This window comes from Typopeltis vanoorti, chromosome 6, assembly GCF_054136105.1.
Source record: "Typopeltis vanoorti isolate ZY-2024b chromosome 6, IOZ_Tvanoo_1.0, whole genome shotgun sequence".
Classification (NCBI taxonomy): domain Eukaryota; kingdom Metazoa; phylum Arthropoda; class Arachnida; order Uropygi; family Thelyphonidae; genus Typopeltis; species Typopeltis vanoorti.
In genome coordinates, this window is record NC_143554.1 from 87,063,309 (window position 1) to 87,351,666 (window position 288,358).

A 288,358-nucleotide genomic window follows, 5' to 3' on the forward strand; every position below is an offset into this window, starting at 1 on the left:
GCTGAGCAGTAACATTTCTTACTGAGGCACCTTAACAAGTTCATTTTGTCCTCTTGTTTTTGACCACTGTCTTCATGTACCGATTTGTTACTGAATTAAGTTATTTATTTACAATTTTTAGGGGTTTCTTTCACATCTCATATATTTTTTTTACCGAACAGCATAAAATGCACTATACAGTTCTTGAGTTATGATTTTTTACCTTTGTTTCTAAGAAACAAAGATAAAAATCATAACTCATAATTTATAGAAATCAGTGTGTTTTAATGCCCTCCCCCTTCACCATAGAGTTGACAGTCCTGTTTTCACACAATATGAATTAGAACAAAATGAATGTGTGGCTTCTTAAAAATATTCCTGAATAAAACTAACGAATTTTGAGAGAGTAGGTCAATAATAATAATGACAATGTTATTTGCAGAAGGAAAAACAATCGATTTCGGTTCAGTATGATTCTAAAGTCTTTTTCATTCAGCTTTTATATAATGAATTAAAACGTTTATTATAAAAAAAATTCTAATACCTTTAATTCAGAGTAGGCAGAGCTCCTATAGCCTTAATTTTCTGAATATATGCGCAGTCAATAACCCTTCAGCCATCACTGATAGTGAGCACAAGGCAATCAATGAATAAAGACTTTCAGGGAAGGCATTAAGTCTGTATTATTATGAATACTGTTCGAAAATGTTAGACAATAATCAAAAATGCAGTAAAAACTGCTACAAAACAAGTTCTAAGGATCTTGGTAATAATGATTTCGTTTTAAAGTGTTAACGTTTACAATTCCCAATCTCCATCTGAATGTTTTAAACTGCATTGAAATATTTGTATAGCGATACTCGCCTGTAAAACAAGGCGTCAAATTATCTTACGCCTGTAATGGCATCACACGCACTCAAATTATGACATAATTTGAGTGCGTGTGATGACATAACCGTTTTCCTCTGATGGTTTTGCACTTACTGAGCGCACACACACATCACGGTGAATAAAATAAATCATTGTAGATTTTTTTTTTCTCGCTTAGTTACAAATTAAATAATGTTTTTTATTTTTTTCCAGAAATTGCATTCTTCTTCAATCTCTTACCAAATGTAAGCAACCAAAGTTTGCGCGTGAAGTATCTTCATGACTGGGATACTTGAATATTAGAAGCTGATGACTTCACATCATTTGCCTAAAATAAAATAAATGTAATCATTAAAAAATATTTCATATGCAAATTAAGTAAAGAAACGACGGAGACGATTATAAAAAAGCGCGCTTCGTAAGAGCATTTTTTATAATGGCATCATTCATGATCACAGTCGAAGCAACAGCCGTTTGGGCTCCAATTGAAACCAAAATTGCAACACTCAACACATTTCACTCGAAATATCAAAATTCAATGATGATATCATTTTCAAATTTTTGTAGTTGTTGCTTATGATGAAATTAATGTTAATGTACAATAGACATATTTTTCTGCTTTTATTTGGTGTGATCCTGAAGAAGTTCTTCATTTCAAAAATAAAACCGTCCGGCTTTAAAAAAAAAAAAAAAACATTTTTATGTGGAAAATACCAAATTACGTTAATGGATATTTTAGTAATGCTTTACCTTTCAGATGATGGTACATGCATTTCTAAGAAGTATGTGTGGGTAACGTTTCGAAATACCGAACTGTGAATTAGGTTGATAACAATCCTAAATAAATAATAAAAATATTTTAAAATAAAAATTAAAAACATTAAATATATATTAAATAAAATGTCTAATATTCTACATATTTTATGCAGAAAAGAACATAGTCACCGATATAGAATCATCGATTGGAGAAAGATAATAAAAGGAAAACTTCGTTTTACAAGAAAATTTTGTATTTTTTTCAGTGTTTGAGTTAGTTTGTGAGCTAGAGTTGCAAATTTTATCAATTTAGAGCATAAAGAACGGATTTCTATTCCCTTATAGGATGTAGGAGAGGCCTTTAAACCCTATCTAGCTTTTGAAGACTGAGTGGGCAGTTCAATCTCCACCTGGTAGCCAATCAGATAGTCGGCCGATGTCTAACAGGATATGTTACTGTCTGAAATAATGTGGGTTCTACGGTCAATTTTCTTGAGTTTACGGGATGAAAAATCCGAGTTTCCAGGAGAAAAACCGTCAAGCAATTTATTTCAATAATGTTATCATTCATGTCACTGAAAAATGATAGTTGGCAAAGTAAAAAAAAAAAAGTATTTACACATTGGCGATATTCGCAAAATGCATACCACTTGTTAAGGTCGTTTGGGGAGTTACTGCAAAACTCCATTTCGACAAAGTTTAGTAGAATTTTAATGGTATTTGGAATCTAAAAATTTAGATTCCAAATACCATTAAATATTGCAATAGCTCCATCATGGTTAAATGCAATTTAATACAATTTGGGATTTAAGTTGTGCATAAGATCATATCCATTTTACTATATGATTTGAAAAAATAATTCCACACTGGAGAAATGGAAATGAATGAAATTAGATAATATAGAATCACCCGTTGTCAAGGGGTAATACTGGATAAAATAATATCCAGAGAATATAATTATATAAAAAAAAAAAATAAAAAAAAATAAAAAAAAAAAAAAAAAAACGTCGGTCAATATCTCAATAAGCTTGATATAACTTCTGAACTCTCTGGATGCACAAGAATGCTATTCATTATAATAGTTCTAGCAAGAACAATAGAAATATCAACAGTCGAAAATGTAAACAATTTCATATTGTGTCGAAGCAATTATAAGAGTATATTAAATCTTGTCCATATGATCTAAGAAATGCCTGTATAGCCATATGGAAATGGTATTTGCACAACACTAGGCTGCTTGAAAAGAATGTTAGATTTAATTCTAATCATGAACTACAGGAACTTTTGGTCGTTTGGTAGAGCCTCTGCTACTAATGGCTCAGGCAAAAAGTTAAGCAAGTTTCAGCGCGGTTAGTAGTTGGAAGGGGTCAATCGTTCGATGCTGTTGCCACACTCTCCCTCGATGAGGCTTTGGATGCGACTTTTATCTATCTAGGCATTTCTTTGGCCCGTTTAAGTTAGTCAATTGTTTGATACAAGAAAATTTTTTGCCCAAAAACCCAGGTTTTTTAATCTAAAAAAAAAAAAAAGACCACAGAACTTACATTATTGCAGACAATAATATGAGTATTGGGATTTAGGCTATGGTATAAGTTATATGCCATTCTCTTTTTCTCCCCACTGAAAAGCCCTGATTCATTGATAGCTTGAGTTCACTATCAGTAAAGACTTAAAGGATGAAGAATGGCTGTCTACTTGAGTCAAAACATTAGTCAAGGCTTAGTAAATTTGGGGAATAAATTTTTTTTGGTTCTGCGAGAGACAATGAATTTCATTAACAAGCTCTGCGTCTGTAAATATTGTATTAATGCTACTACTAAATTTCTGCAATATTTCTATTTTTCTCCCTATAAATGTACTTTTTTTTCTTTTGCCTAAACAACTAAAAATTTCTCCTTAGCTTGATGTGATGAAATAAATCCTCCAACTTTTGGAATTCAATAGATAGGTCTCTGTCCTTAGTTTATGAGTGCAATTATTGATTATAGCTATCAATGAGTTCAAAGATGAGAGCATGATACATAGTAGCCATCATATCATCATCCTACAACTTAACTATCATAATTTTTGAAATAGAGTTCAAAACGTCAATTTTTTTTAGATATTTGATTAATAAATTAAGTTACTGGGTGGGGGGGGAGGGATTCTATTTGTCTGTGTCAAAGATAGATTAACTGGGAAATGGCTGAAATGGCCTAGAAAAATTTTTGTTAATCAGAGACTACAACTTAACTTTAAGAATCTCTTTTAGACAGCGCAGAATTAATACAAATATGTTGTCACAGAGTTACACAGGCTTCATGGAATTTAATGAAATTTTCCATTTAGGATCACTTTCAAAATTTACTATGTCAACTGGGCTATTTCAATGCTCAGGGTAGGGGGGGGGGGGAGACTGTCAGATTCCATCACCTATTCATCATCACAAACATTAAATTTAAACACTTCATCTGATTATCACATATTAATGGGCCTCCCAACACACACACAGCTTCTATGATACAAGATACAGGCATCAGAAATCTTTAAACCAATGCAAACATTTTGAAGCAATTTTAACAATTATCTTCCAACCCCCCCCACTCTATATTCTTGCATCATAAACTAGTGTACAGAAATAACTATTAACAGTTATTATTATAAAGGTATTTCCATGGATTTAGAATACTCACTGCAGGAAACCTTTTATTCACACAAAACCTATCACACTGCTCTGTAAACTCATTCACTAACAAAGTGCTCACAATCATCTCTGGCAACACATTAATCACACTCCAAGCAAAAAAATATCTAGTCCTAACATCCTTGCCAACCACACTCCTAAACAATTCTCAGGAGTAACCTCTTGTTCTTTCCACATACTGAAAAATGTCTTCAGTATCAATCCTATAAAACCCCGTTATATACTTCCATTATGTCCTCAAAAGAGGAGGGTAACCAGACTTTCAATCTATTCTCACAGGGAGCATTCTGTGGACCTTCCACAACCCTTTTCACTAGCAACTGGATCATCTCCATCTGCATGGAATACAGGTATCCAGATGTGGCCTAGTTAAATCCTTATGAAGGGGAATAATGATCTTTCTATCCCTGCTTGTCAGTGTGTTCTTCAAGAACAGCATAATATGACATGTTGTTTTGGACACCTTTGCAATATGCCCTTTAAACTTGAACTCCCCATCAATAATCACTCCCAAATCCCTAGCATCATCAATTTCCTGCAGTTCAGTTCCATCAATATAGTACAACTTGATAATTTCTTCCCAAAGTGCATCACCTTACACTTGTCCACATTTAACTAGCAGTCATTTGTCTTTACACATACTGCCAGTCTATTTAAGTCACCCTGCAGAATCTCTACATCACCTTCATTTACTATCACTTTTTCCATTTTGCATCACCAGCAAATAACTGAATAATTCCCATCAAATCATTTCTGATATGCAATTAACACCAGAGAATCAAGTACTGACCCAAGCGGTACACCACCATTCACATGCCTTCACCTGGACTCAACTCCTCCATACTATGCTTTGACATCTCTCCATTAGCCACCTTCTACTTCAAATCACTAGATTCATATCCATCCCTTTGCTTCCATTTATGCATGAGTTCTAGGTAGAATCCTGTCAAATGTCATTTCGCAAAGTTCAGCAGTATCACTGAGTAGCCATTTTAATTATCCAACTTGTAATTTACAAAAAGTAAATTACTAAGTATCATATTCCTGCTGCCTATTACTAAATTCTTTTACCATTCTTCAATACCTTAACTGCTAGCCCTGAGATACTTACTGGTCTATAATTTGCTACTTCTGCTTGGAACCACCATCATGGGACTATTTTTCCCTCTTTCCACTCCAACTCCACTGGCACATTCCCAGTACTGACTTAAACTAAACAGTGTCAGCAGAGCTGATAATTCACTTGCACATTCTCATAATGCATGAGCCAATATATACCATCTAATCCATGCCATGTTCACATTAAGATTCTGCAGTATTTTAAGTACCTCCAATTTTGCAATATCTATTCTATCATCAGTCAATGTCACATCCAACATTGCCATATCTCTATCTAGATAGTACTCTTGCAAAATAATTACTCAGTAATTCAACTATTTGGTTTACTTCTGTTACCTCCCTACCATCAGCACTTTTTAAAGTCATCCTTCCATAGTCTTGCTACATAGTGGGAAAAAAAATTTGGGGATGATAGCTCATCAGCTAGCTTCATCTTATACTTAGTCTAGCCATAAATACTGTTACAACTTAAACAGTACAAAAACCTTTATTCCATCACTAAATTATTTACAGCTTTCAGAACATACAAACCACATATATAATGGATATACAGCAGCACTCAATGTTCGATATGCCTACCTCCTGTTTTTGCCTTCATGCATGCTCGAAGTCTGCGAGGCCACATATTGCACAACACAGCACACAACACCCAACGGAAATGCTGCCACTGCTCGCTCCAAATCCACCTTTAGGTGATGCTAGGGTGTCATTTCTTGCTGGTTATCCTCTCGAGCTCTGATAATAATTTGAAGTCCAATGGATTCAGATCAGGACTTCCTAGACAGCCTAGGAATCTCCCCCCCCCGATATTTCCTAGATTCGGATCAGGACATCCTAGACAGCCAATCAGATGGTGGTATCAGGCACATTTCCTCCAACCACTGTTGGGTGGTCCTCTCCTTGCATGCAGGGGCTGAGACCTGATGGAATGTTCACTGCCTACTGTAAAACAACCTACTGTTGTCTTTGGGATATATATCACGTTTCAGCACAGTGTCTTGATGAACTTTGGCAGAGGTTTTGATCCCTTTCTTGCAGAAATGCAACTGCATATTCCATAGCAGCCTGAATCCTGGATGCTATGGAATATGCAGTGCAACCATTTAGGACATATATTTGATCGTTTTGGCAGTTAAACAACTCTTCGTGTCTTGATGAACTTTGGCAGAGGTTTTGATCCATTTCTTGCAGAAATGCAACTTGGATAATCCCCCTAATACATTAGCCTCAACAAACCATCACCGACATGGGAGTGATGACCACTCTGAATCCTGGGTGCTATATGTGAGAGATGAAACGTTCATCTCTCACAACATCACTTTTTTGAGTTCTCACAGGATTACAGCAGAGGTGTGCCTTCACAGACCTCACAAGCTGTTGCATCCTAACAAAGCATAAGTCGGCCCATTCTTTGACGGTCAGATACATCTGTTATTATAAAGATTAATTGACCAATACACAAACATCTTATTGATCCTGAGTGTTTTTAGCATGTTGAAAATAACAGGTGGCTGCATTTCCAAATTTGTGAAATGCAATTACAGCCACACAGTTCTCATAATCTCCCCACTGTATACCCATACAGCTAGACATGCGAATGTTGGCTGCATACAAGAGAACCAATATTCTAATGGAATTGGGCTCGCACAATTCTGTGGGAAGCTCATGGGTGTGCAAAAGTTGTAACAGTATTTATGGCAAGACTGCATGGTTAGCTTTGGCCTTACTTATCATACAGGTCACCCTGCTTGTCTGTGCCTTGCACTGATCATGCTAATCATATTTTTCTTTATACTCCTCCACAACTTTTTCTGCAACTCCTGCTTAATGATGGTATTCATCCATCTAACTCCTACTTGATTTATGCTTCTGATTCTGAGAATACATTCTGATACTGCTTTCTTCAAACATCCCTTGACTACTTCCCATGAATCATCACTACCATCTCTCTACTACAAATTCTTATGCTATGGATCTGCTGAAAGCTTACTTCTCAGCTTGTCACAATCACCTGCTTTGTAATTCCACAATATATCCCTTCTTAACAGAAAATTCTGCATATCTTGGTTATTATTATGTTCTCTGATGCTATGATCAGATCCAGCAGTCTTCAACATGTTGAAATAGTTTCTAAGGGATAATTACTGTCTCAAGTAATTATCCCTTCGTAGCTTTATAAAATGCAATTCCTTTCTTCCCCATGACCATTTCTCCTTCCAATTTATGTATCCATAATAATTACTTAAAGTGTACCAATGCACTTCAAGTAATTATTATGGGGACATAGATTGGAATAGGTTGCCATCTGCATCCTCTCTAATATACCCTGGATTATAGCAACAACCAATTATACATTTCATCCTGTTGGCCTCTATCTTACACCAGATAGCACAACCGTTATCACACAAACTCCCTTACCTTATGTAGCTTAACCCATAGAAGTTAACCTGGGAAGCTACATTCAGCATCATGTGATCACTCTCCCACTTACTAAAATCTAGGTTGAATGGACCCTCACTCACTCAATCCCCTCTCTCCCCAAAAAAAGAAGAAGAAAAAAACATTTTTTATGATTTCTTTAACTCTGCACTTCAGAACTCAACTGAACAATACTTTCCCAAGAAACCTGACCAGAGATTCATTCAGATACAAGTGATCCATCTTATATACATGGTGTCCAAAACCTAAGGATGAACTTCATTTTTACCTGTATATGAAAAAATTTTCATGACAACAGCCAAATGTGGACATAAATTTATTGCCACCATGCTAATAAATTATATTACACAAAATATGTGTTATAAATTTCATACAAATTAAATTGCAATATGGCTGTGGCAAAAGTTACAAATTTCATAAGGAAGTAGTTAAAGGATTAATGTACAGTGCTTACAGAAAACTATGTGGAGAGACATTTCAGTATGAAATACGTCCATCCTGAACTGTAATGCAGCTCTCACAATGCCGTACCATGTTTACCACCAAGTGATTCAGCAGTTCTTGAGGTAAACTGGCCACTCCTCCTTCAGACCAAGGACAAGGCCTTGTTTCATTTCTGGTGGGGAATTTTGAGCAGCAATGCATCTCCCTATTGAGTCCCAAACATGTTCTATGGAGTTGACATTTAGGGAGCATGCTGGCCACTTGATTCAATTAATATCTTTGATCTCCAGAAATATTTCCACTGCTCATCTACGATGTGGTATGGCACTGTCATCTATAAAAATGAATTCTTCACCTACAGCACCACAGAACAATTGCATATGAAGTTGAAGAACTCTGTTGCAATATCATTCACCAGTCATAGTCCCTTTTTCCAGCACTTGTAGCCTGGTGCATCCATTAAGCATAATGCCTCCCCACACAATGACCCCCAACACCGCTGTATCTACCCCTATCAAGAACATTCTTGCGATGGTAAGCAGTACCACTCTCATGCCAGATTAAATGTCATCTGGAATCGGAGGAAAGATAAAATGACTTATCTGTAAAGAGTACATTAGCCCATCGGTGTCTTGTCCAATTCTTATGGATACACACCACCACTGAAAATGTGCTCTACAATGAGCTGTGGATAGGGTGTACAAGCCTTCAGGTGTATAGGCCTATTTGTCATAAACAGCTTGCCACAATTTTTTGAGATATCCGTGTACCTGTCCTTGAATTGAACCGACTTGCATGCTGTTCTGCCATAGTGCATTAATTATATTTTGCTGTCATAACCAAAAATCTGTCTTCATACTCCATTGGTTTGAAAAGCTGTCCAGAGCCTGGATATGTTATGTGATATTCCAAACTCTCTGGCAATATTAATTCTTCAGCCTTCAAGCTTTCCAATAATTCTTCCCTGCATAAAATCATCTAGTGATGTCTTTTAGACATTACAAAACATCCAAGTTTGCAACTTTATTCCTTCACAAAAAGAACTTCCTTCAAACACAATTCGCTTAGCACAGTCTTTTATCCTGTTCAGTGCTACCACGTGATCCCTTTTGCATGAGATTCAAAAATTTGAATGTGTTCCAGCTTTGTACTCAAAATTGTCAGTTATACAAATTGCCACAAGCTAATTCATCTGAATTTGTGGCTGTAATCTTCCAAAATGGTGTTCATCCTTAGTTTTTGGACACCAGTGTCAATCCTTCCTTAAATCACACTACAACATTCCATCTGCATACTGACTTATTTGCAATCATAGCTCTCCATCACAGCTCATCCCCTATCAAACACTGGTAACAGGCTACTTTTCTCACTCTTTTTTGCTCATACTAGCAATTCTCTGATGCTTATACTCTTTCTCACCTTGCATCTCCCCCTTCTTTTGCTTCTGTGTCATAGCATCTGCATGGTATTTCTTTCAACTTTTTCTATCTTGTGTGTTGTTCTGTGGAAAACTTCATGTTAGAATGCAATCTTTCTATTTTCCATTACCATCCAGTCATTGTCTTCATTTTCTACCATTTCATTTTTGGTGTCACTCTTACTACATGCAACAGCAACCTTGCCATTCACAGCTGCATTTTCCCTATTCTGACTTTCAACTCACTGCTAACATTCCATTACAATCTAAAAATGTTCTTGTATGTGTTTTGTGTGAATTTACTCTCATTCATCTTGGATCACAGTGTTAGTAATGCCTAGTCATTGTCCTGAACAGAAATCCCATAGGTACTACTATTACTATCTTCACTGGGCATCTACAGATGCCGTATGGTCACTCCGATGCTCAGTGATGTGCCACACCAAGCCTCACCATGTAGTCCTGTTGTTTGCTTTTCTGGCGACCTGAATTCTCTGAAGATCAGTCACTCCACACACATACCATCCATCCATCTCATTGATGGTCTACCCCTGCCTCTTTTTCCAGGAACTTTACCTTCTATTACTGTTCTGAGAAGTCCCCCTTTCATCCTTTCTGTGTCCAAAATATTTTAACTTTCTTCTGTCAATATCCTTAAGAAGTCTTAAAGTTCTGCTGATCTTTACTAATGCCCATTCATTTGACGCCTTTCAGTATATGATATCCTCAACAGCCTTCTGTAACACCACATCTCCAAAGCAGATATTCGTTTCTTATCTGACTTCTTTAGGTTCCAAGTCTCACATCCATAAGTCGCTGTTGGAAAAACAACTGCATCCAAAATCCTCAACTTTGTTTCCATGGAGATAGATCCATCCTTCCAGATTTTAGACAGGTCTCTGACTGTTGTTTTAGCCATTCCTAACCTTTTTTCTGATGCTTCTGAACAGCAATTCTTCACATTAATAATGGATCCCAGGTACTCAAACTTGCTGATATACCATAGGCAATTTAATTATTTTTCCAAATTTTATTGAAACATTTTGATATATCTGGTATTCATTTCCTTCTCTGCTGTAAACAGATTTCCATGAAGAATCAGCTTTTCCATTATGCCAGCTGCACTCTTTAATGACTCAAACATTCCAATATCAATACTAGTGACTGTGAAAAGGATTTATTTAGAGTGTTGGTTATATTAGAAGTTGTTTCATTTATGCTTAGGTATGACCACATTTCAGAAATTATACACAGATCTGCACTATCTAATAAATTCATAACACTGCAGTATTTCTTCTGACAGCTGATACAATGCTTCACTGCTGTTGAGTATTTCATTTTCTTTTCCATCAATACCAAAAGGCAAGAAATTTTACCAATTTTTATAATACTAAATATATATATATGTGTGTTAAAGACACCAAGCTATTTTAAATATACACCTGGTTTTAATCCATTTCCCAAGTAAGCAAACAGACAAGTAAGTCAAGTTTGCACCTGCAAGTAGAGCAAGTCTGTGTGACCTGCACGTAGTGTAAGTCTTAGGCAACTCGTGGTAAAGATGGAATAAGCTCTGATCACTATTCTTAGTATTTACCCTTAATGCAAGGCACATCTCCTGGAGGAGATGTATGATGCTCTGCATTAAAGGCAAGGGGCCACTACCCAGACCGGTTTCGACCTTTATTGAGGTCTCATCAGTGGGAGCTAGGCTTAGAAATACCAAGGTTTAAGCAATTCAGAGCTTATAAATATTTTACCAAAACAAGTTACCATAAGGTGCTTTGACCTGCAGGTCACCCAGGCTTGCACTACTTGCAGGCACAAACTTGACTTACTTGTCGGTTTGCTTACTTGGGAAATGGATTAAAACCAGATTTATATTTAAAATAGCTTGGTATCTTTAACGTATATTATACCCAAGGTAAAAAACTTTCTACATATATCTCTCATCCTGAGATTTTTATTTAATAAGGTCAAAGCACCTTACGGTAACTTGTTTTGGTAAAATATTTATAAGCTCTGTATTACTTAAACCTTGGTATTTCTAAGTCTAGTTTCCACTGATGAGACCTCAATAAAGGTCGAAACCGGTCTGGGTAGTGGCCCCTTGCCTTTAATGCATAGCATCATACATCTCCTCAAGGCGATGTGCCTTGCATTAAGGGTAAATACTAAGAATGGTGATCAGAGCTCATTCCGCATTGAAATTTTATTTTTCACTTGGTTAGAATATAATAAATTTAGTTTGATCCTTTATCCAAGTGTGAGCATACAAAGTCTGCGACTGAAAATAACTTCAGGACTGAGCTAAGGTGGTGCAACACCAGGCAACTTGTTGCAAAGGTGGATGAAGCTATCATCACTACTATCTCATTACTTTTTCCTGGTTAATTAAATGTTTTTACTACTCATTCATACAGTTATTTCCCTTCTGGCTTCTGTAATAATTTATCAATCAAAATCAGTAATTCAGCTATCACTCTCTTTTCCTTAAACAAGCTATGATTTGGGCTGTTCCTAAGTTTAGTCATATTTCTTTCATTCATGAGAGGCTTTGTCTAAATTTGGGATCTTACTTACTTACCCTTAATCTTACCTTCTGAGACAGTCTCCCTGTTAAATACTGAAGAAATTTATATTATGCTGTGCCAGCCAATACAGAGGATAGATGAGACTCTTATCCAAGGTGGCGCTCTCAGAATAATACACAGCAATGGATGTTCTAGCACTAATTCAATTCACCTACTTCACTTTGCCTTTGCATGCAGTCGTGGCCCGTAAATTACTAACTATAATCCTGTGTCCCTCCCGCAAGGTTCTGTAATCTTTTTATGAGTGGCAATTCAAATTCATATGACAGGCTGATTTCAGGCAAATGAAATAAGGCATATTTATTGAGGTCTAAGACTTATACATGAGAAATATATCAAACACATGGTTAAGTTAATCACTATCCTAGCAAAATTTAGATATCATTACTAACACAATAGGACATGAACAATAACTTGCTCCATGGAGTTATCCATTAAATGTGCAAATTACTAGCTTAACATCATTAGATTTTCAATCACTCTCAAGTCACTGATCATATCTCACAATATATTACAGTTAATTCACATACAGATCCCTTCCTGGGAGCTTTCTTCAAATAGGGACAGGTCACTGCCAAATGTGGTAATCTCCAAAGTTCTCTATCAAATGTCCACACATAAATTAACATATAGAGTCCATTCATATCTCTAACTGGAAATAAGACTTAAACATTCTACATTACCATCCCATGGAATGACTTTCTGTTCTATCGGCAGCCTTGTCTAGGCATCAAGGCACTTTTGTAGGCTATTGTTCATGGGGTCACTTACGATGACTGCACGCCTGGTCTCCCTGAGTCGATAAGGCGATATGCCACTCTGGTCTCTCTCTGGTACCGCTGGCATTCATCTGTATTATCGGTCACTCGATATTGCTTAGCTACTCTGCTATGAAGAGTTAGCTAACCTTGACCCGCAAGCTATGGTAGACGACGCATGACTTCTACGGCCGATCCGGAATCACCCCGATGGCGGAAGGATAGCCAACGTCCAGGAGCGCAGGAAACAGGAACCAAAAGACCATGAGAGAGAGGGGGGCAAAATCCTTTTATACCACCTACTTTGGCACCCTCACTTTGCTACCTTTTTTACCGCACGGCACTCACCCATCGCGCATAGCATTCTTCCGAGAATGCAATCGAGCTTCGCTTTCCATATAAATTCTCCTTCCCTTAGGTCATGCTGGATGGCTAAAGCGTGACCGTTGGACCTCAGTCTACATTTAACTTACTCTCATACACTACATAGAATGGGATATTCTAATTTAACTATAATTTTATATAAATTTCCCTTTTTGACTCTGTACAAAATAGGTTAAGTTTCACATTTCTAAATTAAACATTTCTTCAGTTCTACTTTAAAGTTATAATATACATTTTTATTTCCTTGCCAAAGTACAAGTTTCTCTGCCTACAATTAAGAATTGTTAGATCCTGAATGAATTAATCTTTTATCTAAAATTTGATCATTCAGGACACAACAATAGTTTTATCCATCTTTGCAACGAGTTGCCTGGTGTTGCACCACCTTAGCTCAGTCCTGAAGATATTTTCAGGAGATATTTTATCCAAGTGTGAAGATATTCACACTTGGATAAAGGATTAAACTAAATTTATTATAGCTTATTCCACCTTTACCATGAATTGCTTAAGACTTGCACTACTTGCAGGCACAAATTTGACTTACTTGTCTGTTTGCTTACTTGGGAAATGGATTAAAACCAGGTTTATATTTAAAATAGCTTGGTATCTTTAACGTATATTATACCCAAGGTAAAAAACTTTCTACATATCTCTCTCATCCTGAGATTTTTATTTAATAAGGTCAAAGCACCTTACGATAACTTGTTTTGGTAAAATATTTATAAGCTCTGTATTACTTAAACCTTAGTATTTCTAAGCCTAGTTCCCAACGATGAGACCTCGATAAAGGTCGAAACCGTTCTGGGTAGTTGCCCCTTGCCTTTAATGCATAGCATCATACATCTCCTCAAGGAGATGTGCCTTGCATTAAGGGTAAATACTAAGAATAGTGATCAGATCTTATTCCACCTTTACCACGAGTTGCCTAAGACTTGCACTACGTGCAGGTCACCCAGACTTTCACTACTTGCAGGCACAAACTTGACTTACTTGGGAAATGGATTAAAACAGGTTTATATTTAAAATAGCTTGGTATCTCTAACATATATTATACTCAAGGTAAAAAACTGTCTACATATATCTCTCATGCTGAGATTTTTATTTAATAAGGTCAAAGCACTTATGGTAACTTGTTTTGGTAAAATATTTATAAGCTCTGTATTACTTAAACCTTGGTATTTCTAAGCCTGGCTCCCACTGATGAGACCTCAATAAAGGTTGAAACCAGTCTGGGTAGTGGCCCCTTGCCTTTAATGCATAGCAACGTACATCTCCTCCAGGAGATGTGCCTTGCATTAAGGGTAAATACTAAGAATAGTGATCAGGGCTTATTCCACCTTTACCACATGTTGCCTAAGACTTGCACTACTTGCAGGTGCAAACTTGACTTACTTGTCTGTTTGCTTACTTGGGAAATGGATTAAAACCAGGTTTATATTTAAAATAGCTTGGTATCTTTAATGTATATTATACCCAAGGTAAAAAACTTTCCACACACACACACACATATATAGTGATATGGAAGTTACCCTTTTTTTTTTTGCTGCATTGAATTTTCTTATGAAGCATCAAATTGCATGAAAAAGCTCATATTGACAAAATCTTCTAATTTCATTACAAGAAACAAAATGTGTATCGTGAATAAGTACAGCATACTGTTTGTTACATTTAACTTAACCCAAATGAATGATTTCTCTATGATGGTTATAAGGAATATTGCTTTCACCTTGAGTAATGTCTTACATCTCTGATCCTTGCTGCAAGGATCATCACTCATTCTGATCACTTGCATCTCTCTTATAGTGTTAAAGATAAGACAAAATGCATCAGTCAGCTGGATGTCATTAAAAAAATAAAAACCAGAATTACAATTTAATTTTCTTTATAGTCACAAAAGCATTACACATATTACATACAAAGAAAAATATAAAAATTAAAAAATATATATATATACACATAGAATATCATCACACGATATTTAGACTTAAAACATAATCATATCATTATAGTCTTGCTATGATGGGATTTAAGATAGTTCCTAAGTAAAAACATGCAGAACTTGGATATTAATAATAATTTACTTCACTCTAAAAGTAGCTATTTTTAAAGGGTCATGATACTGATTACAAAATATAGACACATCAATAACTCTTTTCTAATGATACACCTTTGATGAGAATAAGTTTGGAGAATAAATTCTTGAATGATTAATAAACATATGCTATGTACTCTCTGAAATGAATGCATTCATCATATTTTCACTTTTTGCTGCTTGAAATCTGCAACCAAATGAAAGAGGATAATTTTTACACTTTGCATTATACTCTATACAGAATTTTCAATCTTAAAGAAGAAAAAACATGGTTTACTTGAATTGTTATTTACAGATATGTGCATGATGATTTTATCAACATAACAAATGCTTTGTTAATATTATGAATGAATTGAAAGGTCCTCTTTAGATTAATGAACTGAAAACAGCACAATGAGATAATTAAACACATGTTTGATAAAAGATGTTAGACTATAAGCCTGCATTAATAAGAGTGAAATCCTCTAGTAAGCCTTGACTGTTGGGTGGAAGTTCTAAGAATTCATGTTTCCAAATCATGATAAGTTTCACACAACCATATAGATTTGGTTGGGTTTTTTTTTTATCTACCAATTGTCTATGCTGTGGTGAAGCATAATTGTTTTTTTTTCATTTGATTCTGTTCGAGATGTCCAAGCCTTCTAACACATAGCAACAGACATATTTCTTGATGAAAAAGTTTATTTTTCACTTGGTTAGAATATAATAAATTTAGTTTAATCCTTTATCCAAGTGTGAGCAAACAAAGTTTGCGCCTGAAAGTATCTTCAGGACTGGGGTAAGGTGGTGCAACACCAGAGCACAACTTGCAAAGGTGGAGCAAGCTACCAACACTCTTATCTTAGTATCTCCCATAATGCAAAGCACATCGTCTTGCAGATATGTCTAATGTTATGCATTAAGTGAAGGGCCACTACCCAGACTAGTTTCGACCTTTATTGAGGTCTCTTCAGTGGGAGCCAGGCCCAAGTGGAGATAACAGTCAGAGCATTAGCAAGGTCATCTCTGCCTATAGGAGTTGCCCATTGGTGTGCCACCTTTTTTAAAAAATTACTCTGGATTTAGAGGAAGATGTTGAAAGTTTATTTTTCACTTGGTTAGAATATAATAAATTTAGTTTAATCCTTTATCCAAGTGTGAGCAAACAAAGTTTGCGCCTGAAAGTATCTTCTGGACTGGGGTAAAGTGGTGCAACACCAGGGCACTCCTTGCAAAGGTGGAGCAAGCTACCAACACTCCTATCTTAGTATCTCCCATAATGCAAAACACATCTCCTTGCGGATATGTCTAATGTTATGCATTAAGGGAAGGGCCACTACCCAGACTAGTTTCGATCTTTATTGAGGTCTCTTCAGTGGGAGCCAGGCCCAAGTGGAGATAACAGTCAGAAGCATTAGCAAGGTCATCTCTGCCTATAGGAGTTGCCCATTGGTGTGCCACTTTTTTAACACGTTCGCTGCCAAGCTACTTCGGCATAGTCTGTTCCCGTACGCCAAGCAATTTCCCTTCTTCAAGGTCAGTACGGTAATCTCGTTGCTGGCGGTAAGCGTCCTACGAGTATACTCGTAGTTGGCTTGTGCAGAGCATATACTCTCTATGAGAATACACAGTTTTGATGCTAGCTCCACAAGCCAAGCATTTTCACTTCTTCAAGGTCAGTAGAGTAATCTCGTTCCCGGCAATAAGCGTCATACAAGTATACTCATAGCTGGCTTGTGTGGCTGGTTTACCAACTACAAGTATACTCGTAGTTGGCAGCGAACGTGTTAATAAATTACTCTGGATTTAGAGGAAGATGTTGAAAGTTTATTTTTCACTTGGTTAGAATATAATAAATTTAGTTTAATCCTTTATCCAAGTGTGAGCAAACAAAGTTTGTGTCTGAAAGTATCTTCAGGACTGGGGTAAGGTGGTACAACACCAGGGCACTCCTTGCAAAGGTGGAGCAAGCTACCAACACTCCTATCTTAGTATCTCCCATAATGCAAAACACATCTCCTTGCAGATATGTCTAATGTTATGCATTAAGGGAAGGGCCACTACCCAGACTAGTTTCGACCTTTATTGAGGTCTCTTCAGTGGGAGCCAGGCCCAAGTTGAGATAACAGTCAGAAGCATTAGCAAGGTCATCTCTACCTATAGGAGTTGCCCATTGGTGTCCCACTGAAGAGACCTCGATAAAGGTCGAAACTAGTCTGGGTAGTGGCCCTTCCCTTAATGCATAACATTAGACATATCCGCAAGGAGATGTGTTTTGCATTATGGGAGATACTAAGATAAGAGTGTTGGTAGCTTGCTCCACCTTTGCAAGTTGTGCTCTGGTGTTGCACCACCTTACCCCAGTCCTGAAGATACTTTCAGGTGCAAACTTTGTTTGCTCATACTTGGATAAAGGATTAAACTAAATTTATTATAGACATATTTCTTGTTTTCTTCAGGTTGGATCTTATCAGATTTCCAAGTTTGTCGATAATATGACAAGATGCAAGAACAATGGACTTGGTGCATAACCGGAACAGAGAGGGGAGGGGAGAGGAAATGATCCCTAGAAGAAGAGATAGATGCAGCAAGCTACATATGATGTTTGAAAGGAATGCAGATATTATATTTCTTTTAAAGTTCTGGGTTATGGCTAATTTTTCTGAGGTGCTCCAGATAGAGGGAACAGCAATAGCATTACTATTATCTGTATACTGAGAGGGATGTGAGGTGACAGGAGAAACAATTATTTTGCTTGTTTTCTTCAGGTTGGATCTTATCAGATTTCCAAGTTTGTCGATAATATGACAAGATGCAAGAACAATGGACTTGGTGCATAACCGGAACAGAGAGGGGAGGGGAGAGGAAATGATCCCTAGAAGAAGAGATAGATGCAGCAAGCTACATATGATGTTTGAAAGGAATGCAGATATTATATTTCTTTTAAAGTTCTGGGTTATGGCTAATTTTTCTGAGGTGCTCCAGATAGAGGGAACAGCAATAGCATTACTATTATCTGTATACTGAGAGGGATGTGAGGTGACAGGAGAAACAATTATTTTGCTAATCTTTTTGGAATTGTAGTCTTTGGATAGGAATATACTGCAAATAAAGGAGAGTTCAGCTGTGAGGGTAGTTGGAGGCTGTAAACAATAATTTTTATAATACCATAAATGTTGATATGGGATGGGGAGAGGGAAGGTTGTGTATAACAGAGAAAAAAAGAGTGCTACTAGGAATATGTGTAATTAGAGCATCTAGAAAAGTCAGACTATAGTTGTTTGGTTTTTCCTTAGTGAAATGGATTTGGTGCTGGTTGTTGAGATGGAGGAGGAAAGAGTAATGAGTTGGAGTTATATGACCCAATAGAGAACATCTCATCAATGTTCCTTAGACAGATGAAAGGTTTGAGAACAGTATCAACAGCATGTTTTTTGAAACTGTTACCTATAGAAATTGGTTACAGGAGAGTGAGGGGGGGGAGCCATGCTGTACCCTCTTATCTGTTTATATATTGACTTTCCAAGTGAAGTAATGCTATGGATGGGAAAATTGAAGAAATTGTTGATGTTTTCGGCTTCAGAAATGTACCTCTCATGACTCACAACTCCATGGAGATTCTTAATTGCTTGGAACTACTTCCAGGAGTTTCCAGTATTATTATTATTGCCATGATAACCAAGATATCATGGTTGATTTTTACATCACTTCTTTATTCCCCATGATCTTTCTTTCTGACACTAACTTAATTCTCCCGTCCCACCACCACTGATTTCTTTAAATATCATACCACTCATTTACTGTCTACATTCTCACAACCCTTTCAGGCAATACATCTACCACTTGTCTTGCAAAAAAAAAAAACTACTTCTCATTCTCTTTTTTGCCACTGCCTTGAACAACTTTCAGGGATGGCCTTTGTCTCATTTTCTTATACTACCATTCGAGAAATCTCCAAGCAGTTGTCCATCAGTTGTGGTCTAACTAGGGCCTACAATGAAGCTATGATTATGTAATTCTGCTGGTCAAAGTCTATTATCCATCTTGGTATTTTAGCATCCTCTCCATCACCTTTGCAATATGTGCACTGACTTTTAACCTTCCCAACCATTATTATCACAAGAGTCTTTGTGTCTTTCAGTATAGAATCACTGTACATCAAATTTCAAAACACTTACTACATTAATCTTCTTGCAATGCAGTGACAATATCAATGATACATGTTGAACCATAATGGTCCTGGTACTTAGCTCAGTAGAGATTAATTCAAACTCTCCTTTTCCCTGATGCTGCTCATCATATAAAATCTAACAGATATCAAAACTGATATCAGATTGCAACATAAATATGTACTTATCATGAGGCAACCTGTCACATGCTTTTGCAAAATATAGAAAAATTACAGGATATAAATTTCCTCTCAACAATCAACCACTCTTATTATTTCATAAAAGACAACCAGTTTACCTGAAATAAGAGTGTTCTCTTTAACAAATCCATGCTGATCTACATACAGTCAACTCTCACTATAACCAAAGCACCATTAATAACAAACTCAATAAATTCTCAAAAAATTCCCAATCAAATCTTCTATAGGTACACTGATATTCTAAAGAAAAATCAGTACTGCAAACTGCCCCCACTGTAACAAATTCCTGCGATCACTATAAGTTGACTGTAAATAACATTCATCTGTCCAAATTCTGTAAGTGAGCTATTTCTTCCTAATCTCCAAAATCTTAGCCACCCCAAAAGATAAACAAAAGAAGTCCTATGGTCTAATGTCTCCATTTTACCATATTTTTATATGGTACATGGTGGTAAAATTTCCTTCCTTCCTTAGTGACTCTTCCAGTTATGAGCTGTTACATCTCAATGGACAAGCTGCAACTCTGAAATAAACAGCAAATTAATCAGAAGATTCTATTCTACTATACCTACCTTTTGAAGAGTTTTAAATTAACAGCAATATGCATTATCCAAAGGTCAGTTAAGAATCTTTTCTGATCACATACTTTCATTGGCACAATTCATACAATGTGAAATATCCAGCTGCAACACCAAAGATTGAAGGCTGATCATGCAATGTCATTAAACTTCAATAACATTACTTTTACCATCCAGTTACTCAAGGTACCAAATTATAACAGTGAAATCACTTTTTTGGGGTGGGGAAGGACATGCATAATTCTAAAAGCATGACTATCAATCTCATAAATCACTGAAGATTCACACAATTTCAAAATTTAAAGGCAGCAAAAGGCTTCCAATCTCATAAATCACTGAAGATTCACACAATTTCAAAATTTAAAGGCAGCAAAAGGCTTCCAAATTTAAGTTTACACAAAATCTTTGTGTTCGCTTGCTCTCTAACAAAAGATTTTCCCACCTCCCATTCTTTTGTTCTCATACACTCATATGCATTGTTAGACTAAGGTTAGATAACACAGAAATCCTATTCGAAAGATCAAACATGACCAGTTTAGGTCTCCTAAAAACAGAGTAGTTGTCTCATATCTAATGATGAATATCATTTACCGCCTAAAGGCAAAATCAAAAAGATTCAGAAGGAAAAAAAGTTATTTCAGTTTCTTGATAAATTTTTTCACAAAGTAATGATTTTCTTCCATCATGTTCATTTTCAACACTGCAAATGTACTGCATTTTCAACATTTGAATATTGCATCCACCTTTCAAAAATAGCCATAAACAGTTTATAAAGGAAATTGATATAATAATCAATCTCACCTTTGCAGAGTTTTAAGAAATAAAGGAATAGCATTATTATTAAAGCCAGCTATCATACCTGTGTGATGTTAAATCTGGAATGAACACTTAAATTGTCTTTGAGTAATTTATTCAGGATTTAACTGAAGTGAAAAGAAATCTCCTAAAAAGAATTACTTGTAAATAGATAATAATAGAAATCCTTGTGTGTATATAGTAATAATAGTCCATTCATGTAATTTTTCTATGTGAATATTTTGTAAATGGTCTTTAAATAACTGACAAGAATTAAGGTAATGTAGAGGTGACATTGTAAGAACAAGGTCAGAGTTTAGAGTAAACTATTGTAATCCAATTATAAACATGACCACAGGCAGTTGCTACATGAACCCAAGGCACGTGCAAGCTTCCCATGTGGAAATGCAATGAAAGGAGAATTAGGTGGCGCCTGCAAATCAATGACATATTGGGGAGAACAGACATGAAGCATATAAAAGTTGAAGCGACGCGAGTTCAGAGTCAGTCTTTATGCCTTTTTCATTCCTAGTTCAGGTTTTGGTGTTTTCTTCCCCCTGCGGTTTTCCGTGTGGTGGGCCATAACCATCGCATGATCTGTCTTAACAGAGGGGTACCGCTGGAGCTATACGAAGTTTCGGCCTACGCTGTTTGTCCCGTCGCATGGTTGGCTAAGCTTGGACAAGCCCGCTAGTTGAGCAGAAGTCGTTCAGCAGCGTTAATATGGTCAAATAGCGGGCTTGTCCAAGCATAGCCAACCATGCGACGGGACAAACAGCGTAGGCCGAAACTTCGTATAGCTCCAGCGGTACCCCTCTGTTAAGACAGATTCTTGGACATAAGGTAAAGAAGTGATCCATGATTGAAATCACCAAGAAGACAAAGCAAGGAACAACAGCTCGATGAATGGGGTAACGACCTGAAAGAGACCTACAATAAGACTCGATGAGAAGTAAACCTAATGAATTCATCTGGTTGGTAACGTAAAACTTTATTTCTTATTTGTATTGTGTAATTCTTAGGTCAGAGTGAGCTACAGTGTATTTCCTGTGGATTGGACTTAAAACAGATTTTAGGACTTTAGTACCTATTCCTCTAACTAGGATTTTTGTAGTTATGGAAGTGTAGAGTTACAAGAATTATCATTAGATTAAGATTAGTTTGAATTCGATGTCTTATCATTAGATTAAGGTTAGTTTGAATTCGATGTGTTGTATGTGCATTAATTGAGGAAGAAGTTAGGCATTCATCTGCATAATTGTGTTAGGTAATCAGATTTTGGACAGTTTGAATTTGTTAATATTACCTAATCAGAGATACCTAATATGAACTAGATCTTGTTTGTTAATTTCTGCATAATTAATTTTAGGGACCTTCATTTAGCTTAGTTTTTGATTAACATGTATTGTATTTTAGAATGAATAAATTTCTTTGTTTCTTAACCCAAAATACGTGTATGATTTTCCAAGCCAATGCACCACCTGCTAAAAATATCGAACCTGTATAAGTAAAAAGTGCAGGAAACGGTTACAACTGCTGTTTAGAAATATTAGTAAGGGCTTGTTTATTAGAAATATTAGTAAGGGCTGATAATTATTGGAATTGTGATAATCTGTAGGTCAAATCTCTTACAAGAAGTTCTCTCTTGTATAGGAATCAAGATGGCGCAGCTAAACAAATAAATTTTCTTGATTCCGAAAAGGACTTGACCCCCAGAATTTATAGATCAGGGCAAATTCTCCTTGTCTGAAGACTTTGCACACGGTTTTAGATTAAAGGAGAGGCCACGAAAGATTATAGCAAAGGCACAGCAGACAAGGGATATAGTTGAGGGTTAAACAAGACTAGATTTATCCTTGAAAATTTTAAGAGGAAGTCAATATAGAAATATAGAGTATTATATATATATGTCAAATAACAACATTAAAAGTATAAAAATAAAAGATAAAGAAATATAATACCTATTCTTGAATTCATTTGCGCTACTTGCATACACAACATCCAAGGGCAATTCATTCCAATCATACACTACTCTATTAAAAAAATCTACCCTCACAATCTTCTTGACAGTATTCATTCTCAACTTCCAAGGATGACTAATTTCCCCACCCTCCATAAAAATAAATATTCCATCTACTGGAATTCTGTACAACCCTTTCAGAAGTTTGCAACTCTCAATCATATCACCCCTTTCTCCTGTTTGCTAGTGTCTACAGCCTACAAATTCGCAACTATCTTCATAATCAGTATTCCCTAATCCTGATATCATTTTTGACACCCTCCTTTGCTCTCTCTCTCTCTCTCTCTCGTGTATCAGAATCACCATGGAAACCAGAAAACTAGACCTGCACACAATAGTCCAAGTGAGGTCTTATCGAGACCTTTTAGAGAGACAAAATGACTTCCTTATCTTTACTTGTCAAGGTTTGTTTCAGCATTGCAATAACTCTCTGAGTTGTATTTACAATTTTTGCTATATGAACACTTGAACTTCAACATCCTGTCTACTAAGACACCAAGAACCCTAGCCTGATCAGTTACTGCATATCAACAGCACTCCTGATTACTTTACCTTTGCATCATCGGCAAATAGCTGTATGTCACATGCCAAATGCCATTAATGAAGAGAACTGAATAACAATCCCCATACACAAACTTTTTGATATCTGTCAGTTAGCCATCCTCTTATCCATGCTAATATTCTGTAATCCAAACCCATATTCTCAAATTTATTCAAGTCTTCCATGCTGTATTCTGTCAAAAGCCTTAGCAAAATCCAGAAGTATCATAGTGTATCCATCCCCCCCCCTTCTCTAACTTAGTGATAACATTATTATAGAATGTGAGCAAATTGCTAAAACATGACCTTCGCTTAGTAAACCCATGCTGTTTGTTGCAAATTAGAGATTCTCTGTCAACCCATTTCTGAATGTGAGTGCTAACCAACTTTTCCAAAATCTTCCCCACCACTTCTGAGATATGGAATGGTTGATAATTGGATACATCAGTCTTCGCACCACCCTTGTGCAATGGGATTACTATATATTCTTTCCATTCCTGTAGAATCTTCCAATTTCTGGGACTCAATTTATACAGCCTGGTCAAAGGAAGAGCCAGTTCAGTTGAACACTCTTTTAGCACAAGTGCTGAAGTCACAAATGTTATACAGAAAGCTAAGTCTGAGTATGAAAAGAAATTGGCTCTGCAAATTAAAGGCAACCTTAAATAATTAAATCGTTGTGTTGCAAGTAAAAGAAAGAATGAATTTGAAAGAATAACTCTATTGAATGCAGATGGGATATTATTATTATTATTTTGTGTCACCTCCAAGGAGTCTTAAAGACTCATCAAGTGACGCATCCACTCTACAACTCTCCATCTCCATCAACTACACCAATGCCATGTGCTACCAACCACCACCACTAGTATTTTTTGTCTGGGAGAAGAAACCTTGCTACATGTGTATAAGATCAGCTAACTTGCCTTCAATTGAAAAAAAAAACAACAACATAAAACTTCCATCATGACGAGAATTGAACTTAGGTGTTTTCCAATTGAAGGGCACAATGTACCGTCGTTCTTCCAATTGCGCTATGGAGGCACTACAAAATTCCTACAATTGGTGACTTAGAATTGAACTTAGAACAGCCTTTCTCTGAGTGGCCTAGTGCTTTGTATGCAAACATCATTTTCAGATGACTACACAGGCTTCTGCACAATATGCTGGTGTGATGCAGAAATGATTGTTTAACTAATGAATAAACATTTTACTATCAAGCTATCAACCTGATATATGTAACATTGAATTCGTTGCTACCTCTTCACTGCATGAGGAAACTCATATGAGGAGGAAGTGCTAGAGCTGTTGGACAAACTGAATAAGAATTTGGCATTAGGGACTGATGGAATATCAGCACTTGTGCTAAAAGAGTGTTTAACTTAGCACTCTTTTAGCACAAGTGCTGATATTAGCCTATAGTAATACTCGCACTATATTACAATAGTATTAGTGCTGTGAGTGATCTAAGAGATAGATAATTTCCTTTTCAAGCCCTTCAAGACTACAAATATGCAAGTTGGTAGTGGTCTCACACTGGGTGATGGAATTCATCTCCCACTTAAAGATTACCATCTTTAAGTGGGAGATGGTAATCACACTAAGTTCCTTTGTGTGATTGTTTTTTGGATGTATAGATGTGTTCACTGATTCACTAATATAAGAATTATAGTTGCTTTCCTAATATCTTGTTCTCATTCCACAATTCATAAAAGGACAATGAGTAGAATCATTTTTTTATGCTAAATCTCACTCAACAAATCTAAGGGATAGGTAAATTAGAAACCTTCCTATAGACTAGCATTGTACTTTTTCAAACACTTCAGGACTCCAAGTAAGCAAGATGGTGATTTCACACTGTTTAAGGGAGGGAGGGAGGATTCTTTTTCCAAACAAGAATGAGACAAAAAAAAATGAATTTCATTTTAAATAAATGAAAATTTATTTAAGATGAAAAAATACTTAGTTGCATTCAGATCACATAAAATTATAAAACATTCATGACTAGAGTTGTCATATCAAGAACTGATTGTTTCACCATCAGATCAGTAATCAGATCACTTTGTAAACCAAGAAATAGATGATCAGAATAAAACAAAATTATTCCTGTGGACAACAAATTGATTGATAGAAAACAGATGGCTCAATATGTTTTATTATCCATGGCACCTCCAATGGAGTGCCAAGACTTATTGTGGAAAGCGCAAATGTCTGTGGTTTGCCAATCTTGTGTTTAAAATTCAAGTTTCTTGGAGTGTTTTTTTTTTAATTCTATCTAATTTTAAATTCTTACTATATCTGAAGATGATACGATGAAAAAGTCAATTTTCTAATCCCACACTACAAATATCTAAATCGATACTGAGATGAAACCATAAATCTCATCATATGAGCCTCTATAGCTCCATAATGTTGATGAAAAGATCCAAATTCATCCTGTTTAGAACAAAAAGAATCTTTATAAGGGATTTCAACTGATAAGCTAATCTCACACAGAGGTGATAGTTTTCATTCCACAAAACAAAGTGGCCTGAGAACATGCACAATTGACAGACTGACAGACAGAACAGATTATGCTGATTCACCATTCTATCAGTGTACCAACTAGGTTTACATAATGCCAAGCTACTTGGCTGTGACAAGCCAATGAATTAAAAAAAAAAAAAAAAAAAGTACCAAACAATCGTTGAACACCATGCCCAGATTTACTTTCAATTCTCACAAATCATTATAAGCTGAGAGCTGTTTCTTAAGCTATAGAATTGACTTCTGTAAATCAGAGTTAAAGATCATTTGTGTAACTCTCTGTATGAAGCACAAATAATGAAGATATTGCAAATTAATTTTCTTGAATTTTTAAATGTACAGAGTAAATCATATGCGATGTGAAAAGATGGGTCAATGACACATGGAAAACAATCAGTAGTTAATTTGCAATATAATAAATTATGGACATTTCATTTCTTTTAATTCTCTCTTTTTTTTTTCTGTAGTTTATTGAGTATGAAAAGTTGATTATGAAAAAAAAAAATATATATATATATATTCAACTGCAAATATATAAACTTTACACCAACATATAGTTACATGCTTGACAATTTTATTTTATATTTCTAGCTTATTTCTTGAAAATTTGAGAATATTACAACATAAATTCAAATTCACAAACCTTTAATGGAGGTACTAAAGATAAAGTATTTGTATGATGAAAGCTCACTTCTTCCAATACAGTAGCATTTAATGGAGGATGCATGTTTAAAAATGATTTCTGAAAATATATTATACCCATTTAAATTAATTAGGAATAGAAGCATTCTAAAACTTTCAGGAATGAACTTTTTTTTAAGATAAAAATTTATCTCTACAAATTACTATTCAACACCACACAAAAAAAAAGAATTTTAATGGAAATATATAGGCATAAATCATGATGGTAATAATTCTGTGAGATAGGCTTATATGTTGGTTACTCATAACTATTATTTTTCAGGAAATAACAATGTATACTAAATTATTAATTATAATAACTTTAATTAATACTTTCTTATATTTCAGCAATGTTACACTGCAATCATCAGGGATCACAAAAACAATGATAGGTGCATGCAGGCACTAACACTAGTCAAATGAGGCTGAAGAAAGGCAACCAAAGTTGAGCCTATCTTCTAAATGCATCCCCAGTGCTTCCCAAACTTCTGGATGTCAGGGTCCCCTTTGGAAAAATTAAAATATTTCACGCCCCCCTTCGAAAAAAAATCGTAATATAGATATATATTATTATAATATTTATTGTATTTATATTCAATACAAAACACACAGCGAATATTGCAAAAATCAAATGCAAATATTTTACATTTTTAAGATGCTAAAATTATGTGTATGTAAGATGCTAAACATTACAGTTTTAGCGTCTTACGTACACATTATACATGCCACATTATCTCATATTTTTATATAGATAGATATATTGTTACTAAATGTACAAGCACACTTTCATGTGCTTGTACATTTGCAGTACAAGCACATGAAACGTAAAACGATTAGTAATAAAGAAAGAATTAAAAACATAAAAGAAGTTTAACAATTTAATGTGATGGATGTGTTTCAATACTGCTATACAAAAAGTCAATATCAGGTGAAATATTTGAAACTGCAATTCTTAGATTTCTACTTTGAAATGAAACTTGTATGAATAAGCATATATTTACTAATATTCATTAAGCGCCGAAATACGCAGGAAGCAAAATTTGTGATCCAGCACCAATGCGCGATTTTTTCCCCATTAAAATATAAAAAATAACAAATTTCATGATTGTTTTTTCAACAATCATGAAAAAAGAAATAATAAATAATAAAAATTAAATATGTTTCTTTTAAGATAAAAAAAATCTATTTAGTCTTAAAACATTTTAATTTGTTTTCATTATTTCACAGCCCCCCCTCAACTAAACCTACGGCTCCAAGGGGGAAGTGGCCCACAGTTTGGGACATGCTGCCCTAGTGAACTCAATTGGGTGGTCTTGGCCATTGGACTGAATATATGAGAATGACTGCTTCCAAAATTTTGGGCAGACTCATTCACCCAGTACCAGTGACAGGGTGTAGCATAGAGGCAGCTTACCTCACGGCGCGGCTTAATAAGGGCATTCGTTCAGCCATATTGTGGTAGGCACCGTCGCTACTCTAACAATTCCTGTTAGTGTAGCAAGTGCGGAAAGAAGTTTTTCCAAGCTTAAACTGATTAAAAATTATTTGCGAACAGCAATCACCCAAGAAAGATTGGTTGGTCTAGCAACTATATCGATAGAGGCGAACATAGCTTATAATTTAAATTTAGAAGAGCTTATAAACAGTTTCATTGTGCAATATCCCGTAGAGCAAGCCTTTAATTAATATTATTATGTAATTGTTTTGCATTAATGTTTCTCTTGTAATAAAAACAAAATAGCAATTGGAGATGTTCTTATATTTTTGTCTTATAATCCATCAGGGGTGATATTTAATTCTTTGCCTCAGGGCTCAATCTAATCTGGCGACGGCCCTACATTCACCCAAATTTGTTGAGGTTTGGAAAGTTTTTTTTTTTTTTTAAGGCTGAGGCAGATTCTAGGAATAGCTTCTCATATTTGTGGTGTTGATCTTTGGTGGAGCAGATAAGGTATGGAAATTTTTTTATGTGGTGTGTAAGGTTGTATTTCCTTATGATTTTTGTCACTTTTTTTGAATATGTTCCAGATATAAGAATGGTGATAGATCTTGGGTAATCTCTGCCCTGAAGGGGAAGGGGATTGCAGTTATAGTGTTTTAATATTTTTTGGGGATTGTATCCACTGGCTAAGAAAGCATGAAGAATATGGAAACACTGAGTAGTTAGAGCACTGTTATCAGAACTGATTAATTCAGTCCTGTTATACGAGGGTGGTCTGAAACATTCTTGGCCTCGACAATAGATGGCAACACTATCAGCGAGATTTTTTTTTTTCTAAATTGGTATATCTGTTATAAGCATCCATGTGAAATTGCAAGTCATTCTATCAAGTAGTTTGTTTTATACAGCTGTCTGAAGCAAAAGTGTTGTCTGTATCCCTTGAAATGGATAAAATTGAGTCTCATGCAGTTATAAAATTCTTTGTAAAAGAAGGTTTAATGCCAAAAGAAATTCATTCGAAGTTCATAAAAGTTTATGAGCACTCTTCCCCTTCATATTCGACAATTAAGAAATGGGCTGTAAAGTTTAAATGTGGCTGTACCAGCCTTTTAGATGATCCACGTGAAGGATGTCCAAAAAGTGTAACACTGACAGCAATCCTTGATCACGTACATGATATGGTATTGGATGACCAGCGAGTCAAAGTGCATGAAATTGCTGAGACTATAGAAATTGCAGAAGAATATGTAGGATATATTTTGCATGAAGAATTGCAAATGGAAAAGTTACTGCGCAATGGGTGCTGCGCTTGCTCACAAGAGATCAAAAATGCACTCACATGAAAATCTCTGAACAGTGCTTAGAGCATTTTAACAAGAATAAAACTGATTTTGTGCATTGATTTATTAATATGGGTGAGACTTGGATTCACCATTACATACCAGAATCAAAACAGTGGACAGAAGCCAGTTGTTCAGCGTCAAAGAATACAAAGTCTTCTCATCGGTGTTTTGGGATGCTAAAGGCATTTTGTTTATTAATATCTTGAAAAGGGTAAAAAACAATAACTTGAAAACAATAACTGGGGACTATTATTCTGATCTTTTAACCAGACTAGATGAAAAAATTCGTGAGAAAAGACCCGGTTTGCAGAAGAAAAATTATCTTTTATCAAGACCCACAAAGGTATTTTGGCAATGGGAAAATTAAGGGATCTGCACTATGAATTGTTGGAACATTGACTCTATTCCCCAGATTTAGCTCCCTCTGACTTTTATCTCTTTCCAAAACTAAAACTCTTCCTCGCTGGTCAGCGTTTTTCTTCAAATCAAGAGATGATTACAGCTGTAGAGGAGTATTTTGCAGATCTTACTGAGAACCACTACAGGGACTGAATAATAGTGCTGGAGCATCGCAGAAATAAATGTATTAGTCTTAAGGGAGATTATCTTGAAAAATAAATATAATTTTGAAATTATAAGTTTGTTTTTTCATTGTAGGCCAAGAACTTTTGAGACCACCCTCATATAGAGTTGTAATAATCCCATATTGTTATGAGAGGAGGGAGGGGATGACTCCTGGTGAATATATCTGTATATATGAGTTTTCTGCAAACAGGGAATGCCAGGGATCCATCAGGCTGGCGTGCAATCAGAGTGCCTAAGAATGGGAGACTATTGTCCTTTTCTAAGATATACTGGATCCTGGGGGTGTTGATTGTTTAGATGTATTAAGAAAATATGGAATGTATCCTGGCCATGTGACCAAATGGAGAACACATCATCTATGCAACATAGCAAGAAAGGGGGATTATGTGGAGCAGAGCTTAAGGCATTTTTCTTCAAAGGTCTCCATGAAGGACTTGGCTAAGAGTGGAGAAAATGTATAACCCATGGCTGTTCCCTCTATCTGTTTGTAGAATTTTCCTTGCCAAATGAAACAGTCTGAGTTCATGGTGACTGAAACAAGGCTGAGATATCAGGAAATATGGCTTGGATGAGGACTAAGGTGTCTTTGAGTGGGGCATTAGTAAATAAAGAGGAGATATCAAAACTAACCATTAAGTCAGTGTGAGGTTTTCTATACTGGCTTAAAGTGGACTGAGTTTTTTTGTGTGTGTGAAGGGATGTTGCCAATATATTGTGTGAGCACTATAGATAAATGTTTGGCTAATTTTTATGTTGATGAATCAATGCCATCCACAATGGGACATAATGGCACATTTTGTTCATGGAATTTTGGAAGTCCATACATCTGGAAGTAGAGTTATACAGTTTTAGTTTGTGACTCCACAACTCAGAATGTTACTGGCTGGATGGGTGAAGCATACATGCTTTTCATATTCCCCTTTGTTTGTAGAGGAAAAACTATGGGTGAGGTGTTATTGAGTTTTATGCTTGCCCTGTGAGGGCGGTGAGATAACTGTGTTCAGCTAGACGTAGGATTGACTTGGGGCTTTTGTATTTGCAGTATTCTGCTTCAATGTAGTCAGTAGCTTGCTTGATCAGTGGGTTTGGGTGATTGCTTGTCTTGGTGAAGAACTTTCTCTGCTAGATCATGGAGAAGGGAAGAAATGTAAGGAATGTTGACTTCTCTATGGATCTGGGAGTTTCTGATAAACCATGGAGCGTCCAGAATCATTCTCAGACATTTGTTCTGGATTCTCTGCAATTTGAGAATATTTGTTTCAGAGGTATGGCTCCATAAAGGGGAAGAGTAGGTCAGGACCAGTTGTATTACCATCTTGTAGATAAGTAACTTGGTTTGTATATCTAGTTTGCTTCTGCGGTTGATCATGGAGTAAAGTTGAGCAATTACGTTGGATGTCTTCGAGTTTGATATGTTTGCTGAATTGGAGTTTTTTTTATCTAGTTGCACTCTGAGTATTTGACTTCTGAATGCCATGGAATCTTAACTTCCTAACAGATGAATGTCCTCCTTGCTAAGGACCTTCTTTCTGGAAAATAGTATGGCAGAACTTTTTTGGGGGTTTACTTGGATCCTCCAGTCAGCCAACCACTTCTCCAGTGTATTGATATTACTTTGAAGTCTTAGTTGGCGGCTGAGAGACCTTGCTAGTATTGCAGTGTCATCTGCATATAGTGCAGTGATAGTTGTTCTTGGGTTTTGTGGGATGTCAGCTATGTAGATTAAAAATAGAAGCGGGGGCCAGAAGAGAATCCTGAGGTACCCCTGCCAGGATTTCACATCTGGTTGATACTATTCCATTTATTTTAATTTGCATAGATTATTTTTGTTAACTTTGTTGGCATGTGAAATTCTATAAGTTTATAAAGAAGGCCCTGATGCCACACCTTATCAAATGCCTTCACAGCATCAATGTAAACCGCAGTTGTATGAAGATTCCAGTTGAAGCCTTTTGTGATATGCTCCACTAGTCGGTGTATTTGTTGCACAATGCTATGACCTTTCCAGAATCTGAATTGCGCATTAGGGATAATTCCAAGCTTATCTGTTTCTACTTGAAGGATAACTTTCCTGGTAACCTTTCTGAGGTTGAATAAAAGACTTGGGTCTGTAGCTTTCGGGGAGTTGAGGGTTCTTTCATGGCTTCTTTAAAAGGTATGATATCTCCAGTTTTCCAAGCTATGGGAAAATGCTGGAATCTAAAAATGGCATCAGTTATGTTGACTAGATGAACTATAGCTTTTCTTGGAAGCAAGTTTATTATTCTGTTGGTTATGCCATCTGGGCCTGGAGCCTTTTTGTTGTTCAGATGAGTTATGATTATTATTATTTCTGCTGAAGTAGTGGAGATGATAGATTCCGAATTATTCTTATGCTGCTGTCAAGCTTTCTTGACTTGGCAATGAATCTTGTAGATGAGGTTGATGTTTAGGTTTACATAAGATGGATTACATTGTGTTTCCAGGTTTTTTTATTAGAGCTTCTGCTTTTTCTTTGTCTGTATGAGCAATTCCTTTCTTGGTCTGCATGGGGGGGGGTATGAGTTTTCTTTTGGTGTGGGGGGCTCTCAAGAATTTCCAGATGGAGCAGTCCTCTGGGTTCACGGGAGCTAATTTGGTTTCTCATTCATGATTGCAGTGTTTTTGAAGAGCCTCACGGACTTGTCCATTTAAATTGTTCAATATTGTTTTGTCGTGTGGGGCTATTGTGTTGTGGAATCTCTTCCTAGCTGTTTTTTGCTCTGATTAAGTCCATGATTTCCTTAGGGATCTGACTGTTCGGGTGGAGGACAGTGGTTTGCATAACTGATGCTATTGCTTTCTTGATCTGGTTTGTCAGGTTATTCACAGCTATGTCTATCTCTTCCTTTTTTAAGATGATAGGCACAGGGCCAATATACTCAGGAAGAGCTTTGGCCAGCTTATTCCATGCTATGAATGAGTGCATGGAGGAGAGTTGCTCTTACGTCCCAAGTTGGAGCAAGATGGGGGTTATTATCAGAAGATAGTTCATTGACCATTTCTAACTGGTATTGATATCTGATGGTTTTGAGAATAGCAATGTCTAGTACATCCGATCTTCCAATAGGGCTGTAATGGGTGGGCTTGACCAGAGCAACAACTATGGCTGCATTGAAAACTGTGTAACTGTGAAGAGTACGGCCACTTGTATTGACTGTGGGGGGGGGGGGGGACTAAACCAAGCAGTATGTTCAGCATTCGGATCCCCTGCTATGATAATGGAGTGTATAGAGCTGAGGATGGAGTCCAGATCTGATATTAATAGGGTTGCTTGGATATATAGCATTGCAAGATATATAATATAATATATAATAGAATTGTAAGATGCATAGATTTTGAGACTGCCGCCGCTGGTGTGCAACTCCATGCTAGTCACCTCCAAGTTCATAGTTTGCAGTTTGGTTATTACATTATGGTTCAGGTGGCTTTTAATATAGATGGCTATGCCTCCTCCTCTGGCATCGAGTCTGTCAGTTCTATACATAACATAGCCTCTAAGTCTCAGGTTATTTGATGGTTTGAGGTGTGTTTCATTAACTAGAATTATGTCTGGATTATATCTAAACGAGAATTCTTGAATGTCCAGAATTCTGTTTGTCAGTCCATTAGCATTCCATGCTGTGATCATGAGGGAGTTTGGTTTGTATTTGTTTCTATTCATGACTTAGGGCTGTTAGTATTGATCGAGTTACTTGCAGGAATCTCTTGATAGAGGATGGCGAGGGACTATTTTTGCTGAATTCATGTAGCATGGTAGCTAGTGAGGCAGTCAATGCTGATGTTAGATTGGAGCTTGCTTGCTCTTGAGATGTTGTAGTCTTAGTTTGCACAGTCTCAGAACAAGATCTGGTTTTAGTTGTGAATTGCTTTCTTTCCTGATCTGTCTGAGCTGACTTTATCTGAGTTGGAGGGCGACTTTCTTAGTTGTTTTGAGTGTTATTATTGGGGGAGGGGGGTTGGAAGGGAAGTTCTCCGATTTTTTGGATAGATAATGCACTCTTTGTAATTGGCAGGGCGAGGTCCCCCGCAGTTAGAGCAAGAGGCCGGCGTGGTTCTTGGCTTGGAGCAGGTGTCCTTCGCTGCCATTTCAAGCACCTGTAGGCTGCTTTACATAATTTCTGGGCGTGCCCAAACTTCTGGCATTTGTGGCACTGCCCTGCTGATGCCTTCTTTCTAATTCACTCAAGTAGTAATTCTAAGGCAGCAAATGGCCGTCAGTTCATAGACTCTTCTTCTTTTGTATGTTTGTCAATTTCTATTAGTACAAGTGGCATTGGTCTTTTATCTGATCTGAGCATCCTGCTCACTTTGACTGGGGTGAGGCCCTGATTAATGAAATCAGCACTGATTTCTTCATGCCTTCAGCAACCCCACAGATTACCACTTTTAGATTCTTTTCGCTGGGCAAAGCGCATGTATGATAGGGAAGCTTTGTATTATCCAACAATTTTGTCAGTTGCCTATAATCATTGACAGTGGCAGGTTGGATTTTGACTCCCTCATCAACATTTTTAGCCCAGGAATATGTAATGTTATTGTCCCTAAGTGCTAGTGAGACAGAGGTCCATTTTTCCTTGTCCCGCAATATGACATGGGGGGGGGGGAACCTTTTCCTTAATCCTCGGGATGTCTTACAGTGGTGAGTGAGTCCTCCTCCATTTGATCTTCTGTTGTTCTCCACCGTTTATTTGAGTGCTCCCCTTGCAAGTTATTTTGTTGGGGAGTTTTTGGTGACAAAACAGTTGTGAAATTGCCTTCAATGTCTTCTTCCTCACCATCAGGATCATTTGTTTGTGCATACAGGTTTAAGAAACCCAGCCAATCAGTTTCAAACATTTTCATCTTCAGCAGCTCGAGTGCCTGCTCCCTATTTAGCTTCAGGATTTGATCTTTGATATTCTCCATACCGATCTAACCTCTCCTGCCAGTTGTACAGGCTATCAAAAGTGTGGGATTTCTCAATAATGCAAGCATGAGAGCCTACCAATAAGATCCAGCCAGTCCAAGGACCTGCCAGCACAATCCTGTAGACTGGGGAAGTCTACCAGAAATCAAGAAATGTTGTAGTGTGTGTATGTGTGTGTGGGGGGGGTGATGTAATCTTACTTGGCTCAGCACAAATTTCCTACCTCCCTAGAAACCAAAAAACCACCACAGGTCCTTGTATTGCGTGGGGCCTACACAGCCATAGACATACACTTTTCGTGTAGAGGAGGAGACAGTAGGAATTTGGGCTAGGTTTGGAGCCAGTGCAATGCAAGAATCATGAAACACCTCTTATAATAAAATGAAACCTAAAAGAATGCAGTTATCTAGTAGAGAGAAATGAACACATCCGTTCTCAATTCAGTCAATCACCAGAATTTTTTTACCAATATCTCGTTTGAGGAGGCAAAGTACACAATGGACAATATAGAGAGCACTGTTCAATGAAAGCACGTGCACCTTTCTTGTGATCACTCGACTCTACAACAGGTAAACTTTTTGAAGAGTCTATGGAATGTTTTGATCTGTGTATTGGTGGGATCATGATGGCTGACATGAATGAAGCTATCCATGTATTAGAAGAGGAGCTTGCCACAACACTGAACATCAACCTTTGGACAATCCTTTCTGATGTCTCAAATGCTTCAGCAGACAAAAAAATTTCAAGAAATAAGATGTCGGTACATCAATGACTCTAGGACTGACTTTTGTTGCCTTTCTTCAGCCATATTTACTCAATGTTAGTGCATGCATGCACATATCAATGATTTTATGATCCCTGATAATGGCAAGGTAACGTTGCTGAAATATAGGAAAGTATTAAGAGGACAGCCATGGGTCCTCCACTCCTGGCCAACTTCTTCATGGAGACCTTTGAAGAAAAAGCCTTCAACTATGCCCCACATAAACCCACTACCTAGGTACACTATGTAGATGATGTGTTCTCCATTTAGCCACATGGCCTGATTATGCTCCACATCTTCTTAATGCATTTAAATAATTAACACCTCAGAATCCAGTTTACCTTAGAAAAGGAAATCAACAAGTCTCCCATTCCTAGACACTCTAATTACACACCAACCTGATGGATCCCTGAAATTCTTTGTTTGCAAGAAAACCCACAGAGACAGATAGATTCATCAGCACTCACTCCCTTCCAACAATATGAGATTATAAAAACCCTACATAACAGGGCAAAATTAATCAGTTCTGATAACAGTGCCCTAACTACTTAACTTGACCATATTCTCAACACTTTCTTAGCCAATGGCTACAATCCCCCAAAAATATTAAAACCCTGTACTGCAACACCCCCCCCTCACCCTTCAGAGCAGAGATTACTCAAGATCTATCAAAATTCCATATATCCGAAAATTGTCAAAAATCCTAAGGATTCACAACCTCACAACCACTTACAGACCACATAAAAAATTGCCATCTTTTATCCACTCCAGCAAAGTCCAGCCACAAATGTGAGAGGCTATTCCTCAAATCTGCTTTAGCCATAAAAACTTTTCAAACCTCAACAATTTTTGGGTGCATGAGGCTGCCTTAAATTTGGGAAGCAATCACCCTCAGATTTTCAGTCCAACAGCCAAGACCACCCAATCTAGGCCCGATTTTGGTTGCTTTCTCCAGCCTCATTTGCCCAATGTTCATGCACATATCATTGTTTTTGTGATCCCTGATGATGGCAATGTAATGTTGCCAAAATATAGTCATCATCTTCATCATCAAATTCCTGATATATACCCTCAAGAGGTGTACAAGAGCCAAAATATAGGAAAATATTAAAGTTATTATAATTATTATTAATTAATATATATTATATTATTTAATTTATTAATTAATAATATATTATATTAATTAATATTGATTTTAGAATATGTTGTTATTTCCTGTAAAATAACAGTTACAGTACGCCCACAGATGCGAGAATCTTTGACACTTCTGCACACGTCAGAAGAAGGAGAATCCATTCCAATATCAGGGTAATTAATGTGTTTCGTGGGATGGGTGTTTATTATTATATGTCGGAAAATTAACTTTTGTTTTATGAACATTGTACTTTTTAAAGTGATAACTATTTTGTTTGTATAACAGTTGGAAAATTTTATGTATAAAGCATGTGATATCGCATATTGGTGACAATTCATACATCCTTTATTTATTTCTCCCCTTCAGCATGAATTGACTATTCTTGGCACATTGCCAGCCGCAGTTCTATGAAGTGTGGACATACAATATGATGGTCATAACTCTCTAAAACAATCAATAACGTAACAGATGTCCATACTTTTTTTTTTCCAATAGCAATCCTGCCCATGATGTACCTAAGTGGTTAACTATAGTTCACTAAAATGAAGATTACTAATATGCTTCAATTTTTGCACATTGTTAAGTTTCTTGGAAATACATATATTGCTGAACATGGTTTACTCTGTTGAGCAGAAGAGCAGGGATGGTGTTAGATAATGTCATTTACACTGTTTAACAGTATTTCAGAAATTTTTTTTTCTCTGCTTTATTTGGCTTTGAGACTCTTCAATACCATCAGAATGGTGAGTAATGACAACTGTTCAATACATTTTAGGAGAGTGTAAAAGGAAACAGGGTTGAATTGTAATCATGAAAAATCAGACAACTGAGAAAATATCAAATATTGTCAGATAAAGATGAATTCTAAAATGAACAAAGAAACAGTATTGACACCGTTTTAAAGAGCAAATACATAATGAAATATAACCAGGGAAATGCAACCATTATAGTAATGCTTTAAGATACTCTGATCCTTTCTCTCTTCTGCTTAAACTCTTCTAGAAATCTGAATTTCAATTATCAAAAAGAAAATTTTATTTTATAAAAAAAATGTTCCATACATTCCTGCTGCTGCTACCTATGAGAGAGAGAGAAGATCTATTTCATATTCACCAAATTATATATGGAATTAATACACAAATCATTTCCTCGCAATCCCCCCCACCTCTTCCACACACACACAATTCTGTTCTTTAGCTCACATGTGAAATTTTAGAACCTACAGCAAATTAGTGCCATGTGTATGCAAGGATTAAGAGAGGCCTTTTTTTTTTTTTTTTTTATAGCTAAAGATTGTAAACCTTGGGGGAATGCTTCGTGTAGAAGGTGAAACAGTGGCTAGAGTAAGTCTGTGAAGATGGATTACTGATTAGTTGAACTGAAGTGCACCACTCTCCCACAGAGCTTAGAATCAAAAAACACAAATCATTTCCTTGCAGCTCCACCACCACACCTCTTCCACACACACACACACACAATTCTGTTCTTTAGCTCACATGTGAAATTTTAGAACCTACAGCAAATTAGTGCCATGTGTATGCAAGGATTAAGAGAGTCATTTTTTTTTTTATAGCTAAAGGTTGTAAACCTCGGGAAGAATGCTTCATGTAGAAGGTTATTCCCATTCCCATTCATGTGCTGTCTCCTATCCAGGAGGTTGACTACCATGATGTGACTCATGGTTAACTACGAACGCCATGGGATGTGGTGAGGACCCTATCTCTTTCACATATTGTTGTAAGTATTCATTGCTGAAAATCCATGTGTGTGTGTTCACGGAGCCGTTTGCCTATTCTGAGGGACAAAAAAACCGAGTTTTCGGGTGAAAAAACCCTCCACCTCCATATGAGACTGGCTAACTCACCTTTAGTCAAAATATCAAGATAAAGTTTCCTCACGTCATTGACAGGAATCAAACCAAGGTTTTTCTGACCAAAGGGCTTCATCTATACTGAGTGAGCTATGGAAGCTCTGGAGAAGGCTATATCCACAACAAAAGAAAATTGAAAAGAAGAGTGGGAGAAGCAGTTTTTTACTTAACACATGAGCTGTAAAAAAAAAACTTAACACATGGATGTTGTGCAGCTGCTGCTGGGTTGCTGTTAGGGTTTAGCAGAAATGGACCATAGGTGAAACAGTGGCTAGAGTAAGTCTGTGAAGATGGATTACTGATTAGTTGAACTGAAGTGCACCACTCCCCCACAGAGCTTAGAACAGTGATACACCAAAATTTTGGTACACTACTATTCTGCGATTAAATGGATCTGATATTTGTATAGCATTGGAAGCTGGACAGGTAAAAAGTAATAACATGAAGTGAGAATGATACATGATACCAATATGGGAGGCTCAGAAAGATACAAATGTGATGCACTTAAGCAAGGAAAGGCTACATGTAAATCTCAGCACAAGAAGAAAGATCTAGTCTTTTCTGGTGAGCTAAGATCTATTTTTTGAAGAAAAAAGATGAGACTGTGCTTTAGTGACATTAAAGATGACTAGAGGTTCACTCCATTCATTATCCATTAAAGATTTATGGAAAATGACCTTTTATTTATTATTTATTTTTTTTGAATAGAGATTACTTTTCAATTTCGATTTTCAAAGAGATTATTCTCAGATATTATGGCCACTTAAACAAAACGGGAGAGGAAAGGTTAGTAAAACAACCAAAAATTGATACAATAAAAAGTGCTTTAGAAGAGAGAGAGACCATCAGATAATATTGAAGTCTTGACAGATAAGAGTTATTTGGAGGAAAATTGTTGATAGGTAGTTAGTAAAGATGTACTTTTTTCATAATATCCTATACATTCCGTGAGAATACACGTCAGGAATTTGATGATGATTACACTATAATATGCATAATTGAAAATATTTCTATATTTTAAAATTTAAACAGATAAAAAAAAAGTAATGGGCAGATATTGTTATGTCACAATAATAACCACACATCTTGGCTGAAAAAAGAAACTGAAACTCGAATTCACCTATCATGAGAAGTTATCTGACATCATCTGATATCAGATAACTTGGGAGCCTTTTTTCTCTCAGAAATTTTCCTTCAGCATCCAAAAATATGCAGATTTATGGACAGAATATATAAAAATGGCTGCAAAATTACTTATAATAAATGCCTACCGAACAGATAAAGATTGAAGTGAAATGAAAATCAGACAATCTGTCTTTTAAATTTAAATTAATTTAAAGGAGAATCATTATCAGAGTCCTTTATCCATCAACCTGAACACAATAATTCATGACTTTCACTAGGTGTGTCACTTGACTTCAGACAAATGAATCAGTCATTTGCATGCATATAAAAAAATTAATTTCAGCATAAAATAAGGGATACTTACATCAGATTCTATGTAGTCCAAATTTTTCATAGTTTTGCTTGGACCTGTAAATAATAGCATATTTTATTCTATGGAGCGATTTTTACTATCACTGTTTATAAATCTGTATGTGATTTGAATTTTCAATAACTTAAGGATAAAACTTCTTAAACTGAAATCTTAATGATAAGAACAATTTTTCTGTTAGGTATATTAAAAACTATATCTAACATGTCCACCTTAATTAAAATAGCTATATTATGCAAGTGTTCTTAATCTGATTATTAAGTTTTTAAATATGAAGTTTTTAGAAGATAATTTTACTGATTAGATTCAATGTTTTATCAATCATTAACTAACCCACTATATAGTGTGAGAGAAATGGAGTAGCAAATCCTGTTGGTTTCATGGTGCAGAGTATGAAAACTGCTATGACCAATAAGTCATTCAGTAGTAATCCAGATGCAAAAACACCAAGGATGATATAAAATTCCCAAATTATCACAATAAATCATGACTTCATTAAAAAAGATCATTAGCAGATTATAAAAACATATCTATCATCTAAAAAACTAAATACAGCACAATACAATAGAAAAGAGAATATTTAAAGAGGTCACTTTCTCCCATTTAGCACTCTAAGCAAAAGTCTGAGTACCTGGTGGATACTGAGTTATGATAAGTTTTCAGAATCAAAACCCTTCACCTCTGATAGGAACAGCTAATTCACCCCCAAATTAAATCAAGAAGTTTAAGTTTATTCTAAATTAAATCAATTTAGAAGTTTAAATCAAGATTTTTAATCTTATCAAGAAGTCTTTATATAAAGACTTCTTGATAAGATTAAAAGACACATTTTTCCAACCCAAGGACACATAATGCAACAATTGCAACTTTTTTTTTTTTTACTGAATTAGAAAGTACAGTGGAACCTCAGTTGTCGAACGCCTCTTTTCTTGAACAATTCGGTTCCCGAACAGGCAAACGGCAACTGTATGCTGAGCTGTAAGGCGGGAAAGCGTCATTTACGTGGCAGCCTTCGTTTAGTGCAGACACTTGCTCGAATGTGCAGTGCATTTTCTCGATTTTCTTTGCGTTTTGTTGGTTTTTTTTCATAAATTATTATTAATTAAGCCACCATGGGGCCAGAGAAGAATAGTGATAGCAGCAAAGTGAAAAGAAAAGTTGTTAGAACCATGATAGAGATGAAAAAAGAAATCATATCCAAACATGAAAATGGCGTTCGTGTCTCGAATCTTGCTATGCAGTTCGGTATGGCAAAATCAATGATATGCACAATACTCAAAAATAAAGATGCGATCAAGAGAGCTGATGTTGCAAGAGGAGTGACAGTTCTTACTAAACAAAGATCGCAGACGACTGAAGAAGTGGAAAAATTGTTGCTGATTTGGATAAACGAGAAACAGCTGGTGATAGTATTTCTGAGGCTATAATTTGTGAAAAAGCAAGGCAATTACATGATGACCTGTTAAAGAAAAACCTTGGTACGAGTGCTGATACTGATGTGTTCAAAGCTAGTAGAGGGTGGTGCGAGAAATTTAAGAGGAGAAGCAGCATACATAGTGTGGTTAGGCATGGGGAGGCTGCAAGTTCGAACTAAGAAGCTGCTGAGAAATATGTGCAAGAATTTAGTGACTATAAAGGCTGAGGGTTTCTTATCCAACAAGTGTTCGACTGTGATGAAACCGGCCTATTTTGGAAAAAATTGCCAAAGAGGACCTACATCACTCAGGAGGAAAAAGCACTGCCAAGACACAAGCCAATGAAGGACAGGCTGATTCTTTTGCTATGTGGAAACATAGCAAAAGAGTCAGCCTAAATGTTTTTCTAAATTTTCTAAATGTTTAAGAAAAATAATGTAATGAAAGGCAAATTGCCTGTTAGGTGGAGAGCTAATAGTAAGGCTTGGGTAACCAGGCAATTGTTTATTGATTCATGAAGTCCCAAGTGTGAGAAAATACCTTCAAGAAAAATATTTGCCAATTAGATGGCTTCTTGTGATGGACAATGCTCCTACTCACCCTCCAGGCATGGAGGACGAGATAGTGGAGGAGTCTCATTTTATCACAGTGAAGTTCCTGCCCCACTAACACAACTTCTCTAATTCAGCCCATGGACCAACAGGTCATTTTGAACTTTAAGAAACTCTACACCAAAGCACTGATTCAAAGGTGTTTTGAAGTGACCGCTGACACACAGAATTAACACTCAGAGAATTCTGGAAAAATCACTTCAACATCTTCCATTGCTTTAGTATCCTTGACAAAGCTTGGGCGCAAGTGATTTACAGGACCATGAACTTGGCCTGGAGGAAATTGTGGCCAGACTGTGTAGCAGACAGAGACATCGATGCTGAGCATGTTGCTCTTGTCGATGATATTGTGTCTCTGGGGAAAAGCATGGGCTTGGAAGTTGACAATGCTGATGTGGAGGAGTTAGTGGAGGATCACAGGAATGAGCTCACCATGGAAGAACTGGAACACCCTCAGAAGGAGCTGTCATATTAAATATCAACTGAAGACATTTCTTCCACAGAGGTGGAAGAAATGTCTTCAGACATAGAGGAAGGGATTGAGGATGTTCCTAGTTCTTTGATCAAAGAAATGTGTGTGAAATGGGGTGAGGTGCAAAGTTTTGTGGAAAGATATCACCTCACAAAGCTGTAACAAACCGCATCATAAACCTTTTCAATAACAGTGCCATGTCTCACTTCAGAAACATTTTAAAACACAGGCAAAATCTCATTGGACAGGTTTTTAGTGAGACAGAGGCAATGTGTTCTCAAGCAGAATGTGTTCTCAATCAGAGTCGAGTGGTGCCAAGAGACAGAAAAGAGAAAGAGAAAAACTCCCAGAAGGACAGTAACCTGATGTTTTTATGGAAGGGGACTCCCCTTACTCACTTCCTTCCGGTGAGTAAGATATAGACAAAGTTAAATTTTCATCTATATTTTATCTATTTATTGTGTTTATTCTTTTTATGTAAGATTTTATGCATTTTCATTATGTTTGTATACAATCTTATGCATGAAGTACTGTTGTAAAGGTTTAAATAAACAATCACCTGGGGTTCGGGAACGGATTAATCCATTTTACATTAATTCTTACGGGAAAATGGTTTCGGTTTTTGAAAAGCCTTTAGGAATGAATTATATTCGACAACCGAGGTTCCACTGTATATTTATGTATATTTGCCAAGAAATTATATTGTTTTCATAATTACTCAAGCATGACATGTGAAATTTCTTCATAATTAGGCTACTTGTATATAGGGGGAGCTGACTTCACATCAAACTATAGTGGTGTAACATAAGGCGCAATGCTTCCTTATGGATATCTGCGGAACAGCCTCCATAGTACAATTGCTTATTGTGGATGTCTGGCTGGCTGGAACCACAATTTTGAAAACAGCAGCTGACTGGTTTCTCAAAAGGTGAGATATCCCTGGTGTTTAATCAATGAAAAAATAATCCGTATTGCTTGTCTACGAGGTGTAACTGTGATCCTTAATCTGTCAGGAACGAGATTGTCGTCATTTGAGAAGGCCTGTTATGGACAAACAGAACTTCCTGTGTACAGCAAATTGACTGAAGCATTTACTGAAGGCAGTTCCTGACCCATACTCACCAAAATATGTGCAGGGAATTGAAGGGGGAGGGTGTTGGCAGCTGCAAGTCTATACATAAAATAAAAGTTTCTAATTCAGTGGTTAGTATGTGCAGTAGACAACATCTTTGCTCCATTCCCTACCCCCCCCCTTCTTTAACTACCAAAACTGTTTAGTACTGTAATATTATTAAAGTAGTTACAAATATGTTTAACCACCCAGATGTTCCGTTCCATGTGAATATAATATATCCATCATCTTAAAACTTCGCATCTGTGGTATTCAATGAAATATCAACTGTATTGCAATCTTAATGGGTGCTTCACGAGATTATGTAGCTCAGTGGGTATAGATGAAGCCCTTTGGTCGGAAAGACCTGGGTTCGATCCCAGTCACTGAAGTGAGGAGCCTTTATCTGGTCTCTTTCGACGAAAGGTGAGTTAGTTGGTCTCATAAGAAGGTGGGGATTTTTTTTCACCAGGAAACTCTGGTTTTTCAAACCCAAAACAGGAAAACCGGCCCCGTTAACGGACATGGATTGCAGTCAGGAATACTTAAGATGGTCCCTCCAGCCACAGGTCTGATTTGTTAGCTATGCCGGTCCTGAGCCCAGATAAAAATGGGGGGGGGGGGGTGATGAGATGGTGCCGTACCTCCCCGTAAAAGGAGCTCACGGCCATTGTATCATCATATGAAATAAAAATAAACGGGTGCTTCATATCCATGGCTACCTTGACACGTATATGTTACTGTTAAAGTACCGTCAAGTGTTCAGAGCCCTCTAGCAAGTAATGTATTGGACGAAACACACCAATATTCAGTAGATGCACACAGTGGAACATGGGGATTCCATTTAATGAAAAATAAAGTATCAAAAGTTGCCAACAGGGGAAATTTTGGCGCTGTTTACCGAGTAAAATGCATTAATCTGCATTATCGCGTTTCTTGTGAGCGATCATGCAATAAAAGGAAAGCCTGTGAGATTTCTTATCATTCGTAGACAAACTGCTTTTCGATGCCTCTTACTTTATGTGAGTGTGCTTTTGTTAGTCAAACTCTATTATCAGCGGAACAATAATGCCAATGCTTGTCTTCGTAATTTTTGGTGTATGAAAAATTTACAAAAAGAACCGATTAGCGTAACAAACTTACGAAAACTGATTCAGCGATTTGAAACTACTGGAACTCTAGCAGTATACAGGTAGGCAGGGGACGTAAACCAATCAATCACCAACAAGTTGAACTTGCAACTGTTATTGTGGAACAGGAGATAACGAATGTGCAGGGTACCAGCAGTGCACAAGCAATATCCCGGCAAACAGATATCGCATACACAATGGTGTGGAAAATTCTACATCAGATGATGAAGTTTTACCCTATAAAATCAGTCATGTTCAAGAATTGCACCGTGGTGATGCGACCACACTAATCGACTTATCTTTGAAATTCTTAGCGTGCATGGAAGTGGATGATGCATAGCCGTGGCAGATTTTATGGAGTGACGAAGCGCACTTTTATTTGAACGGCGATATTAACACACGTAACTGTCGCATTTGGGCTGCAACTAATCCGCACGTGTGTCTGCAGATGCCTATTCCACTCACCTAAAGTCATAGTGTGGTGCAGATTTATGGCATCTTTTATCATCGGTCCATACTTTTATGAGGAAAATTGCCAAAATGGACCAGTGACCTGTTCTGTCAATGCCAACAGGCCACAGAACTTTGTGGTTCCACAACTGCAGCAAAGAGGATGTCTCGATTTGACCATCTTCATGCAGGATGGTGCACTACCCCACATCGGACTTCAGGCACAGCGTGTTTTGCGACAACAATTCTCTGACAGAAGAATCATTAGTCGTGAATTTCCCACGCCATGGCCACCTAGATCACCTGATCTCAATCCTTGTGACTTTTGGCTGTGGGGATTTCTTAAAAGCATTGTGTATCAAGGACATGTACACGATATTCCAACTTTGAAAGATCGAATAACGTTACACGTGTGACAAATCAATTCCGATATGTTGCAAGCCACTGTGGAAAATGTTGTGCACCATATCATATGCAGTTCATGGAGCATCAGAATGGTGGTCATATTGAACCTCATTTGTAATTAACAATAAACATCATGAAATTTATGTGTGCTGTCTCTCATTTGCCATTTAGTCATTCACTAGTCACACCTACCAAAATTAATTTGGCAGCGCCAAAATTTCCCCTGTTGGCGACTTTTGGTAGTTTTTTTTTTCATTAAATCGAATCCCCATGTTCCACTGCGTACATCTACCAAATATTGGTGTGCTTCGTCCAATACATTACTTGCTAGAGGGATCTGAACACTTGACGTTATTTTATAATCACCCGGTATATAATTCAGTTATTCCACAGAATATCTAAGTATTCTATAGAATAACAGGTCACTTTAGTTAAAATATAAAATAAGAATCTTATGTCATACTTTGAAGTATGAAATAAGAATTTTATTTATACTTTATGTGGGTAATTTAAGAAACACCTCTCATATGCGTTTCCAAATGGTCGAATGTTGAAAATTTGTCTACAAAAGCCACATTATATGTTGGAGAGGAGATCACTGCTTTTCTAAATACCAGAAAAGTCTGGCATTAACCATTTTTTCCAATATCTTACATAGGCAAAGCAACAGATCAGTAATTATTTGCTTGTGTTGGATCCTTTCCTGGGTTTGGGATGACAATGACAACTGACTTATACAAAGAATCTGGAAACTCTTCCTCTAAAGTATTCTGTGGTATAGTAAGAGAAGAAGATCCATGAGAGATGTTTCATCATCTCATAATGGATACCATCAAGGCCTACTGCATTCACTTCATAGAGTAGAAGTATTCTTTTTAGTTCCTCCTCAACAAATGGTTGATTGTATGTCTCTGGCACATTGATAGAGAAGTTTAGCCATTGTTTCTCTTGCTCTTTCAATACTAAATATTCAGGAGGATATGAAGCTGCTGTTGAGATTCTAACAAAATTTTCTTCCAAAATGTCTGCAATAGCTTCAGGATCAGCGACAACACATCTACTATGTTCCAAGGAAGAAAAATGGTATGTTTTGTATCTACATTTCATTCTCTGGATTTTATCCCATACAATTTTTGCACTGGTTGTTTAATTAATTGATGATGTAAATTGGATCCAAAATTGTTTTTGAGTAACATTTCACATAATGTGCTTTTATCCACATTATGTGAATAATGTGGATAAAATGAGCACATTTGAATGCTATTAAATTTGATGTGGTAGGGTTTCTACAAAACATACCACATGCTGTCTTGATCTCTCTTTTTTTTTTTTTTTTTAAATGCTTTAATCCTTGTGGCAACTTGTTTAGGTAAAATTTATAAGCTCTGCATTACTTCAACCTTGGTATTTTTAGGTCTGGCACCCACTGACGAGACCTCAATAAACGTCGAAACCGGTCTGGGTAGTGGCCCTTGCCTTTAATGCATAGCAGCATACATCTCTACAAGGGAATGTGCTTTGCATTAGGGGAAAATACTAAGGAAGGTGATCAGAGCTCACTCCACCTTTACCACGAGTTGCCTCAGACTTGCACTACGTGCAGGCGCAAACTTCACTTACTTGTCTGTTTGCTTACTTGGGGAAAAAATAAAGGATATTAAAACCTAGCTTATAAAATTGCTTGGTATCTTTAACATAGTATATACCCAAGGTAAAAAAACTTTCTACATCTTACTCTCATCCTGAGATTTTTATTTAATAAGGTCAAAGCACCTTGTGGCAACTTGTTTAGGTAAAATTTATAAGCTCCGCATTACCTCAACCTTGGCATTTTTAGGTCTGGCTCCCACTGACAAGACCTCAATAAACGTCGAAACCGGTCTGGGTAGTGGTCCTTGCCTTTAATGCATAGCATCATACATCTCTGCAAGGGGATGTGCTTTGCATTAGGGGAAAATACTAAGGAAAGTGATCAGAGCTTACTCCACCTTTACCATGAGTTGCCTCAGACTTGCACTATGTGCAGGTGCAAACTTGAGGAAAAAATAAAGGATTAAAACCTTATAAAATTGCTTGGTATCTTTAACATAGTATATATATCCAAGGTAAAAAAACTTTCTACATCTTACTCTCATCCTGAGATTTTTATTTAATAAGGTCAAAGCACCTTGTGACAACTTGTTTAGGTAAAATTTATAAGCTCTGCATTACTGCAACCTTGGCATTTTTAGGTCTGGCTCCCACTGACGAGACCTCAATAAAGGTCGAAACCGGTCTGGGTAGTGGCCCTTGCCTTTAATGCATAGCATCATACATCTCCACAAGAGGATGTGCTTTGCATTAGGGGAAAATACTAAGGAAAGTGATCACAGCTTACTCCCCCTTTACCACGAGTTGCCTCAGACTTGCACTACGTGCAGGCGCAAACTTGACTTACTTGTCTGTTTGCTTACTTGAGAAAAAAAAAGGATTAAAACCTAGCTTATAAAATTGCTTAGTATCTTTAACACAGTATATACCCAAGGTAAAAAAAACCTTTCTACTTCTGGAAAAACGTTTAATACATCATCTGATGAGTCAGGATAATTTGGTGAGTTGAGATTCTTTCCGTAATTTTCTTGGCAAGTGGGTTCCCATTGAATGTAATGATATTTGGAGTTGAAAAGCCAAACGGCTATTTTTTTCTGGCGAGGTTGATAAGTTAAGGGGATAAAAAAGCCGTTTGGCTTTTCATCTTAGTTATAATATGTTATAATATAATATAGTGACACACCTTTCTGGCAATCGTACAGCAAAAGTATGTAAGTTCTTTTCACTTAAACTCTGATATTCTAGGTCTAGCTACTCACTGATGAGACCTCAAAAAAGGTTGAAACTGGTCTGGGTAGTGAACTCTCCTCATAATGAAAAACAGTACTACATCTCCTAAGAGCTGTGTGTTTTTACATTATGAGAAAATATCAAGAATAGTGAGGGATCTTGCTCCACCTTTGCAACGAGTTGCCGTGGTGTGGCACTACCAAGTGGTCACTTACACTTGGATCCGCCGACAGTTCGTCGGCATGAAACGTTTAGATCGTAGTTTTTGATCTTAGTTTCGCTTACTGGCTGAAAAACAATAAGGGATATTTGGAGTTGTTTCAGGAATATGACCATAGGTGGTACAACTGATGTATTCCACAAGGAAGCACTCATAATCATAAAGTTACTAAAATGGAAATTCTTTGAAGTAGTTCAAATAAAAATTGTTTCATTAGCAAACACTCATCTTTGCAATTGTAGGAGAATAGGAAAGTGTAGGTCAAAAAGAACAAAGATATTTTTCACCGCATTTAGCAACAAAATGTTACTTAGTATTAGTTTTTAAAATTTAGTAATGTAAGTAATACAATCTAATGTTTTAATGCTTATTTCCATTAAAGATAAGAACCAAGATATTCATAAAAACTGTAATTCATGTTCCCAAATTGAGGTAAAAGAAAGAAAGAATTATAGTTACTTCTTCACTTAAGTAGTAGTTTTGGACTGACAAGTAAACTAGAAAATAAACAATACATACCTCTGTGCTTTACAATTACAGGAGGACAGGGGAGCATAGGTTGAGTAAAGTACTTCTGTACTTTCTTTCTATTATGCACACCTTCCTTGGTTAAATCTATTTCAGAGTGCTATTTATAAAAAATAAAACAGAATTTCACTTAACAATAAGCAGTCAACAAATGTCTGCCAATAATAAAGCATTAACATCCTAGTTAGACATACCACATGTGTAAAAAAAAAGCATAGAAAACCACTGCATGAGAAAGCTAATATATATATTTTTAATTCATATTTAGAAATATTGCTAATTATTAATTTGTATTCTGATTTGGCCATCAATTGAATGTTTTTTTTTTGTTTACTTGAAAGATGATTTTGACAACTGCTGTATATATGTGTGTAATAATTGTCTATACTGACTAAAAGTTAATAGAAGTTCTGAGAAAAATGGGAGGTGGGGGGGGAGGCAGATTGCATCAATGACAGAACTAAATAAAAACACAAAAATATAAGAAATTACTATTAGATATATAATCAGGATTGTGAAAGCAGAGCTTGTCTAAGATGGCTTGATCATTTAAACAAAATTGGAGATGAAAGATTTATCAAAATAAGTGACTAAAGTAAATATCAAAAGGAGAAGGAACCTTGGACAGAACAAATATAAGTGGGCTGAGTTGCAAATGCTTGAGAAGAATGTTAAGTAAAAGCTGATTAGATGAGGCCTGAAAAATGATAGATCATGCTTCAAAACAAATAACACCAGCCAAAAATTAAAACGTTTTGTAGCAGAAATTAATTGAAGTAATGTATTTTGAAGTGGTGAAGCCAATCTACAAAACAAAAAATTGCATTATGTTAGAATGTTTTTCTTCAAGATATGTATGCTGTTCATAGGTCATAATATTAAAATTTTAATATTATGACCTAGTTCACCATCAAAAACAGTAAAAGCACAAAATCGTCTTGACAGCAAACTGAACTTCTTCACAAATGATGATGGTCATTGCACAAAATGCAGCCATTACGAATAATCCTGTAGAAATACTGCATAAAATTTATTAATATTATGTGTTAAAACTGGAAAATAAAAGAAACAACTGTAAATGTCAGTAAACAAAAAAATGGGAAGTAAAACAGGAAATCATACATACAACAGAACACAAAGAATTTGTAAGAACAGGACATAAAGCACAGTAAACAACAACAACAACATGAAAAAGTACAAATGCAACAATAAAGGGAGACAAAAGAAAGAAAAGAACAAGAAGAGTAGGAAATTACAAAAAAAAACAGACTTACCCAGAATTAGCATTTAAATTTCAAAGTGTTACTTGCACATTAGCTTAAATTAATGTCATTTACCTGAATCATAATAAACTAAATGTGCAGTCAGTATCATTAAAATAAAAATAATAAAAAATAAAAACCCTGAAAACTTAGAAAGTCAATGAACTTAATAGTTGGTTATCTCCAATTACAAAGATGGAAGAGAAATGAGTGATGAAAACAGTCAGCCTAAAGTTAATCAACCAAAGAGGAAGAATTGCATGAGTGGTGCAAACAAGTCAGCTTCCTAAGTGGATAGAGACCTTAGGTCCATCATTAAGTCAGTCAATCCTTCATTGACTGTCAGATGCTGTAATCCATTTGTTGCTTTACAGATACTCCTTTTTTGCAATTCAAAAGTTTTTTTTTTCAAGGAGCCTGTGTAGCTCGGTGGAAGTGGCATGTGCATCCACAGTGTTATACCCTGATAAGTTTGGAATATTAAGATTCCATTTATCATTGTCTAACAGAGCAAACACCCTATAAGAAACATAAAAATATGCTTGTCATCTAGGTATATGTAGTTATGTATGTTTAATATCGAATACATTAGTAAGAAAAAGAAAGGAAAGAATTGTAAAATATCTCAATGAGATATTGTTGTGTCCCTATCTACGATTTTTATACTTTCAATTATCTTTACAAGTGAATCTCTACTTATCTTTATCCAAAACTCTTCTATGTATGAGATATCACCCAAATACAAATACTTAAGCTTTTTCTCCCCTTAGTGTCCCTAATATTTATATTATACTGTGCCTTTCAGGACATTTAGTTTAAGATATATAATCCATAAACAAAGAGCAATTACCAAAATATGTCTGAGTGTAAAACTAATATGCAGTCGTGACCCTTATCTCGTAGCTTAACAATATATATACCCCCCCCCCACGTGATTAGGTTCGTACGTTTTTCAAGTGGTGCATTGTGCAGCAAATTTCAGACTACTGTAATTTCAATGAACAAAAGTTTATTAAAATCTTAAACATGGTACAATTCAATTTTCTATTATATAAAATCACTTCAATACTAAGAAAAATAATTACAAATTAACATTAGCAACATACAAGTATTAGGCTAAGATCCTATATGGGATTTGCAATCATACCACCATAACAGATTCTATGCTTACAACAAAATCTATATAATCCCAGAACAAATCAGCACTTTAGTTAACCCTAAGCTAGTCTGAATTCTCTATAGTACAGGATTACCATGGACATATATTATCAGATTACTCTAATTAACTTACTAAAACAATATAGGTTAAACTATCCTTTCACTGTGCTAACACATACCTTTGACCCTCAAAACTCTCATATACAAATACAATACACATACATAAATCCCTAGGCACATGAATACTTATTAAATAATATTATCAAGCTTAGTCTCATTCTAATCTGATATATACTAAAGTCCTAGCTTAATTATTCTTAAATTTCTTCAACTGTCCAATAATTGAATAATGATTACAAATACATATGATTTCAATTAACATTATATTTTTACAGTACCTCTTTTGACATGGGTTTTCAACACTAGTTTCTACCTCTTTTTTCGATTGTTCTATCCTGGGATGAACTCTTCTATAATTTGTCACTTCTAAGTTCATTTGGCATTAAACTGGGCTTTCGCAATCTTAACTTTTCGTACTTGAATTGAGGACACACTTAGAATCATCTATACAATGACTGTGAAACTCACCAAGTGGGCACTGACTTCTTTATAGATTTCCTTTTTTGTTGTTGTCACTGGATAATGAAACACATAAACAATACCTTCTTTCCTTTAGCTATAACGCATTCCTCATTTCTTACCATAGGAATATGGAATCGAAATCCCACTTGCTTTTGTTTCCTTGTTGTGTCGGATGGAGATAACTCCTAACCGCCACTCCGGAAAACAGTGTGAAAACCCTATCCAAGAGCACGTGAAGAAACTATCCGGGAAAAAAAAGCCTAGTGGGGGGGGGGTCCTAACCCTTTTATACCTTGACCCCTACCGGCTCGATCTTCAATTTCTTTTCTCCGCCCACTTACTGGAGTCGACTTCACCGACCAATTAGGGTGGCGTCTTTCTGCCAAACATCCTGAGGTCAGCGAGATGTTTGGCAGAAAGCGAGTCGTCAGCGTGACGACGTCTCAATCCAGGAATTGACCCTGAGCAACAGTCTTTTGCTTTTGCTAGCCTCAAATTAATCCCACTTCCAAAATTTTCTAAGAATTTACTTAATATTTTAATCTCTCATTTCAAGTGAAACTAGCCTCTCAAATACAATTTCTTATGACTAATCTTTACTGTCTTACTTAACTGATTTTTTTCATATCACAACTAATATATTCCCTCTTTTATTATTTAGTTCAACAAACACTTTCTGTTATATATTTCACTTGGATGCAAGAATATTTTTCTTTCTTTAAATATTTTATGTATTAGCTCTTATATAGGGGTTTTATTTTATTTTCTCTTCATGTTACACCATGATAACTGAAAATTCCACATAGTGAAGGTATCAGGGTGTAACAATATTATTTACTTGGTAAGAGAAAAGAATATGTAAGAAAAATGTGCCATTGTTAAGTGTATAATATTAATACTGATTTAAAAGTGATATTACCTTTAATGTGAAATAACGTGCAAGAAAATGACCAACATAATCTGTGTAAACTTAAGATCAAAGACAGCTGCCCCAAGCAGTCTCGTGCTTGCGGGACGTGAAAGGAAGTGGCGGGAAGAATTGGACATTATGAGGTCAGACACATGTGACGGAGAATTCTACGTGTCGTGTGAACGGCCAAAGTTACGGTGATGGCTGGTAGGGAGGAGGTATAAAAGGGTTGGAAACCCCCCCCTCTTGTTTTCTTAGTTTCACCTCATGGCCGACTGCAGCTCTGGGTCTAGGTCCATCGCTGGCATGCGATAGGACAGTTTTCAGCAGTAAATCTAGTCCCGAGATACAGCAGCAGGCTATGCCGCATGGAACATCGAAGAAAGTACGTGTCCGGAATGCTGTAACAAAAGAAGTCAAGGAGAGGATCATGTTAGCATATCGATGATCGGAAACCTTAACCGTAATATGGAACCAAGTGCATCGAAGAAGGTGTTTGGTGCAACAAGAGAGCAGAACCATCATGTATAGATAAGTAGACATTTTGTTCTTTGATTTGTGTGTTACCCAAGAAATTAATGTTATGTAAAAATTTAATAACGAAGGACCTCAGAGATAATCATTAGAAAGGACTTTAGGAAAGAGATTTATTATGTAGAAGATTATGAGTGGATAGGCACCATACGAATCTGAATATTGAGTATGTCTAAGAATGTTTAAGAGGATTTAACCTAAAGAATGAATGTTAACAGAGATTGTTAATTCTAAGATTATAGTGTGAGACTTATGTTTTATGTGAGGAAATTAAGGTTGATTGAATTTTTGATGGGCTTTTCTGTGGAAAATATTAGAGTTAACAGATTTGATTTATTCTTTAGCTAGATTTTGAATGGAAGCTTTTTATTTATATCATTAGCAGTATGTACTTTTATGCTTAATAAACCTTGCTATTCTTTAACCAAATTTTTCTCTTTATGGAATTCGATGCACCGCTTGTAAAAATAGTTACAAATCTGGGCGGGAGATTTATAGAATATATTTTACGGTCACCATTGCATATCTTGTGTTATCTTTATAAATCTTCTTGATTAATATTATAATTAAAGATCCTAAGTGCCACAGCAGAAAAAAATAAATTTTCTTAGGACTTAACGAGAAATTGGTAACAAAGAGTCTGCCACATAGGTTTTGGCTCGACCCTCGAGCTATTCTTTGTGACCCAGAGATACCACGTGCCACACACATAGGCAAGGCCTTAAGGAAACTCTTAAAAATATACTATTTAAAGGAAAAGGGACACAACACAGCGATAGACAGCCTGAAGAATGATGACCTAAGTCACCGAGTAGAGGAACTTTTCTAAGCTTTTTTCCGACCAGTTCCTGAGTTAGAAGATTTTTGGCATGGGCAAGCATGTTTTTAATCCCAGAAACTCAAGTTCTTTATCCTATAAACTCAAGAAAATTGATCCTAAAACCCACACTATATCAAAATCTTAATACTATGTGTCAGGATTAGGGGCCATGAGATGATGGTAGTTGTCACTTGTCTCTCTTCACCAGATATAGTGTATAATTAGTGATAGTCTTGGGTCAGCTATCTCTGAATGCCCCCCCCCCCATGCTCGGTCTCCTAAAGTCAGAAAACTAAAAATCACCTCGCTTATTATATTAAGAGTACTTCCACTACCTTTTATTTCCACTATCCAGTATGCAGTGGAAATAAAAGGTGGAAGTATTTGTCCATTTTTAATGCCCAGCATAATACAACTGAAATGCAACTGATGATATAAAGATAGGTGATTAGTAAAGTGCTTCATTCCTTTCTTCTAGAATGGTTTCAACGTTATGAATAACCACAGACTATTTATCTATACGTATAGGAAGGCGATTATTCAAGACTTCATTCAGTTGATGAAATCTTGAATATTTTTGCAATAAAAAATTCTCCTTATGATTATACTGTGAAAGTCAAATGTGACTTAAAGATGTGGTTTGTGCAGTACAATTATACAATACATACAAAGGAATAATAAATCATACAAAGGAAGTCAACCAACATTCGGTTCATGCTTGAATCAGTTTAAGAATTAGTGCACACTTAGAATCCTTTCTGTAATTATTATTATTACTGCAGCCTCCATGGAGCCGGCAGACTCATCGTGGGAGGTTCATTCAACTGACAACATATTTAGTAATAATATTTTTGGTTTACAGATGAAGTGTTGATCAATTTTATTAATTTAACCAACTAGTTTTTGCCAAACTTTAACTGTTGGCGTCTTCAGGGCACTTACATATAGGCTGAAACAATCTCACAATTATGTGAACTATAAAACTGACGAGAATAACTAAAAAACTGACTAGAATAATTACAAATAAAATAGTATCGAACATGTGTGAAACAAGTGTGTACAAGATTAGCTAGCTGTTGCTAAAGAACTTTCTGTAGTTTCTATTAAAGTTCATTTCTTTTGTTTTTAAAGATTTCATTAGGGTTTTCCATATCTCTGGGAGTATTAGGCCTTGATTTCTGTTAAGGTTGACAGTAGAACGAGCGACTGTGGCTGCTTCTTTGAAAATTCTTGAATGGTAATCTTACTCTAAGGAGAACAACTTCTGTCCCACTCGATGACATGGTTAGTTGTAGAGAAATGAGACGATAGGCCAGAAATGTCCTGTCTGTTGTTTTTGACATAGCCAATGTGCTCTTTTTGCCAGATTTCAAGGCTTCTCGAAGTCTGTCCGACGTAACTAGAGCCACATAAGCATGGTATATTATAAACTCCAGCATATTTATTAAAAGGGTGGTTGTCTTTTGGAGATCTTAGTAGTTTACAAATAGATTCTATTGGTTTAAATCTTACTCTTATTTTGTGTTGTTTGAGAAGGCTGGCGAGCTTGTAGGAGATGCCACTTACAAACGGAATTGCAATAGTTTTTATATATTGAATATCTTCTTGTACTTTTTGTGGTAGTTCAGAGAAAAGGACTTTATTGACTAGTCTTCTTGGATAGCTGTTCAAGTAAAGATTATTGGAAATTAATGTTAACTCATCTTGAAGAGTCTCGTTGGCTGTTGTGATGGACATAGCATAAAGAAGATCGCTCTCTTCTTTAACATGTGTACAATGCTGAGTTTATGTGAGATGTGGTGAGAGGAGCTGAAATGTAGGTAGCGACTGTATTGGTCGGTTTTCTGTACACTGATAGATTTATACTGCCATCAATTTGTTTTTTGATTAAAATGTCTAAAAACGGTAGTTGTTTTTCTCTTTCAAGTTCCAGAGTATACTACTATCATTATCAACTTATCATGTGATAATGTATCAAACACTTTTGCAAAGTCCAAGAATATCACTGTATATGATTCTCCTCTTATCTAACACACTCATTACCTTATCATAAAATGCAAATGCTGACCATCATAAAGAATGCTATGTCCATCAACCTAATCCTGTATTCTATTCCTAACCAATCTCTCCAACACCTTAACTAGTTATCCAGACTGGCCTATAACTGAAAACTTCTGTTCTAGAACCATGCTTGTGGAGTGGGACTATTTTGCCTTCTTTCCACTCCTTAGAAACCCTACCTACTGGAATACTTTCATTAAACAACTAGGTCAAGGGCATAGCTAACTGTTGTGCACATTTGTTAAGAATATGTGGTGATGTGTCATCTATTCCCACAGCATTATTAACATCTAACCCAATCAACACCTGATTCTTGCCTCTGTCTATATATTGCACCGCATCATTTACACCAGTCATATACACTAATACACATCATATACACTGATAAAGTGCTCATTCAATAATTCCACTATATCCTTTGTAACTGTCATTCTACTGTCAGGAATATCCACCAGTGTCAACTGCCATAATTATTCTTTGTCTTGCTTGCCATATAGCAGAAAAATTCCCTTGAGTTAAGCTTTGGCCTGACCAGCCAATCTCTTCTCATACTGCACCTTTTCTTTCTTTACCATACTCATCACTTTCCTAGCCTGCACTTTATATTCTTCATGGATTCGATCACCACCAACTGTCTTGTACGTCCTCCATAGCATTTTCTTTTCCAACAGAACTTGCTTGATTTCACTGTTCATCTATTTCACTCCTATTCTATTTGCTCGCTTAACCTTTGATATGCAGTTATACATTGCTTGTGTCAGATACTGCCATGTGAATTTCCATGCACTGTCAATATCTTTTCTGCTCAGCTCATATACCCATGATGCTAACTGACTACAGAGCTTCCCATAATCACCTCCTTTATACTTCCACATATATCCGTTTTTGGAAGTACCCTTTTCTTTTTCACCACTTCCCAAATAAGTACCTCATGATCACTCTCACCGACCGGTGGCAGTGTCAACAACTACATCTTGTGATGTTATCACCAAATCCAAAACATTAAAGCCTCTAGTTGCTTCAGTCACATGCTGCTAAAGATGTTTATCTCTCAGAAATCCAACAAACTCGATCTCCTTGTTCTCATACACTATCTCCTCTTTCCATTCTATATTCCTGATTCTATCAGATTAATACAGAAGAAATTATAAAAAGAGTGGATGTTAAGATGGGAAGAACGAGGGGCCATCCCTGGAAGCTGAACATGAGGAGTACATTTTTTACTTGGAGAGTTATTAGTGAGTGGAATGCATTGTCTGAATGCGTTGTAAGTGCATGCAGCATAAATAACTTCAAAGCTCATTATGATAGATATGTTGCTGATTGAGTGGGCCTCCCGCAATGAGTCTGTTGACTCCATGGAAGTTACCAAATAATAATAATATACTAGCCTGTTATTTCAACTTCACACCATACAGATACAAAAATATGTGCTTGTACTATCAACTTCCACACTTTGTGGACATAATTCCTCTGCAATCGTTAAAAGTACTCCCCTTTCTCTTTTCACATTCCTATTCTTCCAGAAAATTATATATCCTTCTATTTCTATTCCCAACATCACATCCTCCTCAAGCAATCAAGGTTCACTTACTCCAATTATCTTTGGACATACTGACTCAATCAATGCAACAAACTCAGCTCCCTTGTTTCGAATTCTCCTTACATTTGCGTACAAACATAACAATCCCTGTGTCTTTGAGGCCATTCTACCAGCACCAACATTCTCTATTCTAGCTGCTATGCCACACCTCTCTCTCTATCTCTTTGGTCTGACCACTCTGGTATCCCCTGATCCTGACTGTGATTTCTATTCCTACCTGTCTCACCCTCACTTTTATGCATTCCATGACCTTGTGCTGCTGCTGCAATCTTTAACTCTGTATCCATCTTCCACCTGTCATATAATCCGTTTAATTGTGCTATCCTGCTTCACAAGTAGACGCTTATCATTTACTATGTTAACTTTTTGACTCTGTGCCTGCTCAGAAATCAATAGCCTTTCTAAATGCCTAACACCAAACCCATTCAAATAACAATTCATCAACTTTAAACCATTCTAACTTTCCATCAAATTTACTCCATGGATTTACAAACTGAATCCCCCTTTGCCTAACATAACTCAGCCATCTTACTATCATTATCTCCACTCTCCTTCTCAATTCACTATTGTCATTGTGTTGCCCAGATATGACAACTTTTCCAACTTTCCAACAACACTATTATCCTTTAACTGCTGCAACAATTCCTCAAGTCTATTGAGGAATTGTTGCAGCAGTTAAAGGATACAACTAAATCATTTGTGCCCATGACCATCTCTAATTTTGATGCCTGTTCTTTCCTTTTCTGCAATGCATTAGTAATTTGTTTCTTTGTTCCACCAGGAAAGTATGTTTTGTGTACTTTATTAGCCATCACACCTCTAATGATCGAATCCCCATCCAATGATATATATGAATATCCTTGGACTTTTTCTTCACTTTTCATTTTCACTAATTCTTGCCTAAGCTCTTCTACTACAGTCCCAACTCTTGCTCTCATCCCTTGAATCTATCAACACACTTTTGCATACGTTAATGCTTCCTTCTTTTCATTTATCCAAACAGTCCAAAAATCTTTTGCATTTTTCGGTGCATACATGTAGCAATTTTTGCAACACACCCACTAGGAAAAATCCAAGGCAGAACTTGATCTTTCATACCGATGCTTTCGTGCCACCAACGTGCACCATTTTCAGAAGCAGAAACAGTAAGAATGAACAAGTAGCAAAACACAATATAAAAAACAAAAATTCAAACAACAACAATAACAAAGGACACCTGTATCCAGACTGAAAAAAAAAAATAGCACAATTTGTGATAAAAAGCCACACTATTTAAAAACACTTTTTTTAGTACAGCTCAAATCTAACTACTCCATTCACTCAACAACACTAGCACCATTCTGATTTACTATAAAAAAAGTGGCAACCAAATATCACACATCCTCTTTACGTTGATAAATGAGGATCTGAAAGAGCTATCCCAGTCAGAAATGTCAGAAGATAAAATCAACAAGGATGATGATGTCATAGAAGTGAAGTATCAAAAACAAATGATTTTAATATCAAAGAAATAAGATAGGTGATTAGTAAAGTGCTTCATTCCTTATTCCTTTCTTCTAGAATGGTTTCAATGTTATGAATAACCACAGACTATTTATCTATATGCATAGGAAGGTGATTATTCAAGACTTCATTCAGTTAATGAAATCTTGAATATTTTTGCATTAAAAAATTCTCCTTATGATTATACTGTGAAAGTCAAATGTGAACTTAAAGATGTGGTATTTGTGCAGACATACAATTATACAATACATACAAAGGAATAATAAATCATACAAAGGAAGTCAACCAACTCGGTTCATGCTTGAATCAGTTTAAGAATTAGTGCACACTAAGAATCTATAGCCTATACAGGTATCCCTCGATTAACGTGGTTAATTAATCCCTCGATGTTACAGCATATATCAAAATCAGTTAATCAAATCTAATAATCAAAGGTAAAAATTACAATTCGTCCATGATCGATAACTGTATTAATAATTCATTTTATATGGTACTCTTTTAGGGAAAATAAAAAATTAATTCAAAGTAAATGTTTAATAAATACTTGTACCTACATTATTTACTGCAATTTTTTAATCAAAAGAAGTTATCAAAAGTTGTTTGAACAGTTTTAGTTTTTTTCTTATCAGCATAAATTCTATGATAACAAGCAAAATGACTCTCCAGACCTTGGCAAACAAGCAATAAAACATAAAGAAAAAGCACTGCAAATATAATGCAATGTGGTACAAATTAAGTCGATATTGAATCCAACATTATTTCATAGCCGAATATAGAAACTACAAGAGTTTCGTGCCAAACATATAGAAACTAAAAGTTTCGGCAAATGCAAGCATAAGCAACCTTATGGGCAGGGACACACCAAGGGTATTTGCCACCCAAGTGCAAACTTTAATGGCTGCCCCTAATACTGTATTGTATAATCCAAATTAGATATTAGCTACATAAAATGCCGCCCTATCAATGTTGTCACCCGGGTGCGGTGCATCCCTTGCACCCTCGGGTTGGTGCGGCCCTGCTTATGGGCAACTCGTAGTAAAGGTGGAGTAAGCACCAGATCACTTTCCTTAGTATTTTCCATAATGTAAAGCACATCTCCTAGAGCAGTGCTTCCCAAACTGTGAGCCGTGGCCCCTTGGGGGACGTAGGTTTTGTTGAGGGGGGCCGTGAAATAATGAAAACAAATTGAAAATGTTTTAAGAGTAAGTAGATTTTTTTATCTTAAAAGAAACGTATTTCATTTTTATTATTTTTTATATTTGAATGGGAAAAAAATCACACGTTAGTGCATGTTCACAAATTTTTCTCCTTGCGTATTTCGGTGCTTAACGAATATTAGTAAATATATGCTTATTCATATAAGTTTCATTTCAAAGTAGAAATCTAAGAATTGCAGTTTCAAATATTTCACTTGATATTGACTTTTTGTATAGCAATATTGAAACACATCCATCACATTAAATTGTTATTAAAATTCTTTTATGTTTTTAATTCTTTCTTTATTACTAATCGTTTTATGTTTCATGTGCTTTTACTGCAAATGTACAATAACAATATATCTATCTATATAAAAATATGAGATAATGTGCCATGTCAAATGTGTATGTAAGATGCTAATATTGAATATTGCATTTGATGTATGCAATATTCGCTGTGTATTGAATATAAATACAATAAATATTTTAATAATATATGTTCTATATTACAATTTTTTTTGAGGGAGCCGTGAAATATTTTAATTTTTACAAAGGGGGCCCTGACATCCAGAAGTTTGGGAAGCACTATCCTAGAGGACATGTATGATAAATAAGCCTTTGGTTCTCTATTTCAGTAATACATGATGGTTTATTTATTTTCAGTTACAATCTAGAAATTATTGAACAAAGAATAAAAAAAAAAAAAAAAAACTAAACCATACTATACTAACATCGGAGGTCGTGGTATCTCTCAGATACAATTTACTGTAAAATATCATAAACCTTTACATACCACGTGTTAAACCAAACTGACAGCAAAAAACAGTGCAGAATATCACTCGTAACATATGAATGCACAGCTACTCATGACCTCCAAGCTATACACTGAATTGTGTAAGGATATTTATATTAAACATTTTGCATGTATCTGTCAGATCAGCTGCGAGCTCTGCATGGTTAAAGGCATATTAATCAAACTCTTGCCACGTATATCAAGGGATTGCCGCGTTAAGCAAGGGATACCTGTACTTTGTTAAATATAAGAAAAAATAAATTTATTTTTTATAAGTTTTTTTATTTTTCCAAGATATTTTCATCTTTCATGTCCCAATCAACCCCCTTCTTTTTTTGCTATTTGTTATGAATTTTTCATCCCTTTTCAAATTATTCACTCTTGGTGGCCTCATTCTGGTACCAATTATCATCCGATAAGTGACTCTCTTGCACTGTACAAGGTAGGAGGGATTCAAGTACTGAAAATATTTCACTCACTGTGACTTTTTAAATCCTGGTGCAATAACAACAAGGAAAACAGCTCTATCAGGACATAATGAAGCAACTATACAGGGAAAAATAGATATTAATAGTGTGATTGGAGACAAATTATGTTAGATGCTGTAATCCATTTGTTGTTTTCAAACAATAAATGTAAGTTGTTTCCATTAGTAAGTCTTGTTTAAGACTTACTAATGGAAAGAGCATTTTTAAATTTGTGAATTTTTAACAATTCCACTTATTTATTGATGTATTATATTTCCATAAAATATAATATGCAGATACTCTACTTGAAAATTTTGAATGCTTATATTCATTTCCCAAAATAAATTTTTTCTTTAACTTACACATTTTTAAAAATGAACAATACTTAGCCGAGACTATGTTTTGGATGGGTGTAACAAACAACCCTTACAGGCTGGAAATAAAATCACAAGTTCCATATATAAATTCCATTTAAGAACTGGTCCTAGTCACACAAACTCCTTGTCATCCAGTGCTATAAATAGCAGTGAGATAGCATACAACCCTGCCATACACCTAATTCAACATCAAACCTTTCCTTTACATCCTTGAATTCAAGCAGCAGATTTGCAACTTACATACACACTATATACTGTTCTGTGTAAAATTTACATTTATACCATACAGATTTAATGTTTTGAACAGTTTTTATCTTGATGAAGTTAGTAGTGAGCAAAATATAAAAACTGACAAAATTGGACACGTGACTAATAACAGATTAATTTGGGAGAAAACTGTTGATAGGAAGCAAGTACTAATGCAAACTCAATTATGTAGTACTATTATAGTATTTGGTACACTGCATGAGAATACTTATTGAGTATTGATGATTTTTAAACTAGATTTTCTTTTACTTAATTTTTAACTTATACTGCATCACTGTATAAAAAAAAGTTTCCAACAGGTTATACATTTGATTGCACATTAGGTGAAGCTGGAAAGAAAAAAAGAAAGAAACTATGTATTGTATGCAATATAAAGATAATGTTTTGTAGCATCTAGAATTTTTTTGGGGGGGCATATTTGTGGTTGCTTTTAATCACTGGTAATTTATTTAATTTCTAATGAAAATTAATTTGTTTATGCCAGATCATTAGAGAAATAAATTTGTGCTGGGTTTTAAAACACTGCATGCAAAGAACAATCAGATTGCTTTTATGACTTTAGATTGTTTTTAAGAAAAATTATTCAATTTTGAAAGTAAATATGATATTTCAAAATGACATAATGTCTAATTGTAAAATTGAATAATCATCTATAATAGGACAATATCAAAATCATACGATAAGATTTGGTAAAAACAACTAACATAATTGACACTGATTTCCAACAAAAGACAATAACATGGATTTCAGATTACATTCACTGGTAACAATATCACTCAGTGCCCAAGAGTAATTTTTCACTTGATTTAACTTGGCTAATGAAAGACATTATACAAAATATTGGGTAAATTTGGATTAATATTGCTTTAATTTGATGCTTCATTTTCATTTTTATGTAAAATCTCTCACGGGAAATTGTTATACAAATTCCCGAGATCGCTTTTACACAGGTTCTAAATTATGTAGAAATCAGAATTGTAAAGTTTTAAAACTATAGAAATCATTCTACTGTTAAGTTGAAATAAAAAAAAAGATGTATATTGTAAGTGTGTGTGTAATGGAAAATAAGGGATTAGCCCAGATTATGTTTAACCCAGTAAGAATAAAAGTTCAAAAGATCATACGAATGTAAAAAAACTGCCGCCAAAAACGAAGGTAGCCCAAGTGATGTTATCATGTACACAGAAGATCCAGGAAGTTACAGCTAAAGAACAAAAAATTAACAGAGCTATAAAAGGGCTCTAGGCGTGCGCACACACACACTCTTCTTGCTCAAGTTTGTTCGCGTCGAGGCGTGACCCAAGGTGTGTGTGTGGGGGGGGGGGGGGATCCAGGTGAGGCCGTTACCGTCTGATGTATTTCCAGTAGCCACCAGACGTGCTATGTACATGTGGAATTCAAGGCGTCAACGGTGGTTCGAATTTACTGACAGAGATTCAGTCTACATTGTCCCAGAAAACTGCCACTGAAAGACTGCCAAGGGCTATCCAAATTATAGCCAGCACCCAGGAAGAAAGGCAAAGTGTAGCAGAACTTATGGAAGTATAGTCCAAGTTGTTAGGACTGTATGTGAAACGAAAATGTAGGTTCTGATATGTTAATATTACCGTAGTTGTACTTGAGATTATATGTATGCTTACTGAGGTTAAATTGTAATTAGTCAACTATTAAGTAATGGGAATAGAGAGAGAGAGAGAGAAGCTAAATGTTAATCTATATATGCCTAAATAGAGTGTTTAGCTAAGTATAACGTAAGAGGAAGCCCAAGATGGCAAAGTGTTGTAAATCAGTTGGTTAAGTATTAAATATGTTATGTCTAAACATAAATGTTGCATGCTAAGTAAGTGATAGGCCTTTAAGAGCTTTTGTTTGGAATTTGTCTAAATGTATTGTACAATTGACTTGCCTTAAAATAAACATGTTTTGTATATGTAAATCTCCTGTCTGATCTATTAGTCAATGCACTGTTTCCAAATAAATATCGAACCCGTGAGCCTGATTAAAGTAAGAATTGCCATGACTAGCTTTTAAGGAATTAATTAAGATTCAGATCTTATATATGTTCAAACTTAAATTCTCATGCTGTATATATAATTTAGAGTGGCACAGTCGAAAACAAATAAATTTCTGTAAATTACACAGTGTGTTGGTAACCTGTTATAGTGGACAGACTAAAACCAAGGGTCCTTCACTAACAGAGCGAATATATACGTAAGATTAGAAAGCATTAATTGTGGGGCCTAAGATAAGCTGATTATTGTTAAGTTGAGTAAAGTATTAAATGCACACATATATGAGAAATGAGTAAAACTTAAGGAAAATTTTAGTGGATAAAGAAATAAATCAAATTCAAGAAAAACAGAGCAAAAAAAATTAAAGTAGAGACCAAATATTTTACAATCTATGCAATCGATGTTATTTTTACAATTAGCAGTTTAATTCAGTGAATTTTTCATGAAAGTAACTGTCAGAGAAAGAAATCAAAACTTAGTAAAATCAGGTGGAGGGGAGACATGGTATCTCACTTGGCATATTTCTATTTAATTCACTTTGAGGTACAACCTTTTCCAAATTTATTTCATCGTGTTTGGTAACTTCTATTGACCGTGTTGTAGATATCTTGCCTAGCTTTAAAAATGAACTTCAAATTTTCTTTAATAAGATGAACAGTAACCATTAACACTCCAAATTTACAGTGGAAATAGGCAGATTTTTCTGCAATGTCTCATGTATCATATTCCTAATGGATCATTAAGTTTTATACTGTCCACTTTTATGAAGATATATAGACTCCTGTCTGCCAAAAATGTGGTATGATTAAAATCCTTGCCTATAGAGCCTGTGTTCTTTGCTTAAACAAAAATCTCTTGGCATTATAAATGTAACTGTACATACTGATCTTTCCTTAAATGCCTGCAATGTAGCCATTAGTAAAGATATGCTAAATAACCTTCCACCTAGACTTTTCTGAGAATGACTGTTTGGAATTATGGGTGAAGCAACTACAGTACTGAGACCAATGTATATCTATTCATTAAGTGTGTTCTCTTGTTTTGTGCGATGAAACACTCAAATTTCTGAGAAAGAAAAACCAAAAAGTTAAGAAGATGCAATTTACAGTCTAGTGGATAGGAGGAAGAGGGTGATGTGTACAAGTTGGTAAGGGGTTGTTATAGGATTAACATTGAAGCGGTCATCCCTAGAAGCTGTATGAGGAAGATGTGAACAAGGAAGTGAAAAGAAGGTTTTTTGTATAGAGTTGTGAATGATTGGAATGCACTGCCTGAGAGTGTGTTTGCAGAGAATCTGAATGTATTTAATGGTATGATGAGCTGTGTTCATGACAAAGGTACCTGCAATGAGTCTCTAACTCCATGAGGGTCTTTGGATGATGATAATAATAATAATATAGCTTGATTCCTAGATATACTACTACTTTCACTATTTTCTACCAGCCACATCCAAGCAAAGTAAATGGGCAATGATTATACTACATATGTGATTAGTAGCACTCCAAACTAAAATAAGGTCCATATTTGTAAATTAATACTGGAAAAAGAACAGTAAAACAGTAAAGTAATTTAATACAATGACTAGTTTCATACATCACTATTATGTACTTCTTCAGATTGATACAAACATAAAAACACAAATATAAACAGGTATTAAGAAGGATGTGCATTACAAACGGTCAATTTTTAATTCATCACATTACAGATGTAGAATGTAGGAATGAGATATCATAAGCATTGGTCACTGATGCATACCCTAATTCATCAATGTATAGATCACTTATGTATGTAGGCCAGAGTTATAGATCCAGAGTTTAGGATCAGGCCTTGGTTTTTATTACACTGGGTCAGACATCGTATCATTTCGCTAGCCTCCTTAAATTTATGTATAAGCATTAAATTCTATGTATGGCATTTTACTGAGTTGCCAATTAACTTGATTTTCATTAATGATGTGAAAAGCCAATCGAGATTTGTATACCTGTTTTTCTCCACATCTCTGACGTGTACTTTTTGATGAATTTCTTCAGACCATCCTGTATGTCCAATGTAAAAATTCCATTAGATTAAGACCCCTTATAAAAATAAAAAGGATGTCACATGAGAAGAACTCAAAATACCCTTGAAATTGCTTCAGCTTAGCTGATAAAAGTCACTGCTTGTTTACTGCAGATTCTTTACTGAAAGACTGAATCTGAATTCCACAAAAGGCATAGATATTTGTAAAATCATATTCTGGAAGAGTTTATATAACTCCTTGAATTTATAATGCTTGTCCTTTTAAATATAATTTTGCTTATACTGCCAGTGGCACTCAAATCATGGTGAAAGCTAGTACACGACACTAGAGGTGTGTGACATACAGCTCATTCTAAGTTGTTGATAGACATGGGCAGGATGCTGGCTGAGGACAGTATTCAGGCTACCAATACTACAGGCTGTTCACAGCCTATAATATTGGCCGAGTGGCTGAGTGAAAGGATATCGGGCAGAACAGTTGCAGAGCCAATGGTGGATTATCTACATCTTATCGACATTCATGATGAACGTAGATCATCCTGCTTTGCACGGACATAGACAAAAAAAAAACTATGGAATGGCTGGTTGTGGATTTTAACCAATGAACAAACAGCTGTGTTTCCAAGGCCACCATATGCAGGGGGGGGGGGTACCAAGTCAAGGTATCATGCATATGTCCAATCATCAATGACTACATCTACAGTTTGTATCTGAGAAATGTCATCAGCTCATTAAAGACTAAAACAGTTGCCTTCTCAGATGAATCTTGTTTCCAGCTATGGTTGGGGGGGGGGGGGATGTTCCACGGGAATCTTTTGGAGTCCTAATTATGAATGCTATAAAGTATCTATCCATTGTGGTTGATCAGGTAACTAATTCTTTCATGGTAAGTCCAGGAGAATAACGCCATGCCCACTGCTGGTATCATTTGAGTGGTTTGCTGAATATGAAAGTGACTATAAGGTGTTACCATTACCATGGCAACTGAATTATACTAGATTTAAAATCCATAAAACAACTTTGGGGATTACATGAATCCCCATCTTGAACACACACAGATCTATAGGAAACAATCCTGATGACATAATATATCATGCCTCCTACCATGTTCCAAGTCTTATAGAGTTTATACCATTCCATGCAGTAGTGACTGCTATGATAGTCCACGAATGTACATTATGATTGTGGTCATAATATTTTGAGTAGATATGTACACACACACACACACACACACACACACACACACACACACACACACACACACACACACATAAACACACACAAAAATTACACTTAAAACTTACTAAATTTCCTAATGGTACTGATGGTTGATATGTCGCAGCAGGCAGGACTGGATAAGGAGGACCAGTTGAAATACTAAATGGAGAGTTACATTCCAGATGTTTGGGAGATGACAGGTAAGCCTTAATACATAAAGAGTAATACATAGATTAAAATATTTAATGACATTTTTTCATGCTCTTTTGTATGTTATAAAAAATATCTAAGAATTTGAAAATAAAGAACTCTTCAATGGCCTATGATTTTCAACTCATGTCCTGTAATATTATATAAATGAATGCTGATTACTATAATACATTATTATTGTCATTATCATCATTAATCATTACAATATTACAGATATAAATATTATACTAAGGCAATTTCTTTTTTTTTTCATTGCCAGATTCTTTTTTTATCTAAAAAACATAAGTTAACATTTAAGATTATATGTGATTTCCACAGACCAAAATGTGAATTTTTTTTAAGAAGACTGCAGAGGTTTCTGATCTGTGTTAGTAAGAGCATACTCCAAAGGGTAATATGTTGAGTGATTCTTAAGCAGACAAGAAATTTTGCGTTTGCAAATTTTTTGGTTAAGAACTACTGTGGCATTTTCCTTATTTGCTTTAGTAATTATAATTCTTTTGTTGTTCTTCAATCTCTATGCTTGGCAGAAGAGGAATTAGAAGCACTTCAGTATATGGAACAACATCCAGTCTGATGCTGTTTGCAATACGGGTAGGATGCGTTAGGTGTGGATCACTCTTTTGACCTATAATCATAATTTCTTCAGTAGGTACTTTTTTTAGGTGTGAAAACATAATTGTAGTGCTGACTAAGTGCACTGATATCTTCTGGCTTGAGCAGGAAGGACAACAGGTTTATCATTTTTTTTTTTCAATGGATGTTGAGGCTTGGAAGTTTTTTTGTTTTTTTTTCAATTAGATTTGCATTTTAATGATATTTCCCCTAGCAAACAACTTCATGAAGACTGGAGAAATAAACTTAACCTTTGCTCCACAAAGATTTGAAATCCATAAAACACCTTCCTAATTAACACACTCTTAACACCTTCCTAACACATCTTAATAACCAGCACCCTAGGATCCAGTGCACCTTGGGAAAAATGAAAAGTAAAAATCTCCCCTTCCTACATACCCTGATTGCATGCTAACCTGATGGATTTTTTGCCAACATTCTCAGTTGGCAAAAAATCCACCCACAGAAAGATGCATTCACCAAAAATCACACCCCCTACCAACAGTATAGGATTGTTAAAATCCTGTACAACAGGGCAAAGTTGATCAGCTTCAATAATAATGCCCTCACCACTGAATCTGAACACATTCACACCACTTCTTTAGTCAATGGCTGCAATCCACACTATGTGGAACTTCAGAAAAACTAACAGAAATCCCCAAAAGATACAACCTTGTAACCAATTACAGACCATATAAAAAATTGACATTCCTTATCTGTTCTCCCAAAGTCCAGCCACAGTCCCTAGACCTTCCTAGATCTACCAGGTACCATGCAGCTAAAAGCTATCCTTTTATGGCCAAACAGACAAGAAAGCCAATATAAGAATTTTCGAACACAAAAGGCTACATCTGTTCCACCACTACAATCACTCAGAGCTTGCAGACCATATCTTGAACATTCACCATAAGATACTATTGGAAACAGCCACCTTACTCCATGGGAGCCAATTTAATAAAAGACTTTTCTTAGAATCTGCCTCAGGTTTTTTGTTCCCTTCCTTAAGTAATACCATTATAATAATCTTTGAAATTAGCTTAGGACAGCTCCATAAATGGAAGATTTGAAAAGGAGAAATATCAGCAGTATATGCAAGATAGTAAGAAATATTTATCAGCAGCAATGAAAAATTGCATACCTCAGTGAAAAAGATAACACAATTTAGTGTAAAGTGGGTGACTAATGAAATGAAAATCAAACATGAACTGCAGATGAAAAGATTGCCAAAAATGTATAGAGGGGTGGGAGAATTATATGAAACTCAAGCCAGATAGCAACTAGTACAAGGAAAGAAGGAAGGAAGGAAGGAAGGAAGGAAGGAAGACAAAAAGGGAATACACAGAGACTAGAACTACAATCCAAGGAAATCCTAAAGAAATTACATTATATGGTCAGTTAAAAAAGAAATGACTGTGGATGAATGGAACAAAGTCATTTCTGAGAAAATGCAGATGACAGTGGAGTCGTTTAATGATGACTTTACTGGATATTTCATCCTGAGTAAAAGCAAATTTTATTCCTCTGGGGATGGGGAGAAATGAAAGCTTAGAAGCACCTGAGGAGAATGTATTTAAAAACAAAACTCTGGAAGTTAATAATGCTGTGGGATTAGATGGGATTATGCCATGTGTTTTAAGAGAGTGTATACTAGGAACTGCGAGTTTTGTTAACCTGGCTGTTCAATGAAAGCCTAACTATAAAAAAAGTGCCAAAGGAGTGGAAGGAAGTTAATATAATGCCATTTGAGGCATCGAATTATAGACCATTTTGTGTTTCTTCTGTATTTGATTCAGAATTCAGAACACAAATTAGTGAGATATTATATACAAAATTGGGCACATGATGGTAACATTATCTATTATAAGAATCAGCAGGGATATATTAAGGGATGCTCTTGTTTCAGTAATTTGCTACCTTTCAAAATAAAGAGGAGCAGTTGATGAGGGAACAGCATGTACTTCCTCCCCCGCCCCTTTTTTTTTTTTTTTTTTTTTGTGTGTGTAAAGGCATTTGAAACTGTGCCACATACAGTAAGTTTATATTTAGGTTCCAGTGCATTGGTTTAGAGGAAAATGAAGGTTCCTGGTGGGGTTTCATGTATGGTACTGGTTTCTGATGTTGTGGGCCCTTCAGGAAGAGTTGAATAAACTCGAGTGGGGTGGGGAGTGAACAAATGAATGGGTATGTCAGTTTAATGCATCTAAATGTAAATTCTAGGAATATGGCATCCAACAATGGGAGGATGCACACTCCACTAGTAGAACTATACTGGAGGAAATGGATCTTAGGATGATAGTTAACTGCAGTTTGAAGGGGGGGGGCATCGCAATGGCAGTGAAGGTAACCCACGGGATTGCTGCAATACTGAAAAGGACATTGACAAGCAGAGATAATATCCGGTTATTCCACTGTATAAACCCCAGATCAGACCACATCTGGATTTGAAGGGAATGGAGTATTCATGAAAACAGTATGGAGGTGGATAACAAAGATAACCAAACTGTACAACACTGGTGATGAGGACAAACTAAGGGTATGCAAACTGTAGGTGGATGAGAACAGAAAAGACAGAAGATGAAAATGTGACATAATTCAGACTTTTAAACCATTGAGAGGTATTTACAGGATTGACACTGGGGAGATTTTTTTGTATGGCAGAATAAGAAGAACAAGGTTTTGGTTTAGTTAAGGGTTTAATGGTGCCAGGATGGCTCAGATCATAACCAATACAGATCACAATAGCATGCCAGGTAATAACTATTTAAATAAAGGGAGATAATGGGGATAATGATAAGTATAGAAGCAGTGACATTTTTATGCTTTATACTAATGCCAGGAATATCTGGAATAAAGGAGATGAATTGGTGGCACTGATAGCATCAGCCTGTCCAAAGATTATTGGGATTACTGAGACGTGGTTGATGGAAGATGATTTAATAACAGGAATAGAAGTAGCAGGGTACAGCATTTTTCGGCAGGATAGGAGGAGAAAACATGGTGATGGAGTACTGCTTATGATAAGCGATGACTTATGTCCTCTAAGAGTGGAGACTTTGCAGGGCAGTGACACTAATGGTTTTGAAAGCATATGGTGTGAGGCAAGATAGGATATTTAGTGGGGTGTTGCTACAAGCCAAGGAGTACAGAGGGTGGAGAGCAGGAGATGTTTAGGCAGTTAAGCTTGGCAAGTGCAAGAAAAATGATTGTTATGGGAGATTTTAACTACAGCAGTATAAGCTGGGAAGAGGAAAATGTATGTAGTAATAAGGGAATAAATAGAATTTCTGGAATTCTTGAGGGACATCTTAGGCAACATGTAATACAGGGAACAAGAGGTTCAAGAGTTTTGGATTTGGTCATAGCATCAGAAGAGCTGATAACTGAGATGAGATCTCTCCCCCAGTTGGAGAGAGTGACCATGTGGTTTTGACTTGGAAGATGAATAGACATGCAGGAGTATCAAAGGAAAGGGAACATATGTGGAATTATAAGGCAGGTGATTATAGTAGTCTTAGATATCAACTTGGGGCAGTTCCATGGAGGGTGGAATTGGAAGGTCAGGATATCATTAATGCTTGGGAAATTGTGAAGGAATACTTGTTAGCAGCAATAGTAAGCTGTATTCCACAAGTGAAGCGGACATAATTTGGTGTAAAGTGGATGACAAACAATATCAAACAGAAACTGCAGGTGAAAAAGAGATTATGGAAGAGATATAAGGAGAGGGGAGTGGAGAGCAGATGCATGAAAAATATAAGGCTCATGCTAGGAGAGTGACTAGTATGGTGAGGAAGGCAAAAGTGAGATATGAGAAGAGATTGGCACTAAGATCCAAAGAAAATCCTAGGGAATTTTTTAGTTGTGGCGAATAGGAGGAGAAATGATTGTGGAAGAATGACATTGTGGGATAAAAATCGGAATAGAATGACTGATACAGAGCACATAGTGGAGATGTTCAATGAGCACTTTATTGGAGTATTTCATCCTGGAGAAGAAGGTTTTTAATACTAGAGGGGGTAGGGCAGGTTTGATGTTTAGAGGTGCAAGAGGAGAGTGTGTTCGAAATACTGAGTACTCTGGATGTCAGTAAAGCTGTGGGACTGGATTGTATTTCACCACAGGTTTTGAGAGAATGTGCTAAAGATCTGACAGCTCCTTTGACCTGGCTTTTCAATGAAAGTCTGACTATGGGAAAGGTACCCAAGGAATGGAAGGAAGATACGATATTGCCATTGCATAAGGGCGGTAGCAGACTAGAAGTGTCTAATTATAGGCCAGTTTGTGTCATCAGTAGTTGTTAAGGTCTTGGAGAAATTAGTGAGGGACAATATACAGCGTTGGGCAGATGAGGGTAATGTTATCTGTGAGAATCAACATGGATTTGTTAAGGGGCGTTCTTATTTTAATAATATGCTAGCCTTTTATAATAAAGTTACAAGAGCAGTAGATGAGGGAAAAGCATATACTACCATTTTCTTGGACTTAGCAAAGGCATTTGACAGGGTGTCACATGATAAACTGATATTTAAGTTGCAGCACATAGGTTTGGACGTCGGGTTGGTCAATTGGATTCAGGATTGGCTATCTGACAGGTATCAGAGTTGTGTATGGTGAGCCCAATATCAAGGAAGCAGAAGGTTACATGTGGGGTTCCACAGGGCTAGGTACTGGGACCTATATTGTTTAACCTTTATATCAATGACATTGTCAATGGATTGCAAGGGGATATTCAGTTGTTTGCAGATGATGTAAAGCTGGGAAGGGTTATTAGTAATAGTGCAGATGGGGGTGGCCCTGCAAGAGGATTTGAATAAACTAGAGAGATGGCATGGGCAAATGAATGGGGATATCAGTTTAATGCAGCAAAATGTAAAGTCGTGAAGTTTGGGATACATCGATGGGAGGCTGCATACTCAATTGAAGGAGCTGTACTGGAGGAAGTAGGGGAGACAAGAGATCTGGGGGTGATGATTGATAAAAAACTGAAATTCAGGGGGCATATTGTAAAGGCAGTGAAGGTAACCCAGAGGACTGCTGCAATACTGAGAAGGATGCTGACCTGCAGAGATAGATGAGTTATCATTCTGTTGTATAAGACCCTGATCAGACCACACTTAAACTATTGTTCTCAAATTTGGTCCTCAGGATTTGAAGGGGATAAATTAATTGTGGAAAGGGTGCAGAGGCAGATAACAAAAATGGTTTCAGGACTGTACAATGTTAGTTATGAGGATCAGCTGGGGGGAATGTGAACTGCAGAGTTCGGTGGATAGAAGAAGGAGAGGTGATATGATCAAGACTTGTAAACTGTTGAGAGGTAGTTACAGGGTGGACACTGGGGAGTTCTTTCACTTGGTGGAGCAGCAGGAAGGAGCAATGACAAAGGGCCATCCCTGGAAAGTATGAAAGGAAGCTGTGAGCAAGAAGGTGAGGAGTGGTTTCTTTGTGTGGAGGGTGGTGGAACTGTTGAAGGCATTGCCTGATAGAGTGGTGAGCGCAAGAATGGTCAATGAGTGCAAGGATTCGTGTTTCCCAGGAAGGACCTCCTGCGATGAGTCTCTTGACACCATGGAAGCCTGAATAATAATAATAAATAAAGCAACAGCATAAACAGGTATAGAAAAAAAAAATGTATAAGGTAAAAAAGTGTACCAAAAAAAAGCATATAAAAGCAAGTGTAAAGAAGTTCATAAAAAAACAGATAAAGCAAATCAAGTATTAAAAATGATTGCACAATAACTACATTCTATAAAGAAAAATAATATAAAATACAGTGATAATACTAATGTTCTGCAAAAATTTATAAAACGTGACTGAGCGGGTGTCAACTAATTTGCTCTGATATGCATTAGAGAAAACTTATTTTGTCCTGATCCTTCTAGCTTATAGCATCTCCTGTTATTAGTTAATTGAATGCTGTATTTAGTTGGTTTACCTTGTCTTCTGTCTCTTAATTGTTTGTTCCACACACTGATGACAATTTTAATTTCAGCATGAAAAATAAATTTCATAATGGATTATGAAATAATTCATTTCATAAAAAGGTTTCTCGCATTCTAAACAGGATTCCAAAAGGCTAGCGTCCTGAAACGATTTCATGCTGATTCCTTTTGATACCCTATCATTATTCTCAGAGTGTTTGTGCATTTTCTTTATTATTCTTGCTAGGTGTTAGGATAAGAGCATGTGTCAGTTTAGTCAAAACAACTAGGTCCATTATGTTCCACTATTGCTGAGGATAACTATAATATACGATAGTCACAACACTGAGTTGAGTGAAATTGCATAAGGACCCATAAATCAATTACTATGGAAATATTTTCCATTTATTTTTGAACTAGTACTATCTCTAGTCCTTAAACACAGTTTATAACTTTTATAAAGTTTATAACTTTAGGATCACTGTGTGTCGGGGAAAGGATCAATTACTGCCTTGGTTTCCATTTAATTAATGCCAAAGCACAGAAGAGGTAAATGTGAGTCATCAAGATAGTGTTATTGTTCAAAATGAATAATGCACAGATCTCTAACAACTTTTAAAAAATATTTATATACTATATCACTATAAATATGTAATAATATTTATATCTCACATCTTTAGTTGTAGCACATGCATCCAGCTGTTTAGCAGGTCGTACTGTTCTTATAAGAGGTGCAGTTGGTTGTTCTTTGATATACTGAAATATATGCAAATATAGTTAATAAATAAATTAACAAGTATATTTAGTATATGCAGTATACTAAATATATAATACAAACAGCTTTAATTATACCCCACCCCACCCCACCCCCCAAAAAATTCAGAATTGATTATATTTCTAGAAAGCTTTTTTACCTTGGGTATAATATACGTTAAAGATGCCAAGCTATTTTATATGTATATAAAAATAAACTTGGTTTTAATCCATGTTGGAGGTTTAATGCAATATTAACAGCACTGAGAAAGGATTAAAACTAATTTTAATACTTCCAATATTTCGTCTCTGTCACAGAGACATCTTCGGGGATTACAAAACCTTTTTAACAACACACACACAAATACAATACAAAGTGAAACTAAAGTCCTATCTAGGTGGTGTGCCCTCTATGGACATTTGTAGGTGACTTGGGATATAAAGAGGGATCTCTGATAATTAAAGTTTCCCAAATTTTGGGAAGTTTAATGCAACCGTATTTGCTTAAATTAGGTTGATTCCTGAGTGCAGACAAATTCAAAGAATAGTCTCTCTTTTTTGAATTTGGATCAAGGTGGATCAAGCTCTCATCACTCCTTGTCTCAGTATCTCCCACCATGCAAAGCACATCTCCTTGCAGACATGTATAATGCTATGCATTAAGGGAAGGGCCCCTACCCAGACCGGTTTCGACCTTTATTGAGGTCTCGTCGGTGGGAGACAGACCCAGAGTGGTGACACTAAGGCAGAAGCAATGGAGAGGTCATATTTACCTATATGAGTTGCCAACCGGTGTACCACCTTATTATTAAATTACTCTGGATTTAGAGAAAGATGTTGGAAGTTTATTTTTCACTTGGTTAGACTATAATAAATTTAGTTTAATCCTTTATCCAAGTGTGAGCAAACAAAGCTTGCGCCTGAAAATATCTTAAGGACTGAGGCAAGGTGGTGCAACTGTTGGCAACTCGTAGCAAAGGTGGACCAAGATCTCATCACTCCTTGTCTCAGTATCTCCCACCATGTAAAGCACATCTCCTTGCAAACATGTATAATGCTATGCAATAAGGGCAAGGCAATCCCCTTAATGAATAGCATACGATTTTAAGTGAGATGGCAAATTAAATAAGAAAACAGACACTGTAATCAGCAAACCTGATATGACAAGTCAAACAAATAAATTTATATAGAATAAGAAAAAAAGTTTGCAAAACTAGCTGTATACAACAGGATTCAAAAAATTTTAAATTACTTCAGAGAAAGATTTGGGGGAATGAATGGGTGGATCAATGGCAGAATCATAGTAAAAACAAGGATATTATGAAAGAACTTGACATTTTTAGCATGCAGGAATAGCATTCGGTAATTCTCAGGTAAACCTTTATTACCTTTTGTGTAGAGCCCTCGCAGTCATCTGGAATTCAACCTTCTCAATTATGAAGTGTATTCACTGCAAAACTTTTATAACTCCATATTTGAGCACTTCTGGTTGAATATCATCTACTCCAGCTACCTTTCCTCATTTTTCAAGTTTTTGATGGTGTTTTCTACCTTAAGTAATGATATGTACTCCTGTTCACATTCCTCTTGAAAACTTTCTAGCACTGTTTTATCACTGCTTGTTTTGTTTAACAGTCTTTCAAAGTAATTACTTCAGAGATCTAAGATATCCTTATCTTCAGTTTTCATGTCCCCTTTATCATCCTTGATTCCTTTTACAGTACTCTTTTTTCGATTTCTGAGCTTTTTCAATAGTCTCTAGAATATTTTGCCACCTTCCTGATATTTATTTTCTATATTCTTATCAGTCTTCCCATGACTTTCGTTTAGCTATTTTTACACATTGCTTAGCTTTCTTATATTTCTCTGTATTATTTTCGGTCATCTGCTGACTTATCTGCTAGGTACTTTTAATTTTTATTCTGCTTTTAACTTCTTGTGTTCACCATGGTGTTCTTATTTTGCTATCTTTGCAAACTGCTTCCCCACATGTTTTCTTCAGAGCTTACCACTGACTGATTCTTGTTTTCAGACTATTTTCATTTTTTCTTCAATAACATTTGTATAGTTGAGTCCATAGTTTACTTGTAAAATCTGCTCAACTTTAATTATTTTTAAAAACTTTCTTACGTACTGTTCTTTTCAATGTGATATTCATTTTTAGCATACTTGAATTAAGTGATGGTCACTTCCAATTTCAAATCCTCTGTACACTTTTGTATCCTGAACTAGCATGAAGATATCACTATCAACAATGACACAGTTAATGAATCTTTTCTTATTTCTTGCATCTTCTCTTAACGTGAACATCTTTATGTTGAAACATGGTGTTATGTAATGACTAGTCTGTGTCCTGAGCAGACACTTACCATTATTATTAGCCTTGCCCTTTTCTCCAAATTTTCCCAAAACATTCCTATATGTCTGATGGGATTCATTTCCTACTCTGCTGTTTAGATCTCCAATAAGGACTACTTTTAGCATTTTCTTTGTCAGCTACTACTACTCTAACGACTACCTGCCCAAAAAATTCCTCTACTTCTTGCTTAGAAGAACCTTCTGAGGGACAATGGGCACAGGTAAGTTTCATTGTTAATTTCCATATTTTAAATTTACTCATAACACTATTTGAAACTGTCTTCTATTCAAAAAGATTATCTTCATGTTTGGTTTTGAATACAACAAGGTTCAAAAAATTTTAAATTAGTTCAGAGAAAGATTTGGGGAGTGAATATTATTGCCTGAATTTAACATCCTATATAGGTATCCCTTGCTTAATGCAGGATTTGATTAACGCGGCTAAATTAATTGCGGCAATCCCTTGATATACGTGGCAAGAGTTTTGATTAACGCGCCTTGAAATTTACCGTGCAAAAACATGCAAGCCTTGTGGCGTGAGCATGATGGCGTCATTGCTCTCACACAGCCATGTTCCCAGAACCTGAGTGCCAGCCAGTTACTTGGCTAAGTGAAAAAAGAAGGGGAAAGTAATTACCTTAGATATAAAACTTGATATAATTAAAAGATTTAAACGTGGTGAAAGTAAAAGTAAGATTGGAAGTGAATTTGGTTTTAACGAGTCTACAATACAGACTATTTTCCAAAGCTGATGAGTATTGCGAGCAAGTTAAAGTTGCATCTATATCTGCAAGTATGCAATGCACACGTAACTGGAGTGCTATAATGGTTGAAATGGAAGATCTGTTGATTATTTGGCTGGAAGACTGCAATCAAAAGAGAATTCCAATTAGTGCCTATAATAACACTGCCAAAGCTCTAAGCCTTCAAGACTTAAAGAGACTAAATATAAAGAACGCAATTCAAAATTCACAGCTAGCAAAGGCTGGCTTGAAAATTTTAAATCTAGGGCTGGACTAGAGAATGTGAAAATAATAGGTGGAGCTGCAAGTGCCGATGAAGATGCTGTATCCACATTTCCTGCTAAGCTGCAGAAAACTATCAAAGAAAATGATTACGATTACCGCCAAATTTTCAACGTAGATGAAACTGGCCTCTATCGGAAAAAAATGTCATCTAGAACTTTTATATCAAAAAAAAAAAAAAAAAAAGCAGCAGCAGCGCAGCCTGGCTATAAAATATAAAGCAGGGGCAAATGCTGGTCTTGAAATTCACGCTTGCTCTTGTTATCATTCAGGGAGTGAGAGGTGTGATTGAAGTCTGATTAGCAGAATAATGAATTACTGACCATTTAAAACTGTATATTTAGAAATTTATGTACATTTAATTATACAACTACAACATTTATTTTACACATGATTTTTTTGATTTCAATTTATCTATTTGAATACAAATTCTACCCTACGGTTCTTCTTTATGAACTAGTCAATAACATCGTTTCATAAAAAGTTGGTTGTAACCTAATTTTCCCAAGCAACATGCACACTTGTAAAGGCTAGCTGAAGCTCACTGGCTAGAGCTACTTTCATTGCATATGGCCTATGTTTAAGATGACGTGAAAGGAGCAGAAATGGCTATGCGCACGCATGAAATCACAGTGCTGTAGCGAGGACCTGGAAGCTCCCACAACCGAGCAAGCCAAGGTAGCTTTGACTAGACAAGCACCGACGTTCGATACAATGCAAAATCTCAATTATTGCCACGCAAGCTTAAGATATCTTCTGTCTACAAAAATAAAGGCCTAAATGGAATGCTTATAAATGAATGCATTTATTAACAAATAAATATTACTTCTTTCTCAAGTAATGAGCTTGTGCAGCAAGCATGGAAAATTCACCACTGCTTAAAGTATCAAAAGATCGCTTAACTGCTTGGAGGGAATGCTAATGGAGATTTTAAATTGAAGCTGCTGCTTGTCTATCAAACTCAGAACCCAAGAGCTTTAAAAGGATGTAACAATAACTCTTTACCTGTAATTTGGTGGGCAAATCAGAAGGTTTGGGTTACCCAAAGTCTATTCAAAGATTGGTTTAAGTCTTATTCTTGCCCAGCAGTTGAAGCTTATTGCAAGAGAAATAACTTAGCTTTCAAAACTCTACTGCTTTTAGATAACGCACCTGATCATCCAAATTCTCTTAATGATCTGTGTGAGAATATGAAAGTTTTATTTTTCCCACCAAATACGACATCATTGGTACAACCTATGGAAATGACCGTCATTGCAACTTTCAAAGGCTGTTTTCTTAAAAAGGCATTCTAAAGGCAGTAGAAACAACAACGGGAGAAAACGTAATTATGCTCCAAGAATTTTGGAAAAAAATTAACATTAAACATGCAATTGAAAACATTCATGACTCGTGGGAGCAAGTGTTTTCTAGCTGCATGAGAGCTGTTTGGAAAAACCTTTTGCCAGAATGCGCTAATGACTTTTGTGGTTTTCAAAATCCTGTGAACAACGTGGTCGAAGAAATCGTTGATGGTGTTGATGCAGATGATGTTAAAGAATTATTGGATTCAAATTCAAAAGATTTCAGTATCTTCTTGAAACTGAACAACAAAGCACACATGAAGACAATGAACAAATGGAATGTGAAGATGAGGTTCCAAAGGAGATAACAGTCCAAGAACTCGATGGAATATTTCGCAGTTTAGAATCACTTAAGCAGCAAGTAATGGATATGGATCCAGATATTAATCAAAGAATGCTTGTTTGCTGTCTGGAGAGTTATTTTGCTTGTTATCGTAGAATTTATGCTGATAAGAAAAAAACTAAAACTGTTCAAACGACTCTTGATAACTTCTTTTGATAAAAAAATTGCAGTAACTAATGTAGGTACAAGCATTTATTAAACATTTATTTTGCATTCATTTTTTATCTTTCCTAAAAGAGTACCATATAAAACGAACTATTAGTACAGTAATCGATCATGGACGAATTGTACTTTTTACCATTGATTATTATATTTTATTTGATTAACGTGATTTTGATATACGCGGTAACATCGAGGGATACCTGTAGTTACTATTATTAAGATCTCTCCTGTTATTATCTTCTTTGTCTCAGTAATGCCAATTATGTCCACGTAGTATTTTTCCAGTTCTGCAAGTTAGATTTCCTTTCCATTAAGAAAACTTGTTTAACTAGATGATGCCCAAGTCGCATAAAATTTCATCATGTTCTACTATATGAATTTGTGGTTTAAGTCAAAGAGAGAGTACAATTTGTCAGCTAAGTCCCAAATTCCAAAATTGCCAGCCCATCCTTATTCATTCCCCAGGAGATATCTTCTTACAGGGCACACAAACTGAAGGTGAGATTGGACATTAGGTCAGAAGCTCCAGCAGTGGCGGCTTGTACATAAGCACTGGGACACTGCAGCATCCCGAAGGAAAAAATGAAAAAATTAAATTTTGTTTGTGTTTATAAATAATAGCAATGCTTACAACATTATATAAATGCAATACAACGTGTTAAAGGTTACAGCTTATGTTTCGACATTGATTGAATAGTTAATAATTGGAATTGTTCGATTAACGCTTTAGATTACGAAACATATGCACTGTAATCTAACGCAGTGTCAGAATTATTGCATTTGGCCAATTGCAGCTAGACTCGCTGATATTCGTTTGCTTGTCACTGTACGTAACAAGTGAATCCAATACTGCTCAACAAGCAGTGTCGCTACAGATAAATGGTATGCTTGTGCACGTTATTTCTGTGAGATACAAAACTTTTATTATTGGTGTGTGTTCGTGGTGAGGGTGTAATATTTTTAATAAAGCAATTTTTTAATATGTAAATTTATTTATTAATAAATTGGTTACAGATTAGGAAAAAATGAATTTTTTTTCTTATTTTGTATATGCAGCACCCCCACTTAAAATTTTCACCAGCTGCTGCTGAGCTCCAGTCAGTTCTCCACATTCCTTAAAGGTGATGTGGCAGTCTCCTCCCAGTTATTTGGCTTTGGCCCTTAAAGATATTAACTTCTGACTAATTTTATAGAAACCAAGATTATGTGTGAAAGGCTGATGCACTTTTTGAATCTGTTCTTGGTGTGCCTCTGACTGAGAAATTAATGAGAAGATGAGTACATACATAATTTGATGTGACGACACAATGCCTTAAACAGACATTTATTAAACTCTGAAAGCTCAGATAATGATCCCAACAAATTCATAGTACAGTACTATGAATGTCAGAGAATGATTATGTTGTTAAATGAAACTGAATCTGGTATGAAAATACCTGGAAAAAACAATCTTTCATGCATGCTCTTAATAAGCTAACAAATATTCGGTATTCTAGCTTTACCCACTAAATATTTAATCACAAAACATGAACTGCGTGCATTTATATGCACTTGTGTTGAAAGGCTGGTGTTGCACACTTGTACAACACCAGCCTTTCAACACAAGACTGTTTGAACTGGACACATGAAGTTAAAAAAATAATCCATGAAAATAGGGCATCATATGGAAAGTACATAGTTAATAAATCAGCATGTGTTTTTAGTGAATAATAGAGAAAAATGTTAGAATACTATGCTATGTGTAAAAGAGAATCCATAAAAAGATTTTGAAAAGACTGTAAAATATAGATGTGAAAGTAGCAATAAGTTATGGAGACTACTAATAGTTAATAAACAGACAAAAGAGTAATGATATAATAAAAAGGAACCAAAGGCCATGATGAAAATAATAATATTCTAAATGTTGAGAGTAATTATTATTATTATTACCACGGGCTACTCCAGGAGTCCTTAGACTCATCGAGGGAGGCTCTAAACATCATGTTCACACAGCTGTTCAACATTCTCACAGTATCTATCATACCTTGCCTTGAACTCGCTCACTGTCATAGCACCCACAACAGACTCTGGCAGCTTATTCCACTCATTTACCACTCTAAAAGTAAAGAACCCAGCTCTAACACCCCTGCTAACCACGCCCTTGCCCAGCTTCCATGGGTGTCCCCTAGTTCTCCCACCACCAGTCCTGATCTCAAAAATATCATCTGAATTAATCCTATAGAATCCTTTTAGCAATTTGAATGTCTCAATCATATCTCCCCTTTTCTGCCTATCAACTAGTTTCTGCAACCCACAAATCTTCAACCTGTTCTCATATGGTTCATTCCATAGACCTGCTATCATCTTAGTCACTCGCCTCTGGATCCTCTCAACCTCCTCCCCATCAAGAAGGAACTGATGTGACCAAATCTGGGCACAGTAGTCGAGATGAGGTCTTATCAGGGCTCGGTACAGAGGTACAATAACTTGTTTTTCTCTGCTCGTCAAGGTATTTTTCAACAACCAAGTGAGTTGATGAGCTGATTTAGCTACTTTCGCAATGTGCCCCCTAAACTTCATCTCCCTATCCACCAACACTCCCAAGTCCCTGGCCTCATCAATCTCTTGGAGTACAGGTCCACCAATGTGGTATATTGCTGCTAATCTTTTCACTCCGAAATGCATAACCTTACATTTTGTCACATTAAATTGACATCCATTCTCCTTAGTCCAGAACACCATTCTATCTAAGTCATCTTGCAAGACTTTGACATCTTCTGCATTCACTATCGCCCTACCCAACTTTGCATCATCAGCGAACAAATGAACTGTCCCACTTAGACACTTCCCTATATCGTTAATGAACAGATTAAACAGCAGTGGTCCAAGAACAGAACCCTGTGGCACACCACTAGTCACAGGCCGTTTTTTGGACTCTACTCCTGAATAAACTACTCTTTGATATCTCTCCATCAACCACCTAGCTATCCATCTCACCAACCCTATATCCATTCCCATATGTTGTAGTTTACGGATTAGAATTCCATGTGATATCCTGTCAAACGCCTTTGCCAGGTCCAGCAGTATCACTGTAAACCCATTTCCCTTATCCAGTTAAGCCGTCACCTTGTTATAAAACTTGAGCAAGTTACTGAGGCATGATCTACCCCTCACAAAGCCATGCTGTCCTCTCTACAGTATCTCATTTTCATCAATCCATTCCTGTATTTTTCCCTTGACTACTTTCTCCAAGACCCTGACAACGACTCCTGATATGCTGATCGGTCGGTAATTTGCAACCATAGTCTTGGATCCTCCTTTATGCAGTGAAACTATTTTCCCCTCTTTCCACGCCTTCGGGACTAAGCCAGACCTGAGACTCAGATTAAACAACATGGTCAAGGGCACTGATAATTCATTAGCCGCTTCATGCAAGACCTGTGCCGGTATACCATCCAATCCCACAGATGTATTCACATTAAGGTTCTGTAATAGACTATTCACCTCCACTTCATTCATCACAATTCCCATATAAACTAATGGTTCCTTCATTTTTTCAACGTCACCACCTGGATGATATACTTTTGCAAAAGTGCGCGCTCAGTAACTCCACTATATCGACTGGTTCAGTGAATTCTTTACCATCGTCATTCCTTAAAATCATTTTGCCATGTACAGTTTTTTTCTTGCTTGCAGCATATTGAAAGAACTGTTTGGGATTCTCTTTTGCTTGCATAGCTAGTTTCCTTTCATAATCGGCTTTTGCTGTTTTTACCACACTCGTTACCCTTCTGGCCTGTACTTTATACCGTTCGTGTGCCTGCAGGTCACCCCTTTCTTTAAATTCCCTCCATAGTTGTTTCTTTTTTTGCAGCTCAAGCTCAATGGTGTTATTCATCCATTTAACCCCTCCTTGTTTCACTATTCGGACCTTAGGTATACAATCAGCCATAACCTCCTGTAAATGCTCTTTGATCACTTCCCATGCTCTATCGACGTCCAGCCCTTGCAGTTGTACATGCCATGGCACTGATCCAAGCAATCTCCTAAGCTTGTCATACTTGCCAGCACGGTAATTCCACATATACCCTGTCTTAATCACAAATTTCACACCTTTAGCCACCTCCCAGGTCAAGACCTTATGATCACTCTCACCAATAGGTGGCAACATGGTCATATTCATTACAGTCAAATTCTCAGATACTATTACCAGTAGAGCCTGTGTAGCTCAGTGGATGTGGCGTTTGCACACCACCGCGTTAGGCCGGACGAAGGAAGTCTTGGTTTCGAGTCTAGTCGGCGACTAGAGGAAATTTTTCTAAGCCTTTTTTCGACCGGTTCCCGAGTTAGTCGATCTCTGGCACGGGCAAGCAGGTTTTTCCTCCCGGAAACTCGGGTTTTTCGTCCTGTAAACTCAAGAAAATCGACCATAGAACCCACATTATTTCAGACATTAAATATATTGTGTTAGGGTTAGAGACCACGAGATGGCGGCACATTTGAGCCGTCTCTCTTCACTGCGTACCGCTTAATTAGTGATAGCCTTGGGCCATCTGTCTCTGATTGGGTACCAGTGGAGATTGAACTGCCCACTCAGTCTCCAAAAGTTAGATAGGGCTAAATGGCCTCGCCTACTCCTGTATATACGGGAATAAAAAGGCGTTAGCTGATTTTTTTTTTTTTTTTATTACCAGGTCAAGCACTCTCACACCCCCAGTATTTTCAATTACATGCTGTTTCAGATAGTTATCCCTTAATAATTGAATAAAATCCATTTCCTTCCTCACATGTGTCCTCTCCTCCTTCCAGTCAATGTTGCCATAGTTGAAATCCCCCATAATAATTACCCTCCTTCCACTCATTTCATCAATTTGTTTATGCATACCATCTCCACCATCTATTCCATCACCTGGTCTATAGCAGCACCCAACTGTATATTTTATTCTGCCAGTATCAATCTCACATCAAATAGCCTCAAATGAGCTCCTTTCACTATCCTGCAATACTTCAATTCTCCTTGGCTGCAGTTCATCAGCTATCATCAATAACACCCCTCCCCCAATTTTATTCTCTCTGTCCCTCCTAAACATACTATAACCTACACATTCTATCCCACTAACTATATCATCTTCCGTCAGCCATGTTTCACTAATGCCAATAACCTGTGGCCAGGAAGAGCCAATCAAGGCCAAAAATTCTTCCTTCTTGTTCCTAATACTCCTGGCATTAGTATATGAATTGCAGAGTTCCCTTTGTCCCACCCCTATCTTGATGCGTTATTCTAAATATCCCATTCCCATTTTTTGTCCTTATTGCTGGTTCAGGTACATTATATACATTTTTACACTCAACTGTCTCACTGATGTCTGGATATCCACTTCCCCCCCTCCTTGGTAGTTCTAGTTTTCCTGGTTCTGCACATCCATTTTCACTTCATTCAGCAACACTTTTTCCAGTCTCCGCACACCAAGTCCATTCAAATGCAGGCCATCCATCTTGTATAAGTCCTTTCGCCCATCAAACTCATTCCACACGTCCACAAATTCCACACCACACCATCCACATAACCTGCGCATAATATCATTTGCGATTATGGCCCTCCTTCTAAAATCCTCTCTGTCATACCGCGGTAATAGACTCACCATTCTAACTCTGTCACTCTTTTCTTTCGCTACCTTTAACAATACTTTCAAGTCCTCTCTCATAAAAAATTTATCACCTTTCAATTCATTCGTACCAGCCACAATTGTTATTTCTTTCACCCTCTGTTTTTGCACTCTAATGCTCTCACTTACATCCTTAAATTTCGCACCCGGTAAGTACAATTTAGTTACACTCCCATCTATTACTCCTCTTAATAACGAGTCACCATACAACACTCTCTCCTTCATTTCGGAAACTCGCCCACGCTGTTTATTTACGTTAGCCGAATCACTCTGGAAAGAGTTTTGCAGGTGCTCTAATTGCCGCTGCGCATCTTGTATCACTGCGCGCAGCCTAGCGATCTCACTTCCTACAAATAATTCCTCATTTTTTTTATCATTCAAACCATTTTCTCTTTCTGTATAATTGCCCTCACTCTTTCTTAGATCACCGCTCACATTGCCATCTTGTACACCGCAATTCCCTATCGAGCCGCTATTTTCACTCGCATTCTGGCTTTCTTCAACCATAACTGTCTCACAACCTGACACATACTTCGACTCCTCACTTTGCATACACTTTCTACACATTCTCCCACCACTATCACTTTCAATCCATACTCCAGCCTCATTCGGGAATGCATACATTCCACACACATCACATTGGACAAATTCTCTCACATTATAGTTTTTGATATAATTACTATGAAAATTAATCAATGAGGTATCCAGAAATAGATGTGTGCGATAGAAAATATTGTGTAAACAATGATGAGTACATTTCAGTACTGAAGGACAGAAAAAGTTATTAGAAACTGAAATGTGTAAAGCAAGAGTAGATGATACTGAACCTAAAATGCTTAAATCAATGACTACACCATAATGTTTCATTCTTGTCAGAAGTTTTAATCCCAAATATATGTGTTAGGACACTCTTGTTTCACCAATTTATACAAAGCGAAATAAAGCTGGATTTGATAATTATAGAGGAATTTTCCTACATGTGTGTGTATTAAGAGAAGTATGATAGTTATATACCTCTCCTGGCACAATATAACTATCTGTTAGTATGATATAACTAGAAAGATGCATGAAAGTATGCTTGAGAAAATATTAAGAAAACTCATGAAATGAAAAAAATGGTGAAGAACAGGCTTTGTTTAGGTCAAATAGGAGTTACCAAGACCAGACATTTATCTTATAATGATTTCCATTTATGTTTTGTTGACCCTGGGGATAAGGGATAAGGTAAGAGGGGAAAACTATTCAAAACATAAAACTGTATGGAACCCTTAAGTTTCAAATCAGCAATTGGAATCAAAGCAAATACAGGAAGAGGAGATGGTTTGATGTTAACTTAGACGTAAAGCATGGATGTAGTCTATCCCTACTGTTATTTATAAAATATAGACTACATTATAAGAAAAGTGACTCAATCTATAAAAAAATGATATCAAGACAGTTCATGTTCTCCTCTTAATTAAATCAGCTACAAGTCTCTTCAAGAATCTTTAACCAAATTAAATAACTGCTGTGATAAATTTGGTGAGCAAATCAGCAATATAAAGATATACAAACAAGCAAGGAAACAGAAAATATCAACTGTATTAACAGTGAACCTGTAGAACAGGCTACACACTTGAGCTATTTAGAAAAGTTTAATAACAGTAGCAATTAAAACCCTTTCTGACCTGAATTTTTTTTTCCAAGTGAAAAAATTTTATCTTTCTATTTATTTTGTCTTTAGGTCTATAAAAGCAAGAGTATCAAGTATTTTGATGAAAAATACATTTCAGGATAGGAATTCTGACCGACTGATTCCATATGGAATCATTATATTCTGGTAACAAAAAATATTCAACTTCTGAGTTTATACTCTATAATCCAATATATGCATATTATTCTACTAAGTCATTAAAAACTGATATTGGTAAGATTTATACGTATAATACATCTGCTTCTTCTCCCATAGTCCTAAATGAACCGTTGGGTCATTCATGGCTGGCAGGTGATACTCTTTGCTAGCCTCCTCCAGTCATCTCGGTCTCTTGTTCTTGATGTCAGTTGAGAAAGGGAGGAATTTGTCCATTTTTTTTGATGTTATCAGTCCATTTTAATCGAGGTCGGCCCCTAACCCTTGATCCCGGAACAATTCCTTCTAGGGTTTGCTTTGGAATGCCATTAGCCCTCTCCACATGTCTGAACCATTTCATCTGTCTTCTTCTGATGACTGTCAGAATATTTTCCGTTTTTCTCCCATCTATTGAGTCAATCAGTTTTCGGACATTTTCATTGGTTTCGTGAGCGGTATAGGGAATTCTCAAAAGTCTTCTGTAAGTGTTTTCATTTCGAAAGACAGGAGTCTCCTCTCATCTTCCTTCAATAAAGTCTAGGCCTCACAACCATACAAAAGGACAGAATTCACCAAGGTGTCAATTAGTCTTAGTCTGGTTGTGATTGCTATTCTGTTATCTCCCCACAATGGTTTTAACTTCTGTACGGCCACGGGTGCCTTAGCAATTCGGTATTTAATGTCGGTTTTTGAATGACCATCTTGACTCAACGTGCTTCCTAGATAAGTGAACTTCTTTACATTCTCAATTTGCTTATTGCCAATTTGTATCTTTAAGAATTCAATGTCTGATTTTGAGGTTATCATTGTTTTTTTTTTTTGTAGGTTTATGTATAATCCATTTTTTAATGTTCCGAAAACATGGCTGGTTATCTCTTGTAATTCTTCTTCACTTTCTGCCAGAAGATCGATATCGTCAGCAAAACTCAAGTTATTTATTCTTAGTCCGCCAACTACTATTCCAGTGTCATATTCATAAACAGCGTCATCTATGACATATTCCAGAAAACAATTAAAAAGAAGAGGGGACAAGATGCATCCCTGTCTTACCCCCCCCCGTTCTGCCGGAACGGTTCACTGCTGTAATTTTTAATTTCAATTCTCATATCAGATGAGGAATAAAGAGATTTAATAATCCTAATGATTTTGTTGTCAATACCATAATGTTCTAAACTTTTCCATAATGCCTCGTTCCATATTGAGTCAAAAGCTTTTTGAAGGTCTAAGAAGTTGTGACAGATTATTTTGTTATGTTCTATGTATTTTTCGCCTAGTATGTGTATTGTAAAAATATAGTCGATTGTACTTCTGGACTTCCGTAAACCTGCTTGTTCATCTGATAGTCTGCTTTCTATTTTCTTTTCGATTCTTGACAATAGTATTTTTAACAAGATTTTGCTTGGATGACTAATAAGGCTTATTGTTCTATAGTTGCTACATTTATTGCTGTTTCCCTTTTTAGGGATAGGCACAAGGACAGAAGTCCGCCAATCAGAAGGCCAAGTCTCTGTGTTCCATACGTCATGGAATAAATTTAGCAAGGTGTCTATGATGATGTCACCTCCTTCGCGTATCAGTTCCACTGTGACACCACCACTTCCCGGTGATTTTCCAATTTTTGAGGAGCTAACTGCTGCAATAACTTCTTCTTTTAATATCGGGTAATCTCCTTCCTCTGAACCTCCTGGCAAAATTCCGTCCAAAATATCATCGGTCAGTTGAGGGTCCTTTTGAAAAAGCTTGGTTGCATAACATTTCCATCTATCAATTATTTTCTGGTTATCCGTGATATTAGTTCCATCTTCATCTTCTATGCTCCAATTAATTGCGGTAAAAGGTTTGGTTAGCTTATTGATAATTTGAAAAGCACTTTTAGAATTATTTTTATTTAAATCCTCTTCTATATTTTTGCATTCATCCAATATACATAAGTTTCTAGCATGTTTGATTTCTTTTTTAATAATCTTAGTAATATGTTTATACTGTTCTCTATTATCACCACTATTAATATGAGATTTCAAATATCTTCTTTCGTCGCATAGTTCCAAAATATTGTTGGTTATCCATGGTTTATTTATTTTCCTTTTGTATCCAAGGATTTCTTCAGCTGTCTCAGTTATCTTTTGTGAGAAGTATTTGGTTTTAGATTCAATACTATTATGTTTCTTGAAGCTTCTGTCAAAAATTTGTTTTATTTGTATTTATATAGTGTATTTATTTGGGGATCTTTTAATTTTTCTATATTATATCTTTTACGAGTTGATTTTGTAAGTAATCTTTCCCTCATTTTCATATTCACAGTAGGGAGGACCATATTGTGGTCGCTGCCAATATTGGCTCCAGGAAATGATCTGGTTCTAGTGAGGTTGATGGAGTTTTTAAATCTTGTGCTTACAAGGATAAAGTCAATTTGGTTGTGTGTTGTGCCATCAGGGGAAGTCCATGTCCATCTTCTGGAAGGTTTATGGGGAAATAGAGTGTTAGTAATGGTAAGTTCATTTTGTGAGGCAAAATTGATCAATTCAAAACCTCTTTTGTTTGTCACCCCATATGGTCCGACAAATGGGAGATAATCCTTGCTGATGTCTGTTCCAATTTTGGCATTCCAATCGCCCTGTACAATCAAAAGGTCTTTTCTATTCACTCTGGTGATTGTTGCATTAAGTTGACCATAAAACTCCTCTACTTCGGAGTCCTCGTGATCTGTGGTTGGGGCACAGACCTGTATGATGGTGATGTTGAATGGTTTTCCTCTCAGGCGGACTAGAGCAATTCTGCTATTGATAGGGTTGAATTCCATGACAGAATTTCGTGATGATTTGTGTATCAAATCCCCGACACCTTCCTTTCCGCTGCAGTCACATCCAGAGTAAAAAAGCAACTGTCCTTCATCTGTTGTTAGCTCTCCTGTTTTGGGGCATTGAATTTCACAAAGTCCCATAACAGTCCATTTATATCTTTTTAGTTCGTGTTGTAGTAATTTGAGTTGACCTGATTGTAGCAGTCCTAATATTCCAAGTTCCAGTCATTAAATGGTTGCAGAGTCTGAATATGAATCCAGTTTTTCCATTATTTTTGTCAGTGATAGTGGTAGTGCCAGTCGCTAATTTCGCATTGCCACTCCTGGAGCTGCTACCAAATGGCAACGCGGACCTTGTTGAACCGGCATGGTGTGCTGTGTTAAATCCTTCGCCATGAATGTCTAATGGGCATTAAATTAAGACAGATGGTGCCAATCTCCTCTTCTGTCTTCGCCTGCTAGCATTTAGCTGGGCATAGTGGGATCGCCTTCACGCCTTGGGAGGACCTACCAGGAGTAATGATACTCCCGACGTGCTTTGCCCATCCCGCCCAGGGCCCCCCCCTCGCCACGGTGAGGCAGCATAGCAGGACTTGGGGGGGGTATAATACATACCTGTTATTATATTAAAGAAATGGAACTACGATGTACGATACCAATTGGAATCATTCGCCACATAATATGGGCTACGAAAGCCAAGACAGTTAGTGATTCCAATTGGAATCACTAGGGCAGAAAGGGATACAGAACTAGATAATAGAATAAATAACACCACTGTGTGAATTAAATTTATATGGAACAAGAGAAAAATCAGCCAAAACATAAGGAGTGTCCAAATGAAATTTAATGCGATTCTGACTGAGAGTTCATTTAGAAATAAGATACTTGCCACACTAGAAACCATACATAACGGCCTACTGAGAAAAATAAGGGAATGAAGATATTAGAAAAGAAAGAAATATTAAAACATATTTAGGAAAAATGATCATCATCATTATTATTGATACTTCCAAGGAGTTTGTTGTGAGAGTTAATCTGAGATGATATTATTGCTTAAACAGAATGATAGAAAAAGGAAGTGTTTGAATAAAACATGGCAGGAAAGACACAGACAATGACTATGATATAGATGGAATAATGCAGTACTGCTCTAGGAATGAGTAATAGCCTGATCAAATCAGAGATAAATGGTGATTGCCAGCAGTGTTAGGACCTCTGTGAGAATAGGGTATATGTGGAACTATAAGGCTGGTGATTATGAAGAGCTCAGGAGACAAACTAACTCCTCATTCCATGCAGGTGTAGCATGGAATGAAGAGTTAGTTGGAAAAGAGATCAATGCAGTTTGGGAGATATTCAAGAACTATCTAGTAGAAGCAATGTCTAAATGTATTTCAAGGATCAGAAGGTAAAAATAAGGTAGGTGTGAAATGGAACAAATGACGAGATTAAGCATGTGATACAGAAAAAAAAAAGGCATTATGGAGGCAGCATAAGGGAAGTGGTAATAACCAATTCCATGAGGATTACAAAGACCAGGCAAGAAGGGTGACTTGGTTGGTAAGGGTAGCAAAAGTGAAATATGAGCAGCAGTTAGCTAATGAAGCCAAAAAAGAATCCTAGGGAGTTCTTTCGATATGTAGCCAGCAAAAAAAAGAATGATCATGGAAATATGACAATGATTGGAGAAAATGGTATAAGAACAGCTGTTGCAGACGATATAATGGATACTTAATGAGCAGTTCATAAAGGTCTTTCACTATTGTGAATGTGACATCATAGAGAGATTGAGAGCAATTGATGATGGGGAGGAGAGATTGACTGCAAGTAAGCAACAGGTGTATGGGAGAATTGAGCAAACTTGATGTTAATAAGGTTATGGGACTTGATAATATATCACCACGTATTCTGAAGGAATGTGCCAGGGAGTTGACGTCTGGCTTGACATCTAACTGATAAGCTTAGGCGTTGCTGGTTATTCATTAATTTTTTTTTATTTTTTTTTTTTTTCACGGTATTAACAACACCACAAACACTTTTATCAACAAGGATGTTTTATTAACGCTAATATTTCGCTGATTTTCAAATCAGCATCATCAGAGCACAACACACATGTAAACGCGACAGTGAGTGAAACAATATAATTGCAGAAAGACAAAAGATCTAAAGTCCTAGTTTTGGCACCCTCTAATGAAAAAAAAAAAAAAAAAAAAAGCAGCAGCAGTTATCCAGGAGTTTTTCTTAGGATAACTGTCTCCCAAATTTTTGGCAAATTAATGCAACCATATTTGTTAAGGTTGGGAGAATTCTTCAAAGCCATTGCTGACTCAAAAAATAGTCTTTCAGATCTATAACGACTCCTAAATAGCACATTCGTTTTTCTCCATCTAATCCTGTGTGAAGGAGTGTCCAAAGCGTGGTCTGCCAGTCCCGACTTGCCATAGTAATAGTAGCGAATGTATCTTTCATGTTCTTCCAGGCGGATGTTCACTGATCTTCCTGTTTGCCCATAATAGGCCAAGTCACAGTCACATGGAACTTCATACACTCCTGGGTGTGCTAAAGGGTGAAGTTTATCCTTTGGTGAGCGGATCAGAGTTGCCAGCTTGACATGAGGCTTGAAGGTGGTGCGAAGGCCATGTTTCACCAATACTTTGGCTATCTTTTCCGATGTACCTCTGATGTAGGGAATAGAAATGGTCATGTTGTATTCTTGTGTATTAGGGGGGGGCAAAGTAATGGGCCTATGTAGTATTTTTTCTATTTTGTAGGGATTGTAGCCGTTGGCTAAGAACGTATGGCGCAGGTACTGGAGTTCAGTGGTCAGAGCTGTATCGTTAGAACAAATGGCTCTGGCTCTGTGTGTCAGTGTTTTTAAAATGCCGTACTGTTGGACTGGATGATGATGTGATTGTTTATGTAGGTATCTTCCTGTGTGTGTAGGCTTCCTGTAAATAGAAAAAGATAGTGATCCATCTGAAAGGCGGGTGACTAATGTGTCAAGAAATGGTAAACAGTTATTTGATTCTTTTTCTACTGTGAAGTGAATTTTGGGGTGTTGGCTGTTTAGGTAGGTGACAAAAGCATCCAAAGTGTCTTGTCCATGGGGCCAGATGGCAAACACATCATCTACATAGCGCAACCACACTAGTGGCTTGTATGTAGCTGTGGTAAGTACTTTGTTTTCAAAGTGTTCCATGTAAAAATTTGCTAACGGGGGGGAGAGGGGGGAACCCATAGCAGTACCATTAATCTGTTTGTAGAATTTCCCCCCCCCATGTAAAGTAACCTGCATTCATGGTAAATTGAAATAATTCAAAAATATCTGGGGGAAATTTAGACTTGATTAATTCAAGAGTGTCTATAAGTGGTACATTGGTAAATAGGGAGGTGACATCGAAACTAACCATTATGTCTGAATTTTTTAGGATTAGATTTTTAACCAATGTTTTGAAATGGATAGAATTTTTTACAAAAGTAGAGGAGTTGCCAGTAAGAGGGGCAAGCGACTTAGCTAAATGCCGGGCCAGTTTATATGTGGGACTATCTATGCTATCAACTATGGGGCGTAGGGGAACATTAGTTTTGTGGATTTTTGGTAATCCATAAATGCGGGGTGTTTTAACATGAATTGGTTTTATTTTCCTGATGATTTCTTTGGGCCATGATGTCACTTTTTTTAGTAATTTTCGGACTTTTTTCTTTTGCGCCATTGTAGGGTCTCGATGTATACTTTGATACGTAGAACTGTCACATATGAGATCTTGCATTTTTTTGTTATACTCTTCTTTATTCATGATAACTGTTGCATTTCCTTTATCGGCTTTTGTAATAATAATATTTTTATTATTGTATAACTTTTTTAGGGCAGTTATTTGCTTATGTGGTATATTACTTTTTGGAGGCTTAGCTTTGTTTATAATACTTGCTATGTCTAGTCGCACGTTGTTGGCCATTGCTGGCGGAAGATCGTGGATACCCCGTTCTACTTTCATCATAATTTCGAGTTTAGGAATTTGTTTGGGCGCGACGGCAAAGTTATGTCCTAAACTGAGGGCGTTCTTGGCTTCTTCAGTGAGTGTTTCCGACGATAGGTTTACGACCACGTGGTCTCGTCGAAGTTGCGGTCGGGACTTCGTATGTTGGCGCTGTTGTAGTAGTTCAAATTTTTTTAGGTGCTTGCTTTTAACTTTTGTGAATTATTTTTTTGCTGCAACTTCGGAGATCTGCTGTAGGACCGTCCATATTTCAAGATTTAACACGTTAGTTAGTTCTTGTTGTAGAGCTGTGATAGCGCTGTTTAGCTTACTAAGCTCCATGCGAGTAGCGGCGATTTGTTCTCGAAGAAGCGCTAAACTCGCCTGGATAACTGCTGGTTTTTTTTTTTTTTTTTTTTTTTTTTTTTCCGTTAGAGGGCGCCAAAACTAGGACTTTAGATCTTTTGTCTTTCTGCAATTATATTGTTTCACTCACTGTCGCGTTTACATGTGTGTTGTGCTCTGATGATGCTGATTGGAAAATCAGCGAAATATTAACGTTAATAAAACATCCTTGTTGATAAAAGTGTTTGTGGTCTGGCTTGACATATTTTTTTGATATGAGTCTTGCATTGGGTCGAGTTCCAAAGGAGTGGAAAGAAGGCAAGATTGTGCCGCTTCATAAGGGAGGTGATAGAACTCAGGCATCGAATTATAAGCCTATCTGTGTGTCAGGTGTTGTGGTTAAGTTGTTGGAGAAGCTGGTGAGAACTAGGATTCAGAAGTGAGTTGACAACAATGGAATTATCTTTGATGGACAGCATGGATATGCTAAAGGGAGGTCATGTTTTAGTAATCTACTTACTTATTACAATAAGGTGATGGCTTCCTTGGACAGAGGAGAGGGATACACAGTAGTATACTTAGATTTCACAAAGGCTTTTGACAGATTACTGCATGATTAGTTGATAGTCAAACTAGAGCATATGGAGTTGGATATTAGATTAGTGCACTGGATCAGAGACTGGCTATTTGATAGGTATCAGAAAGTTGTGTATGGGGGAACAATATCCAGGAAGAGGAAAGGCACTAGTGATGTGCCTCAGGGGTCTGTTTTAGGGCCATTGCTGTTTAACCTGTAAGTTAATGATATTGGCGAAGATTTGGATGAGGATATTCAGTTGTTTGCAGATGATGCAAAGTTGGAACAAAGTATGAAAACAGAGATGTTTGTGGCCTTACAAGAAGACTTGAATAAGTTGAGTGAATGGGTGCGGAAATAGGGATGCGAGTTCAATGTTGCAAAATGTAAGGTTTTAAAATTTGGGAAACAAAGATGGGATGTAGAATTTATGCTCGGTGTGATATATTGTTGGAGGTGGGGGAAATTAGAGATCTTGGGGTGATAGTGGATAAGGGTCTGAAATTTAGGGGACACATTGCCAAAATTGTGAGGACAATACAAAGAATTCTGGAAATGATGCAGAGGACACTGACTTGTAAAAGTAAAGAGATTCTTGTTACATTGTATAAGGCTTTGATTAGGCCACATGTGGACTTCTGTCCACAGATTTGGTCACCTGGTTTTCAAAAGAACGAAGAGATGTTGGAAAGGGTCCAGAGATGACTTACTAGGGTAGTTTCTGATCTCTGGAATGTCGAATATGAGGAAAGGTTGAGAAGATGCAATTTACAGAGTCTAGTGGGTAGGAGGAAGAGGGGGTAATATGATAGAGAACTACAAGTTAGTAAGGGATTGTTATAGGATCAATGTTGGAGAGATTTTACAGCAAATGGTGGGAGATCGGGGGGAGAACCAGAGGATATCCCTGGAAGCTGTATAAGAAGGGTGTGAGCAGGGGAAGTAGGATTTTTGCATGCAGAGTTGTGAATGATCGGAATGTCTGCAGAGAATTTGAGTGTGTTTCAGGTGCAGTATGATGAGCTGTGTGTATGACAAAAGGACCTCCTAGATGAGTCTTTGACTCCATGGGGTCTTGGGATGATGATGATGATAATAATAAACAACAGATCAATTTTGGAAGAAAACTGTTGACAGAATACTAATAATAAAATAGAAATTGCTTTAGATTATTATTAATGTTTGGTATATCCCTTGAGGATATATACCAAAATATTAACAAATTCCCTAACATTAATTCTTGTCTTATCATTAGGTCTGTGACTAGAATTAGTATATCTTCATAATCCTAGCTATGCTTTTAGTGTAGTCATTTGTATTTCACTAGTGAAAATCACTAGAACAGGAATGTTCATCAGGATATCTGTGTACTACCTCCTACGATGAGTCTCTGACTCCATGAAGGTCAGATGTTAATAATAATAATAATATAAAATTGTCCTAAAATAAAAATATATTATCATTTTTACTTTTCCTTCATTTTTCAGCACAATATTAAATCATATAAGCTAGTTAAAGTATGTTCAGTTACTGGAAAAACTCTAGAGTATATATATTATAGTTGTGGTTTAAATTGATTGCAAGTATTAAAGCCTGAATTCTCACTTATACTTCAAAATCTTAAATATAACACTTTAAACAAAAATAGTATCACTCTGATTATTAAATAAATTATTAATAATTATCAGTATGTCTTATTCTCTCTGTGTTAATGTATACATTTGCATTGAAATATGGCAAAACATACCTGAGCAACTGGACTGATTACATTCCACTTTTTGACTGGAGTAATTTTTTTATATGAAAACTGTTTTCTTGCCTGCGGAGCTGTTAGTGGGGTTTTAAAATGAAATGGCTTACTTTTGAATGGCGTGCTAAAATATGATGACTGCTTGTTATTAAAGATTTTCTGAGGAATTCCGGAACGAAACTGTATATTACGAAGCTTCTCTTTTGATGATGGAGTAAACGTGCATAATAATGGTTTAGTACCTTCTGTCTTCTCTGAATAATAATTATTATTATGAGAATTCCATGTGTCTGTAGTACATGGTTCATTAAAATGAGGTGTATTAGTCATTTTTAAATTTTGGGGGAATAAGGTTTGTGTATTTGTTCTGATATAAGATTTGCTTTGTTTACTAAGAGTTAATGGAGATGCTGTATTCACATAATTACAGTGTACTGAACTGTCAATATTTAATGGAATATTTTCCTTATATTCATCAATAAAATCTGCAAATTGTTTATCTTCATAATGGTCTATACAACTCACAGATGAATCGAAAGAATTATTTAAGTTGCATTTCTGCTTAGAAATATGAGCACAGGAAATATCAAGAGCTTCAATCAGTAAGCTATCTTTGTCATCTTCATAATAAACCTTATTGCTCTTGGTCCCAATATATAAATCTGAAGAATTATTCATGTTACTTTTATGCCTTGGAATATTTGCACAGGAAACATCAAGAGCATCAATCAGAAAACTTTTCTTTTCATCATCATAATGATTGTTACCATTTACAGCTTTAACACACAAATCTGAAAATTTAAAGCTGTCTTTCTGTTTTGGAACATCTGTGCTACAAACATCAAGATATTCATTTGACAAGTTTTTCTTTTTATCTTCATAACAGTCTCTATCCTTTACAGCACCATATAAATCTGAAGAATTAGTCAAGTTCCTTTCTTGCTTGAGTACATTTGCAAAAGAAATATCAAGTGCTTGAATCAAGACGCTTTCTGTTTTATCTTGATAACTGTTTCTACAATTTAGAGTCCGAACATCTAAGTCTGAAGAATCATTCAAGCTAGTTTCCTGCCTCAGTACATTTGTATAAGAAATATCAAGAGCATCGATCAAAAAGCTTTCTGTTTTATCTTCATAATGGTTTCTACAATTTATAGCCCCAATACATAAATCTTCTGATTTATTTAAGTTATCTTTCTGCTTCAGAATATCTATACAGGAAACATCAAGTGCATCAATCAGTACACCTTTCATTTTATAATGGTCTTGTTCACTGACAGCTCCAATATATAAATCTGAAGAATTATTCAAGTCATCTTTTTGCTTTGGAACATCAGCAAAGGACATATCATGAGTTTCAATCAAACTTTCCTTTTTATCTACACAATATCCAGCCCATTTAGATAGATCTGAACTTTTTAAGTAATGTTTATGGTCAGCAGCTTCAACTAACAAACTTGCTTTGTTCTGTGGGAATAAAATGCTCTCAGAAACTGTGGGCAATTCCTCATCAAGAATTCCATCACTAACTGCCATTATTTCACTCCATCTATCATGCATATAACTATCTACTTTGTATTTATTATCAGTGATTATCTTATTTTCTAATTTTGCATCATATTTCATTTCAGAATTGTATTTACTTTCTATAGTGATAATGTCATTCGTATGATACTCATTCAATTTAGATGCAATGTCATATAACAAATTTTCATTACTTTTATCAAGGGAATCATTTTTACAATTTTCTGTGAGCATTTCTGACTTATCAGAAGAATGCTGCTCTATTAAACTGTCTGTGAAGTTTTGTGTATTATTCCAATGATCAGAAACAGAATAATCCTCATGTACATATGATTCCACTGGATGGTTTACTATCCCAAGTGATTCTTCAGAAATTTTATTTGCATCACATAAGTTGGATATGTCATTCTTAATTGGAAATGGGTTGTAACTACTACTATTATTATTAATATTGGATGTTAAACTAGGAATATCACTTGTGATCCCAGATTTATAAAACAGATCCTTACTACTTTCATTAATCTCTGATGACAGAGTATTGCATGTTATTGTTGAACTTTTGCCATTTGAATTTTTATTACTAGTTTCATGGTGTTCAATATTACTAAGATAATCTTCAGCACTAAATGTGTCTTCATATGTTTCACTTTGAGTACTACCAACAGATTCACTGTTATGTCTAAAATCAGGATAATATATTTCTGTTTTACGCCCTCCATACTGTTTAATTTTGTCTCTTTCTTTTTCACTGATTGGGCCAAAAAATATTTCATCTTCATCCTCATCAATAAAAGGCAAAATGGAACTCGAAGAGCTATTTAAAAAAAATCATATTTAAGTATGTAAATCCATTTAAACAAATAAACTATATTTAGAAATAAACTTGAAAATTATAGTTCAGTTACAAAAATATTACTCTTTACATAAATTACAAAAAAAAAATAAAAAATCACTCTTCACATATAATTTCCAAATGGTGAGCAAGTAGCATCAAAGTTTAGTTTCTATAAAATTGATATTCATTATTAGCATTTTACTAATATACCGTATTTTTCGGATGATAAGACGCACCCCAAATTTATGAGATGATTTTTAGAAAAAATATTTTATTATATAAAGATATTTACAAATTCTTACTTAATTTTTATTTATTGTTACAATCATTTGTATTAGCAATATTCAGTTCATCTTCACTCTCGGTACTATCACTCGTCTCGTTAATGTCACCGTTCGTGTTACTTTCGTCTGAACTATTGTTGTCACTCCCTTTAAAAACTGCATCATCTTCAGTACCATCCATCACATTACTTATCCCACATTTCTTAAATGACTTTATAATCGTCTCTTCTTTCACAGCTTTCCATGAATTTTTCACCCAGGTACATACTTCTGAAATTGTGGCCGTTTCATGCGTCCTGTTGCTGTAAAGTCATGATTTGGCTTTGCCATCCATTTGTTCCACTCTTCCAGCATAAAATTTTTGAATGGTTTATTAATAGATCCATCCAAGGGTTGTAATTGACTTGTAAGGCCTGCAGGAATGACAGCTAATTCTATATTCATTTCTTTTAGAAGCTTCTTGGTTGATTCTGTTTTATGCACTCTGAATTGATCCTACACTAACATTGCAGGCTTTTCAAACAATGCACCTGGACATTTTGCTCATATCTTTTGTATCCATAATTTCATTCCTGTTTCGTCCATCCAGCCTTTATCTTGAACGTGGATAATAATGCCACGAGGAATTTCATCTCTCAGTAACATTTTTCTCTTGAAGATTAACATGGGGGGTAGTTTTGTTCCGTCCGTATAACAAGTTAAAACCAGTGTAGTGAGTTTTTTCGTGACCTGTTGTTTTGATCACTATTGATTTGGTGGCTTTTGAATCTACTGTGAGATTTAAAGGAACATCAAAAGTTAGAGGCACTTCATTCATGTTCACAATTTGATTAAGCTCAAAGTTAAATTTCCTTCTTGCTGATATGACAAATCTATGGAATTCTATAATTTTAGCTTCATAGTCAGCCAGCATTTTTTGGGCTAGAGAGGTTTTTGTACGCATGCATAACCCGTGTCTTTTCATAAATCTAAAGCACCAAGACGGTGATCCAGTAAAATCTAAAATTCCATTAGCAGTTGCCCATCGTTTCGCTTCAAAAATTATCATTTTCGTAGAAACAGATATTCCCATGTTTTGATGATTTGTTACCCAATTTTTCATTTGTACTTCTAATTCTGGCCATTTTTCTAGGTGCAAACGGAATGTTTTCTTGTGTTTACATAGCAGTTTTAATTGTTCCTCTTGTTTTCTCCACTAGCGAACCATTTTTTTGGTTGGTGGTGACCAAAATGTCTTTCTGCTGCTGTTTCCATATTGTTTTGCATAATTTATCACATTTAATTTATAACTCACGTTTTTTGTTTTACACTAGTTTTTTCTAATTTTAAGATAAAAATTTTAACGACTTATAAAAAATAATTCAAACGAACCATACAAAAGCACATATGTTTACACACTAATGACTATTGACGCTCTAAATCCAAAACTCAAACCTACATGCAGCGAGATAACCTAAGTTATCTCGCTGGTACACTAAAGGTACCTACCTTTAGTGGCGTACTTACTAATTTTATTAACATATTGCATCAGTAATTGAACTTTGCTAACAGCTTCGGTACAGTGTAAAGATTCGTGTTTTAATGTTACCTTCGGTCCATAAGACGCACCCCAATTTTAAGTCAATTTTTCTATATAAAAAGGTGCATCTTATGGTCCAAAAAATATGGTATATATTTTGGTATGCAGCTTACTGTCCAATAAAGAATCTTTTAAAGAAACTTTATAAGGCTTAGATTCAAACCTGGGTCTTTCCAAACAAAGCTACTGACAATACCAAGTGAGCTACAGAGGCTCCCTCACATAACATATCATTATAAAATTTCATGAGACCTATGAAACTATAATGTGCAGAACATGAAATAAGAAAAAAATATTGCTCAATGTTAGTCATTTTTATAAAAGTATTAATGAACTAAATATATAGTAAAGAGTGTTCATCTAAAAAGAAACCTGATTTTGCTTTCACAAATAGAATCTATTCCTGGAAAATAGTGACAGTGTGAAAAGGAAAAAAAAAGGGAGAAATAAATCATACTATTATTAGTGCTCGGGAACCTCCATGGAGTACAAAGACTAGTTGTGGGAGACCCAGACTGTCTTCACAATATATATCATAACTATTCTTGAACCCATTAGCAGATAGAGCACCCGCAACTGATTCTGGCCACCCATTCTATTCAACTGCCATTCTCCAAGTGAAAAATATAATCTACCTTTATTCAACCTCCGGGATGACCTCTTGTTTTCTGGCCCTGCTACCATAAAAACACTTTGCTTGCATCAATTGCTGACTTATACAGACTATGTACTGCTTGATATAATGTGTCCCGTCTATGATTAACACTATAAATAATGCTGGACAAAAAAGTTTGCCGAGTTTTTGACACTTCAGCCAGGTTAGCTGAGTTGTTAGAATATCTGCTCTCCAACAAACAGGCTGCAGATTCGAATCCGTCCATGGGTATAGATGTTTGTGAATGTTTTTAGTTGGTTGACGAATTTCATTACCTACTGTGAGACCACAGCCCTGATTACCCTAAGGTAGCTTGAAAATATTTCATGTTCAGTCTCTAGAGCATTGTTTCTGGATTATTTCAAATATGAATTTAAAAAATACAAAATAATAATAATATATCAAAAAGTATATAAAAATATATATAAAAGCCCACTCACAGTATACTAATGTTCTTTAGGTTTACAAACTTTTGTGGTAAGGAATCGCATAAAAAGAAGTTGGATGTCTAAGAATAGTAAACTCCCATAACTCCTTTTCCATAGTGAATACTCCTGATTTGTTGCAAGAAAATGGTGCATTTTTGAATGAGGCCAGATAGCAAATACATAGTCTATTAGCACATGCAAAAGGAAGGCTGAGGATAAATGACAGAAAACAAGGTATCCTCCAAATGGTTTCAATAATAATTAGCCTAAGGAGAGGATAGAGGATGTCCCATTGTTCACTATACACATGCAAGAGACCTATTCACAATATCAACTATCCTACATACAGAGTGGCAAAATTTTTATCACATTTATCAAGTGCACACATCAGATATTCCAAATCGATTGTTTATCAAAAATTCAAATGTTTTCAAAAAATAATAATAATTAAATAAAAAAAAAGACATTTACATACAACCTTTTAATCTGATCCTGTCTCTATTTACAATCATCTCTTTAATTGAAAGTATTTAGCTGTTATCTGAAGACTTTCCTCTTAATATGGTGAAGATATCTGACTCTGTTATATTATCAAGTTACATGAGCTGAAAAATAAGATCTATAAATAGTCTGAAGGCATGGCCATGGGGAGTTCTCTTTCACTTCCTTAGGCTAATTATTATGTAAACCATCTGAAGGATAACTTGTTTTTCCACTATCATCACACACTACAATTACAACAACATATCTATCTTGATCCACAAATTCAATTCATTATGGAAAAGGATAGTTCTAACATACTGTTCTTAAATATCCTATTTACCCATATAGTCTCCGGTAATTACCATATTTGCCGGCGTATAAGACGCACCCCCCTTCCTTTTTTTGTACACATTTTTTAGGAAAAAAACTTTATCACTGAATATTATAATGAATTTACATAATGAAATTCAATAATTTTTTCTTCATATTCAGCTGGCATCTTTTGTGATATTTTTGTTTTAGTCCGCATACATTGCTGGTTTCTCTTCAAGAATCTTGAACACCATGATGTTGATCCAGTAAAGTTGGTGATCCCTCTGTTAGTGGCTATCGCTTTCACTTCATGAATAATCATTTTTGTAGACACTGAAAATCCCGCTTTTCTGTGGTCTAAAATCCAAGTATTCAGTTCTCCCTCTATTCTGGCCATTTTGAAGTTCCATTTCATAGGTTATGTTTACTGTGAGTTGCTTTTTTTAGATCCTCTTCCTGATTCTGCTAAGTTCTTATCATTTTCTCAGTTGGGGAGGGGTGGCCCAAAATGCCTCTGCAGCCCTGTTTTCATGTTCTTTAGCATACGCAATGTAGTTTGTATGCAATATTGTAGCAATAACAATGTTTTTCAGCCATAATTTGCCAAGAAATTTATAGAAAATTTAACGGCATATCTGTAATTTAACAGCTGTGATCGTCGATGACAGCACATGCGCATCCACCGAACTCTACGTAACTGGAATGTTCTCACACACCGCAAGGAAGCAAGAAAGAAATTGCATAATTCAAAAGAGAAAATTTCCAGAAATGAAAGTAATAAAAAACTGAGTATCGGCGTATAAGACACACCCTGTTTTTCAGACCCATTTTCAAAGGGAAAAAAGTGCATCTTATACACCGGTAAATACGGTAGTTCATCAGTGTTTGCTACAAACCCACCTTCACCAAAAGAAACAGATTCTGATCACCATTTCTGCTAGAAGGTTGGAGTTGTTAGAACTTTTGCCAACAGAGCACACATTTAATTTCTCATCTTCATCTCTGCAGCAAGAGCTTCTCAATGAAATGGTCAAAACCAGTAGTGTTAAAGCCAGCTCACACTGCTTGTGCAAGCTCATCAAATTTTCAAGAATTTTGTGAGCTGGTTGTTAAAAAGAACCATGAACATGAACTGTGGAGCAGCACAAACGTCAATCCACAATAACTAGTGGCATCTGGGCTTGTGTATGATGACATGGAAAATCCAGCCAAAAGAAGCTTATTTCAGCACCCTTAGTTATTTCTTCCCCCCCCCCCATGCCTTCCCTGTGCACAGGGGGGGAGCTTGTGTAGGGACCATCTCCACTAGTAATTTTACAGAAATATTATTTTCAACAAACATTCATAAATACAAAGTCTTGTATTCTAGAATTGTCATGAACCATAAAATAATTACCCTAAGAAGAAGCAGGCTAGGCAAAATCAAGCAGATGTCTGCTGACAATGGAATTTATTTATATTTTCAGGGATTGCAATTCTCACAAAGAGAGAATCTACACTTTTTTTTTAAGCAGGTCAGTTGTTAAAAAATTTTCCACATACTCCTGGTTATAACTCTCAATATATTGAGCAAATTTTGGACTCTTACAATCCTGCAAGGATAGATATCACGTTAGAATGTAGAGTTCCTATTCCACATATTTCTGGAATCACTAAAGCTATTAGCAGAATTTTGAAGAAGTTTTGTCATCTAAAACCTACATATCTTCCCATTAGCAGGATTTCTAATTTCCTGCCAACCACAAAAGAGAAACTTTCACCTTTATCTTTAGTTCAGTGTTGATATAGGCATGGTAAAGTGATGGTCAATGAGAAGGAAATGTATAGACAAATCATGGTATACAGACCTGAATAAAGAAACATCATCCAGGGCAAAGAGAATGAATGCCTGGAGTTTCTGAGAGATAACTACCTTAGCCAATAAATAACAGAGGATTTGATCATATCATCAGACAATGTTATTATAAATGGGGTGTCAAATGAATGCTGCTTGAGCCTTATTCAAGAACTATCTGGTGGAGGCAATATCAGAATGAATTCCAAAGGTCAAGAAATTAAATAGAGCAGATGTGAAATGGATAAAGTAGAAGGCATTATGGAAGCAGTACAAGATGAATGGTAACAACCAGTTCCATGAGAAGTATACAAAGAGTAAGCAAGGAAGTTGACACCTGCTAATACCTACTGCAAAAAGCAAAGATGGTGGTATCAAAACCCAACAACAACAACAATAGTGTGTTCTGGGCACAGCTAATGCAGTGCAGCTGACCAGCATATATAAATCCAATGATTCTAAGTGTCACAGCTGTAGACTTCACAGTCAAAAAAAAAAAAAAAAAATTAAGGGCCTTCTATATGCAAATTTTGTTGCCAATTGTCAATGTGCTCAGTATACATTTATAGATTAATCAGAAATTCTCCTGAATTTGAACCCATTCTTTCTTCTACTCACTTCCCTTCAGTGAAACAGTTCCTGAACTTAGAAAACCACACTGAAAGCTTGGAGCAGTATCTCGCTATCAATGAAACTCCCTCCTGCCAAATAAAATCAACTGAAACCAAGCTGAAAGAGATCTGTAATCACCATTTTGACAGAAAATCACCTGCCATTGATTTTAGTTCTGTAGCATCACTGTGTTGATGACTTGACGAAAACAAAAAAATAGAATGCAATTTTCCATAACTTCTACACTGAAGGAAGACATCAAACTAATGAAAAAATCTCGTTTTGATTGCAAAAAAATCATGTGAATAACTTCAAAGTTAATTCTCTCCACTCATGTATACAAGCCCCATCCAACTTTACCTTCAGCCAGCATGAAGAAGAACAATGACTTCACCAACACCTGGAAGAAAACAACAAAGAGGTGATGAAACATGGCAAAAGATGAATTGATTACAAAAGATGAATACTACTGCAAAAATTGAGTGCTGTTAATAGTCAGTTTGAAAACCAATGTACAGGTACTACATAGGGTATGTTTATGACTCACTAGGTCAACAACAAACTCCAAAGAGTCTTCTATAAATTAAAGATATCAAAAAATTATATACTTGGTTTAATCCTTTATCCAAGTATAAGCAAACAAGTTTGCGCCTTAACTATTTTCAGGACTGGGGCAGTTTGTATATAGAAGCTTATGACTGCACATCACTTGCCTTAGTATCCCATAATGCAAAGCACATATCCTTACGGTGTGTATCATTATTATTATTTGACACCTCCAGGAAGTCCAGAGACTCATCGAGGGAGGGCACCTGCTTTACAACTCTGTCTCCACCACTCAATCCACCAACTGATTGTAACTACACCAATGCCATCTATGCTATCATGCTATGCATTGTGGGAAGGGTCACTACTCAGACTGGTTTCGACCTTTATTGAGGTCTCATCAGGCAAGTGATGTGAAGTCAAAAGTTTCTATATACGAGTTGCCCCAGTCCCGAAAATAGTTCAGGTGCAAACTTGTCTGCTTATACTTGGATAAAGGATTAAACCAAGTATATAATTTCTTGGTATCTTTAATTTATAGTATAACCAAGTGGAAAAACTTCCAAGAATCCAAAGAGACTTCTATATTCAATATATATGGTCTCAACTCCAACCTCAATAATGTCCACTTCCACCTTCAGTCTGCAAAACCCCCACCTGCTCTTTCTGACAAAAATCTAAATATCAGCCTCTCCAAGTACTACTCATCTCAATTTTCCCAAATACACACTCTTCAACTCCTTTTGTCTCAAGGGTAATATATGGGTATACGTTTGCTCTATGCCAGAGAAGATTCAACTTAGACTCATCCGATCACAATCTATTTTGGTTGAAAATCGATCTGCTCCACTCTGTCAAATTCATATGCTATCTACGTTGCTCTCCAATGCCACCAACCATTCTGAACTCTGACTTCCTCTCCTTGAAAGTCGATGTCTTTCGGTCCGAGTTTCCTAGGAGTGAGGTTATCTTCCTCTGAGATTTTAACATCCACCATACAATGGCTTTCCTTCTCCAACTACACAGATGATGATACATTTGCTATCACAAATGGCTTTACACAAATTGTTTGCATGCCACCAGAGTACTAGATAACCCCAACTACTCTAGACTTCTTCCCTCAAAATTTACTGTATAGGTTATATCTCCCTTAGATAATTCAGACCACAACCTTGTGTTTATCTATTCCCTCACCAAGCAACACCCACACAACCATTCTTAACCAAGAGTCATCTGCCATTAAAAGAATGCCAAGTGAGATGGGATAACTGTCGGAATTTCTATGACTAATTCCCTTGGTTAGATTAGTGCTTTCGACTTTCCAATCCAAGCATATGCACTGAACACATCACTGAAGTAATTCTCTATGGAATGGAAACATATTCCCCCATGCTAAATTCCCACCCCCTAAGTAAGCCTTAGAACACTTCACCTTCACTCACAGCTTACAGCAAAGCCCAAAACAGCTGCAACAAAATCATCAGTGAATCAAAAATTGATTTCTGAAGAGGCAAAAACAGGAAACTTGCATTGTGCCCAAATGAGAGCCATGCATTTTGGTCTCTTGCCAAAGCAGTAACAGCTACAGCAACCAGATGGATCTATTGCATTGTCACAGATGATTCTGCTAAATATCCCCCAACCATTCTAAATTTGCAACACCCAATGCCTCCGCTGACATTTCACCAGAAAGTGATCAGAAAAATCTTGTCCAAATTTGACCAAAAGGTCTCCTGACCATGACAGCATTCCTCCAATTGTGCTGAAGATTTGCACTCCAGAGTTTACTTCTATTTTTATGTTGCCTCTTTATGCTCTTTTACTTCACAGGCATCTACCTTACAGCCTGGAAATAAGTCCATGTCCAACCTATTCCAAAGGAAAGGTGACAGATCCTTACCATTCAAACTATTGCTCAATCTGCCTCACCCCAGTCCTCTCCAAATGCTACAAAGAGATGAAAGTCAATCAGCATGCTATGGAAGAAATGAAGAATTTTACAAACTAATTGATCCAGATATTAGAAGTAAATTGGCTTAAACTGATTTCAGTTATAACAAAGCAGAATATGAAAACAGCTAGACACAGTGAGATGTATTCAAAATTAGCAGTAAATATTTCATACTGAAAATAACAGTACATCGTCAACAGTGTGGAATGAACAAGCAGTTTAAATTAGGCAGAATAAATACAACATTCAGTTAGTGGCATATGACATTGATCTGCTATGGACTTTACAGCCTCTCATGTGCTGAAGTGATATAGATAAAACTGGTAAAGGCAAGTGCTGCCAAGAGAAGGATAATATCACACAATTTTACAATGTATTCATTTCTAGCATTTACTAAAAATAAGAATCTTCCACACCTTTGGGACAGAAAATCATTCCGATTTAAATTAGGATAGTGTAACAAAGCCTCTACACTCTCCTTGAACAGATACCTCTGATATCTAGATCAATTGGTTTATGTTTTATTGGTACAAAGACTACAATTGTCATACTGCACCAAAACAAAAGTTTGCAGCAGTACACAAGCAGAAAGTTACAAAAAAGTATTTACACATAGACAAAATGACAGCAAAGGCTACAGCTGCGCACAGATAGTCAAAGGTACATTAGTAAATAAAGATATATACTAAAATGAACGAAGTTAAGTTATACAGTATCTTCATATAAATAAAATTACAGCAAAAGTTACAGCTGCATATTAGGTCAGAAGCCACAGTAGCACACAAATTAATCATATATGTACATTAGTATATAGAAATGTAAATGAAAATATGTATAAAACTGTATATGCAATACATAAATCTGCACATAAATAAAATCAATGTGTATGTACAAAAGTCAAGTTAAACAATGTGGCTGCTACATATAAACAAAGCTACAGCCTTTGCTGTAGCTTTGTTTATATGTATTAATTAGTAGATAACATGCACAAGATTAAATTAAACAATGTGCAGCTACATATAAACAGAAGTACAGTAGAGGATACAGCAGCACAAAAGTGGTTGAAGATAACTTAGCATATAGTATATATGTACAATTGTATGTACAAAGATCAAGTTAAGCAGTGTAGCATTCACATATAAATAAAGCCATATCTACGGCCACAGTAGTACACAAGGATGGAGGTTATAGCAGTACATAAATAGTTAAGGTGATTTAATAAATAATATGTATGTACTGAAATTTAATTGAATAATGTGGTATCTACATATGAGTAAAATTACAGCAAAGTTGTAGCAGTACATAAATAGTCAAGAATAAGTAATAAGATTATGTGTATGTACAAAATTGAGCAATGTGGGATCTACTGATAGATAAAATTACAGTCAAATGTGCTTCTACAGGTTGATTTTTTTGTAGAAATTTAAAAACATCATAAAATTTGTTTGAGTCTGACAGCATTTGTATAGGGATTGGCCAGATGAGTAAAGATGCTACTGCTTTCTTGTGTGACGTGCTGGCACCAGAATATGATTAATGGTGAGACAAGTATTGCATTCCAAGCAGATAAGTGGGTTATCAGCTCTCAGTAAATATGAGTGGGTCAGATGATTGTAGTCTATGCAGAGCCTAGCTATAACTACTACTTCTCTCCTATTCCTATGTTGACAAGACTGCCAGTGCCTAATTTCAGGTTTAATCTATTGCAGTTTGTTCGTTAGTGCTTCCTGCAAGGAGTACCGCCATTGGGCTTTTAACTTTGATATTATTATTTCTGTGTAGTTGTGTATGGAATGGTCAAACAAGATGTTGAGAAGGAATGAGGTGATCTAGCAGCAGCATCTGTAATATCATTTCCCTTAATTCAAATGTGGCTGAGAATCCAGCAAAACTGAACATCGAAATTAAGATTCTTTATTTTTGTATAACAGTTGTAACACCTCAAAAAGCACTAAGTGTGGATTATACACCAGAGAAGAGATAGCCTGTAAAGAAGAGCCTAAAGGGTCTGTATAAATTCTGCACTTCTGGCAGGAGTTTTCTTTTATATATATAAGTGCGAGCTGAATGGCATGTAACTCTGCTGGCATGTATAATTACTGCAGTCAGATGGGATTTGGTTGAAGATTGTGATATTAGAAAATAGCAGCACTGCCATTGTTTTTGTACAGGTACATTGTTAATGCCTACAGCTTCTTTGATGCGCATGCCAAAAGGACGAATGGCGGTCTGACGTGTGATTGAGTCTCATGATGTAGGGAAAAGACTGGTTCCTGTAGGGTAATCAGGAAGGGACTTTATTTTTAGGCCATAGATGAGTGACAAATATTTTCGTCTAAGTGATAAAGGGGGTGTTCATTTGATTCTACATAGACTTTTTTATTATTATTATTATGTGACACCTCCAGAGTCCAAAGACTCATTGAGGGAGGGGCACCTACTCTACAACTCTCCGTTTCCACCACTCCACCAACCGCAACTACCTTCATCATCTACACCAACGCCATCTACCATCACCTCTAGTACTTACACAGACAATCACAAACATCCATGCCCATGGCAAGATTCAAACCTGCAGCCTTTTTGGTTGGAGAGCGGATAGACTAACCAGTTGGCCAACCAAGCTGACTTTCAATGAGTGATGTGCAAAAGGCATCAGTAGATTCAGATACCTTGATGACGGATAGGGTCCAATCATTGGAATGTGCTCTTCCTTGCAGAACTATAAACCTTGGATCTATAATTAAGTTTTGAGTGCACAAGTGTATGATAAATGCATAGGAAAGAACTTTGATTGGCACCCCATTCAGTAGAGGATAGGGTGCAAAGGATATTCAATGTTTTTTTTGCACATTTCCAGAAGATGGTGAATGTGCATAAAGAATGTTAATTTTCTGTCAAAGATAAGTCCCAGAAATTTGGCCTCTTGTGTTATTGGTATTTATTAGTTTGTCCCATTCTTAAATCAGGATCAGAGTGCATTTCTGCAAACAGACAGTCTTCTCTGCCAAAAAACTGAATCCATGACGATGAGCCCAGGAAGAGATTTAATTGATTGCTTATTGGAATTGCCTTTCAATGACCCTTATACCGCAAGAATGACAATAAATTGTGAAGTCATCGAGATAAAGGCAATTGCTTATTGTAGAAGGAAGCTGTTCAGTGATTGAGTTCACTTTAACAGCAGAGAGAAACACACTTAAGACAGAGACTTGAGGAAACCTCTTCTTGGTAATATGGCTGAGATAACATACTTCCCACTCTGACTTGGAAGACTTGGCTGGAAAGAAAGTTTTTAATAAAAATGGGGAGGTGTCCCCTACTTACATTGAACAGGTCTTTCAATGTACCATATCTCCAGGATGTATCATAAGCTTTTTCAATGTCGAAGAACGTTTAAACCACATGTTCTTTCAGAAAAGAATCTCTTATACATGTTTCTAAGCTGATCAAATGGTCCAAGACTGATCAGTTTTATGAAAGCCACATTGTGTGTTAGAAAGAAGTTGGTTGCTTTCTAGGTATCAGAGGAGCCTTGCGTTGTTTACCATTTTTTCCAAGACCTTACATAGACAGTTAGTCAAGTGATTGGGCAATAATTATTAGCCTGTGTTGGATCCTTACCAGGTTTTGAGATAGCAATGATAACTAACTTAAGTCAAGAGACTAGAAACTCTTCCTCTGTAAATATTCTGTTATACAATAAGAGTAGAAGATCCATAGAGGATGATTGGGGATGCTTTATCATCTCATAATGAATATCATCGGGGACTGCTGCGCTAGGATGAGACAGCAAAAGAGCTCTTTTGAGTTCCTCTTTATAACCAGCCATTTATATGGCACTATGTCTTTGGTACAGAAGCTTAATAGTTGTTTCTCTTGTTGCTCTTTTAGCATTAAAAATTCATGGGGGTATGAGGCTGTTGCTGAGATTCTGGCAAAGTTTTCATCCGAAGTGTCTGCAATAGCTTTGGGATCAGTGATGAAACATCCATTATGTTTCAAGGTGTGTTCTGTATCTACCTTTCAACTTCCAGATTTTATCCCATACAGTTTTTGCACTAGTGTTTGATTGATCAATGATGTAAATTGGACCCAAGATTGTTTTTGACTCTTGTCTCACATAACATGCTTTGGCATGAGAATGCTTAAAAGTTTGATTTGAGGGGTATCTATGAAATATATCCCATGATCTGTGTTGATCTTTTTTTGGCTGTCTGGCATTCTGGGTTCCACCAAGGCTTTGGATAGAGTGGAAATCGAGATGATGTTCTCAGGATGGAGGCTGTTGCTGCCTGGACAATGTATTCTGTTATATACTTTACTGCTTCATTGAATGATGTCTGACTGACAGTATCAGCATTAAATTTTGCAAGATGGGATAAAAGTGTTCCGATCAGCCCAGTCCATTTTTCACATGGGCATCCATGTAGGTGAGCATGGTTCCTGGGAAGACACTGTGCAAAGAACAAGAAAGTGATCACTTCCATATATGTTCTCTTCGGTGTCTCACATGACAGTGGAAGAATGGAAGGATAGCAGATTATAAGATCAATTGCAGAATATGAGTGGGTAGGCATATGGAAGAAAATATTGAGTCTATAATTCAAAAGGGAGAGGTCATTATTGTCAATTATTCTTTCAATGATTCGACCTTGTCTATTTGTATTGCCTCTACCCCACAAAGTATTGTGACCATTAAAGTCACCCATGAAGTATGGGTTTAGGCAGTTGCAAGATAAGGTTATCAAGATCAATTTCATTTAAATCAGCACACAGTGATAAATCGAACATACTGTAATAAGAAATCCCATGGATAAGTGAATCGCTACTGCTTCCAGAGCAGTATTAAGTTGTTCATGATGGAAAGGTGTATGACTGCCCACTAGGATAGCCACTTCTCCATGAGCAGGACCACTTCTAGTTTTGTCCTTGCATACATTGTCTTGTATTTCCTGTAGACAGAAACAGAAAGGTTTGTTTCTGCAACAAAATCTTGATATCATAGATATTCTGGCAAAACCCACAACAGTTCCATTGTAAAAATGTTCCTATTGTTTTGGCTTTATAGACCTGCCTGGTTTCAGTCAGTTGAGGGCTTACCTTAGTTTATAACTATTTTTGGGAAGAATGGACAGCTAGTATCCATTGCTTCTTCTGGTAAAATATTCAATATGTCTAATGTGTTAGGATCGTTTTGGCAAGTTTAATTTACTTTCAGTGGATACTGAAGATACTATTTCAGTGGATACTGAAGTATCCACCAGACCCCCCCCCATATTGGGGGGGTTTATCATTAAGTGATATCTTTACCATAATTTCTTTGACAAGTGAGTTCTCATTGAATGAAATCATTTCTGGAGTTGACGCTGGAGTAAGACCATAAGTCAACGCAATTGATGTACAACAGAGAAGTACTCACGATCGTAAAGTTCAGGTATGGGGAAATTATCAGATGGTGGAATAGACATGAGTTTGAGTTGCTGTGGACATTTTCTTAATTGTTACCCTCTCAACATACAAGGATTTCAGAGCAGGTGTGGTGGTGACTAGCTTTCTTTCTGCATCCTGATGTGATATGTTTTGTTCTGTTTTAATTTTTTGTATTTCTTTTTCATCTTTTCACTTCTGACATGCACAAGAGTAAGCTGGATGATCTCCCTGAGAGTTGATACATTTAGCTTTTTTTGCAGAGCAAGATTTGTTATTATGCTCTTCACTACCACATCATGCTCTACAAACTGCCTGTTGTAGAGCCACAACAGGCAGTTTGGGCATGTGCATATCTAAACATCTTAGCAGATTAGGGATGTACATTTTAACAAGCCAGCTGAGATACCCTGATTTTGGAGGCTTAGGTATATCAAAAGTAAGGATGTTCCTGGTTGGAACCATCCCTACATATTAGAATGCATTTCACACCCATCACTTCCTGAACTTTAAGCTCTGAACATATCTCCTCATCAGAAACATCAAGGATATCCCATTCTGATATCACTTCTCTACAGGAATTGAGTGTTTTATGAGGTGTTACTATGATTGGTATCCCACCCAATGTTGCTCCCAGTAGTTTCTCAGAATGTTGCTGACACAATGCTTCCACAAGGATATCACCAGAATGTAATTTCTTAACAGTTTTAGGAGGTCCTGCCAGTCCTAAATCCTTTTGATTGATGTTTTCTCAATTGGCTTTTCACCTGTTGCATGGATGATCATAAACACTGGTACATTTATATCAGTGTCATATTATATATCTTTTGTTTCTTACTTCTGTTACCAAATGCTGTTTCTAGGGTATCAGTACTTGGCTTGCTTTTGGTTTGTGACCAGCAAGCAATGACTGCACTCTGGAGTGGAACAGCATGGCTACACTGGATGGTATACATACACTAGGGGGCAGTGCCTCCCCTAGTGTATGTATATATATATATATGAAAAATCCCATAATTTTATTCTGATACATTACAATACCCTTCAGTAATTAAACTAAAATTATTGTGTTTTCCCTAGATGAGCATTATGCCAAAATCATATTATATAAAGGGTGTCCCAAAATTCACACAAGATTTAAATTTAGCACCATTTGTGTGGTAAAGTGTTGCCAACGAGAAAAAAAAGACAGCGTGACAGCTGACAGTTCAGGGTTATTAAAAATGGAGCGCTACACAAAAGAACAACGCATTTCCATTGTTGAGTAATATTTTAAAAATAATGAAGGTTTGGCAGCTATAGTTCGCAATTTTCGTACAAAATATGGTCGGAATAGTGATTTAACTTCATCAACTGTGAAAAGATTAATTAAAAAATTCAAGGAAACTGGATCAATTAGTGATCTTATACACTCTGGCCATCCTTCAACAAGTCGTTCAACAGATACATCGAAGCAGTTCGTGAGAGTGTTGCTGAGAGTCCAGGAACATCAATTCGGCACCGTGGTCTTGAATTGGGTATTTCGAGAAGCTCTCTACAGCGTATTCTCATGAAAGATTTGCATCTTTATGCTTACAAAGTTCAATTGACTCAAGAACTGAAGCCTACTGACCACACACAGCAAAGAGAGTTTGTTGAATGGATTATGGAACAACAACAAGTGGATGCTTATTTTTCGAACAAAATCATCTTCAGCGATGAGGCTCATTTTCATCTTGATGGCTTCGTTAATCGACAAAATTGTCGCATTTGGGGTTCAGAAAATCCACGAGTGATTGTTGAGAAACAAATACATCCACAACATGTCACTGTTTGGTGTGGATTTTGGGCTGGAGGCATCATCGGTCCATTCTTCTTCGAAAATGCAGCTGGTAAGGCAATAACAGTTAATGGTGCTCGCTATCGCGACATGATAATCCAGTTTTTTGTGCCTAAATTGCAAGATATGGATGTGGATGACATGTGGTTTCAACAAGACAGTGCCACATGCCATACAGCCTGAGTCATTTCCTGGTCGTGTAATTTCCCGTTTTGGTGATCAGAATTGGCTGCCCAGATCATGTGACTTAACACCGTTGGACTTTTTTCTTTGGGGTTTTTTGAAGTCTAAGGTTTATGCCAACAAGCCCACAACCATCCACGCCTTGAAGGAGGAAATTGAGCACTGTATCAACGAAATTCAGCCACATTTATTCATGGAAAATTTCGACAAAAGAGTGCGTATGTGCCAGCAAAGCCGTGGAGGCCATTTACCCGATATGCTATTCCATGCATAACCCTATACTGTATAATTTATGAATCAATAAGAAATTACAATTTTTAATTAAAAACTGTGTTTTCTATTAAAATTACTTCTTGCGTGAATTTTGGGACACCCTGTATAAGCAGCGATAATGTGTAAATGAACTAGTATATTTCCCTATTTAATACTTTCAAAAATCCAATTCTATAGAAAACAATCATACTTTTTTTTCCCTCCACATTATACAATATCATTTCACTTCCTTAAATTTATGAGTGTTATTATCACAGTTCATCCACAATGCTGAACCAACACTGGAAGAGTAAAAAGTACTCAACACCAATATAATAAAGGGACAGCAGAATAGAACAAGAGAGAAATTAACCAAACCTAACTAGAAACAAACAAGAATATTCAAACCAACCTTAACTAATGGATATGAGAGTTACATTGAAAATACAGAACTAAAAGAATGGAGACCACAGGTATAAGTGTTTGAGAGAAAAATATTCTGGAAGCTATTTAAAGAAAAGCTTAGAAATAGAGGAAAAAATATAAAAGAAATCAAAGATGAAGGTAACATGAAAACTGAAGATAAAGATTCTAAATGTCTGGAATAGTTACTTTGATAAATTACTGAATTGAAACAAGCAGTGACAAAACAGTAGTGGAATGCAATCAGGAGTATATATCAATATTTGAAGTATAAAAAGTCATCAAAAATCGGAAATGTGTAAAGGTAGATGGAGTAGATGATAGTCAACAGAAATATAGAAGTATAAAAATTTTACAGGCACTGCACTGCATAATCCAGAAGTCATGTTCAGAAGGTCAAATTCCAGATGATCAAAGTAGTAAGGCTCTCATAGTTGGTTTGAACATTCTTGTTTGTTTCTAGTTGGGTTTGGTTAATTTCTCTCTTGTTCTATTCTGCTATCCCTTTATTATATTGGTGTTGATTACTTTTTACTCTGCCAGTGTTGGTTCACGAACGGTATAAAGAGTAGGCCAGAAAGGTAACGAGTGTGGTAAAAAAAACAAAAGTGGATTATGAAAGGAAACTAGCTATGCAAGCTAAAGAGAATCCCAAACAGTTCTTTCAATATGCTGCAAGCAAAAAAAAAATTGTACACGGCAGAATGATTTTAAGGAATGACGATGGTAAGGAGGTCACTGAATCAGTCGATATAATGGAATGACTGAGCGAGCACTTTGCAAGAGTATATCATCCAGGTGATGACGTTGAAAAAATGAAGGAACCATTAGTTTATACGGGAATTGTGATGAATGAAGCGGAGGTGAATAGCCTATTACAGAACCTTAATGTGAATACATCTGTAGGATTGGATGGTATACCGGCATGGGGCTTATGTGAAGTGACTAAAGAATTATCAGTGCCCTTGACCATGTTGTTTAATCTGAATCTCAGGTCTGGTTTAGTCCTGAAGGTGTGGAAAGAGGGGAAAATAGTTCCACTGCATAAAGGAGGATCGAAGACTACTGTTGCAAATTACCGACCAATCAGCATATCAGGAGTCGTTGTGGATGGATTGATGAAAATGAGATACTATACGGGGGACAGCATGGCTTTGTGAAGGGTAGATCATGCCTCAGTAACTTGCTCAAGTTCTTTAACGCAGTGATGGCTGAACTGTGTAAGGATAATGGGTTTACAGTGATACTGCTGGACCTGGCTAAGGCATTTGACAGGATACCACATGGAATTCTAATATATAAACTACAACACATGGGAATGGATATAGGGTTGGTGAGATGGATAAGTGGGTGGTTGATGGAGAGAGTAGATTCCAGAAGACAGCCTGTGACTAGTGGTGTGCTGCAGGGTTCTGTTCTTGGACCACTGCTGTTTAATTTGTTCATTAATGATATAGGGAAGGATTTAAGAGGAACAGTTCATTTGTTTGCTGATGATGTAAAGTTGGATAGGGCAATAGTGAATGCAGAAGATGTCAAAATCTTGCAGGATGACTTGGATAGATTGGAGTTCTGGGCTAAGGAGATTGGATGTCAATTTAATGTGACAAAATGTAAGCAGCAGTATACCACATTGGTGGAACTGTACTCCAGGAGATTGATGAGGCCAGGGATTTGGGAGTGTTGGTGGATAGGGAGATGAAGTTTAGGGAGCACATTGCAAAAGTGGCTAAATCAGCTCATCAACTCACTTGGTTGTTGAAAAATACCTTGACAAGTAGAGACAAGCAAGTTATTGTACTTCTGTACCGAGCCTTGATAAGACCTTATCTCGACTACTGTGCCCAGATTTGGTCACCTAGGTTTCTTCTTGATGAGAGAATCCAGAGGCAAGTGACCAAGATGATAGCAGGTCTATGGAATGAACCTTATGAGAACAGGTTGAAGATGTGTGGGTTGCAGAAATTAGTTGATAGGCAGAAAAGGAGAGATATGATTGAGACATTCAAATTGGTAAAGGGTTTCTATAGGATTAAATCAGAGGATATTTTTGAGATCAGGACTGGTGGTGGGAGAACTAGGGGAACCTATGGAAGCTGGGCAAGAGTGTGGTTAGCAAGGGTGTTAGAGCTGGGTTCTTTACTTTTAGAGTGGTAAATGAGTGGAATAAGCTGCCAGAGTCTGTTGTGGGTGCTATGACAGTGAGTGGGTTCAAGGCAAGGTATGATAGATACTGTGAGAATGTCATATAGTTGTGTGGACATGATGTTTAGGGCCTCCCTCGATGAGTCTAAGGACTCCCTGGAGTCGCCTGTAATAATAATAACAATAACAATAATAGTTTCCATCTATAAAAAGAGAAATTAAACTGAATGTGAAAATTATAGAGGAATTTTCTTACTGAGTATTCCAGATCTATGCAAGCATAGTTCAGAAGAGGTTAAGAAAAATTGTGGAAGAGAAACTGAGAAGAACAAGCTGGGTTCAAGCCAAACAGTTAAGAAATACCATGGGAACATAATAAGAATCTATATTTGAGTTTGGTAGATCTGGAAAAGGCATGTGACAAGGTGCTAACAGAAAAGCCATTCAAATGCTACTATTATAAGATGGAAATGGGACTTTGCATTGAGCAAAACATAGGATATATTTGAGCTGTAAATCAGCAGTTAGAATTGAAAAAAACACAGGAAGATGGTCTGATGTTAAATCAATTGTGAGACAAAGCGTGCACATTATCTCTGCTGTTATTCATCATCAATATGGATCACATTATGAAAGAAATTGAGATTAAACCTAATATCAAAACTAGAGATATCTAACTCAACTATTTACTTTATGCGGATGTGGTACTCCTAAACAAATCTAGTAAAAATCTGCAAGATTCCCTAAATAAACTGAATAACAGCAGTAATAGATTCAGTATGAAAATTGCAATAAAAATACAAAGACTATGAAAACGGGCAGGAACAGCGTGAACATCAACTGCATTCTGAATAAAAAACCTATAGAACAGGTAAAGCATTTCAGCTATTTAGGCACAATTTTTGGTGAAAATGGCAAAATGATTATGGAAATAAACAATAGAATTAGCAAAGCTGGTATGGTGAGGAGTCAAATGAATAAATTTATATGGAATAACAGAGAAATTAGTCAAAAACACTAAACTGGATGCATACAAGACAGAGTTCAAGCTAAGTCATGGATCTGAGAGCTGAGTTAGAAATACACAGTTGATCCAAGAATACATAACAGATATGAAAGTTCTGAGAAAAAATACAAGAGTGAACAGATGGCATCAGTGGCAGAATCATACAAAAAATGAATATATTAGGAAGGAAACTTGAAATTGCTAGCATTCAGGAATGAGTGTGTGTAGCTAATCTACTATATGGAAATGCTGTGTGGTCAATTAAACAGAATGGGAGAGAAAAGATCAGCAAAACAAGTGTTTTTTTTGGCCAGGATGGCAGGAAAACATCCAGAAGAAGACCAAATTCATACAGTAAGAAGTGCTTTAGAAGACCAAAATATATGATCTGATAATACTGGAGTCCTGACATATAACATTAATTTAAAGAAACTTAATCTGAAAGAAAGTTGATAATGATGTAAATTTTTCATTTAATGCTATCATAATATCCTGTACATTCTATGAATACATATCAAGAATTTGATGATGATAAAAGGAAATTATGCTTTCCAAGAAGGTTAAACAAGTATAATTTACTTTATAACTAGATGATGAAATGAATTTTGACATTGTTAGCATTCCAAAAATGCACAATTAGCAGTCGATCTTATGTGATATGGTCATTTAACAAGAAAGGGAGTGAAAGAATAGTAAAATGGGTGTGTGAGAAAATTGCAGGAAAAAAGATTCACAAGACAATCAATACAGTGTACAATTTTCCAAGTGGATAATTAAAGAGTTAAATAATGGAAGGTACAATTACACGGTCATGTTGAACCTGAAGTTGGATGACATACTAAAACATTCAAGGGGAGATTATTTGAAGGTTGGATAAATGTATGATTACTGGGCATATGTATATCTGGGCATATATGTTATCCAAGAATGTTGCATACAACATGTGAGGGGTCACTCTCAATATTTCTGAGGCATCTGATCAGGTCTGGAAAGATGTCTGCTCCGCAAACTATCATCCTTAGGGTCTGCTTTTAACCTTTTGCAACAGGGTAATCAGTTTCCTCTGTAGTAGTCCATTTCATGTCATAGTAGATGGTTTCCTCTCCTGAAATTTCCCCACCAATGCAGCAGCATCCTATGATACTGTACTTTCACCTACTCTCTTCCTCCTTTACATAAATTACCTGCTCTGGCTCTCACTGAATTCAAATCTTATCCATAGCTATGCTGATGACAGTATACTCTACTCTTCCCTTTCATTCAACAAAACCTTGTAGTGCCCAATCATTACAAGCCTCAAGATCCCTCATAACCAATAGAGGTGAGAATAACTTTGTGAATTTCAATCCTAATAAAACACAATCCTGTATAATTTCCTGCAAGAAAGATCTGCTATCATTTTCCCTTAATTTTGATATCATTCACATATCAAAACACAGGAATTATTAAAACCCCAACTGGCCATGATGTCTATAAACATCCAGAAAAATCTGGATATGATTCTGTAACACCTATTGAATAACATGGATAAGAAGTGAAATTTGATCTCATTATCTCATCCACCACAGCTGGTAGTGAGGTTAAACTGACCCACCTCCAGCCTCCTTTCTAGGAACAAACCCATCTGTCATAGCGTCTGCAATGCCACCATCAGAATCGAAAGCTATTATTTCCTTAAAACGTAATAAAAACATAATCATTACTAGAGCTGATAAAGGAAATACCACTGTGGTTCTTGATACCAATTCATATGACCGAAAAATGAATTTACTTCTTCGAGATCGTAATACCATAACCCAAATTGGATTATGATTCTACGAAACGTCAACTCAGAAAATTAAATAAGCTACTTAATGGAACTTCCTCCTTAGATGAAGAAACAATCAAAAAACTTAAGACATACCATGCAAGACCTCCTAGAATTTATGGCTTACCTAAGCTACACAAAACTAACGTTCCACTTAGACCTGTCGTAGACTGTATCAGCTGTCCAACTTACAAGTTATCAAGATTCTTATCTAACCTTCTCTGCCCTCACATAGGCCACTCAGTCTCTTCAATCAAAAATTCTACTGAGGTTCACACAAATATTAAAAACAATCAACTATCAAAAACTGACTTGTTAATCAGCTTCGACATTGCCTCCCTCTTCACAAACATTCCCCATAAAGAAACAATAGAATTACTAACTCAAAAATTTCCGTCTGATATAGTTGAATTGTTCAAGTTTGTTATTGCATCAGGTTACTTCACCTGGAAAGGTCAAATTTACAAGCAAGAAGAAGGAACAAAAATGGGATCTCCTTTATCACCAAACCTAGCAAACTTGTTTCTAGAACACCTTGAGGAAAAAATATTCACTTTTGAACCCAAACCAAAAATTTGGTTAAGATATGTTGACGACATATTTGCAGTCTGGGATCATCCCGAACATGAATAACAACTGTTTCTATTCATCATCGCATCAACTTTACGTTAGAAAAGGAATCTCCACAGGGTATCTCCTTTTTGGATTTACATATCCAAAGAAAATAAAACGGTTCCATCGCCACGTCTGTCTTTCGCAAGCCTACATTCTCAGGTTGCTACATTCACAATTCTTCCACTCATCATCCATCTCAGAAATCTGGCATTATTAAATCACTAGTTTCCAGAGCACAAAAATTATGCTCCTCTGAAGAATCTTGAAACCAGGAATTAGAAGTAATCAAAAATACAGCCATCCTAAATGGATATAATCCTAAAACAACTCAAAAAATCATCAGTCACTTCTCCACACATCAAACCAGACAGGAAGACCTTATGTTAAAGGCATCTCTGAACGTCTTTCTAAAATTATGAAGAAATACAATTTTGCCACTACTTACAAACCTATCAACCAAATTTACAACTTGTTACCTTCTCCTAAGGACAAACTCTCACCTTTGATGTTGCCTGGCGTTTATGAGATTCCATGCTCATGCAAGTTATCTTACTTTAGACAGACAGGTAGCGCTGTTCAGAAACACATCTCGGAACGTCAAGACCACATTCGTCTTTTTAAACCGCAGAAATCTGGCCTCTCTCAACACGGAATTGAAAATCCAAACCATAGGATCCATTGGGAAAAGTCTAAACTTTTACATAGATTTTTATATAAACATGAACGTTTATACAAAGAAAGTTCTGAAGCCCTACTACACTACACAGACCAAACTTAAACCGCAACGATGTTCTTACTATTCCTAAAGTATGGGAAATTGTCATACAAAATTGTGTTAAATATTTTTTTTTTTACTTCTGTAGCACGTTACGCACGTTTAATGAGATTCTATTGTAATCATGCGCCCTAACTGTATGTTATTCCTATTATTGTTTTAAACTACTGTACTAATGATGTCCTAATATACTTAGGATGAATTATTTACAATTAAATAATTTTCACTGTGGTTGATACGTGTTTCTTTTAATTATGATCGTACCACAGGTTTCGTTATTTTAAAAAAATTAGGTCTCTATATTGCATATGTTCTTCTGGACAGTTAAGTGTGAAACTAAATCTGATGGAATAGGTTAGTTAACCCTTATTCCTGCAGTGCCCTATGTCTCTATATCATGTGTTCTTCAGGACAGTTTGCTTGTTTTGAGAATGAAAAACCCAAGTTTCTGGCAAAAAAAAATCTCCACCTCCATATGAGTCTAGATAACTCATCATATGATTGAAAACTGATAAAGGTTGCTCACATAGATAGGATTCAAACCAAAGTATTTCCACCCAAATTGCTTGTCTAAATTGAGCTACAGAGGCTCCATTATTTCTCTACTTGATCACAAAAAAATCTATCGCTTTTCAGCATTTCCACAAAACGTAAAGTTACAAGCATAACATTCTATATTAATAAAATGTCTGGTTATCATTCTGAGTATAACAACATTTAAAAAATTATATACATTGTTCAACTTAATTAACTGGCAGAATTCAGAATAATAACCTCTTTGGTCATGTTATTACAATGCAACAACTTATTCTTAATCTGATATTTAAAGCTATCCTCAATACAAAATCCCCCCTTTCTTTTTTCATATCAACCCTACCTATTTGATATTTTATATCAAAACATAACACAGCAGGGTCATATATGAGGAAATGATTAGAAAGGGAGAAGGAATTTGTTAATGTGCTATGTGAAGAGCTAGGAACTGTGTTGAATGGGATAAATGGTATAAGGAAGTTCATCTCAAAGAACAGCAGTTAGCGGAATGAATACAGCAGATGAGAAGTTGGTTGGCTTAGAGCTGAACTCTGTATGGTTGCATGCTGAATTGCCTGCTTAATAATAATGGCTAAAAAAAATTGTCACTTTCTTTTCACCTTAATTATACAAATTTGGTTCTAAATTTGGAGGGTGAGCATTAAAACTCTCTCTCTCTCTCCCCCCTATTATTACATCATTACCCAAAATGAATTAACAAGCCAGCATTTTTTTTTTTATGTTGAGCCCATACACAAGAAATTCGTTGATCAACCTATAGTGTATTAGTACCATATATGGATAGTGGATTGGGAAAGGAGGAACTTGTTTACATTTGATTTAAAAGACTGTATATTGTATTCCTTGGGAACACATCAGGGGAAAGACTGTTCCACAATACAGCAGTAGCAGGGATGAAGGAGGAAGAAAAGAAACGTTTTGTGGGTTTCAAGGCAAACTGTTGAAAGGATGTTGTGTAGCAGCTGCATTTGAAAACTGATGCTATTTCAGATGAACATTTGCCATGGAAATATTTATAGACTATACATATTGCAGAGAGAGACCAATCGTCTGTGTGAAAGTGGGGGAATGAGTTGGTAAGAGATGGGTCATTAATAAGTCTAATTGCTCTCCTCTGTATTGAGTCAAGCATTTTTTGAGAGAGTTCTTAGGGACTCCACACCAATGAGAGAATTATTCAATAGCTAAGCAGATTTGTATATGATTAACAGCTGTTCAGAGGTAAAGTAAACATCGTGAGTGAAAGCGAAATCCTAGTTTTTTAGAAGCTGATGATGCAATGGTTGTGATGTGTTTATATCAGGAGAGGCGGTAATTCCAAGAAGAGAAATCTCATCTTGTCTGTAAATTTGGGTGTTGTCAAAAATAATACTGGGAGAAAATGGTTCTTTTTCTGTGAGAAATAAAACAGAACTGGGTTTGACTAGTATTGAAATTGACAAAGTTCTCTGAACCTCATTGGAGGATGGCTTGGAGATCAAAACTGAGGCAGTTTTGGTTGATGTTCTGTAGGTCGAGGTGAGTTCTGTAGAGTAAGATTTATCAAATGAAAGGGGGGAGGGGGATGCAATGTGCTGTCATCTGCAAAAGTATATATTGCATGAGGTCAACTGAAGTAGGTCATTGATATATAAGCAGGAAGAGGGCTGGTGAGAGAACAGAAATTAGTGCAACCCTGGCATTAGTTGAAAGGTAAGGATAAGGAACCATCCACCATCACACATGGTGTGCATCCAGACAGAAAGCTGGCAATCGAACTACAGAAATCCTGAGACAGATCAAACAGCGGAAATTTGCATAGTAAGCTGTTGTGTTAGAACCAATCAAAAGCTTTGGAGATATCAAGTGCAACCACTTGAGATTCATCAAACTTCTCCATGGCATTTGTCCAGAGATGGGTGATATATGTAAGTAGATCTCTTTGGTTTTCTTCCATTGCTTTAGACAGGACAAAGGTGAGTAAGATGGGCGGAAGTTAGACGGCAGTGATTTTCCACCTTTCTTGGGAATGGGTTGAATATAGGCCAGTTTCCAAGCTGTAAGATAGACCAGTGGAGTAAGAGAGAGAGAGTACATACATAGGCAACATAGGATAGGAGTTAGTTCTGGTGTACAAACCTTCAGAATAATTGGAGGAATGCCTTCAGGGCTAGGAGACTTTTTTTTGTGTGCGTTTCTAATTTGGACAGTATTTGTCTGGTCTCTTTCTGGCTAAAGGATATAGGTGGCATTATATGTTGGTCATACAATGTTGGTCTGGAATGGTTGGGGAGCATTTACCATTGTCAGTTATGTGTGCACTGGAAGCAAAGTGTGAAGCCAGCACTGGAATTCAGATAAAACTATATGAATATAAATAAATAAATAAAAGTTGCAATCTGTAATGCTGAAATGAACATTATACACATCATAAAATAATATTCATGGTATCAAAAGAATAATGGTGCTGCCAATGCAAAATAATAATAATAATAATAATAATAATATATATATATATATATATATATATATATATATATATATATATATATATATATATCCCTTTCACTGATTTAAAAGATCAAGTTAAATTATGAGAAGAACTGAAAACTTAAACACTCACTGCATATTAAGATTATAATTTGACAAATTAAAAATGGAAACAGACACCATAATTAGCAAAGTTTGTGATAGAAAGTAAACAGAATAAATTTATGTGGAATAAGAAAGAAATCAATTAAAACACTAAACTAACTGTATACAAGGCACTGTTCAAGCCAAGTTTAACCTATTGATATGAGAGCTGGGTAAGAAATAAAACATGACTGGAGACCACAACTATAAGAGTTGAGAAAGATAAGGGGAGACAGATGGTATCAATTTCAGAATCATATTAAAAACAAAGATATCATAAAGGAACCTGATGTTGCTAGCATTCAGAGGTAATCAGCTAGTATGGTCACTTAACCAGAATGGGAGAGGAATGAAGGAACAGTTAGCAAAACAGGTATTTGTTCCCAGAATGTGCAGACAAAATACCTAGAGGAAGACCAAGTTCTATGTGAATTGATGCAGTAAGAAGTGCCTTAAAACACTGAAATATAAGATTTGACAATAATGGAGCCCTGACAGATAATGAATTAATTTTAAGGAAAATTGTTGACAAGATGTTAGTATTGATGTAAATTTTCATATAACACTATCAAAATATCCTATTGATATTGATTGATATCCTGTAAACCCCTTAAGGGAACATATCAGGAATCTGATCATGAGAATATAATTTAGATCTGCATCTTAAGTACTTATAACCCTCATCCCCCAAATCTGATATTTTAAGTCAATGAATGTATTATTTTGTTATCCATTCAATAACGTCATTCATGTTAACATGTAAATATTCTAAAACACATCCGAACTTATTCGAGCATCATCAGTGGCAAAAATCCGAGTGAAAAGACAGCTATAATTAGAAGTTACATATTAAACGATGACAACTTAATGGACCTTCAACCTACTTTTGCGCCATGCTAGTATAATTCAGATGTGGAAAGGAGTATGGAATTGATCATCGCGAAAAATATTTGTAAGGTAGGCTAATCTACCACCAATATATTCCGATGATGTCTTAAAATGAAAGGGATATGCAAAAATAATTACAATAAAATAATAATATCCATACAAAACCGTATCTATATACATAAAGCCATTAAAGCAACTTACTTATTCATATCCATCGCATATAAATCGCGGTCAGGTTCAGAAGAATCTAATTCGAAAGGAAGAAAATAATTCTATCAGTTGTCTGTAATACAGATATTTCTTCCAAATTGAGGGAAACATTAATATATTATTCATAAATGCGATGTAAAACAAAATTATTCTACTTACTGTTACCAAAGAAATGACAAGTTCTGTAATAAGCGCTTTAAAAATGCTCGCTCAATCCACAATTACATTGAAGTACAATATTACCAGTTTTGACCTTAACCATACATCTACCAATATCATGTTCTAACACGATTTTTCCAGTAATATTAGGGAAACAAACCAACATTTATGTAATTCACATTTTATCTTGATTTTTAACAAAATCCAGAAATATTTCCGTTCAGTCACTATTTCAATTAATACATTACGGTATAAGACCTCCACCAATGTATTTGAATTAAAACACCTTTTTAGAATTAAGCAACGCGTGTACCGTTAGTTTTGTTTACAACCGCCGATATTTTGAAGTTAGCGCCGCTAGCTGCCATGGTCACATGGATTACTCATCCAACTTCTGTTCTAAATCGATAAATATTACTGAAGTATTCAAAAAAAAAAAAAATCACTAACACCTTTTTTCAGAATTCAAAAAATTCAGATCCCCAACGATGATGATGATGGGCTCCCTAATACAAAGGATGGCAATCAAATCAGAAAATAGAAAGGTTCTTGCCGGTGAGTTGTACACAACATAGATTTTAAGTTTACCAGCTGTGTTGGTGTGAACTTCAATGCCTGTAATCTCTAGGCTAGTGGTTGTAGGGTTGGCTAATGTATGATATTTAATGTAATTTTTGATAAAGATGGCAGTACCACTGACAGACTAGATCTGTAATCTAGTCTGTCATTTCTATGGAGTAGGTATCCTTTCATTTTAGGGTTATCTGCAGGTCTTAGATGGGTTTCATTTATTAAAATAATATCTAGGTGATATCGCTAAGAGAATTCTTGGAGTTCTAAGATCTTGCTAGTATTTCCAAACTATAATCTGTAGTGAATCAGGAGAAGTCTATTTCTGATCATTAGAGAGTGCTGTTAGTATAGAATATTTTTCTTGAAGGAATCTTTTTGTAGACTTTAATGATGGATTGGATTTACTAAAGTCTTGGAGCATGTTAGCGAGAGAAACTGTAATGATTGCAGTCAGATTTCGATGTGATTGTGATTGGTATCGATCTTAGTGCGTTATCTTAATCGGGTGAACCACGTCGACATATGTCCTGCCCTGACCGTCATTATTCACCCTCTTAAAAACCTCTGCCTGCGGTTGCGGAGATTCTGCTTTCTTGTGTTGAACTTCGTGAGACTGGGCAACCGAAGCCTCCAATACTTCAATGTGAGAAAGAGAGGAGGACTGATTAGTTTTAACTATCCTCTTATTTTTTAGATAGTAAATACATCCTGTATAATTGACTGGGTGAGGGCCACTGCAGTTGGCACATTTGGCCAGGGTGGTTTTGGATTTGATGCAGATGTTAGTGGGGTGGCCTTCACTACATTTTTAGGCACCTGTAATCGGCTCTGCAGAGCTTTTGTACATGGCCATATTTCTGAAATCTGGGGTACTGGCCCGATGAAGTTTTTCCCCTTAAAGGTTCAGATGTGATCTTGAGCCCACAAATAGATGTTAGATATTAAATATTTTTAAAGAAGTTTTGAATCTCCACAAGGAGTAGTGGCAGAACTGACAAGAGTGGCATCGGGCTCTTGTCAGCTCTTAATATTCTGCTAACCTTAACTGGTGGTAGGTCGTGGTAGCATAGATCTACTGTTATCTCGTCTGTGATAGGTGTGAACTTTCTGTGATAGGTGTGATGTCCTTTGACACACTTCGAAGCACCACCTTTAGGTTTTTTCAGAGCTGAGGAAGAATGTGTGGTATTTCATGCCCAGGCCATCCATCAATCCATCGATCGTTTTGGGCAGCTACTCTGGTGGGTTGGATCTTTTCCACATTTTTAATCCCTGTGTAAGTCATTTGCAGATCTTTCAAAGTGGAACTTAGAGTCGCCATCTGGGACTTTTCCCGAAGGACAATCGGAGATACCTTCTGTTTGGGAGAGGTGGATGAGTCAGTAATGAAGACGACTTCCTCCATCCCGACTGTGCGTTTCTGCTGTTTTTACGTTTCTCGCGCACATGAATCTCTTTATAATCTGAGGCTAGGGAAATTACCAAGTCCGGTTTTTCTTTTCCTGGAATTGTGTCTTCTTCTTCCATGTCATATCCTGTCCTGTAATACAGGTTCAGGAAACCCAGCCACTCTACTTCGAATTTTTTCAATTACTTTTCAGCAGTTCCAATGCCAATTTCCTATCTGGTGTTTCAATGAAATCGTTAGGATCAATTTTACTCATATTTTATGATAAATACGCAGAAATTTGGAGATAACTTGTTATCCCCAAATTTCTGCTTCTCAGACAACGTTTTAATTCTCGACAAGCTAAACGTATTTATCATAAAACATCACTCTCCCTTCTACGTGAAAGAATACGTCATACAAGATTCACACTAAGCCAAATAGATTCAAAATGTTATGAGTTCTTTACATACATCTCTAATACCGTTGATGAAGATATTTGGCGACTTCTACATAATATGATTTACACCAGTTATGATAAAACCTTCAGAAATAGCATACGGACGCAAATCGAGAAATTCAATTATCTGTATACTAATCATGTTGAGTCTAAACCTTCTCTACCAGATAACCAAGTGATCGTTAATCAATCAAAGCACATACTAACAAAACCTGAGATTGCTATTCTCAAAAAAGGCTTCAATTTTGTCTTAACACCTGTTGTAATACGGAAAGTAGATTTCATCTGCAATTTAGAGAAAGCCATCTCATTACTACCACAACTTACAGCTAATGACCTTAGATTGAAAAGCAGCACAATCCGCTCGTCTCTTTCAAGATCTCCACACACAAATTTTACCGCTTAATTAATGATAGCCTTGGGCCAGCTATTTCTGATTGGATACCAGTGGAGATTAAACTGCCCACTCAGTCTCCAAAGATTAGACAGGGCTAAAACTGCCTTGCCTACTCCCTATAGGGGAATAAAAAGGTGTTTAGCTGTTTTTTAGACATAATTTAGTATAAATCACACAAAAATCAAACAAGTCGCCATCTTTTTTCCCAATCCTTATTATCTCTCCTTATTATCGTCACACATGGTGACACACGTGACCAAATATTTGTAATATACGCTACGTAAACGATATTTACGTGTATCTGCATAAAGGTTTCTAATTCAGGGACCATTTTTTATGGCCAATGTTTATCTAAATTGACATCAATAATTCCCTCATCCTTTATCAGTAGAAATATGTGTAACAACTACTCAACTCCTTCCCAGTTCAACTCAAAACAAACAAAGCCAATCTTTCCTCCTTCTCATTTATCCGTTCTACTGCTTCTTCCTGGAACTTCTCCTCCTCCCATCTTGTGTTTCCAGAAAATACAATCCACAACTCTACAAACTAAATGGAAACAAGTTCCTTCTTGCCCATCCACGATATTAACGTATACTGCTAGTTGCCCAGCCTCTTGTGTTGGATATCATAATGAAATATGGTAACATTGGCTTAAAATTTGAATACCAATGAATATGTTATGCACGAATCAATTGGAATAACAGAAGAGCATAGGAGTTTTAGGGAAATTCATAATCTAAAAGTTTTCTTTGAAAGGCATTTCCTGTGTTACTGTTCCAAATTCTAGCATTTGTTCTGTGGCTCCACATTCCATGGCCTTCCTCAAGATATTGCTTGAAAAGATTGTTGCAAATGTCAAAATGGTTTTACCAATCCTAGTCAGTTCTGAAACTGATCTTGCGGTGCCATTACGGAACAGGGGTCTATTATATGTGATTTCATGTACAGCAGTATGACTATTATGCAATCAGTTTTTGCCACAATATCAATAGTCATTACTCACTCCCTATTATAGAATCTAAGTGCTGAAGATTTTCAGCAATCACTGACGACAGCTTCCGGCTGTTTCTAAATGTGAATTTACTCGAACACGTCTCTGCTGTAAAGCACTGTTGCCATATTATTCTGAAAGTTGTACCTAAAGTTTTGTATTTGCAATGCCTTTAGCCCATAAAAACTAGATTACTACTATGTGGGTAGAAAATGTGCAATCTATATTCTTGGTTTTTTTTTTTTTTTTAGATCACCATTATTGTTAAGATTAGGGCGGTTGATAAGAATTTCACAAGCCTATTTTAATTTGCGCTCATACCATGTTTTGGCATGATGTAAAGAACAGATGCCTTTCCAGTCAGTTCTGTGTAGAGTATTCAGGGCATAATCATTTCTAAAGTACAGATTTAATGTAGTTATTAAATTTAATCTGCCATTTATGTTCCTTTTTTTTTGGATAGGAATTGAATTCACCTGTATAGGGCAAATTATAGGTGCAATGAATATGAGGTGCGTAAGGGTCAAAGCTTTATAACGGAGAGGAGACCTTCACACAGCCTTTAAAGGAACTGTGAGAACTGACCAGGGCTTCTGATGTCCAGTCCTCACCTTCTCGTGGTGCACCATGTTAGGTATCTAATACAGTTCGTTAGAAACTAATTGCCAGCCCATCCTTGTTTGTTCAATTTGGGATTTAGCCAACCAAATTGTATTCTTATAATAATAATAATAATAATAATAATAATAATAATAATAATAATAATAATAATAATAATAATAATAATAATAATAATAATAATAATAATAATAATAATAGCCACATAAATATCAAAGTCTTGGATTACAAATATACTACTTTAATTCCATTTCAAAGAAACTAAAAATTACTTGTTGTTACCTCTATTTCAGGCTAAATAAGCATGTCTGCATTACAAAAATAACATTCGCCATTATCTAACGTATCCTTTGGTTAAACGAGAAAGAGAGAGAGAGAAAATGAGTGTAAAAGTAGAAGAATGTTGTTATCAGTGCGACCTGAGAAGTTACAAGTATTAATAACAACAACTTCTTAAAACAACACTTTGCAAGTCACTGCTACTAATGATTCCTGCTGAACCTCTTCTACTTCATTATAATTCAATTTGGTTTTCATTTTTGGAAAAAAAAATTCACAGGTGCTGAAGCGAAAATACGAAGAGTTCGTAAGAGTATGATGTGTTTCTGAAATCAGTGCACATAGAAAGCAAATGAAGCAGATATACTAATATGATGGAAAACACGTTAGCACATCTATGATGATAAAATGCTTGCTTTGCAATCCTGAAAACAAATACACATATACAGGCAGTCCTCGACTTACGACGATTCGCACTTACGACGGGCCAAAAATTATTATTAAATATTCTTTAATTTAACTTTGCCGCTATCATATACATACATATATATATGTCATGTCATCTTCCTTATACCCTCTTTTACCTTGCGGTGTCGAGGGTCCATTGATCATCGGACCTCACTCCGTTTACAGGATAAGGTGGTCAGCCTTATGCCTCGGTGTATCCTATGGCCTGTAGTGTTGAGTTCTCAAGGCCAGTTTTGCCTGCTTTGCGGGATGAAAAACCCCAGAATAAACTGGGGAAAAAACCCTGCTGTCCACGCCCAAGACTGGCTAACTTGGCTATGGCTGAGGAAGATCTTTCAAGCTCTTCACGTCACCGACGGGAATCGAACCTAGGACACTCCTTCCCCAGGTATATGGTTGCGAAGCGCATAGCCACTAGGCTAACCGCGCGGACGGTTTTATATATATATATATATCACATTCAGTGACAGATTATCCATTAAGGCAATGAGGCACGTGCCTAGGGGCCTCAAGCTTTTGGGCCCCCAAGCCAAGACATTTTCCTATAGTGTTTTAAAATAGATTAATGTTTTCAGTAAACATAAAAATCTTGATTATTTTAAGAAAAAATTTTTTCAAAACAATTATTTTGAAACAGCGTATTTTGAACAGCGTGCACTATCTAGGCTTTAAATAATGCCGTAATGCCAATCTCGGCGCTAGTTGACAAGCTTCGTATTTTGTATTTTGAACAGTGCGCGCTATCTATGCTTTAAATTAAACCGCAATACCAATGTCGGGCACGGCGCTGTTGACAGCTTCGAGGTCACGAAAACTGATTGCATTGCCGAGATAGGAAGTTTCGCCTGGTTGCTCCTTAACTTCATTTGTTATCGAATCGTGTAAGAGTGAGGCGTTTGTTTCAAAAATAACTTTTTAGTGTGACTTTTCGTGTTTTCATTATTTGAGTGTAGTGCAAGTAAAAAAAATATATAAAATTGTAAAAAAAACTGGTAAAAAATTAAAATAAATAAATAAATAAAACGTTTTATTATTTATCATCCTTTTAACCCTAGGCAGAAAAATCCGGAACTTCAAAAAATTCAAAAGTACAAAATTTCATTTATTGCCACCTAACTTTTATTCTTTTTATTATTAATTTTTGCGACCCCAAATATAATTTGCCTAGGGGCCTCAACAATCCTTAATCCGCCACTGATCACATTACTTTTGTATACGCATTGAGCGTCGCCATTAGTCGACAATCAAAGCTCACCAATACTCAATAGCTGCTGCTACGATTCACCTACTTCTAACTTATCACAGCCTTTGACAGGTTAGTTGCTAATCAGCAGTCGAAGTGGCTGTTTCTCTGGTTGCAATTTTTATACCTCGTCGTAACCCTATCATGTCCAGTAAGAGAAGTAATGCTACCTGATGAAAATTCCAACATAAAAAAAAAGAAGGCGAGGAAAGCTTTAAGTTTAGCTGTTAAAAGGAAGATGATTAAAGCATATGACAAAGGAAAGAAAGAAAGTCGATGAAATAGCACAAGAAAAAAAAACTATCGCATTCAACTGTTTCAACCATTATAAAAGATAAATCAAGAATAATGGAAGCAGCTAAAGGGGCAGTTAATATGAAATATACAATTTTAACGAGAAAAAAAAAAGGCCAATTCATGAAATGGAGAAGCTTTTAATGATATGGATAGATGATCAATTCAACAAGAATATTCTTCTCAGTTTGTTTACGATTCAAACCAAAGCAAGCAGCCTATTTGATAATTTAAGGAAACAACAAGAAGATAAATACGGTGAGCATACATTTAATGTCAGTAAAGGTTGGTTTTATCGATTCAAAAGCCAATTTAACTCACATAACATACGAATAACGGGAGAAGCTGCTAGTTACGATTTGGAAACTGCCGAAATTTTCAAGAAAAATCTAAAATAAACAAATATCAAAAATGATAATTTTTGATATGTGTTTATGTATTTTTTTTCTTAAATTTTTCTTTCTTAATTTTGTATTTATATGTGCTAATAAATAAGTTATAAATGTTTATGTAAGTTTATACATTTTTAACGGTTTTAAGTTAAATGGAAACCTAATTTATTAAAATATTTTTAATAAATTAGGTTTTTAATAAATCGATCCCAGAAACATCGTCAAATGCCATCGTATTCGACTCATAAACAAAAGAAAGGACAGAACGAATTATCCACGTCTCGTGAAAGTGACCTGCGACTCACCAATAAACACAACCAAATTTATAACAGCGATAAACAACAACAAGCTAAAGGACACTTGTCCCCCAGTCGCTCATACGTGCTCGACCTGATTTAACCCTTGCCCAGAGAGAACAAAAACGCAAACTCCGAAACAACTAGAAGAAAAAGCCAAAATGGAGACAACAGTTGGGTAATAGACAATCCAAACTAATAAAAAAACCATGTGCCTCCAGTAGCCACCAAGAACACTAGCATGCAGCCACTGCATAGGAAACGTGCAGGACCCTTGGGGTCCTGCCTTAAAGAACCTTACAGAACCTATTCATCTCAACCTTCCTAACTATACACTATTTAACTCCTTTCGACCCAAGGGTGGCGTCTGTGCATATATCCGCTCTGATATATCCCGCCAGAGAACAACTAACTTGGAATCGCCCGACTTCGACCTTCTTTGGCTGAAGATATCCCCCCCTCAGTCAAATTCATCTGCTGTCTCTATCGCTCTCCTACAACCACCAATCACTCAGAGCTCTTTCATTTCTCTCCTTAAAAGTTGATTTTCTCCAGTCCCACTCCCCAAACAGCAAAATCATCCTCCTGGGTGATTTCAACATCCATAACACCAATTGGCTTTCCTCTTCCAGTCATACAGATCCTGCAGGCAGAGATGCTGAAACATTTGCAGTCATTATTGACCTCATGCAAATTGTTCAAAAACTGATCAGAATACCAGATAACCCAAACCTCTCCCCAAATACCCTAGATCTCTTCCTTACTAATGACCCCCTTCAAACATGCAGTGAATGTAGTAAGTCCCCTGGGTAATTCTGACCACAACTTAGTGCTTATCTCCTCCCCCATGCAACAACGCCTACACAATTACTCCCACACAACAGTAGTTTGGCATTATAATAGTGCCAAATGGGACAGTCTCGGAGACTACAATGCTTCATTCCCATGGTTAGACTATTGTTTCCGGTCTTCCAGTCAAGACATATGCACCGAACGCATCACCAAAGTGATCTTCGCTGGCATGAAAGCATATATTCCCCACACTACTCAGACCTGCCATCCGCTAACTAAACCCTGGTTCTTCAAAAAATGTGCCAAGGCAGTACAAATGAAAAATCAGGCATACCACAACTGCATCAAATCAAGAACCCCATCCTCATTCAATGCCTACACTCAAGCCCAAAACAAATGCAAGAAAACCATCAATACTTCCAAAACAGATTTTGAATGGGCAAAAAGCAGGAAGCTTGCAGCCTGTTCAAACGGAAGCCGTGCCTTTTGGTCCCTTGCCAAGGCAATTGGGCTTAACGTTTGCCCTACACTATTCCCACCTCTATCATACCCAGTTGGCTCCTTTGCAACATCACCCATAGAAAAAGCTAACCTCCTGGCATCACACTTTGCCTCCAATGCACACATAACTGTCAATGGCAAATGCCCTCCAGTCATTCCAACTGCCCAACATACAATGCTCCTATATCCTTTCGCCAAAAAGACATCACAAACCTGCTGTCTAAATTAGACAAAAAAGTCTCCTGGGCCAGACGGAATTCCTCCAATTATTCTGAAGGTCTGTGCATCTGAACTAACACCTATCCTATTTCACCTGTACACACTCTCTTACTCCACTGGTATACATCCCAAAACCTGGAAATTGGCCTATATTCAACCCATTCCTAAAAAGGGTGAAAAATCACTGCTATCTAACTACCACCCTATCTCATCACTTCAGTCCTATCTAAAGTAATGGAGAAAATCATCAACTTTCAAATCCTAATCTATCTTGAAGGTACCCGGCTATTAAGCGACCACCAGTACGGATTCTGCCGAAGCCGTTCAACAGGAGATCTACTCTCATAAATCGCCCATCACTGGACAAGCGCTATGGAGAAATTCGGCGAATCCCAAATAGTTGCACTTGATATCTCCAAAGCCTTTGACCGAGTCTGGCACAAAGGCTTACTAAGCAAACTCCCATCATTTGGACTGCCTCAGGACTTCTGCAGATGGATTGCCAGCTTCCTGTCTGGATGCACACTATGTGTGATGGTAGATGGCTCCCTATCCTCTCACCATCCAACTAATGCCAGGGTCCCTCAAGGCTCAGTTCTCTCACCAACTCTCTTCCCTCTATATATATCAATGACCTACTTCAGTTGACCTCTAACCCAATACACAGTTCTACAGATGACAGCACACTACATTCCTCCCTTTCATTTGACAAACCCTACCCAACACAACTCACTTCAACCCACAGAACATCAACCACCACTGTCCTTAATTCTGACCTCCAAGCCATCCTCCGATGGGGCTCAGACAACTTTCTCGACTTCAACGCTAGTAAAACCCAGTTCTGTCTTATTTCTCACAAAAAAGAACCATTTCCCCCAGCATTGTTTTCGATAACACTCTAATTCACAGACAAGACGAAATTTCTCTTCTCGGAATTACCTTGACATCAAGCCTCTCCTGGCATAAACACATCACAACCATTGCATCCTCAGCATCCAAAAAAATAGTTTTTCTCTTTCGCTCAAGACGCTACTTCACCTCTAAACAGCTATTAACACTATACAAGTCACAAATCCGCCCAGCTCTCGAACATTGCTCTCACATCTGGAGTGGTGCTCCAAAAAGCTCCCTCAAAATGCTTGACTCAATACAGAGGAGAGCAATTAGACTAATAAATGAGCCATCCCTCACCAACTCGCTCCCTCCACTTTCACATAGATGCCTGGTCTCTGCAATCTGTATATTCTAAAAATACTTTCACGGGAAAGGTTCATCTGAAACAGCATCAATAATCCCCCCCCCGTACCAAACCCATTGAAACACGTACAGCTGCCGCCCAACATCCTTTTACAGTACACCTCGAAACCCACAGAACAAGTTTCTTCTCCTCCTCATTCATCCCTGCTACTGCAGTACTGTGGAACAGTCTTTCCCCAGACGTATTTCCCAAGGAATACAACATACAGGCGTTCAAATCAAATGTAAACAATTTTCTCCTTTCACAACCCATCACCCATATACTGTACTAACGTACTATAGGTTGACCAGCCAACCTCCTGTATATGGGCCCAACATAAAAAAAATAAATAAAAAATAAAATATCAAGAATTAACAAAAGTCCTCAACTTACGTCAGAATCAACTTACGACGAGACGTTGGAACGTAACCCCGTCGTAAGTCGAGGACTACCTCTCTCTCTCTCTCTCTCTCTCTCTCTCTCTCTCTCTCTATATATATATATATATATATATATATATATATATATATATATATATATATATATATATATACTATGTACACTATATGCTTTCATGTATTATTTCACTTACTGTTTTTTTTTTCTTTCTTTCGAGGTAACGAATGAGGATTGGTTCATTAAGTGGAATGCTTTTGATTCAGATAAATGCTTTTGGCCAAATTTCTTGCAAACACTTTATCCTTCATAACTTCAATCGTACGCACAAACGACCTTAGTTAGGCTGCATTAAGAGTTGAGTGGAGTATTCTGGGTGTGAAGGATATTTGGTTTGATTGGATCTCTCTCTCTCTCTTGCATTTTTTAGGCTGAGTATTGGGGATGGGTATTTCCGAAACTCTGAATTTTTATAATATTGTCATTATTATCATTATTACAGCTAATACATCTTCAATAAGCCTCTAGGGACCAGAACAGCTGCATGGTTCACGATGTTAGAATGGCAGAAGACAGACATAGATTTGATCTAGTTACCGATTCGGGAAACTTTTTCTGAACATTTTATTCAGGGAATTTTCTGATATTCTCCTCACCTCAGTGGAAATGAGGTCTGCTTCCTTCAATAGCAAGAGTGGAACATGACTACCTACCAGTTTCCCAAAGTTTTGTCTACTCCCGTTTCGAAAATGAAAAAAAAAAAGTAACGTAAGAGAAAGAGAGTTATCATTAATTTATAAATTTCATATGGTCATATGGAATATATATATATACAGTATATGCCTGCAACAAGCACTAATTATTTTAATAGTCATTGTTTTCTTTTATAATTTTAGCACGTTTTTGAAAATACATATGAATGCACAATTCTTACATTTCAATACGGATGTATGACGATAACAATGATAACCTCAGCAAGGTGATTGGTGTTCAACATCATCTTAAATATGGTGGAACTAGCAAACCTACTCTGTACATTGGTGCTTAAAAGGAAGGCAAGCATGATAAATAAATAAATACATCGAAAAATGTAAAGGCCTATGTAGCTCAATGGAAGTGGCACTTGCTTTCTCTGCACTTGGCCACTCGAAAGTAGACCTAGGTTCAAGTCCAGTAGCCGACTGGAGGAACTTTTTCCAAGCCTTTCTTCGACCGGTTCCTGAGTAAGTCGATCTCTGGCACGGGCAAGCGGGTTTTTACCCGAAAACTCAGGTTTTTCATCCCATAAACTCAATAAAATCGACTGTAGTATCCACATTATTTCAGACAGTGACCTATCCTGTTAGGTATAGGCACCAAGAGATGGCAGCACTTGTTTGCCAGCCCCTTCATCGTGGCTGCCTATAATTACTGAGACATGGGCTAGCTATCTCTGATTGGCTACCGGTCGAGATTGAAAAAGCTAGGTAGGGTATAAAGGCCTTGCCTACTCCCTATTAGGAAATAAAAGGCGTTACATGATTTATGTATTTATTTGTTTTGGAAAAATATATTTGATTCCAACATATTGTACATAAACTATGCATGGAGTTTATTTAAAAATAAACTAAATCTTCTTCTGCTTTTAATTTATTGCATTTAACTGAAATTCTTGTTTCTGAATAGAATTAACTTGGATTGAATTGGATTATTTTGGAATTAGTACCAAACCACTAAGGATATGAAGCCAATGTAATATATCTGCCAGCTACTAATATTCTTCTGATGTTTTGTTGATGATAAAGCCTACTTTTGGGCAGGAAAAATCCTTCACTCACGTATGAGATTACCTAACTAATAAGATCACCTCAAAGTTACGTGATCGTTATACTTCAAACAATGTTCACAGTATATAATGTTAATTTCGGAAGTCAATTTTAGAATTTGTTGTTTCAAAATTTTCATGAATCCTATCTGTGTATACAAACATTTCAGGGAATCTTTGTCCCTTCCCATTTTGAAGAAAACTATTTCCCACTAAGCTCTGTGTTCCATGGTCTCTGATAATTTGAACTGTTTCTTTCAATGTGAAGAATATTTTTTCATTATTTTAAATTAGCTAACTAAAGAATGCTGGTATTATTTTCCATATTTGTTGTATGGCGTAGTGTTGCATTAGAAAGTTTCAATTTTACAATAATTTCGTTTCTTTGTTATTTCATCTGATTAACAGTCATTGCTGCATTTAATGGATTCAGAAATACTGTGTTTTATTTATATTTAACCAACATTATACTTACACTAAGTTTGGACGAAAATCAAACCAAACTTGGTGTAAGTGCTCTCTGGAACATGGAGGTTTTTATTTACAAAAGACAAAATTCTGCCACAGAGGATATTGGCGATTTGAGCGTGTGGTATAGGATTAATTAAAGCAGTAATGGCTAGAAGAGACACAAGAAATCAATTTTCCTGTTCGGATAACGTACAGATGTGGTTCAATATGTTCTCCTTTCAGATGTTCTAAGAACTGCATTCTGTGAATGACATTTTCTACAGCGGAACGCAATAGATATGCATTGATTTGATTCACATGATATGTTGTTCGGTCTTTCAAGGTTGCTAAATTAGTAACATGTCCTTCATACACCACGCGTTTTCAGATGGTACCACAACCAAAAGTCACAGACGTTGAAATCATGTGAACGAGATAGCCATGCTAATCGCTTTGTGTTCTGTGAAGTGTTTTTGTAACATTCGCTGTACAGGGAATCCAATGTGAGGTGGTGCTCCATCCTGCATGAATATGGTAATGTCAAGGCAACTTCCCTGCTGCATTTGTGGAACAACAAAGTTGCGCAGCATCTCTCGATACCTAACAGCAAAGAACGGTGCAAGTTATTGGTCTAGTCGGGCAAGGTCTTCGAAAAAGTACAAACCAATAATAAACGATGCAGTGAAACCCCACCACACCGTGACTTTCGGTAAGTGTAAAGGGGTTTGCTGGAACACATAAGGGTTATTCGCAGCCCAAATGCGGCAATTGTACGAGTTGACATTACTGTTCACATAAAAATGTGCCTTGTCACTTCACAATATCTTCAACAGCCATGCGTCATCCACCTCAATTCTGGCTAAGAACATCCGGGAAAACTGCAGTTGAGTTTCCACATCACCATGCAGCAAAGCTTGAGTATGGCAGATCTTGTAGGGGGAAAAACTTCAGCATTTGACGCAGCATTTTCCACACAGTTGAGTGTTGCATGTCCAGTTGCCTTGATATTGCCCTAGCTTTGCTGGATCCCTGTGCATTAATCATTCCATGTTCGACGACGGCAGTTGCAATTTTGTCAACTTGTTGAGGAATAATCCATTTGTGCCCTAGTCCTGGCCACACTGCTAAAGATCTCCGCTATTTTCAAATCGCAAAATCATTTTTCTAAGATTTGTTGTCACTGGAACTTTTCTCCTATCCTTCAAAAACCGGGATTCTCGAAGCGCGGCATTGGCGTTACTGCGTTGTTGATAGTAAAGCTTGACTAGCAAGGCACGTTCCGGTAAGGTGAGATCTATAGCACTTCACTGTTATCAGAATGACGCGAATCCGTTTCTGTCTTCCGTATATCCTCCAAATCGTCACTAGAAACCGTGTGCGATTATTTGGCAGAAATTTGTACTTTTTTGTTTTCATGTAAATCAAAACGCCGTGTTCCAGAGTGTACTTACAAATTTGGTTGAATTTTGTCCAATAAAATTTCCTTACACGGCTCTGAACGCCGCTTTAATTGTGGCAACCCTGTGTATATAGGTTATACAACTTCTCATCTGTGACATTAATATGAAGAAGAAGAAGAAAAGAAAAAAACTTGCTAATGACGTTTTCGTATCTGTGACTTGGTGCTATCTGTTTCATTGTTATGGTATTTCTCGAGTGCTGTATAGGACAGGTATTAAAATTTATAAATATTCTATAGCAGTGTATTATAGATTGAATACCATTTCTTCTTTGCGAAGATCTTAAAAAAATATCTTCAATCTCTATAATGATTTATTTAACGCAAGCTGCTATATTGATGCGTAATATAGTAGTAACTACAACTAGAAAATATTTAAATTTATAAAGTATCATAGTGACTGAATTTACTTTATTTTTAAAAATGCAGGTTTGCAGTATTTTCCTTGTATCTTCCGCCTGCATCTGAAGTCACAAATAAACTTCGTTATTTCTTATGACTTCACACGGAATGAACTTGAACGCCGATGTCGAATTTTGTAATACCCTGTCTCAAATATAAAAGCGATAGTCGCCATAAGAAGGCATAGCGCCCAAAGAACAAACAGCCCTTTTAAGTCTGAAAATCCTAAGGGCTTTTCTGAGTTGGCTACTTCAGTAAAACACTTCTCATGATTTTCCATGTCTTTCTTTACCCAATTACCAAACACTCCTCCTTCTACTATCCTTCGTGAACTGTTAAAAAATTGAAAAATATTAAATTGATGAAAATGCGTATATAATTTGTTTATTTATTTATTTGAGCATTTTTAACTGAAAGAAAACAGACAATAATGCTAAATTAGATACCAATGTAAATCACAATAACAATTAGCTTTTGCAAATCAAGGTGAACTAGCAGTTTCACAGAAAGTATATTTATTTCATTTTGATTTTGATTTTCATTTGTGTGCGTGTGCGTACGAAACAGGAAAATGCATTGACGAAACCAATGCATTAGCAGCCAGTAGCTGTCATTATCACAATTAGGTTTACAAGAACTATTAAGCCTAAATATCTGAAAAATAAAATATCGGTGCACATTTGCAAATAAAAAGCACCCCAGTGTACCTTTTTTTTATATGATTATCCCATAAATGAGATTTACTACGTTAGTATGCTACGTAAATATCTGTATCTCCCATGCATGAACATGAAGGAACTTGTCTTGTCTCATTTGATTTGAAGATCTGTGAATTGTCCCTAGGAAACACGACCTTCAGACTATTCCAGAAGGCAGTAGAAGGGATGGTCGAAAAGGAGAAGAAATTGGGTCTGCGAGATTGGAGTTGAGCTAAGGAGGAATTTCGAATAGTTGCTGGGAGCGTTTTAGTGAATATAAGATATTATGAAGTGGTCATTAATGCAAGTTCAGATGAACTATGGTTATAACGTATTTGTAGAATATATAAATAGTGGACACAAAGTTTGTATGAGAGTGTGTGGAGTGAATGTGTGAGAGTTTGGCTATTTATCAATTGTTCTCTTGCGTACTGAGTCAATTATTTTTAGGGACCACTGAGGGGCAGTATCCCCAAGTTGAAAACAAGATTCAATAGTTGGAAGGATTTATGATTTGTATATGGTTAATAGCCGTTTGGGGTAAAGTAACATCTTGAGTGAAAATGAAATCGTCTTTTTTTTTTTTATGTTGAGAAGGCAATAGTTATAACGTGTTTATGCCAAGAGATTCTTGATGTCAAAGGAATCGAAGAAGAGACATCTCATATTATCTCGAGATTTGATTGTTATCAAGAGTAAGACATTCAAAAAATATATTTTGTGAAGACATGGCAAAATTGCGTTACATGAAGAATATTACAGATAAAGTGGAAATTTGCTCAGAAGAGCTCAAAATCAAAGTGGCTTTTTTGACCATTGCATAAAATCTTCAGATTCTTACATCTACCAAACCCTCCACATCATCCCATGAAAAAACCAGGCGTTTATGAGGTTTATTAGTCTTGTGACATTTGTTATGTGGGCCAAACGGAAAGGTCAGGATAGATTTGAATGTCTGAACACGTATGGCACAACGAAAAAATAAGACAGCATAAATCTCATTTGGCATCCCATACAATTACCACATCCTATCAAGCAGTTTGGCAAGAAACAAAAATGCTCATTTGGCATCCCATACAATTACCACATCCTATCAAGCAGTTTGGCAAGAAACAAAAATGCCTTATATTGATCAGAATTGTTTTACAAGAAGTTCGTGGAAGCCTCTGAAATGCGCACAATGTAACAAAAATAAAAGTTTAATAATACACCAAGTTTGGTCTGCTTTCATTAAAAAACCAAACTATCGTGGACCTAGGATGATACGCGCCAAGCTACAGAAGCAGCAACTGGCATTGTTCCACCACGTATGCATTAATTAATTTCACGTTTTTATTCTAGTTATTTATATATATGAATTGTGAAATTCTGATAACATATAATATGTGTAATTAATTATTTCTATACGATGTAAGTCTAGCGACTTACGAAACTTTAGTGTTATATTTTATTAAACTCGTTATCTTAACCGCGCTACCGGCCAAGACGTATACATGCAGGTTACCATGGATGCGAAGTGCATTTTAAAATTGTAATACCATTGATATTACATTGAAACATGTGATGGATACGAAGCGTATGAGAATTCGTATTTGATCCATGGTGGTTAAAACATGGAGTCTCAGTATCGGAAACAATCCGCAGAATTGCTAAACCTAGAAACTTATGCATTCATAAAGATACCTGTTAGGGTTTAGGAATATTAAATGGTAAGCTGGATGATATAATCTCTTTCCTCCTCTCCCCCCTGAAAGTATAGATTCACTGTAACCTCGAACTCATCTGTCAGTGGTGGCTTATTGATGGAGATTACCTAGTTATCAATCATCAGAAAGTTATTTAAATGCTGAATGTATTCCACCTTTACTGCTTTTACTTCAATTACACCACCTTTACACTTTAACTTCCATTTCGGGCTTTTACCTAAAGCCCGAAATCTAAGCCTTTACAAGCCTTTCAGTAAATGCCAACATTTACCAACACTAATTGGTAAAAGCCCCTTTTGTCCAGAATAACATTAGACATAACTGCTTTATTATTTTACTACATTTAATTAATGTATTATAAGAAAATGTTCATGAAATAAAAGTAACTCATTTACCTAACCTAAGCCTATCCTTCCGACTACTTCGTTGTGTTGTTTGTCCATCCATGTTACCAACACTTTTAGCTTCTTTCACTTCATTCAATAGAGAATTGTATCTCTCACTCGGTAAATAAAAGTTGTTATCCTTCTTATTATTCACTGATTCACTCAAAAGATCATAAAACTTTTCCGCACAATATCACTCATTTTTATGAAGGAAATAAAAAAAAAACGTAAAATATATTACCACAAAAACAAACTGATTCTAGATCGTAGTCGCTCACACCCATCTATGCTAGCACTGTACTCTGGCTTTTACCAATTGGTATTGGTAAATGGTAAAAAGCCCGAAATGCAAGCCTCTACAAGCCTTTTTTCGCAATTTTGCCACTTCACTATGATAAATGCTAGTTTTTACTGGTAAAACCTACCAATTTACCAATTTCCGGCTTTACAGTAAAACACACACAGACACACACACACACACATATATATATATATATAAAACAGGGGTGGGCAAACTGCGCTCCCAAAGCTACTCTGTGCGGCTCCCGAGACGATATTGGTTTTCATTGCCATTTTTTCTAAACTTTTATATTAATAATCTATAGTAGTATAGTATGTACTAATATTAGAATATTTTATTTCGTAAATGCTTTAAAGATATGTAAAAAACATATTTTGAAACTTTACATTAGCTTTTAAATGGTACCGGCCAAAAATGGTTGTTAATGTGGATTTTATTATCGTATTTGCTTGGTAAAACTTGTTTCGACATTTTATGGCCTGTGTCGCTTCTGCCAAAATTAGTTCCAAAAGTGACTACTATGATCGCTGCATTACCCAGCACCTCTGTTGCCTGGACTTTGCGTCATCACTCTTCATGCAGTACACACGAGTTACGCGCTTGTGGTGGTAGCGGAATATAACTAGTGAATTTTAGTGTAGATAAGTACTTTTCTGATTAATAAATAATTAAGAATTGATTTTTAGTGAAAGTTATAAAACCCTTGTTTAAAATGACTGAGCAACAGAAGAGTATAAAACGGAAATACGAATAACTGAAACAATACGAAGGATTGTTTCAGTAAACTTGGAAATATTTTATAACGATTTTGAGAATAGGTTTGAGAAACTAGAAAATTTAAAGGCACGTTTTGAATTTCTTGTGAATCCTTTTGTGATTGACGTCATCAACAATGGATGTCTTGTTGTTGCATCTTTTACAGGATGTTGCTTCAATAGAGACAGAGCTTATTAAGCTGCAGGAAGATGTGAGTTTGAAGGTAGTATATAAAAGCTCATCTGTAACTGACTTTTGGAAACAAATCTCAAAAGCAAAGTACCCCAATCTTCAAAAAACTAGCTTCTGACTAATCTCTGTTTTTGGGACAACTTACTGCTTTGAATCGCTCTTCTCTGCAATGAAATTTTTCAAGTCAAAATATCGTGCTATCCTCAGTAACAGCCACCTCACCGAGCTTCTTAGAACTGCTTTGACATCCTACCAGCCAGATTTTAAACTATTAGCTGCACAAATGAAAAATCAATCAAAGCCTTCAACGAGTAGAGATTAAACATATTCTTCTTTGGTGAGTAGGACTACTATATATTTGTATTTTTTATTATTTATAAATACAATTTTAAAATAATATTTTCTGCGGCTCTTGAACATTCAAAAATGTATTATATGCGGCTTTTATTACCGAAGAGCTTGCCCACCTCTGATATGTAATATAATATAATAATATAATATATATACATACATATATATGTATGTATGTATCAGTGTTTTTACCGCCCGGGGCGGTCCCTGAGTTTGTCGCCCGTCTCAATACACATAAAAAATCCTACAAAGTCAAAACGACATATAGGGAAATAAATTAAAACACTATGTTTATTTTTGAAGTAAAACTTTAATTCCAACCTTCTAAAATGTTATTTTTCTTGCTTTTCAGTTAGCAAAATTGTCGATGACATTGTCATCGACAATTTTGACTGCCCCCCCCCCCAGCTGCGCCCCTGGTATGTATGTATGTACAGTATTTACGACACATATTGTTCTAATATCAACAGTGAAGATTGTAAAGATTTATTTTCTCTAATAATTTATACATATAAGAAATTCATTCACACAACCACACAGGCATGGGCATGCAAGCACACACCTGAAATAATATATTGCATTTCATTGAGTGTATAAAGTGTGTAGGGTTCCAATTTCTCAAACTATAAGAACCCGTAGGGTCCTTGTAGTTTGTGAAGTTTCTGCATTCAAAAGGTAGTTTATTTAGCATATCTGGAATGTAGAAGCTTCGAGTGCCCTTTCCGTATATATGTGATATAATTAGTTGGCTGAGGTTTTGTTATAAGACATGTACCTCTGGTTATCCTGTAGTTGGCATCAAAGTAATATTTTAGCATATCTGAATAGTAACATAAGTGTTTTGCTGTTAGTATTTTATGTTCAGACATTGCGGTATGTAAAAAGCCGTCTCTTTGTTCCCTTTATCATTTTGTATTGTAACGATATTAATCTATTTACATTGTACCGTGCACAAAATGTGTACGTTGTTATAGCGTATCGTAGTATATTTTGGCATAGTGCTTTGTATATTCGTGTTTTTATGCGTGTGGGAACTATGTCTTTTAACCTGTAGGGTTCACCAGTTATTCTTTCGAGTTGGTGTGTTTTGTAGATGACTTACAAGACTGTTCCAGTTCATATCCGCTTCAAAGTAAATTCAAAGGCATCGTATTGTTTCAACCTTATGATGGTAATAGTTTTACTGTTCGGTGTAAGTAGCAGAAGGGTAGGCACTTCTGAAAAGATCTTAAGTGAAGATATGGAATCGTGACGTGATTAGTTGATGAGATTATGGCGTCATTGTGTGTGTGTGAAGTCATAAGTTTGGAATGTTAGGAATTTCTCTGGAGACCATCTGTATATGACGTCACGTTGTTTGTTCTGTTCGCGTATGGAAACATGGGTGATGATCAGAGATAAGGATTCGTATCGTGATTGGTGGGACACTTTGAAAAATATCAAAATAAAGATAAGATAAGGAATGGTGTCCTGGTTTGTATGTTGTTTTCAGATGTAGATAAGTGATGTAATTTGTTAGCTGTAAATAATTGACAATATTGTTTTGAATGGAAAAGGGAGACATATTAGTAGATAAGGATTTGTGTCGTGATTAGTGGGACACTTCTGACAAGATCAAGATAAGATAAGGAATCGTGACGTGAATGTTTGTTGTTTTCAGATGAAGGAAAGTGATGTAATTTGTTAGTTGTAAATTAGTGATGTAATTGTTAGTTGTAAATAAGTGACGTTATGTTTTGAATGGAAAAGGAGATTATTACTAGTGGATAAGGATTCGTGTCGTGATTGGTGGGATACAATGAATAAAATAGGGATAGAGTGAATGGGGGAAGTGACATCAGTGTCCTGGATGTGTGTTGTTATGAGTTGTAGATAAGTAAAGGGTTTGTGTATGGCATTATGGGTGATGAATAGTGATAAGATAAATTTTGGAATGTTTGGAATTTTGCTGGGAGCCCCCTTCTGTAAGGGACATCACGTGGTGTGTTGGGTTCACGTATAGCATTGTGGATGGTATTTAGAGATAAGCAATCGTGACGTTATGTGTTTGGAAATTTCTCTTGTAAGCAAAAGGAATGATCGTGTATTAAATTAATAGCTAGAATTTTAGTGGAGAAGATTTCACCTGAAAAGTCACAATACTGTTAGAATTGGGTTATTTTACAGAGAGACATTAGGCATTTTAAACTAACACGTTACTAAAACTCTTAAAAAGATTGCTGTAGAAAAAAGGTATCGAGCGTGCAGATAAAATCAAGTGAATCAACATGCATATATAAAATAACACTTGTCATTGGAAAAGAAAATAAAAAAAACTTTAAAGAACTTAATACCCAGACCCGTTCTTCATTTAAATGATACCAAATGATGAAAACAATATTTGCATGAATTTCAAAACTTTGAAAAAGCTGGTGAATTTCTTGTTTGCTGTGATCATGAATATTTATTTGAGGGTAAATATTTTTTTTCCTTTGTTTCTTTCTTTCTGAGCTAATTTTAATTTGAAATGAGAATAAATAATTATTTATTTGTTTTGGAAAGAATATCTAATATAATAATTGTGTTAAAATATATATTTAAATATCCTACTGTGAAATAAATGTTGGGCTGAGAGGACAACAGTCAATTGGGACTAACAGAAATGAGTTTTACATAATTGAACTATGTAAAAACAATAGTTCAAGTTACTTTGAAATGTCACATGGAGAAAAATCACGTGAATTATATGTAAACACCAGTGGGAAATCATACGCTATGAACATCAGCACAAATGTGAAATCAGAAGAATAAGAAAAAAATACTGTCGTTTTCACTTTATTTAATTTCTGTATGTTAGATTCAGTAAATACAATTTGTTAATAATATTACACTCAAATTAAAGGTAACATAGAAATTAACAAAGTATATACAGGGTGTTCGGGATAAATTTGACATATTTATAATTAATTATATTTTTCCGTAAGTTACATGTATTAACACACACTTCTCTTCATTTAAAAGTTTGGACCCTTCTTCATTCATATACAAGATGTCAGAAAGGATGGATAGATAGCTGGAACCCACCTGAATCATGGAAGAGAATAACTTGTATCATGATGATTCGTGCCCGCCATCAAAATAAGGATATTACGACTGCTGCCCAGTGCTCCCTGAATACAGTAAAAACAATCAGGCATGAACTAGAGACTTGCAATGGTGACTACGAGGATGTAGCAAGAAGAAAGATCCCTAGCAGACGATCTGATTGCGTTCGTACAGCAGAATTCCTCGCAAATCTGCAGGAACAGGTGTTGAAGAACCCTGGCATTGGAATTCGGGCTTTGTTCGTGGAGTTGCTAACTGTAGTCAAGCCCTGGATAACAAGGGTAGCCAATGGTAGGCCGTATGTATGGCAGCAGGATTCGGCCCCTTGCCACACCTCTGGGAAAAGTCAAAAATGGTTGTCTAAAAATTTCTACGACTTCACCAGTCCAAATGTTTGGCCTCCAAACTCCCCAGACCTTAACCCCATGGATTATTTTGTATGGGGCGCAGTTGAAAAAGACACCAATCGCACTTCCAGTAATACAAAAGCCCAGTTAATGGATAAAATTAAAACAGTTTTTGCGGCCCTTCCCAGGGAGACTGTAGCATCAGCTTGTTCGAGGTTCCGAAGCAGAATTGAAGCTGTGATCGATGCTAATGGTGGTTATTTTGAGTAAATCTTGTTGATAGTATTGTAATTAACTCTGCCTGTAATGTTTTTTTGTCAATTCATTAAATTTAATAGATACAAAGAAGATTTTCTTTTTCCTTACGAAACTGTCAAATTTATCCCGAACACCCTGTATATATATATTATAGAGCTAATATTGATTTGAAATAAATTCAAGTTTCCTAGCTACACAAAATGTAAACAAACAAAAAAGCCATGTACTTGAAAACAATATGTGTATAAAATCCTTAATCAGGAATGAATAATTTTAGGATATGTGTCATCACAATCATGCGAATGCTAATCACTTAGTCATATGTAAGTGTTTGAGAAACATCTAACCATGGGAAAATGATACTTTTGAACAATTCCGCAACTCATATATTACAAGATGTGATTAATACAAACAGTTCCATAGTGTGATAAAGGATGAAACTAACACCGGAAATTAATGAGTCATCTCCAAGTAAACGAACGGAACAAAAGGGGTAAAAATCTAAACGATGTAGTCAACTATATTTTCTGGTTATTTACAGAAATATTGTTCTGCATGAACATTTGTGTTGTGCTGTGGATATAAAATTCAACTATTTTGGAATACTCGCATTTAGAAGAGCCATTCTGGAAAGACTGTAAGTAAAATTAATCACAGAGAGACATATGTTCCCCACAAATTTCCAAACACATTACATCACAATTGCTTATCATTAGAATTTCTAGAAAGAATTCCCATAGTCTTTAGAAGATGAATATAGACTATAATATGTATGAGCTATGGGAAAAAAAAGTGTTGGAATATTCACATTTTTGAGAGCCCTTCTGGAAGGACTGTAAGTAATTTAAATTATCGTTAGAATTTCTAGAAAGGAGATTCCCATAGTCTTTAGAAGATGAATATAGAATATAATATGTATGAGCTATGGGAAAAAAGTGAGTTTGAGAGACACCAGCATATAATTAAATTATTCAGAAAAGCCTGAAAGCTCCCACCACTAGACTCTACTATACTCTAAGAATTCCCATTATATTTAGAATATGAATATAAAATAAAATATGTATGAGTTATGTAAAAAAATTGTGTGTTTGAGGGACACCACCATATAATTAAATTATTCAGAAAAGCCTAATCACTGCTGCCATCATGACTCTACTCTAAGAATTCCCACCCTTTAACAGGAAAGAAATACCCCAAAATGTATTGGAAAATTAGTACAGCCATCTATAGACAACCAAAGACAAAACATGACAACAATGACGGATGTGTGTAACCCTGAGAAAATTCCAAGATATCTTATCTCAAAAACATTGCCCATAGGCAAACCAAAATACCATGTGATATCACAGAGAAACATATGTTTCCCAGAAATTTCCAAACACATAATGTCACGATTGCTTATCTCTAAATATCACCCACAATGCTTATGCAAACCCAACACACCACGTGATGTCCCTGACAGGAGCTCCCAGCGAAATTCCAAACATTCTAACATTTATGTTATCACTATCCATCATCCATAATGCTATACGCAAACCCGTTACTTATCTACAACGCATAACAACACACATCCGGGACACTGACGTCACTTCCCCCATACACCCTACCGCTATTTTGTTCATAGTATCCCACCAATCACGACACGAATCCTCATCCACTAATAATATCTTCCTTTTCCATTCAAAACAATAACGTCACTTATTTACAACTAACAATTATGTCACTTATTTACAACTAACAAATAACGTCACTTATCTTCATCTGAAAACAACAAACATTCATGTCACGATTCCTTATCTTATCTTGATTTTGTCAAAAGGGTCCCACTAATCATGACACAAATCCTTAATCACTAATATATCTCCCTTTTCCATTCAAAACAATAACGTCACTTATTTACAACTAAGAAATTACGTCACTTATTTAGAACTAACAAATTACGTCACTTATCTACATCTGAAAACAACATACACTGATTCCTGATCTTGATCTTTTTCAAAGTGAAATATATTACCAATCACGACACGAATCCTTATCTCTAATCATCACCCATAATTCAATATGCAAACAAAACAAATGTGGCATCACAGACACAGCTGGTCCCCAGAAAAATTCCTAACATTGCAAACTCATGACGTCACGCACAATGACGTCATCATCTCAACAACCAATCACGATTCCTCATCTTATCTTGATCTTGTCAAAAGTTCCCATCCTTGTACTGGTGTATTCTGCGTGTTGGAGAGTGAATATTGATGGTGATATCAGCTGGTTGACTCAGTGGATTTCTGATAATAATAATACAACAATAACTTAATACTACTACTAATAATAATGAATTTCTATCTGAAAAAATGAATAAATTAAATTTTCAGGGATTCCCCAAATTCGTTAAATTTCGTGAAAACTGCCTATTCTATTCGTGAAAAACTTATTCATATCGAAATTAAGATACTGGATAAAGTCATTCATAGAAAGTAATACTTACTTTCTTCTAATTTCTTTCTTCATCTTTTTTGGAAGTCCTTTACTCAATGCGAACGTGAAGCTATGTGGTAAATATCGTTGCTTCGAAAAATAAAACCCCTCCAGATAAGTTTTTGCAGAATTGGCCGAGACTGGCTCGAATAGTCAACATATCAGAGATTACGACAGCCTTACCTTGCATCACTGTTAGAAACGTATCGTAACTAAATAGCTGACCATAATGGTAAGACGATTGATAGCGTACAACTTGTCTCCATAATTTTTTGAATTCTTCGGTTTTCGTTTTCTGAAAAAAAAAAATAAATAAATAAACATAAACAATTTTTTAAATTATTGAATGAAAGATTTCATTAAAATCTGGACTGCATTTATGTCCAGATATAAGTGCTGTAGTTACGGCGCTTAAATACATTAAAGCAAAAGCTGTAAATATATATTAATTCACTGTTATTGTTTACATGCTGTAAAAATGCAATGTTATTCAACCTCAGCTGTAAATTACCAACTACAGTAAGTATTATTAATACGTTATACAGATTTAAAAAAAAAAAAAGGAAAGTATGAATTTCATTTTAATTGTTAATATTTGGTACCTTTATACTAAGTATGAGAAATTTTCTTTTGGATTTATTAGTCGACCATAATTTTTTATACTTACACAATCGTCGACAAGTTTCGCCACCTTAAGTCTGTCTGGCTTCTTTAGGACTAGAAATGGGTATACTAACCTTGAATGCTAAAAAAAGAATGGAGTAACAACAGTTAAATTAATTAAAATTGAAATGACGAGTAACATCAGGAGTGTGGAGTCTTGGTCATTTTTTGTTGATCGCGTTTTATAGTTTTCCGCGAAATTGAGTTTTGCTAAACATAGTGAATTTATTAAGCTTTTCCAAATGTCTTTTAGTATCATGCCTTGATTTCTGTTGAGATTGTCTCCTATCCGGAGTACTAATGCAGCTTCTTTAAAGTTTCTACATCTGAAATCCTCTTCCATGTACGGCATGGAGCTGTTGTTCCAATCGATGAAGTGGTTCGAAATCGAGAAATTATGGGCTAATCCTGAGGAATCGGTTCTGTTGTTGTTGTTGACATCCCTTATATGTTCTTTTTTTTTTTCGGATTTCTAGGCTTCGTGATGTTTGGCCTATGTAATTCAGTCCATAGGAACATGGGATGTTATATACACCTGCGTATTTGTAGAAAGCGATGCTGTCCTTAGGAGATCTTAATGTGTGTCGTTTAGTTATAATAAGATCTTAATGTGTGTCGTTTAGTTACACAAAGACCTCACGATTTTTGCTATTTTCGTTGAAAATAGCAACCTAAAATAGACGCCACAGAATTTCCAGAATTTGCCAACACCAGCGGAGAGAAAACATTTGTCCAGACAGTCCTAGATAAAATTAAAAAGCATCTTGCGGCAATAACAGCAGAAGAAATCGTTACCCTCATAGCAATAACATCCGCCGAGGAAACAGTTTCCCCCCTCCCCCACCCTCAGTTACTTCCACCTTACCACCACCAACGATGTGAGAACATTTAACAACTGAGGGTACAGATGAAGACAAGGTTAGCGTCAAACCAGCTACTACCCCCTCAACAACATCAGAGGAGGCTTCATCTGTCGACGCTCCCAAGACCTCCCCTGCAGTAGACAGCATTCCTCTGCACAAGAAAGAAAGATGGAGGGCTGGGAACAACAACAAAAACTTCCACTCCCCCAAGGAACTACCTATGAAAAGGAAGGGGGAGGCTTCTCCAAAAAAAAAAGAAAAAAGCACAGAAGCCACACTAGGAGGCGCAAGGACACAACACCCGAGTCCGAAATGGAGGTGGAAACCCCTTCCCACCGGCAGGAGAGTATCAACTCCAAAATCAGGAAATACACCGGTTCCCAGTTCAATTGTTACGACTACAAAGTAGTCGATAACAAAATTACCAGTTTCAAGATCAAAAACAGTCGTCACGAGTTCGAGGTTCTCTCAATCTTGTGTTCAAACCTGGAAGCCGGTCTGCAGGCTGCCGGATATTCTGCCTCCCCCCCCTCCTACGAATTGACTCCCTAATAAATTATGTCAAGTAACTACGAATTAAAGACCTAGGCCGGGTATAACAACATAAAGCATCATAATGCCACCACCCCTTCCTTCTGTGTTGCCTTACTCAAAGAAAGCGCCTGGGCCTGAGACGGACTAAGCACGGAACTCTAACGAGAGGTCTGGGATTTCATCCTTCCTATTCTCGTGGCAGTCTATCAATCTGTCGAACACGGATTACAAGATTTCTCTCGCGTGTTCTAAACGACAGACTGAAGGTCGGGATGAAGTATGTCATCAAGAGCAGGCAAGTGTATGGTGTTCCTGGCCGATCGATGGAGTTCAATCTCATCTTTACCAGAGAACTGCTATGTCTGATCAACATTAAGAAGTACTCAATTTTTGGTCAACTAGGCATTGTTGACCACCGATCTCAACCGAACGTTCGACAGCGTCCGGAACTCCTTTCTGTTCGACATTCTGCAGAAAGTCTTGGTGAGCAGTGGACTGCTTTCCATCATTAGAGGAGGCTACAACAGCTCCACCTACCTCCTGATCAACAGACACTTATCGTACCATCGGTACGCTGCTTTTCGCACTTGCCCTTGAGCCATTTCTACGGGCAGTTAACAGCTCACGTACTGTCAGAGGGTTCCCACTGCCGCTCACCACGAATGACTCCAAAGTAATAGCTTACGCGAATGACGTGGTGGGCACCCTCAGGAACAACGACTCCATACGGAACTTCTTTAACATCCTAGAGGAGTTCAAAGTGTCGGGGATAACATCCAACCCTGACAAAACCAAGATCAAGACATATGGAGTCTGGGACCTAAACAACACCCCTATGGGTCTCATCCCTATAGGGAACCCTCCCCCCCTCACCATCCTGTGGGTCCCATTTGCAGCATAGCCCGTCCTCAACATTGAACATCTTATAAACAACATAGTCGAGAGTCTCCAGGACTGGACAAATGGACAGCTGTCATTCTCCTCCTCCAGGCCACTGTCATCAAAACTATCTTATGCCCTGTGTACTAGCATGTCGTCAAACATTACTAATATCAGCGAGGATCAGGAAATCCGGCTTTACGAAACCGCAAGTTCTTCTGGGGGCAATCTATGCTAGAAAGCTGATATTAAGATCTTTCACCTTTCGGAGAAGCAAGGGGGGTCCTTCAGCCTCCCCGTCCTCAACATCAGATACCTGAATAATACCGCTTTCCATCTCTGCAGGATATCAGACATGAATGGTCAGACAGACCATCCCTGCAGCTGTGCTGTGCGGTATTTCTTAGGTTTTAAACTTCCCCCTTTTTTGGGATCACAATCCACCGCGGTCCCAATGCGGACATTGTTCCAGAAGACTACAACAGACTTTGCCAGCTTGTACAACAACTCTGCTCGTCGGGTGTTAACACCGCCGGGATCCGGAACAGCAAGACTTGGTACGACCACCTCTTCAACATCCTCTGTTCAACGGCGTTCCGGATCTAGGGATTGACAACAACATCCTCTTCGGCCAGCTCTCCAAACATCGAGGCTACCCGTTGAGAAAGGACCTGGTATGGAGGATAGCCAACGGCCACCTTCCAGTTAACATAAACATCTGGAGGTTCTACACCATCCAGAATCCCTTCTGTGACTTCTGCGGGAGCCTGGACACCGTAGGGCACATTTTCTACAAGTGTCCTTCATCTAATGCCATATGGAAGAGCCTAAGCGACGTGCTCCACAACCCCTCCTACTGCAGGAAGAAGTAATCTACCTACAGTTCGCTCCACCAGCCACCAACATGCAGAAGTTACAGGTATTTATCATAAACGAGCTAAAATACAACATCTGCGAAGTAAGGAAGAAATTTTCCATCTTTACTAATCCTCGCAGTCTGTTAATTTTATAGCTCTTTGAGATTTCTACAAATAGAAAGAGAGGCTTTCAGTAACACCAGATTTAACAAGTGGTGTACGCCTCCTATCCTGTGCACTAACAGAAATAACCATATCAAGTTCTGTTTGCTGCTGCTATAACATATCCATCTGCGGCAGCATTTCCACTTTTAGCCATGTTCCTGGTCTCTGCGTCCACTACGAGGTCTATCTTGGTCCCTGGTCTCTCAAGGTAATGCGGACGAAGAACCCAGGCAGCGCAGGCTTACTCGAGGCGGTCTTCCCTAAAGGGGAGGATCACCTGGACACCGGTTACCTCCGTGGTCCCTTCGATGTTTTGAGACAGATATCTGTAGCTGGTGAAGAGTTATCATCTGATAGCATTAAGCTAGTAAGATTTGAATTATGAGCTGAGGCCTATTTTTCTTCTTCCCTCATCCCCACCCGCCCTTCTCATCCTATTCCTTGTCCTTCCCTCTCCAGCTTCCAGCTTCCCACCCTAACCTCTCTGTTACTTACTATCCTTTATTTTTTTTTCTCTTCGAGGGCACCCTGATCCCTTTCATTTTTCAATAGGCCGATGATGGGTATCTTTACTTCTTCACCGTATAGCTGCGTTGGATTGCAAGAGGACTTTTGCATTATATTTACTAGTTTACTTACTTGTTATATTGTATTTTTACTTAATATTTACTAGCGTTGTTATATTTTGTTTTCACTACTTGTTATTACTAACTACTAACCTGCTGGTAGCGTTTCATAGCGTTAGGGATTAGAGTCTCTAGACTCTTAATCTCTTTTTTTCTATTTTCAGAACGCAGAGTCCAGTAACATGAGTAAGATGATCCCCTCCCCTCAGGACCAGGACCTTAGGAGTGGAGATCCCAGATATGGAGGATCCCAGAGTGCTTTCAAAAATACTCAAGGAGCTAATACAATAGGAGTCAACAATATCTAATCCTTCACCCCTACGGAGGAGGACGATATTTGATTGTAGTCAAGAATGTCGCATCGAGAGATAAACTCTAGAAGTTTATCTCTCCAGGGGAAGCAGGTGATCCCCACCATGGTAGGGTCACAAGTGCGTCAATTGAAGATCGACCGCTTCCCCGTAGAGTACCTTAGAAACCGGAGACGACGTGCTCGTCCAAACGTTTAGCAAGTGGTGGAAAGTGAGTAACATAAAGAAGAGCGTCTGCAAGGAGGACTCCGCTTGGTACTCCGGCGAGGTAACATTTACCATGGACATGCAACAACCAGTGCCCAACCTTGTCACCATCGGCATGTCGCGTGTCATGGTTAATTATCCCGGAGTGCAGAGACAGTGTCTGCGATGTGGCTCCGTCGAACATCTGGGAAGTGACTACACCCGAGCCAAATGTTTCAACTGCGTCGGCGTCGGGCACATCTCCAGCCAGTGCCCACACCCCTGCCGAAAGTGCTCGAGCACGAAGCACAAAATAACATGTCCTCTGCGCACATTCGCAGAGTGGGCAGGGGCGTCGATTGAACGTTGAACCAGCAGCCTACAAAAGACGCCGGTGAATTTCCGGAACTACCCAACACCAGCGAGGAGAAGACTTTTTCCCAAGTAGTCTTGGGCAAAAATAAAAAAACGGCCAACCTCGGATGAAACCGTCACCCCCCCCCCCCCCACCTCCAGCAACAACAACATCTGCTGTGGAAGTCGTTTCTCCCTCAGCCACTTCCAGTTTACCATCACAAACTCCTATGGACGAACAGCTTACAGCTGAGGATACATATGAAGATAAGGTCGCCATAACAACTGCAACCAACCCCTCTACAACATCAGAGGAAACTACATCTGTAGATGCTCCCAAGACTTCCCTCGCAGTAGCTAGAGTCCGCCCTGCACAAGACACGCAAGTTGAGGAGGGGGAAAAAACAACTGCCACCTCCTAAGGAAACACCATGGAAAAGGAAAGAGGAAGCTTCACCTAAAAAAAATTTTAAAAAACAAAAAAACATCGAAGCCACTCCCGACGAACCGCAGATACATCAGAATCGGAAATGAAGGTGGAAACCCCTTCCCAAAGAAGAGAAACTGTCAATTCCAAAATAAGTAAATACACTGGCTCCCAATTTAACGGTTATGAATACCAAATAACAGACAACAAAATAACCAGCCTCACGATAAAGAACAGCCGACACGAGTTCGAGGTCCTCTCGACCTCGTGCTCGAAATTGGAAGCCAGTTTGCAAGGGACTAGATGTTCTGCCTTCCACCAACTGATCGAATCCCTAATAAAGTATGTGAAACAGCTGCAAATTAAGGACTTAGGTCGGTATAACACCATAAAGCTTCATAATGCCGCCACCCCCCCCTTCTGTGTTGCCTCACTCAACATCAGATGACTCCGTTCTCTATCTAAACAAGAGGACTGGATGTTCTGCCTTCCACCAACTGATCGAATCCCTAATAAAGTATGTGAAACAGCTGCAAATTAAGGACTTAGGTCAGTATAACACCATAAAGCTTCATAATGCCGCCACCCCCCCTTCTGTGTTGCCTCACTCAACATCAGATGACTCCGTTCTCTATCTAAACAAGAGGAGGTGTGGAAGCTAATGCTAGCTTTTAACATCCGGCTCTTGTTTCTGCAAGAAATACACTTTTTCCACTACAGGGATATGCAGAAACTGAGCCAAAAGTACCCCTTAGCATCATTCTGGAGCTTCGGCGATAGACACATACTTCTCCCCTCCTCGGAGCCTTCCATAACATCCAGAGGTACGCAGAAGGGAGAGCTCTCGCCATCGACTGGAAGTACCAGGGCTGTACCGCTAGGTTCATCAATATCTACGACCCGGTAGATCCACCATCAAGATCGACATTCTTCCAGGCGCTTTAAACTTATTTATATGACGCCCATCATGTCATCATGATGGAAGACTTTAACTGCGTGTTGGAACCGGCCCATGACAAAATAGGGGAAATCCCAAATTAGGCACTGCTTGCTACAGACAACTGGAAATTCACCTCAGAAATCTCCAGCTCACAGACATCTGGAGGGTTCACAACCCCTACTGTCGGGATTACACGTGGACAAGTCGAGGAATCGGCACAAGGCTCGACCGCTTCTATTGTCACCATCACGTGTTTCCAGAATCGAGGCAATAAGGCACGTTAACATCCGTTCTTCCATCTCGGACCATAAATTAGTGTGCTCACGTACCAACATGTAGAAACAATAGAAACTGGTCCGTACCCCTGGAAGTTACTACCAGACTTCCTGTCCCTGTTCTCGGCCAAGCTTCATCAACTATGCTCCACCTGGAGCACTGCTGGCTGGGACTGGGACATGTGAGCACAACTTAAAAACTCTATTAAAGAACATATGATGAAATCGGGCCAAGAACGTGCCTTTCATCGAAGATCTCAGCTCCTCGATTTCTACAAGGAGTGAAGCTGGTTCGTGGCCTGCCAACTCCAAGGCTTTCCATGTCAAAATGCCATCCGTAACATTGAAAGCCTTGGCGTTGACACGTTAATTTCGAAATCGAAAGATCATGAAGATCAGACTTTACCTGCGCTCGGAAGACAGACAATCGGTTGCTTTCTACAACAGGCGCTACGTCAATTTTCGACAGGAGCGAACCATCAGTGAAGGCGGGTGTACATACAACACAATACCTGACATCCTGAACGCCCTCTGGGGGGATACTACAGTCAACTCTATCAAGACAACAGTCTCCCCCCCCCAGGATTACTCCTGTTGGAACATTGATCCCTTCCCTGCGCACATCCAAGCAGGGTTGGATACACCAATTGCAGCGGCCGAAGTAACATCAGCCTTCAAACAATGTCGAACGAAAAAAGCGACTGGGTCAGACGGACTAGGTATAATTCTCGTGCCGCGAAAATTCTTGGAATGCCATACCGTCTTCATTCCGAAACCCAACAGAGATCCAGCCAACATCAAAAACTGGAGCCCCATCAGTCTGTCGAACACGGATTACAAAATCCTCGCCTGTGTTCTAAAAGGCAGACTGAAGGTCGGGATGAAGTATGTCACGAAGAGCATGCAGGTGTATGGTGTTCCTGGCCAATGGATGGAGTTCAATCTCGTCCTCATCCGAGAACTGCTCCGTCTGGTTAACATCAAAAAATATTCCATGGTATTGTTATCTGTCGATCTCAACCGAGCATTCGACAGCGTCCGGCACGCCTTTCTGTTCGACATCCTGCAGAAAGTCGGGGTCAGCAGTGGACTACTTTCCATAATTAGAGGTGGCTACAACAGCTCCACCCGTCTCCTCATCAACGGACATATATCCGACCACATCAACATCCAGAAAGGGATCACACAAGGTCCTCTTAGTCCGCTGCTTTTTGCACTAGCCCTTGAGCCGTTCCTATGGACAGTTAACAACTTGCGTGCCATCAGAGATTCCCTTACCATTCAGCAAGGATGACTCCAAAGTAATAGCCTACACAGACGACGTGGTGGCCACACTAAGGATAACGACTCCATACGGAACTTCTTCAACACCTTAGAGAAGTTCAAAATGTCGGGTCTAACATCCCTATGGGTCTCGTCCCTACATACCCCCCCCACCATCCTGGGGGATCCCATTTGCTGCGCAGCCCGTATTCGACATGCAGCACCTTATAAACACAACCGTCGAGAGCCTCAAGGACTGGTCAAATGGACGCTTGTCACTCTCCACCAGGGCGACTGTGATCAAGACCATCATATGCCCTGCCTACCAGCAATTCGTCAATATTACCAACATCATCAGTGAGGATCAGGAAATCTGGCTCTACAGGAAACCCCCTGAAGGGACAATCTATGCCAAGAAATCGACATTAAGATCCTTCAAATTCCGGAGAAGCGGTGGGAGGGGCCTTCGGCCTTCCCCTCCTTAACATCACAATATGATGTTAAGGAGGGGAAGGTCGAAGTAATACCGCCTTCATCTCAGCAGGATACTGCAAACTAACCATCCTTGCAGCTATCCTGTGCATTATTACTTATGATTCAAGCTTCCCCCTGTTTGGGATCACAGTCCACCTAGCTCTCGAAGCGGATATTTCCCCGGAAGACTACAACAGACTTTACCAGCTTATACAACAACTATGCTCGTCGGGTATTAACACCGCCTGGATCCTGAACAGCAAGATTTGGTACGACCACTTCTTCAAATAATTTCAATGGTAATATGTACGTTTCTATGAATTTTCTTTCTCGATTTTTTTTTCAATTTTAACTGAAAATAACACATCGATATTATTACTTACCTTGAAGTACTCTATATACGCAGTATCTTTTTGCACGAGAGGTACTAACCAACATCGTTTTACAACATCGGCTACAGATTCTGTTCGTTCGAATTTCGGTTTTATCATCAAAGACGCCTTTAAATTTCCACTGAATCCATTCATTAGTACTAATGTTGTTAAAAGCTAAACGCGTTCCAGCGTTCCGGATCTAAAGATACCGACGTTCCGGATCCAAAGATTGACAATAACATCCTCTTCGGCGATCTCTCCAAACATCGAGAAAGGCCTTGGCGTGGAGGATAACCTATGGCCACCTTCCAGTTAACATCAACATCTGGAGATTCCACAACACCAGGAATCCCTTCTGTGACTTTTGCCGGGGCTTGGACACCGTAGAGCACGCCTTCTACGAGTGTCCTCTATCGAACAACACCTGGAGGAGGTTAAGCGACGTGTTCCGCATCCTCCTCCTTTCTATAGCTCTTTGAGGAGGTTCCTACATCTAGGGAGAGAGGCTTTGGGCGACACCAGATTTAATATCCATTGGAGTACACCTCTGCACTAATAGAAATAACACCATCAATTTCTGTTTGCTGCTGCTTTAACATCTCCATCTGCAGCAACAGCATCTCCACGTCTAGCCATGTTTCCGGTCTTTGCGTTCCCCATGAGGTCTATTTTGTTCCTTGGTCTCCCACGGGGGTAACTCGGAGGAAGAACCCAGGCAGCGTAGGCCTACTCGAGGCGGTCTGTCCTGAAGGGGTAGATCACCTACGAACCAGTTACATTGGCTGTCCCTCGGATCGCATGAGAAGTACTAATTTAGGATTAGGAAGTATTGACGGTTAGTAACTTAGGTAGTCTGATAGGGAAATTTTTTATGCACTATTATTCATTGGAATGACTAAGCCAAAATCATCTATTTTCAAATAATTTCAACGCTAATATGTACGTTTCTATGAATTTTCTTTCTCGACTTTTTTTTTTAATTTTAACTGAAAATAACACATCGATATTATTACTTACCTTGAAGTACTCTATATACGCAGTATCTTTTTGCACGAGAGGTACTAACCAAGGTCGTTTTACAACATCGGCTACAGGTTCTATTCGTTCGAATTTCGGTTTTATTATCAAAGACGCCTTTAAATTTCCACTGAATCCATTCATTAGTACTAATGTTGTTAAAAGCCAAACGCCTAGGAGCAGACGAGAAGAAATAAACCGGGATTTGACAGGCTAACCTAATTTTAAAAAAATAACCTTTATTTGAAGTTATAATGTTAATAATGAGGGAAGAAGGTCTGGATAAAAATATCTGTTAAATCACTGCTGCATAGAGACTTGTACAAATAAGCATATTTGTAATAATAACTTTTTTTTTTCTCAAAAATCTTTTCAAATTCTTTGCAATTTTAAAATTTTTTTTGGAAAAATATTGCTCCTGGATAATCTCAACTGCTTTACAAATAAGGTTTACATTTGATATCGCAAATAGCAAATGAATTCATTCATTACCAATGAACACACGTATTTGGTGATTGAGATTTTCACAAGGAAGAAATTATGTAAAAAATAAATATCACAAATGAATAGTCCAAAATACGCATTGATAATTCTCGCAATCACGGATGTCGAAAGAATCCAAACATGGTACAAAGTGTTTATGTCGGTAATTCTTTATACAATTTAACAATTTTCTGTGATTATTTGTTTATATATTGTCAGCCTGATTGGTCGAATGGTTAGCGTATCCGCTCTCTGACCAAAATGCTGCGGGTTCGAATCTCTCTTTGGGCATGGATGTTTGTCATTGTCTGTGAAAATATTAGTAGTGGTAGTGGGCAGTAAATGACGTTGGTGTAGATGATGCGGTTTGCTGTAGTTGATGGATTGAGTGGTGGAGACGGAGAGTTGAAAAGTGGGTGTACTCCCTCGATCAATATCTGGATTCCTTGGAAGTGTCACATAATAATATATAAAAGTATCATATAATAAAAAAAGTATTTATTACAATTATTTAGTATACTTTATGTAATTTTAATTAATAATTAAGATTAATAACATCAGATGATGAATGCATATTTATCATTTATATCCCAATAATATATTTACATTCTAAGCTGAATATCGATCCACTATTTTTAATCGAAAGTCTCCGTAGCTCAGTTGATTTCGACAGTCTTTTTGTTCGGCTCGAGTTCCATCTAGCATTTGAAGAACAATCATACGTATCAGTTATTGTTATCTTTCACTTAAGTGTCCCTGTTGGTAATTCTTTGGGTGTATATTCAGCAAATTTGCAATTGAATATTCTATTTTTTTAAGGCTTCACGTCAACGACAACCTCTTGTTGCATTTCTTAAAGTTCAGTATTAATGAAAATATTTCTTTGTGCAATAATTCTTCGTTGGTCCATCAGCCACTGATCGGTGATAACAAGTTTGCATAATCATCTTGTTCTCAAAAAGAAAAAGCAAGTGGCAAAGTCCACTTTAATTTCGTTTTGATTGTACTTCCAGTCTCTTTTCATATTTCCTTCCACTTATTGTACAGAAAAGGAGGCTGGTGAATGTATCCCATTTGTCGCCTGATACCCAGGAGCCACAGTATCAAACGTGATCCTTATTGAGATGGAAAACAACCAATCCGGTATGGATAATTTCTTTCTTGTGTTCACCATTTTAAAATGGGCTGAGTTACCCTTAGTCTGGCTGTTCTGCTAAGGCTTCTGAATTGGGACACCCTTCCCCATGCTGGTAGCTACGCTGCCTCCAACATATCCCTTAGCACACTCGGAGCACTCAAGTTCCTCCAACAGGACAAGGTGGTATCCATAAATTATTATTATTGGCCTAGCACTAGGGCGTTTAAATACTGGTTTACGTTTAGGGACAACGTCGGCACCACAGACAGGTTATTTTTCTCCCTTTAAGAATAACCATCCGGTTTCAATCTCAGGAGTTTATATTCACTAATACTGTAAAATATATAACTTAAGTGCGTGATACTGACGAAACACAAACCTTCACAAAACAGACTGGCTAATAAGGTCAAGAAAAATCTCGATATCTTCTCTTTGAGCTTGCTCTTCCTCCTGTTCTTCAATGATTTCAACTGAAGCTCGAGTAGTTCATCCGCTGTAGTAACGAGAAAGTATAAAACAGAAGGCTCGCAATCAGAACTACCCAAACCTGAAAATAAATTATATTGGTTACGTTCACACTTACAGCAATAGAAAGTTTAATGTTAATGAAATAATGTGTACAACATCAGTAATATTCGCTGCTAGATAGAATAAAAGTTGTTTATGAGCTATTCGCCGTGTTCTTTCTTTGAAAAGCTGTTTTTAAAGAAGTCTATAATGTTTTACCATTTTATACTCCATAATGCAGTCGCGAAGACGATGGCACACCCCCAACTGCTGGAAGGACATAGATTCGTTCTGTATAATTAATGTAAAATCTTTATAAGGGACTTTATAAAAGAAGGTGACTTTTCCGTGGCAAACTCGCCTTCTCTTGTAAATGGCAGCGTTTTTCCTTCCTGGAAACTCGATATTTGTCTGTTTAAAACTTCGGCCATCATTCCGAGCAATATCATTTTCTCATGCTGTAATTCAACAGTTTAGAAAATAAAGCTCTGCAAGTTATTTAAAAAAGCAAATTCCGATTAAACGTAGAAATTATTAGTTCTTATTTGCAACTGCAATTATTCATCGATTTTGTTAGTCTTTCGTCTATGAATATAGGTATAGAATTCATAAGGGTTTCGTACATTTTTTAATTCGCTAAAATTAATTAAAATGGGAAAATCCCTTCAATATACAGAAGCATAAGGCCATGATAATGCTTCAAACATGAAGGGAAGAGGGAGAGAATGCATTTGCGTCAAAAAAAAAAAAAAAAGAGGAAAAAAAAAGTATATTCTGAAAATTTAAAGTTTGCATTGAAAAACAAAAATGGAATTGAAGTACAGTTGAACAACGCAGGTTTGAACTGCGCGGATCCACTTATACACTTATATTTTTTCCAATAAATATATTGGAAAATTTTTAGAGATTTGTAACAATTTGAAAAACTCGCAGACGAACCACATAGCTTAGAAATATCGAAAAAATTAAGAAAAAGGTAGGTATGTCATGAATGCATAACATATATGTAGATACTAGTCTATTTTATCATATACACAAATCTATTATAAAAAGTTAAGATTTATCAATACAAACACTTACAGACCGAATATAGCCATTCGCAGTCGAGAGAAATGTAAACAAAAGTAAAAATGCAGTATTAAATCATAACTGCATAAAATTAACTGTTATTAATTAGTTAAATTAATCAGTTAGCATAAAATAAAATTTTTATAACGATTCTTTCATTAGTGTATAGGGTAGGCTGCCACGACACAATCGTATCGATTGCACTAGGCTACCATAAAGTAATCATGTTGCTGCTTCTTCTTTATCAATGCATGAATCGCTATACCAGTAAATAAATATGAATTTCTTTTTCACGTTATCTTTTCATTTTTGATGTCTAGTGTACTAAGTAAAACATCTGCAGTGTTTTGTATCATATAAGACAATATTGATGTAGGTACTGATAGAAGGACGATTCATCTTGTAAACAGACGAAGTAAACTTATGATATAGATACAGTATAGTACTGTAAATGTATTTTCTCTAACTTATGATTTTCTTAATGAGATTTTAACAATACAGTATATAATACATATAACATACAAAACATGTGTTAATCGACTGTTTATGTTATCGGTAAGGCTTCCGATCAACTGTAGACTATTAGAAGTTCAGTATTTGGGAAATCAAAAGTTATAGGCCTACGTGGATTTTCGAACAACGCGGGGTTTCGGCACCCGTAACCAACGCGTTGTTCAAGGGTCAACTCTATATCTGATTAGATTGATTTTGCCTTAATAAATGCTTCAATGTTTCTTCGGCTAATGGCCGGAAAGTGGAATTTTGAGTTATTTTTCAAGTTGTAATTATGAGATCAAAACGTTTTGATTGTTCTTTATTTTGTTTTTATGCTTTCATCAGGCACGTTTTTAAATTCTATCCTTATTATTAAAATTAAGGGGATATTAATCCCACATTGTTTTAAAACCGAATAAGAAACTCAAAGATTGGAATCAGAGAGTTTCATGCCGAATATAGTAAACTATCAAGTATCGGCGATTACTAGCGTGAGCAAACGCAAGTAGTCCTAGTACGTAGTACAATCTCGGGCAACTCGTTGCAGAGGTGGGTAAAGTTCTGATCGCTATTCTTGGTATTTTCCATAATGTAAAAATACTTTACATTTTTATTTTTATATTTTTATATTTTTACATTATGGAAAATACCAAGAATAGCGATCAGAACTTTACCCAGTTTACTATATTCGGCATGAAACTCTCTGATTCCAATCTTTGAGTTTCTTATTCGGTTTTAAAACAATGTGGGATTAATATCCCCTTAATTTTAATAATGTTTATATCGCGGAAATGAAGCCTATTGGCTCTTTATATTTAAGTAATTCTATCCTTATATTAAAATACATTGTTTCAAATGCATTGAGCAGGGTGGATATTTTCTATTTGAACAACAGCATTCAATTACCTAGTCTCGAACCAGACTTGAAGTACAGTTCATTTAGAATATAGTTATGTACTGACATATATAACTTTAATAAAATAAATTATTTAATAAGATTAAGTTGCGAATTAGTGCTCTATTACAAAGACCTTCATCAGTGCATATCATGATCACGCTTGTCAAAGATTTAGGCCATTTAAATATATATATATGGCTCCTGGCTCAGTAAGAGCAAGGAGGTAATTGATTTGATTTAAATATAATTACGACTAACAGGCTTTATTTTATTTACTGCAATATGGAATGTAAAGCCATCATGTTATAATGTCATCGTGACATATGAAATATTTCCGGTCAATCAAAACTATGGACTCTACGCTTTAGAATTAAAGTCTTAAAACAAAGTCATAAAGTTTAATCTTAAAATGTAACAAAAGGAAAGCTGTAAATACAATAATACTTGTAACAGTCTAATCCTTACTTGCCAGTCGAAGGTGAGGATAGAGCTAAATAGGTTGGTCGGATACTCGTTTAGCCGACCTCCCAATACAACAATGTAGTTCTGGATGAGGGGGGGGGGACATTTAAATCCATAGTCAGGAATCGGAAAAGTGTAATGCCAAATGGACCTAGCGATATGTCTGCTTCCTAAAGACAAAATAGTTTAAGAACATATAATTCTGATTTATTTTATATTTAAAATATACGTAGAATAGATTATTTTTCATCTTAATATTAAATAATATTTAACTGGTTTGTACTAGCAATAGACCTCTCTCTCTCTCTCTCTCTCTGTCTCCCTCCTTCTTGCCAAAAACCTGAAGTACAGTATATAACAATAACATATTAGATAGAATAATGTTATATTACCTTGCAACTTACGATAGCCCTACGGTATATAGAATGTAATCTTGTAACATTACATTGCTAGAGTCGGCGACATCAGTGATCTTGCATTTAGCAGTACTTTTTTTTCCTGCAAAAATATGGTGGTCAAGAAGTTAACTATTAAACTGAAGTGATGTTTGTCAGCGTAGAGTATATCCAGGATACCAGTATTGGCATTTGGATCAGAGATGAGGTATTAGAAGTTACTACTTTCTAGGCAAGTGCCAGTGTAGGCTACCATCATCCCCCGAAGTGTTCTATGTAGTCTGTGTGGTCGCGAGCCTGTTTAGAGTGACGAAAAACCCGAGTTTCCAGAAGATATGCTTCCACCTCTGTACAAGACCAGCTAACTCACTTTTAGTTAAAATGACCTAATAAAGGTTCCTTGTATCATAAACGGGAATCGAACCTCTGATCTTTTCGACCAAAGTGTTTCGTCTATACTGACTGAGCTACGGAGGCTCTGAAGTGAGGTCGCGGTTATTATTTTACAGAGTGCTTTGTAAATAAAACAAATTTAACAAATACATTTATATATTCAACAAATAAGAGAAATTTTGCTTATTTTTAATGTATAAACGATCGAAACAGAGAATATAGTTCACTATAAGATTCATTTAAATAGGTATTATTTCTGGAAAAATTCCCATGTTGCTCCTCTAAGTAAATATTATTTTTATTGCTATTTAGCCTAGTTTTGTTTAGGAGTGCCTCCTTTTTTTATAAGGTCGTTGGCTTTTTACTTAAATTTGTTACTTAAAATTTTCTTATGATTAGCTGAATTATTCCTATCAAACGTAGAATCACATCTACTCAGCCCTTCCTTCTCCGCCGGCATCACCTGGCCGATATCTTATGCACTGGAGAACCAACATGCATCACCACTTTACAAACATCCCTTAACGACTTCAGCAACAGACTAAAATTCGTCATATAAAAAGGACATGGAAAAATCCATCAATTTCCTTAACCTAACATTAATTAGAACAAAGAGCAAAACAGCCACAAAAATATTCCATAAACCCACACCTATCGTAAACTACCTCCATTTCAGCTCATACCATCCTTATTCTATTGAGAAATCAGTCATCCTAGTACAGTTTATAAATGCTTACAAGTTTTTGACTACACGTAATTATCTGAGCACCAGTGGTTAAATTCTTAACGAATAAGCTCTCTCAGGCCTTTTCTCTTCCACACCACCAGAAACATTAAATACCAATACAGATACAGATACAAAATGACAAATTAATATAGTACTTCTAACACATTAAAATATAATTCAATTTAAGATATGGTTATATGAGCGATGAAAAAACAATAGACCTATTAAGCTTGTTACGTAAATGCAGAAAAAAAAAGGAAATACAATAATGATGAAATAAATAACTCAAATTCCTTAGTAAATTTTTTAACTTATTTAGACTGTAGAAACATAGAATAATTATTGTCTTATTTATATTTGAATGAATATGCTGTAAAATTTAAAATAATATTGTACTTTTTAGGCCTACAAAAACACAAAAAATATTACACCATTTTCTTTGTGCTTCTCACAATTACGAGCTCTGATAAACGACTGTCAATCTGCTATTCTATTTCTGGTTACTGACTGTTGCTGACAGTGTTGTCAACCAGAAAAGAAAAAAAATATCGCTACGAGTCAAATCGCTAGTCACAATTCTGCTACACTACGCTGCAATAATATTTGCTTGTCAATCGCTGCAAGATACGCATTGCAGGAAGCTCCAAACCTGCCCGTCCATTATTGGATATATTGACTTTATATCTTATCCTATCCTTCTCATCTGTCTAGGACGGGTTGATTCCCCTCCTAATGAGGGGTTACTGGCATATTAATGCAGCCGGTTCGCCACTCCTCTGCTGCATCCCCTAAGGGTGATATTCATGACTGGAAAATTATCGCTAATCATTTAAATTTATCAATGGTAAAATTAGACGTTAAAGATTTTATCCAATTTGATAAAGATTCTTTATTTTGGGACATTTACAAACATTTTACAAAAACTGTTTGTGTATATTTTCTGACAAAAGAATACACAGAATGTTTAGGGAGGCATGGTGACATTTTCAGACTGACACAATATCAAATGTATGGAAGTGTGGTTACCATGGTATCTGATTTAAAAATTCTTTTACATGACCAGCTATTTTGATGTAATGTAACCAAGAAACAGTGAGTAAAAAAATTTTATTCATTGAACACTTTGGAAAATGTTAAGAGTCTAAACTAAATATTGTGAAATATTTTTAGGTAATTACATGTTTCGAATTTTTCTCAGTGAATATACTTGTAAATAGTATTTCAGCAAAATAAAATATGCATTTGTAAACTTAGATGAACAAGATGTGTGCTTTTGTTGTTGTGTTTTTCCATAGTGAATTTTTTACTCAGTTATTCTGATTAGAATTTGATATTTAAATCCACAACTTTATACCTTAATGCAATTCTGTTTAATTATTTTTTTAAAAAATCACTACTGTGAAATTAATGCCAGGAATGGGAAAAAAAGTGTTGAAAACTGATATCCATATATTGATTATTTTAGAAATTGTCCAATGCTACCTATTGACATTGTTTGAGTTATCTGAAATCAATTCGTTCACAAAATCGAAAATCCGAACTGTTAGAATTTGGTTGTTTTATAGAGATATAGCAGATAATTAACCCCAAAACGTGACTAAACTCTTAAACTTTGGTATAGAAAAAATGTTTGTCCTCTCCAGATAACACATATATAAATTTTACTTTTCCCCACACAAAGTAAGATAAAAACACACCAACAGTATATCTAGCAGCATGTGAAAACATCTCATTGAGTCATCTGAGCAAAAGGTTCATTTTTGACGAACGGTCAGGGTAGGGCATGGTAAGTGTAAACAGTACTATAAGAAAATACCATAGAGTCGAGTAACTTTGGACTTAAGGACTTCATCCATTGCAGCTGCTGTTTTGTGTTTGGTAATGTAAAAATAATGGTTGAGCCACAAAATTCTTTGAAAGTTTCTTTGTGAAAATTTCTAATTGTTTAGAATTTTGTAACAGAAAGTTAACATAAAATATACGATCAGAGCTAATAATCAGTGAAATAATAATAATAATAATAATAATAATAATAATAATAATAATTTTTTTTTTAATAGTTTATTATCTCTCAAATAATTACATGAATATACTAATATTTAGGCAACAATGCATCTTTTTCTTGCAAAATGGTTCAGTAAGAATTATAATTAATCTGAATATCATTATCATTTGCAGAATTTCTCATTGACACAAGAGTAAAAAGTGTGTATTATTACCATTAATAATAATCATGGTAATCGTGTTTATTATTAATGACTCACAAGTTAAACAATATTACTTATGTTGCAGTTCACATAATAATAATTTTTTTAAATTTAAATTGTAAATTAAATATATAATTTTAAACTTAAATATATAACTGAAGTATTACTATCACATTTTCTGTTTACTACTAGAATTCATTACAGAATGTTAAGTGAATAATGTTAGATAAATACTACTACTGATGTAACTCAACTGCACCCTCGAAGCTTTGTAATTAGCTTATCTGAGGGTGATACTGGTTATATATACATATATTTGTTATTGATTTGGTTGCTGTGTTGGAAGTAGGCAGATCTTTGGGAGGTCAAATGAATGATCTGAAAGGTCGGATCAAAGTGAAATTGCCGATATATCCTGTGTTATTGCATCTGTCTTGATGGTTCACGTTCCTTTTTTATTGCGGGCTTCTTTTTGAACTATTTAGGAGGCTTTTTTCTTCACAGTGGCAGCCTTTCTATGTCTTCTGTGCTTTTAATTTGTATCGGTTTTGAGTTTTGTGACTTCCTTATGAATATCTTGGCATCTCTGGTCCACAAAAATTGGTAATTTTTTTTCATTTTTGCTTTTCGTGTTTGGTACAACAGATTCTGGTTGAATGGTGTTAAATATTCGGATAGGAAGATTGGTGTATTGTCTTGCTGTGCGTTCAAGTCCTTGGACTTTATATAATAATAATATAATATATATAATATATATAATATATTATTATATAATAATAATAATAATAATAATAATAATAATAATAATAATAATAATAATAATAATAATAATAATAATAATAATAAATAACTATTTATTTGTGGTGCAATATGAAGTAATTTAAGAAGAATGAAGAAAAACGTTTATGAAAAATCGACAGTGGGAAAAAAATACGAATTTTGAGTTATCATTGGGACAATTGATTGCCAATTTCTTTTGATTAAGACTTTAAATTTATTTCCTAAAGAAATTTGTATATCTGATGGAATTATTTCAAGATATGCATTGACAAAATCACCTTGTAGTTGGAAAGAATTACTTGAAAGAGTTAAAAAACAGAATTCTTGGTTAATAAAATATAACCATCAGCTGAAGTGGGAAATTGGTTCACTATCTCTGGACAAACTAAGAAATTGGATGATAGAATCAAAATGCAAATATCAAATATTACTCGCCAAAGGAAGAGAAAAATCAAAAATATTAACGAGGTTAATAGGGAGGCCTGTTCTTGATTTAAATGAAATTAGATGCCCAAAACGTGAAAAAATAACATGTACTTTTAAGTGCTTTTGGAAACATAACAAAAGATTCTGTGCGTTTAATAATTCTCAGAAGTTTATGTATTGGCTTAAAAAATAAATATGCAACCCTTAATTTTACTGCAGTAATTAATTCCAAACAATCACCAGATGAAAATTAACTTTCAGATGAGAGTCACATTGTCAAAAACCATATGATGGCAATTCCACAAGCATGGGAAGAACCTTTGATGTATTTTTCAATTTATTTATTTTCTGTATTGTTAGATTCCGTAAATACAATTTGTAAATAATATTTCATTCAAATAAAATGTGTAAATTTAAATGAACAATTGGGGTGTCGTCGATGTGTTATACAAATTTAAGTAAGACCATAACATTTTTTTCCTTGTGAAATTTCATGCCACAAACTTACCAGACTTTTTTTTGACTCATTGAATTAAAAGTCTTATTTGTTCCTACAAGACCTCAAATATTTCAAGAAACTGTCAACTCTTGGAAGCAAAAGGAATAATCGGGTATTAAATTAATAGTCAGAATTTTAGTGGAGAAGATTTCACCTGAAAAGTTACAATACTGTAAGAATTTGGCTATTTTACAGAGCCATTTATTAATAATATTAGTCAAATAAAATGTAACATTGAAATTAACAAAGTATATATTACAGAGCTAATATTCATTTGAAATAATAAGAAATAACTATTTATTTGTTGTACTGGCAAAAGAAATTTCTAAAAGAAAATGCTACAGCAAGTTCAAAACCTTGTTTGTTGCATATCCGTTAATTAAAATTACTAATGCTAAAGAAAAATAAATAAAATAAATTTCAGTTACAGAAATAGGTTAAGAGCACAAGGAATCACAGGTAAAATTAATAGTCAATATTGGTTTTAAAAAAAATAAATGTAAGCATTAATTTACTACAGCAATAATTTCCCATGGGAACGAAGAATGAATAATTTTAGGATATGTGTCATCACAATCATCTGAATGCTAATCACTTAGTCATATGTATTTGAAAAGCATCCAAACTTGGAAAAATGACACCTTTTGAATAATACCGCAATTTACAGATATGACTCAGTCATCTTCATGAAAAGACCCCTTTTAAGTAACCGCTCACTGGGGGATATTACTCATGACGATAACATAGCATGATCCTATGGGCTGAAGTCCAAAGGAAGAAGTACTCAACTATTTCAGGTTGCAGTATTTACAGAAATTTCGTTCTTTGTGGTTTTTGTGTTTGTGTTATGGTGTGGATATAAAATTCAACTATTTTGGAATATTCGCATTTAGAAGAGCCATTCTGGCAAGATAGTAAGTAATTTAAATTATCATTAGAATTTCTAGGATACATACAAAAGGTTTTGTAATCCATTTAACTGTCCGTTTATTTTAATTTATTTTTAAATGCCATAGAGACACCAGCATATAATTAAATTATTCAAAAATCTCGAAACACAGCCGCCACTAGACTCTACTCTACTCTAACAATTCCCACCCTTTAACAGGAAAGAAATACCCCAAAATGTATTGGAAAATTAGTACACTCATCTATAGACAACCAAACACAAAACATAACAAGAATGACAGATGTGTCACCCTGGGAAAATTCCAAGATATCTTATCTCAAAAACATTGCCCACAATTCCATTCACAGACAGTGGTGATATCTGTAAATTCCTATTTTTGCATATTATATTGTAAATAATATCTGTGCAATAAAATGTGTAAACTTAAAAGAACACACAGTGTCGTTGATGTGTTATGTATGTTTAAGTAAGATCACTTTGAAATCACTGTGAATTCACACACAATTTATTTATTTATTTATTTATTGAACTTTAAGATCTTAATTTTAGACAAATCAAAATATTCGGATGAATTATGAATAAAATATGAATTTGAATTAGAATATGAATATAGAAGAAAATACGGATGAGCTATGGAAAAAAAGTGTGTGTTTAAGGGACACCAGTATATAATTAAATTATTCAGAAAAGCTCGAAATACTGCCACCATCACGACTGTACTCTAAGACTTCCCACCCTTTAACAGGGAAGAAATATCCCAAAATGTATTGGAAAATTAGTACAGCCATCTATAGAAGAAAAACACTGTATGTTTGAGTGTCATAGCATATAATTAAATTATTCAGAAAACCTCAAAACAGTGAATTTCCAAACACATAACGTCATGATTCTTATCTCTAAATATCACCCACAAGGCAATAAACGAACCAAAAACACCACGTGATGTCTCTGACAGAGGAGGGCCCCAGCGAAATTCCAAACATTCCAAAGTCTATAACAACAAACATTCACGTGACGTTCCTTATCTTATCTTGATCTGGTCAAAAGTGTCCCACCAATCACGACAAGATTTCTTATCCACTAATATATCTTCCTTTCCATTCAAAACAAGAACGTCACTTTTTTACAACTAACAATTCTGGTTCAAAGTGTCCCACCAATCACAACATGAATCCTTATCTCTACCATCACCCATAATTCCATACGCGAACCAAAACACAAGAACTCACGTCACTGACACATATGCCCCCCCAGGGAAATTCCAAACATTCCAATCTTATGATGTCACGCCCACAATAACGTCATCTTCTTATCAACCAATGACGTCACGATTCTTACCTTATCTTGATCTTGTCACTAGTGCCACCCCTACTATTGTTACCGATTTAAAACATTTTACAAAGTTATTTTTAATGGCATACTACACTACTTTCATGTACACTATGTACACCAGAGTTTCCCAAACTGTGTTCAGCAGAAGGTGAATAAGTGTTCTGCGAGAAGTTCCTGGAGTTTGTCATTTTAGTTTGGAAGCACATTCTTCCACTTTGTGCAAAAGATTTTGGAAGCTTTTCAAATGAAATGGATAATGTTGTTGAGGAAATTGCCAACATCGGGGTGAACTGCGTTTTGATGAGATTGACAATGATAACGTCGAAGAGTTAATTAAATCTCATTTAAATCTCATTCTGAAGAATTGAGTGATTCCGACCTGCTAAATTTAGATTCACAGCGGGAAGATCCCGAAAAATATGAAGAAAATTTAACCACTGATAGTCAGCCAAAAGAGATTTCACAGAAACAATTTGAAAATATTTTTCGTACAATCGAAGTTAAGCAGTAAAATTTGCAGAAGAGTAGAAGAGGCAATAGGGCCATACCGTCAGTTGTATGAAAAAAAAGAGATAAAATGCCTGCCAAATTACGTTAGCTCAATTCTTTGTTAAGAAGTAGAATAATAAAATTTATATTCTAAATATGTTTTATTGTCTTTCAGCTTCATGGTTTTCCTTTAACTAGGCCTTGAGATATACCTTAATTCTTTTATAAACGAAAATCGAACATAATAACCCGTAGGTTATTATATTCGATTAGTGCGTTTTCGATTCAATTAATGCGCCTGTTTTATAAAAACGCATTAGGCTAACTAATCGAGGTATTGCTGTATTTCAGTCTGAATAATACAAGCCACATCAGTGACGACTATGGAAACAGCAATGGACACAAATTTATGACAATAACATTTATGTACTTTATCTCATGCCTTCCAAATTTTAAGACTACTACATTAAAGGACACTTCCAACATACTACTACTGTTGAGAACATGCAGTGCACGCAGTTAACAGACATCGCTGAGTCCTTGAAATTGAAATGTTCATATATATAAATGCAATGAATAATATAGTTTGATACAAAGAACTTAGTCATTCAAGTTTAACAAAGAATGAGAAAGTCACAAATACGTACTTGTCTATAGATCGCACCAGTCATGCCATTCAATCTTCCAGAAGCATTTGTACCCCACTCTAATTCTGGGGGAGTACGAACTGTGAAACTAAAATGAAAGTTCATAATGTTTATCAATAACCGTAGTTAGTTTCACAAAGTAGAAGAACTGATATAATATGCCCTACATTTGGAATTTTAGAGTTTTTAATATTTATACTGGAAATTATTCAAAAAAAATTGTATACTCTTAATAAATTGTGTACTCTCACAAGTAAAAAATTAAAAACCTTATTAAGATAGATATGGCAGATTATAACGATAATTTAATAAGCGGCTTAAAAAAATGTGTTATTCAAGAAACTGCAGTTAACTTCCAGAGTGATCCTTTATACGACAATGCAAAACTGTAATCTGATCACATGCGATATGTTGGCTGGTGTATCCCATGTACGATATATTGCTCGTTTTCATTGTGAAGTTCATACATTGTTTTTGTCAACAAGATTTAGCATTCTGGAGGTGGCAAGGAAAAAGAAATCAACAACTCTACTGACTGATTTACAAGTTTGTTTACAAATTATTTGTTTCACAAATTTACTTACATTTTATAATAAGGTGACTACGGTTCTCAATAGGGATGATTCATATACAGAGTTACTTCTGGATTTTCCAAAGTCATACGACAGACTATCACATAATAAACTTGATTGGAAAATCAGTTGGTTGATTGGATGGCAAACTGGCTTTCTAATCGATGTCAGTGGTGTATACAGATGACTACAGGTGAGTTACTAGTGGAGTCCTACAGTGCTATTCTAGAACCTACAGTGCTCTTCTAGTAAATTTGTTTACAAATTATTTGTTTCACAAATTTACTTACATTTTATAATAAGTTGACTACAGTTCTCAATAGGGATGATTCATATACAGTGATACTTCAGGATTTTACAAAGTCATTCGACAGATTACCACATAATAAACTGGTGTATAAGTTACAGCAAACTGGATTGGAAAATGAGTTGGTTGATTGGATGGCAAGCTGGCTTTCCAATCGATATCAGTGGTGCATACAGATGACTACAGGTAAGTTACTAGTGGAGTCCTACAGTGCTCTTCTAGAACCACTGCTGTTTAATTGTTTGCTAATGATATTGCGAGTAGTCTGCAAGCTGATATTCAGCTGTTTGCGGAAATAGTTAAGAAAGCAAATAGTTGAGAAAGCATGGGAATATAACAAAGATCTGTATTTAAGTTTTGTCGATCTGGAAAAGGCATATGACAAGGTGCCAAGAGAGAAGCTATTCAATACGCTACAGTTATATGGTGTCAATGGGGCATTATATCAAGCAATACTTAGTCTTTATTTGAGTTATAAGTCAGCAGTTAGAATTGAAGGAAGTACGGGAAGAATGTTAACTCTGGCATGAGACAAGGATGTACATTATCCCCTCTGTTATTCATTATCTATATGGATCACATTATGAAGGAAAGTGGTATAAAACATGATATCAGGATTGGAGACGTTAATGTCAGCTCTTTGCTTTATGCGGACGATGTTATACTTCTAAATAAATCCGCTACAAGTTTTCAAGATTCCCTGACTAAATTGAAAAACTGTTGTAATAGATATGGTATGAAGATCACATTAAAAAAACAAAGACATTGAAAATAGGTAGAATTGTTGAAAATGTCAATTGCGTTGTGAACGGGGAACCTGTGGAACAAGTAAAACATTTCAGCTACTTAGGCACGATTTTTATGGAAGATGGTAAATTAGATATGGAAGTAGACAACAGAATCAACAAAGCTGGTATGGTAGGAAGTCAATTAAATACATTCATATGGAATAAGAGAGAAATTAGTCGGAAGTTTTAACTTATGGATCTGAGAGCTGGGTCAGAAGTAAAACACTTGACCAAAGACTAGAGACAGTAGATATGAGAGGCCTGAGAAAGATTAGAAGCGTGACAGATAGCATCAATGGCAATGTCATATTAAAAACGAGAATATTAGGAAAGAACTTGACATTGTCAGCATCCAGGAATGCATTAGTAGAGCTAGTCTCAGGTGGTATGGTCACTTAAACAGAATGGGCGAGGAAAGGTTAGCAAAACAAGTGTTCTCTGCCAGGTTGGCAGGAAAACGACCCAGAGGAAGACCAAGATATAGGTGGATTGATATGGTACAAAGTGCCTTAGACGATAGAAATATAAACTCCAACATTATCAGATACAGAAATATATCTGAAAATGTTGGAGTCTTGACAAGTAACAGACTGATTTGAAGGAAAATTGTCGACTGGAAGTTAGTAATGATGTACATTTTTCATGTAGTACTATCATATCCTGTACACCCCTTGAGGGTACATATCAGGAATTTGATGATGATGATGATGACTAAGCTGGGAAAAGTTATTAAGAATGATACAGATGTACTGATACTTCAGAGCGATTTGAATAAAGAGGCTATATGAGCTAATAAGTGGGGATATCAATTTAACACCAGTATATGTAAAGTTTTGCACTTTGAATCTCTAAAAAGTAAACCTGCGTATCATAATGGAGACGTATTACAGGAGGTGGAGGAAGCGAGGGATCTTGGGATATTGATGGATAAATAATTGAAGTTCAATGGATATTGTAAAGGTAATAAAAACAGCACAAAGAAATCCCAGTATACTAAGAAGAACATTGATACATCAAGATGTGGTTTGACTTGTTTGCATGGAGTTGGTGAGTAGAAATGAGGTGGTGAGTGAGCAAACATTGAACTAATTTAAGATGAGGTATGATAAAAATTATCTCTGTTAAAATGCATCTTACTATTGCCTCCGTTGATGAGTCTCGACTCCATTTACACTCACTATTTACACGCTATTTACACTCACAGACAGGATGCTCTCGTCTCGTAGCCTTAGTGGCGGTAATACTGCTTAGCTTGAGGTGCATCATAGTAAAATATGGCATGAAGAATACTTAAAATGATTATTGTTTTCGTGATAAGTAATTGGCAGTAGGCTTAATTTATCTCAAGTAAAATTTTTTTTAAATCATCAATTTAGAAAAAATAACAATTAGAGAAAATACTTTTCCCAGATTTAATCGAAAATATGTCATTTAGAAAAAAAATTAATGAACCTAATTATATTTTGCCTCGGGATTCAAAAAGTTTATCTGTGTCCGTTCAGTGTAAATAGTGGCTTCTAGAATCAACTTGCAACTCATATTCTCATTGTTTCGACAATTATGGAAATTAAAACATGGAATTCAGTGTCGACAGGAAAGGGGAAGTGGCTCACTTTCTTTCCCTTAGTTTCTATACCCTTGACTGTAAATGATATTTTAAATGCATTTTTATTATTTCAATTTCATAATGTAAAACTGATAGTGATTTCTTTAAAACTAAATTTCAAATCATCAAAAATCGACAAAAGTTGAAGAAGAAAGCATAATGAATCTTACTTGAATAACATATTTTCAGCTAACGCCATGACCGTTTTTATCGTTGGGCCTTTGACCTGTTTTTGCTCATTGAAACAGAACCGAGGAGGATATTGGAAAAGAAAAAATAAAAGGTTTTATTTTTAAAGTAATAAATTGACTGAAATTATGAAAGCGATCTAAAAACTATTATAATAGCAAAGTTTAGTAGAAATGTCCCCCCCCACACACACACACAACATCCGGAAGGCTAAAAAATCAAACTTAAAAATCCTCCTATTCTTCTCATCCATCTAAGACGGGTTGAGTTCCTCCTAATGACGGGTTACTTGACCAAAAGCACACTTAAATATTCTTGAAAGGATAGATCGCCATATTTATAGAACATTCTAATGTAGTTACTTCAAGGATTTTTATATTATTTTATACTGAACTTAATAATAAGGACAAAAATAGTATAAGACTTAAAATAACGAGAAACCCGAAGAACTAATAAATGTACATAGAAATATAAAATCATAAGAATAAAATAAAATACAAACAGAAGAATAAAAAAAATGCGGTTTATCAAACCAGCAATATGTCTTAAATATGGCATTATTTCCTTCAAGAATATTCAGGTATGGTTTCTTTCTGAAATAAATTCTCGGTAAGAAATTCAAACACCTTATTAACGTATTTTATGTTTGTTTCAAAACAAATAAGTAAATAATATAATAATGTTGAAATGAGACTTTTTGTGGTTATGAGACCATAGGTTCTTTAAAGAACCTATGGCAGAGGTGTTCAACCTTTTTTACTACGCGAACTACTTTTCTATAAAAAGTTATTCGGCGATCTACTCTCTTACATAGATCACGTTCCCCCAACCTGATATCCGATTACGCACAAATAAACAACTAAAAATAAACAACTAAAAAAAAAATACACAACTAAAAACTTTATTTGTGTATTTAAAAATTTATTTATCACTTTTAATTATTTTAATACAACAAATATTTTAATACAACAAAAAATATATATTAGAATAAAATATTTATTTCTCTATTTTGGAAAACCAAAGTTAGAAAAAACAACAGATTGATTACAAACTTACAAGTTACAGAAACGCTGGTTGATTAAAAAAAAAAAAAAAGTTAACGTGAAATTTGGCATTGTTTGGACCTCGCAATGTTTTCATAGTCAAGTTGATATGAAGACGTGGCCAATCGCAGACAATCATCCAAATGATCATTTGTAATTTGGTTTCTTAATTGATTTTTTTATGACGTTCATATTTGAAAAAAAAAACGGATTCTGACAAGTATGTCGATCCGAAACACGACAGTATTTTTCGCGCAATATCAGTTAATATTGGGAATTTTTTTATGTGCATACTTCCAAATGACTTCATTGTTTATTGATTTTAAATGTAAACTATTCTGAATGTTTATTATCTCAAGTTCTACTTCAGCTTGGTTTATATCAAACAGCCCACTAATTTTATTTGAAATTTCTGTGATGTTCAAGTTTTCTTGAAATGGATTATTGATAAAAGATACAATCATTTCAGTTTTTATTAAAATCTTTAAATCTTAAATTTATTTATTCCTCAACTAATTCTATTTCACGAATAAATTCTTTTAAATCATAGCGAAGCATTTCTTGATTTTGTTCAAAAACTTTTAATAAATATGGGAGATGTCTAAATTCGCGGTCATTTATATTTTTCTTTAATAAAAGTAAGTATTGTTGGAAAGTTTTTATTTAACTTAACATGTCAATTCAATTTTTATCTCTACCTTGTAACTCTAAATTTAAATTGCTTAATTTCGTACAGAAATCGACTAAAAAGGTTAAGTGTAGCAACCACCTTTTACAACTCAATTGTGGATAAATATCTCCTTTTTCATCAAGAAAAAATTTTATATCGTTAATTAATACAAGAAATCTTTCTAAAAATTGACTTCAGCTGAGCCATCGAACATTATTGTACAACAGACGTTCCCTATCATCATCTGCCTGTAATTTAAATAACCGCCCTTGCAGGGCTTTTCCTCGAACAGAATTTACAATTTTAAATATAATATCCAAAACATCTTTTGTGTTTAATCTTTTACTACACAGTACTTGTTGGTGAATAATACAGTGGTACGTTAAAAATATGGATATTTGTCATCGTTTTTACATAATGAAATGAGCCTGATTTATTACCTATCATTGCAGGAGCACCATGAGTAGTAATAGACACAAGTTTAAAAAACGGAAGTTTGGGTTGTTTCACAAATTCATCAAATGCCGAAAAAATGTCTTCTCCTTCAGTCCTTCCCAATAATATAATTTTTAAAAGTTCTTTATTTGAATAATCTTGAAATACCATGCGAATAAATACCATTAACTGAGCAATATCAGTGAAGTCGTTTGATTCATCAAATTGTAATGAAAACGCAACACACTGGTGAATGTCTGACATTAACCTGGCCTGGAAACTTTTCTCCGGCAATTGGAACTCTTCCTTTCGGCAATTTGAAACCTTGTCTGTGGCCTAGAAGTAGTCTCTCTCTCCAGCGACGTCTCGAACCGAGAAGCTCCTTTCTGGAAGCGGAAAACTCCTCTCTCAAGCAACGTGGATCCGAGCAGTCTCTCTCTGACGGCGAATATGGACCGGGCGGCCTCCTCTCTGAGCAATTCTGGAACCGGGACCCCTTCTGCTTGCTTCAGTCCCTTTTTATTAGGCCTCCTCTGAGACTTCGCATGAAGTTTGGCAACCCCCAAAGAATCAGTATGAGTCTTTCATCTTAAGTCCGAGTTCGGCACGACTTTTGTTCTCCTCCGCTTTATTTTGATTGTAAGTTGCCGGCCATCAGAAAGTTGTTTGAACTCTTTCTGACTGACTTCGGAGATGTTTACAGTTAGAGCCTGCAAGCCTTTCTCATACATACAAGTTTAAATAACAATCTTTCTAAAGCCACCATATACAGCTTCGGCGACAAAAACATTGCCTTTGTTTTTAACACTCTAACATTTAAAGCAGTATATAGAGTTAGCTTCAAAAGAGTTATTTACAAAAACATCTAATACAAACTATGCCGAGACAAACAAAGTTTATTTTTTTACAATATTCACATGGGACTTAACCTAAGTAAAAAATCGATGTAATGTGCTTTGGAATATTTAATATTTAAGCTACAATCGAGTTTTTACACTTTGCTTATAATCGTATTCACTCGGCTGGCTGTTTGACTTCCACTGATCCAAATTAATTCATTTACCCGGACTTATAAGAAATTTGCTGATTTGACAATTTTAAAGAAAAATAAATAAACAATAGCAATAAACTTAAAGCGAATTAAAATAATGATAAATAAAATATTATATTTTCAGTTTTAATTAAATTTGTAAGGAGGAATACACAAGAGATCGACCAAAAAATCGCTCCGCGATCGACGGGTTGAACACCCCTGACCTAAGGTCTCATAACCACAAAAAGCCTCGTTTTTTAAGTATTTTATGACCAAATATGTATAATTTAAATGTTGAAATGCTTACCGGAATACCGCATACGAGTAGAGCAGTATTTGCAAATGACACGATGTGAGTATAAACTGTTTTATTAGTCATATTCTGAAAAGGATAAAACATTTATAACAACTTTCTTTAGCATATAAAAAGAAGTGAGAGTGTATATGTCAAGCCTTTGAACAATAAACATTGATAACCAACAGAACATTTATGCCAGCAGTGTTTTTAAAAAAAAAATTCATATGATAATTCCTTTTCGCTCATTTCATTTAAAAAATAAATAGGAAATATAAATTTAAATTTAAATATAATTTAATTTTAAAAGCTGCTATTATGCTATTATTTAAAGAAACAGGTAGAAAATAAGTTTGAAATAACAAGAAATATAAAAGGATTTACAATCTAATTAACTATATGAAACTTACCCCACTAAAAGAGTTTAAAGAGTTCGAGGTCTACGATTCGAACACAAAAGTAGAAATGGAATAGCACACTTCGGAACAAGCTATTTTTCTATTAACGTAGGATGATTATGCTCTAGCAATGTAGTTTAAAATGCCGTCAGGTAACTAGCATTCGTATCGAATTAAATGACCGATTTTGCTACATCTGGAGCTCCTCCTTCTAACAACTTACGATGGTTTTGAGATTCATTCATTTTGTATGGTGATTCAACAATCGTTAACCTCTTTTACCGGGAGGAACGGCACCACCTCATCGAATTAAATAATCGATTTTGCTACATCTTAAGCTCCTCCTTCTAACCAGTTACGATGGTTTTTAGATCATTGACCTGCTAAGCAGATATTGGTCTTATTAGACAGGAGACCTCTTAGATATTTATCATCAGTTCAAAATATGATCTAAAAATAATAACATCCAATAAGCAATAAGGGAAATGTGATACATATTTATTGCTACTTGTTCAGTTTACAAGAAATTGGAAAAACGATTGAAGAGATGAGTACTGAAGCTCACAGCAACAAAAGGCAGTATTACATACGAATTGTTAAGATGCCTTTCAGAAAGATGAACTGCTTTGAACAATAATTACAAAAGTTGAGGTTACAAATGGGAGAAAGGAAATTGGAGGGATCTATTTTTCGCTTTTTTTTTTCATAAAAAATGTCAGCATTTCTTTTATCGCAGGCAGACACCCATTTAACAAACGAATATATCTTGTGTATCTTGTGGAATATCAGGCTACTCTTGTAGGACATTAGGAAATCACTGGAAATCCGTCAAGGTGAATGTTAAATATTGCAAGAGAGGAGATAAAACCGGACCCACTTGAACAAGTCAGGCAGCGCCATAAATTGCAAAATATCACTAAAAAACTGCTAGGAATTTCTTTTCAAAGAAACATCAGAAGTAAATACGTCAGAAAAAAGTTATTTTAGAAAATACCTATTAATATTCACAGCAGTCAATGGCATATAATATTGTCAGGGTGTGGCATGATACATGTTAAACCAAAACAACAACAACAACAAAAAAGATGAATGGAAAGAATACTGACAGTGCATGGGAAGCATTTAAACAAGACTTGAATGATGCGATATCAGACTGTGTCCCGAGAGTTCGAAGAATAAACAGAGTAGGAATCAAATCGATGTGTAATCTTTTTAAGCAAGAGATTCGTAAGAAAAGGACGATGTGGAAGGAATACGTGCTAAATCCAGTTTCTTTTCATATGAAAAGAAACTGGATTTAGCACGTAGAAGCTACAGACAACTCACAAGAATTCTATCGATATGCTGCAAATAAAAGAAAAAATGAATATGAAAGAATAACCCTTCTAAATCAAGATGGCGTGAGGGTTACAGATGCAGAAAAAGTTGTTCAGTTAATGAGTGCCCATTTTGTTAAAAGCTATTAACCTGGTGTATGCAACATTGAGCTCACTGTTACCTCTTCACTAGATGAAGAACCGCAGGTGTATGAGGACGAGGTATTAGAGCTGTTGCAAAAATTGAATAAGAATTCAGCAATAGGGACTGATGGGGATATCAGGACGTGTGCTAAAACAGTTTTCAGCTGAATTGGTTATTCCTTTGACCAGACTGTTTTATATGAGTCTCAGAACAGGGAAGATTCCGCAGGAATGGAAGGAATGTATGATAATTCCATCGCACAAAGGTGTACAAAGACCCATATATCCTACTAACGACCGATTAGTATCTCAGGAGTGGTAGTGGAGATTTTGGAAAAAAATTAGTTAGGGTCCCATTCAGAAATGGGTTGATAGTCAATCTCTACTTTGTAATGACAACATGGGCTTAAGGGAAGGTCATGTTTTAGCAACTTGTTCACATTCTGTAACAATGTTACCATTGAACTAGACAAGTGGAATGGATACACCATGATACTTTTGGATTTTGCTAATGCTTTTGACAGAACACCGCATGGCAGACTGCTGCATAAATTTGAGAAAATAGGTTTGGGTTATAGAATATTAGCATGGATAAGAGAATGGCTGAATGACAGATATCAAAAAAGTGGTATACAGGGGATGTGATTCTGCAAGATTTAATGTAACAAGTGATGTATCACAAGGATCAGTGCTTACTCCACTGCTATTCAATCTGTACATTAATGATATTAGGAAGGATTTGACAAGCGACATACAGCTATTTGCTTATGATGCAAAGATAAGTAAGGTAATCAGGAATGCTGCTGATATGTAGTACTTGCAGAGTAATTTGAATAGGCTGGAATTGTGGGCATGGGAAAATGGGTGTCAGTTCAATGTCAGTAAATCTAAATTCATTCACTTCGGTGTGCTTAAATATCCGATGTCATGTTATATTGGGGGGGTAGGCTAGAAGAAACTGATCAGGCTAGGGATCTTTGAGTATTAATTGATAGGAAGTTGAAGTACAGGCGCCATGTGGCAAAGATTGCAAATGCCATTCAAAGAATAATTGCAATGCTGAAATGAACGTTCGTATGTGAAAATAATGATGTTATTTGCCTCTTTACAAGGCAATGATAAGACCTCACTTAGACTATTGTGCACAGGTCTGGTCTCCTAGTTTCCGTTGTTATTCTGATATATTGGAGAGAGTACAAAGGAGAGTGTTAAAAATGATATCAGGATTGTGGATTGATAGAATTTTTCAATTTATGGAGGGTTGGGAAAGGACGACAGCATCCTTGGAAGTTGAGGACAAAGGCCGCTAAGGGTGGGTGTGGGCATTTTTTCTCTCAGAGAGTGGTGCGTGATTGGAATGGACGGCCATTAGATTTTGTGAGCGCAAGCAGTGCGAATGAATTCAAGAATAAGTATGATAGCTGGAGTGTGTGTGTGTGTGTGTGTGTGTGTGTGTGTGTGTGTGTGGCCTCCCTCGATGAGTCTCTGACTCCCTGCTGGAGGTCTCTCTTAATAATAATAAGAAGAAGAAGAAGAAGAAGAAAAGAAACAGAAGGATTTATTCTGGCAGCTCAAGAACAGGCATTACAAACTAATGCAATAAAATCAAAAGTTTTGAATATCAATAATAATAGCAAATGCAGATTATGCGATCAGAACGATGAGACTGTCGAAAATGTAATCAGTGCCGGTAGCAAGATAGCTCAAACTGACTATAAATACCGCCATAATCGAGTGGCCAAAATCATTCGTTGGCATGCATGCAAAAAATATGGCTTTCCTACATCTGATAACTGGTGGCAGCATAGAATAGAGACAGTATTGGAAAACGAAACAGCAAAATTTCTCTGGTACTTTCGAATACAAAGTGATCGGCATTTGGAACATAATAGCCCTGACAGCATAATTATCGAACATCGACAGGTTTGGATTATCGATATCGCAGAACCCAGTGATAACAACATTAACAACAAAGAACTGGAAAAAATTACTAAATATCGATATCTGGCAATCGAAGTTGGCAAGTTGTGGCTTAAACACACCAAAGTTATTCCAATAGTTATCGGCGCACTTGGCACAATTTCAAAGAAGCTATCCAACTATTTACAGCAACAGTCCATATTTTACGACGCTACCTGACAGATTTTTCTTAGATTTTTGGGTAGAATCTGAATTGTTCTGTATCACCAGTCAAATTGTTGTTTAAATAATATTTGTTTTATAAATAATGTTGTTTAAATCTTGTTTTGACTGTGAATCAGTTATGTGAATAAATAATAATAAAAGGATTCGAATTTCTTCGAAACCTCTGACATGTCTTCTTATATATCCTCAAAGAAAAAGATTAAATCATTACGATATGAAACCTGGGTGTAAAAGGGTTCTAAGATATGTTCTTTTTTGTGGTTATATCAATTGCTTTACTATAATTTTTATTCTAGGTGTTTATCAGAACTTTTCAGTCCCACCTCGTGTTATATATTATAAATTTTAAAAGGCAAAAGTATCCTCCATCAAAATAAAAAATGCAACGCGACATGAACTATGTGTGTGTGTGTATGTGTATGTGTGTGTGTGTGTGTGTGTGTGTGTGTGTGTGTGTGTGTGTGTGTGTGTATTGGAGAAGGAGAAGGTTGACGCTCTGCTTCATGTTGTGAAGCGGGACTCGTTAAACGTTTTGTTGCGTCATCCTTCACAATATGAAGGATGATTCGCTTAAATACGTGCCTTATCTCTTTCTTATATCATAGCTAATCCAAAGCAATCCATAGTGAGAAGACGTAGAGGTTGGAGTATTCGAAAATATCTAAATATAATTTATTTATTTAGCGTATTATGATACACGGGCCATGAGGTCCCTTTTCTGGGGAAATACGGCACCATCTCATCTCCCTCCCACACACATACTCTATCCGACCTCACCCCTATTTTCATACGGGCTCTGGACCGGCATATAGCTGACAAATCATCAGACGTATGGCTGGGTTATAAGTATTCCTAACTGTAATCCGTGTGTGTTCACAGGGCGGTTTGCCTGTTCTCGTGGAACAGGCAAACCGCCCTGTGAACAGTTCCCTGGTGAAAAAATCCCACCGCCTCCACCCGTATGAGACCGGCTATCTCACCTTTCCTCGAAAGAGATCAGATAAAGATTCCTCACGTCATGGACAGGAATCGAACTCAGGTCTTTTTTTCCAAAGGGCTTTGTCTATACCGACTGAACTACGGAGGCTCGTCTAAATATAATAATAATACACGAATACTACTAGTACTACGTCTGAGAAAAGGAAAATGAGAAGCAAAAATGTTAATTTTGAATCTTTCTGTCTCTCCGTACGTGTTTCTGTTTTTAATTTTTATGGCGAAAAGACACACTGTGCCAGCAGTTATGATAATTGGTTACTAGGACAATTACAAACATCCATGCTCTTTGAAGGATTCGAACCCACAACCTCTTGCCTGGAGAGCAGATACGCGAACCACCCGCCAACTAAGAGGTTGTGTTGTGTTTATTAGCTTCCTTCAGGAATGCACTTTTATTTATATGTAGCGTAAGGTTGCTCAAGTCGTACCCCATAAGAAAAATCAAGTATAAATTGTAGGATTCATTAATTAAACAAGCAGTATTTGTTTCATTAAAAACTTTTGTGAACATTATTTTATTTATTATGATAAAGTTCGAAATATATGTATGCTTTTACATGAAATTAACTAAATTTTATAATAAAAACTCGGTACGACTAAGGAAACCAGTGTTCTAAGTTGTACCACTTACAGCTTAAGTCGTACCTAAGAATAAAATCAAACAAAACATAACTAAAAGCTATATATCTTAAGTAAAATATTTAAATAAAAATATTTTTATCCGGTCACCATCGCATAATCAGTTATTACAAACATCACAAACATATTTCGTTAGTTTTTTGTCAACTCCAGCACAGAGATCATGTACCCATGTCTTACATTTTAAGCACTGACTCATGTTTTCATGACAGTCTTCTGCACAAAGATTACAAAACCAATCGCCATTATTTTTATTGACTTTTTTTCTTTTTAACTTCCATTGTTTGTATCTTTCTTTTAACTGCTTCTTTCCTTTTATTTTCTGTAATCGTAATATCATTTTTATATGGAGTAGACGTTATTTTCATAGATGACGAATTGTACTGGTACGATTTAAGGCCCAACGGTACTGGTACGATTTAAGGAATTCCTTAAATCGTACCTGTACGACTTGAGAATCTTATGTGGGTACGACTTAAGACCCGGCACGCGTAACATTTCAAATAAACATACGAATAATACTGAATAAAGCTACTACGATTTCATTTCGAATAAACAACTATTTAAATACTACATGTATACCTGAAAAGGAAAATGAATTTATCAATAATTTGCTTGTTACAAAAACTACCAAACATATACAGAAAATTATAAGAAAACAACAATAAACTTACTTATTAAAAGGATTTGTTAGTACGCTGTAGGTAAACAAAGTACATTACTCGAACCAATATGGTCGACTGAAGTGTACATCTTCTTGCCGCTAGAAGTGCTGTTGTCGCGGTATTAAATTCAAAATTTAAGAGATAATCTTAAATTTTGAATTTTTCCATCTTTACGTACATTACATTAGAGGTGAGACAAGGATGTGTGTTCTCACCACTCCTGTTCAACATATATGCAGAGGTAATCTTTAAAAAAGCATTGGAAGAATGTCCAGAAGGAATCACAATAAATGGAAAGATTGTTAACAACCTACAATATGCAGATGACACCGTGCTAATTGCAGATAATATTATGGATCTCCAAAAACTCATTGACAGAGTATACATAGAAAGCCAAATAATGGGAATAAATATAAACATCAACAAGACAAAATACATGATCATCAGCAAACATCCAGCCTCATCAATGAAACTGACACTCAATTGGAAAAATATTGATCAAGTGTCAAGATATAAATATCTTGGTTGCTGGCTTAATGAACGGTGGGATCCAGAAATAGATATAAAGACAAGGATTGAAGTTGCACGGCAGTCCTTCATGAAAATGAGAACACTATTCTGCAATAAAAACCTAAACATGGAAGCCAGATGCCGAATGCTGAATTGCTACGTGTGGTCTATTCTGCTCTATGGAGTTGAAACATGGACATTGAAGGCAACAACCATCAAGAAAATCGAAGCCTTTGAGATGTGGCTATACAGAAGAATGCTAAAGATATCATGGACAGAAAAAATTACCAATGAAGATGTCTTAAAATCCATTGGCAAAGCTAAACATCTTGTACAAATAATCAAGAAACGAAAAACATCATATCTTGGCCACATCACGAGAAACAGCAAATACCAACTTCTACAAACTATTTTGATAGGAAGAATTGGTGGCAAAGGAACTAGAGGAAGAAAAAGAATATCATGGTTTGACAACATCAAGATGTGGACAGGAAAGAGCAGCGCACAACTGCTCAGATTAGCACAAGCGCGCAGTTTGTTCGCCAAGATGGTCGCTGACCTTCGATAGAAAATAGCACAATAAGTACTCTGTAGGTGAACAACGTTCATTACTCGAACCAATATGGTTGACTGAAGTGCACATCTTCTTGCCGCTAGAAGTGCTGTTGTGGCGGTATTAAATTCAAAATTTAAGAGATAATGGAGGCGCTTTTGTTATACACTTTCCATCTTTAGTGTATAACAAAAGTTGTACTGATTCTATAATAGATCTCATTTGAGGTCAATGTAGTCACTACTTAATATTCGATTTTAACTTTACATCCATGTTTTATAGTCACGAAGAGTTTCGATGATAACATATTCTAATGCCATTATAAATCATCCTACTTCTGTCAGCAGTTTATGAAAAGTCATTTTATAAAGGGGAAAACAAATCATGTTACAATATTATTATGCATTTCAGCCAACTAGCGAAGTATCTAACTTTCTCCTACATAGAAAAAACCCAGAAAGATTTAAAAAAAAAAAAAAAAAAAAAAAAAAAAAAAAAGATAAATATGTTATCTCTGTATCAGTCCTAAATATCGATTGTAAGTAATGGATCATCGAGTAACTTAGCCATACTTTCAAAATGAAAGTAATTCTGTTTTCCAAAAATATGAAACGTTGTTAAGTGTTAAGAAGTATCATTCATTAATAGGTTAATGTTCATTAGTTTCTCTTGAGTAAAATAATTTCCGAAAAATAAAGCAAAGTAAAGAACATTTAAAATACTTCAGTTACCTAAATGTAACCGCTGCATAGTCCTCTCTCCTTCCAATTCAACCTGAGCCGAAGATGAGCCAAAGAGAACCGAGTTCAGCTGCCTATGTTTGTAATGGATTGGGGGGGGGGGTTCTAGATAAGCTAGTTTAAGCTGAATTTTCAAGTATATCTCGGATTGTAACGAAGTCTTTCCAAAGAGCCACCATGCCAAATGCACGAGTAATCTAGCATATGTTGTGAACTTAATTCTAAGTGAAATATTATGGACAACAGTACTTCTCTTTTTGATATTATTAACTCCTTTATTTATTTATTTATTTATTTATTTTGAAAATAAGACCAGTATTAATACAATAAATGGGACAAATTTATTACAATGAAGTGCATTTCGGTTCTCGTAGCACTGGTGAGCCAAAAACAGAGCTTTACCTACAATTTTTGATAATTTTAACATTACATATATTTAATCGTGATATGCTACAAAGATTTTCTGCAATTTCATAATTGATAAATTTAATAAAGATGTATTTCACAAAGCAAAACTTTTGGATTTTTTCATCAGTTTTGCAACAATCGTAGCCGGTAAACTATTTCTGCAGGCTTCTGATGACGCTTTAGAAAGTCTTCTAAAATGTGAAGAAACCTATGGCAACGAAAATTTTGAACTCCTGAAAAACTCGTGTATGGTGCTGTTACCATTCTTTAGCGGAGCGTTTTTCACAAACTTTTCTTACGACGGAATACTTGACAAATTCTAAAATTTTAACGGAACACTTTGGTTAGAGTCGAGTATCATCGGTCTCGTATTCAATGTAAAGTAAGCGCACGCTATCGCCGACGATGCAGGCTGTATCGCATCGCAAAAATGCGACTACGGGCGTCCCGGGCCATATTGATACTGTGTTTCCGTACAGGCATGCGACTGCCAATACTGATTCTTTTCAATTCCCTGCTATTGTTGGGTGAGATATGGGTTGGAAACTGTCTTCATTAAATGTTTAGATCATTGTTCCATAGGAAGTTCTGTTTGTCCGTACAAGCCTTCTCGGTCGACGGCGATCTCGTTTCTGACAGGCTTAGGACCACAGTTACGCCTCATAAACAAGCAGAGGTGACTGGTGTCTCAAATGGTGGGTTATTTTTTCACTGAATAAACACCGTGGATATCTCACCATTTGAGACACCAGTCACCTATGCTGTTTGTGAGGCATAACTGTGTTCCTAAGACAGTAGAAGGGCACCCACAATAAGCCCTCTATAGAACTCCGAAAGATCTTTTGTTTTTCCCTTTGTGATCAACACTATTAAAGATCTCACGCAGAACATTACTGTTTCATAGGGTGAATCAAAATGCTTTTTTATATTTCCCATTGTCTGATATCTAGGATACAATGAAGGGGGGTGGGGAAATATGAGCTTTTAGCTTGCCCTATGAGGACATGGGAGTTAACTATCTTCACTTGATATTAAAATGGCTTTAAGTCTTTTATGCTTGTAGAGGTTCATTTCATTGTAGTTTGCATCTTATTGTACCAGTTCATTAGGGTGTATGTGGCGTTTTTTTTCAAGAATTTTGCTGCTAGAGAGTGTAAAAATGAGGAGAAATATGGGACATTTGTGTCCCGATGAATCTGAACATTTCTGACAAAACCATGGAGCATTTATTATCATTCGTCAACATTTGTTTTGCACTCGTTGCAATTTAAGAATATTAACATTGGCGGTATGGCTCCAATCTGGAGAAGCATATGTAATTATAGGAAGAATCACCATCTGGTAGAGTAGCAGATTGTTTCTCGTGTTTAATTTGCTGTGTCTGTAAATCAAGGGGTAGCGTTGGGCGATGGCTTTAAGTACCTTTGCACATATGTTCCTAATATGATTGTCTTAGTCTTTTGTCCAGTAGTATAGTATTCCGAGAAATTTGGCTTCTATTTACCATGGAATTTTGGTATTAAACAGAAAGACGTCCACTTTGGGAGATGCTAATCTTCTGGTGAAGAATATAACTATACTTTTCCGAGGGTTAACTTGCAATCTCCAGTCAGTAAAACCATTGTTCTAGTGTTAGAATCTTTTCTTGCAGTTTTTTGGTTACAAGGTGTGGATGAAGTGATCTAGCTAATACAGTCACGTCATCTGCATAAAGGGCCACAATGGATGACATGGGGGTTATGCGGGATATCTGTCACATAGATTGAGAATAGAATCGGGACCAGTAAGGATCCTTGTGAAACACCAGCCAAAATACGACGTTGGGTTAAGACTGTTCCATTTATCTTGATCCGAATTGTTCTGTTCATTAGATATGAATTGGTTAATAGAATCATCTTCAATGGAATTTTAGAAATAATGAGTTTATATAGCAGTCCATAGTGCCAAATTTTGTCAAAAACTTTCTGCGATGTCTAGGAATGTTTCATTGTGTGTTTTGCAGTGTGCTGTTTCTAGTTGTATCCTGTGGTGATGTATTCGATCAATCTGTGGATTTGTTAGGTGGTGCTATGATATCGACGAAAGCCAAATTGTACTCGCTGAATGATTTTTAGATTGTCCACTGAAACGTGAAGTCTGGTGAGGATGACTTTTCAGCATTTTTTCCTAGATTTGAAAGCAGGTTAATGGGAAGATAATTTTGAGATAGATGTGGGTCTTTGCCCGGTTTACGTATGGGACTATGTCAGCAATTTTCCGAGAGAGAGGAAAATTTTGTAGTCTGAAGATTGCATTTATTATGTTAGTAAGATCTACTACAGCTTTACAGGATAATAATTTGACAACTTATATTGTGATACCGTTAGGACCTGGAGGTTTTTTTTATTCTGGAGGTACTTTATGATGACAATTATTTCCACTGGTGAAGATGACGTGATCAGGATGGAATTATTGTCAGATTATTTTAGTGTGCATCTGAGATGGTGATGAATTCTGTATATATGGTTGCTGTTTAAGTTTTCATGTGCTGTTTGCACTGCTTTTCTAAATTTCTTGCTATGGTATCTGCTTTTTTCAGCACCAGTGCGTGTGCAAGGCCCAGATCTTATTGGAGAGGGGGAAGAGATTTCCCCTTCTTTCAGAGATTTTTTAAGAGTTTCCAGATGGAGTGATCAGTAGGGTTAACTTATTTTACAGGATAGATGTTAACTTATTTTCCCATTCTTGACTCCTGTGATTTTTGAGGATATCATTGACTGAACTATTCAGTCAGCGATGTTTATTTATTTATTGTCTTGAGGAGCGCTCGTGTTATGATATCTTTTCCTTGCTTTGTTGTTCTCTCTTATGAACTTCATGATATCTTCTAGAACAAGATTTCCCAAACTTTTTTTTCCGTGAACTGTTATTTTAATACTTCATCTTGGTGACCCACTAAAATTTGTATGGCCAATAGGTAAAATAAAACAGATTTGTATTATAATATTTATATTATAATAAATTCATATTATAATTAAGAAGCATTCACTCTTACAAAAATATAAAGGAATTAAACTAAAGTCAAGTAATTTATTAATGAGAAGTTTAATGCTGTTTTTTGCTAACTAGAATTTCAGGTTTGGAGGAAAAGACGATAACATTATTCTTAAATCCGGTTCGACTTCCAATCGGTTCCTATATTTATTTTTTATAAAAACCAGTGTTGAAAAGCCTGTTTCACACTTATAGGTTGTGACAAAGGGCATTATAAATTGTATCACTCTTTCTGCTAAAACTGGGTACTCCTGACGGCAAAACATCCAAAAATCCATCAGTAGTATTGTGTTGAAGATGTCTTTGAGTGCCGTATCACACGACAATTCAATTATAGATTCAATATCTAAATCCGGCAATTCTGTCTCAGATTCTGCGTTCACTGTAAAAGGTTCATTATCCGTGCTTTGTTGCTGTTGATGGGGGGGGGAGGGGAATATTCCTTCAGACTTACCTGCAGTCCTAGCATATGTTCCTTGATAACAGCTGAAATCTCATCCGACATGAAACTCATATTATACTCTTTTTGTAATTCTGTTAGCTTTGTAAAAAATTTGTAATTCCCTGCTTCCACACACGACGGAACTACAAATTGAGTTTTTTTTTTCCAGCTTCCACCTTCTCTTGCACTTTAAATATAGTTGCATTGCTACCTTGTAATGTCAGATTAAATTATTCAAAAAATCAAAAATGTGATAAAGATTAGGCAACCTTTATTAACCAATTGACATCATGAAAACTGTCTTTGAATTCAAATATTACATCCCTAGCTGTTGGGGGGTGTTGATCTAAGAACATTAAAACTTCATCCTTCATTTCAATAAATCTTTTTAAAACATTCCCTCTTGACAGCCATCGCACCTCGCAGTGTAAAAGAAGATGTTCATGTTCACTCCCCATTTCTTTGCACAACGCAGAGAATATTCTTGAATTCAATGGACGAGATTTTATAAAGTTTATAAATTGTACACATTCTTGCATAGTTGCATTTAAAAGCAATGGCATCCTTTTGACGGCCAATGTTTCTCTGTGAATACTGCAATGCACCCATACCCAGTCTGGTGCTATGGTTTTGATCTTCCGAAACAATCCAGTATGTACGCCTGCCATTGCATGGGCTCCATCGCTACTCAGTCCCATTGCTACTCATCGCTACGATGGACTGAGCAGTCCATCGCTACTCAGTCCCAATGAAAAGGGCATTGCTTCCATTCAATGCCCTTTTCATTGATGTAATTTGCAATCAAATTAAAAATTTCTTCAGCTGTTGTTCTTGTTGTCAGAGGTTTACAAAAAAGAAATTCTGTGTAAGTTGTATTGTCACAATCGTATTTCACAAACCACATTAAATTGGCATTGTTCGATATATTTGTACTTTCATCGACTTGCAAGGCAAAAAATTGCACCCTTTTAAGTGACCTACGATAGTTTCTTCGATATTATCTGCCATCTCCATGATTCCATGATTCACTGTGTTATTTGATAGCGTCAGCATATTTACTTGGCTCTCTTGTTTGTTTGTTTTTTATCACATATTCGAGATGCTAAGATTTTCACTGCTAGAACTATTAATTTCTCGACAACTGTGTGAGGATAACCAGTTTCAGCAATTAAATAAGGATTATTCGCAGTCCATATGCGGCAACTGTGCGAGTTAACACTACCGTTCAGATAAAAAATGTGCCTCGTCATTTCACAAGATCTTCCACAGCTATGCATCATCCACCTCAATTCTAGTTAAGAACATCAGGGCAAAGTGCAGCTGAGTTTCCACATCACCGTGAAGCAAAGATTGAGTATGGGAGAGATCTTATAAGGGAAAAACTTTAGCATTTGACGCAACATTTTCCATACAGTTGAGTGCTGCATGTCCAGTTGCTTTGATATTGCCCTAGCTCTGCTGGAATCCTGTGCATTATTCATTCCATGTTCCACGACGGCAGTTGCAACTTTGTCAACTTGTTGAGGAATAATCCATTTGTGTCCTAGTCCTGGCCGCACTGCTAAAGATCTCCGCTATTTTCAAATCGCAAAATCATTTTTCTGAGATTTGTTGTCATTAGAACTTTTCTCCTATCCTTCAAAAACCGGGATTCTCGAAGCGCAGCATAGGCGTTACTGTGTTGTTGATAGTAAAGCTTGACTAGCAAGGCACGTTCCGGTAGGGTGAGATCCATAGTACTGCAGTGTTATCAGAATGACGCGAATCCGTTTCTGTCTCCCGTATATCCTGCGATTATTTGGCAGAAATCTGTACTTTTTTGTTTTCGTGTAAATCAAAACCCCGTGTTCCAGAGTGTACATATACCAAATTTGGTCGAATTTGTCCAATACATTTTTCGTTACACGGCTCTGAACGCCTCTTTAATTGTGGCAACCCTGTGTATATAGGTTTTACAACTTCTCATCTATCAAGTTAATATGAAGAAGAAGAGAAAAAAAAAACTTGCTAATGACGTTTTCGTATCTGTGACTTGGCGCTATCCGTTTCATGGTATTTTATGGTATTTCTCAAGTGCTGTATAGGACAGTATCAAAATTTATAAATATTCAGTCAGTTAAAACACTAGTATCTAAGATATTGGATTCTAGTGTTATTCTAACTAGGCAACATGCAACTAGGTATTCTACAGCAGTGTATTATAAATTGAATACCATTTCTTCCTTGCTAAGGTCTTAAAAAATATCTTCAATCGCTATAATGATTTATTTAACGCAAGCTGCTATATTGATGCGTAATATAGTAGTAGCTACAACTAGAAAATATTTAAATTTATAACGTATTATAGTAAATGAATTTACTTTATTTTTAAACATGCAGGTTTGCAGTATTTTTCCTTGCATCTTCCGCCTGCATCTGAAGTCACAAATAAACTTCGTTATTTCTTATGACTTCACACGGAATGAACTTGAACGCCGATGTCGAATTTTGTAATACCCTGTCTCAAAAATAAAAGCGATAGTTGCCATAAGAAGGCATATTGCCCAAAGAACAAACAGCCCTTCTAAGTCTGAAAATCCCAAGGGCTTTTCTGAGCTGGCTGCTTCAGTAAAACACTTCTCGTGATCTTCGGTGTCTTTGTTCATCCAATTATCAAAAAGTCCTCCTTCTACCATCCTTCGTGATCTGTTAAAATATTGAAAAATATTAAATTGATGGAAATGCGTATATAATTTATGTTTATTTATTTATTTGAGCATTTTTTAACCGAAAGAAAACAGACAATAGTGCTAAATTAGATACCAATGTAAATTACAATCACAATTTTCATTTGCAAATGAAGGTGAATTAGCCAGTTTCACAGAAAGCTTATTTATTTTATTTTTTATTTTTATTTTGCGTGCGAAACAGGCAAAATGCATAGAGGAAACCCACGCATTAGTAGCCAGTAGCTGTCATTATCACAATTAGGTTTACAAGAACTGTTAAGCCTAAATACCTGAAAAAAAAATATCGGATGGCACATGCAAATAAAAAGCATACTAGTGCATATTTTTTATGATTATCTCATAAATGAGAGATACTACGTTAGTATACTACGTAAGTATCTCTCCATGCATGAACACGAAAGAACTTGTCTTGTTCACATTTGATTTGAAGATCTGTGCAGTGGCGTAGCTAGAGCTTTTGCCGCCCTTCTCAATACACACAAAAATACAACAAAAAAGTCAAAAAGTCGTATAGCATTTCTGACAATTTGAGGCTTAGTCACCACTGGTCAGACTGGCGGGCGTCTTCGCCGCAGCTCCTGATCGCCGTAAACTCCCAAACGCGCAGCAGTATGATAGATTTGTTTAATTCTAGACTCTACACTAGGGGTGGGCAACTTTTTTAAGTGTGCGTGCCAAAATCCCACCCCCCCCCCCCCCCACCCCCCCCCCCCCCCACCCCCCCCCCCCCCCACCCCCCCCCCCCCCCACCCCCCCCCCCCCCCACCCCCCCCCCCCCCCACCCCCCCCCCCCCCCACCCCCCCCCCCCCCCACCCCCCCCCCCCCCCACCCCCCCCCCCCCCCACCCCCCCCCCCCCCCACCCCCCCCCCCCCCCACCCCCCCCCCCCCCCACCCCCCCCCCCCCCCACCCCCCCCCCCCCCCACCCCCCCCCCCCCCCACCCCCCCCCCCCCCCACCCCCCCCCCCCCCCACCCCCCCCCCCCCCCACCCCCCCCCCCCCCCACCCCCCCCCCCCCCCACCCCCCCCCCCCCCCACCCCCCCCCCCCCCCACCCCCCCCCCCCCCCACCCCCCCCCCCCCCCACCCCCCCCCCCCCCCACCCCCCCCCCCCCCCACCCCCCCCCCCCCCCACCCCCCCCCCCCCCCACCCCCCCCCCCCCCCACCCCCCCCCCCCCCCAATTTTCACAGAGGTAATTGAAAATATGTCATTTAGAAAAAAATTAATGAACCTAATTGTATCTTGCCTCGGGATTCAAAAAGTTTATCTGTGTCCGTGAGTGTAAATAGTGGCTTCTAGAATCAACTTGCAACTCATATTCTCATTGTTTCGACAATTATGGAAATTAAAACATGGAATTCAGTGTCGACAGGAAAGGGGAAGTGGTTCACTTTCTTTCCCTTAGTTTCTATACCCTTGACTGTAAATGATATTTTAAATGCATTTTTATTATTTCAATTTCATAATGTAAAACTGATAGTGATTTCTTTAAAACTAAATTTTAAATCATCAAAAATTGACAAAAGTTGAAGAAGAAAGCATAATGAATCTTACTTGAATAACATAGTTTCGGCTAACGCCATGACCGTTTGTATCATTGGGCCTTTGGCCTCTTTTTGCTCATTGAAATAGAACCAAGGAGGATACTGTAAAAAAATTAAAAAAAAAAAGTTTTATTTTTAAAGTAATAAATTGACTGAAATTATGAAAGCGATCTAAAAAATATTATAACAGCAACGTTTAATAGAAAAGTCCCCCCCCACACACACACACAACATCCGGAAGGCTAAAAAATCACACTTTAAAATCGTCCTATCCTTCTCATCCCTCTAGGACGGGTTCAGTCCCCTCCTAATGAGGGATTACTGACGTATTAATGCAGCCGGTTCGCCACTCTTCTACGGCGTCCCCCTAAGGGTGATATTCATCACTGTATGTGTGTTCACGCGGCCGGTCTGCCTTCCTGTGGGATGAAAAATCCCAAATAAACTTGGTGGGGGGGAGACCTGCTGCCACTGCCCAAGAGTGGCTAATTTGGCTATTTCTGACGAAGATCCTTAATCTCCTGACATCGTCGACGAGAATCGAACCTAGGACCCTCCTTCCCCAAACATATGGTTGCGAAGCGCATAGCCACTAAGTTAACCGCGAGGACAACTTTAAAATTATTGCTTAAAATTTATTTTAGGAGGAATACTGACCAAAAGCACACTTAAATATTCTTGAAAGAATGGATTTTCATATTTGTAGAACATTCTAATGTAGATACTTCAAGGATTTTTATATTATTTTATACTGTACGAGGAACCCGTAGAACTAATAAATATACACAGAAATATAAAATCACAAGAATAAAAAAATGCTTTTTATCAAACCGGCAATGTCTTAAATATGGCATTATTTCCTTCAAGAATATTTTAGAAAGAATATTTTTATTTTAGAAAGAATTTATTTTCTTTCTAAAATAAATTCTCGCAAGAAATTCAAACTCCTTATTAACGTATTTTATGTTTGCTTCGAAATAAATAAGTAAATAATATAATAATGTTGAGATGCTTACCGGAATACCGCATACGGGTAGAGAAGTATTTGCAAATGGCACGATGTGAGTATAAACTGTTTTATTAATCATATTCTGAAAAGGATAAAACATTTATAACAACTTTCTTTAGCATACAAACAGAAATGAGATTGTATATTTTATGCCTTTGAACAATAAACACTGATAACCAACAGAATATTTATCCCAGAGGTGTTTTAAAGATAATTCATGTTATAATTCTTCTTCTTCGTTCATTTCATTCAAAAATTAAAATGAAATATAAATATAATTTAAATATAATTTAATTTTAAAAGCTGCCATTATGCTATTATTTAAAGAAACAGGTAGAAAATAAGATTGAAATAACAAGAAATATAAAAAGATTTACAATCTAATTAACTATATGAAACTTACTAAGAAGAGTTTAAAGAGTTCGAGGTCTATGATTAAAACACAAAAGTTGAGATGGAATACCACACTTGGGAACAAGTTATTTCCCTGTTAACATAGGATGATTATGCTCTATGAATGCAGTTTAAAATGCTGTCAGGTAACTAACATTCGAATCGAATTTAACCGATTTTGCTACATTTTAAGCTCCTCCTCCTCCTCCTTCTAAGAAGTTACAATGGTTTCAAGATAATTGATCGGCTAAGCAGATATTGGTCTTATTAGACAGTAGACCTTTTCGATATTTATCATCAGTTCGAAATATGATCTAACAGAAGTAATAACATCCAATAAGCAATACGGGAAATGTGATACATATTTATTATTACTTGTTCAGTTTACAAGAAATGGGAACAACGATTGAAGAGATGAGTATTGAAGCTCACAGCAACAAAAGGCAGTATTACATACGAATTGTTAAGATGCCTTTCAGAAAGATGAACTCTTGTAAAAGAAGAGTTTAAAGTTACAAATGGGAGAAGGGGAATTAAAGGGATCTATTTTTCGCTTTTTTTATATAAAGAATATCAGCATTTCTTTTATTGCAGGCAGACACCCATCCAACAAACGAATATATCTTGTGGAATATCAGGCTATTCTTATAGGACATTTCATAGGTCAGACAGAATCAATGCAAATCCGTCAAGGTGAATATCAAATATTAAGAGAGGAGATAAAACCGGACGCACACTGACACAGAACACACTGACTTGACCAAGTCAGGCAGCGCCATAAATTGCAACGTATCACTAAATACTTTGCAATTTAGGAATTCCATACCAGGAATTTCTTTTCAAAGAAATATCAGAAGTAAATACGTTCAGAACAAAGTTATTTTAGAAAATATCTATTAATATTTCAGAAAATGGGTTTGGGTTATAGAATATTAGCATGGATAAGAGAATGGCTGACTGACAGATATCAAATAGTGGTATATAGGGGATCTGAGTCTGCAAGGTTTAAGGTAACGAGTAGTGTACCACAAGGATCAGTGCTGGGTCCACTACTATTCAATCTGAACATTAATGATATTAGGAAGGATTTGACAAGCGACATACAGCTGTTTTCTGATGATGCAAAGATAAGTAAGGTAATCAGGAATGCTGCTGATATGTAGTACTTGCAGAGTAATTTGAATAGGCTGGAATTGTGGGCATGGGAAAATGGGTCTCAGTTCAATGTCAGTAAATATAAATTCATCCACTTCAGTGTGCTTAGATATCCGATGTCGTATATTGGTGGGATAGAAGAAACTGATGAGGCTAGGAATCTTTGAGTATTAATTGATGGGAAGTTGAAGTTAAGGGGCCATGTGGGAAATATTGCAAATACTACTCAAAGGATAATTGCAATGCTGAAATGAACGTTCATATAAAGATAATGATATTATTTGCCTCTTTACAAGGTCTTGATAAGACCTCACGTCGACTATTGTGCACAGGTCTGGTTTCCGTTGTGATTCTGAAATAGAGAGAGTACAAAGGAGAGTTTTAAAAATGATATCAGGATTGTGGATTGATGGAATTTTTCAATTTATGGAGGGTGGGGAAAAAAACGAGAGCATCCTTGGAAGCTGAGAACGAAGGCCGGTAAGAAGAGGTGAGGGTTAAATATTTTCTCTCAGAGAATGGTGCGTGATTGGAATGCATTGCCATTGGATGTTGTGAGTGCAAGCAGTGTGAATGAATTCAAGAATAAGTATGATATCTGGAGTGTGTAGTAAGTGGCCTCCTTCGATGAGTCTCTAACTCTCTGGAGGTCTCTCTTAATAATAATAATAAGAAGAAGAAGAAGAAACAGAAATAGAAAAAAAGAAACAGAAATAGAAAAAAAGAAACAGAAGGATTTATTCTGGCAGCTCAAGAACAGGCATTACAAACTAATGCAATAAAATCAAAAGTTTTGAATATCAATAATAATAGCAAATGCAGATTATGCGATCAGAACGATGAGACTGTCGAAAATGTAATCAGTGCCGGTAGCAAGATAGCTCAAACTGACTATAAACACCGCCATGATCAAGTGGCCAAAATAATTCATTATCATGTATTCAAAAAATATGGCTTTCTTACATCTGATAACTAGTGGCAGCATAAAATAGATACAGTATTGGAAAACGAAACAGCAAAATTTCTCTGGTACTTTCGAATACAAAGTGATCGGCATTTAGAACATAATAGACCTGACATCATAATTATCGAACATCGACAGGTTTGGATTATCGATATCGCAGAACCCAGTGATAACAACATTAACAACAACGAACAGGAAAAAATTACTAAATATCGAGATCTGTCAATCGAAGTTGGCAAGTTGTGGCTTAAACACACCAAAGTTATTCCAATAGTTATCGGTGCACTTGGTGCAACTTCAAAGAAGCTATACAACTATTTATAGCAATTAAACATCAATGAAGTGACGCCCCCCCATATGACCTACAAAAAAACTGCATTACTTGGAACAGTCCATATTTTACGACTCTACCTGGCAGACTATTCTTAGATTCTTGGGTAGAATCTGAATTGTTCTGTATCACCAGTCAAATTGTTGTTTAAATAATATTTGTTTTTTTAAATAATGTTGTTTAAATCTTGTTTTGAGTGTGTCAATTATGTGAATAAATAATAATAAAAGGATTTGAATTTCTTCGAAACCTTGACATGTCTTCTTATATATCCTCAAAGAAAAAGAATAAATTATTACGATATGAAATGTGTGTGTTAAAGGGTTTTAAGATATGTTCTTTTTTGTTGTTATATCAATTGCTTTAATATAATTTTTGTTCTAGGTGTTTATCTGAACTTTTCAGCCCCACCTCGTCTTATATATTATACATTTTAAAAGATAAAAGTATCTTCCAATAAAATAGAAAATGCAACGCGACATGAACTATGAGTGTGTGTGTGTGTGTGTTGGAGAAGGTTGACGCTCTGCTTCATGTTGTGAAGTGGGACTCGTTAAACGTTTTGTTGCGTCATCCTTCATAATATGAAGGATGATTCGCTTAAATACGTGCCTTATCTCTTTCTTATATCATAGCTAATCCAAAACAATCCATAGTGAGAAGACGTAGAGGTTGGGGTATTCGAAAATATCTAAATATAATTTATTTATTTAGCGTATTATGATACACGGGCCATGAGGTCCCTTTTATGGGGAAATACGGCACCATCTCATCTCTCCCTCCCACACACACACTCTATCCGACCTCACCCCTATTTTCATACGGGCTCTGGACCGGCATATAGTTGACAAATCATCAGACGTATGGCTGGGTTATAAGTATTCCTAACTGTAATCCGTGTGTGTTCACAGGGCAGGTTTGCCTGTTCTGGGGAACGAAAAACCCGAGTGTCCGGGTGAAAAAATCCCCTCTCCCGTATGAAACCGGCTAACTCACCTTTCCTCGAAAGAGACCAGATAAAGATTCCTCACGTCACGGACGGGAATCGAACGCAGGTCTTTTCTACCGCAGGGCATTGTCTATACCGCCTGAACTACGGAGGCTCGTCTAAATATAATAATAATAAACAAATACTACTAGTACTACGTCTGAGAAAAGGAAAATGAGAAGCAATAATATTAATTTTGAATCTTTCTGTTTCTCCGTGTGTGTTTCTGATTTTTTTAATTTTTTTTTTTTTTTTTATGGCGCAAAGACATACTGTGCCAGGGCCCAGCAGTATATATGATAATTGGTTACTAGGACAATTACAAACATCCATGCCCTTGTCAGGATTCGAACCCACAGCCTCTTGCGTGGAGACCGAATACGCTATCCACTCCCCAACCAGGCCAGTTGTGTTGCGTTTATTAGCTCCATGCAGAAATGGACTTTTATTTTTATATATAATGGAGTCGCTTTGTTCCATCTTTAGTGTATAACAAAAGTTGCACAGATTCCATAATAGATCTCATTTGAGGTCAATGTAGTCACTACTTAATATTCGATTTTAATCTTATATCCATGTTTTATGGTCACGACAAAGTTTCGATGATAACATATTCAAATACCATTATAAATCATCCTACTTCTGTCAGCAGTTTATGAAAAGTCATTTTATAAAGGGAAAAAAATCAATGTTACAATAGTATTATGATTTCAGCCAACTAGCGAAGTATCTAACTTTCTTCTACATAGAAAAAAACTCAGAAAGATATATATATGTATGTGTGTGTGTGTGTGTGTGTGTGTGTGTGTGTGTGTGTGTGTGTGTGTGTGTGTGTGTGTGTGTGTGTGTGTGTGTGTGTGTGTGTGTGTGTGTGTTATCTCTGTATCGGTCCTAAATATCGATTGTAAGTGATGGATCATCGTGTAACTTAGCCTTACTTTCAAAACGAAAGTAATTATGTTTTCCAAAAATAGCATAGTTTAACAAAAGTTTGTTCGCAACTAATTGTCTAAGTTGGTTGTTATTACCCAGTATCTGTTCAGCTTAACATATTCCAGCCTGGCTGGCCGAGTGGTTAGCGTATCCGCTCTTCAGTCAAAAGGCTGCGGGTTCGAATCCTGCTGTGGGCATGGATGTTCGTGATTGTGGAAATATCAGTTGTGTGGTTGGTGGCACATGGCATTGGTGAAGTTGCGGTCAGTTGGTGGAGGTGGAGACAGACATGTAGAGCAGGTGTCCTCCCTCGATGAGTCTATGGACTCCCTGGAGGTGTCAAATAATAATATTCTCTCAGAATAATATCACAGTTTTATGAGATGAGTAATGTGTTTTCTTGTTGCAAGGCATAGTTTTTAAAAATATAAAATACTAGTTTTCCATAAACAGTATTAATGAATGTTAGAAGAAAATAATGATCGAAATTTTGATCTAAAAGATATATTTGATTTTACAAAAATTATGATATCCTACCATTCCGTAAGTGAATGATTTCAACGTGATAAATGAACTGAAAAGATAAAAGAAAATAACATTTACGATCTTTGTTAAGTGTTAAGAAGTATCATTCCTTATTAGGTTAATATTCATTATTTTCTCTTGAGTAAGATAATTTCCGAAAAATAAAGCAAAGTAAAAAACATTTAAAATACTTCAGTTACTTAAATGTAACCGCTGTATAGTCCTCTCTCCTTCCAATTTAACCTGCCAATGAGAACCGAGTTCAGCTGCCTATGTTTGTAATGGACTGGGCGTGTTTCTGGATAAGCTAGTTTAAAAAGCTGAATTTCCAAGTATATCTCGGATTCTTGGATTATAACGAACTCTTTCCTTTGGTAAAAAAAAAAAGCCTATATATATATATATATATATATATATATATATATATATATATATATATATATATATATATATATATATATATATATATATATATATATATATAGACCGTTCCGGCTGAAAAATGCCCGGCTTATCACAATAGTAATGTCAATGCTTCGTGTTGTCTTCACAGCATTGCAAAATGTTCTCTGTACTTTAGGCCTCTTTCGACTATTACTCTCAATTCTCGAATTTCATTCGCCACCTGAGACATTATCACCGATAAAATTTCTGGAGCTCTATTAGTGGAAACTTGTGACATCAAAGTGCAATACTTTGCACTTATTAATATTAAATTGCATTCGCATTCATTTGTTCAAGCTAGAAGTAACTTAAATCTTCCTAAAAGAACATGATATTAGTATTACTTCTCATAACTCTTCCTAACTTTGCATCATCAACAAATAGCTGAGAATCTCTTGCAAATTCATGTGAAATATCATTGAAAAAAGTAAACTGAACGGAAGCAGCATCAAACAGACCTCTACAATATGCTACTTTTGACATTTGTTACCTTCGTTTTTCTGGGACACTGTTCCACTCATACACAACTTAGTATTCTTTTAGAAAACTGATCTCCTATCCATCTTATTAGCGTACTCTCTACCTCCATCTTCCCCTACTAATTCAAGTGATAATGGTCATACAATTTTCTAGCATCATGCGGAAAATTAAAATTTGATGTGCTATCGTGTTGTGACAAACTAGTAAAATGAGTAAGAACAGTGGATGTGGTGTTTTCATACCACGGCGCTTGACCGAACGAAGGAAGACTTGCTTTCGAATCTAGTTTCGACCGGTTCCCGAGTTAGTTGTTCTCTGGCACGGGCGGGCGGATTTTTTTCTCCCGGAAACTCTGGTTTTTCGTCCCGTAAACTCAAGATAATCGACCGTAGAACCCACACTTTTCACACATTAAATATATTGTGTTAGGGTTAGGGACCACGAGATGACGGCACATGTTGAGTTGCCTCATCACTGCGTGCCACTTAATTAATGATAGCCTTGGACTAGCTATCTCTGATTGACTACCAGTAAAGACTGAACTGCCCATTCAGTCTCCAAAAGTTAGATAGGGATAAAACGGTCTCACCTAATCCCTATACAGGACTAAAAAGGCGTTAGCTGATTTTTTTTTTGTCATTAGGAGATCATTAGTGTATTTTCTACTTATAATCCAATTATTTATATACTGTATTAAGATATATTTATTCATCTTCTGCAGTTTAGAATTCTTGCAAGAAATTTCCATACTATGTAATTAAACTATAAGAATGTGGTATGGGAGAATTATTGCAATACGGCCAAAGCAACTAAGGATATGAGCCCAGTATGTCTGCTAACTAAGTGTACCACTGGTCACTGCCTGTTTTTGTGGGATATAAATCCGAGTTTCCTGGAGGAAAAAACACACCTCCGTGTTTTTTCTCCGTGGTTTAGTTGAAAAGCTCTCATAAAAGTTGTATGCGGCCTAGACTGGATTGGATTTGATTATATAGAGAAACCTGTGGAGAATTCATCACTAAGTTTAACACACGTGAACCACAGTAGTAGGTTTTTTATTACGTAAATATTTCGTCCTAGGTATCTTAGGACATCATCAATACAGTAAGGTAATACTAGGAATGACAAAAGAAAGGCGCATACGTACAAAGGAATCCAAATTGCGTGCAGTGGCACGTTGCGGCCTGAACTTAAATTAAATTGAACTAAATTACTTAAATTAAATTAAAATTAATTACAGTTAAGTAATTACTAATATTACTAATTACTAATAATAAAGACTGGATTGAAACCCAGATCAAATTTTTTTAATACCGAAGAGCATCGTCAATGCCGACTAAGCTATGAAGGTTCAGTGTTGTTACTTCCATATGAAATATAAACCGGTCTTTAGTTACTTACATGATAAATATTCATCCCGTGGCTCATATTGCATTTTCCAATCCAGAACATCTTTGTTTATTTAGTCCACTTGCTTTGAGAATCTAGTTACCATGAAATATAGGATCTGATGTCGATTTACGTTTTACAATTATGTGCCTATAAACTTTGCCTTATAGGATGTATCATTTTGTTCTTGAACGTAATCAGAAGGGATTGTTTCTTCAGCAGTTCTGCAGGATGGATGAGTTAAGAAATATTCTTATATCCAAATGGATATAGGAAAATTAAAGAAGCCAGGAAAATGACTATACCTAAAAAAAAAACCCTCTTTTCCTCAAACCCTTTCATATACCTCATGGGTATCAGTAGCAATTATTTGAGATTCTCCGAACATTCTTATGACATTTCTCCAAAGGCGGTGGCATTAAGCATGAATATCCCTTGTTCTTGTTTAATGCCACAGCCGTTAAGCAAATTGTTGATCGGCAACATCGCAATTCAACTGTGATCCTTTATTATTCGAGAGGCTTCATAGTAATGTATTATTTTGGTATTACTGATTTTCTTCATTGCTGTAGAAAGAAGAAAGCGAGTGAAATTGGATAGTAATTAAATGGCAAATATTTTTTGATCAGTAATTAGATAGCAAATATTTCTTTGTCCTTCTTAGGACTGGATTGAATATTAGCTAATTTCCAGTTTGATATGAAAGTAGAAAATGAACACATAGAACGGAAGTTGGCTGGTCTATTTGTCAGAATCACCACGGAAACCAGGGGTGATTCTGATAAAGTGGAGAGAGTGTGCAATGGAGACTGCTAAAATGATATTAGGATTCTGGAATACAGGTTATCACGTTCATTGGCAATCACGCAATATCGCGCGATGCGAGTTCTCACCAAACGGCCGATTACGCGTTATCGCGTGGACGTCGCTAACTAAATAAAAAAATTAAAAAAATTTGGCCACCACACGAAATTCCAATTTTCAGCTTGGCAATGAAAGTGTTATGAAATTAGATTGAGAATTTGTAGACTAAAGACTCTAGCAAACAGGAGAAAGAGAGGTGATATGATTGAGACTTAAAAACTTCAGTAGATTGAATTTTTCATTTTATGGAGGGCAGGGAAAAGATGCAAAATCATTCTTGGAAGTTGAAAATGAATGTCGTATAGAAGTGGTGAGAGCTAGATTTTTTCTCTCCTAGAATGGTGCGAGCTTGGAATGGATTGTATTAGATGCGATAAGTTTAGATAGTATGAATGAACTATCAAAAGAACAGCTGGTCTGGATAATATGTGACCTCCTTCAATGAGTTCTTGATTTCCTGGATGTCTCTCTTAATAATTGCAATAACCACTAGAGAAGTGACATTCAGGACCAGAAACGTTTAGTCACCAGTTTTGAGAAGATTCTTTCAGACGAAAAATCAAGGGATGCATTAATATTGTTTAGGAATAGGAGGACATTTAGCAAGAATAATCGTCGATGCAGCAATTAGAAAAAATTCAAAAAACCAAGAGATAGGTGTTTTCTGCAAATAACGACACAATGGAACTACTCCAGTACAAAAGAAATAATAATTGTGAAACAAATGTTATAGCCTGTGGCTTTGCAAGAAAACAGGAAACCAGAAAGCATACTACCAGTTCCACATGATGCAAATTTTCTGAATTTAAATAAATAAAAATAAATCCACTAACATTTCATTATACAGGCTACCTTTTATCTCAACTCTTTTTCGAAGGTTATTGGGCAGCAACTTTCTGTCAAAGCATTTTTTTTTCTATTAGTAAATGCTTTCTGTCCAAGCATTTACTAATAGCCCCAAGTTATCAATAAACGACAGCTTTTAAGAGAGAGAGAGACAAATGGAGTTATCTCTTTCTCTAAATCCTAGCACTCTTATTATTGTCTGTAATAGTGTAAGTTCTGGAGTGGATCCTCTTGTGATGCGATGCCAGAGATCGAGTAACTGAAGTAATGATCGAAGAAAGGCTTAGAAAAAGAAGTTCCTCTAGTCGGAGAGTAGAATCTAACTTAGAAGTCTTTCTTCAGGCGGCCTAGCGCTATGTTGACAAAGCCATTTTTAAAGGGCTACACTGACATCTTTTTCTTGATTTTGACCTTTTCAAAAGAAAGATTAGGAAGACCAGGACAATTGTCACAGATTTATTTAAAGTCTGGTTGGAAGATCTTTCACTGTATAAAGCTAAGGATTATGAATGCATTTTTTTCATCTGTAAGTAACTACTTACAGATGAAAAACTTGAAACCTGAAGAAGTCTGCACATCTCATAAAAGATTAGGACTTTAAGACTACTTAACAGCACTGATAAACGAAAGCAAAATACTTCAGACAAATAGAAGATCGGAAAGAAGAGGATTTCTCAAAACATAAATCGATAATAAAATTTTTGGAAGGTGTGGAATTGATAGACACCTAATGCGAGGGACCGATGGATGGATGGATGGTGTGTTTGAAGCAACTGATTCAGAGAGTTAAATCCTCAAGAAAAGGTTGAAAATGACTGTTTCAAAGCATTGGAGATGACTGGTTTAATAAGTTGAAGCCTGAAGACAAGTCTATATTTTTTTTTTTTCAGTCATAAGTTAATTTTGAAATCAATTTGAACATATATTCCAATAATCTTGTTAAGAATGTTGTCAATACACCTATTGCTAAAACGCCATTTTAAACTTTTTTTTTTTTTTTACTTTAATATTGTTGATTCTGATCACCACGTGTCGCTATTATTCATAAACATCAACCGGTGGGAGTTGGAAGTTAACTCGTGTTAAAGAGGACGTAAGATATATTGTAAGCATGTTCCGTCAGAGAGGTTCTATAACAAAACAACACCCTGGACTGTATAGCACTTCCAGTTTTGAAAGAGATGAAAATACAAGTGAGGTGAGGCGAAATCATTACCTTCCTGGCAGTTACTGTATATTTAAGTATTGCTCTTGCGATACGACATGGAATTTTTTTTTTTTAATTGTGTCTCTTTTCATCACCTATAAATTAAAACCGGGTACACCCATTTGGAATAGATGACGGGATGGTTCGTGCAGTGCTAGCTTAAATTACTGTTCGTAGTTCATTCAGAAATAAAACATACTGATATACAAAGAACATTGATTAAAAATTTCTCCTGAGATTTGAGGGAAATATTAAAAAATGTGACATTGGTGAGGAAGAAGTGGCGTAATTATGATTTTCTGGTGTAGATGGTCCCCTTTTCAGTTTCATCGCATAAGCTCTTTCATTTAACCACTTGTACTTCCAGGAATTTCGTCAATTGTAGTTATGAGGCTAGGAGGTGGAATATCTAAAATGCTGTCAGGTTACATCGGTGTAGATATTACCCGTAATTGTTGAGGCTTCAGTTAGGAATGAACATATCTTGAGATTTTTTAAAAATAGGCTAGTTTATTAAGCGGATAAAAACCCTATGTTGTTATATATTTCTGGCAACTTAATTTCTATTAAGTTGCCAGAAAACTAGCGTTTGGCTTTTCATTTTAATAGACTAGTTTATGTTTTCACTTTTGTATTGTACTATGATGAAGAGAAGTTTGCAATTTTGTTCCAGAAGAGGCACTAGAGGTGACAGTAGTAGTACCAAAAAAAAAAAGAAAAAAAGTGTGATATTTATTTAAAAAATGACGCCTTAAATAATAATCAACTTGAAAACAGTAGTCCTCTAATACATGAATGGGATATTATTTTTTTTCAATTATAAAAGTGAAGTGCCACATTTTTTTGCTATGGTCAACCTCACTACACCTCTCTGCACATATTAGTAAATGAGAAGTTGCTTAATGGCATAGGACCATATTCATAGTGTGAATTATGCATAAGTTGAGGACTAAGCATAAAAAAAACAGAATTTAATGGGATTGTTCCCATGTCACTTTTTTTTTTTTTTGAAACTTGTTATAAGATTAGAATTTATCACATAAAATAGTAAAAAAGAACACAAAAGTTTTCTTTTTCTATAGTGAACTAGATTCAGAAGTATTGGCTGTTGAGGTGGAGTAGGAAAGAGTAATGTATTTGAGCCATATGACCAGAATTCTCTAGAACACATCATTATCTCAAGGAAGCAATATTAAAATTGCAAAAACATATAAAATACAATGAGTGGAAAAAATTTAAACTTAAAGCTTAGTCTTATGAAGAGTGCCCTCTGTGGGTGCCATTGGTTAACCTTTTGTTTGGCAAGAGGCCTAAAACTTAGTTTCCCAAAACCTGGGAAATTTAATACAACCATATTTATTAAGATTAGGTTGGTTTTTTTTAAATCTGCTGCTGATTTTTAAAAAAGAAGTCTTTCAAGTTTGTATGTTATGGTGAATGAAGCATGATAGTTTTCTTCCATCTGTGCAAAACATCCAAGGCATGGTCAGCTTAACTTGACTGACCATACTTATGGTAGAAGGTGTATTTCTTATGTTCTTCTAGGCAGATGTTAGCAGATCTCCAAGTTTGACCATAATGTGGCAAATTGCAAGAACAAGAAACTGTAAACATCTGGAACAGAGAGAGAGAGAGGAGGTAGAGGATCTTTGGGAGTACAGATGAGGGCAATAGCTTCAGATGAGTTTGCACTCTAGATGGTTGTGAGGTACCCTAGATATAATAATAGCATTACTATAGTCGGCAGTTGAAAGGAATGTGAGGAACAATTATCTTAAACATATATTAAAAGTGTTGGAGTCAGAGAGCATCCTTATCTTACTTCTTGGTTTATAGATTGTTTTTTAGACACTTTTTCATTTATTTTATTTTATTATCTTTGCATATATTCAATATTGCATGTAGTAAAATATTAGGTATGATTATTCTTTGTAATATAACAAACAGTATATATCTTTTTACTTTGTCAAATACTATTTCATAATCTATAAATAAAAGGTGAGTTTCTAAATTAAATTATCTTCTTTTCAATGTCAAAATGGTTTAGGAAAACCATTTTGACATTCTAATATTTTTTCACTGTATATTTTCAAGATGAGTTGAGTATTCAATAAACTAATACCTCTGTAATTAACAGGTTTTGTTTTATCTCCCTTTTTAAATATAGGTATTACTATACTTGCATTCCATTCTATTGGTATTTGTCCATTTGTATATATTTTATTCAAACATTTTAATAATCTCTGATGGAATTTATTTCCAACCAATTTATAGAATTCAGAGTTTATCCCATTTTTTCCTGCTGATTTATCCTTGCCCTCAAATTGCTCTAATAGCACTGGGAGGCAGGGGGGTAAGTAGTAAGAGAGTAGAAGATCAGTCTACAGATATGATATACCAAGCGTATATTGTAGGAAGTAAGATCAGGTCTGGCTCGGATATCTCAGGTTTACCATGCCCATACTTACAAAAGAGAGCTCCTGAGACAATTATTGTTTAATTTGTATGTAAATGATATTGGAAATGGCTTAAATTGTGATATACAGTTGTTTTGCAGATGATGCAAAGTTAGGGAACATTATAACAAGCAGAGCAGATGTTGTAGCTTTGCACAAGGACCTAAATAGACTGTCTGAATGTGCGAGTGTGTTGGGATGTCAGTTTAATGTTGCAAAGTGTCATGTTTTAAAATTTGGTAAGCAAAGATGGGATGCAGAATATAAGATTAGTAAGGATGTCATAGATTGAGGAGATGAAAGTTTTGGGGGTGATGATGGATAGGGACCTGAAAATTTGACAACGTTTTGCTAATATTGTGAGGATAGCACAGTGGATTATGGCAATGATGTGCAGAGCAACGGCATGTAGAAATAAGGATGCTATGATTCCATTGTACAAGGCTTTGATCAGAACGCATATGAATATCTGTGCACAGATTTGGTTGCCAGGTTTTCAAAAGAATGCTGAGAATGTTGGGGAGGGTTCAGAGACAATTTGACTAAGTTGGTTTCTGCTCTCTGGAATGCTGAATATGAAGATAAATTGTGAGAATGCATATTATGGAACCTAGTGAATAGAAGGAAGAGCGAGACATTATCAAGATGTATAAGTTGATAAGGAGTAATTACCAGATTAATGTGGATGAAATTTTTCATAGACTATCTGGGGATGTTAGAATGAGGCCATCTGGAAGCTGTATAACATTGGTGTGAGCAAGGGGTTGAGGAGTAGGTATTTTGCATGGAGAGTGATGGAAATGCATTGCCTGAGAGTGTGGTGAGTGCAGACACAGGTAATTCATTTAAGTCGGGGTATGACAACTGTGCATGAGAGTGGGACCTCCTATGATGAGTCTCCACTTCTGCGCTATGCCTTATTTTGCACTGCATAGCTCAAGACACATCCCAGCTTGAATGTAAAGATCATTTCCTGTAGTTTATATCTAAACTGAAGCTGTACTAGTGTGACCTTTGGGAAAAACCCTATGCCAAAGTGGGAATCTTGTTGTGTTATGGGTTGCAGCAAATTAGTTGTATTATTTATTAGTTTTAAAAAATGGTGGTTTAATGCTAGTAGCATTATTGTTGGCCTAATAATATTCTTATCCTACTGAGAGTTGAAGTTATTACTATTTAATACCTAGTCCAGATGTTGGAGATTGTTGTAGAACTGAAGTCTTAATTATTTGTGATCCATTTGGCCTAGTCTTGTTTAAATTTTTTATTTTATTTTATTTATTTATTTATTTATTTTTTTTATAAATATCCTCTTGAGTCAAATGCAAACTATTCTTAAGATTTTTAGCCCATCATTACTGTTAAGGTTAGAGTGGTTGATTGGGATATCACACGCCTCTTTTAAATTGCATCCTTACTAGGTATTGGTGCGATATAATACTAATCATTTGTGATTATGTCATGGAGAAGGGTAGTATCCATGTCATGATCACAAAAGCCAGGCCAGATTTCCCATAATTGTTAAACTTTGCATTTTTTTTTTTTTTTTTTTTTTTTTTTTTAATATAAATATGATCATGTTATATCAATTTGCAAGTACATTTAACCTCCTTTTATTTACATTTGGAGAATGATCTGACCTGATGTGGAAGCCTTTGCTAAGAAAGAATATGCAAGTACATAAAGGTACCAAATAAGAAATTATGAAAAACTTATTTCTGAATTAATTATAAATCAATAATTAGTATGAAAGTGATAAATTAATTGCGTTTAAAATGCTCAGTTCATTACATAGGATGAACCTAGAAGGAATGATGAATAGAGGTATGAGCTATGTAAATATGGACTAAAAATAGTGACAAGTGTGGTCAAGAATAAGAAAAGCATTCAATATCTCATTTAATTAATTCAATTTTTGCTAATATAACAAAGGTTGCCCATATTTATCATATTTGCCAAAGTTATCTGCTGTTAAGTAGGAAATATAAGAAATCAGTTAGATGTTTGTTTTTCTTAAAATAAAACAAAATATTGATTATTTGCTTATTTTTTTTTTAAATTTCCTAACATTTTGAGCTTTATATTAGGGTCATCATCTGACTCCCTGTATGACAGTGGTCTGGAACCTAACATGCTGTATGATTGGAATATGCCTATACAAGCAATGTGAAGAAATAGACGCAGCTGATTAGAACTAAATTCTGAATATTCAAAAAAAAATTTTTTTTTTTTGGGGGGGGGGAGGGGGATGTGGTTAAAGTTACCTTGTTTTTGTTATATGTTATGTTATAATAACAGACTGTCCCTAGATAGGGAAAATGCATATTCGCTAATACTACTGGATTTCACAATGTCATTTGACAGAATTCTGCTGTCAAATAAGAAATGGTAGACTGATTGTGTAGCTCAGTGGAAGTGGTATTTGCATTCCATGGTGCTTGACTGCATGAAAGAAGTTTGGGTTCAAATCTAGTCACCAACTAAAGGAATATTTTCTAAGCCTTTCCTTCAACTGTTTCCCAAGTTAGTTGATCTCTTGCATAGGCAAGTAGGTTTTTCTCCAAGAAATTCTGATTTATTGTGCCATAATTATTAGCATATTATAGCATATTTGTGCATATTATATTAGCAGGGTTATGCTACAAGAAACTAAAGAGGCAAGGGATCTTGGTGTATTGGTGGATAAGAATTTAAAGTTCAAAGGTCACAATAGCAGAAGTTGCAAAGACAACTCAGAGAATAATTGCTATGTTGAAGTGAACCTTGACATGTAAGGATAAGGAAGTAATTTTGTCTCTTTATAAGGTTTTGATAAGACCAGACTTAGATTACCGTGTGCAGATTCGGTCTCCTGGGTTCCAAGGGGATAAAGAAGCAGTGGAAAGGGTACAAAGAAGAGTTACAAAGATTATATCTGGATTATGGGATTTAGATTATGAGGAAAGATTGCGAGTATGTGGATTACAGACTCTGGTTAACAGGAGAAAGGGGGGGGGATATGATAGAAGTCTATAAACTTTTGAATGGGTGTTATAGCATTTCAAATGATGAAATTTTTCGTTATATGGAAGTTGTTCTCAGTCAAGAAAGGGTTAAGAGTTAGATTTTTCTCCCAGAGAGCAGTGAGTGAGTTTAATAATTTGTCCTTATGGGTAGTGAGTGCGTCTAGTGTAAATGAATTTAAGGGAAGGTATGATAGCTGGGTTGGATAATTTACAGCCTCCCTCGATGAGTCCTTGACTCCCTGGAGGTCTCAGATAATAATATTAATAAAGTCAAGAAAATCGACAGTCGAACCCTTGCTATTTTCAGACATTAAAAATATTATGTTAGGGACCATGAGATGGCAGCGCTTGTTGAGCCGTCTCTTCACTGCAAACTGATTAAATTATTATAGCCTCAGGCTGGCTATCTCTGATTGACTACCAGTGTAGATTGAACTCCACTGGTAGTCAATCAGAGTTTGGCTACCAGTCAAACTCATTCTCCAAATGAGTCAAACTCATTGCCCACTCATTCTCCAAAAGTTAGATAGGGCTGAAACAGAATAAGTTATACTGCCTATATGGAAGTAAAAGGCATTTGCTGATTTTTATTAGAAGATTAGAACGGAACTGATTAGAATGCTAGCCAATTTAGTACTCTAATAATGTACAACAGTCCACATAGAGCTGTGACATTCCATTCATCACCATATCCAGTTTATAATCACTAATAAAAATTTTGAAGTGCTACATTTTTGATAGAATATTATTTTCTTTTAAAGAGAGAGAATATCAATTTTCAATTTTGTCCTAGACATAAAGGATAACCATTGTACAGACACAAGAGTTCATGAACTGTACAATGATCTTAGCTGAAACTTAACACACTTAGCATTCTGTGACAGGCCTCTATGATCATTCATCTCAAATGAAATCTAGATGATATGACTGCTCCATTTATTTTTATATTCCCTTTTGTTACTAAATCTAGTGATCTTAATCTGTGTTGCATACTGTCTGAAGTAATTGCATGCAACATATAACTTTATGTTGGTGAAATGATTTCTCATTATGAAACTTAATAATTAATGCCATTTGAGAAGATTCGTTAATATTTGTTAGGTGGAGACTCGAGAAGATGAGGAACAAAGCATTAAGCTTCAGGAAATTATCGAACTTCTTTTGGCTGCAGGATATTTTAGGGCAAGAATTAAAGGTTTATCACCTTTTGATAAGGTAAATTTGTATAATTTTTGATGTTTACTTATATTTGAAAATCATTTCATGCAGAACTTATTCAGAATTGTATGCAATTTTTGTGCTTGCTTCTGATAGTATATTTATAGACTTTTCTTGTGAAAAATTGTTGATACCTAAAACACAATGAAGTAAATTTCAAGACCAGGTAATTATCTGTTTTTTATTATTCCATTGTATAAAAACCATAAACATGTTAGCATATCTGTTGGCTGTGGAAGTTTAGAAGAAAATATTACAAGCCTTTGTGGTAAGACCAATATATTGTATAGGTATAGAACTTAATATAATTGAAAATTACATTAGCTATAACAGATTTACATTTCTGCAAAGTAGCAAGGCACACACAACTAATTTCAAACATTGTAGCTATAAGACTGTACTCAAAAAAGACAATAGTAACTAACTTCCAAATACTGGAATCAGCTTTAACTGCTATATTGTGATAGCACATACCATGTGGAATGAACAAACATATCTGGATATTTTTGATCTTATAAATAACTTATTAGATGACTTGTTTGGGTCGAGTGATTAGCATATCTCTCCAGCTAATAGCATGTGCATTTGAATCTGACAGTAGGCATGGATGTTTGGATTTGGTTAGTAGATGAATTGCATCTGAGCATATCACAGTCCTGAGCTTAATAAAGTTCCATATTTAGTGTCTAGAGCAAAGTTTATGGATCATCTGATCTGAACTGCAGTACTAATGTGCTGTACATTTATGGTTTCATGGATGACAGTCATGTAAAATATAAGTAAAAATTGACATCTACCTTAAAACAGGTTATCTTATCTAACCACAACCCATTAGTGTATGAGCAACAAATTGCAATTGAATTTCATGACAAAGCAGACATTTATTTATGTAGTTAGGAGTCTTATTTTTTTTGCAACTCCCAGAAATATTAGTTAATTGTTATTATTATATGGTATCTCCATGGAGTCCAGAGACTCATCATGGGAGACCCAAACTAAATCTTTGACACACAAAACCTATCATACCTCTCCTTAAACACGAATCATCAATATGTTCCACTCAATGAGTGGAACGTATTGATGTTCCACTCATTCACCTATAACTGCTATCACAATATAGCAGTTAAAACTGATTCCAGTATTTGGAAGTTAGTTACTATTTCTGTATTTTTGGACTGCCAAACAGCTTCGAGTCATTGGAAGTAGCAAGTACAGATGAGTATGCTCTAAGTACATCAAGGTTTTTATGGAGATGTTCATTAGATCATAGAGGAATCTGATTTCATGACTGCACATATCATAGTGGTGGTCTTTAGTGGGGATCTGGAATACATCAGTATTATAATTGTGGTCTTCCATTTTCCTTTCTACACACAATATTATGATGTCTTCATTTTATTTAAGATTTCTTAATACTTTTTATTCTTCATACTGCTTAGTTTTATAAACATCAAGTTTATAAAACTCATTTAATGTCTTATATTCTTCTATCACGTTTCCTCTTTTCTGTTTACCAACCAAACTCTGTAACCCACACATCCTCAACTCATCCTCATAAGGAGCATTCCACAGGCCTGTCACTCATCTCTGAATCCTCTCTACCACCTCCTGATCTCCAAGAAATTGGTATAATTGGAATTATTAACTAGAATAGAAACCTGCATACTAACTACAATTTCATTCAGCATGTCTTAAAGAGTATTGGACATCTGAGCAGTATGAAGAATATAAAGTACTAAGAAATCTTAAATAAAATGAAGACATCATAATATTGTGTGTAGAAAGGAAAATGGAAGACCACAGTTATAATACTGATGTATTCCAGATTCCCACTAAAGACCACGACTATGATATGTGCAGTCGTGAAATCAGACTCCTCTATGATCTAATGAACAGCTCCATAAAAACCTTGATGTACTTAGAGCATTACTCATCTGTACTTGCTACTTCCAATGACTCGAAGCTGTTTGGCAGTCCAAAAATACAGAATCCACCTATGAGTGAAGATAGTCGTTGATAAAATTTATTCAATAGCTTATTCTTTTAAAATGCCTGGTGAAGCCTCTGTAGAAGAACCATATAGGAAAAACAGCATATGTTAATAATTCAAAGCATTTTAATTCATTAATTCAGGACCTTCGCAAATACATCCTAGTATTTCTTACGTGACGTTATTTGTCAACTACTGTAGGTCTACTCTAGGATATTGATAAAATATAAACCACACCCTTTGCTTATACATGAGTCACCTTTTCTAGAAACAGAAGAATGAAGAATTGTATTGGATATGCTGACATTGTCTGAGTCTGGGAGCATGGAATAGATAAACTGTAACTATTCCCATGTCATACGAATTGTCAACACTGCAGATCTAATCTAGCTTACCTAAGAAATAGAAAAAGATAGTGGCAATTTGCTCGCAACCCATTTATGTTAATCAAAATATGCAGTGAAAATGCAAAGCTGCTTATATATAGGATGCTGGGAAAATAGCTAACAAAAATAAATTATTTTATTTAAGTATTACTGAATATGGTAAGCCTTGAAGCATTTTACATGCAGCCCTCTGTTACATTTCTTGCACCTTCTTATTTTCAATGACAATGCTGCATGCATTGCTTTTGATTTTCTTGGGGAACAATCTAATGTGTATACATGTCAAAGATTTTTATTCAAGTTTTGCTGTGGTCTTCATAGAACTATACTTGGATTTTATTTAGAGCGATATTACAATACACAATGAGGCCAGTAGGCTGCCAGAGGATGGAAGATAGTGTGCAAGTGGTGAGGATTGTGCCTGAATACTAATTTTTTTTTTTTTTTTTTTAGTGACAATTAAGTCATTCTTTCTGCATATTATATTTATGAGTGTTAGTATGATTAAGTGTAGTGTGCTTAATATTTTGATTTTTAAAGGTTTAATATTTGTTTAATTGTACACTATATTGTGCATCTTGGCACCAGTGAGCAAAACAATGGTAGGCGATTTTAATGTGCATGATCATGTCTGCTGCAGCATGTGGGAAATGTATGGCCTTTGCAGAATGAAAGAAGGGAGAATGTAACTGGGAAATGTATTTGTTGAAAGCATTTCTTGAGCGAATGTCATAGGTGCAAAGAGTGGTAGCGGTGAGTTGAAAGATGAAATGTATGATAATGTGATTGGTGTAGTTAGTGTTGCAAGTGGTATGAGTGACATGGTGGAAAAATGAAGAGAATGATCAAATAGTAATGGAAAGGATAGCATACTTATGTGGAGTTCTTCACAGAACAAAATGTGAGAGATTGAGTGGTTGGAGAAACACTTGGCAGATGGTATGACACAGAACCAAAAGAAAAGGGGGAGAAAGCAGAGCATGAAAGAGAAAAAACATGAAAATAAGAATCTGACTTTATATGGTGATTCAGGAAATCATGTTTTCCTGGAGCTAAGATAAAGGGTGTCAGTGATGCTGTAAGGATATCCATGAGTTAAGGTAAAAGAGATGTTTATTTTGGCTGGCACAAATGATTTAGCAGGTGACAAAGTGTAGTATGCGAGAAGACATGAAAGCGTTGCTACTGCATGCAAATAAGAAGAGAGAGAAAGTAAAAGTTGAGTGTTGCCACAGTATTACAGCGGTGAGCTGAGATGGAGATCTTCAATTGCAAATAAGTCATTGTGCAGGAGGAATAGTGTGGAGTGAGTTTGGTGGAAGGAAGAATTTATATAAGGTGGATGGCTTGCATCTAAACGGATTTGATGTCAGGAGTCTTGAGAAAGTGTTTTCAGTGAGAATTCAGAAGTACAAAGTCAGGGAAACTAGAATGTTTAGGGAGTGATGCAGGTTAGCATGGGTCCAGAAAACCTAGAAGTTAGTAAGTGGAAGAGTGATCACATGATGCAAAATGTAGCACCCTAGGTTAACTTTAGTTAGCTAAGTAACACAAGGTATAAGGGAGATTGTGGGATGAAAGGGTGTATTGCAGTTTATGTATACTAATGTCAGAAGTATCCGAAATAAGGCTGAGAAGTTTTTGGCATTGGTTAGCACAACTTGGCCAAAAGTTATAGGCATTAGTAAGACATGGGTGGAACGAGGATGATATGGCGATAGGAATAGAATTCAATGAATATAGTGTTTTCAGAGAAGACAAAGGGAACAGGTGGGGATGGGGAGTTTGCTAATAATAACAGAGGAATTAAAGCCAAAAAGAGTAGAAGTACATCAGGGGACAGGGATTCAGAATCAGTTCACTTGAGGCTATCTGGTGTGAAATAGAGGTCAACAGGGCTAAATATGTAATTGGCTGCTGTTATAATCCATGGAATACATGGGAAAATGTAGATGACATGCACTCACAAATTAGCACGATGTTTACAGATCAAGTAATTATTATGGGGGAGGGAGAGAAGATTTCAACTATGAAGACATAGATTGGGAGGAGGAATGGTGTTACAGGCAGAGAAGGAAATGGAATTTATACAGTTGGTAAGAGATAATTACCTGAGGCAACATGTAATGGAGAGGACAGAATAGTGCCAGATCTGAAAATTTCATCAGAGAACAACACCAGCCAATCTAGCCTCTGCTTGGAGAAAGTGATCATGTAGTCTTGACCTGGAAGTTGTTGGACATGCATAATTTTCTATTAAGAAGGGATATTTGTATCCAAATATCACAAAGCGTGTCCAAATTTGTGTCATAATCACAAAGCAAGTGATTATGACAAGCTGAGGAGACAACTTTCAGCAGAGCAGTGGTAAGAATTCGGAGGAGAGACATTTTGGTGGTGCATGGGGAGGGGTGTTTGAAGAATGCAGTATCTGAATGCATACCTAGAGTCAGAAGGATAATCAAGTAGGAATTAGATGGATGAATAGTTTCATTAAGCAGGAGTTGTATACAAAGAAAAGGTTGTGAAAGGATTATAAAGAAAATGGTGATCATCATGCCCTTGACTTTTATAAGATGTAGGCAAGAAGAGTGATTGGTATGGTAAAAAAGCCAAGATAATTATGAGAGCCAGCTAGCTGATGAGGCCAAAGAAACCCTAAGGAGCTTTTTTGTTATGTGGCAAGTACAGGTATCCCTTGCTTAATGCAGGATTTGCTTAACACAACAAAATTAATTGCAACAATTCCTTTATATACGTGGGAAGAATTTTAATTAACGCACCTTTAAACATGCAAGCCTGTAGGAGTGTTTCCTGGCCGAGAGACAGTTGTGAGCATGATGACATCATTCCTCCCACAAGAAATAACTTAGCTTTCAATGCTCTTTTGCTTTTAGATTATGCACCTGGCCATCCAAATTCTCTTAATGATCTGTGTGAGAATGTGAAAGTTTTATTTTTTCTACCAAATACAAATACATCATTGCTACAACCCATGGACATGGGCATCTTTGCAACTTTCAAAGCTTATTTTCTTAAGAAGACATTCTCAAAGGCAGTAGAAACAACAACTGAAGAAAATGTGATTTCGCTCCAAGAATTGTGGAAAAATTTTAACATTAAACATGCAATTGAAAACGTTCATGTTTCATGGAAGAAGTGTCTTCTAGCTGCATGAGAGCTGTTTGGAAAAACCTTTTTGCCAGAATGTGCTAATGACTTAGGTGGTTTTCAAAATCCTGTTAACAGCATGGTTGAAGAAATTGTTGTAATTGGTGAAGACCTTGGTTTTGATGGTGTTGATGCAGAAGATGTTCAAGAATTACTGAATTTAAAAGATTTGAGTGACAACGATCTTCTTGAAATTGAACAACAACATGCACATGAAGACAACGAACAAATGGAATGTAAAGATGAGGTTCCAAAGGAGATAACAATCAAAGAATTAGATGGAATAATTCAGTTTAGAATCACTTAAGCAGCAAGTAATGAATATGGATCCAGATGTTAATCGAAGAATACTTGTTTGCCAACTCTTGATAACTTTTTTTGGATAAAAAATTACAGTAACTAATGTAGGTACAAGCATTTGTTAAACATTTACTTTGTATTAATTTTTTTATGTTTCCTAAAAGAGGACCATATGAAATGAATTATTAATACAGTACTCTATCACCAATCATAATTTTTACCATTGATTATTTTATTTGATTAATGCGATTTTGATTATGCGGTATCATCGAGGAATTAATTGCCCTAATCAAGGGATACCTGTAAAAGGAGGAATGACCTTGGAAGGATGACTTCAAAAAGTCCTGATGGTGGGGGAGGTAACAGAACCAAACCAAATAGTTGAATTACTGAGTGGGGCATTTTGCAGGGGTTTACTGTCTAGATGGTGACATTGCAGTGCCAGAAGTGACATTGACTGATAGGAGAATAGAGGTTGAAGAAATGGAGGTGCTTAAAATATTGCAGAACCTCAATATGAACACAGCCATGGAATTAGATGGCATATTGGCCCATGTAATACGACAGTGCAAGGGAATTATCAGCTTCTCTGACCAAGCTGTTTAATTTAAGTCTCAGTAGTGGAAAGGTGCCATTGGAGTGGAAAGAGGGCAAAATAGTCCCATTGTATAAAGGAGGCTCCAAGACAGAAATAGCAATTATAGGCCAATCAGCATCTCCCGAGTGGTGGTTAAGGTATTGAAGAAATTGGTGAAAGACAGAATTCAGGACTGGGTGGATAGGAATATGATGCTCTATAAGGGACAACATGGTTTTGTGAAGGTAGGTCTTGCCTTAGTAATTTGCTTTTCTTTTTTTTATAAAATCAAGTGACAATGGAGATGGATAAGGGAATTGACTACTCAGTGATATTGCTAGACTTCACAAAAGCATTTCACATAGAACTCTATTGCATAAATTGGAGCAAATAGGAATAGATATAAATCTGGTTATTTAGATTAGAGGGTGACTGATGAACAGATATCAGAGTAGTATAGAGGAGTTGAGTCCAGGAAAAGGCAAGTGACCAGTGGTGCCACAGGGCTCAGTACTTGGTCCTCTGTTGTTTAATTTGTATATGAATGGTATAGGAAATAATTTGACAGGAAATATTCAGTTTGGTAATAATGCTAAACTGTGAAGAACAATGGTAAATGAAGGTGATGCAGAGATCCTGCATGAAGACTTAAACTAGCAGTATGAGCAAAGGTAAATGGCTGCAAGTTTAATGTGGCCAAGTGTAAGGTCACTTACACTTAGCCAGGAAGAGATCAGAAGCTGTGTACTATATTGATGGAACTGAACTGCAGGAAACTGATGAGGCTAGGGACTTGGGTGTGATTGTGGATAGGAAGTTGAAGTTTAAATGGCATATTGCAAAGCTAAAACAGCACATCAGATTATATAGTTTTGAAGAACATACAAACAGGAATAGAGAGGTTATTGTTCCCTTATATATAATGCTTTGAAAAGGCCTCATCTGGACTTCCAGATTCCGTGATGAAGTTGTGGAGAAGATTCAGATGCGAGTGATAAAGATTGTGGCAGGTGGAATGTTCCCGATAGCTAGTAGGCTTCAAAAATTAGCTGATAGATGAAAAAGAAGAGACACGATAGAAGCATTTAAGTTATTATAGGTTTTATAGGATTGACAGTGAAGACTTTTTTCAGTACATGACAAGGAGAGAGAGAGAGAACAAGGAGCCACTAATGGAAGTTGTATAAGAGTGTGGTTAGCAAGTGTGTTAGGACTAGGTTTTTTTGGTAGAATGGGTTGCCAGAGGCAGTTGTGGGTGCTTCATCAGTGAATGCGACTAAAAAGTATGATAGGTTTTGTGTGAATGACGGCTAGTGTGTGAATAAATGGATTTCCCCATGATGAGTCTTCTGACTTCATGGAGATACCTGTATAATAATAATTAATAGATCCACTGCATCCTTGACTTTGCATATTCTGTGTAGCTGCTAGGTGTTATTCATAGCTACATTGATCAAATATGTAATAAGACTAGAATACCAATTTTCCTCAAATGCCAATTCTGTATTTTGATATATTCTGGTCTGGTCCATTTGAGGTCTACCTCATCACATGTGTTCATTGTAAACTTTAATAAAATATGGCTGCTGTACATGATTTTTAGATACTAGTGAATAGTGCAAAGCCTGAATAATAGGTTTTTAACCTCCACTGCATTTGAACAAAGACTCATAACATTATAATCGATTCGTTCACACACCAATACTTTATTGTTTGCATCTGTACTGAAGTGAAACGAGCCTCTATTCACTTTTTTTTTTTAATTATTTTTCTTTTCCATTGGACGGTTTTCAAGTCTGTTATGAATGGTTACTATAGCTGTGATGTACATCTCTTTTAACTTTGCCATTAGCTTTATATCGAAAAAAAGTTGTCATAGCATAAATAAAAAAGTTTAGGATTGCATTTCAATAGAATTTTAGCAAATTATAACTAGATCCTCCTTCCACCCTGCCTCCTCCTAAACCAATGCTACTTTCTTTTCCTGCTCCAGTTATGGGATTTCTTCCTTGTGGTTCAAACTACACCAATTATCCAAGCTTGCACCAAATCTTGAAACCAGAATGAATTAGTTTTCACGAATAAATTGCTTACATCCAGACTTTCCATGGGGGGGGGGGGGTACTGAATAAACTTTTCATTTGGATAATTCATCAGAGGTCTGAGTTTAGTAAATTCATCAGAATCATCTAATTCAATGTTGTCAGCCAGCAAAGTTAAATTTGAAGAGAGAAAATCTTAAATCTATCTCGTCTCATTGCATTGGCAACAAGAGAATGATAAGTATGAGATGCTTTCTCCTAGAACATCCTTGATAGTGAATAATTGCCACACAACTTTATTTGCACATAGCAAGCAGCACACAATTCAATTTATTTAGTTCCTTTTTGTTTAGACATTACAATAAGAGCATAGCCACTCTCCAGCAAAATGGCTGTAGGTTCGAATCCTGCCATGGGCATGGATGTTTGTGATTGTCTGTGAAAATACTAGTGGTGGTGGTAGATAGCGTTGGTGTGCATGATGATGGTAGTTGCAGTTTGTTGGATTGTGAGTGGTGGAGATGGAGAGTTGTGGAGTGGGTGCCCTCCCTCGATGAGTCTTCTGACTCCTTGGAGGTGTCGTTTAATAATAAAATAAAGAGAAATATGGAGTTTCGTTTTTTGAATAAATATTTAGTGGTAGATATGAAACACTTACATCAAAATAACTTTTTTTTTATTATATGAAATAATAATTTTCCTTATTAGTTGAATTGGTATTAAGACAGGAATAATAGTTGTACTTAATGTATTTGCTTTAAAACTATTAGAAAGATTAACTAGAAGTGGTGCTATATAGTTGCATAAAATATTGCACAGTGACCCATAATCTAATAAAAATTTAAATTACATACTGCTTAAACTAGAAGAAATGTAAGGTAATTTCTGGATTTGCCATTAAAAATATTTATTACATCATATTTTATTCAGAAAAGAAATTCATGTTTACAATTACTGTCAGAAAATAAAGTCAGATTATTTTAAACTAACATATTTTGTCATGTTTATCATTGAGTGTATCCTAATGTTTATCAGTTGCTATATGCTGTGATAAATTCTGAACACATTTTAATATTCTAGGTTGTTGGTGGAATGACATGGTGTATGGAAACATGTAGTGTTGATATTGATGTGGATCTTCTATTTCAAGAAAATTTGACTATTGGACAAAAAATGTAAAACATTTCTGTTTATTATTTTAAAAAACAATTAGCTAAATAGAATTGTTAATGACATTATATTCATAGGTAAATCAAATTACAAACAAATTGAAGTTCCTGTGTTTCTAAATTATGTGTCAAAATTTTTTTAATTAAAATTTTGGAATCAAACAGTAAAAGTAATTACTGAGAAACAATTTTGAAGTAACCATAGCTAAGATTTTGGGGTTTTTCAGGAGTCTTGTGATATTATTAATATAATTATTGTGTACCATAGATATACTGTTTGAATTGCCTCTTGTGTTTGATTATAGGTGAAAGACTAAAGTGTTCTTTCTTTTAGTGTTGCATGGTGATCAGCATTCGTTTTAGAAATTATGGACTTTACAACCGTGTTATAAATAACCAGAAGCATAGTGAGGCTATGGCCAATGGGGCTTCGGCCATAGGTGCAAAAAGTATAAAAATATCTCAGTTTTTTTTTAGAACAGCGCAATTTTCTTTCCTGGATATAGGCACCAAAATTTCTCGCTATTCTCACTACATCTCTGTAAATAACTATTTTAATTTCCTGACGTTTCAACCTTCATATGAAGGTCATCATCCAGGGTATATACAAGGACAAGCTGAGTTACATTTCACACAGTAAGTTAAAGAAACAATGATTTGATCACCGGTTATTCTACTGGCATGACCTCTAGTGAAAAAAAAAATAATAAAAAATAAATAAAAAATACAGATAAAAATTACAAATTAATTATTTAGAAACTACATCGAAGCTAAATTCTATTTAAGATAACATGAGAGAAACATCCTTTCATATAGATAATTTTCTTACAGTAACCATGATGTCTTATTTTTAACATTACAATTGTTATATTAGATTTAGGATTCAGGATTATCTATGGTCCTGTTTATAGTTAATTCTTGGGGAGAAATGTTCTGTCGGTAGAATATGTGCCTTCCATATGCTTGGGATTTTTGCCATCATTATTGTTCAGATTGGTGTGGTTGATAAGAATCTCACAGACTTCCTTAAATTTGCGTTCATGCCATGTTTTGGTGTGATGTAAACAACTGGTGCTTTTCCAGTCAACTCTATGTAAAGTGTTCAGGGCATGATCAGAAAGGCCAGCTTCACCATAGTTATTATATTTAATGTGTCATTTATGTCGTTTTTGTCTGATAGGAATGATGCGTCCTGTTTCCCCTATATATGGTAGATTACAGGTGCAATAAATAACTGGTGATTAGTTTACGGAATTAACAATGCATATAAAGTATATTAATTAAAGGTAACTTTAATGAATAACTTCTATATTTCGGCAATGTCACATTGCCATCTTCAGGAACATAAAGATATGGTATGTGCACGCAGGCACCAACACAAAGCAGCTAATTAGTTGCTTTGTGTTAGTGCCTGCGTGAAAGCAAGAAACTAATTAGTTTCTTGCTTTCTTCCTCATTTGCTTTGTGTTAGTGCCTGCGTGCACATACCATATCTTTATGTTCCTGAAGATGGCAATGTGACATTGCCGAAATATAGAAGTTATTCATTAAAGTTACCTTTAATTAATATACTTTATATGCATTGTTATTTTCCGTAAACTAATCACCAGTTATGTCTGACCAACGTATAAGCCTTGCTACTAGAAAGGTGCAATAAATACGGTATACTCCAGGGTGGGCTAACAGAGGGAGTGGATCTTTGGATGAGTTGAGTAAGCTTTTTAATGAGAATTATATATTTGGTCTTTATATATTATAATAAACACAAAAACTTATTTTGATTACAAGACCATAGGTTTAATACACATATATACAAGGATGTCAACTAGTTTCGCTGGCAAACTGTCTAGCTTTGTCAAGAGGAAAAAAAAGGTTAAAAAAATAAATGCAAAAAAACAAAAGAATATATACTAACGGTTTACAACGGTTAGGTAAGGCTTGCGTGACATTGTATGCATGAGGCAAAATGTTTCAGTCATTATTATAAATAATCATTACATAGTTTTTAGCGTACTGTAGTCCTGATAGACTTAACGAATTAATTAGTTTTCCATGCATCTTTTAATGTTAGTCCTCGATTTCTATTGAGGTTATTACCTGTCCATAGGACCACTGCAGCTTCTTTGAAAATTCGGCATCTGTAATCCTCCTCTATATATGGCATTGAGCTGTTTTTCCAATCTATTGCATGGTTGGAAGTTGAGAAGTGATGTGCTAAACCTGAGGTATTTGTCCTGTTATGATTAACATCTCCAACATGTTCTTTCTGTCTAATTTCTAGGCTTCTTGAAGTTTGGCCTATGTAATGTAAGATAGTCCACAAGTGCATGGTATGCTATAAACACCTGCATATTTGAAAAATGGTACACTGTCTTTAGGGGATCTTAAAATATGTCTAATGGTTGTAGTCGGTTTAATCACAACTCTGATGTTGTATGGCTTTAAAATTCTAGCTATTCTTGTGGAGGTGGAGCCAATTCAATTACTCCTAGCCAAAAATGGACTTCATATGTGGTATAGAGAAAGGTCTTTATCCTCTCCCTGAGGCTATAGCTAATGATATTTGATTCCAAAGTACAATCATCCTTGCGCAGCTAAACCACCGAAACAAAATACCACTCCCTCTGATAAAAAGGCAATTCAGAACTTACAAAAGGAACAAGGATATGATAATTACTAAAGCAGACAAAGGCAACTCCACAGTCACCTTGAACACTAAAGATTATATTAGTAAGATCGATACTTTACTATCAGACCAGTCCACATACAAAATACTTAACAAAGATCCAACTCTGAATAACCATAACGAGACAAACCTTCTGATTCGTAATATGAATGGTTGGCCTGAAGAATTAAAAAGAAAACTAAAATCTTCACATCCTTTGTTTTGGAACAAAGCCAACATTGTTCCAAAACTCAGTCTGGTGGAGAAACGTTGATGTTTTTATCATTTGGAAAGAAAACATTGAAAGATTACATGAGTTCTGAACACTAAAGATTATATTAGTAAGATCAATACTTTACTATCGGACCAGTCCACGTACAAAATACTTAACAGTATTTTGTACGTGGTTCATAATACGAATGGTTGGCCTGAAGAATTAAAAAGAAAACTGAAATCCTCATATCCCGTTAACACCTCGTCTTTACGGCGTACCCAAAGTAGATAAAGAAGTTCCTCTCCGTCCTATAGTTGATGGCAGATTCTCCCCCACATATCTATTAGCCAAACACCTCACAAACCTACTACAAGGAAAAATAATCAGACAATCAGAGTCTTACATAACGAACTCGCAACACTTTGTTGAGAAACTCAAGAAAACGTCAAGCTATCTAACACAGACATAATGGCAAGTCTGGAATGTAGTCTCCTTGTTTACAAACGTTCCAATTGAAGAGGTCATAGACATTATAAAAGAACTCTTTCCTAGGGATATCACACAACTTTTCAATCACTGCCTTAAGTCCAATTTCTTTAAAGTCAACAACATCATATATCAGCAATTGGAAAGCCTAGCCATGGACAGTCCCCTGTCACCACCATGTGCAGACTTGTTCATGGAGAAATTAGAAAAGGACATCCTAGCCAACATTGTTCCAAAACCGTCAGTCTGGTGGAGATACGTTGATGATGTTTTTATCATTTGGAAAAAAAACATTGAAAGCTTACATGAGTTCTTAAATAAAATCAACTTGTTTCATAACAAAATTAAATTTACTTTAGAATTGGAAAACAATCATCAACTACCCTTTTTGGATATATTTTCTTGTCAAAAGACAAGAGAATGAAAATATGAAACTCTCTATATATAGAAAACCCACAGATACTGGGCAGTTTCTTCATTATACTTCCAATCATCATCCATATGTTACGGAATAGAGCCCTAAACATAGTCTCAGACGAAGAAGACGTGCATACAGAACTTTTCCACATATCAAAATCTCTATCTCAAAATGGGTATCCGCTAAATCCATAATAAAGTGCTCTATAAAAACAACCTCCAGCAACAAAGATTAGCAACTCAGTACGTTTCATTTGTAGTCATACCCTATGTTGGCTCCACCTCCACAAGAATAGCTAGAATTTTGAAGCCATACAACATCAGAGTTGTGTTTAAACAGACTACAACCATTAAACATATTTTAAGATCACCTAAAGGTAGCGTACCATTTTTCAAATATGCAGGTGTTTATAGCATACCATGCACTTGTGGACTATCTTACATTACATAGGCCAAACTTCAAGAAGCCTAGAAATTAGACAGAAAGAACATGTTGGAGATGTTAATCATAACAGGACAAATACCTCATGTTTGGCAAATCACTTCTCAACTTCCAACCATGCAATAGATTGGAAGAACAGCTCAATCCCATATATAGAGGAGGATTACAGATGCCGAATTTTCAAAGAAGCTGCAGTGGTCCTACGAACAGGTAAGTACGCTAAAAACTATGTAACGCATATTTATAATAATGACTGAAACATCTCGCCTCATGCATACAATGTTACGCAAGCCTTCCAATCCTGATAGCTAACTGTTGTAAACCGTTAGTATGTATTCTTTCGTTTTTTTGTTTATTTTTTTAACCTTTTTTTTAGTCTTGACAAAGCTAGACAGTTTGTTAGCTAAATTAGTCGACATCCTTGTACATATGTGTATTGAACCTATGGTCTCGTAATCAAATTAATTTTTGTGTTTATTATAAGCTCTTTAATTTTGCAGGAGGTTTAAAGGTGGCTTTGAGGTTGTATTTCTGTAGTATTCTGTTTATTTTATGTGATGTCCCTTTAATGTAAGGAATGGTTATATTTTTATTGTAGTATGGTTTATCTTTGTTTTTATTAAGGTTTTGTAGAGAATTTTGTTAATGTTTTGGCTATAATCATTTTTTAGAAAAGTATTGCTGATAACTTTAAATTCGTCTTTCAGCGAATTTAAAGTGAATTAGACTGCCAGAAGGAAGATGTGTGACAAATGTATCTAGAAATGGAAGTATGTTCTGTTTCACAATCTCAATTGTGAACTGTATGCATTTGTGTTGTTTGTTTAGGTGGCTAAGAAAAGTGTCTAGTATCTGGTGGCCATGGGGCCAGATCGTGGAAACATCGTCGACATATCTAAGCCAGACTTTGGGTTTTCAAAGGAGAGGAATCTAGAGCATGTTGCTCAAAATGTTCCATATAAAAGTTAGCAATAGGGGGGATAATGATGAGCCCATGCCTGCACCTTCTTTTTGTAGGTAGAAAGCGTTTTGCCATACAAAATAACCAGAACGTAATACATGTGCAAAGAGCACCATTATGTGGTAATCCATTCAAAAGGCAGCCTCAATAGGAACCAAGGGATAATCCTTGCTGACATATGGAAGACCCTCATAAGATCACTTAGCACACCAGAATTCAACTTCGCTGCAAATTACAGAACGCACTAGCATAACAGTGTCTGACATCATGCACTCTCTATGCATTTGATGTAACAGGTCTTTTGAATTTGTATAACGTTTAGTACTCATTTATGTTTCTTTCTTGACCTGTTGTCAGCTGTTTTTTTATCACTTTATGTATGCCCAGACGAAGCCAACAGTCAAGTTGGTGAAACTAGTCGCTTAATTTGTTATTAAAATCTTCGGCCAATATATCTCAGTCTTAATTTTATTATTGAATTAAACCTATAGTATATTAGTGCTATTGAGTCCGACTCCTCATGGGAGGTCTACTCAATGCATGTTAGGGCTGGCACCAGCAAAGGAAGCATATGCTTGTGGCAGCTTTCCATTAATATACAAAACTTTTTTTCTTCTGAATTTTGTAATTGTGATTATATTAAAATAAAGCTGACTATATAAGTAGGAAAGAATAATGTTGATAGAGAGCTATTATCAATTTTCTATAAAGTAAACTTAATGGAGTCCTGTATGTTTCTTGATTGTGCATGTTAAATGATAATTTAAATATTATTGTAATTTTAATAATAATCATTTAAAATTAATTCTAATATTTCATTTTAGATCACTTACAGAAAAAATTGTTGCTGTATTGCCAAAGATGAAATGTCCATATCGCATTGAACCACATCAGATTCAAGGTTTAGATTGCATTCATATTTTTCCAGTAGTACAGGTAACTCTTGCATATCTACCTAATTTTGAATAAACACATTGTTTTTTTTTGGAAAAACTTTTAGAATTCTTTATCATGCAGTAGTTGCACTTTCAAAAATGGCTGAAAATGTAACTACAGTTTATTATCATTGAGTTGAAATCATTATTTTAGTTTGTTTTTATTCAATTGTATCTTGTTCTGTGATGATGTGACCATATTTGGAAGAATTTAAATAGTAATCATTGCTATTTAAAATTATTACAATTATTGCTACATAGCAAATTTAAATTTGCTATTTAGGACAATAACAATATTGTCCTAAATAGCACTAGTTCCCATAAATTAAGAAACAACGAGAAAAATTGCAATAACTCAAGTGGGTGAGGAACATCTGAAAGTCCAGGTACATTGTGTAAAAAGTAACTGAGTCTGAATATATATATATATATATATATATATATATAAAAATAAATGAGTGGCACTGTCAGCAATGTATGCATATGAGCCATGGTTATAAAAGTGGGCATTTTGAAATGGTTTTCCATTTCATGTCTGGCATGAGAACAAGACATTTCATTATAGCGGAATTCTTGGATGTGGCTGAAAGACTAGAAGCCAGCTGAAGTCAGACATAGGTAACCAAATAGTTGCATCTGAGCCATTCCATGGTTCACAGTCACAACTCCATCAGTCACAAGCTGCATTCCAGAGACACAGTGAAGGAACAACATGGGCTACAACCACAGTAGGTGACCAATATCTCCAATTATCTGTTTGCGAGATAGTGCTACCCCAAATCAGCGATGATCTGACCTCACATTGGCTATAGAAACATTGGTATCTGTTTCCATCATGTGCTAGGAAACCTATAGTCTGCATTCTCTTATGTCCACACTACAGGCAAGAATGTTTGAAATGGGCCAGGCTCCATGTCAGCTGGACCCAAGGCCAATTGGGGACTCACCTGAAACAATACTTGTTTCAGATGAGTCCCGATTTGCTCTCAGAAATGATACTAAGTGTGCACTATCTGGGTAGAGCCAGAGACTTATCATTCCTCTAATATCCATGAAAGGGACACTTATGGTGGGAGTAGTGTGATAGTTTGGGGAGGCATCTCATTCGGGGGGGGACACACTGACCTATATATGTTTCCTTTTGGAACTATGAATGCTGTGACTTAGAGACAAGATCCTGGACTGGACTGGACCTCTATGTTCATTTGTATGTGAGTGCGATAGGGAAAACATTTATCCTACAAGGTGATAATGCTTGTCCCCATTGAACGAAGCTTGTGGACCAGCATCATCAAGAAAAGACTATCATATATATATGGCCTGGCCAGCCAGGTTTCCTGATCATAATCCTATTCACCATGTCTGGGATACTCTAGTTGAATGTATTGCTGCTCTCAACACTCCTCCCCCAAAACCTTGGACTTAGGATAGTTTTGCAGGGGCAGTGGCTATTACCCACTGAGCTAATGGACATCATTAGAAACATTCATTGTGTTGTTTCAGGAATTTGACAATATAGAGTAGATAATAACTATAATATTTTAATTATTAATTCCTGTATTTTGCCAGAGTTAAATTGGCATCTTCAGAGATTAATATATTGGTATCAAACACTTGTATGCAGGCACACTTCAATAACAAAAATGGAACAGGAGAAATATAGGATGACTTAAAGTCCTATAATTATGCCACCTATTGGCTTTGGTTGGGTGTTCTTGTGGACCTCACAGCAGACATTCAGCCATTAGGCTGAATGTCTGATATGAAATTTCCCACAGGAGAGGCAGTTTCATACAACCATATTAATTTAGGTTGAGATAGTTAGTAAGAGCTGCAGCAGATTCAAGGAAAAGCCTCTCAAATTTAAATTTACTTTGGTAAAGTGGCTTTTTTCCAACAGATTCCATGCTAGGTATCCAGGGCATAGTCTGCTAATCCTGAGAAGCCATACAGATGTTGACTGTCCTGCCTGTTTGGCCATCGTATGAACACTTGCAACTGCAGGGTACTTGATATACTCCAGGTAAATTCAGTGGCTGTGGGTGGTCTTTGGAGAGAGGATAAGGGTTGCTATCTTTCTGTGGGGTTTATAAGTGGTCACCAGATTGTGCTTTAAGATCTTGGCCATCTTTTCTGAGATGCCATGAATATAAAGGATGTGATGGATTTACTGTAACCTATATTTGGAAAGGGGGGGGAATGTAGGGGTATGGGAACTTGGTGATAGAATTCTTTTTATCTGGTGAGAGGTGTAGCAGTTGGCTAAAAATGTTCATGTGGGTGAGTTCTGTGATGAGTGCAGTGTTATGAGCAAATTAATTTTGTCCAGTGGACTAAGGTTTTTATGGTTCTGTATTGTTTGGGGGGGGGGGGGCGTATGACTGTTGATAGATATATTTACTTGTGTGTGTGGATTTTCTGTAAATGGAAGGTTAGAGATCCATTTCAATGCAGAGTTCTGGGCATCAAATGAAACCTGAATCGCCACAAAAATTTTCAGAACTGAGGTTCACGACATAAATTTCATTGTAGGACCGCAATATGCAAGTCCCACATTACATGAACCAACATGCAGTATTAGGTTCAGTGGTACAAAGAGCATGTAAAGTGGGACATGGAAGCTTGGAAAGCTGTGTTATGGAGTGACGAATCACTCTACACAAGCAGATGAATGAATGTGGCTATGGCAGATGCTTGGTGATCATCTCTTGCCCAAGTGTGAAATTATGAAATTCACAGGTAGTGGTGTGATAGTATGGTCCTGTTTTTTTTCTGGTTTGGTCTTGGACCTCTACTTGTGGTGCCATGAGCATTGAACTGTGAGAGGTATCTGAACATTCTGGACAATACAGTGATTCTTACTTTGTGACATTTCTATGGAAGTGACCATTGCCTCTTTTAACAAGATAATGCACTGTGCCATAAGGCTGCTGCTGTAACTGTGTGGTTTGTGGACATGTACATCACCACACTTGACTTGCTTCCACAAAGCCCTGATCTCAACTTTACTGAACATCTGTGGGATGAACTAGAGCATCAGGTGAGGTCAAGTGATGCCCATCCCACAACAATTCAGGACCTCATTACATACCTACAGGAAGAATGGTCCAAAATTCACATTGATTGCTGTTGTACAGAATAATTACTTTTAATTTTCTGCCATTTCAGTCTTTATATTAAGGTCATTTGGAGCACACACATATACAAAGTCAAACTATATTACGTTTCAGACAGTATGCCAAAGTGACAATGATTTCATCAACCATTATTATTACTATTATTACGGGCAACTCCAGGGAGTCATTAGACTCATCGAGGGAGGCCCCAAATCATATTCATCACAACTATTTGACATTCATACAGTATCTATCATACCTCACCTTAAACTCATTCACTGTCACAGCATCCACCACAGACTCAGGGCGCGCATTCCACTCATTCACTGCTCTAAAAGTAAAGAACCCAGCTCTAACACCTTTACTAACCACACTTTTACCCAGTTTCCATGGATGTCCCCTAGTCCTCCCACAACCAGCCCTGTTCTCAAAAATATCTTCTGAATTAATTTTATAGAAACCCTTCAGTAATTTGAATGTCTCAATCATATCTCCCCTTCTCCGCCTATCAACCAATTTTTGCAACCCACAAATCCTCAACCTGTTCTCATACGGTTCATTCCACAGACCTGCTATCATCTTGGTCACTCGCCTCTGGATCCTCTCTACCTCCTCCCCATCAAGAAGAAACCTAGGTGACCAAATCTGAGCACAGTAGTCTAGATGGGGTCTTATCAAAGCTCGATAGAGAGGAACAATAACCTGCTTGTCTCTGCTTGTCAACATATTCTTCAGCAACCAAGTGATTTGATGAGCTGTTTTGGTCACTTTTGCAATGTGTCCCCTAAATTTCAATTCCTTATCTACCAACACTCCTAAATCTCGTGCTTCATCAATTTCCTGGAGCACGGCTCCACCAATGCAGTAAACTGCCGCCAATCTTTTCACCCCAAAATGCATAACCTTACATTTTGCCACATTAAACTGACATCCATTCTCCTTAGCCCAGACCTCCAATCTATCCAAATCATCCTGCAAAATTTTGACGTCATCTGCATTCACTATTGCCCTACCCAACTTCGCATCATCCGCAAACAAATGAACTGTTCCTCTCAGATCATTTCCTATATCATTTATGAACAAATTAAACAGCAGTGGTCCAAGAACAGATCCTTGTGGCACACCACTAGTCACAGGCCGTCTTGTGGACTCTACTCCCGAGTAAACCACTCTCTGATATCTCTCCGTCAACCACCCTCCTATCCATCTCACCAACCCTATGTCCATTCCCATATGCTGCAATTTACTGATTAGAATTCCATGTGGAATCCTGTCAAAGGCCTTGACAAGGTCCAGTAGAATCACCGTAAACCCATTACCCTTATCCAGTTCAGCCGTCACTGTGTTATAATACGTGAGCAAGTTACTGAGGCATGCCCTACCCTTCACAAAACCATGTTGTCCCCGATACAGTATCCCATTTTCTTCTATCCAATCTTGTATTTTCCTCTTGACTATTTTCTCTAAGACCTTGACAATGATTCCTGATATGCTAATCGGTCGGTAATTTACAACAGCAGTCTTGGAACCACCTTTATGCAGTGGAACTATTTTCCCCTCTTTCCACCCGCTCGGGACTAACCCAGACCCAAGACTCAAATTAAACAAAATGGTCAAGGGTACTGACAATTCTTTAGCTGCTTCTCGTACAACACGAGATGGTATACCATCCAATCCCACAGATGTATTGACATTGAGGTTATGCAATAGACTACTCACCTCCACTTCATTAACCACAATTCCCGTATAATCTACTGGTTTATTCGTTTCTGCAATGTCACCACCTGGATGATATACTTTTGCAAAGTGCTCACTCAGTAACTCAACTATCTCAACTGATTCAGTTACCTCCCTACCATCGGCATTCTTTAAAATCAATCTGCCATGTACATTTTTCCTTTTACTTGCTACATATCTAAAAAACTGTTTAGGATTCTCTTTAGCCTGCATGGCCAATGTTCTTTCGTAATCCTTTTTTGCTTTTCTTACCACACTCGTCACCCTTCTGGCCTGCGCTTTATACCGTTCATGTGCCTGCCGGTCACCCTTCTCCTTAAATTCCCTCCATAGTTGTTTCTTTTTTTGCAACTCAAGCTTAATGGTGTTATTCATCCATTTAACCCCTACTTGATTTATTATTCGGACTCTAGGTATACAGTCAGCCATTGCTTCATGCAAGCACTTCTTAACTACCTCCCATGCACTATCAACTTCTAGTCCTTGCAGTTGTACATGCCATGGCACTGAACCAATCAAACTCCTAAGCTTGTCATACTTTCCAGCCCAATAATTCCACATGTACCCTGTCTTAATTGAAAATTCTACACCTTTAGCCACCTCCCAAGTTAAGACCCTATGATCACTCTCACCGATTGGTGGCAATGTGGTCATATTTGTTACAGCCAAATCCTCAGATGTAATTACTAGGTCAAGCACTCTCTGACCCCTAGTATTTTCCATTACATGCTATCGCAGATAGTTATCCCTTAATAACCGCATAAAATCCAGTTCCTTCCTCCCGTGTGTCCTCTCCTCACTCCAATCAATGCGACCATAGTTGAAATCTCCCATAATAATCACCCTCCTTCCACCCATTTCTTCTATTTGCTTGTGCATACTGTCACCACCATCTTTTCCATCACCTGGTATATAGCAGCACCCAATTGTATATTTAGTTCTGCTAGCCACAATCTCACACCAAATGGCCTCAAATGTGCTCTTTTCTCTATTTTGAATTTGCACATCCACTACATTCAGCAACACTTTCTCAAGTCTTCTTACACCGTAACCATTCAAATGCAAGCCATCCATCTTATATAGATCCTTTCGCCCATCAAACTCACTCCACACATCCACAAATTCCACACCACTCGTCATACACAACCCACGCATAAAGTCATTTGCAATTATAGCCCTCCTTTTAAACATTTCACTGTCATACCGTGGCAAAAGACTAATCATTCTAACTCTCTCACTCTTTTCTTTTGCTACCTCAAACAATTCATTCAGGTCTTCTATCATTTCCATTTTATCTCCTTTGAAATCATTTGTACCTGCCACAACAATCATTTCTTTCACCCTTTCCTTTTGCTCTCTATTATTCTACTGGTCTGATCGCTAGTGGGGGGGGGGAACTACATCAGAGTTATTATATCCTATTTATAACATCATGAGAGATCAAATACATATTAATACTTTTTAATACAGCAAAATTAGTGGCCTAATCAATAATTTTAAGTGTTCATTATATTAAAGCTAAGATTCCAGATTACTACTATGTGGGTAGGAAATGTGCAATCTATATTCTTGGGTTTTTTTTTTTTTTTTTTAGATCACCATTATTGTTAAGATTAGGGTGGTTGATAAGAATTTCACAAGCCTATTTTAATTTGTGCTCATACCATGTTTTGGCATGATGTAAAGAACAGATGCCTTTCCAATCAGTTCTGTGTAGAGTATTCAGGGCATAATCATTTCTAAAGTACAGATTTAATGTAGTTATTAAATTTAATCTGCCATTTATGTTCCTTTTTTTATTTGATAGGAATTGTATGTCCTGTTTCACCTGTATAGGGCAAATTATAGGTGCAATGAATATGAGGTGCTTAAGGGTCAAAGCTTTATAACCGAGAGGAGACCTTCACACACCCTTTAAAGGAACTGTGAGAACTGACCAGGGCTTCTGATGTCCAGTCCTCACCTTCTCGTGGTGCACCATGTTAGGCATCTAATACAGTTCGTTAGAAACTAATTGCCAGCCCATCCTTGTTTGTTCAATTTGGGATTTAGCCAACCAAATTGTATTCTTATATACTTAAACCACAATGTAAAATGATGGTACAACATGACAGAATTGCATGGCAGCTGGGGTGTCATCCAGTTAAACAAGCCCCCTCCCCTTGTTTACCAGCCCATCCTTGTTTGTTCAGTATCCAGGTAGATACCTAACACGGTGCACCACGAGAAGGTGAGGACTGGACATCAGAAGCCCTGGTCAGTTCTCACAATTCCTTTGATAAGTACCAGATCGACATAATAGGGGTGACTGAAACGAAAGAGACAAATTGGTGAGATCTTTCTGAGCAATAAATACAAAATGTTATATTCAGGAAATTACAATCAAGGAAAAGGAGTAGCCATAGTATTCAACACAAAATACGAGGCTAATCTTCTTGAATGGCAGGCAGTCTCAAGTAGAGTGATGTGGGCAAATATCAGAATGGGGAACTGGACAATGAGACTTATTTTTGCTTATGGTCCCGCAGAAGATTCTACTAAGGTGGAAGTGGAGGAATTTTTTGAGGATTTAGAGAAAGCAACTGACACAATGAAAAACGAAACGTTGGTCCTTGTCGGGGATCTAAATAGCAGAGTAGGAAACGATTGTCAGACATACAAAAATATTTTGGGAAAATTTGGAGAAAAGAGTAAAGCTAATAATAATGGCAAATACCTGTTGGATTTCTGCTCAGGACATGGACTGGTTATTACTAACACAATGTTCCAACATAAAAATTGATGTTTTCTCCCTGGTGCAGGATACTAGAGTATACAGAGGATTTGAAATTGGAAGTGATCACAATTTAGTCTTGAACAGGATAAAATTGAATTTCATATTGAAAAGAAGAACATGTAAGAAAGTTTTTAAAGTGAATAAAAGTTGAGTAACTCTCAGATGTGAACTGCAGACTAAAATACAGAAACATTATTCAAGAAAAACTGAAAGAGTTTGAGAATAGAAACCAAACCTTGGAGATTCAGTGGCAAGCCCTGAAGAAAACATTGACTGATTTAGCCAGAGAGGCATGTGGTGAGGTTGTCTGCAAGGATAGAAAAATCCTTGCGGACAACCTGACAAGCTGACTTATTTGGTGGACACAAGAAGTTAAAGAGGCAGTGAAGGAAAAGAAGAAAGCATATCAAAAGTTCCTGCAGATAAGTCAGCTTGTGCTCTTAGAGAATGCAGAGACAAATGTCAGAAAGCTGAACACTGTGTAAAACTAGCTAAACAAAAGTCATGGGAAGACTTTGGTAAGAACATAAAAAATAAATATGAAGAAGGTGGCAAGATATTCTGGAAGTTGTTGAAGAAGCTCAGAAATGGAGGGAAGAGTGCTGTAAAAGGAATTAGAGATGATAAAGGTGACATGAAAAGCGGAGAAAAACAGATACTCTTGAAATAGAGTAATTACTTCAAAAATTGCTAAATGAAACAATCAGTGACAGCACAGTGGTAAAAAACATTGCCCAGACATGCAATCAGGAATATATATCCATACTTGAAGTAGAAAAAGCCATCAAAAGCCTGAAATGTGGAAAGTCAGCTGAAGTAGATGATATTCGACCAGAAATGCTCACATATGGAGCTATATCTTACAGTCTCACTGCATAGTTCAGAAGGCCCTGGAAAGAGGGACGAATTCCAGATGATTGGACCTAGAGCTCTCATATAGTACCCATATATAAAAAGGGAAATAGAAGTGAATGTGAGAATTACAGAGGTATTTCTCTACTGAGTATTCCTGGTAAGATTTATGCCAGGATATTTCAGAAATGGTTGAGAAGAATCACATTATGAAGGAAAGCGGTATTAAACTTGATATCAGAATTGGAGATGTTAATCTTGGCTCTTTGCTTTATGCAGATGATGTTATACTTCTAAATAAATCTGCTACAATTTACAAGATTCCTAACTAACAAGATTCCCTGACCAAATTGAATAACTGTTGTAATAGATATGGTATGAGGGTCAGCAATAACAAGACAACAATGAAAATAGGCAGAAGCATTGAAAATATCAACTTCATTGTGAATGGAGAACCTATAGAACAAGTAAAACATTTCAGCTACTCAGGCATGATTTTTAGTGAAGATGGTAAATTATTTGAAATAACAAAAGCATCACAGGAAAATGTGTGACAAGTGTATCTAGAAAAGGAAGTATTCTGACTTCCAATTTCAGTTGGAAATAAGACAACAAAGTCAACAAAGCTGGTATGGTAGGAAGTCAACTAAATAAATTTATATGGAATAAGAGAGAAATTAGTCAAAACACTAAATTAGCTATATGATAGTGTTCAAACCAGTTTTAACCTATGGATCTGAGAGCTGGGTTAGAAATAAAACATTTGACCAAAGACTAGAGACTGCAGATATGAGAGTCATGAGAAAGATTAGAAGCGTGAACAGATAGCATCAATGGCAATATCATATTAAAAATGAGGATATTAGGGAAGAATTTGCCATTGTGCATCCAGGAATGTGTTAGCATAGCTAATCTCAGGTGGTATGGTCACTTAAACAGAATGGGAGAGGAAAGATTAGCAGAATGAGTGTTCTCTGCCAGGTTAGTAAGAAAAAGACCCAGACCAAGATATAGGTTGATTGATACAGTAAAAAGTGCCTTTTAAGACACTTTTTACTGTAAAAAATATAAGAATACAATACTACAAAAATATAAGATCTGATGATGTCTTATCAGACATTATGTGAAAAAAAGGTCTTGACAGGTAGCAGATTGATTTGGAGGAAAATTGTAAATAGGAATTTAGTAATAATGTAAATTTTTCATGTAGTATTATCATATCCTGTACATGTCAGGAATTTGATGATAATGAATATGGTATACTCCAGGGTAGGCCAGTGGGTTCTTTAATGAGTTGAATAAAGTTTTTTAATTTTGCAAGAGGTTTAAAGGTGGCATTAAGGTTGTATTTTCTGTTTATTTTATCTGATATCCCTTTAATGTATGGAATGGCTACAATTTTGCTTTAGTCTGGTTTATTTTTGTTTTTAATTGGAGTCTAGTGAAGAATTTTGTTGATAGCATTTTTGCCATTTTTCAGGAGGGTATTGCTGATTACTTTTAATTCATGTTTAAGTTCCTGCTCACTGGAAGAAGTGAGCAGGAAAATGTGTGACAAGTGTATCTAGAAAAGGAAGTATTCTGACTTCCAATTTCAGTTGTGAATTGTATGTATTTTTTTATGTTGTTTATTTAAATGAACCTGATAACAAAAGCATCAAATATTTGTCCCAGACTTTGAGTTTTAAAGTAATTTAGAGCACGTTACTCAAAAGCTTCCATATCAAAGTTGGCAATTGTGGGGAGGGTGGGGGATGGATAACAGTGAGTCCGTGGCTGTGCCTTCTTTTTGCAAGTAAAATTTATATTGCCACACAAAATAGCGAGAATGTAGTACATGGGCAAAAAATGCTGTGATATCAGGCAGGGGAATTTGTCCTGTAAAAGAATTGGGACATATGTGCAAAGGGAGACAGAGACATGAAAACTGACTAATAAATCACTTTTTTTCAAGTGTGATATACTTAATTTTGTTTATAAAGTGTTGTGTGTTTTTAATATAGGAGGGGGAATGTTCCACCAACTCCTTGAGTGTTGACTTTGGTTTCTTGACTAGATGATAATTGGTGCTGTTGATACCTTCAGCTGAAGCAGTACGTTCTGCTTGTGAACCTTGGGCAAACCATAAATTCTCAGAATGAGTGTAGTACAGTATTTTTTTTAACTGCATCTGCAGTCCAGGATTTCTTGTTTTCTTTTTAGTCTGATTAGTTGGGTTATAGGTTCACAGGTTGATAGATGCTATTGATAGGTTTAGTCTGATTAGTTGAGTTCACAGGTTGATAGGTGCTATTTTTACCAGGTAAGTTATTCTGTTGAAAATAACCATGACACCGCCTTTATCGGCTCTAGTAATTACTATGTCATGACTTGCTTTTAAAGATTTCACAGCTGCCAATTCAGTTTTGGTCAAGTCGCTAGTTATTGCTTTAGTATTGTTTAAAATGTTAGAGGTTTCTAATTGTATTTTATTAGCTATGGTGGTTGGGAGAAATCTTATGCTTCTTTCAATATGGTACAGGATATAATGTTGGAGGCTTAATGGATTTTTTACAACACTCAGAAAGGATTAAAAAAGAATTTAATACTTCCTATATTTCGTCCTAGTCACTAGGACATCTACGGGGATTACAAAAATAACTAATGTAACATGAACACAAATATCATACAATACTAAGCCCAACCACGTGGGTGACACTAAAGTCCTATCTAGGTGGAGCGCCCTCTAATGGCGGTTGTAGGTGGCCTGGAATGCAAGGTGGGATCTCTGGTGATGAGTGTTTCCCAAATCTTTGGAAGCTTAATGCAACTGTATTTATTAAGATTTGGTTGATTTCTAAGAGCTGCTGCTGCTTCTAAGAATAGTCTCTCTTCTTGAATTTGCTGTGATGGAGCATGGTGGTTTCTTCCATGATACCCTGTAGGTGCTGTCCAAGACATGGTCAGCCAAGCCTGAATGACCATAATTGTGTTTACAGATGTAATACTTATGTTCCTCTAGACTGATCTGCCTGTCTGTCCAGTCCAAAGTACACCAACTTTGGTCAATTTTCTCTGGCATTTCGGAAACTTCTGCACAGAAAGAATTTCAAAAAATAAACATGTCAAGAAATATAACAACCTGGTTAAAGACAAACCACAACCACAAATTCAACTGCTCCAAACAGTAGTAAACCTCTCTTCCATAAAACTCAACGACGATGGTGTCAGCACCCTTTGCCTCGGACGTAATTTTGCTGTCTCTCCGAAGGAAATGCCAGTGCTTGATGTAATGGTTAACATCGAATGTGGGATCGGTCACTTACTGTTGGAGATAGCCAACAACATCAGACTTGACGTAGCCAACATCCTTGCTCATTCTTCGCCTCCAAAAAGTAATTTATCGTATGCCCAACGCACGGCTCTCCTGAAATTATGGAAAGAAAAAAGTATCGTCATCACCAAAGCGGATAAGGGTAATGCCACAGTCGTTCTTAATACCAGTGAATACAATTGCAAAATGAATATTATCCTCCGCGATTGTGCTACCTACATCCCGCTAGAACACGACCCCACAAAAACACAAGTTAAGAAATTAAAAATCTTACTTAAAAAAGTATCTTCCTGGCCCCCCAACATCATGAAAAAACTTAAACCTTTCCGCTCCTGTTCCCCCCCCCCCCCCAAAATTTACGGTTTACCAAAAATCCACAAACCCAATTCCCCACTCAGACCTATAGTAGATGCCATCAATGCACCTTGCTACAGACTGTCTAAACAGCTGGCCAACTCTCTGACCCCCCCCCCCCTCACTGGAAGGTCCACTTCCTATATAAAAAAACTCGACCCACTTTAAAGCCCTCATAGAAAATTTAACCTTGAATAAAGCAGACATATTGGTAAGTTTTGATATCTCCTCTTTGTTTACCAATATTCCCTTAACTGACACCTTATCTCTCTCTCTTAGAAATCGTTTTTCCTTCTGACATCTTAGATCTCTTTTCCTTTGCCATTAACTCTGGCAAAGTAAACCTGGGTATTTTTCTTGGAAGAACAAAATCTAGAAGCAGATAGAGGGAACCGCCATGGGTTCCCCCCTCTCTCCCCCCTTGCCAATTTCTATATGGAAGATTTCGAAAAAACGAGCCATAGACTTAGCCCCACTCAAACCTTCTGGCTAAGATATGTAGATGATGTGTTCTCTATTTGGCCTCATGGCCCAGACACATTAGACTCCTTCCTCAATCATCTCAATAGCCTACATCCAAGAATCCAGTTTACTATGGAAAAGGAAAAGAACAATTGTTTACCCTTCCTAGACACCTTAGTCACACACCTGCCTAATGATACACTTGCCTTCACTGTATACAGAAAACCCACACACACACAGGCAGATACATTCACAAACTCTCCCACCACCACCCCTCTCAACAATATGGCATTATGAAAACTCTTACCAAGAGAGCCCACAATCTTTGTTCCAGTGGAACTGCCCTCACTACTGAGCTTAACCACATACACAACACTTTCCTCTCCACTGGCTACAGCGATCACAGTCTCAAAAAAAAAATCAGTTCCTCCCCCATTCCCCATCCTTCTCGTCAACAAGAATTTAAAAATGCCATCACCATACCCTACATCCGTGGCACATCCAAAAAAAAGCCAAGATTCTAAAAAAGTACAACCTACACACAGCATATAAGTCCCACCGCAAACTTGCTACCCTTATCTGTTCTACGAAAGATCAACTCCCTCCTCTCTCTCTCTGCCTGGAGTTTACAAAGTACCCTGTTCCTGTAAGCTGGCGTACTTTGGACAGACAGGCAGATCAGCATCCATCCGCCTAGAGGAACACAAGTCTTACATCTGTAAACACAACTATGGTCATTCAGGCTTGGCTGACCATGTCTTGGACACCACCCCCAGGGTATCATGGAAGAAAACCACCATGCTCCATCACAGCAAATTCAAGAAAGAGAGACTATTCTTAGCAGCAGCTCTTAGAAATCAACCAAATCTTAATAAATACGGTTGCATTAAGCTTCCAGAGATTTGGGAAATGCTCATCACCAGAGTTCCCACCTTACGTTCCAGGCCACCTACAACCGCCATTAGAGGGCGCTCCACCTAGATAGGACTTTAGTGTCACCTACATGGTTGGGCTTAGTATTGTATGATATTTGTGTTCATGTTACATTAGTTATTTTTGTAATCCCTGTAGATGTCCTAGTGATTAGGACAAAATATAGGAAGTATTAAATTCTTTTTTAATCCTTTCTGAGTGTTGTAAAAAAATCCATTAAGCGTCCAACATTATGTCCTCACAGCACTTAAGCCTCTACACACAAATGGTACAGGATGTTAGTACAAATGTATTTAGTTGTATATACTGTACTTGGCAGTACATTTAATTTGTTTTCTTGCATTTACGTAGCATAGTCTTTGTTAGAGGCAACCTGTTTTTTTATTATGAAGGGTCCTTCCAGTTCTCTCTAATTATGCTAAATGTACTATAGAAACATTTTCATTCCAGTCTTCAGAAAGAAAAGACGTAGTAAGCAAAAATTCATCCATTCCTGATCCATTGATCTCCAATAAAACACTATCACATGATAGATTCCTATTATTGATAACAATAACTGCTTACAAAAAGGAAAAAAAAAATTATGTGATGAATTTTAGGATTTGCAAAAGAGAGGATAATTCTGATTACTTGAAATTATTTATGTATATATTACTATGTAAAAAAAAAAAAAAAAGGTGTATACTGATCATCAGTAAATAAAAGAAAATTCTTTGAAAACAAAGTGAAATATAAATAAGACATAGAAATAAATACTCATGACAAACGCAAGAAATTGTGCAAGATAATTTGCTGCTTCCATGTATTCCTAACATGCCTAGGTGAATCACCTGATGAACATTATAGTTCATTGGATTAGCCCTTCCTTATGGTTATTTCAGTGATTTGCCAATGTTTATTATCATCATGAATTTCTTTATATATATCCTCAAGAGTGATCAGGCTACTATGAAATTCAGCTTTATTTCCTTTTTTATAGATGTGAACTATGAGAACTCTACTCCAATCATCTAGAATTTAACCTTCTGACAATGCCATCTGAATTATGCAATGTAGCCACTGCTAAACTTTTATAACTCCATATTTGACCATTTCTGGTCAGATATCAAAAATACTCCAGCCTGGCTTTCCACGTTTCAAGTTTTGGATGGCTTTTTCTTCAAGTATTGATTTTATCAAAGTACTTCCCATGACTTTTGTTTAGCTAATTTCGCACATAGCTTAGCTCTCTTACATTTTTCTCTGTATTCTTTTATGGCATCTGCTGACTTATTTGTTAAGAACTTTTGTTATGCTTGCTTCTTTAACTTCTTGTGTCTACCATGGTGTTCTTATTTTTCTTTCCTTATTGACAACTTCACATGTCTTCCTAACTGAAACAATGAATGTTTTTTTCAGAGTTTGACCCTGAGGCTCCGAAGTTTCTTGTTTGTTTGGTTGTTGTTTTGTTTTCGAACTGTTTCATTCTTTCTTCAATAATGTTTGTATAATAGAGTCTACAGTTTGCCATAAAATCCGCACAACTTTAATTCTTCATAAAACTTTTACATACTATTCTTTTTAATGTGATATTCAGTGTTATTCTACTTAAAACTAAGTGATAGTCACTTCCAATTTCAAATCCTATGTATACTCCTGTATCCTGAACCAGCATAAAGATATCATAGTCAATGTGGTTTTTATTTCTTCTCTCCACATGAACTTGTGCATATCTTTATGTTGGAACATGAAATACTGCTCATACATTTGGAATAGTGTACCAGAACTCTCTAAACTTGCTTGATGATATTCAGAAGTGGACAATCTAATTGAGAATTGATCTCTCTCAGTGCTAGCTTCTTAATTGATTTTTTTTTTCTTGGTTATTCATTTAAAAAATAAGTAATAAAATACAGTGTCTGATTTCTGGCAGTTCTTTCAAATCTGAAATCTTAATTAGAAGGGATACTTCCATATTGAATCAATACTTCAAATATTCTAGCCATAAAAATTAAAAACAATTCTTTCTGATTAGATGTTTCATTTTGATTATAGCATGAGAGAATGTATCCATAAATGAGATGAGCATCCTGCTTTCATTTGGTGAGAATGATCATGGAATTTGGATCCCAGAGGCAGCCATTCTCATGAAGATTTGTTTCGAAGGTTTAATCATAAACATAGATTTCTTGAAACAGCAGTTTCATGGTGTCTGGTATTGCAAGATAGAGAAATTGGTAGTGTATAGGAAATAGTGTGTGTGGGGGGGGGGGGGGGGGATGGGTATTTGATTGCATTCCTATTGTTAAATTATGTGGGAGGTAAATGGATATGAGTAATCTTATTTAAGCAAGAGCTTCCCAAAAAAGAAAATGATGTGTAGGAACAAGTAATTGCATGAGTGGCATAAAATACATCCTGGAGGAGTGGTAAGTATTTTAAGGAAAACAGTTATGAGAAATACTTAGCTGACCAGAATAAATGAAATTCATTCTAATGTTCTATTTAGCAATTAAAAAAGAAAGACCGGCAGGAGAGTAACAGCTATGGAGGAAATAATGAGTGGAAATAATATGGTACTTAATGTCATCTTGAGTACAGATGAGAAAACTGAGATACACAAGTAGAACATGCCAGAGATGCTAGAAAATCTTGACACAAACATGGCAGAAGGGTTAAATGAGATTTCAGCATGTTGTAAAGGGAATGTGTGGGCATACTGGTGTAATGCCTTTGACTTGCTTGTTTCTTGTAGCATGTGCATTATCCCAAACAAAAGAGCAGAGTAGTCCCATTCTATTTTGATTAACAATGATGGTACTACCAAAATAAATTCACCAAACAGGACAATTAGTATCTCAGTATAGTTAAGGTCTTAGAAAAACTTTTAGTCAGAATTCAGGAATGGATGAATTGGGAGTTGATAATATATAAGGGACAGTGTGGTGTTTAATGGAAAGATCTCATTTTTATAATAAAATTATGAGCGGATAGAATAAGGAAATGGAATATGCTCTGATATTGAAATTCTCTAAGACATTTGACAGAATATCCCATTGAGAGTTGTATAATTTGAAGGAGATAGCAATGGAAAATTAGAAGGTATGGATAAGAGTGGCTGGGTGGCATTCTGACAGATATCAAAGAAATATCTGGAGGTAGTTTGATATTGGGCTGACTGGTGGAATATCAGAAGGTCCTATCCTAAGACAGAAACAAGGGAGATAATGCTTTTTTTCCCTAACAAAGCAGTTAGGTAGGGTGATAAACAGCAAACTGGAATAGATTGATAGTTTGCTAGTAGAATTGGTGAGCCCATCATCTGTAACAAATTTTAAAGATTCACAGTAAGTAGTGAATGAGCAGAAAAGGTCTCATAATGAGCATTTGAGTTTCTGGAAATTCCTATATTATTTATTATGCTTTTCTAGTAACTGATGCTTGTAATAAATTGCATTAATATGAATTTTGTTTAAGATTATTAGAGATAATTTGACCATTATAGATATATCATATATTTGAAGTTTATAAAATGTGTAAATATGAATTATTTATTAGGAACTCATTTTATATATCTATATTTACATGGCTGTATATCCAGTGGTTGGTTAAGAAAGCTATTGAAACACGCCAAGAAATGGGAGATTATATTCGAGCTTATTCTATATCTCAGTTTAATAAATCACATGTGCATCCTGAGGTTTGTCATTTTTATATCATATATATACATGAACATAAAAATCTGTGCAAATATATATAAATGTGCATGTTAATATAAATAAATATGTTGTTGGATTGTGATAGAGTGGAATTTTAGGAACTCCTATCTTATCACAATCTAACATGCGTTTCCAAACAAAAAAGGGATATAAAACAGGTGATTGCCTCTGAGTATAAAATTATTGCTATGTAAATATATCAAGCAAATTTTGCTATGAGAAATTAAATAAGTGTCTATTTAGTACCATTCACAAATGAGTTAAAATCAATAATGAAAGTGTAAACCTTTAGCAGAATTTTATAAAGTAACATGTATTAATAGATATAGAATGTTAGCACAAATTCAACATGGGGGGGGTGAAGTCTAAAGGTCACGGAGCATTGATGCGAGGGAGCGGCTTGTCCCAAGCAAACAGCATGAAGTCAGCGCACGTGCGATAGCAGAGAAGGCTGGACGCCATGACGTAAGACCACGTGAGTGTGTTGGCTGGACATCGCGAAATGTGAGAAACGCCAAGAAAAAAGAAGGAAATATAAGGGTCATGCACCCCTGAAAAAAGGCTTTTTGTTCCTGGATCCCCTAGTGTTCGTCTCACGGTGGTGAAGGGTGGCAGTGCCTCCATACCGTAGGATTCCGATAAAGGCAGCAGTGGAACTCGGCGGTCGTATCTCTGCGGAAGAAATAAGCCCGATAGTTCATAGAAAGCCAGATTGAAGCACGTGGACATTAAGGAGAGGCAGATTCCGGTAGACCATTGACGCGATACAGAACCAAAGGGCAGATAAGTAGACTTTATTTGTATTTCACTGAATGTGAATGAGAGATTTGTGCCACGTTGATAAAGCAGAAAAGGGAACATTAATAATATTGATTAAGACCGTGTTGCTATTGTTTAGAGAGGGTCGTCTTAAATCTTACTGTCTACCACTGTGATAAAGTTCCTTAATATGTTATAAGAAGTTACGAATATGTATAGTAAGGAATTGCTAATTTATAAAGGGATTGTAAAAGATATAAATGCTATCTTGTGTGGTTTGACAGAACTACTGATAAATAGAAACATTGTGATAATCATGCATGATTAAGGTATTTAAGAGTATAAATAAGATTCTTACTTTAGAGAATTACAGCATAATCAGTTACAAGTATATTTGTAGTATTGTAATATTTTAACTCTATTCTGACTTTCATTAACTCCCTGAAGATGGTAATTAAGCTAATAGTATTGAATGTACATATTTTTGATATATAATAAACCTTGCTTTTGTATCTAACTAAGACTATCTGTGATTTCTGGAATCAGTGCACCTCTTATAAAATAATAATATGAACCTATGCGGGAGACTAGAAAGAAGTAAAGTTTGGCCACGTCCACAAAGTTGCTAGGTATCATTTAAGTACTGTCCTGAGATCACCTCTTGATTGATAATATTGTTAATCTAATAGCGCTAAGCGGCGCAGCGAAATATAAATTTTCTTGGCGTTTTACGAGAGGTAGATCTCAGACGCTCTGATACTCTGGTGTTGCCTTGATCTCGAGGAGATTCCATTGTCCCTCAGAGGTACCACGTGATACCCGTATGGAATTTTAATGGGGAACTGACCCAAAGACTAAAGAATAGTTATAGTAGTAGAAAGTTGATGCAACAATGTATATATATCACCAGTTATATATGTGTGTGCACACAACACACATAAAGTTGACTCTTACTATATCTAACTCACAAGGACCACAGAAATAGTTTGTTTTAGTTTAGAGTCTATTATGATTTTTTGTTTGGAATAGTATTTTGCTTATGGGAATTCTTTTATAGTGAGTGAGTTTGTTACAGTGCTTTTTCTGTGGTGAGAGTCGACTGTACAAGTTGTGATGATGAAATTTCCATAATGCACACTAAAGAACTAAGTTTGCTTACGTATAGACTAGTGGCTACTATCACTTTCTAAGTAATTCACTTGTACAGCAATGCACTTAGATGATGTCACCATTGTCAAAAATGTTACTGGAATGCTTTTTATTAGTGTCACCAGATAACATATCAGAAATGTCAGTCTCTATCCTTTCAAGGCATTCTTCAGTTTTAGGAACAGCCAAAAGTTGAACGGGACTAAACCAGGTGAATATGGAAGATGGTCTGGTTTTGTGATTGATTTTTTAGCTAGAAACTCATGGACAGCTATTGCATCATGTGCAAGGCATTATCATTCAACCAAAGTTTGGGTCTCTTCTTATGAACAACTAAATAAAAGTGTTGGTTCATTGTTTGTCCTTTATTAATGAATTTGAAGTGAACTATTCCCTTAACTGAAAACAATAAACAAGCACTATCTTGATCTTTAGTCATGATGTTTGTACATTTTTCATTGCAAGATTTGGCATTTTGTTTCAGGGTTATGCTGAAAGCACCAAATTTCATTACCAGTAATAACTGAAAAATTGCCATTCGTGCAGAAATAAGAAAATTTTCTGTAAAGATGGTTCTACGAAGCTTATGTCAAAATCTTCCTCTCTGTTTAAATTTCACATTATTGTATTATCTGACATATGCCTGGGGAAGGAGTTTCCTGCTTCCACATTTTCACGTTATTATATTATCTGACATCTGTAGAGTCAGAGACTCATTGTGGGAGGTTCACACTATCACACATACACAAAGCTCATCCAACCATGCCTTAAACTGAATCAGTGTGTGTGTGTGTGTGTGTGTGTGTGTGTGTGTGTGTGTGTGTGTGTGTGTGTGTGTGTGTGTGTGTCTACATTCAAAAATACACTTGGGCAATGCATTCCACTCACCAGCCACTCTCCATACAAAATACCTTTTCCTCACTCTTCTGCTCACGCTCCTTATACAGTTTCCAGGGATGGTCTCATGTTCAACCCCTCCTCCCTCCCATTCTGTGAAAAATTACTTGCATGTCAACCTGATAATAACAACCCTTACTAACTTATATATCTCAATCATTCATATAATTGAACATCAATTATATATCTCAGTCCATGCGGATAGCCTAGTGGCTATGCATTTCGCAACCATATGCCTGGGGAAGGAGTGTCCTAGGTTCAATTCCTGTCGACGACGTGAGGAGATTAAGGATCTTCCTCAGCCATAGCCAAGTTAGCCAGTCTTGAGCGTGAACAGCAGGGTTTTTTCACCAGTTTATCTGGGGTTTTTCATCCCACAAGCAGGCAAACCAGTCCAGTGAACACACACACATACGGATTACAGTCAGGAATACTGACCCAGCCATAGGTATGATTCGTCAGCTATGCTGGTTCTGGAGCCTGGATAAAATTTGGGGGGGACTGAGATGCCATACCTCCCTGTAAAGGGCACTCACGCCCATGCATCATCATACGATTATTATTATCTCAATCATGCCTCTCTCTCTCTCTCTCCTTCTATGTAACTTCTGAATTTCAGATCCTTGTCCACTACCACCCTCAGATCTATCATCTCTTCTACCTCCTTTAACGTTTTCTCTATTTTTGCAGCCCATCATTGCTTATCAAGTTTCAAAACCTCACACTTTGCAACATGAACTGATAGTTCTACCTACCTGACCATTCATGCATTCTATTCAAGTCCTTCTGTAAGGCCATAACATCTGCTTGACTGTATTGCTCTCCCTAGTTTTGCAGCAACTGAAAACAGTTGCATATCACAAGCCATTCCAATATCATTAATATACAAACTGAACAACAATGACCCCCAATACCAAACCCCTGCTGCACTTTCCTCTTTCAGGATACTGCATTGCTTTATACAACTTTCTGATACCTATCTGACAGCCAGTGACTGATCCAACTCACTAGTCTGTTAACCAATCCCATGCATTTCAGTTTATTTAACGGCTTATCATGTGATAGTATCAAAAGCTTTTGTAAAATCTTAGTATACCACTGTATATGCATCTTCCTTGTTCAAGACAGTTGTCACCCTGTTATCATGCATAAGTTAGTAAAACATGATCTCCCTTTAACAACCCCATGCTGCCAACCACAGGGAATACTGCTGTTATTATCAACCCATTTCTGTATCCTACTTCTCACCAATCTCTTCAGCACCTTTACCACAACTCCGGATATGCAGATTGGCTTATAATTTTTAGCCACAGCCTTATCACCACCTGTATGCAGCAGAACAATTTTACCTTCTTTCCAGTCTCTTGGAACCTCTGTTGTAAGATTCTTATTAAGCAGGGATGCCAATGGTACTACCAGTTATCTGGAGCATTCCCTTAAGACACATGGTGATATGTCATTAAATACTATTGCCTTATTAACAGGTCTTATTTCATCCTAATACCTCCTGCTCACTCACAATTAAGCCATCCTTTCTTATGTCCTCTACTCTTGAGTTTTTCATGATTCCACCCTGCTGAGGATGAAACACCCTTATAAATTGCTCACTCTGCAATGTCTTCTGCAGCCATTACCATTCTACCATTTGCATCCATTAACATCATCTTATATAAACATTCATTCTTCTACTTGCCACATCTGAAAATTTTTCTAGGATTTTTCTTGACCTGATTTGCTGATTTCTGCTTATACTGTATTTTGCAGTTCTTATCAACTGAGTCACTAGTATCATGTAATTGATTGCTACCGTTATTCATCTTCTTCTTCCAAATTTCATCCTTAATCCCTTTATTCATTCATTTTACACCTACTTTATTCAGTCTTTTAGCCTTCAGAATACATTCGCACATCGATATTGTTAAATATCTTTTGGTCAGTTCCCATGCAGCATTTATCTCCCTCCCTCCCACTTAGCACTTCATTCCATGCTATAGCTCCAAGTTGTCTCCTGAGCTGTTCATGATTACTAGTCTTGTAATTCCACATATATCCTTTCCTAACAGAAGTCTTCTTATGACTAGCCACAACACAGGTGATCACTTCATGGAGGGGAGGTGCAAAATCTCACTCAGAATCACAGATTTTAGATCTGATGAAATGATTAGATCTAAAACTCCCAATCCTTGTGTCCTACTTTACATACCACCAGAGATAGTTGTCTTTCAAGAACTTGAGAAATAAATTTTCCTCATTCCCAAATGCCATTTCTTCGTTCCAATCTATATTACCATAATTAAAATCACGAATAATAATCATCCTTCCCTGGTTAGCTAACTCAAATTGCTTATACATTTCTTTATCACTTCCTTCCACATTACATTCCCTGGCCTATAGCAACATCCAGCTAAATATCTCTCCCTATCAACTTCTACAAAAAGTTTTTTTGATGAAATAATAATCCTTAAAACTATTAGATAAAAAGGTGAAAGGCTTCTTTTACAGATTAAATCATGACATTAATTCCACTTTTTATCTAATGGTTTTAAGCTTTTATCAAAAATGCTTTTAACAGTTATAGTATTGCTACCTCTTCAAATACAGAAGAAATAACTTGTATTCCTATCCCTTATGTGTATGGCATTAGTGAATGCATAGTGAAAGTTTTAAAACAACAATATCTTTGTTTCCTTTCACCCTATCTTACCATGAAAAATCTCCACCTTTCTTGCTTCTCGTAGGACAAGCTTCCATCTCTCAGTTGTCCAGATGTCTACCAGATTCCTTGCTCATGTGGGTTTCTTATTTCAGCCAAACAAGAAGATATGCTTTTATTTGTCTAGAAGAACACAAGTCTTAAATTAAATACCATTAGCCTTGAACAGTCTGGAATTGCAGAGCATGCTATCAACACTAACAGAGTTCATTGGAACAAGACAAGTTCTTCATAAAAGTTGTTTCTTCATAGAATGTCCTTATAAAACAGCATATGAAACTTTACTTCATTCTCCTAACTTAAACAGATCTGGTGGTCTGTGTCTATCCTCTTTGTGGGAGATAGTACTTTTTAAATCTGCTAATCTTTCCTAACCTTATTTTGTCTATGCATATATTTATATAAGTTATTTTATTTATAGAAGTTTTTTCAATTATATATCCTTTATCCAAGTGTAAGCAAACAAAGTTTGCGCCTGAAGTACTTTCAAGACTGGGGCAACTCGTGGGAAAGGTGGTATAAGTTCTCATCACTTGCCTTAGTATCTCCTTGCAGACGTGTATAATGCTATGTATTAAGGGATGAGATAAGTGATAAGAACTTATACTACCTTTACCACAAGTTGCCCCAGTCTTGAAAGTACTTCAGGCGCAAACTTTGTTTGCTTACATTTTTATCCTTTATACTTGGATAAAGGATAAAAATCCAATATATAATTAGTAGCATAGCCAAGTGAAAAAATTTCCATAAACTTATCTCTAATCCAGCGAATTTTAATAATAGAGTGTGACACCCTTTGGCAACTCGTATAGGTAAATATGACTTCTCCATTACTTCCACCTCTCATCAGTGGGAGCCAGACCCAGAGGTGGGTCTGGCTCCCACTGATGAGACCTCAATAAAGGTAGAAACCAGTCTGGGTAGTGGCCCTTTTCTTAATGCATAGACATTATACGTGTCTGCAAGGAGATGTACTTTGCATTACGGGAGATACTAAGGCAAGTGATGAGAACTTATACCACCTTTACCACGAGTTGCCCCAGTCCTGAAAGTACTTCAGGCACACTTTGTTTGCTTACACTTGGATAAAGGATAAAAATCCAATATATAATTAGTTATTTTTATTTATATTTTTTAAATAAGTTAGGAAATTATTGACCTTTTTTTAGTTATCTTACATTAACTACTCAGGTGACATAGAATTGTCTATTATTGTTTAATTGCCATTCTGTGATCCTGTACTGACAATGCCTATGATACTTAGGTGAAAATTCTACATTAATAAAGTTTTTTATGTGAATTTTGTTTTCCTCTGTTTTTATAATTATTTTCACTGTGTTCAATCAATTTGTGGTCACCCAGTTCTTTCATAGTCTCTCATATCTCCCTGTCCCTCTTATGCCACTCAAATACATTACACTTTTTTGTGGCAGCATCACTATAAACCATTCTTAACATGTCTAGAGTTTCACTTGTGCTTTTGCTTAATTTTACACTAAACTTGATATTAATGTACTGTTCTAAATTCTGTTAACTAATTTTTCTGCCAAAGGGAACACACATATATGCAAACTCTACCACAGTTTGTCAACTGATGGCCTGATTTGATATAAAAGAGGGCAATAGCAGAAAGCTATTACAAAAATTTATAACCCTGTATATATACACAGTGTTACAAATGTTAGCACATACACATTGATTCTCATACGTATGAGAGTCAATGTGTCACCAGATAGTTTCAGTTTGACAAGGCTCTGGTTATGCAAAGAAAGGCTTGGTGTTGTCCATTATCCATAATAAAGCTTACTGGTATAACTAACACCAAGTGGAAAAAAAATACATTTATTAAACTCACTAATATTTCACTGGTTTTTTTACCCAGCATCATCAGAGCACAGTGATAACTGTGACAGGCACACCACATTAAACCAAGTAATTGCAGAAACAATTTAAATTGTAACTGACATCTAATGTTCTTATGTGGCATCTTCTATGGGTCAGATAACTACAAAGTTAATTCAGAGAAGTCTGATTATTAGGCCTTAAGATGATAGTCTCCCAGATCTTTGGTAAATTAATGCAGCTATACTTGCGGAGGGTTGGAAGAGTGCTTCATAGCTGATGCTGATTCTAAGAATAGCCTCTCAGACCTGTAATGATTTCTATGTAATAAAGATGTTTCTCCATCTGATCATATGTGAAGGAGTGCCCAACCATATCAGCTTGCCATACAGATGATCTTGGATGTAATTTTTATGTTTTTCAAGGTGTATGTTAACTGATCTACCAGTCTGTCCAACTTGCAAGGACAAGGAACTTTATATACTCCTGGATGTTCAAGAGTATATAGTCTATCTTTAGGAGAACATATACAAGTAGTTAGTTGAACAAAAGGTTCGAAAGTAGTATGGGTATCATATTTGCAAGAACTTTGGCTATTTTTTCTGATGTAGCCTTAATATATGGAATGGGAATGGTTTTTCTCTGATCTTGTGTGGTAACGCGTTCGCTGCCAACCATGAGTATACTCGTAGTTGGTATATGAGCCTCACAAGCCAACTATGAATATACTCATATGTCAATTACCGACCTCCTATGCCAAGCACAAGTTAACCATGGTATAAGCATGTTAATTTGGACCCTTGGGTTGTGAATAAAGTGGAGAGCATGTCTGGGGGTTTGGTAGAAGGAAAATAATTTTAGCAAAAGTATAGTATGTTATAAGAGGTATTGTTGCATAAACTGTATTTATTAATGCAAATAAAAATTTTTTGAAGTTTTTTCAACATATATTTATATTTATACATATATTTATATACGATATATCATCATCTGAGTCATCGCCAGAGTCGCCTGTAGGATTATAATCATCTTTGGAATTGGAACCAAATAATTCATTCCATTCATCATCGCTCATATTAACATAAGCTTCTAATTCTTCATCAGTGAGCTTTCTTTTACTGGCCATGGTGTAATTGAAGGTTTTTATTTAGATAATTTTAAATAATTGTAAGACTAGACATAATTCAGATCAAGTCACACAGTCATCGGCACATGTAAGACATAGGTGGGGGTGATACAAGATTACCTCGTACTGACCTTGTAGAAGTGAAAGTGCTTGGGTGCAGTAACAAACTATGCTCGAGGAGCGTGGCAGCAAACGTATTAAGTGTAGGAGGGATGAGTGCTGCATGTAATATTTTATCTATTTTATATGGGCTGTAGCCATTGGCTAAAAAGATGTTGCAAAGGTTTCTAAGTTCGGTCTCAAGGGATGTGTCATTTGACCAAATAGTCCTGGCTCAGTGAATAAAAGTTTTGAGGATGCCATACTGATGGGAAGAGTGGTGGTGTGGTTGCTTATATTAAATACCTACCAGTATGAGTGGATTTTCTTTTATGTTCTCCTAAAATAGTAGTCTGTGTATTGGGAGGGATATGAGAAAACAGCTAATTTCTTGATCTTTTTGGCATTGTAACCATTTGACAGGGACTAGTAAATAAAGGAGAGTTCAGCTGTAAGGATTGCCTAGGTTGAACAGAGGTTGGAGGCTCTGCTGACAAGAGCTTTGATGACACCATGTTGAGAAGGTGCACGATGGAAGAAAATGGTGGAAGAAAGAAAGTGTGTAGGCTATTGTTATTTTCTTTTCTATAGTGAACTGGATTATAGAGTGTTGGCTGTTGAGATAGAGGAGGAAAGAATCTAATGCTGAGCCATGTAGCCAAATAAAGAACACATGATCAATATATTTTAGCCAAATAGAAGGTTTAAGAATGATAGTATCAAGAGCATGTTTCTCAAAATGCTCCATATAAAAATTGGCCAGGTGAAGGGCGAGGTCTTTGAAGTACCTTCTATCTCTTTAAATAAGGTGTTTATCCAAGAGAAGTAAATGGTATGGATTGCAAAATTAAAGAGATCAGTAATGTTTATGAAGGGACATTTTCACTGAATTTAATGTCAGAAAGTGGGATATTTGTAAAAAAGGGGGGGTGACATCTTTGAGGCTGGTGATGCTGGGATGTCATTTCTTTCAAGCTCCATCCATAATTTGAAGTCCATTGGATTCAGATGAGGACTTTCAGATTGCTAATCAGATGGTGATATGTGGTCAGGTTAAGGACTAAGGAGAATTCTTATAAATGTACTGTTTTTGAACTTTAGAATAGGTAATTTGTCAGCTAGTAATCGACTAATGAGGATATTGTCCGTAATCCATAATAATATATCATTGCTGATAATAGACTTTAAAGCAAATAGTAATTCGATAAGACGTTTAACCATATATACAAGTATTGTTGGGCATATCAGTATTGTTTTTTTGTTGTATGTGTAAATAAAAGATGAGAAGGAATACAAGGGAGATTATAAATGTGGAGAAGGTATAAGCCATTCTATTCATGGATGAGAATTAAGGAGGATGATTGCTTTGCTTGTTGCCACGATGTTAGGCAGTATATGGCTCATTTGTTGGTATTTCTCTGGGTGCTCTGATTTCCCTTTAGAAACCTGAATGTAGGCCTAGATTACTTTATTAAAGCAAATGAAAGTTAATGATGCAGACATCCTTGTTGGACTTTGGTCTCTTAGTAGAAGGCTGAAATATAATAATAAATTAATATTAAAACAATTTATTTAAGCATACATTTTATTGATAAGTGTAAATTTAAGGCAGAATATTTGCATGGAATGGCAGGTTGTTCATATGAAAGAACTAAATTTCTTGATTCGGGATTGAGTTAGAGACTGTGAGAACAATTATTGAAAATAAAGTATTTTCACTTCATTAACTTTTTTTTTCACTGTGATACAATAATAAAAAAAAAGTTTGCAAATAGCACAGATATTTTGCATTGAAATTAACAGTACATTGTGTTAGTGTCTGAACAACAAGCTATTCAAAGAGACAAGAATACAATGTAAATACAACAATTGGTTGACCATTGAAATAGTTGCCATGTAGTAGAGGAGCCATATAAAAAAAAAATATATACATGTATATATTTTATATTTATGGGGCATGTCCAAAAAGTAAGGTCCATTCACAATTTACTGCCAAATAAGATATAAGAGGAGGGGGGGGTTGCATATGCATGCTTGCATAGAATGCCTCCTTGGTTAGATGTCGACCATTTTACTCTCGTTGTGCTGTTTGTTGTCTTCTGTGCATTATTTATGACGAGTGCTGATAAAACAAAAAACACAAGGTTCATGATGTGATATGGTTTTTGTTTATAAACCTTTTTGATGAAAAAAACATGGAATTGAAGTGATACTTTTTCAAAATTTTGCCAGTATGTTTGGAGAGACTAGGAATATGGAATCGGCATCCTCTGTTCTAGTAAAGAATCCTTAGTCGTTGGAATGTGGGATTCAATTATCCATTGAATTTGATGAAGAGTTACAACATAAAATTGTGCACAAATTCAAATGGAGAGAAGAGGCAAGGAATAAGAAGTCTCATTGACTAAGTTATTGTTGATAGTGATGTTTTCTCTCTGGTGCAGGACACTAGAGTGTACAGAGGATTTAAAATTGGGATCACCATTTAGCCTTTAGCAGCATAAAATTGAATTTTGAATTTCACTCAAAACGAGAAAGTTTTAAAGCAAATAAAAGTTGAGCAGCTCTCAGATGTGAATTATAAACTAAAATACACAAACATTATTAAAAAAAAAATGAAATAGTTTGGGAACAGGAACCAAACCGTGGAGATTCACTGGCAAGCCCTGAAGAAAACATCAATTGATTCAGCCAGAGAGGCATGTGGTGAGGTTGTCTGCAAGTATAGAAAAATCAGAACTCTATGGTGGACACAAAAAGTTAGAGACAGTGAAGGAAAAGAAAAAAGCATATCAAAAGTTCCTGGCAAATAAGTCAGCATGTGCTCTTAGAGAATACAGAGACAAATGTAACAAAGTCATAGGAAGACTTTGGTAAGAAAATAAATATCAAAATGCTGGCAAGATATTCTGGAGGTTGTTGAAGAAGCTGAGAAATGGAGGAAAGAGTGCTGTAAAAATAATTAGAGATGATAAAGGTGACATGAAAAGCAGAGAAAACAGATATCCTTGAAGTAGAGCACTGACTTCAAAAAATTGCTAAATGAAACAGTCAGTGGTAAAAAACACTGACCAGGCATGCAATCAGTAATACATATTTATACTTGAAGTTGAAAAGCCATCAAAAGCCTGAAATTTGGAGTAGATTATATTTGAACAGAAATGTTCAAGTACGGAGGTATAAAAGTCTTACAGTGGCTGCACTGCATAGTTTGGAAGGCCTGGACAAAGGGACGAATTCCAGATGATTGGAGTAGAGCTCTCATAGTACCCATATATAAAAAGGGAAATAAAACTGAATGTGAGAATTACAGAGATAATTCTCACATTCTGAGAATTACCTCTCAGAATGTGAGAGGTAATTCCTGGGTATTCCTGGTAAAATTTGTCAGTATACTTGAGAAACGGTTGAGAAGGATTGTGGAAGAGAAGCTTGGTGAAGAACAAGCTGGATTCATGCCAAATAGAGGTTATCAGGATCAGATTTTCACTGGCTGGATGATTTAAATGAATTTCAGTATTTTTGATGTTGACTGAAATTTCTTAAATTATCTCTATTTTGGTTTTAGTTAAACCATTTTAGCACTAAAATTAGGCAAAACAAAATTATGCATATAGCACATAAGCTAGAAATATATCTGGTGTTAACTTTCATGATAATGAATGATGTTAGTTAAAATAAGTGCAATTACAAAATGCACCATTTTTATGATTATTTCTTGACTTATATACTACCATTTCAACCTTTGTGGTGTTCACATGCCTCATTATGAAAGATTTCATTCTGCTTGTTCTTATTTTAATATATATATGTAATTCATTACTCACTTTCACATCCTATATCCTATTCAGATATTGATTATTTTCATTATTTGTTATTAGACTATTCATTATTTTCTTATATATAAAGGTTTTCTTAAAAATTGGCACTATGCCAATTTTAGGATAAATAACTTGACATATTATCTTACATATAATTACCATATTCTGATAGAGCTTTGGGTAGTCACTTTCATACATAAAAATATCTTGTCTACTTCACACTAGCAAAATTTGTTACTGAGTCATGAAAATATTTTGAAACACTAAGCCTTAGAAACAGTGATATAAACTGCTATACATTTAAGGACTAGCATGTGAGAGTAGATGATGACCATATTCCTATGCATTATCCAACTTCAACCCAGACATTGCTAACTTCTATAATTTATCCTGTGCATACTAGAGGTACAACTACAGCACATTAGTGAGGTGTAGATAAGGATTGAGAAAAGAAAAATGTCAATAGACCTCTTCTAAAGAGCTGAAGGTTGAAGTTGTTGGGAAATGTTATGTCCAGTTGTATAGATTTTGTGTATATAGTTATACTGTATGGTATGCAGTATTTGTCATTTGGATTGACCCGTTATTTAGCACTTCCACTCTTCAGTCAACAGGCTGTGGTTTTGAAGCTCACTGTAAGTATGAATGTGTTTAGGTGGTAGATGAATTTCATTTCCTGGTATGGGAAAAACCACAGGAAATGAAGCCTTGAATGGCTTTGAAAAAAAAAAAAAAAAAAAGTTCCATATTTGACCTTTAGAGCAGTTTATGGATTATTTTATCTAACATATCTACTAAGCAAGGGTTTCCCAAATTGTGTTCCGTGATGTCAGTGACCAAGCCATGTATTTTTTTAAACATGGAAGTGATTTGGGAAAGGGAACACTGCTGTTTATGACCAGTCATAAAAATTGCCTGCAAGCCAATTACAACAATGGGCAGCATATCCTCTGTTCTCAAAACTGAATGAAATAACATCTGTGTTGCAAATGTCAATGATCAAGCTGCATATTTTTAAACATGGAAATATTCATGGATTATCTTTAATTTTCACACATTGAAATCTTTCAACATTTGGGAAAGGGAATACCGCTGTTTATGACCGTTCATAAAAATTGCCTGCAGGCCCGATTGCAACAATGGGTGGAATATCCTCTCTTCTCATAACTGAACGGAATAACATCTGTGTTGCAAATGTTAGTGACCAATCAGCATAATGGAAGTATAAAGAAAATTTTTCCACTGAAATTGAAGATCAAAGTAGTTTGTATCCGGTTCTCAAATCTAGTAATACTGAATATTTTCTTAGCAAGTTCGTATTGTAGGGTGAAAGTGCTTGTTTCGAAACCGTAGTGCCATGATTTTTTTATTTTAAAAGTAATAGGCCTACAGATTTAAATTTGAAATATGAATTTTAATTATGAATAAGAGACATGGGACTTTGTTTAATTTTTGCTGTTAAGAAATCTCTTATTGAAGGTGTTTGTGATGCAACAGATAGTGATTCATCCACCTCCAGCCTACAAAGCGATCTCCAGGATGTACAAAAAGAGGGGAAAACTACCAACGCATACACACAGGAGAAAAAGTTTGCATTCATTTGTATTTATAATAATATTATGAATTTTTGGTGATCAGAAAGGATATTTCAATGAAAATCAGCACAAATTAATTTAATGATGTTGGCCTGAGGAACTACAATATGCTACAAGATTTCATTAGTCCAGTGATTGATAACTGATTTAAATGTAATTTTATATTCGTCAACATGTCACACCGTATACATAAGTGTACTAATACTCTTTATGATTATGCCATAATAATTATCGATACATTTACATTACAAAATAACCAACGGTGTTCCATGAAAATTTCAGGATTTGCGAAGTTCCGTCATAGGAAAAATCTGGGAATGCTGTACTAAGCTATGGCTTACATATTTAAGGATGGTGGATGTTTGGAATAATGGCCAAACCAAGTAAAGGCTATATGGTTCACATAATAGATCTGTTGAGTGGGTATATTCTTCTGGCCAGTTTGAATATACCCAATGTGAGATGAAGAACCCAAGTTTTTAGGAAGAAAAATCCTACCTCCATATGAGACTGGTTAACTCCTTTTCAGGTGGTGTGTGGGGCAGGGGTGAGAATTATAAAGGTTAATGTTATACTTGACAAAAAACTATTTCATTTTTTAATCCTATACCAAAGCACAAGCATAGGCGTGAAATAACTCCACAACTAGACTACTTATATATAGAGGCTGTTGACTTCCCAATAATTGCCTTAATAACCTTGGTGTCCTCTCAAATCTTGCTCCCACTGATGAGACCTCAAATATATAAATACACTTTACAAGATGTGAAGTTACTTTTTGCTTATATTTACACTTGGATATAGGATTAAAATAAGACTATAATTTATTGGCAAGTATAATATACATTGAAACCCAGCAGAAAAACTTTCCACATCTTATAAAGGTTCTTCACATCCTGGATGGGGTTCCTACCCAGATCTTTTCAACAAAGGTAGCGTTAATACTGAACTGAGTTACAGAGGCTCCCTTTGAGTGAGATTCACATAAGAAATATTATACACTTACATAATTGGTAACTCTGCAGAAAATTTTTATTTGATCCATTGATTTTAGTTTGAAGGTTATAGTTGGTGGTTTCTTGAGATTCTGATTAAACAAGTGTTACTTGCGATTTTATTATGATCTGTTTTCTTCCTATTTCCCAAGCTCAGTAACTTAGTCCCTTAATATGTCTTTATAATTAATATCCAGTAGTGTTGATATGAATGGATGAATTCACTTCCTTCATTGTTTCCCTCCTCCAAATATCTCATAATTAAATCTTAAGCATTATTAGTTTGTATATGGTCATCCTCTAAAATTCTATGCTCTCTTTCTCTCCCCCCCACCCAGGGAGAGCTGTAGGTGGGACTGTTTTAGCCCTAACTTTTGAAATCACTGGGATGCTTATCTTCATCCTTTAGCCCTCACGAACAGCTGAACTCCAGCTAACTATGAAGGCATCATGATTGTGATATTGAACCATAATTCGTATAAATTTTCTAAAATAGTGCAGTACATTGATTTTTCTGAGTGTGTGATTAAAAATCCAAGTTTTCTGGAGAGAATCCTATGTGCTTTTAGCAAAGATCAGGAACAAGCTTGAAAAAAAAAAAAAAAAAAAAAAAAAAACTTGAAAAAGCTCCTCTAGTTGGCAGTTAGAATCAAATCTGTCTTTTTTTGGTTGTCTAGCATCAGCATCATAGAGCCAGAAATGTTATTGCTACAAGTTTCTGCACAAACACAATATGTAGTATTATCGAGTCTTAATGCTGTAGCATTGTTATAAGTTCATATGACATTAGCTTATTATACAGCATTCTCATAAATATAGTAATAACATGTGATCTCTTACAAAGTGTAAGAGATCACATGTTAGACAAAGAGGAGATATCAAATGCACCTTGCTATAGACTATCTAAATAGCTGGCCAACTCTCTGATCCCCCTCACCGGAAGGGTCCCCTTCCTATATAAAAAAAACTCGACCCACTCTAAAGCCCTCACAGAAAATTTAACCTTGAATAAGATGGACATATTGGTAAGCTTTGATATCTCCTCTTTGTTTACCAATATTCGCTTAATTGACACCTTATCTCTCTTAGAAAACGTTTTTCCCTCTGACATCTTAGATCTCTTTTCCTTTGCCATTAACTCTGGGTATTTCTCTTGGAACAACAAAATCTACAAGCAGATAGAGGGAACTGCTATGGGTTCCCCCTCTCACCCCCCTTGCCAATTTCTACATAGAAGATTTCGAAAAACGAGCCATAGACTCAGCCCCACTCAAACCTTCTATCTGGCTAAGATATGTAGATGATGTGTTCTCTATTTGGCCTCATGGCCCAGACACGTTAGACTCCTTCCTCAGTCATCTCAATAGTCTACATCCAAGAATCCAGTTCACTATGGAAAAGGAAAAGAACAATTGTTTACCCTTCCTAGACACCTTAGTCACACGCCTACCTAATGATACACTTACCTTCACCGTATACAGAAAACCCCCACACACACAGGCAGATACATTCACAAACTCTCCCACCACCACCCCTCTCAACAATATGGCATTATTAAAACTCTTACCTAGAGAGCCTACAATCTTTGTTCCAGTGGAACCACCCTCACTACTGAGCTTAACCACATACACAGCACTTTCCTCTCCAATGGCTACAGCGATCACAGTATCAAAAAAAAAATCAGTTCCTCCCCCATTCACTATCCTTCTCGTCAACAAGATTTTAAAAATGCCATCACCATACCTTACATCCGTGGTACATCCGAAAAAATAGCCAAGATACTAAAACAGTACAACCTACACACAGCATATAAGCCCCACCGCAAACTTGCTACCCTTATCCGTTCTACGAAAGATCAGCTCCCTCCTCTCTCTCTCTGCCTGGAGTTTACAAAGTACCCTGTTCCTGTAAGCTGGCGTACTTTGGACAGACAGGCAGATCAGCATCCATCCACCTAGAGGAACACAAGTCTTACATCTTCAAACGCAACTATGGCCATTCAGGCTTGGCTGACCATGTTTTGGACACCACCCACAGGGTATCATGGAAGAAAACCACCATGCTCCACCACAGCAAATTCAAGAAAGAGAGACTTTTCTTAGAAGCAGCAGCAGCTCTCAAAAACCAACCAAATCTCAATAAATACGGTTGCATTAAGCTTCCGAAGATTTGGGGAAACACTCATCACCAGAGTTCCCACCTTACATTCCAGGCCACCTACTGCTGTCCTTAGAGGGTGCTCTACCTAGATAGGACTTTAGTGTCACCCACGTGGTTGGGCTTATTATTGTTTGTTATTTGTATGTTACATTAATTGTTTTTGTAATCCCCGTAGATGTCCTAGTGACTAGGACGAAATATAGGAAGTATTAAATTCTATTTTAATTCTTTTTGGGTGTTGTAAAAAATTCCATTAAGCCTCCAACATGATATGTGAAGGTTGTTTAATTTCTGAGAAGGTTGCATGAAAAAATCTGGAGTATATGAACTTTGACATAAATTTCTGAAGTAATTACATGTATGCTAATGCATATTTATTTAAATTACATAATATTTATTGACAGAACATAACAGGCTACTTGGAATGACATCCTCGTTCATTGGTCTTAGGCCACCTTAACATTGCTTTATAAATAATGCAGAAAATTCTTATTATAGCAGGACTTGAATTCAAGTCTCTTTTCCCATCAGGACAATACTATGTGAGCATAAGCATTCTGATTTTAAATTTATCTTATTCACTTACCTTGTTGATTAATTTCAGTGATTAGTTTTTTTTTTTTGCTTATTATAATTTTATTTTATCTTATTCAATAGGATTCAGTCTTCGAAGCAAAAATAGACAAGGTGGCAGCTTCACTTAAAGACACAGAGGTAAAACTATGATAAGCTTTCATTTCTTTCTGAACTTAACTTTCCATATTTGTAGGTTCTTTTGATTTTGCATCACATTTCAGAGTTATGGAGTAAATCACAATTTAAACTCCCTTCAAAATTCAGCTTTCACCTCTTTGTTCTTTGAAACTCATGAGTTATTCTTTCTAAAGAACATTAAAAGAATGAATTTTAATTAATTTCTCTTAAATCTCATTAGATTTAATTACTATTAAGAGAATAGTTTGTATATAAAGTGAAATTAAAATTGAGCATTAATCAGAAGAGGTGCTTTTGTTAGCCATTCCATAATATGCAGCTGCCAAATCTTTTTTTGTAATCACATGGATTATAAGTAGACCAGGCTATAATAACTTATTCTATAAGGCCATAGATTGTTATATGTGAAAAACTAATCACTTTTTACACTAGTAAAAAGTGATTTCATTTCATTTTTCATGAAAATCCCATAGTCAGATTTCTGTGTGATATATATTGCTGGCCCTGGTTAGTCTAGTAGATGAATTGCAATCCTGGTATGAGACCTGCCACCCAACTTACATCGAAGCCTTTCATGTTTGGTCTCTAGAGCAGGATGCCCAGATTATTTAACATTTAGCTCACCCACTCTACAAATACTAATGTTTCTGTCATTTCCCTGCCTTTTGGTAGATGGGATTCACATAATAAATTGATATATATATATATATATATATATATATATATATATATATCAATCTATTTGAGTGTGCCTGCAGCATTGATCAGGAGTTGTTAAAGATAACTCACAAAATTTATTGAAATGTTTTATAAAAGTGTCTTTTTCAACAAGGAATGCAATAAATTTGCTTACTAAATTAATTTTTCAAGTTTCTTTAATGATTTTTCAAGTTACATCAAAATTACTGTATATTCTAATTTTTCTAGTTTGTTTGTATAAAGAAATATTGCAAAAAAAGATTATTCCCACCATCTTTAGAGGCTGCCAAGTGGTGTCTTTCTCAATATTTTGTGAAATATTGAGAAGTATTTTCCCAATGTCAGTATATTCAAATATGAGGATTTGAATATACTGACATTGGCTAAGGATAACAGTTGTCACTTCAGCATTTCAAAGTGCAAAATTATGCATTGAAGAGATTGCATGAAATTGAGACTAGGCATTCAAGTGGTAAATCTGGGCAAGAATATCAGCAGCATTTTTGTGTATTATGCTTATCAAATGCAGTCTCCTAATGGACAAGTTTCTCTTCTTGAAGAAGAAAAACAATAAAGCAGTTTCATAAGTTAAGTCAGTAAATACCAGCAACTAGATTTGATAGTAATACCAGGTGACTTTCTCTCCAGCTATTGCATAATCCTACTATCCCAACTTATACTACCAGACTGATATACTTGCTGTAGTGTGGGCTGTACAAGACAAGACCACCCTATAACCAGGAGACTTGTTCCTTGTATGAGCAACATATCCAAAAGTTTATTATCTCTAGAAGCTGTTCTTCAGCATTATGAAAAAACACCACATATTATTTTGATATGTAACTAAAAAAAATCACTTTGATATTCAGTCTACTAATGTAATGATTTAAATAAAACAAATGATGTACATACACCAAAAACGTTTTTTAGTTTCTAACAGAGGAAATTAAAACATTTGTGGCATGATTGCTTACATTTGCCATTTAATGCAAATAGCATATTTAAAGCAGCTATAAATATATTCATGGATTTTATCATCTGGTGTAAGACCATAATCCTCTTATTGGAGAAATGAAATGGCTTCAAAAGAAATTCCACATTTGTTCTCTATAGCAGGAATCTAAGATTATCTAACCTGTAGTCCAAATGTGCTTTTAAGGCACTCTAGGTTTATCGTGTTTTTATGGAATTCCAATAAAAAGAGGTTGTTTGTGTTAGAGAAGAGGCGATTTTTCTAATGTACTTGAATGGAAAAATAGTCAAGATTGTCAGGTGAATAAATAGGATTAATCATTATTCTGGTTGAGTGAATTGACAATTTGCATCAGATCAGAACAAATACTTTGGCATTTATTCCAACTTGATGAAGCCAATTTGAATTGAGGACATTAAGATTAACAATTAAAATGATTCTTTGGATAAGCTGCAGAAAATCAAACTGCAAGGATAAAAAAAAATCATTGAGTTCAGGATGTTTAGAGTTTAGGGAAATGGACAGTAGACAATGCCACATAATTGAACTTGGAAACACTGAAACAGATGACACACACACACACACACACACACACACACACACACACACACACACACACACACACACACACACACACACACACACACAAAATCTCTTTCAGGCATGGAATATCAGATTGTATGAATGCATAGTTATCACTTTTGTTTCAGAGAGAGTCATACAGCATGTAGTTCAGATATTTACAGTGGTTGTAGCTCCTATTTAAAGTTGAAAGAAGATTAAGTTTTTGAATGTTTGTAAGTTTATACAGTGGATGTGGAAGTGGTTGGTTAAATACACACATACATCTTTTAACAAAGAGGACAAACTGAGACCACTGTTAAGCCTGCTTTTGTTTTTCAAGGGCATCCAATTTTTTCATAAATCTAAAATTAGCCCTACAGGTCCAAGTGATACTGCTCCCATAGCTGCTGATACACCAGCCATAACCTCCCGTAAATGATTCCTTAACTGTAACTGTTAAAAATATATATATATATATATATTTAATATAATATTGAAAATAATTTAACCTCTGAGATTACACGAAAACGGGAGAAAAAGATATCCTTGAAGTATAGAGTAATCACTTCAGAAAATTGCTAAATGAAACAAGTAGTGAGAGTACAGTGGTAAAAAACATTCAACAGGCATACAGTCAGGAATACATATCCATACTTGAAGTAGAAAAAGCCATCAAAGGCTTGAAATGTGGAAAGGCAGCAGGAGTAGATGATAAAAAAAGGGAAATAAAACTGAATGTGAGAATTACAGAGGTATTTTGCTACTGAGTGTTCCTGGCAAGATCTATGCAAGTATACTTCCATAGATCTTGCGGTTGCGAAGAATTGTGGAAGAAAAGCTTGGTGAAGAACAAGCTGGATTCAGGCCAAATAGAGGCTGTCAGGATCAGATCTTCACTTTCCAACAGATAGTTGAGAGAGCATGGGAATGTAACAAAGATCTGTATTTAAGTTTTGCCGATCTGGAAAAGGCATATGACAAGGTGCCAAGAGAGAAGCTATTCAATCCGCTACAGTTATATGGTGTCAATGGAGCATTATATCAAGCAATACTTAGTCTTTATTTGAGTTGTAAGTCAGCAGTTAGAATTGAAGGAAGTACAGGAAGCTGGTTTAATATTAAATCTGGTGTGAGACAAGGATGTACATTATCCCCTCTGTTATTCATTATCTATATGGATCACATTATGAAGAAAAGTGGTATTAAACATATCAGAATTGGAGATATTAATGTCAGCTCTCTGCTTTATGTGGACAATGTTATACTTCTAAATAAATCTGCTACAAGTTTGCAAGATTCCCTGACTAAATTGAATAACTATTGTAATAGATATGGTATGAAGGTCATCAATAGAAAGACAAAGACGATGAAGATAGGTAGAATCATTGAAAATGTCAACTGTGTTGTGAACAGAGAACCTGTGGAACAAGTAAAACATTTCAGCTACTTAGGCACAATTTTTAGTGAAGATGGTAAATTAAATATGGAAATAGACAACAGAATCAACAAAGCTGGTATGGTAGGAAGTCGACTGAATAAATTCATATGGAATAAGACAGAAATTAGTCGGAACACTAAATTAGTTGTATACAAGACAGTGTTCAAACCAGTTTTAACTTATGAGTCTGAGATCTGGATCAGAAGTAAAACACTTAACCAAAGACTGGAGACTGTAGAAATGAGAGTCCTGAGAAAGATATTAGAGGTGTGAACAGATGGCATCAATGGCAATGTCATATTAAAAACGAGGATATTAGGAAAGAACTTGGCATTGTCAGCATCCAGGAATGCGTTAGCAGAGCTAATCTCAGGTGGTATGGTCACTTAAACAGAATGGGCGAGGAAAGATTAGCAAAACAAGTATTCTCTGCCGGGTTGGCAGCAAAATGACCCAGAGGAAGACCAAGATATAGATGGATTGATACGGTACAATGTGCCTTAGACAAAAGAAATATAAGATCTGATAATGTTGGAGTCTTGACAAGTAACAGACTGATTTGGAGGAAAATTGTAGATAGGAAGTTAGTAATAATGTAAATTTTTCATGTCACATTCTTGTAATAACTATTCTACCTTTGTTCAAATACTCATTCTGCAACGTGATGTTCTAATTGCGGCCATTGGTTGATCCCCATTCTCATCGCACACTTTTTCTTTGGCAATTTTTTAAAAACATCTTCTTTCTTCCTCCATTCTCTTACCATCTTCTCGGTTATGTCAAACTTTCTTGCAGCAGCACAGTGATTAGTTTGCTTTGCCATTTCAATTATCCTTATTTTAAATTGAGCTTCATACTTTCTTCCTTTTGTTGCTGATTCCATGATTTTAAATGATGCTTTAAATGAAACTATTTTAATAATCCTAAAATTAAAAAAAATGCAAAAATAATAATAAATGGGGCTAATCACTTTTAATTAAGGTAATTTGTTTAAATACTAAATCAATGCTATGCAAAAAAATAACGGATATACATAGATATAAAAATAACGGATATAACAACAATACCTAATGTTGCATTAATAGAAGAAAGAATAAATTGTGGAGAGGGGTGTCTTATACAACCAACATAAGCTTAAAACCTAAAAATTATCTAAAATTTAGGCCTCATCTTATACACTGACATATATGGTATTATTTTATTTTTTTTGAAAGGGAGATGTTTTAACTATTTCTTTTCTTAGTGTTGCCGAAGAGTAAAGTAGAGGCTCTCAGACATGTCTTCCATACAAAGAACATAGTTTGCTTGCCATAATATAGCACAGACAGTATCTCCTTTTGGATGCAGTCTGATTGAACAGGTGGCAGTAGGATTATGTGCTGGCTGATCTAATGCTTTCTGATGCATTTCCATTAGGGGGATAGAAATACATCTCACATTATTGTACTCCAAATGGAACTGATTTTGGCCTGCAGTATACAGGTAATCCTCGTATAACGCAGATGTTAGGTTCCATAGAAATACCACGTTATATAAATCGCATTATGCTAGACTTAGATCACATAGAAAAAGTCGGGTTATGTTCCAAAATCGTTTTTTTTTTTTTTTAATTATATAAACAATAATGACGTACTGAAAAAAATATATTTTACTTAATTCAGGTAATTCATGTAAGTTTAGAAAACATAAAAGTATGAAACAAATACATAGTATAAACTTATAAAATTACAAATTGTACATAAACTTCATTGCACATATTCACTATATTATTTCAGGAAATTACAACGTACTACGATATACATTAAAATAAATTTTAATATATTTCTATATTTCGGCAACGTCACGCTGCCATTTTCAAGAACTTAGGGTGCAAGGAAGCAAGGAAAATTCTACAAACAAATAGAGGGGACAGCCATGGGTTCTCCACTCTCCCCACCCTTGGCCAACTTTTATATGGAGACTTTTGAAGAGCAAGCCTTGAACTCTGCCCCACAAAAACCAACCATTTGGCTTCGCTATGTAGATGATGTATTCGCTATTTGGCCACATGGCTCCGATGCACTCCTCTCCTTCTTAACACACTTAAACAACCAACACCCCAGAATCAAATTCACCCTGGAAGAGGAAAAAAACAACTGCATTCCGTTCTTAGACACACTAGTCACCCGCCAGCCTGATGGAACCTTGGTTTTCTCAGTATATAGAAAACCCACCCATACAGGCAGATACATTCACCAACAATCCCCCCCCCCCACAACAATATGGAGTCATTAAGACACTACACAACAGGGCTAAACTTATCTGCTCGAATGACAATGCCCTAACCACAGAACGAAACCACATCCTCAACACGTTCTCAGCCAATGGCTCCCCCCCCCCAAAAAAAAATCCAAAAAATATTAAAACCAGTAAACCACAACCCCCCCCCCCTCACAACAAGGACTACATCCGGTTTCACCAGTACAGCCACTCTGGTTTTGCTGACCATGCTCTGGATACCTGCCATAGAATACGGTGGAAAAAAGCCAGGATAATACACCGTAGTAAATACAGATATGAAAGGCTTTTCATAGAATCAGCTTCAGCCCTAAGAAACGAGCCAAACCTCAACAAATTTGGCTGCATGAGATTTCCTCAAATTTGGGAAACCTACATCAGAAGACCTTCAGCCCAATCGCCCAAGAATACAAACATTGCCTGCTAGAGGGCACCATCAGGACTTTAGGAGAAATAATAGCTTCATTCTTCTTACTCATTTATTGTTTTTGCTGTGCCTGCGTGCACGTATCTTGTACCTAAGTTCTTGAAAATGGCAGCGTGACGTTGCCGAAATATAGAAATATATTAAAATTTATTTTAATGTATATCCTAGTATGTTGTAATTTCCTGAAATAATATAGTGAAAATGCATAACCAACGTCTAAGCCTTTCCACGAGAATTCATTGCACATAATGCATAAATGTTTGAGGCAAAATAAAATAAAGTGCATATTTTAATCATAATCACTCTCTTCAAAACGAACATTTTGTAGATGTTTCTTTATTTGAGCGGACATCATCATTTGATATCTCTTGGACATCATTTGTATAATTATCACTGCATACTTTGGCTGGTTTAGTTATCAAGAAGTCACTAATAAGACCTTGCTTACCACTATGCTGCAATTTTTTATTAAGTTCATAATATAGAGCAAAACAAATATCCAATTGTCTTGTGAATTTTCCGGCATGTGCTCCATTGAGAGTTATCCGTAAAATAACTTCCTAACTTTCTTGCCAAGTCCAATCCTTCTGCTAATTTCTTTAAACTGAATTCTTTAATGCAGGGGTTCTCAACCTTTTTCCAGTGGCATACCACTATATTTAATTCAAGATATTAGATGTACCAGTAAGGCAGTGGCTCACATACCACCACTGGTACAAATACCATAGGTTAAGAATCCCTGCTTTAATGGATTCATCACAATTAGAATCTTTGGCAGAACTATCTCCGTCATTTGGTTTGACGTCATCTATTAACTGTACCAGTTCCTCCTAATTTAAATCTATTTCTCCATCAATTAATTCACTAATTTCATTTCAACCATCTCGCAGAAAAAGCTCTCTAAGTGGCCATTACTATAAAAAATAATTTTTTTTACATAAAAAAAGCATTACATATTGTATGTAACTCACCAGAAAATAAGGTGCTCAGCTTGAGATTAATACACTAATTATTTTTAATGCACTTTCCTGGCAGCAAATGAAGACAATTTTCAACAATAAACACTTTATACGGTAAACAATTGATATACATTTGTGCTAAAGGATATTTCCCCTAATATAAATTTGGTACTTATAACCACACGTGTGATACGGGCAGACACAAATTTAACGAAGATAAAATTGGATTTTTAAGTTGCGTGGTGAAAAAGATAAAGGGTTTCTACGATTTGTAGGCTGTGTTATATCGTGTTGTATAAGTACCACATTAAATAAGGGTTACTACAATTTGTAGACCGCGGTATGTCGAAACTGCATTGTATAAGTATTGCATCATATGAGGGTTACCTGTATATGTTCGTGAATCATATCACTCAAAATTGCATGTAAGAAGGTTATATACAGCGGGAAGCTATGGAAATTTTAACAAAGTGCTCGCATCGGCGAGCAAAAAAAGCGGTATTTTACACAAAAAACTTTTATTAATACAGCTTGTGTACGTTATTCTTATTTATATGCGATTATCAAAAAGTATGAAGGGACAACCTGTAAAGACTATCATTTTTAAACTAATGTTTCATGATCTAAAGATGAAATATTTGCACTCATATCATCTGTGTTAATTTATCTTACACAAGAAAAACATTTTTTGCTATCAAAATATAATAAGAATAAAATCTTTTTATAATCACACATATGAAATAGTCTGCATTTTTTATAAACAAGATAAATTTATTTTGTTTGCGATAGAAGTTTTTATGACAAACAATCTGTAAATAATAAATAAATATTATCTAAACACAATAATATTGAAATACATTATATTTTTCTTTTGTTTTTATACTTCAAGTGATAACAGTACCAATCAAGGGGCATTATTTTATAGTCCTATTTATTTATATGCGATTACCAAAAGGGAATTCTTATTTGTAAAATGATAGTAACAGTAACTATAATATTTTATTTAATAAAATCACTTTGTTAGGTTAGCGTATGAGTTTGTCACTTAATATATTTCAAGAAATTATGTATTTTTTTTTACTTGAAATAATAAAAAAGTAAACAAGAACAAGGGGATCACAAATTTGAGAAAAATTTAACAAAGGGCTTGGGCGAGCCCCTGCAAGCCCCTTACAGCTCACCATTGGTTACGCGCATATATATATATATATATATATTTAATATGCCTTTGAAACATACAATTAGAACTGCATGTAAGGTAGTTATATATATCTTTCATCCCACAAAGCAGACAAACTGGCCTCGAGAACTCAAAATTACAGGACATAGGATACACTGGGGAGTAGGGCTTGACCACCTTATCCTATGAACGGTTTGAGGTCCGATGATTAATAAACCCTCGACACCGCAAGGCAAAAGAGGGTAAAAGGAAGATGAAATATATATATATTTGCACACATAACTGTCAGTGCCTTGTTTAACAGAGGTTAAAATAACAATCTGTTGATATTCCTTTTGAAAAGCTGTAGGATATGGTTGGGTTGGGAAAACGCTTTATAAGGATGTCCTGTTTCACAAAATAGAAGAAAGTGGAATGAAAAGAGAAAATAGGAGAAAAATATTCAGTCACTTAGCAGTGACTGTAAATGGATATTGGGTAGTTTCTGCTCATATTATTATATATAGGCTTAGTAGAAGAAGGAATGATGGATGCAGTTGGGAAACAGTGCATGTGTAAATACGTGTAGAAAAGACAAAATAGGAATAGATTATGTGAGGAATAGTAAATGAAGTGGGTCTGAGAGAGAAGATCAAGATTTTTGATGCACAATCCCAGACTTCAGACTTGACAATTTTCTAAGGTTTGGATAGATTTAGATTTGGAAGTGTTAGATAAATTTAGTAATAACATGAGCAGAAGAACTTTTTTTGGAAGCTGAGCCAAATGGGAATATATGATTTTACCAAGAAAGACTAGAGATGGATGTCATCACAAGAAGAGAGAGAGGGATCTCGTCTTATCTGGTGAGACGGATATCACCAGTCTTAGAGAAGTAATAGAAGCTGGAATCTGAGACCACACAAGAGACTATATAAGCCACTTTGTTTTCAGTAAATAAGGTGATGTTTCACTGGGCATTGGAGGTCATCTCCCACTATTTTTTTGTAGTTAGAAATTCATCTATATTCATCAAAAATAATGAACTTTTTTCTGTGTGGCAGGAATATTTACTATTTTTGCCAGACCCTATTTGGTGGGAAAGATCGCAGCATAAGAAAGCATGTTTTGACAGGACTAGGACAGGCTATATAATAAACTTCCACTGTCTGTCAGTAATGGCCCATGTGATATACATGAAATAATATACCATTATGTCTGTGCTGTTAGCCTAGTGGCTATGCGCTTCGGAACCATATGCCTGGGGAAGTCGTGTCCTAGGTTCGATTCTCGTTGGAGACATGAGGAGCTGAAGGATCTTCCTCAGCCATAGCCAAGTTAGCTGGTCTTGGGCATGGACAGCAGGGTTTTTTCCCAGTTTATTCTGGGGTTTTTCATCCTGCGAAGCAGGCAAACCGGCCTTGAACTCAACGCCATCACAGACAAAGATACACGGGGCATAGGGCTGACCACCTTATCCCGTAACGGTTGAGGCCCGTTGATTTAAAAAAACTCCTCGACACCACATGGTAAAAGAGGGTTAAAGGAAAATGAGATGAGATATACCGTTATTTCACAAGACATTTTTATTTTACTGTCACTTAAAATTGAGATCTTCAGAATTTGAATTTATGTCTAGAAATGATTTTTTTACTTGGATTCTGTAGTTTTCTTTTTAGTAACATATCAAAAATTATGGATTTGGAAATTCCAGTAATAATGGCAGTACTCAGGAGGTAAATATTATTATTATTATTCCTGACACCTCCAAGGAGTCCCAAGACTCATCGCGAGAGGACACCTACAACTGTCTCAACCACTACACTGAACCTCTACTGTGAATCAACGCCATCCACCTCCACCAACACAACTAGTATTTTTTGTCTGTAAATTGCGTGTGTTCTGAAGGACCAATTTGTCTGTATGTGGGATGAAAAACCCGAGTTTCTGGGAGAAAAAAACCTTGCTACCTCTGTATGAGATCAGACTTTGGATTGAAAATCATCCAGATAAAGATTTCTCCCGTCATGACGAGAATCGAACTTAGGCCTATTCCAATCGAAGGGCGCAATGTACTGTCATTCTTCCAATTGCGCTACCGAGGCACTAAATAAGATTTTTAAATGAGTTAGAATTTGGAAACAGAAATATTAAAACTTAGAATTGTCTTATCAAATTGATAGTGAGCACTGCATGTGCATATAATAATTGGGTAGAGTAGTATTTAAAATATTTATGGTCTCTCTCTCGATAGAGAACCTGGCTTAAATTTTTATGTTCTGATTACTCTCTCTCTAAATTTTATCTCTATAGCAATATATTTCAAAGATTTATACACGAATAGCATATCGACAAGTTTAACACAAGTATGATTTGTATTTTTGAAGGAGACTTATAAGCCTTGTCGTCGATACCGTCACCCTACTGCACATAAAATCAAAGATAAAGAGTTAAGAGTGCAAACAACTCTGCTAGAGTATGGTAGGTAAGTACTGGCATAAATATTGATTCACCCCCCCCCTTTTTTTTCCCCTAATTTTTTTGTTTTGGACAACTGAAATCTTCTGATACTTGGTTTCCTAGCTTGTTAACTAAATGTGCTTTTTAGATAGTGCTGTTTGTGAAGTCTGACTGGTTAACTGATAATTAGGATTAACTGTTATTTAAGATGGAAACATATCAGCTGCCAAAAGAGATGGATAAATATAGATCAAAGGGAAAGAGAGGGTGAAGACCAGTTGCAAGATGGGAAGACCAGCAGAGCTGGAACAGGCAAATGCCTAAACCTTGAAGAGAAGCTTGGTTAACTGAGATTCTGGTTATTTGGGTCAGATAATTTAGAGATCACTACTTATGGACAACTGCAAAATATGAGATTTGCAAACAAATTGCAAATTAATAACTATAAATTAGCTTTCAATTTTGATAATAACATGAGTTACAGATATCAGAATTGAGCGCAGTGAGTAACCTGGTAACCCCATCCTAACACATTACAAGATTTTCGCTCATTGGAAAAAACCTCAAACCTTCAGCCTGTTATTTTTGGCTACTTATTGCCTTGGAATGTTGTCGATCTTTTGGATTATGTATGTTATTATTAAGAGAGATCACCAGGAAGTCAGGGTCTGATCAAGGGAGACCACATACTACACACACACACACACACACACACACACACACACACACACACACACACCAGCTATCGTACTTATTCTTGAATTCATTCACACTGCTCACACTCACAACATCCAATGGCAGTCCATTCCAATCATGTGCCACCCTATGAGAGAAAAATCTAGTCCTCACCTACTTCTTAGCAGCATTCATTCTTAGCTTCCAAGATGCCCTCTTGTCCTTTCCCCACCCTCCATAAATTGAAAAATTCCATCAATTGAAATCCTGTATGACCCTTTCAGAAATTTGTACGTTTCAATCATATCACCCCCTCTTTCTCCTGTTTGCTAGTGTCTGCAGTCTACAAATTCTCAATCTGTCTTCATAATCAGTATTCCACAATCCTGATATATATATCATTTTTAACATTCTCCTTTGCACTCTCTCTCTCTCTCCAGTATATCAGAATCATAAACAGAAACTAGGAGATCAGAACTGCATGCAATAGTCCAAGTGAGATCTTATCAAAGCCTTGTAAAGTGGCAAAATGACATCCTTATCTTTACGTGTTTTTTTCTTTTGAGCAATTATCTTTTGAGTTGTATTTGCAATCTTTGCTACCTGACCCCTAAACTTCAATTTGCTATCTTCTAACACAGTGCTTCCCAAACTTCTGGATGTCAGGGCCCCCTTTGCAAAAATTAAAATATTTCACGCCCCCCCTCGAACAAAAAATCGTAATAGAGATATATTATTATAATATTTATTGTATTTATATTCTATACAAAACATACACAGCAAATATTGCAAAAATCAAATGCATATATTACATTTTTTGCCTCTTACCGTTTGGTTCTGAAGATGATACGGTCTGTTCTGGTAAAATATGAAATACTGTCCTTTTTTTTTTAGTCTGTTTCTGCTTCTTCTGATTGTTTGCGGGATTTTTTTTATTTTTTATCAACCACTTATCCATCTCGGGGTTAAATTTTTTAACGTAGAATAGATCAAATAATATCACCACTTACCAATACTGGCACACCACAGACTGATAACATGAAATTAGTGAATATTACCTGAATAAGGGAATCCCCGGACCAGGAACATTTTTCACTTTTGTGACTTTTCTCCTTTTACGGTAAATAAGCCTAACGCGAAACAGACAGCAAAGGCAGTCTGTTTATTAAAACGTGCATATGATTGGTGCGGTATTAACAAAAGATCACGCAACCGAAAGATAAAAGCATAGCTGACAATTGAGTTGAAATGCTAACTCTCTTCAACCGAATTCCATATGTGAAACTGCCATAACATTCATTATATATATATATTACTTAGTTTCAACACTTTTACGAATTTTAACACGTTCCGTTGAATTTTATTGCTGCCTTGGGAAATCGAACTCACATACATCTAATTAATAACAATAGTTTTTAGTTAGATACTGTGTTTGCCCATGCAACATATGGTTTTGTTTCAGTCTATACAACATAGACTGAAATGTATGAGGGGACACGTGATTCATTAATTAGTGTGTTTTTATCCCAGTTGTCTCTAATTGCACTATTTGTTGAGAAATATATTACACAGACTCCTCATACCTTATTCACTGGCATAATAAAAGTACTTATTTTTATTGCCTCTGCAATATAGTGGCTCTTAGGGAGGGCGTGTTGTTTACCACTGCAAGCGAGTTACTGTATCCCCACATGAACTTGTTTAAGCTTTTTTTTCATGTGTGAAGTATATGCGAAACTTTTATTGGTAACAGAAAACTAGCTCAGATGACGGTGATAATATAAAACGAGTTTTGATATGTATATAAAGTCAATATCAACATAAAGTCAATATCAACAGTCCCTGATTACGAACGCATTATGAAAGGGACAGAAAGATTTGGAACTTCCCTGGAGAACATTCGAAGTAAATACAATTAACCACTGCTTTGAAATGAAACATATGAATAAGCAATATTTACTAATATTCGTTAAGCGCCGAAATACGCAGGAAGCAAAGTTTGTGAACCAACACCAATGTGTGAATTTTTCGATTAAAATATAAAAAATAACAAAAAAGAAATAATAAAAGTTGAATGCGTTTCTTTTAAAATAAAAAAAATACACTTAGTCTTAAAACATTTAAAATTTGTTTTCATTATTTCACGGCCCCCCCCCCTCAACAAAACCTACGGCCCCCAAGGAGGCCACGGCCCACGGTTTGGGAAGCGCTGTTCTAACACTCCAAGATTCTCTAGCCTCGTCAGTTTCTTCTAGCATAATCCCACCAGTATAATATGACATTGGATATCTAATCATGTTGAAGTGAATGACTTCACATTTACTGACATCCATTTTCCCATACCCACAGTTCCAGCCTATTCAAATCATACTGCATATCAGCAGCATTCCTGATTACCCTGCCTATCTTTTTATCATCAGTAAATAGCTGTATGCTGCTTGTCAAATCCTTCCCAATATCATTAATATACAGATCAAATAACAGTTGACCAAGCACTGATCCTTGTACACCAGTTGTTACCTTAAACCTTGCAGCGCCTTACATTCCCAGTATACCACTTTTTGATATCTGTCAGTAAGACATCCTCTTATCTAAGCTAATATTCTGTAATCCAAATCCATATTATCCAATTTATGCAACAGTCTGCCGTGCTGTATTCTGTCAAAAGCCTTAGCAAAATCCAAAAGTATCCATTTCCCTTGTCTAGTTCAATGGTAACATTGTTATCGAATGTTATAATAAATAAATCTATTAGAACAAGTTACTAAAACATGACCTTCCCTTAGTAAACCCATGTTGCTCATTGCAAAGTAGAGATTCACTGTCAACCCATTAATGAATTAGAGTCCTAACCAAGTTTTCCAAAAGCTTCGCCACCACTCTTGAGATACTAATTGGTCAATAGTAGAATTCCTCGGTCTTTGCACCCTTTTGCAATGGAATTATCATACATTCTTTCCATTCCTGCAGAATCTTCCCTGTTCTGAGACTCATATTAAACAGCCTGGTCAAAGGAATAGCCAATTCAGCTGAACACTTTTAGCACGCTTGTCAATATCCCATCAGTTCCTATTGCTGAATTCTTATTCAGTTTGTAAACAGCTCTCATCCTCATACACCTGAGTTTTTCTTCATCTAGTGAAGAGGTAGCAGTGAGCCCAATGTTTTGTACACCAGATTGATAGCTTTTAACAGAATGGGCATGCATTAGTTGAACCTCTTCTGCATCTGTAACCCTCAAACTATCTGCATTTAGAAAAGTTATTCTTTCATGTTTATTCTTTCTTTTACTTGCAGCATATTGATAGAATTCTTGTGTGTTGTCTTTATCATGCAGAGCCAATTTCTTTTCATACTCAGACTTTGCTTTCTGTACAACAGTTGTGACTATTCTAGCCTTATAACTTTCATAATGGATATCATACTTTTCTTATGAATCTCTTGTTGAATACGATTACATCTAATTCACTGCTACCCTATTTATTCTTCGAACTCTCAGGACACATTCTGATATCCTATCATTTAATTATTGTTTAAATGCTTCCCATGCACTGTCAATATTCTTCAAGGACAAGGGCAAAAACTTTGTTTTTGAAGACAAACCATACCATTGAATGTGACAAAAGCTCCATGACTTATTTAGAGGAAGATTTCCACTCCTGAAACATAAAAGAAGCTATAGCAGTCATCCGTTCTAAATGCAACCTCAATAGAAATCGAGGATTAATTCTAGCTGATATTTGGAAGACCCTCATAAGATCACTAAGTATGCCAGAGTTAAATTTCACTGCTAATTACAGAACGTTCCTGCATAACAACAGTTGATATCATACATGCTCCATGCGTTGATGTACGCGTTCTTCTGTATTTGTAAAAAATACAATTGTATTCGGTTCATTCCTTCATGAACAGTTTAAGTTGTTTTGTATCTCTTTTATATGCCCTGACAAAGCCAGACAGCTAAGTTGGCAAAACTTGTTGGTGTTTTTTACTTAGTATCAATTATTAAAATCCTTGGGTCGATACAACCCAATTTATGTTAATTCTTGCAACTCTTATAGCACTAGCATAATAACCTGTGCACATCTCTAATGGGAATTCTTCAGATTAATCCTCAAAAAAAAAATAATAATAAAGCTGGAAAACATCAGAATATAAAATTAGTAATAAATACGTGGCATTTATTTTTAACCCATTTGTTTGGATTTTGAATGGTATGAACTAATTTGAAAGAAAGAACTCATAGTGTATACCATTCACTATTTATCCCCTCCCCTTATATATGAATCTCATCCATTCACTTATTTATATATGAATTTATTCTTAGGGCAAAAAGAATACAAAGCAGCTATAGGCCTCTCCATCAGTAGTTTTCCCTCATGACACATTGCTGTTGCTTCAGACACAAGAAGCCCTGCAGAGGTCTCACTAGTAGCACAAGGCTAATGTTTCTAACCAGGCATCCAAAGGTACCAAGCCTCCTGGGCCACATGCAGCAACCATGAAAATCTCATCCATGAAAGATAATGAACCTAAAGTATATTAGTATTTTTAGTGGCCTGAGGGTTAGATAATCCAGAAAACATGCTGTGGAGATCAAACATACCAAATATGGAATGTTCATTTTTGAGTAGTTTCAGGCTTCCAATAAACAGGATGGTGATTTCATGCTGGCTGAGCTTCATGTACCATTTGAAGACATTCATAAATAACATCCATGGCATAGTGGGATGTGAGTTACACGGAGAGTGGAGAGATTGGTTTGGTTTGGCTAACCAGTCTGTCAAAGAGTTGCATCAAAGGAAATGAGCAATTAGCCATCATTGCTGATCTTGCAGAAGGAGTCTTCAAAAATATTTCACTAGAAATTCAAGTAAAATATTGTTGTATAATCAGATAACCAAATCTGCACATTAATCCAAATACTTTTACATAAACTACTATTCTCCAAAATGGCAGAATGACACCTCATTCACAATTTTTTATGGAAGAGACAAGTTATTGTTCCCCAGAAACAAGTTTTTCATCTCGCAGAACACACAAACCAGCCAGAGAATGCACATGCACAGTTAACAGACATAATGTACTAGCCTTCTAGCCTTATTGGTTTCAACTGTAATTTGAATCAACTTATTCATGGTTACAACCTCTAGAGATATCATTAAATCCAACACTAAAACATGTTTACTCTTTTTTTGTCCAATATTCACTTATCTCCTCATCCTATATATGTTAAAATGAAAAAAATTCCCCTATTAAAAGTTTGAAATAAGCAATTATGTAAATTAAGAAGATTAAGTATCAAATTTAATTTGATGTTTTTTTTTTTTCAGACGTTTCGGAGTAGGAACTGCAGAACATACAGAGAAGGCAAATATTTTTAAATTATGAAAATATATTGTTTCAGGTTTAAGGAATTAGGATATAACTTATTAGTTTATAGACTAATGAATTTTTAATTTATCTTCCATGCCAAGGCTTTCTTTTAGAAAAGAAATACATTTTTAAAGATTAAATCATTTCAATTCTAAATATTTATTCTATGCATATGTAAAGAAGACCACTTGTACTTTTTTTACTTAAATTTGACTTGGTAATTACACTTCTTGTCACTAATGTAGTGAAATAGGCTTTAAAGTGAATTTTTATAGCTTTGATATTTGTTTAAATGGCTGTTTTACATTTGCATAATTATTAAGAAAACACGAACGCTTTCTATAGTTGTATATATTACTTAATAATAAATATTTTAATTCATTGTCCCACCACTTATTACAGTGGACTCCTACTGAGGTTCTGACTTAATGAGGTAGAATGATAAATGCACGTAAACACAAGAAAAATATTTAATTAACCAAATATTTTGGTCTGGAAATAGCAGACCATCTTCAGTGGTATTACAAGAACAGTTTTAAAAAATACAAGTTAGAATATTAACAATAGATCGTTAAAAATAGAACATGCCGCGTGATGTTACATCACTAAGTATTCAGTATAAAACGGAACATTTTGAAGTAGAGACATGATTGGGAAAAAAAAAAAAAAATGATTAATCTTCATTAGACTTTCACAGATTTTTGATACAGATATGCAATCATTACGATTCAGGTTGGGACGATGGAGTAAGGCCCCCACGCTTTCCTTGAACAAACATTCGAACCTATAACGGGATCTACGTAAGAGGCGAGTCCTGGACCAAAAGATGCTGTGGTCAGTTTCAATCCCGTGTTGATCCAATCCAGACTTTTCAGGTTTGTTGTGAAGAATGGAGAATTGATGTTCTTGGATTCTTTTTTCAAGAGAAGAATGCCCAGTCTGTCAGTTGCAAGGAATTTGATAAACTCCAGGAAGAGATAAAGTTGAGCGTTTGTCTTTAGGAGAAGGAAAATGAGAAGACAATTTGTTAATAGGTGAATACTTAGTTGTTAAATCATATTTCTTTAAAATTCTTGCGATAGGTTCTGAAATACCGGAGATATAAGGAATAGACAGTCGACGTGTTGAAACTTTGTTGTTTTGTGGAGGATTATAAGAATTGAGAAGATGTTGAGTACTTTTTTTAGAAAAGCCATTGAGTTTCATGTGTTGTTGGATAGTAGAAAGTTCTTTCTGTAGATAATCAGAAGTATAACAATTAGTTTTGGCTCTTCTGATGAGGCATTTTATAATTCCTGTTTTTTGACAAGGATGATGGGGTGATTCTTTAAGAATATAACGACCTGTGAACGTTGGTTCCCTGTATACTGCAGTTGTAAGAATATTTGAAGGTGACTGGATGAGGAGAACATCTAAAAAAGATAACTGGTTGTTTTCTTCTATTTCCATAGTAAACTTTATACGATGATGCAAGGAATTAATACTGCTTAAAAAAGAAGGTAAAGAGTTTTTGCTGTGAGGCCAAATAGCAAGGATGTCATCCATATATCTTAGCCAAAAGGATGGTTGAGGGAAAATAGATGAGAAGAGGACTTTTTCTAAATGTTCCAAATAAAAGTTGGCTAAAGCAGGAGAAAGAGGACTTCCCATGGCTGTTCCTTCTACTTGGCTGTAAAATTTATTTTGACATACGA

At 36.0% G+C, this 288,358-nt stretch overlaps 2 protein-coding genes across 5 annotated transcripts in view; one reads left to right on the forward strand and one right to left on the reverse strand.

Annotated features, from left to right (window-relative positions):
• Positions 1-1,027: 1,027 nt before the first annotated feature.
• On the reverse strand, positions 1,028-128,655 carry LOC150105670 (uncharacterized). Of its 2 annotated transcripts, none has more exons than XM_090394988.1 (9): positions 128,099-128,655; positions 127,931-127,976; positions 98,173-100,513; positions 75,942-76,025; positions 68,610-68,729; positions 49,733-49,841; positions 40,574-40,617; positions 26,983-27,081; positions 1,028-1,177 (listed from the first exon to the last, which is right to left on the reverse strand). In XM_090394988.1, the coding sequence occupies exons 2-9, from the start codon at positions 127,942-127,944 to the stop codon at positions 1,127-1,129; spliced, it is 2,862 nt and encodes a 953-aa protein (XP_090251114.1). In that variant the 5' UTR covers positions 127,945-127,976; positions 128,099-128,655; the 3' UTR covers positions 1,028-1,126. The 2 variants fall into 2 exon arrangements, with proteins under 2 accessions (XP_090251114.1, XP_090251116.1); XM_090394990.1 differs by lacking the exon at positions 1,028-1,177 and adding an exon at positions 15,337-15,722.
• An 83,316-nt stretch (positions 128,656-211,971) lies between these two features.
• fidipidine (coiled-coil domain-containing protein 93) overlaps positions 211,972-288,358 on the forward strand; it is a 203,282-nt gene continuing 126,895 nt past the window's right edge. For 2 of the 3 annotated variants that reach the window (XM_090394991.1, XM_090394992.1), the window contains exons 1-8: positions 211,972-212,103; positions 218,675-218,788; positions 228,338-228,432; positions 234,436-234,547; positions 251,670-251,768; positions 269,601-269,657; positions 280,541-280,638; positions 286,622-286,658. In XM_090394991.1, the coding sequence (XP_090251117.1) occupies positions 212,017-212,103; positions 218,675-218,788; positions 228,338-228,432; positions 234,436-234,547; positions 251,670-251,768; positions 269,601-269,657; positions 280,541-280,638; positions 286,622-286,658 (699 nt within the window). In that variant the 5' untranslated portion in view covers positions 211,972-212,016. Of the gene's footprint in view, positions 212,104-212,255; positions 212,382-216,197; positions 216,255-218,674; positions 218,789-228,337; positions 228,433-234,435; positions 234,548-251,669; positions 251,769-269,600; positions 269,658-280,540; positions 280,639-286,621; positions 286,659-288,358 lie in introns of those variants that run through there. The other variant, XM_090394993.1, reaches the window with a different exon arrangement.

Bases quoted from the DNA above. Each gene is read 5' to 3' on its own strand.
- LOC150105670 (XM_090394988.1), bottom strand. The intron at 40,618-49,732 runs GTATGTATTGTT...TATTATTTACAG, and splicing joins TGTAATTGTAAAGCACAGAG to GTCCAAGCAAAACTATGAAA. The intron at 27,082-40,573 runs GTAAGTATCCCT...ATATATTTTCAG, and splicing joins TGGACTACATAGAATCTGAT to AAATCATTTTTAAACATGCA.